Source organism: Pelophylax lessonae (genome assembly GCF_965119305.1).
Source record: "Pelophylax lessonae genome assembly, chromosome: 6".
Lineage (NCBI taxonomy): Eukaryota > Metazoa > Chordata > Amphibia > Anura > Ranidae > Pelophylax > Pelophylax lessonae.
The window spans coordinates 267626393-267873892 of NC_138773.1; the positions used below are offsets into that span (position 1 = coordinate 267626393).

General features: G+C 43.2%; 2 protein-coding genes across 2 annotated transcripts in view; both read right to left on the reverse strand.

Moving 5' to 3' along the window:
• Window positions 1-2864, reverse strand: part of TBR1 (T-box brain transcription factor 1) — an 8449-nt gene extending 5585 nt beyond the window's left edge. Inside the window, exons 1-3 of the mRNA XM_082259980.1 lie at window positions 2016-2864; window positions 321-475; window positions 1-52 (exon numbers count right to left, since the gene is read on the reverse strand). The exon at window positions 1-52 is cut by the window's left edge and continues 70 nt beyond it. Coding sequence (XP_082116106.1) covers window positions 1-52; window positions 321-475; window positions 2016-2710 — 902 coding nt within the window. The 5' untranslated portion in view covers window positions 2711-2864. The remainder of the gene's footprint in view (window positions 53-320; window positions 476-2015) is intronic.
• A 50961-nt stretch (window positions 2865-53825) lies between these two features.
• On the reverse strand, window positions 53826-217459 carry PSMD14 (proteasome 26S subunit, non-ATPase 14). The gene is made up of 11 exons (XM_082261044.1): window positions 217324-217459; window positions 193984-194035; window positions 145635-145706; window positions 143973-144092; window positions 133101-133171; window positions 125035-125185; window positions 76311-76418; window positions 69784-69858; window positions 68770-68895; window positions 58897-58959; window positions 53826-54050 (listed from the first exon to the last, which is right to left on the reverse strand). Exons 2-11 carry the CDS (start codon window positions 194029-194031, stop codon window positions 53952-53954), a joined length of 933 nt encoding a protein of 310 aa, XP_082117170.1. The 5' UTR covers window positions 194032-194035; window positions 217324-217459; the 3' UTR covers window positions 53826-53951.
• Between the last annotated feature and the right edge of the window lie 30041 nt (window positions 217460-247500).

The window sequence follows — 247500 nt, forward strand, 5'->3', positions numbered from 1 at the left end:
ATCCAGTGGGCTCCTGTGTTGGGAGAGTCCGGATGCATGTACACCCTGTTACCTGTTACAAGAGAAACAGAAGGGTGCAAATTACACTTTCTGAAATTTCCAATCAACCTTATCATTAATCCTTTTATTCCACATTCAAAGATTCCAAAATTTGCATATTATTATTTTTTTTCCCCTCTAGCTTCTTTTTTCCCCTCTATCATCTGCTCCTATGGCAAGGCTTTTTTTTTTCCTTTTCAGATCACAAAAGGCTCTAATTAATGTTTCTCACCTAAAAGAGTGTCAGAGACTAAAAAGGGAAAGTGTTAATTGGGACTCGCCTTGTACATTGGTGTCCGCCTTTCCACAAGGCACCCACTTGCCCCCTTGAAATCTCCAGTGATTGGGATCAGCCAGTATCACGTCTACAAAGATATTGTAGTGGGCTGTGGGGTCCAGGCCGGAGATGTTAAAACTCAGGAATGGGAACATGCGTCTATTAGAGAAAAACAAAAATCAGGAAAAACAGAGAAATTTACCTTTGTAAAAAATTCAAGAGTGGAAAGTAAAAAAATGCCATACAGAAAAAAGTATTATTTATATCATTTAGCAATAACACCAAATAGTAATAATGTATTGTACTACTAATACTACTAATATAAATAATATTAATAGCAATAGGAGGATTAATAATACAAATAACCATAATAATAATAATAATGATACATTAATACTGCTAAAAGTAGTAATAATAATAGTATTTTACTACTACTATACTAATAGAAATAATATTAATAGCAATAATTATAGGAGGAATAATAATAAAAATAACAATAATAATAATAATACATTAATACTACTAAAAGTAGTAATAATAATAATAGTATTTTACTACTACTATACTGATAGAAATAATATTAATAGCAATAATTATAGGAGGGATAATAATAAAAATAATAATGATTCATACTATTAAAAGTAGTAGTAATAATAATACACCATTATTACTAATAGTCGTAGTAATAATAATAACAACTATTATAATAATTACTACTACTAATATTAAAAATAATAATAATAATAATAATAATAATAATTTAGGGGAAATATTTACTTAAACATTTGATTCTCAGCATTAAGTAATGCATTTTTTTCCAAATACTAGGTTTCTAAAACTCACAGAACTGTAATGTATATATACAGATTAATGATTGCTGTTAAAACTTAAAAAAAAAAAAAAAAAAAAAAGAAAAACACTACAAGAAAACAAAAAAAAAAAAAAAAAAAAACACACAAAGCAACATAATATTAGTAGTGTTTAAAAAATGCAGCAAAAATCACAAAAAACGTCATAATAATAATAAATAACAGTAATACTAACAATTAAAAAAAAGAAAAAAAAAACAACATTAACAACAAAAAAAGTACACAAAGCAACATAACAATAGTGTTATGCAGCAAAAATCACACAACATCATAATAATAAATAACAGTGATATTTACAATTAAATATAAAAAAAGGAAAACAAATAAGACTAATAACAACAAAAAAGCACACAAAGCAACATAGTAAGAGTAGTGTTAAAAAAAAAAATATAGCAAAAAAAATCCCACACAAAAAAAAAAAAAGAAAAATAACACGAATAACAAAAAAAGCACACAAAGCAACATAAGGGTAGTGTTAAAACCACACAACAACATCATAATAATAAATAACAGTGATATTAACAATTAATACTAAGTACTAATTAATACTAAAAATGTATATAATATAAAATGATAATATGTATTTATATTGCAAAATGATTACGGTTAAATCCCTTGTTCTGTATTTTTGCCTATAAATAAAGCTACACTGCACACTACACTACAAAATAAAATAAGCAAAAATGTAAAAAAACAAAAACGGGGAAACATATGAGAAATAAAATATATAAAATTGTCCAAAAGGAAGGGACACCTGATCCTGGGTACAGGTTGCCACCCTGACCAGCCGGGGGCACCCCCAGGATTTGGCCGCCTGGCACAGCACCCACCTTCCTTGCTTGGTGATGATCATCTCGGTCTGGTGGCGGTGGAATTTGAGCCATAGTGGCCGGTTGCAGAGGTAGACCTGCGCCTTGCCCGGTACCAGTCCAGGCTGGGCGGTGGAGAACTGGTAGAAAGGTGCCCCTTGGTAGGAGTGCCCATACTGTTGGGTGTAGGGGTATCCTGTGCCAGGGTAGGCTTGCGGGGAAGAATTGCCAAGCAGGCTGTTGTAAGCTCCATTGGCGATGACTGAGTGGTGAGCCATGTATCTGCTGGGGCTTCCGATGGAGAAGGCTGGGTGAGTAGGTCCATGCTGACTAGGGTAGGGGAACATGGTAGTAGTGGGAGCCGCGGCTGCAGAATGGGACTGACTGGACTGAGGGAGGAGATAGCGATCTGCTGCTGATCCATCGAAATTATGACGAATCTCAGGAAGCCCATCCAAGACAGGAGACAGCTTACTCCTCTGGCCGTCCCCTGGTGCGTCCTTGGAGTCAGGGAAATTGTCTGGATCTGACTGATTCGTCATCCCCCTGCTCGTTTTTTTCAGAGGTGAACTTCTCTCCAGGTTGTCAGAAGTAGAGATAATGGGATGATCATGTAAAGCAAGCTCAGAAGTGCCCGGATGGGGGTAACTGCTGCTCACACTGAGGAATTTCTTGGAGAGCATGATAGAAGGAGAGATGCAATGATCCAGCTGCATTGCTAGCACCCAACTAACCCCTCAGCCCCCTGTTATTGGAAAGCCCTTAAAAAAAAAAAAAAAAAAAGAGGCACAGATCCAAGGGAACAATTAATGTCCTAGCCTAGCACTCTTCATCATTGCCTTGCCTCCCAGAGCTTTGTTCCACTTTTTCTTTGGGCGCACAGATTGGCCAATTGATGATATGCAGCAATAAGACAACAGTCACTTTTGATCCTGGAGGAGGATGAGACGCCTGCTGCCATTGGTTAGCTGCTGACAGTAATTTAATTAGATAGGCATTAATTAGGATAATCACCTGGCTCCTGGTCCCTGGGATGGCACATTGAGGGAAGAGTTTATAGTGAGGATGATGGTGAGAGAGAGAAAAGGGTCTGTGTTTCTGTGTATTGGAAGATTCTTGTCACCTTTAGCATTTTAAGGACTGTTTGCAAGGAAGAAGTGCTAAGAATTATCTCCATTTAGTGTGACATTGGTGCTTCCTCTTAATTTTCTCTGAGAGATCTGTTATGTTAGGACTGGCTAGGTGCAAACTGTTAACATTTTATGCTGGCCACACACACACACACAAGGGGGGTTGATTTATTAAAGACAAACAGAATGTTCACTTTGCTAGGGAAGTTGCACTTAGCAAAGGAATTATCCCCAGAGCTCAGTAAATGAGGTGAAGCTCTGCTGATTTTAATCGTCCAATCGCGTGCTGTTTTTCTAAATTTCCTTGCATGTGATTAGTTATCAAGTTCTGGGAAAATTCCCCTGCAAAGTGCAACTTCCCTTGCAAAGAGAACATCATATTTACCCTCAGTAAATCCCCCCTAAGAGATGCAAATGGTGTAAGTAGCACCTGTGATTGCAAAGTGACTCTAAACAATATCCTTGTTCTCAAAAAGAATCCATACACATGTAAAGTGATATTAAAGTCTCACTTTTTTTTATTTTTTATATTAAACATGTTATACTTACCTTTTCTGTCAAGTAGTTTTGCACGGAGCATCTATGATCCTCCTCTTCTCGGGTCCCCCATCAGGGGTCCTGGCTCCCCCCTCTTGTCGAGTGCCCCCATAGCAAACGCTTGCTATGGGGGCACTTGTGAGTGCTCGCTCCTGAGCCACCTCTGTGTGTCCATAAGACACACAGGGATTTATTTACTAAAACTGGAGAGTGCAAAATCTTGTGCAGCTGTGCATTGTAGCCAGTGGTGGCCCCTCAATTAGGGGCGCCAACCCATCCATGTGTCCAGTCTCCTAATCTACATATGGGGTGCAAGATGCATGGATTCCAATAGGAGATTTTTTTTATGAAGCACGTGATTAGAGCCAGAGGCTCTAATAGGCTTAAAAAAAGGGTGGGATTGGGGCGAAGAGTACAGCGCTCTGAGCCCACTCAGTTGTGTGACAATAGCAAGTATTTATTCATGGGGGGTGGGGGGGAGCACCTCTCTCGCCGCTTAACAAAGTAATCTCCTGCCAAATCCGCCACTGGGATCACTTTTGTTAGAAAGCTGACTAAAAAAAATTATACCGGGGTTATGACATTAAGCTGCAGCCATAACCCCGGTATTTAACTGTAAAGTAAGGATGTATATTTAGAGTTAGGTGGTCGGCAAGCGGTAAAGTGTCCCTAAATCCACCTCCGTCACTATGAGAATTGTTTCTTGCATCCTGCAAAAAAAGGCTTGGTTGATTCTGCTGCTCTCTATCTCATCCTTCTGCCCAAGCACCCAATTCAGCTATAGATTTTGGAGTGCAGTGATGGCAGCTCTGCACATACTCAGTTTTCAGTGAGTTTCTCCCTATCATTTACTAGCATTTACTCCCTATCACATCTGAGCAGCCCATGTGACTATAGAGTCAGACATGTGGGCGTATACACAGGGTTAATTGACAGCCCACTCCCTCCCTGCTCCTCCATGCCCATTAACCAGCTAAACACAATGGTGGCGAGATATTACATGTTGATTAATGGAGGCTTCACCTTCCTCTTATTCTGAGACACAGGCTGGAAAGGCGTGACACAAACTGTGACTGGCAGAAATCCGCTCACACAATGTTATTGCCAAAAAATAATAAATATTTGATTTCAAATATATATTTTGTATGACAATTTAAAACAGTTTTTTTAATATCAGTTATTTATTTTTACTGTGCATTCTGTATTTTTATTTTGAACAGGTGACCAGCAGCAGAGGACTAGAAGCTTCCCTGCAGACAGGCTGGGAAAGATCTGGGCCATGTGACAGCTGTAGATCAATTTATAAAAAGGTACATTGATGTTTTTCTTTTAATAATATAATTACAGCGCCATCATCCACATACAGAAATAGAAGGGACAATATAAATTAAACAGTGTGTGTTTAGTATCACTTTAACCACTTCCCGCCCGTCATATAACGAAATATCCTATGCTGACTGGGTGTCATATGACGTCAAGGGGGGCGCGCAGAGCGGCGATCTGTGGTGCGATGTGTCACTTTGACACACCGCATCTCCAATCCCGGTAAAGAGCCTATGACGTAGGCTCTTTACCATGTGACCAGCTGTGTCCAATCACAGCTGGTCATATAGTAAATAGGAAATTCCATTGATCGGCTTTCCTCAGTTCGAGCCTGACAGGCGCGAGTAGAGGATAGCCGATCGACGGCTCTCCTGACAGTGTGGGGAGGGGGGGTCTGTGCTGGTATTCAGAGCATTGATTACCAGTGCAGACCCTCGGGGAATGCCACTAGAGCCACCAGGGCTACCCACCCATGGCCACCAGGGATGCCAATCAGTGCTCAGGGAGCCTGTCAGTGCCCTTCTCATCAGTGCTGCCCATCATTGCCATCTATCAGTGCTGCCCACCAGTGCCCATCATTGCTTCTATCAGTGCCACCCACCAGTGCCCATCATTGCCTATTAGTGCCACCTATCAGTGCCCATCAGTGCTGCCTATTAGTGCCCATCAGTCCTGGATATCAGTGCCCACCAGTCCTGCATATTGGCACCCATCAGTGCCGCCTTTTAGTGCCCATCAATGCTGCATATCAGTGCTACCTATCAGTGCCACATATCAGTGCCCATCAGTGCTGCATATCAGTGCCTCCTCATCAGTCCTCGTTAGTGCAGGAAAAAACGTATTTATTTACAAAGTGCAGGAAAAAACGTATTTATTTACAAAATTTTATAACAAACAAAAAACTTTTTTTTTTTCTAAACTTTTTTGTTTTTTTTATTTGTTTAGCAAAAACAAAAAAACCTTGCGGTGATCAAATACCACCAAAAGAAAGCTCTATTTGTGGGGAAAAAATGACATACATTTGGTTTAGGTACAGTGTTGCATCACCGCGCAATTGTCATTCAAAATGCAACAGTGCTAAAAGCTGAAAATTGACCTGGGCAGGAAGGGGGTGAAAGTGCCCAGTATTGAAGTGGTTAAAGATTACCTTCAAAAGAGTAATCCCTTTCACTCTTTATAGACAAAAGGGGAGACACTTCAATGAAGGACAATGAATACTGCTAGTGTGTTAACCCTTATATGGCCCGATATTCAAAAGTAATGCTTGAAACATCTGCAGTATTGTGAAATATTGAACTGCATGATAGTGGCCTAGACCCATCCAGTGCCTAGTTTTGGTAGTTATGCAAATGATTTGAGTGGCACTAGAGATACAGTATCTCACAAAAGTAAATACACCCCTCACATTTTTGTAAATATTTTAATATACCTTTTCATGTGACAACACTGAATAAATTACACTTTGCTACAATGTAAAGTAGTGAGTGTACAGCTTGTATAACAGTGTAAATTTGCTGTCCTCTCAAAATAACTCAACACACAGCCATTAATGTCTAAACCGCTGGCAACAAAACTGAATACACCCCTACATGAAAATGTCCAAATTGGGCCCAAAGTGTCAATATTTTGTGTGGCCACCATTATTTTCCAGCACTGCTTTAACCCTCTTGGGTATGGAGTTTACAAGAACTTTACAGGTTGCCACTGGAGTCCTCTTCCACTCCTCCATGACGACATCACGGAGCTGGTGGATGTTAGAGACCTTGCACTCCTCCACCTTCCATTTAAGGATGCCCCACAGATGCTCAATAGGGTTTAGGTCCTGAGACATGCTTGGCCAGTCCATCACCTTTACCCTCAGCTTCTTTAGCAAGGCAGTGTTCGTCTTGGAGGTGTGTTCGGGGTCGTTATTATGTTGGAATACTGCCCAGCGGTCCAGTTCCTGAAGGGAGGGGATCATGCTGTGCTTCAGTATGTCACAGTACATGTTGGCATTCATGGTTCCCTCAATGAACTGTAGCTCCCCAGTGCCGGCAGCACTCATGCAGCCTCAGACCATGCCACTCCCACCACCATGCTTGACTGTAGGCAAGACACACTTGTCTTTGTACTCCTCACCTGGTTGCCACCACACATGCTTGACACCATCTGAACCAAATACGTTTATCTTGGTCTCATCAGACCACAGGACATGGTTCCAGTAATCCATGTCCTTAGTCTGCTTGTCTTCAGCAAACTGTTTGCGGGCTTTATTATGCATCAGCTTTGGAAGAGACTTCCTTCTGGGACGACGGCCATGCAGACCAATTTGATGCAGTGTGCGACATATAGTCTGAGAACTGACAGGCTGATCCCCCACCCCTTCAACCTCTGCAGCAATGCTGGCAGCACTCATACGTCTATTTCCCAAAGACAACCTCTGGATATGACGCTAAGCATGTGCACTCAACTTCTTATGTGGACCATGGCGAGGCCTGTTCTGAGTGGAACCTGTCCTGTTAAACTGCTGCATGGTCTTGCCACTGTGCAGCAGCTCTGTTTCAGGGTCTTGGCAATCTTTTTATAGCCTATCTTTATGTAGAGCAATAATTGTTTTTTTCAGATCCTCAGACACTTCTTTGCCATGAGATGCCATGTTAAACTTTAAGTGACCAATATGAGAGAGTGAGAGCGATAACACCAAATTTAACACACCTGCTCCCCATTCACACCTGAGAACTTGTAACACTAAAGCGTCACATGACACCGGGGAGGGAAAATGGCTAATTGGGCCCAATTTGAACATTTCCACTTAGGGGTGTACTCACATTTGTTGCCAATGGTTTAGACATTAATGGCTGTGTGTTGAGTTATTTTGAGGGGACAGCAAATTTACACTGTTATACAAGCTGTACACTCACTACTTTACATTGTAGCAAAGTGTAATTTCTTCATTGTTGTCACATGAAAAGATATAATAAAATATTTACAAAAATGTGAGGGGTGTACCCACTTTTGTGAGATACTGTATTTGCATACAGTATTAATGGATTACAGGACTACCTGTATTGTGGACAAAAGTTCATGGACGGAACTTAAAAATCTCCACATGATCCATTCAATTGTGATAAGGAGCAAAATTACCTTTGTCAGGGTGTGATCTTGTAACAAAAATAACAGATGCTGTTTCTTTGTTACATGTGATTAAAGATCTGCAAAGCAGCCCAAAAAGATGCACATTTCAGATGATACCAAGGTTTTTCTTGCAGCAATATTACATTTGATTCATATGCAGAGAAATATTTATATTTCTTTCAAATGCAAATGCAAATGTGTTGGGGCAGATGGGGATATTTTCCAGCATGCTGGAAGATCTATGGACCTGAAACCATTTTCATACAGTGAGGTTTGGTTCACACTGCTGTGCAAATTACATGCAATGTCTGTGCGATGCGAATTCAGCCATACAGATTGTATGGCTGAATTCGTATTGCACTCAGACCATACTCAAACATGACTCTTTTTTTTTGGTCAGCACCAGAATCGCATCGCATAGGTGTTCACTCCTATTCCTGTGATCGGTGTTACGATTCCTGTTCCGAATTGACAATTCGCACTGTGATATGCGAACTGATCTGGGGGTGTCATTAACTTTGTATTGACACTCTAAGTGGTTCGCATATGGCAGTGTGAACTGCCTGCGAGTCAGGTGCGATACGGGAACCCGCAGTGGATTCACAGGGTTTCCGGCATCGCACCAATGTGAGCCAAGCCTTACTCTGTGTCTTGTGGGGGGGGGGGGGGGGGAGTGCATTTTTACAGTGAAAAAGGGGCACACAGGGATGAGGGGATCAGAAGCAGGTAGAACAGGATGGGGGATTGGTGTCAGAGGAGCAATTACAGGAATGATGCCCTGTGTCTGTGTTTCTCCCGGCAGCAGCTGAAAGCTGGCAGAAGGGGGAGAAACTGGCTTTCAACTGCTGATGGGAGCCACACAGGGCTTCCTTGTGTAATTGCCCCTCCACTTGACCGCAACGATTCCCCGTGTTGTTGGGGCACCCCTGTGCGCCCAGGCCCCCTACAGGAGGACTGGTGGTCCCCCCCCCCCCTATCAGCGGCCCTGTATACCATACCTGGATGATGCGTCTGGAAGCTGGAAATCACTGTAGTAGACACTGCTACTCCTATGATCTCCACTTGCTTCTGAGGCCCTTGCAGAGTGGCTGCCCTGAGGATTACTGCATTATGAACACAGGAGGTTGGCTGCTCAGCACAAAAGCCATTCAGAGAATGCTTTGCATTTTGTGAATGGATGTAAAACATTTTCTGATTGGGTAAGGTGGAGAACATAATGTCACCGGCCCGACTCTTCATCTTGTCCAATGTGTATTCATAAAATGACCAGCCAACCTCCTGTGTTTATACCTATAAAAGTGCTGCGCCAGAAATACTTAATCAATATATAAACAGGTGATATTGATTTTGTAATAAATATCAAAAGAGTCTAAAATAAAGTCCATAAGTGTCCAAATAAAGGTGAAAAGAAGAGACTACCAACAAGGTAGTACAAAAAACAAAAGGTGGTAAGTAAATCATAAAAATTTCTTCACAAACACTGCTGTGCATATATCCCACCACCGGCTAGTTTGGTCTCTCACCTCAGCCACAGACCCATAAAGGGTCAAAGATCGCATATATCAGCTGTAGCCTGGGGATTATCCTCTCCTACCTCTCTCGGAAACCCCAACATAGATCACTCAGGTGGGGATGGATGAACTCCAATCAAACTCAGAAATCGCGTTACGTCAGAGCTAACCAATAGCCTTCGACTTCTTCAGTAGGGGGACCCCTACTGAAGAAGTCGAAGGCTATTGGTTAGCTCTGACATAACGCGTATAGGGGCGGAGCCTGCGTACCTGGCGTTGTACCTTCCCTTGGTCCCAGCTGCATGTGTATCTGTCTGCATTGCGTGCACCGCTGAGTGCCGCCAAATGTGAGTACCTTTTACTATATCTAATAAAGATGTTGGTATTCAGACGGAGAGCACTATATAGGTCTCCTTTGTTTTATATATACACCGATTTTTGAGTTTGTTCATGAGTTCAAGTATTTCTGGCGCAGCACTTTTATAGGTATTTGCATATTATTTGTGAGGTGTTACACAATTTGTGTTTGCAGCTGGACTATTGCACTGATATTTGTATACTTATTTGCACCAGTATTCATTTGCTGTTTCAATTGTTTATATCATCTTTGTTTTTTTCACTAGTTGGTTGCGCTGATAATTTATTGATTATTATTTTAACCTCCTGTGTTTGCAATGCAGCAGGGCAGCCGTTCAGCACAGGACCTGGAAGCAAGGCAAAATGACTGGATTAGCGTTGTCTAAGCCAGGTATGGTATATACATTGTTATGTTTGTCCAAGATTAACCAACTATGTATAAAATATCCATACCAAGAATTCATCTTTAAAACTGGTGATATAAACCTATTCTAAATGAGGACTTTTGAAATTATTTTAACACGGTAAAGTAAACATTAGATTTTAGTGCATGGATTTACACAAACTTTTATAAATGGGGCTATACTGTATGTGATGTAGAAGATCTGCTTGTTGGAGCATCTCCATCGCTCAGTGTAGGTTTCTTCTTCCTTAACAGCCCACAGGAGCAAATAGAAATCATAAAGCATCTGCTGGGACTTCGTGATCTCAGGCAAGAGGCAGAATATTGAGTCCTTGGGATCTGAAAAAATTATAAGCTGCTGTCTTGATGTGACTTGATGCATTTGTAGTGATGTTTACGACATCTCTGATAAATAAATATTTCATTTGTGTCCCTAATGCAGGATGATGGAAACATAGAGTCGTGTACTGCCTCCTCTGCACTTTAAATTGGAATTGGGTTTGTGTTAAGTCTTCGTTCTGTTGTTTGTGTAGAATACAACACCCTGTGCATTTATACTGAAGATCTATGGCTTGACCAGCCCTTGATTGCTCTCTGCGCTACCCATTAATAAAAGTAGAATGTAATGTACTCAGATAGGAAAGTTTCTATGGTATAAAAATAAAATGAAAAATATAAAAATATTCACGCTATACCATTGAAAAAACCCTTTTAAGAACCATAAAGGTTCACAGAAATAGGAGCTTCAAGCAGCCAGCTAAATGCATAGACAAGAGCGTAAATAAAGTATAAAAGTTCATAAGCAATGCTTGATAGAAGGGAAAATCCACCACCTTCAGTGCGTCTGATAGCACACACCACCGACATGTGATCTCTCAATCTCCTTACCAGAATTATGATGAAAAAAGCATGTAGCAAGTGTCGGCAGAGGATCAACCCAATGATATGTCAGTCCCCAATTGCAGCTTTAAATCAATCAACAGGGATGGTGTAATCCGATATAACTCTCCAGCCAGCAACTCAGATGTAAACCAAGAGGTATAAAGGAGATCTCATAGAGCAGTATGTTCAATACCTTTTAAAATTTATTTGCAAACATACTTACAAAAGCAGATAAAATCTAAGCATTAAAACATTTCAGAAATCCCGGGTCATTCAGCATGTGCGTGTCAGCATGCCCACCTGATGCATTTCGGCCAATCAGCCGTCGTCTGAGGTGTGGCTACGAGACACACACATGCCTTACATATACTGAATGGTCGTAACGTCACTTATGTCACTTATGGTCGTAACTATGTCATATAGTTTTTTTTTTTTTTGGTGGGGGGGGGGGGGGGGGTAGTTTTGGCCCACATTTAGTATTTTTATTGGAGATTTTTTTCCCCTTTTTAACATTTATACATTATTTTTAGATTTTGGATTTAATCTCCTGTTTATCATTCGATCCCTTGTGCGTTACCTGGGGACCTTGGCCTTTGCCTGTGAGGTGTCGTCTTTGAGTCTTTGATATACAGCCAGTTTTTTCTTGTGCTTTGCTTACACATTTTTGCATGTCTGACTGGTTAAATGTATGTATTATATGCCGGGGTGGTATCTAATGTGCTTTAAGCATGTTATACTAACCCAAATGTTTGTATACTGATTATCTCTTTTATGTTTGCTTCAGATATTACTTTTTTAGTGGACACCTTTTTCCCCCAGAAGAAGAACTGTTTGTTGAAACGTGTTGGGGTTTCCTTTCCACATACCTCTACTGTATTTTGTAAACTCGGCGGTACCTCATGTATTTACAATCTATAATGTGTTTGCAATGTTTTTAGTATGCACTTACTTATGATTGTCTATTTTAGGGCCATTTTGGCTTTTTTGTACGAATAAAGTTTATATAATTTTTATTTGACTGTTATTCCTTCTTTTTCCTTTTCTTGTTTTACTCTTTATACATTGGGTATCGTATAGTCCCGTTTTTTCCCCATGTGATGCCACTGTGGATTTGCTATATGTTAACCACTTGCCGACCGCCCACAGTATAGTTACTGAGGCAGTCAGCCCCTCCTGGGCAAAGCGATGTAGTACTACGTGGCACGCCCAGGAGCCTGTAGGGGGCGTGCACGCACCGCCGGAGGCGCGCCCCCGCTCGTTCACGGGCATCCCTGCGCGAGTGACCGGCGGCTCCGATGTCCACCGGCCACTTGCAATCTCCCACTGGAGAGGGAGAAAGGCAGGCGGCTAATGTAAACTCAGCCGCCTGTCATTCTCCCTGATGTAACTGCAGAGATCATACGATCCTGCTATGTGGGATCGTATGTCTCTGTGCTTACATCACAAGCCACGCCCCTTTACAGTTCGAATCACGCCCCTAGGGACAAACTTAACCCCTTGATCACTAATAAAGTTAACCCCTTCCCTGCCAGTGTCATTTTTACAGTAACAGTGCATATGTATAGCACTGATTACTGTAGTAATGTCACTGGTACCCCCAAAAGTGTAAAAAATGATAGTCAGGGGTCCAATCTGTCCGCCGCAATGTCGCAGTCCTGCAAAAAAAATCGCAGATCGCTGCCATTACTAGTTAAAAAAAAAAACAATAAAAATTACGTAAATCTTTCCCTTAGTTAGTAAACGCAATAACTTTTGCGCAAACCAATCAAAATACGCTTATTGCGATTTTTTTTTACCAAAAATATGTAGCAGAAAACAAATTGGCCTAAAATGTTAAAAAAATTTTACTTTTTTTTTTTTTTTGGTAATTTCATATAAAAAATTTGAACAATATTGTTATTTTTTCAAAATTGACGCTCTTTTATTGTTTATAGCGCAAAAAAAAATCGCACAGGTGATCAAATACCACCAAAAGAAAGCTTTGTTTGTGGGGAAAAAAAGGACATCAATTTCATTTGGGTGCAGCGTCGAACGACCGCGCAATTGTCTGTTAAAGTCGCGCAGTGCCGAATCGCAAAATAGGCCCTGGTCTTTGAGCAGGAAAATCCTCCGGGGCTTAAGTGGCTAATGTGCATTTTTAAAATCCTGTTTTTACCTGTTCTTTATGCTTTGTTGATGCTGATCTCTTGCAGCTTCTTCATGTCACCATGCACCTATTTTAGCAACTGCTGTGCATGTTTTCTCAGGGTGAGTTCTTTGTTGGTGACAACAATGTAACATGCAACTGTGCAATGTCAAAAATGTAGTATCGATTGGGAGTGCATATATTAGGGTGACAACACAGGAGAACAATTGGATTTCATTGATGCATTGTTGTCATCCTGTTACAGGATTTGTCTGAACAAGAACCCTTATGGCAGGATCAGCAGATATTATTTTACCTGAAAGCTGCATATTTAAAATTAACCAAAGTGAAGTTAGAACATAGCATAACTAAAAGAAAAAAATATTTCCTCGAGTTCCTGCTTTGCCAGTATCACCCTTTCACATGCATCCCTTGTTGAGACTATAAGTGGGAATGCCATCACAAAGCAATAAAGAATTTCAAAAAAGGCAAAAATAGTATTTAAAAAAAAAAATTCAGTTGTGTATGGTACACAGTGATTTAGTAAACTCAGTGTCATCCACATAGCGTTTAGATCTACTTTAAAAGCTTAAATGCATAAAAGCCCTTTTACCCTATTTGCTTTTCTGTTTGTAATACAGGAAACACATAAAAGTATAATTAAAAGCCTAACCCCAGCAAAAATGTTTTACTTCATTTTGGATAAAGCATGGAAGGGTTGGAGCCTCTGTCATGTTTTTTTGCTGTATGTATCCTGGCTGGGGAGATTTCATTGCATAGCCTATCAGGACAAGAAGTTATGGGAAATCTCTCCAGTGACAAAAACAAAAAATACCAGTGCAGGTAAAAAAAAAGAAAAAAACAGGCAGAATTAAAAACTTGATTTAACTCTTTCCTTCTCTATCCAAACGAAAACAAAAAGCTTGAGTTAGGCTTTAAAGTCAACCAATAGGAGGTTTTTATTTTCCAGAATAACTCTCAAGCCATAGACCAGGTCCCACCAGGAGCTTGACTGCATCTTCCCCGAGAATCCATGTCTTCAGCATCAGGGGAAGAAATTGGAACCACAGCCTCTTGGTCCTGGTAATCTCACCCTCAGTTTCTATGGGACACCTAACACAATGGATGGCCTCACTAACATAAGCTGAAGGGCAAAGGGTTATATGGGAGTAGGCACTGCTCTGGGGAACAGTTGCAAGCATTTATACAAAAATAATAATTTGGTTGTGAGCAGTGATTTTTTTTAAAGCACTGATATTTTCCAAGGAAAATGGTTTTAAATTGTTTGTAAATTACATTTTCCTTCTGCCATCCATTTAAAAAAACACAGATCTCTCCAAAAATATTTGGTGGACGTTTTGGGGATTCTGTGAAGAAAGATGGAAGAACAATGTCCTGGTTAAGATGAAAGGAATAAAACCCTCTTAGGAAGAGAAAATACAGAAGGGATGGAGACAAGTAAGGCAACCATCTGACACCCTGTACAAAGGCCTTTCCTAAAGACTGAGGCTTTGTCCCAAAAAAAAACCTCTTTGATGGAATATCCTTTTCTTGTACCAAGGGAAATATGCTTTCCAAGTGCATTGGTAGACTTCATGAGTGCAGGCTTGACCATTTAACCTGGCAACCAAGAAGCAGGGTGGTAAACTAGCCCATGGGCCGCAGATCCAAATGATCTGGGAGGGCCCAGTGAGACTCTGCCAGGAGCCTGATGAGCTCCATACCATTCAGTACAATGAGAATCACTGGCATGCTCTCCATCTTAATCTTGCAGAGTAGGCAAGGAAGGAGCTTCAGAGTTGTTAAGGAATAGATGAGGTTAAACTGAACCCCTGTAAAGACTACAGAATCCCTGGATTTGGAGACAAACCAGCTCAATTTGTTGGTTAATCTGGAGGTAGACAGAGATCTTGAAACACCTTTGGGTGAAGAGACCATTCTCTGCAGACCAGACAATGATCACTGAAAAAGTCAGTCTGCCAGTTTTCCATGCTTAGGATGACCATTGCAGGGCCAGAATGTGATGTTCTGTTCTAGCCAAAAGCATATCAGTGTCTCTTTGAGCTGCAAGACTTCTGGTACATCCCTGATAGTTGATGTAAGCAATTGCTGTTGCATCTTCTGACCGATTCTTGGTTAGAGGACCCCACAAACAAGGGGTCCAGCCTTGAAGGAATAGACAAAATTGGCTGGCATTTTAAAATACTAATAGGGAATCAAGCTTTCTCTGACAACCAAGTCCCTTGATCCAAGAGGGTACCAAGAACTCTTCCTCAGCTTGCTAAGCTGGCATTCATCGTTAACATCTTCCAAGTCATCGGGAGGAAGGATTTTTCCAACTTCAGTGTCAAACTTGCAACCCATGACACCAAGGCAAGCCTGATCCTGGCGGTCAGGCATTTAAGAGAATCTAGAAGTAGCATCCTCTTTTCCCACACTGTCAGAATGTTGAGTTGCAATAGCCTAGAGTGAAATTGGGCTTATGAAACTGCCTTGAAAGTGTATATCATAAAGCCCAAAACCTCCCTCAAAAAATGTAGGGTCAGATGGCTCCTGAACAGTAGAGTCCTAAACATTGGCCTGAAAAGCCTGGAAATTGTTTCAGGGAAGAAAAATTCTTAGACAAAAATCAATTCCAGATATTGCAAGCAACGGTTCCAATGCTGATTTCTGGAGATTTAGGATCCATGGTGGGCCATGGCTGACTGTTCCATTAGAAAAAGGGCATCCAGAGCATGCTCAAAGCAAAATCCATTGCATTGATATGCAAGTAATCATCCTTGAAGTCCACCAAGGCCAAAACTCTCCCAGGGGATGGAAGCAAGGACATACTTGGTTTATTCTGTACAGAACCTTTTTACATGAATTAAGTAATTTGAGAACTTTTAGGTCTAAAATGAGGTAAACGTCCCTTTCCTGCTTCAACATTGAAGAATGTGACAGAGTGAAGTGAGATGGAGGTAGAGTTAGAAGTCCTAGCTCACAGACCCTGGATACTACACCACTCTCCCCTGTATCTGAAATGCATTTAATCCAGATGAGTGCAAAGGCAGAAAAACATTTCTACACGTTAGGAAACTGGGGCAACCCCTCATAACTAGGAAAATGTTCTTAAAACATGGTAAGGACTTCCAGTTTTTTAGTGCAAGATGAAGCCTGATCCATCACAGGGAGGGCCTGATTCTTAAGAAAATCCTCCTCCACATGGTATTGTGTGGCATAAGGCTTAAGAGAGGAAAATAGCTTGTCTGGAGTGGAACAGTCAGGGTAGAAACCAAATGTAGTAGTGCATGTGCTGGATGGTCTTGGCTTGGTTGGGGACTATTAAGGAAGGCCAGAATGGCAACCTTAAAAAGCACAGTCGCTGGTTACTCCAGCTGTAGGTATGTATGTACTGCATCCATGAGTAACGAATTGGCAACATTTAACCAAGAATGACTTCAGAGGGCTGAACCTCAGGCACAAAATCATCCATAAAAGATAGGTGAGATTCTTCCTCGTTCTCAGCTGCATGTGCAGCATTTGCATATGCAAACACCTGCAGCCCTTGCTTACTGAGTCGGCAATCATGGTACTGATGTTTTGAGTGACACAGCTGCGAAAAATTGCTCTCCAGAAGACAGATGAGGGTGTTACTCAGGACAAATCTAAGGAAGATTCTGAGGTATGAATAGACATACTGTATGCAGAGGAATGAGGTCCTGGCAGTTGGTGTCAGGTTCAAGGGCATGACAAGCTGTCTCAGAGCTGTTAGCAGTATTCTTGTGCTTTGATCCACCATACTACTAATTTGAAAAGTGAGTAGGACCCATAGGGGTCCTCACAGACACCTAGCTGCCGAAAGCAGGAGGGTTTAGGTGACATTCGGTGACCAAGTCACCACAGCAATTGGCAAGGAGGACTTGCTCTGGACCCTTGCGTTGCAGATGGTGTTGCATCTTGTGCCAATGGTGGGAGGGCAGAGGAAAGGTGCATGCATACACAAGGTATTTGTGTTGCAGGGCATGTGCACAAAAAAATAGACATGCAATATAATTTATAAAGTGTCACAGGCATGCATTGTCACAGGTATGCAATTATGTACTGCACATTATGTGCCTAATAGTCACCGCAACTAGAGAGGTACACAACTGAAATATCTGTTTTATTTTGTTTCTAATTCGTTTTCTCAGAGTTAATCATTTTGTTTCATCATATTTGTTATGTTATAATGATTTGTCTTCGGAATTTTTTTTTTGTAAATTACAATTCACTTTGTATATTCGTTATTTTCAAATCAATTCAAATTTTGAAATTCTAATTTCAAAAGACTAAAATTTGTTTTATTTTATGCTATTCTTTATATTCTATTCTTTTATTTTATTTTTATTCTTTATTACTTCTTTTATTTTCTATTCTATTCCTTTATTTTCTATTCTATCATGTTCCTTTTTATTCTATTCCTTTATATTCTATTTTGTTTTATTTTATTCTATAAAGCAGCCTAAGTAGTAATCATCATCAATCATATTTAATTTTTACACATATTTACACCTTACTGAATTTTTTGCAATATGTTTCTATTTCGAGTTTGTATTCAAAATCATTCTCATATTTGAAAAAAATCGGATATTTGACTTACCGTAAAATCTTTTTCTCTGATGTTCATTGATGGACACAGCTCCTGGTATTCATAACCATTAGGTTATACTTCCTCCTACAGTGGTAGGGCATTCTGGCTACACCCATTGGCAGTCCTAGGGGGTATATTCCCTCTCTCTGCTTTAGCCACTCAGTTTTGTAACAAGCAGTGTCAGGAGAATAATAACTCCTCAGAGGGGTGGGTGCTGTGTCTGTCAATGAAAATCAGAGAAAATGATTTTACGGTAAGGTAAAAATCCAGTTTTCTATTTCGTTCATTGACAGACACAGCTCCTGGTATTCATAACGATTGAAACATCCCAAAGCAGTGTTAAATATGAGGGGCGGGAACCAAAAAATTCCCCAAGGCTAAAAATTAGCCAACCAGGCAATAGGGGCTCAAGCATACAACCGGAGCCCACCAGAAAAAAAACAATACACCCTCAAAGAGGATCAGGTCCTCTTATACAGCAGCCTGCAACACCTTGCAGCCAAAGGATGCATCCACAGATGCCAACACATCCACTTTATAAAACTTTGTAAAAGTGTGCACCGGCAACCAGATGGCCATCTTGCAAACCTGCATCACTGACGCCTGATGATGGAAGGCCCAGGAGGCACTAAGCACCCTAGTAGAGTGCGTCTTGACAGGGAAAGGGGGAACCTGACCCCTGATGGAATAGGCCTGAACCACTGTCTCTCTGATCCATCTGGAAATGATCGCAGAGGAAGCGGACAACTTTTTTCGAGGTTCATTCATGAGCACAAAGAGAGAGTCTGACTTCCTGAAAGAAGTGACAGCCACTAAAAAGGCCACCTTCTGGGACAATGTAAGTAGGGGAATCTCCTGAATATTTTCAAATTGAGGCTTTTGCAGCCCTGAAAGCACCAAATTAAGATCCCAAGGTGGCAACAGAGCCCACACTGGAGGAACCACATTTCAGACACCCTGAAGAAAGGTACGCACCAGGGAGTGTGTGGCCAAAGGTCGTTGGAAGAAGACCGCCATAGCCAACACCTGGCCCTTGATGGTACCCAAGACCAATTTCTGTTCAATCCCCCGTTGAAGGAAGGTTAAGATCCGAGCCGCCTAGAAGGAGCGAGGAAGAACCCCAAGAGACTCACACCATGCAATGTACGTCTTCCACGTACGATGGTAGGTCTTCCTAGAAGTAGATTACCTAGCTTTCAACAGGGTAGGATTTACCGACTCAGATAAACTCCTATCCTTCAGCACCTGGCGTTCAACAGCCATGCCATGAAAGCTAGCGACGGTAAAGCAGGATGGAAAATCGGCCCTTGGGACAGAAGATCCACCCTGAGAGGAAGCTTCCAAGGAACGTCGGTGACCAGCTGCACCAGATCGGTGTACCAAGCCCGGCAAGGCCAGTCCGGAGCAGCTAAGACGACCAGAATCCCTTCTGCCTCGATCCTGGATAGATGTCTGGGCAGAAGTTTGAGAGGAGGGAGGGTGTAAATCAGCCGATTCTGACCCCACAGAGTCACCAGCGTGTCTGTGGCATCCGCTAGAGCAGTGGTCCTCAACTCCGGTCCTCAGGGCCCACTAACAGGCCAGATTTTAAGTATTACCTTGGGGAGATGCAGACTAGAGTACTGCAATCATTGAGCAGCAAATTATATCACCTGTGATATATTTCAGTTATCTTGCAAACCTGGCCTGTTAGTGGGCCCTGAGGACCAGGGCTGAGGACCACTGCGCTAGAGGATCCCTTGACTGAGCCACAAACCTCTGCACCTTTCTGTTCAGCCGAGACGCCAACAGATCCACCTCGGGGGTGCCCGACATAGCTGATGAAACACCTCCGGATGAAGGGACCACTCCCTGTGGTCTAACGCCTACCAACTGAGATAATCCACCTGCCAGTTTTCTACCCTGGGAATGTGTACGGCAGAGAGGGCTGGAACTAACCGTTCTACCCACCTTAGAATGCCGGCTACCTCCAGAGCCACCAGGACCCTTCTTGTGCCCCCTTGACGATTGACATAAGCCACGGTCATGGCATTGTACAATTGAATGTGCACTGGATAACCCTGAGAACGATCTGCCCAATGATCCAGACACATCTGATGGCTTGGAGTTCCAAGACATTGATCGGTAGTCTGGATTCAACCAGCATCCAGATCCCCTGAGCAAAATGCTTGCCAAGGATGCCTCCCCAGCTGGACAGGCTGGCAGCCATGGTGACCACTGTCCAATACAAGAGGAGGAAGGAATTTCCCAGCCGAAGCGCCGAAGAACGAAGCCACCATATCAAGGACTCCCTCATCCTCTGACTCTGCCGGATCTGATTTTCCAGAGAATGGGGAGTCTTGTCCCAGTTGGTCAGAATCTTCCTTTGCAGGGACCTCGTATTAAACTGTGCAAATGGAACCACCTCGAAGGTAGACACCATCAGGCCCAGCACCTGCATGCAAGTCCGGAGGGACGACCATCTGTTGGACAGCAGGAGGCAAATTGCAGCCTGCAATTTTTGGAGTTTGTCTAGAGGAAAAAGTACTCTGGCTAAGGTCGAGTCCAGAGTCAGGCCAAGATAGTCCAGCTTCATGGACAGAACCAGAGCAGACTTCTGAAGTTTCAGAATCCAGCCAAATTCCTGCAGAGTTCATATTGCAATCTCCAGGTTGTCCACCAGAGAAGAGGGAGACTCCATTCACAGCAGGAGATCGTCCAAGTAGCCCAGTACCGCCACCATCCCTCATTGGCATAGCAAGGCTAGCACAGGGGCTAACACTTTTGTGAAGACCCGAGGAGCAGAGGTGAGACCAAAGGGTAACTCCACAAACTGATAATGCTCCTCTCCCACAGCAAAGCAGAGAAAACGCTGGGGACTGGCACATATTGGAATGTGAAATTATGCATTCTTTATATTGATAGTGGTGAGGAAACCCCTGGACGCAGGGAAGCCACCACCATTCGAATGGACTCCATTCTGAACTTCTGTACCCGCACAAAGCCAATTAGCGCCTTGAGGTCCAGAAATGTATGCACTTTGCCTTTCTTCCTGGGGACTGTGAACAGGTTTGAGTAGAAACCCTGAAAACATTCTGAATTAATTTCTCATTTATTTTTCTTATGGCTAAGATGCACTAAGATTCTTCACTATATGATTGACTCTTTTCTTTTGCAACTAACTAGCAGCCATCATTAACATCTCACCTTTTAAACACTATATATATATATATATATTTCTTCATATTATACTTACTATAAATACTATATACATATATATTTTGTTTAGATACTGGCTGAAACAGCTAGCTACATTAACATCCACTGTGGTTGATAGTGTCATCATTCCCCTTTCTCTATCGTATTGCATCTATCTTGTACCTCGCTGATCATGAACAACACCGCCACAGCTCCCGGCACAGATGTGTCCAGCAATCCTCGGTTTATGGCATTATATGCCGTATTCAAGCCAACTTGTAAGTCTTTGAGAATAGGATTTTATAGGGGTATTACCTTTTTTTCCTCTTCCCCTTTCTCCAGTGTTTGGTCAACTATAAAATATTTTTTTGATATTTATATATACATATGTATATTTTTTACAGATACGCATTTATGTACTATGCCTCTGCTCCTGAAGAAGTGGAATGTTCTCCACGAAACGCGTAGAGCACCTTTGATGCATCTTTGTCACATCCATGCATTTTTTACATCCAATTCTTTTAACTACCTGTTACTATGTATCATCTGTTTGTTTTATGGTGTAGGACTTTCATACAAATCGGCTTGTATTTTACTAATGTTACCAGACCAGTCTATTCCACTTGATTTTGTAAATACTTATGAATTTATTATTAAATGCTTTATACATGGTATTCCACTACCGTTCCACACGTGCCTCATTTAAAGTCCCACTTCGCTCTTTTTGCAAATATATACAGGGATGGAAGCAATTGGCTAATCCTGGCCTATGCTTCATATAATGTACCAAGCCCCCTTTTTTCCCCTTTATGAAGTCAGAACCAGGACAATCACCCCTTGAAGGAACAGGTCTTGTACCGCCCCAAACAGGCCCTGTAAGCGGTCTGAGGACAGGCACAAGTTACAGGTGAGGGAACACCTTCATGCTTAAGGAACCTTGTCCACGGCTCTGGAGAAGCCTGATCTTGGCTTGCCAGACCAGGTTTGTTTGGATCTTCCTGAAGAGGCCCTGAATGGCTTCGAGCCCTTGTCAGTCGACCCCAAGGGACGAAAAAACTTCTTATGGGCTGAGAAGGAGGGCCCATGTCTATGACGAGGTCCCTTGACCTTAGTAGCCTGCGGAAGAAAAGTACTCTCCCCCCCTATGAGACCTTTAATGATGTCATCCAGGGTTGTTTCCAAACATGCAATCTCCTTGAAAAGGAAGATCAGTAAAAGCCTTTTTTGAAGTCTGATCAGAGGAGCGGCATCCAAAGAGGCATCACAGATAAACTGCAACCCCTGAACCAGCTGGTCGGCCAGCTTGGCAAAGCCAGGGGGAGTTGTTCCCCCTCCAGGTCACGGAGTAAGAGCTTAGCCCACTCAGTCAGAGTTTAAGACACTAGGGCAATGGTGAATACCAGCCTCATTGCCGAACTAGCCAGAGTGTACATATGGTGGGCCACAGCCTCGGCCTTCCGGTAAGCCAGATTCTTAAAGGCCGGGGACCCTTCAATTGGAATCACGGTTGTCTTGTTTAATCTGGAAACAGGAGGGTCCACCACCGGCGGCACAGTCTACTTTATAAAAAGGGACACCTCATAGGGGTAACGCCTAGTAAAGCGCTTAGGGACCCCACAGGGATGCTTTGGTTGTCCTCACTCTTTAGCGACAATTCTGTCAAAATAGGCAGGGAAAGGAAACACCTTTGCCGCTCTGGATGGCTTCTGAGTGCCAAAGGGTACCTGCGTCACCGTTGCAGCTTTAGCTGCATGCTCCATCTTCAGGGTCTCACACACAGATACAATCAGTGCATCCACTAGCGCCTTTTCGTGCGCGGTCGCAGACATGGAGGAATCATCCTCACTATCAGAGAGTACCAGGCACGTAGTTGCAGACCCAGCAGGTAAATCACGTCCGTGGCGGCCAAATCAGATTCCGGATCTGATAAGACAGATGATGCAGGGGAAGGCGGGGGGCGCTTGTTGCTAGCTCGTCGCCCGCAAGCCACCTCCACCTAGGACACAAGGTACTCCAGGACCCCCGTCAGTGGATCGATGGATCGTTGCAACCCAGAGGGCCCCGCAACCTCAGAGAGAGGATCAGATGGGGAAATGTGCTCCAAAGACTCCATGAGTCACCAGGGGGACCCCACAAAAAAGTGTAAAACACTGCTAAGGGACAACCCCCACCCGGGCTGGCAGCACTAACCGGTCGCAAGGAACAAAGCACCAAGCGATCCTTAGAAGAGAGGGAGAGAACCCCACCAGACTCACCACCCGCAGAGGCAAGCACCTGTAGCCACCAGGATAATCTGTGCTACATCTGCGGTGATCAGGAAGTAAAATGATCCAGGAGTCCGCACCAGGGGATGAGGAGGGCTCCCACCGCCAAAATCGCCTCCCACAAGGCTCCACTGTCATGGCTGCCGCTATTTTTAATGGCAAAGCACAGCAAAATGGCTGCGTGACTACACAAACATGGCTGCCGTGTATAGGACACACCGGCTACAACAAAATGGCAGCACAGGGACCCAGGATTGGGAGAGCAGGCCTCAAGGACAGATCCAGGCAGGCCAGGGGGCCCTGGCGGGAGTCCCCACCAGGTACAACAGCCCCTGCTGCCAGTCAGCTTCCCGCCTCTACCCCTGGAAAGTGGCCAGACCACCCGAACAGCCCCAGCATATGTAGAAGGGGGACAGGACGAGGGACTCGGCAAGAGGGGGTGCCTGTGGGAAGATGGGGAACCCGGGGTCCGACCGTCCCAAGGAGGGGCCCACGTCCACCTCAAAGCCCTCCAGGGGGAGAGGGGAACAGCTACTCACTATACCAGTAATCAGGTGGGCACCATTCCAGGCAGAAGCCCTCTCCATCAAAATAGGGGGGCTGTTGGCCAGGAGGAACACTGCGACTCGGGCCAAGACCCGGTTATATGTGACCTCGCAAGGCCTTTTAACTCGCAGGCCAGTCCCCGTCCAGTGGGGCTATGTCGCAGCCGACCTAGTTCAGAGCTGAGATCTGTGCGCACTCACTGACCAGACTAGGGTGACCACTGGATCTAGTTATTCAGCCCGTCGCACTGTCCGGCAGTTGATTGTAGATCTCACAGGAAAAATCTAGGAGGAAAACATTTCCTATTAGAAAAATTTGCCAGGACCAAAGATCCCAGCAAGGAACTAGGTCCTTATTCCTGACTAGGCAGAAAAAAACTGGGAGGCTATAGCAGAGATAGGGAGTATACCCACTGGGACTGTCCATGGGTGTAGCCAGAATTTTTTTTCTGCCCAGTGTCCTACTCCTTTAGGGGGCAGTATACCCAATGGTTATGAAAACCAGGAGCTGTGTCCGTCAATTAACGAAAGAGAAATTAGTGTCGTTATATTGTGATTCGGAAATTCAGATACAGCCAATCTCCAAATAATGAAAATTGATTCTAAATTTCGATTCATAACGAAATGAATTGCACATGTCTAATAGCAACCAGGTACCAAAAAGACCCATGCAGAGCCTTTAGTGAGGCATACCCCATTCTCTGGTAGGAATAATGCCTAAGGAGTTTTGAGAGCATGGGTTTCAACAGGTAGGTGTACCTCAGCCCTGGACCTGTCAGGAACCCTGTAGTTAACTCAGCACATTTCACCACAAGACTAGGTGAGCACCAAATGCAGGATCCAGTGCAAGAAGGGAGACCCTTATAGGCTGATCCTGCATCTTTGTCATGGTGAGGTCCAGATATGGCCCCCAGGGCAACACCAAAGAGTAGCCGATCCAGAAGCTGCAACCAGGAACCCCAGTGACTCTACAGCAACTGAAGAATCATGCTAGAAGGAATGTGTGGAGTTGAGATATTTGTACTTCTAAGGACCCTAGCAAAACTGAGGCATGCTGGGGGTGGGAGGGGTTAAACTGGGCTGCCCTTAGAGCTATGCTTTTACATTGTCCAATTCTCCTGAAGCTTGCAGTATAATCCATTGTAAGAAAACAGCTCTCATATGCTGTAAGTATTTCATCTGTGTATTTCAGCTGTTTGCCTGGTGTTCAATTTTGTGGCATTCGTTATCTTTCACTCGCTTCATTTTATTCTGCAGTTCAGTTTAAAGTTGTATGCCTCAGTGGAAACATTAATTACAGGCACTGATACCTATTTATGATGCTTGCATTCCAATGGGAACACAAAGAGGAGGAGCTAGTCAAATTAATGAAGAGTAAATTAGGTAGGAAACATATTTCTTTGCCCTAGGGAATTAAAAGAGACATATCTCATGCTGATTAAACTCATGTTTTCCGGTGCTCTCTTTAAGGAATGCGAAGTATTGCATTTTAATAAAGTTGCAACTGAATGTATTGCATTGTTCAATGTGACATTTTTTTTTTAAGTGATTTCTTAATAATTAAAAGACAAGTCCTGAAGAAAAAGATGCCTGGACAAGCAGAAGTTTAAAATTAGATAAAAAAAAAAAACATAAAACTCCAAATCTGCAAATATCTGTACTAAGGTAAAACCCCAGCCTTTTTTATTTTTTATTTCGATTTTTGAGTGTGTTAAAAAAGGGTTTGAATTGTGGTATCTCCACTGCAGATATTTCTCGTATTTCCTGTTGTCATTGCCATATACGTATAAACTGCCATTCTTTATTTTAAAAATGCTAGCCGCTTTCCTCCTCCTTCGATGCCCCCTCCACCGCCATAATCTTCCAGTGCGGTGAGGGTTAATGGAGCTGACAGCTCACTAATCACCCTTTCTGCACCACTACACCATTCATAGAAAACATATTGCAGTTTCTATGAATGAAACTTGATCTATGAATGATGGAGGCCAATCTTTCAATCATCTGGACCTCCTCCATTTATACATCCTTTTTCATTCATATTAGCACATTATGGCATAAACCACCAAAAGAAAATATATGTAGCAGAATAGAACTAAAGGCAAAACTTTTTTTTTTTCATTTTGGATAGAGCAATGGAGGGATATAACCCCTGTCAGATATTTTTTTTTTGCCATCTGTGTCCCATTGCGGAGATTTCCCTTCACATTCTGCCCAATTCCCAAACAGGAAGTGAGAGGAAAATCCTGAAAATTCAGAGAATTCATTGGGGACCCCCCCAGTCACCAGAACTAGTGTCCCCATTGGAAGAGTCCCCCTATTACTTTTCTGGGGACAACTCATAATCAGAGATTTTCTTTTACTTTCACTTTCAATGATAAAGGAAAACAGGACAAATTGAGAAGTTGAATCTCCCCAATGGGGGCACAGACAGCAATAAAAATTGAATACGTGTTCTAATCCATCTCCACTCTATCCAAAACTAACAAAAAAATGTTGTCTTTAGTTATACTTTAATTTCGCTTTCAGTGAAAGTCTCTATTCCTTTAGTAAATTCTCATCTGTTCATTGTACAGGTCTGTAATGCATTTCCTTTTTAAAGTGAACCAGCAGGTGAATACGTAAATGAAATCTGCTTTTTTGCCAAATGATTTTTAACTTTCTACAAAAAGTCCAGCTTTCTAGGCACCCCTGCCAGACAGCAAAGCCAGCTCCTAGACCTTCACTGTGGTCGGACACATCCCAGGTTTGTATATTGGACAGTGAGGCAGCAGTAGAACACTGGTCAGCTCTTCCTTCTGTTCACTCATCGCTCTACCCCTGAAAGAATGTGCCTAGTGTTGCCTTTCTTTTTCCTTGTCTGAAAGCTGCTGAGCAGGAGATAAAAAGAGACATCAAGACAAGATACACTGTATATCAACACAAATGTATACACTATCTGCCTTTAAAAATTAGATTTTTGTACTTACTGTAAAATCTATTTATCTTCATCGATGGACACAGCGCTCCATAAATAAAAACTGGGTTATATTACCTCCTCCAGGAGTAGGACTAGGCAGAACAAAAAACACCTGACTGTGCCCATGGGCCGTCCTCAGCTTGGTATATAAGCCCCTCTCTGCTCTAGGTAATCAGTTTAGTAGCAAGCAGTATTAGAAGTATCAGAACTCCATAGAGGGGTGGGGGCTGTGTCCATCGATGAAATCAGAGAAATGGATTTTACGGTAAGTACAAAAATCCCATTTTCTCTTTTGTTCATTGACGGACACAGCGCACCATACATCATAACTACTGGGATGTCCAAAAGGAAAATTAAGGGTGGGGACCAGGACACAGGAGCCTTAATTGGGTCACAGGAGACCCATCTGAAAAATAAAAGTTTAAAGAAAAACACCCCTCAAGGGGAAACAGCCCCTCTTACACAGCAGCCTGCAAAACTTTGTGGCCAAAAGAAGCTTCCGCAGATGCCAAAGTATCTACCTTATAGAATTTTGTGAAGATATGCACCGACGACCAAGTGGCCGCCTTGTAAACTTGCGATAGTGATGTCTGATGACTGAAGGCCCAAGAAGCACTCAGCCCCCGAGTAGCATGCGCCGTGAGAGGGAACGGTGGAACCTGACCTTTGATGGAATAGGCCTGAGTCACAGGCTGTCTGATCAATCTGGAGATGTTAGCCGATGAAGCTGCCAGCCCTTTTCTTGTTCCGTCCGTAACCACATAAAGCGAGTCTGACCTCCGAAAGGACTCAGCTGCCAGATACACCCGAATTGCACGAACCACATCCAAGATATGCAAAGCAAATTCCTTGAGATGAATCGGCTTGGGACACAAGGAAGGCAACACAATGTCCTCATTCAAATGGAAGTCAGAGGCAAATTTGGGCAGGAATGATGAACAAGGACGAAGAACTACTATATCCCTATGGACCACTAAATAGGGACTGCGACAGGATAATGCCACCAATTTCGATACCCTGCGGGCCGAGGTAACAGCCACCAAGAATGTCACCTTCTGGGATAACGTAGGCAAGGGAATCTCCTGAATATTCTCAAATAGAGGTTTCTGGAGAACCGAAAGTACTACATTTATATCCCATGGTGGCGAAAGAGACAGTACAGGTGGAGCCACATGTCGAACCCCCTGAATGAAGGTACAAACTAAAGAGTGCATAGCTAGGGGTTGCTAAAAGAAGATTGCCAGGGCAGACACCTGGCCCTTGATGGTACTCAAAGCCAACTGATTAACGCCCTGTTGAAGAAAGCTTAAGATCAAAGCCACAGAAAAGGATCAAGGATGAGCGCCAATTGACTCACACCAAAAAATTTATGCTTTCCACGTACGATGGTATATCTTGCTGGAAGACGACTTCCTCGCCTTCACCATAGTAGGGATCACTGATCCAGACAGACCTCTATCCCTCAGTACCTGGCTTTCAATGGCTAAGCCATTAAAACCAGCGACTGTAAAGCAGGATGGTAGATCAGCTCTTGGTACAACTGGTCTTCTCTGAGAGGAAGCCCCCAATGGACATTTATGGCCACCGGACTGATTGGAAGATCATCGCCCTTTATTGCTTACAGGAATTGCGGAAGAAGCATGAGCCAAAGATGATACTGGCCTTACCGTGGCCCTTGGATGCCTGCGGCATCTGTCAGAGGAACTCATGATCTCACCACAAACTTTGGTATTTTCCTGTGGAGCCAAACCTGCTAAAGGAGCTGCATGTAAGACTGCGCAAACAGAATGGTCTTGAAGGTGGATACCACCAGACTCAGAACCTGTATGTAAATTGGGTGAGACAACTATCTGTGTGGCAGCAGCCGGTGAATCATGGCCTGTGGTTCCTGAAGTTTGTCCAGAGGAAGGACCACCCTGGTCAGAATTAGAATAAGACCTAGGGAAATCAATTCCCTGGACAGGGATAGGTGTAAGATTCTGGTACCTCTGGTACCCTTATTTTTCCATTTTCTTTCAAATATGCGTCCCACCTTTCTAATTAGGTGGTACGCATACACCTTTAAGATGGATGACGTCATCGCCGAGCGCCGCAGAGCGGCTATTTCAACCGCCGGCGTTCTCTCTCACGTGGTTCGTTCAACCTGCCTGTGTGTCCACATGCTTACAAGCTTGTCTTGCTACCGGAACCTCCAGCTACTCTCTTTTACTTGGAACAGACCGGAACCTCGCTACTGATCCCTGTATCTCGCTACTGGATCACTCCCTCACTACTGGACCCTTCTACTACTAACCTTACTAGTGATAAGTACCCCACAGGGGAATCCTCCATAACCTTACTTACACTATCTACCTCTGCACATTAAGGACTGTTACTATCTATGCATACTAATTCTATCATCTGCACTGTTACATAGATTGCTAGCTTTTGAGTCTACTACCATCTATCCTTGCACTGGGTTAGTCTATCCTGTATTTGTCATCTGCTGTCCTTACCACCTGTTACCATACTCGATTACTAACCTATCTGCATTCTACCTAATACCATCTAATACTCTCCTGAACATTTCTATCAAGTGCTTACCATCTCTGTCACTGTTCACACCTGTCCCTTCAGCACATCATCTTCATACTATCATATACATTCTATCACTCCAGGAACATCTTATTGAGTGTGTATATCTGTATGCTGAAGCTGACAGGCCCACAGTGATGAGTCTGGAGAGTTGGATCTGGTTATTCAACACATCTCTACATGACTACTGAGTGGAGATTCTGCAGCTGCAAATCCAGCCTACTACAAAAACGCAGGAGCGTTACAATAGGGGGGATCTTAGGTAGTTCGGATATTACCTGAACCTTTGCAAGAATTAAATCGGCACCAGGAGACTCAGGACCTAAAAAAACCTGAAAAGGAAAAGCTTTGTCCCCCTTTCTGGGTACACCCAAAAGAATAATTTTGTGGATTCCCTTGACGCTCATGAAGGAGCTCCACGAGGCCGGAAACCAGCGAAGATGTCCCCCCACCCCAAAAATGGGTGAGAGCAGACCTTCATGCTGAAGAGGTCTTGTCTGCGGTTCCGGAGACGCTAGCTCCAGGCTGTAACGCTCCTGCATTTTCTGAAACAAGATGGATTTGCAGCTACAGAAAAACTCCCCTCAGCAGTCATGTAGAGATACGTTGAAATACCAATTCCAACTCCCAAGACTCATCACTGTGGTCTGTCTGATTCAGCATACAAATATACACACTCAATAAGATGTTCCTGGAGTGATAGATGTGTATAGCAGTATAGTGGTGATGAGCTGAAGAGACAGGTATGAACAGTGACAATAGGTGAACAGCACTTGAGAGAAATGTTCATGAGAGTATAGATGGTAACAGGTAGGATGCAGATAGGTTAGCAATCATGTATGGTAGTAGGTGGTAGGATAGCAGATGACATACAGGAGAGACTAACCCAGTGCAAGGATAGATGTTAGTAGGCTCAAGAGCTAGCAATCTAAATAATAGTGCAGATGATAGTAACAGTCCTTAATATGCAGAGCTAGATAGTGTAAGCTTAGTAGGAAGGTTATGGAGGATTCCCCTGCGGGGTACTTATCACTAATAGCAAGCAGTAGTAGAGAGGTTCGGTATGAGCGAGTGATCCGGTAGCAGGATACAGGGATCAGTAGCGAGGTTCCGACAGCGAGGTACGCTTGTGAGCATATGAGCTTCAAGGCAGGTTGAACGAACATGTGAGTGAGAACGCCGGCGGTTGAAATAGCCGCTCTGCGGCGCTCAGTGATGACAGCATCGGTCTTAAAGGTGTATGCGCACCTACCAGAAGAGAATGGTGGGACGCATACACTGAATGGAAAGTGAAATAAAGGGTACCAGAGGTACCAGAACATTACAGTACCCCCCCCCCCTTAAGGCCGGCTCCTGAAGGCCTCTAGAGCTGTTTTTTCCGGGTATTTCGCATGAAAATTGCGAATCAGTCTAGGGGCATGTATATCAGAGGTATCCAGCCAGGTGTCGTCTTGGGGCCCATAGTTCTTCCATCGTACTAGATATTGGAGTCTTCTTCTGTGGATACGAGAATCCAGAATCTCCTTTATCTCATATTCTTCTCCGCCTTCAACTCGTACAGGAGGTGGAGGTGGGATGGTAGGCCTTATTCCTTGGTCGGGAACATGGGGCTTCAGTAGCGACACATGGAAGATGGGATGTATCTTGAGGTCTGTTGGTAATGTGAGCTGTACTGCAGCTTTTCCAATAAGTTTCCTGATTGGGAAGGGTCCCAAGAATAGAGGCCCAAGCTTTTTGCTAGGGATCTTTAATCTTAAGTTTTTTGTTGATAGCCAAACGAGGTCCCCAATAGCATACTGGAGGAGAAGGTCTTCTACGAAGGTCATAGTACTTTTTTTGTTGACTATGAGAGTGTGAGATGGTAGTATTAAGTAAACCCAGAGAGTCTTTTATTTGGGTAAGATAGTCTGAGGCTACTGGGTTACTTGATGGAAGGATGCATGGTGGAAGAATAGTGGGATGAAACCCATAGTTCAAGTAGAACGGACTCTGTTTGGTCGTACTGTGGGTTGCGTTGTTGTAGGCAAATTCTGCCAGAGGGAGGAGATCCACCCAATCATCCTGTAGGTATGATGTGTAGCAACGTAAATATTGCTCGATGCACTGGTTGACTCTTTCAGTCTGTCCGTTGGTCTGAGGATGGTAGGGAGAAGTGAGCTTTCTCTCAATTCGTAGTATGTGACATAGTTCTTGCCAAAACTTGGAGATGAATTGTGATCCACGGTCAGACAAAAGAGTTTTTGGAATTCCATGTAACTTAAAGACATGTTTCATCAGTAGTTCCGCTGTTTGTTTGGACGAAGGTAGTCTGCGAATAGCAACGAAATGTGCCATCTTTGTCAGATGGTCCACTGACACTAAAATGGTATTAAATCCTTTGGAAGGTGGTAGTTCTACTATAAAGTCCAAGGACACAACTTCCAATGGAGTCTGGGGTATTGGTAGACTGCATAGTAGACCGGATGGTTTTGCAGTGTCAATTTTGGACCTGGCACAGACGTTGCATGAAGAGACAAATTTTTGTATAGATGTCTTCATATCAGGCCACCAAAACTGCCTGGTAAGCAAATTAAGGGTCTTTGTCATACCCATATGTCCTGCCATAGGCACATCATGTGACAATTCCAAGATCTTGGTGCGCATAGTAGGGGGTATGTAGAGTTTGTCGTTGTAGTAGAGGAAGCCTTCTGCATCAGCACTTAGTTGTGGTGGAGGTGAATCCAAACCTATACTGTGCAGAATCTCTTCCTTCAAGGAACGGACAACCCCAATAATACGCTTGTAGGGTATTATAGGAACGGAGGGGATTTCGGAGCAATTATCTTCAGTTAATCGTGATAGCGCATCCGCTTTTTTATTCTTGTCTGCAGGTGTGTAGGTCACTAGGAAGTTAAATCTTAGGAAGAATAGTGACCATCGTACCTGCCGGTGGGAGAGGGTTTTGTTAGTCTGAAGATATTGAAGATTTTTATGATCTGTATATATGAGTATTGGTAATTGGGTGCCTTCAAGTAGATGTCGCCAATTCTCCAGAGCCAGTTTTATAGCAAGCAGTTCCTTTTCACCCACTGGGTAATTCACCTCTGGGCTGCTTAGAGATTTAGAGAAGGTGACTGGATGGAGTGGTGAAGTATTCGTTGGTCGTTGGGAGAATACTGCTCCTACTGCCATATTTGACGCATCTACTTCCAGAATGTATTGGAGGGATGGGTCTGGATGGCATAGTATGGGAGCAGAGGTAAAGCTTGTTTTTAACAAGCGAAAAGCTTCATTTGCTTCATCTGACCATTTAAATGGTTTCTTAATACTTGTGAGTTGTGTGAGAGGTCTCACAATGGCAGAGAAATTCTTGATGAACTTCCTATAGAAGTTTGAAAATCCAAGGAATCGCTGTAGTGCTTTGCGGGTGGTTGGTATAGGCCAATCCTGAATACAGGATATCTTACTCATATCCATCTTGATTCCTGTTTTGGATATGATGTATCCTAGGAATAATACTTCTTCTTTATGAAATAAGCATTTTTTTAGTTTCACGTATAGATTGTGTGTGAGTAATCTGGATAACACAAGTCTTACATGTTTTATATGTTCAGACAAGGATCGTGAATAAATAAGTATATCGTCCAGATATACCACAACACAGACATCAAGTAAGTCTCTAAAGATATCGTTTATGAATCGTTGGAAGGCTGCGGGAGCGTTACATAGCCCAAATGGCATTACAAGATATTCGAACAATCCGTATCTGGTTCTGAATGCTGTCTTCCACTCATCTCCATCACGGATTCGGATTAGATTGTATGCCCCTTTCAGGTCCAATTTTGAAAAGTAGGTAGCTCCACGCACTTGTTCAATGAGTTCAGGGATAAGCGGCAAAGGATAGCGATCTTTTACTGTAATGGCGTTCAATTGCCTATAGTCGATAATAGGCCTGAGACTTGAGTCTTTATTGCGGACAAAAAAAAGTCCTGCAGCTGTGGAAGAAGTGGAAGGTCTAATAAAACCTTTTGTCAAATTCTCATCCAAGTATTCCTTGAGATGGGAAAGTTCATCCTGCGAAAGAGGATAAACATGACCAAAGGCAATTTACTATTTGGGAGTAGATCAATAGTGCAATCATAATACCTATGGGGAGGCAGTACTTGAGCATTTTTCTCAAGAAAAACTTCGGACAGATCCTGATAGCATAGTGGTGCAATCTCATCTGACACCACAGACAGGATCTTTCCATAAGACGGGAGGTTACACGTACTCTCACAATAGTAAGAGAGGAAGGTTAGGGTCCGTTTCTTCCAATCTATGGTTGGTTGATGTGTGTGTAACCAGGGAAGTCCCAAAACAATGGGAAAGTGGGGCGAAGATAATAGGTCGAAGGTAGTGGTCTCTGTATGAGACTCGTTAGTGGTGACTAGGAGTGCTTGTGTCTGATTAGTGATTGGGCCAGAAGATAACGGAATACCGTTAATAAGACTCACAGAGACAGGCTTAGGTTTTGAAATAATAGGTACTTTATTTAAAGTAGCAAAACGTATATCGATATAATTTCCGCAAGATCCTGTGTCGATCATGGCCTTAGTGGTAATCCTAGTCTGGTCCCACTGCAATGTCAAACGAACAAAAAGATAAGGGTTAGTAAATGAAGTTGTCAATCCCCCTAGGAGGACATGTGAACACTCACCCTCTTTTTTGCGGACAAGGGGACAGACGCTTATCATGTGATCCGGGGATGCGCAGTACAAGCAAAGATTACTGGATCGTCTCCTGGCTCTTTCAGTAGTTGATAAAGGTGGGCGTATGGTTCCTACCTCCATAGGAGTAGGGTCAACGGCCGAAATCCGAGAAGGACTGGACAATGGCATTCCCATTTTTTCAGCCTTTCTTTCTCGCAGCCTCCTGTCTATGTTGATACTGAGTTGTATCAAAGCATCCAGGGTGTCCGGTAAATCCGCTCGGGCGAGCTCGTCTTTAACGGCTTCTGATAGGCCGAGTCTAAATTGAGTTCTCAGAGATGTATCATTCCACCCTGAATCAAGGGTCCATCTTTTGAACTCTGCTACAAAGTCTTCTACAGGTCTCCTACCTTGTTTCAAGGACCTCAAATGAATATCGGCAGTACTCTGCCTATTGGGGTCATCATATAGACTAGCGAGTTCCGCTAGGAATAAAGCATAGGAGTTGAGAAGCTGATCATTTTTCTCAAAGAGAGAGTCTGCCCAGGCCCGTGGATCACCCGTTAGGTATGAAATAATAGTACAGACTTTGATATGATCAGTAAGGTAGGTACGAGGTTTTAGCAAGAAAAGTAACTGACAGGCGTTTTTGAATTCACGAAATTTTTTGCGATCACCGGTAACACTAGAGGAGGATTTATTTTGGGTTCAGGGGGCTGAGCAGCGGCAAGTTGTGATAGACGGGTTACCTGCTGCTTCAAAGCCTGATTGTCTTCTTTTAATTCAGTAAGAGCGTGTATTAAGGCAGTCACTTGTTGTTTTAATTGTGTCACTTGAGTGGGTAAATCTGCTGAATCCATTTTAGGTTCGTTCAATCTGTAACGCTCCCGCGTTTTCTGAAACAAGATGGATTTGCAGCTGCAGAAAAACTCCACTCAGCAGTCATGTAGAGATACGTTGAAATACCAATTCCAACTCCCAAGACTCATCACTGTGGTCTGTCTGATTCAGCATACAAATATACACACTCAATAAGATGTTCCTGGAGTGATAGATGTATATAGCAGTATAGTGGTGATGAGCTGAAGAGACAGGTATGAACAGTGACAATAGGTGAACAGCACCTGAGAGAAATGTTCATGAGAGTATAGATGGTAACAGGTAGGATGCAGATAGGTTAGCAATCATGTATGGTAGTAGGTGGTAGGATAGCAGATGACATACAGGAGAGACTAACCCAGTGCAAGGATAGATGTTAGTAGGCTCAAGAGCTAGCAATCTAAATAATAGTGCAGATGATAGTAACAGTCCTTAATATGCAGAGCTAGATAGTGTAAGCTTAGTAGGAAGGTTATGGAGGATTCCCCTGCGGGGTACTTATCACTAATAGCAAGCAGTAAAAGAGAGGTTCGGTATGAGCGAGTGATCCGGTAGCAGGATACAGGGATCAGTAGCGAGGTTCCGACAGCGAGGTACGCTTGTGAGCATATAAGCTTCAAGGCAGGTCGAACGAACATGTGAGTGAGAACGCCGGCGGTTGAAATAGCCGCTCTGCGGCGCTCAGTGATGACAGCATCGGTCTTAAAGGTGTATGCGCACCTACCAGAAGAGAATGGTGGGACTCATACACTGAATGGAAAGTGAAATAAAGGGTACCAGAGGTACCGGAACATTACACAGGCTTACCAGACCAAGGTTGCTTGGAACCCCCCAGGGAAGATTTGAAAGATCTATTTCCCTTATTCTCCTTCCCAGAAGCACAAAATAATTTTCTGTGCTGAGAAGAAGGACCCCCGTCTGCGAAGAGGCTGCTTCTCTTTCCTAGACTATGGCAGGAAGGTACTCTCCCCCCCAACCCCCGTGATAACCTTAATGATGTCATCCAGGGTAGCCTCAAACAGAACAATGAGAGCTTTCTTAGAGGCTTGGTCTGAGGACCAATTCTTAAGCCACAGCACGCGCCTAATCACCACCGCTGAAACAGAAAATTTGGACAGCATAGGAGCTGTATCCAAAGCTGCATCACAGATAAACTGCAGCCCATGGACCAAATGGTCTGCTAAATCAACAAGGACCTGCTCACCCCCCAGACCCTGGCTCAAAAGCTTGGCCCATTCAGTCAGGGTCTGAGACACCAGGGCTGAGGCAAAGACTGGCCGCAATGTCGAACCAACCATAGTAAACATGCTGCATGCCACACCCTCCACTTTCCTGTCAGCCGGGTCCTTAAAGGACGGGGATTCCTCTACTGGGATCATGGTAGCCTTGTTCAACCTGGAAACAGGAGAGTCCACCACTGGTGGACTAGTCCACTTTTTTTGAAAAGTGACTCCTCAAAAGGGTAACGTAAAGAAAAACGTTTGGGGACCACAAAGGGTAATTTTGGTTGTTCCCATTTCTTGCAGGAAAACCTGTAAAAATAAGGCAAATAAGGAAACACCTTTGGAGTGCGAGGTGACTTATGCGTACCAAACGACATAGCCAAGTCTGTGGCTACATCAGCCGCAGCCTCCATTTTTAAAGTCTCACGCACTGGGGTGATGTGATCTCCATCAGGCTACACAAACATGGCCACCAACAGGAGAACAGCCAGACTAAGGGAAAATGGCCTCCCGTGACATCATCGTGCTGCACAAACATGGCCACCAACCGGAGACCAGCCAGACTAAGGGAAAATGGCCATTAACTACAGCATGCTGCCAGGATCTTCCCTGTGCCCTCTGCAATGCTGCACCCTCTGCAAGGTGACCCCCTCCAGAAGGTAGGACACATGGTGGGGGAGACTGCTGCGCACTCTGCACCAGTCTCTGCACTGGGACCCCCCCTGCACTATACCCATACTGCAAACAGTGGGGCATGCACCTAGGGGTCTCCTACACCGGGACCCCTCCAGACTACAAGGGCAGGACACTCTATCCCAGGACCCTAACAGAGTGGGGATAGTGGGAGAGACCCCAGGAGTCTCCGCTGCATCCTCTGCCCTGGGACCCCTACCAGACTCCAGGTCCAGATAGGGGGGAAAGGGAGCTTGGAGAAGCTCTGCTCACTGAGGGATTTTTAAGGATGGAGGAGGGAACCTGCAGGCAGGTCCAACCGTCCCTGGAGGTTATCCGCGTCCACCCCAAAAAAAACACCAAAAGGGGAAAGGGGGGGGAGGACTGTACTTACCCTTCCATGCTGCAGGTAATGCTCCAGACAGAATCCTCACCACCGAAGTAGGGGAGCTGTTGGCCAAGGGATGACTTAGACCCAAGCCCAGTCGTATGCAACCCTGCGAGACGTTTAACTCACGGACCAGCCTCCATCTGTGAGGCTATGTCGTGACTGACCTAGAACGTAGCTGCAGTCTGTACGCGCTCCCTGGCTGGGCTGGGGGGACCACTGGATCTAGATTATCCAGCCCGTCGTCCAGCCTGGCAGTTGATTGTAGATCTCCCGAGAGAAAAAACTAAAAAGATGTAAGGAAGGAGAAAAAAATTGCTAGGACCAGAGATCCCAGCCAGGAGCCTAGGTCCCTACTCCTGACTAGAAAAAAAAAAAAAAAAACTGATTACCTAAAGCAGAGAGGGGTGTTATATACCAAGCTGAGGACGGCCCATGGGCGTAGCCAGGTGTTTTTTGTTCTGCCTAGTTCTATTGCTGGAGGAGGCAATATAACCCAGTAGGTATGATTTATGGAGCGCTGTGTCCGTCGATGAACGAAAGAGAAATGAAAACATTGTTATTTAAATAATACTTAATTGCGTTAATTATATTCTTTATATCTGCCTGTTAAGTTCTAATTGTAGTGTCCCCTATCTCATCATTCACCGATACACTGCATTAGTTCTGAACAATTTATGTACAGGTCACACAACATGTTCAATATCATTAATTTTTCTAATAAATGATATATATATATAAATAGGATTTTCTGCTCATTCTTGCTTGTTCAAGAAGTGCCTCCTGTTTAGGAGGATATTGGATTTGGTGCCACCTAAGGTATTAAAAAAATATGGGTCATTTTATCATCTGGGTAAACATCATAGCATAAGTATGAAATGATTGCAACACTATTAATATCATATTTGCTTGACAGATAATTAAGTGAAGTTGAAAATACTATTACAACAGATTTTCTTTGTTCAAAAATCTAAATTTTCCTACTAAAGATATACACTAATGTAAATACTCTCACACACCAACGTTTCCAGAATTCTATTGAATTAAGAATGACAATAATTTACGATGTCACACATCTGATGAGCAAAGGCTATTTAGGTACATTTGTACTTGTTTATGCATCTAACTTGCGGTTGCAACTAATACATGGTGACCAGAAGGAGGATTTCGATAGTGACCATGTATCAAACTAAGTTTTTATTTTCATTTATAAAACATTTAAATTGGCGCTTGTTTTCTGATGCCCACTGTACGTTAATACGAAAATGCCGCTCTCTGGTATATTGAAGACCGCCTAGTGCTGTTACAGGGAGAGGGGGCAAAGGACACCAGGACCCCTCCCGCTTTCTCTACTCATTGGTTGACTGACTCTGACTGACAGAAGCCAATTCAGCCAATGAGGAGGGGAGTCCCAGGCAGCTGAGACACTCCTGCAACATCGCTTGATCTAGAACAGTGTTTTTCAACCACTGTGCCGCGGCACACTAGTGTGCCGTGAGATATTGCCTGGTGTGCCGTGGGAAAAATTCCAATTTCATCCGAAGCGCATGTTTGGGACTATAAATAGCTCCGGTGTCAGTGTTACACTGACAGGAGGAGACATTGCAGTAGATCGCCGATGAGCAGAAGAGCGCCGATGGATCTGGAGGAGACATGAGCAGAAGAGCGCTGACTGATGGATCTGGATGGAGACATGCGCAGAAGAGTGCTGAGTGTGACGGACAGCGGCTATCTGGAGGAGACAAGCGCAGTAAGTACTGAGTGACAGTGAGATACTGCAGTGATGGACAAAATCGTGGTTTCAAGCTAAGATTTGCTGATCTACCTTTGTACAGTTTTTGGTTGGATACTGCCAAGGAGTTCCCCCTTCTGGCAAACAAAGCAATTTTGACATTGCTCCCATTTTCCACTACATATCTGTGTGAGATGAGCTTTTCAAGCCTGATTGCTATAAAAACTAAAGACAGAGAGAGACGGAGAGCTGTTGACGAAGAGCTATGTGTGTGTCTTTCTTCGATTCCAGCCAGAATATCAGCTTTGTGTTCAGCCAAACAGGCCCAGGTTTCGCACTGAGTAAGTAAACAGAAATATGAAAAATTATAAAATGCTTTATTATTTCATAATAAAGTAATTATAAAATAATTTCTTTGTGTTTATTTGATTCCTATTCAAGAGAATTACTTTATATATAGTCAATATAGGCACAGAGTTAAATTTTTTTAACATTTTCTAATGGTGGTGTGCCTCGTGATTTTTTTCATGAAAAAAGTGTGCCTTTGCACAAAAAAGGTTGAAAAACACTGATCTAGAAGGACCTCAGGTGAGTAGTAGGGGGGCTAAGTGCTGCACACAGAAGGCTTTTTATCTTAATGCATAGACGCAATTGAATTGGGAACACTGCACAGTCCATTCTAAATCAAAACATGAAGAAAGAAAAACTTTTTACATTTTTTTATTACTTTACTGAAATCGAAGAAAAATTAATATTCGGCTTTTCCAAAGAAAATAGCAGTGTTTGCATTTCTTTTTAAAAACCATACATTTACTGTATAAACTGAAACATGCTTGAATATTTAGTTGTATAACCACTGTCTGAGAACTGCTTCACATCTGTGTTGCATGGAGTCTACCAAGTTCTGGCACCGGTGAACAGGTATTCCAGCCCAGGACGATTACACTACACTCCACCATTCCTCTGCATTTCTTGGTTTTACCTCAAAAACAGCAATTTTGATGTCACCCTCACAAGTTTTCTATTGGATTAAGGTCTTGGGTTTCACTCCATAATGTTTATCTTGTTGGTCTGGAACCAAGATGCTGCTTGCTTACTGGTGTGTTTGGGGTCATTGTCTTGTAGTAACACCCATTTCAAGGGCATTTCTTCTTCGGCATAAGGCAACACGACCTCCAAGTATTTTGATATATTCAAACTGATCCATGATCCCTGGTATGCAATAAATAGGCTCAACAGCAAAGTATGAGAAACATTCCCATATTATGATGCTTACACCACCATGCTTCACTGTCTTTAAAGTGTACTGTGGCTTGAATTCAATATTTGGGAGTCATCTGACAAACTGTCTGCTGCCCCTAGACCCAAAAAGAACAATCATGCTTTCATCAGTCCACAATATGTTGCACCATTTCTCTTTAGGCCAGTCAATGTGTTCTTTGGCACATTTTGTTTTTTTAACAATGGGACTTTGTGGAAGCTTCTTGCAGATAGCTTCACATAGGAGTCTTCTAATTGTTATAGTACTCACAGGTAACTTTAGACCTTCTTTGATCACCCTAGAGCTGATCATCGGCTGAGTCTTTGCCATTTTGGATATTCTTCCATCCATTTCGATGGTAGTTTTCCTGTTTTCTTCCACGCCTTTCTGGTTTTGGTTGTCTTTTTAAAGCATTTGAGATAATTTTAGCTGCGCAGCCTGCCAGTTTCTGCACTTCTTTATATGTTTTCCCCTCTTCAATTAACTTTTTAATCAAAGTACACTGTTCTTTTGAACAATGTCTGGAACGATCCATTTTACTCAGATTTTCATAGAAATGCACTATACCCAGCATGTACATGTGCTGCCTTCATCCTTAAATAAGGGCCACCTGTTTTTTCACAGACTGAATGGCCTCACTCATTGAACTCCACACTGCTATTATTTTGAACATGCCCCTCATTAATGATTCAATTACACAGAATCAGCAGCATGCATGTCATGACTGTTGGGTCTGTTGGTTTTCTAATACTCTACTACACCTACCAGTAAATTATTTGCCATGTAGAAATATAAGTTATACCAAAAACAGTGATTGATCTGGTTACTGATGTTGGACTGCTATTATTTTGAACACAACTGTACATGCCAAGTTGGCAGGATTTAACCAATCATGAACAACATTACCTTCTAAGAGAGAGCACATTCCTGAAATAAATTAGTGGTCTGGCTTGTCCATATACTGTAATCAGTTTACAATGCCATCCTTATATCATTAAGTAAGTTAAGGAAACTAGACTTTAGAGACTTTTTTCTTCGATTTTGTGAGACAACTTTAAAGTGTTTGTAACCCCCCCCCCCCAAAAAAAAAAAAAAAAGATGCTGTTCTCTTGTAGCTGATTAAACAGCACAGTGCTTGTGCTGTCTAAGCTGTAAAAAAAAGAAACCTGGCTGATCCTGCCACTTCCTGTGTCCCCCTCTGTGAGCTGACCACAATATTCCTGCCCAATGAGCCTTGAGCACCGTGGTCTGCCTGCAGCTCTCCTCTGTCCCCTCCCCGCTTGTCAGCTCCGTGTCTGTGTCTCCGCCCCCCCCTGCTGCTATTAGTAGAAATAAAAGATTAACAATTGTCGCTGCCAGCCCCTCTAGCTAGAGTCACGTGACCGGTCGGGAGATCACTGGAAACCGGTATTTACAAGCTTTGTTTTAGAAAAACGTTTACTCTTTGTGTCCTATGCCTCATTATAAAAGGGGATGGCAGTGAATATAAACTTCTGCGGTAACAACCACTTTAAAAAAAAAAAAAAAAAAAGGAAATATGCAATTTCCCCATCCTCATCCTAAGAGGGAAGTATATTCGGACTAAAAAAAAAAAAAACCTCCCCTCTCCTCCTCTATATAACATGGAGGGAGATGTTCTGTAGTTGTAAATGGTGGACTAGGCAGAGCTGATAATACTGTAAAGAAGAGAGCACTGGCTGGATCAGCAGGTGATTTTTTTTTTTTTTTTTTGCATTTATTGAACTTACAGAAAAAAGTTTTCATTACCAATAGTTATTGGTAAATTTCAGGTATTGCATATCAAACAGATACAAAAGTTTAAGAGAGAATAATATATCAACCAATGATAAATTACAAAACAAGAGTAGGCCTGAGAGTAGACCTTTACATCTACTTCCTCCTTAAGTAGAAGGATTCCCTGACTCCAGCTAAGCAGTCTGGGGGTGTAGTCGAGGAAGAGGAGTACATAAGATGTTTGGTGCAATGACAATACTCCAAACTTGGACTCCAGAAGCACCTTCAGCCCCTAAAAATGCCCTACCAGGTAGTTAATCCAAGGCTCCCAAATCTTTTTGAACTGTGGAATTTGATCATTGAGGATGGTTAAGAGTTTCTTATTGATTGCCAAAAAAGTTTCCTCAGGCAACACGGAACTTCTAAAATTGGTCAGCCCTATAAGGCCTCTTGTGGATTCTTTTCAAAGTTCATGCCCGTTTATATGAGCAGAGACAATTGTAGACCCTAATCAAAAATCTACAGACTTTCAGGAATTCCCACCATATATGGAAGACCGAACCATCCTGGAAACCACCTCTAAAGCAGCGTGGAGAGGCTCCCGGGATGTAGGAGGCCAATCTCATTGGGACCATATAACATTGAAGTAGCACTTTGCAATTTGCTTCTATAAGCAAGGTTATAATGGTATTTTTTACTTGCCAAAAATCCATTAAAGGACACAGCTCCTGATCTTCTTAACCATTGGATTATACTGCCACCTACAGGAGTGGGACACTAGGCAGAACCAAAAAAAAGTCTGGTTACGCCTATGGGCAGTCCCAGGGGGTAGACTTCCTCTCTCCGCTATAGGTACTCTGTTTTGTTACAAGCAGTGTCAGAAGAAATCCAACTCCACAGAGTGGTGGGTGCTTTTACCATCAATGAACATCAGAGAAATGGATTTTATGGTAAGGGTAAATCCAATTTTCGCTTTCGTTCATTGACTGACACAGCGCCTGATCTGTTTAACCATTGGGATGTCCCAAAACAGTGTTAAACATGAGGGGTGGGAACAGCGAAAAAGAAATTCCCAAGGCTAACTATAACCAACCAGGTAAACAGGAGCTTAACCAAAACAACTGGAGATCACCTGAAAACAACAATACACCCTCAAAGAGGACCTGGTCCTCTAAAGAACAGCCTGCAAAAACCTTGCAACCAAAGGAAGCACCTGCAGATGCCAACACATCCACTTTATAGAACTTTGTGAAAGTGTGCACCAACGACAAGGAGGCCGCCTTGAAAACTGATGCCTGATGACAGAAGGCACTGAGCATCCGAGTAGAATGCACCTTGACAGGGAAAGGAGGAACCTGACCCTTGATGGAATAGACCTGAACCACCGTCTGTCTGATCCAACTGGAAATGGTCACAGAGAAAGTGGACAACCTTTTCCGAGGCGCATCCCTGAGCACAACCACTGAGCCTGACTTCCTAAAAGACTCCGTAGCTACCAGGTACACCCTAATTGCCCGAAACCACACCCAAGGCATGCAAAGCAATTTCCTTCAGATGTTTTGGCCTGGAAGACAGGAAAGGCAACACAATGTCTTAATTCAAATGAAAATCAGAGACAACCTGAGGAAGGGATGAGGAACAGAGGCAAAAAAAACACCTGATCTCTGTGACCCACCAAGTAGGGTAAACGACAGGATAACCTTGCCAATTCCAACACCCTGCGTCCAGAGGTGATAGCCACCTAAAAGGGAACCTTCTGGGACAGCGTAAGCAGGGGAATCAACCAAAGATTCTCAAAAGGAGGCTTCTGGAAGACAGAGCACCAAACTGAGGTCCCAAGACGGCAACAGAGGCCGCACTGGAGGGGTCAAGTGCATAACTCCCTGGAGAAAAGTACATACCAGGGAGTATGTGGCCAAGAGCTGTTGAAAGACGACCTTGAAGGCCGACACCTGACCCTTGATAGTACTCAAGGCCAGTTTTTGCTCAACCTCCCCCCCTTAGAGGAAGGTCAAGATCTGAGTCACCAAAAAAGAGCAAGGATGAACCCCAACAAACTCACACCATGCAATGTATGTCTTCCACGTATCTTCCTAGAAGTAGATTGCCTAGCTTTTAACAGTGTTGGAATCAACTGTAAAGCAGGATGGAAGATTGGCCCTTGGGACAGTAGATCCTCCCAGAGAGGAAACTTTCAAGGAATGTCGGCGACCAGCCACATCAGATCGACGTGGCGAGGTCAGTCCGGGGCCACTAAGATGACCGGAATCCCTTCTGCCTCGATCCTGCAAAGAATTCTTGGCAGAAGCTTGAGAGGAGGGAAGGCGATACTGACCCCAGCCCATCTGTGGCGTCCACCAGAGGATCCCGTTACTGAGCCACAAACCTCTACACCTTTCTGTTGAGCCGAGACGCCAACAGATCCACCTCGGGAATTCCCCACTGGACACACAACTGATGAAACACCTCTGAATGAAGGGACCACTTCCCTTGTTCCAATGCCTGTCTACGGAGGTAGTCCGCCTGTCAGTTTTTCACCCCTGGAATGTGTACAACGGAGAGGGCTGGAATGAAACGTTCTGCCAACCTTAGAATGACGGCTACCTCCAGAGCCACCAGGACACTTCTTGTGCCCCCCTGGTGATTGACATAAGCCACGGCCGTGGCATTGTCCAATTGAATGCGCACTGGACATCCCTGAAACACTTTCTGTTGGCTTGGAGTTCCAAGACATTAATCTGTAGTCTGGACTCTTCCAGTGTCCAGATCGCCAGTACAGAATTTTTACCAAGGATGCCTACCCAGCCAGACAGACTGGCCTCCGTGGTGACCATTGTCCAGTACAAGGGGAGGAAGGATTTTGCCCAACCGAAGAACGAAGCCACCATATAAGGGACTCTTTCGGTCCCCGGCTCAGCCAGATCGGATTGTCCAGAGACTGCAGATTCTTGTCCCATTTGGCCAAAATCTCCCTTGCAGGGACCTCGTATGGAACTGTGCAAACAGAACCACCTTGAAGGCCAAGCACCTGCATACAAGTCCGGAGGGATGACCACCTGCTGGACAGCAGAAGACAAAATTGCCGCCTTCAGGTTCTTGAATTTGTTCAGGAGGAAGGAGCACTCTAGCTAAGGCTGAGTTCAGAGTCAGACCCAGATAGTCTAGCTTTGTGGACAGAACCAGAGCAGACATCTGAAAATTCAGAATCCAGAAAAACTCCCTCAAAGGTCATATGGTGATTTCCAGGTTTTCCACCAGAGCAGTAGGAGACTCCACTTGCAGGAGGAGGTCATCCAAGTAGCCCAGTACCGCGATTCCCCCATGGGCGTAACAATGCCAGCGCCCCGGGGCCAACACTTTTGTCAAGACCCGAGGAGCGGAGCCGAGACCAAAGGGTTACGCCACAAACTGATAATGCTCCTGTCCCACGGAAAAGCAAAGGAAGCTTGTCTGGTGACAGACATATTGGAATGTGAAGGTAAACGTCCTTGAGGTCGATTGAGGCAAGAAACCCCCCCCGATGCAGGGAAGCCACCACCGTGCAAATGGACTCCATTCTGAACTTCTGCACCCGTAAAAAGCAGTTCAGTTCGCCTCGAGGTCCAGAATTGGACGCACCTTGCCTTCCTTCCTGGGCACTGTAAACAGGTTTTAATAAAAACCCCTGAAAACGTTCCGAAGTCGGAACCGGGACAATCACGTTTTTAAGTAAAAGGTCTTGCACCACCCCAAAAAGAGCGTGTAAGCGGGCGGGGGACAGTCGCACCTTGGAAGGAAGAACCTTACCAGAGGGTAAGAATGAAATCGATCTTGTAGCTGGATCATATGACCTCGTGGACCCACTTGTCTTGTACCAGGGAAGTCCACGGGTCCAGGAACCAGCAAAGACGCCCCCCCCCCCCCATCCCAGATACTGGTGAGGGCGTACCCTCCTGCGGAAGGGGCCTTTTCCGCCGGTTTGGAGAAGCCTGCTCTTGACTTGTCAGACTAAGTTTGCTTGGATCCTCAAGAGGAGGCCCCGAAGGGCTTCGATCCCTTGTCGAACCTGAGGGATGAAAATGAGCCGAGAAGGAGGGCCCGTGTTTACAAGGGTTCTTGCCCTTTGTAGCCTGCAGAAGAAAGGTACTCTTCCCCACTGTGAAACCTTTAATGAGGTCATCCAGGGTAGTACCAAACAAGCGATCACCTTGAAATGGAAGATCAGTCAGGCCTTTTAAGTAGTCTGGTACGCAGACAAGCATTTGAGCCAAAAGACACGCCAAAGGACCACTGGCGAAACAGAGCCGAGCCACTATGGGAGCAGCATCCAAAGAGGCATCACAGATAAACTCCAGCCCCTGCAGGTCCAGCAGCTCAGCAAATTCAGGGGGGAGCTACCCCCCCCCTCCAGGTCATGGCGCAAAAGTTTAGCCCATTCAGAGTCTGTGACACCAGGGCAATGTTGAATATCGGCCTCAGTGCCAAACCAGCCAGGATGTACAAATTACGGGCCACAGCCTCCGCCTTCTTGTCAGTCAGGTCCTTAAAAGCTGGGGACTCTTCAACTGTAATCATGGTTGCCTTGTTTAATCTGGAAACCGGAAGGTCCATTACTGGTGGAACATTCCACTTCTTAAGAAGAGACTCCTCATAGGGGTATCGCCAAGCAACTCGCTTAGGGACCCCAAGTGGACGCTTTGGTCGTCCCCACTCTTAGAGACAATTCTGTCAAAATAGGAGGGGAAAGGGAACACCTTTGTCACTCTGGATGGCTTGTAAATGCCAAAGGGGACCTGCGCCTCCATCGCAGCCACAGCTTTGTCCTCCAACTTGAAGTCTTAAGCACAGATACAATCAGGGCCTCCCCCAGCACTTTTTCGTGCGCGATTGCAGAGGCTGAGGAATCATCCTTACTATCTGAGGATTCAGGGAGCGTGGTCGCAGACCCAAGCAGGGTGACCCACATCCGTGGCGGCCAAATCAGATTCAGGATCTAAGGAGACAGATGAGGCGGAGGAAGACGGGGGGGCACTTTATGCCAGCTTGCGGCCCAAAAGCCACCTCCATCTGGGACACAAAGGACTCCAGGTCCACCGTCAGTGCATCCATGGATGGATGGGCCCCGGAGAGCCCCGCAGCCCCAGAGAGGTGATCAGGTGGGAAGAAATGCCCAGGGGGACCCCACAAAAAAAGTATAAAAACACTGCTAAGTGACAACCCCAACCACTCTGGCAGCACCACCCGGTTGCCAGTCACAGAGCACCAATCGATCCTCAGCAGAGAGGGAGAGAACCTCACCAGACTCACCACCCCGCAGAAACCAGGCACCGCAGCCACCAGGAGAATCTGCACTGCATGAGCGGCGATCAGGAAATGAAAGGATCCAGGAGTCAGCACCAGGGGATGAGGAGGGGCTCCCACTGTCGAAATCGCCACCCAGAGGGCTCCACTGTCATGGCTGCCTCTATTTTCAATGGCAAACCACCGCAAAATGGCCGCCAGACTATGCAAGCAAGGCCACCGTGCATTGATCGTCCGGGCGCCAGCAGCGCACCCCCCCCCTGCCCCCATCACCAGCACAGCGCCCTGCCCCCACCACAGGAGGTGGACCAGACCACCCACTCACACAGCCCCAGCAGAAGTGGAGGGGGGACAGAAGAAGGGGGTGCCTGACAGAAATAAGGGTAACCCGGGGGGCTGACAGTCGTTTGGAGGGGCCCACGTCTACCCCAAAACCCTCCAGGGGGAGAGGGGGGACAGCTACTCACCATACCAGGAACCAGGCGAGCACCGCTCCCGACAGAACCCTCGCCAACTAAATGGGGGGGGGGTGTCTGTTGCCCGGCAAGAATGCTGCGACTCGGGCTGAGACCCGGTCATATGCGACCTCACAAGGAGTTTAACTCGCAGGCCAGCGCCTGTCTGGTGGGGCTATGTCCCGGCCAACCTAGTGCAGAGCTGAGGTCTGCGCAACGCTGGCTGGCCAGACTGGGTTTACCACTGGATCTAGATTATCCAGTCCATCGCCCAGTACAGCAATTGATTGTAGATCTCATCTATCTAAAAATAAAAAATTTGCCAGGACCAGAGATCCCAGCAAGGAACTAGGTCCTTACTCCTGCAGATAAAAAACGGAGTACCTATAGCAGAGAGAGAATACCCCCTGGGACTGCCCATAGGCGTAGCCAGATTTTTTGTTTTTGTCTTGTGTTCTACTCCTGTAGGGGGCAGTATAACTCAATGGTTAAGATAATCAGGAGCTGTGTCCATCAATGAACAAAAGAGAAAATATATGTTCTGGATGCGTTTCCCGCTAGTTTGTGCAAATCCTAAAAAATCTAACTCCACTTGCAAGTCCTGTTCCCATTTTAGCATATACCGTTATTTAGAAGATGACATTAGCATTGAGTAAATTAAGGATATCAAACCATATTGTTTGTCGCATGTTCTGCATACATTTGAAAGGCAGTCTGGCTAGTTATATCCCCTTATTTGTTGTACTGACTGTAAGAAATTAAGTAGTTGTGTAAAATGGTAGACTTGCATGCCGGGAAGTTGGTATCTCTCTGGTAATAATTGGAGCGAAAGAACCTCCCCCCACACAGAAGTCTACTATGCACTGAAATATTTTACTCATCCACTATTTGAAGAACACAGGGGTAAGACCCAGGGTGAACAACGGATTAGATAATATAGGGACAAAGGGGCTATGGGCCGATTGAAGAGGGTGGGATTTATGGAGTCTGTCCCACAAGCTTAAGAACAAGGAAAGGGTGAGACAGAAAATAGGCGGTCCTGCTTTTGACAGAAACCACATCAGGTGGCTAGGAGGCATGTAGGGAGTGGCTCAGTTCTCTATGGACATCCAGGGCATCAATGTTTTGAGAGTGTGAACGTGAGTCAATTAGGCAGCTTGAAAATATTTCGAGAGATCTGGGACCTCCAGGCCTCTTCTCCTTTTAGGAGTGAAGAGCGTCTGTCTATTCACCCTGGGTCTCGTCACCCCAAATAAACCTAAGTAGTTTCCACTGAAACAGAGTAAGATCCAAGTTTTTTACAGCTATTGGAAAGGTTTGTGAATAATACAGTATCCGGGGGCAAGACATTCATTTTGACAGTATGCAACCTACCAAACCACGAGAGGGGCTCTATAGACCATCTAGTCAAGTCATCTGTCAATTTTATGTATATCGAGGGTTAGTTATGCTTATATAAAATGCTTAACAAGGGTGTCAAGTAATTAAGTGTTTTCAATGGCATATTTAACAGACCAAAATATAGAGAAGTTAATTGTTAGGGTTTCCATACACTTTAGCCATTTGATGACTTTGGGGCAGGAGATACGCCCTAAAAAAGAAAAAAAGTTTCCCCCTGCTGTCTAAATACAGAGCGTGTCTACCCTGCTGCATTTTGCTGGCCGCTTGGCTCAGGTGCCAGTCTGAGAAAGCTTTGCATTTCCTGAAATAATGCAAAGCATTCTCAGACTGGACGAGGAGAATGTGATGTCACTGCCCTGCCTTTCCATCTTATCCAATCAAAATGCTTTTCATTCATTCAAAGCATTCTATAAATGGCATCTTTGGTCAGCAGTCAACTTCCAGTGTTCATAATGCAGCAGGGCACCTAATCACCAATGGACCCCTGAGGAAAGTGGAGGTCACTGGAGTAGTGGGGTCTACTACAGTGATTTCCAGCTTCAAGGGAATCAGCAAGTTATGGTATATGCATAGTTACAATGCTCCAAGCTGGAAGTATACTACCATTCAATAGTTTGGGGTCACCCAGATAATTTCATGTTTTCCATGAAAACGCACACTTTTATTCATCAAATGAGTTGCAAAATGAATAGAAAATAGTCAAGACATTGATGAGGTTAGAAATATTGATTTTCTATTTTTAATAATAATTTTGTCCGTCAAACTTTGCTTTCATCAAATAATTCTCCATCTGCAGCAATTACAGCCGCCTTGCAGACCTCCGGCATTCTAGCTGTCAATTTGTTGAGGTAATCTGAAGAAATTTCACCCCACGCTTCCTGAAGCACCTCCCACAAGTTGTATGGGCTTGATGGACACTTCTTATGTACCATACGGTCAAGCTGCTCCCACAACAGCTCAACAGGGTTAAGATCTGGTGACTGCGCTGGCCACTCCATTACAGACAGAATACCAGCTGACTGCTTCTTCCCTAAATAGTTCTTGCATAGTTTGGAGGTGTGCTTTGGGTCATTGTCCTATTGTAGGAGGAAATTGGCTCCAATCAAGCACTGTCAACAGGGTATGGCATTGCAAAATGGAGTGATAGCCTTCCTTATTCAAAATCCCTTTTACCTTGTACAAATCTCCCAAATTACCAGCACCAAAGTAGCCGAGCCCCCAGACCATCACATTACCTCCACCATCCTTGACAGAAGGCGTCAGGCACCCCTCCATCATCTGTTCACTTGTTCTGCGTCTTATAAATGTTCTGTGTGATCCAAACACCTCAAACTCAGATTCGTCAGTCCAGAACACTTTTTTCCAATCATCCTCTGTCCAATGTCTGTGTTCTTTTTCCCATCCTAATCTTCTCCTTTTATTGGCCAGTCTCAGATATCACTCTGAGTCGCCTCTTCACTGTGGACTTTGAGACTGGCATTTTGGGGGTACCATTTCATTAAGCTGCCAGTTGAGGACCTGTGAGGCATCTATTTCTCAAACTAAAGTCTACAATGTACTTTTCCTCTTGGTTAGTTGTGCACTGGGCCTCCCATTTCCCTTTCTTTTCTGGTTAGAGCCCATTTGTGCTGTTCCCTGAAGGGAGTAGTACACACTGTTGCAGGAAATCTTCAGTGTCTTGGCAATTTCTCGCATGAAATAGCCTTCATTTCTCAGAACAAGAATAGACTGTCGAGTTTCAGAAGAAAGTTTTTTCTGGCCATTTTGAGAGTATAATCGAACCCACAAATGTTGATGCTCTAGATACTCAACTAGTTTAAAGGCAGGCCAGTTTATAGCTTCTCTAATCAGCACAACAGTTTTCAGCTGTGCTAACATAATTGCACAAGGGTTTTGTAATCTTCAATTAGCCTTTTACCACGATTAGCTAACACAATGTACCATTAGAACACAGCAGTGATGGTTGCTGGAAATGGGCCTATGTACACCTATGTAGATATTCCATTAAAAAATCAGCTGTTTCCAGCTAGAATAGAAATTTACCACATTAATGTCTAGACTGTTTTCTTGATTAATTTAATGTTATCTTCATTGAACAAAAAAAAAAAAAAAACAGTGCTTTTCTCTAAAAAAAAAAAAAAGGACATTTCTAAGTGACCTTTTTAGTAGTGTAACTATGTATAAAATATCCATACCCGGTAAGGAAAAAAACAAAAAAAAATCTTTGGCTTTACATATATTTTAAGCCCCATGGAAAAAAGAAAAAAAAAGAAAACTTTTCAAACAGTATATATATATATATATATATATATATATATATATATATATATATATATATATATATATATACTCAATAAGTGGTAATGCGGGAAGTAGTTATGATTCTGTTCCTCGGTGGTGATGTTTTACTTTAACTCTTTGTAAACTGATTTTCTTTCTCATACACAAACCCAGAATAAAAGGCAAATGCAAGAAAAGTGTAAATGTATTTTATTATTATGCAACACTAAAACCTGCAATAGGATTCTTCCTTTTAATCATCAAATGAACATACTTTCCCTGATATACACTCAACTACTTTACTTTGCTGTCTGTAGTCTATCATATATAGGGACAGAAGTAATTGGACAACAGAGACTGAAAGGTGTTAGTATGCTGCTCCCAAGCTGCACAGTGCCAGATGTCCCCCGTTTAAAGCAGCAGCTCGTGTTATTGGATGTCTTTGAATCACCTGTAGTCCGGTTCACAACTGTAGTGTGTTTGGAAGAACAAGTTTTAACTCCGTCAGTGCCAGAGGACATGCAATATGCTCTCAAAGGGAATCTGAAAGGGAAGAGAAATACATCTGTGCGAAAAGTCTCACTTGAAGCTGCAATTCTCCAACTCCAAGAATAAAAGCTAAAGTGGAGTGAAGCTGGAAAGGTTCAATCATTTTCTCTGTCTCAGGAATATATTGCGACTTTGAATGGAAGCTCCCATTTGGGGCATCGCAGAGTTGTTTCGCTTACTTTTAATTAAAGCTTCAGATCGCCATGCATGCATATCTATTGCAAATAATTGTTGGACCTTGAAGTTAAGCCTGTGCTAATCACTGCAATCTTTCTGCTTGACTCATTTGACAAAAAGCTCCAATGTGTGCTTTAAATGGTTTGTTCTTTTCTCTCCAAAGAAAAGAGAATGGTCAATGATTGGTCATTTACAGATTAGCAATCTCTGTTGGAAATTTGAGGAACTTCCGATCCTCGATATTGACTTTCTGCTAACCGTCAGTAATGTCCAGTCATTAAAAGCTACACTATTATGGTCATTGGGTAGTGTATGACCCTCTCCCCCCCCCCCCCCCCTGCCCTCGCCATCCCATGCATACCAACAGTGAGCAACAAAGGCAGTTGGTAGTCTTTCTGTTGCAGGATTTTTAGAGAGGAAATCAGCTACAGGTCTTAAAATATTGCTCCCCGCTAAATGTCTTAATTGTTAACATTGTACCTTTGGGATAATCTCCTGAACAAGGTACATTTTATTAAAACGCTTTTACATAAACTAGTTTCTCTCTCTCAGGCTTAAAGCTGAACTCCAGCTTTTGATTCACTTTACCTAGTCCCTCACTAACATGGGAGGCCCACTGGATGTGCAGTATGTATGTATGTGAGGCTACATACAGCATATTGTTCCGGGTTCTAGCCAAGACTCTGTCTCATACCTGCAACACAGCTTGGCCCAAACTATGTAAAGTGTATCAAAAACTGGAGTTCAGATTTAAATCTGAGGGGCCATTGTGACAGAGTCATTTTAATAAACCAAAGCCAATATGATTTACATAACTCGGCTGATCTAGAAAAACTGGATGTTATCCTAAACTTGATTAGCGCTTGATTGCATTTGCTGCAGATCTGGAAGAATACCCCAAGTGGATTTTGTGTAGGAAAGGAACTGACACTAAAGTGTGTTGTCCATAGCAGCCAGCTATCATTTTTCTAGGCAGAATCACAATGAATGGACCAGACTGGTTGTCATGGTACAGCTGATACACACATACTATTGGCATAGTTCAATAGTTTTTAAGTTATGTCCTGTGGCATTGTTTAATGATTTTATTTATGTGCTGGATGGTTTGTGCTCACTGCCTTGTTCTACTGCTTGAGTCCAGGACTGCTGCCCTGCAAGGGCTAATGCTTATGGAGTGCCCCATGTTAACATGGCTCCACCCCCCTTAGGGGTGGGCTCTAGGCTCTAGTACTTTGGACAGTAGTTATAATACTATATATAGTTTGTAAGAATGGGGTTCGGTTCAGCCCTGAAGAGGGCATAGCCCTTGAAACACGTAAGCCATGTCCCAGTGGATGGACAAGTTTTCATATTGGGACTGGATTATGTTACATGCGCTCGATCATGCACCTTTGTGAGTACAATGGATTTTGGTTTCACGCAATAAAAGCATTTTAGGACAATGGACTAGAGGCTGGTGTACCTTCTTTTGCTTGTATAGTTTGACACACACTCTCCAATGACCGCAGTAATATTTATTACAGCAAAACTTTTTTTTATCTCATGAACAACATTTCCCCAAAATACATATATTTTTAGTATTTAAAATAAAAAATAAAAAAAAAAAGAAAGAAAAACGTATGAATTGAAGCATGTTGCAATTTATACAGAGTATTGTGAGAAAAAAAACAGTCCTGAATATGGTCTGCTGCTTCCATACATATTCTGGTCACAGACCAACAGATGCACACACCCGTAATTCATCCGCTATTTAAATACAACGGTGTCCAACATGGCTGCTAAACACTGGACAATATTAGAGGTCATCAGAACATCCACGTGTTCTTCCAAGTGACGCTTGGGATCCTATAGAGAGGGAGAGAAGGAATGAATTGATATAAAAAAAAAAAAAACATTAATAGCAGAAAAGAGAACACAGGAATTTTTGTAGCTTTGATAGCTTAGGTGTACTTAGGAGATCTGAATTATAACAAGTGATGAAGATACACAAGTTACAACAATTTTACTTTTTTAAATCATACAACAATGTAAAGGGAAATGTATGGACAGGAATCCAGGAACTACAATTCAGGGCCAGAGCTGTCATCCTGATCCTACCTTCTCCACTACTGAGTCAATGACTTAGAAAATCAACCCAAGTGTTTTGGAGCAAGTCTAAGTTTTGTTCTAAAGGGGTAGAGACTGTTTACTCTGGAAAGGGTTATAATCTAAGTGAATAATGTAAAGCTGTGTTGACTTTAAAATACCCAATTACAAGCAAGGAAAAGTTAAAAAAAAAATGAAAAAGAAATGTAGCTTTAATGTGCATAAATGAATGAAAGGAACACTGCTTTACCGTATTCACTAAGCTAAGACAACATTCACTTTAAAAAGGGAGGCATATACTTCGCAAAAGCCAGCATCTTCTCCCTGGGTGCCAGTCTTAGGGCACAGGATGAACTCCTATGCATGTGCAGGAGTCTGCCATCCCGCACACAGGGAGTGTACGAGCAGCGCAGTTTACAAGCTGCAGAAGACTGCAAGCAGGCAGGTAGGTGAATTTTATTGCAGAAGAGACATTGCATGGTCCACCAGCTTGGCAAAAGTGGGGGGTGGCTGTTCCCCCTCCAGGTCACAGCGTAACAGCTTAGCCCACTCGGTCAGAGTTTGCGACACTAGGGCAATGGTTAATACCGGCCTTATTGCCGAATCAGCCAGAGTGTACAGATTGCGGGCGTCAGCCTCCGCTTTCCAGTCAGCCAGATCCTTAAAGGCCCGGTACTCTTCAACCAGAATCATGGTGGCCTTGCTTAATCTAGAAACCAGAGGGTCCACCACCGGTGGCACAGGCCACATCTTAGGAAGGGACTTCTCTTAGGGGTAACGCCTAGTAAAGCGCATAGGAACCACACGGGGACGCTTTAGCGACATTTCTGTCAAAATAGGCAGGGAAAGAAAAAAACCTTTGCCGCTCTGCATGGCTTGTGAGTGCCAAAGGGTACCTGCTCCTCAGTCACAGCTTCAGCTGTGTCTTCAATCTTTAGGGTCTTATGCACAGATACAATCAGTGCATCCACCAGCGCCTTTTCGTTAATGGTCGCAGACATGGAGGAATCATTCTCACTATCAGAGGATTCCAGGCACGTGGTTGCAGAACCAGCATGGTGACCCACATCCACGGCGGCCGAATCAGATTCAGGATCTGATGAGACAGTGGAGGTAGGGGAAGGCGGGGGGCACTTTTTGTTGCCCGTTGCCTAAAGCCACCTTCACCCGGGACACAAGGGACTCCAGGACCGCCATCAGTGCATTGATGTATGGTTGGGACCCGGAAGGTCCCGCAGCCTCTGAGAGGGGATCAGGTGGGGAAATGTGCTTCAGGGGCTCCATTAGAGAAGAGGGGGACCCACACTAAAAAAGGTGTATAACAACCCTAGGGACACCCCCACTGTGCTGGTGGCACCACAAGGTCCAGCACAGAGCACTTTCACTGCTATAGCAGAGAGAGGGAGAGAAAACCCCACAAAAAGACTCACCACCACCGATCAGGCACTTACAGCACCAGGCAAACTGCACACCAGGCGGCAATCGGGAAAAGAAAGATCCAGGAGTCAGTACTGGGGGAGGAGGAGCGGCTCCCACTGCCGATTCACTGTCGTACAACTTCAAAAACATGGCAGCTGCTATTTTCAATGAGAAAACTCACAAGAAAATGGCTGCAGAGTCTACACAAACATGGCCGCTGATCTACAGCACAAAAGGCTACAAGAAAATGGCGGCTTCCGAGAGCCCAGGGGGGACCCCAAAACCATTAAACTGTCCCCCCCCCGCCCCCTGCCTTGCAATGGCATAGACCAGTGGCCTCCAAACTGCGGGCCGTGGGCTGGATGTGGCCTTTTGCTTGCCTTGATCTGGCCCTATTCCTCTTAAGGACATTAACATATGGGGCATATTTTCCACCTCTGACACCAACAGTGGGGCACTATCCTTTCCACTGGCATCAACAATGGGACACTATTCCTCAGAGTGCATAAATGATGGGACACTATTCCTCCCACTGACGGGGCACTATTCCTCCCATTGACCCAAATGATAGGGCACTATTCCTCTCACTAACAGCAGTGATGGGGCACCATTTCTCTCGCTCACAACAGTAATGGGGCACTACTCCTCTCGCTGACACCAGTAATGGGGCACTATTCCTTCACTGACCCCAATGATGGGGCACTATTCCTCCCACTGACCCCAATGATGGGGCACTATTCCTCTCACTAACAGAAGTGATGGGGCACTATTCCTCTCACTAACAGAAGTGATGGGGCACTATTCCTTTCACTAACACCAGTGATGGGGCATTGTTACCGACACCAGGACATTTTCTACTCCCACTGGCCACAGTCCTGCCCCTCTAAACAAAGGGCCAGTTGATTATCCTTCAGACTTTAGAGTGTTTGAAGACCATTCTATGCACAGGACACAAAATGGAGGCCTGAATCTGTACAGACAGTTTTTTTGCTTCAGAGTTCCCTGTAAAGAAAGCATTTAATATTTGCATACCACCCAACTCTGCTGAGATCAAGAGCAAATCTTTCTGCAAAACTCTTCTGCATCTAGGAGTGTCAGAGCCCTGATGCCTCTCTTCATTCTGTGGTTCCTTTCACTGGCTCTTTCATTAACATAGGTTTGGCAGACAAAACCAGAGAACACAGTGGGGGGGGGAGGGATCCGGCACACTCAGATGCAGGAGATTTGCTCTTCAACACGGCAAAATTATGTGGTGCAGCCAACAGGAAAGCAAGTATTCATTCTTTAATTTTATTTTTTGCAGGAAGCTCATCCCTACAGCTTTTTTAATCGGTGCAGACCCTTTAAAGCGGAACGCCAAGTTATGGTTGTCTTTGTCCCTAGTGCCCAACCTGTGCAGTGCAGCCCTTGGAAAACAGCAGTCAGTAGTGGGAGCATTAATTTGCAAAGGGCTTGTAACAGCAGTGATATATTGCAGGCTCATGTAACATTTAACCTGTCTCTGTCTCTCCTGCAACAGGACTCCCGTCTCCAATTTCTGTAACAGTTTCTGCCAATTTCCTTTAGAAAATCTTCAGTCTATGACCCTTTGTCAACACATTTCCAGTGTAACCCCTGATGTGACCATTCACTGGACTGGGAGAATATGAAAAAGCACAAATACTTGCCTTGATTCTCATTCCCTCTGAAGTTAGTGGCCGTCCCTACTTTCCAACGCTCCCAGGATGTGGGCAGGCTCTTAGCATCCTCACGTACAATGTGGGACTGCTGGTCCTGCATTGTACAGGACAACGTCTAAGAGCTGTAAACAAAGGGCAGCAAAGAAGTATTGCTTCAGAGAGAGGCAAAAGCCTGTGAGAATGAGGAATAATGTTTGTTTGTTTCATCCTATTCCTATTACCCTGGAACAAAACGAACATTCAATTCTTGCAGTGTGGGGTGGTTGGGCACTGAAAGGGTAATATATTTTCTGCTACCTGGAGTTACGCTTTAAGGCGAGTGTATTAAGACACCTTTTTGTACTACTAATACAACGCAAATCGGAACTACAGGTACCAAAGCACCAATCTGAACACACTTAAAAATCTTTAATTTTCATATTAATGCGTTTTTTTTTTTTTTTTTACTACTTTAGGAGCTCTGTAAGCTCTGCTGAGAGCACCTGATATGTGATGTGGGGAGTCACACTAACCATACCTATAAATGACACCAGATATGGTGTTGTGTCCCTGCCCCCCTCACTCTGCTGTGCCACTCACTTCTGTGGCTTCCAGTTCTACATTTTAGGAGCTCTTAGCAGAGTTTAGAGAGGTCCTGAAGTAATAAACAGTATTAATGTGAAAATAAAAATAGCTATGCCTGGAGTTGGGCTCCAAGAAGCCCTAGCTGTACAGTAATTATATGTGCTGCAAAGACCACATGGAGTTGCTAGCGGTGGGCCCTGTGGTCTATTTATACCTAGAAGTGCCATCACCACTATCCAATTTTTTAGTCATTAACTCTACTGCAAATAACTAGTGGGTACATGTCATTGCAGCAGGAATCTGTTGTACAGGTTATCTCATGACAGAAAATTACTGATTACATTCTTGTATCACTGCATAGTACAATCCATTAACATGTTTGTTCCTTGCAACCGTACACTGAAAATGAAATCCACACTAGCAAAAGCTCCTATGGAATCAACGGGACAGAGTTTTTCTTGTCCGGAGTTGGACTTGTCATGTTGAGGGCTGGTGGTTACATGCCAAAAAGAAAATTCCAATCACTGCCCCATTATGGGATGTGTGGTCATTTTACAAATAAAATGTGGTACAGTTCTTAAAAACAGGCCAACTAGGTTATATCCCAAGAGCATATTTTATATATCTCTAAAGAAAACAGAAATACAGAGCCCCCAATCCGAAAAGGATAGAACATTTTCAGGGTCACTGACCTGCAACAAGCATGCACCCAAAAAGTCAGAACTCCTAATTTGTATACTTGCTCCATGTCAGTGAAAGTACTAAAACCTTTGGATCGGCAAGACAGCTAGAAAATGAATCAGATTTTATAGGATTTTATAGCTGGGGAATCAGAAAAACACCTTGCAATGTATAAATGATTTTTAAGCTGTTTTATAAGAACTGGGCAACAGCAATGACAAACAAGAGAGACAATTCTGGGCCAACCATGTTAGACACATTACCTGTTTCCCAACATTCTTTATAGCAAGCTGCTCGGGTGTCATCTTATCCTCTTCCTCTACAGCCTGTGTACAGAGAAGAAAACAAAATCATTAGCAATTTTATATTAAATAAAGGAGCTCTTTAAACAGCAAGAAAGATAAGAAAGAATTCATACAAGGTTCCTGGGAGATATATTTTTTTTATTAAAAGCCAGACAAAAAAATACTGGGCAGAAATTCAGGACAAAGGTTATTTTCAGACAGCATTACAGTTCTGGCCTACTAGGCACTATGGTCAGTGATGCCATGTGGTGTTGTAAAGAAGTGTTTCTCAACTCCGGTCCTCAGAGCACACTAAAAGGCCAGATTTGAAGTATTAACTTGGGGAGATGTAGTCTAGAATACTGCAATCACTGAGCAATAATGATATCCTGTTATGTATTTCAGTTTTCTTGCAAACCTGGCCTGTTAGTGTGCCCTGAGGACCGGAGTTTAAAAATACTGTTGTAAAGTGTGTCTCAGTGCGTGAACTATTTATTACAGCTTTGCCAAAATCACATTTTCCCAGATGTCATTGCTCCATTTAGCGAGCACATATACCCCAAAGTACCTGCTCCATGTAGAGAGCACATATACCCCAAAGCCCCTGCTCCATGTAGAGAGCACATATACCCCAAAGCCCCTGCTCCGTGTAGAGAGCACATATACCCCAAAGCCCCTGCTCCAAGTCACTGCTCCTTGTGGACACAAATACCCCAAAGTCACTGCCCCATGTAGACACATATTCACTGTAATAAAGGTAAAAAGAATGTCGCAGTAATAGTATAGCCCCTCAACCCCCTAAATACTTACCCAAGTCCTCGCTCGATTCAGCACTGTGCCTGTCTGTAGCGGCTCTCTCCCTCTATTCACAGGACAGAGAGGCTGCTCTCAATCCTGTGAGCAGAGCACGGGGGGTGTGTTTATATATACACACAGCCCCGCCTAGGAGCGAGCTTGTACATCTGCCCCCATAGCAACCAGCTTGCTATGGTGACAAATACAGAAGAGGAGCAACCGAGAGCGCCAGCGGGGCACTCCCCGAGGTGGATCTGTTGGCGTCTTGGCTCAACAGAAAGGTGTAGCGGTTTGTGGCTCGGTCACAGGATGCTCTGGCGGGCGTCAGAAATGCGCTGGTGGCCCTGTGGGTTCAGTTTATTCTGATTTATGCCTTCCCTCCTCTCAAGCTTCTGCCCAGACTTCTACGCAGGATAGAGGCAGAAGGAATTCTTAGTGGCTCTGGACTGGCCTCGCTGGGCTTGGTACATCGAACTGGTGCGGCTGGTCACCGACGTTCCTTGGAAGCTTTCTCTCAGGGAGGATCTTCTGTTCCAAGAACCAATCTTCCATCCTGCTTTACAGTCACTGGCTTTGACGGCTAGGCTGTTGAACGCCAGGTGCAGAAAGATGGGTTTAATCGGAGTCGGTGATTCCTACCCTGTTGAAAGCTAGGAAATCTTCTGCTAGGAAGATCTACCATCGTATGTGGAAGACGTACATTGCAGGATGTGGGTCTCTTAGAGTTCCTCCTTCTCGGTGGCTCAGATCTTCACCTTCCTTCAATGGGCGTTGTTTTGGCGGTCTTCCTCCTATGACCTTTGGCCACACACTCCGTTATGTACCTTTCTTCAGGGTGACCGACATCTGGTTCCTCCAGTGCAGGCTCCATTGCTGCCTTGAGATCTTAATTTGGTGCTTTCAGCTCTGCAGTAGCCTCCCTTTGAAAATATTCGGGAGATTCCCCTGCTTACATTGTCCCAGAAGGTGGCCTTTTTTGTGGCTATCACTTCTGCACGCAATTCTGTACCCACAAAAGCAGTTTAGCACCTTGAGGTCCAGGATTGGCTGCACTTTGCCTTCCTTCCTGGGGACTGTGAACAGGTTTAAGTAAAAACCCTAAAAACGTTCCTAAGTCAGAACCGGGCAATCACCCCTTGAAGGAACAGGTCTTGTACCGCCCCAAAAAAGGCCCTGTAAGCGGTCAAGGGACAGGCGCAAGTTGGAAGGAAAAAAACCTTGCTGGGGGACAAGAGCGAGACTCGATCTTGTAACCGGACCAAATGACTTTGTGGACCCACTTGTCTTGCACTAGGAAAGTCCACAGGTCCTCTGATATTGGTGAGGGCGCACCTTCATGCTGAAGGAGCCTTGTCCACGGCTCTGGAGAAGGCCGATCTTGGCTTGCCAGATCAGGTTCGTTTGTATCCTCCTGAAGAGACCCTGAAAGGCTTCAAGCCCTTGTCAGTCAGCCCTAAGGGTTAAAAAACTTATGAGCAGAGAAAAAGGGCCCAGGTCTATAACGAGTTTCCATGCCCTTAGTAGCCTGCGGAAGAAAATAACTCTTCCCCCCTGCGAGACCTTTAATGATGTCATCCAGGGCAGCTCCAAACAGGCAATCTTCTTGGAAAGGAAGATCAGCCAAGGCCTTTTTTGAAGTCTGTTCCGCAGACCAGCACTTGAGCCAAAAGATACGACGAAGGACCACCGCCAAAACATAGGCGAGCCATCAGGAGAGCCGCATCCAAAGAGGCATCACAGATAAACTGCAGCCCCTGAAGCAGCTGGTCCGCCAGCTCGGCAAAAGCAGGGGGAGCTGTTCCACCCTCCAGGTTATGGCGTAATAGCTTAGCCCACTCGGTCAGAGTTTGCGACGCTAGGGCAATATAAGGTGGGGGGGGGCACTTTTTGCTAGCGCATCGCCCGCAAGCCACCTCTACCCGGGACACAAGAGACTCCAGGACCGCTGTCAGTGCATCGATGGATGGCTGGGACCCGGAGGGCCCCGCAGCCTCAGAGAAGGGATCAGGTGGGGAAATGTGCTTTAAAGACTCCATGAGTCATCAGAGTGACCCCACATCCAGCCATTACCTACGGTGTAAAAGCCATCTTAGTGGCGGTTTAGTCGTTTAAATGCTTCTACAGACGGTGGTACAGGACGCAACCCAACTGCCCCCTCCGGTGCTACTCTGATCCGAGAGCCGGAGAATGGTCCCCAGCCATTGACCTATGACCCTCAGAGGCCAGAACTGACGTCACTTACAGCTCTGGCAGATGTAAATACTGCCATTTTTTTTGCTGGAAAGCCAGAGGAGATAGGTTTTTTTTTTTTTTCATCTCAAACTTTCCAACTTAAATGAGAGATGTGGGGACTTATACCCCCAGATCACTGTTTAAAGAGGACCTGTCATGCCCTATTCCTATTACAATGGATAATAGTGATAAAAAAAAAAAAAATTTAAGAAAAAGCATAAAAAAAAAAAAAAGTAAAGCGTTCCATCCCCTTGTGTGCATAGGCAGAAGCGAACTCATATCTAGGTCATGCCTAATTATGTTAACAGTGTTCAAACCACACATGTGAGGTATTCCTGTGATCATTACAGCGACAGCATTATTTCTTACTATAGTTCTGTTCTAACTATAAACTAGTAACCTGTAAACATTTTTAGAGAATGTCCTATGGAGATTTTAAAATTTTGTAGTTTGGTGCCATTCCAGGAGTGTGCACAATTTTAAAGTGTGACATGTTTGGTATCTATTTACTCGGCATAAAAACTAACATTTTACCAAAAAATTGGATTATCTTATGTGCACTAATATTCAGTAATGTGTATTCTTTCCAAAAAGATTGCGCTGGAAATTTGATGCGCAAATACAGTGTGACATAGAAAATTGCAATAACCGCCATTTTATTCCCTAGGGCCTTTGCCTATATATATATATATATATATATATATATATATATATATATATATATATATATATAATGTTTGGGGCTTCTGAGTAATTTTCTAGCAAAAAAATTATGATTTTTACATGTAGGAGAGAAATGCCAGAATTGGCTTTGTTGACAAGTGGTTAAAGGTGGTAAAGCTGGCAAGCTCTTCCTGCAATGTGTACCTCTCTATATTTAGACTTTTGTTTGTGTTGTGATGGGGGGAGGGGGTTGGGCAAAACATTATTAATGATCACTGTAACATGACATTCAAACAAGATGCCAACAAATTGTTAATGAATATACTCTGACCTCAAAGTAATTCAAACTAAACATATTGGCAATGTAATGCCTGACACCCACACTCCCTCACTGGCAGAAGAAATATATATATATATAAAAAAATAAAATGACAAAACATGCTAGAGGCTCCATTACTAATCAGTTCCCACTGTATGGCGACATAAATTTCACTCTGATATATGTAAATGGGATTTTGTAATGAGCTAACTAGAAAAAACATCTTTGCATTTTTTAACCAATGGAATACTAAAGAATGCTAATAAAGCCAATCCAGAGTAACCATAATAAATGCAAACAAATTATTTAAAAAAAAAACAGGGTTAAGCTGGCCATACACTAGCCGAAAAATCATTTTAACTCATTTTCGAAAAACAAATCAGCCGCGAGAGCAGACGATCGTGCCATCATGTAATGACCAAATTTCGAACGATAAATCGTTCAATGGGACGTTTTTCGTCCAGTTTGTAACATATACCTAGTGCAAACAGTTCGGCCGAGAAACACATTAACCTTTCAATTTATCGTTCATTCAGCAGAATTTTCCAAACTGTTCCTTCGATTTTTCGGCTCTGAAAAGATAACGATTTTCAGATGACTTTTCGGCTAGTGTATGGCCAGCATTAGACTTACCGGTAACTCTATTTTCAGTAGTCTTCAAGTACAGCCACTGACATGTAGAGCTCTTCCCATTGGGACAAAAAACACAGTACCCTCAAAGAGTTAAACGGAGGTGCTCCAGGCCTCTACCTCAGAACAGAACTATAGAACACAGTAAAGATGCATATACAGATAGGGAGGTAATTCAGTTATCCTAGAAGACTATTGGAAAAAGAGTTACTGATAAGTCTAACTCTGGTTTTCCCAAATTGTCTTCCAGGACAGCCCCAGGATGATGAGCAAGGATTTACCAGCTGAGGGAAGTACCCCCTGAAGGACTTTTCTACCAAAAACTTGCTCCTGACATGTTAAGAGGGCAAAACGATAGTGCTTTATGAAGGTAAAGAATCTGGACCATGTAGCCGCTTTACAGATCTGCTCCGGGGTGGCACCAGTGCTCTCTGCACAGAAGAAAGACAAAGCCCTCGTTGAACGTGCATTATTAAATGGAGGAGAAGCATTCATGATCCTGTAAGATACAAAAAAAAGCCAGCCTAATTCACCTGGCTATAGTAGATGTTGAGGCTCTTGATCCCTTACAGGTGGCCGCAAAGAGAACAAAAATAATGCTTCTAATTTCCTGACTTCTTGGTTACCTCCAGGTAGGTCAAAAGACTATTCCTCACATCTAGCAAGCTGAAGCTCCTCTTTCTATCTCCTGATGGAGAAATACAAAATGTTGGCAATAATATTACCCGAGACCTATGGAAAGAGGGTGATATAGAGAATGAACCCCGGGCCAGTCTTAAAAACCACTCCATCTTCAGAGACAGTAAGGAAGGGTTCCCTAATTGACAGCACATGCAATTCTCTAATCCTTTGAGCCAAACTGATTGCAAAAAGAAAAACAGTTTTCAGGGTAAGAAGCCTAATAGATGTTCCTCCAGTGATTCAAAGGGGCTTAAAATTATCACTTGGAGGACAGGGCATAACTCCCAAACAGGGCATGACTTAACAGACTTAAAATGTGACAGGCCCCATCCAAATTAGGGCATTTATTCAATAGGTGCCTGAAATTCTTATCGAAAGGGAACCTTCTCTTTAAGCTATTGGAAAATAGTTTTTTTTCTCAGCGTCCTCCCGCTATAACTTGATAGCGTCTAAGAGTGTGGCATGCCCTGGAAAAAACTCTAGATTTTTCTTATTGAAACCCTGATGCATGATATCGTGTTTCAAGAGATGCACTTTTCCCTCTTCGATTTCCAAATTGTCATATATAGGAGTTTCAACAAATTGCCCACATCTTCCAGGGACAATACGTATTTGGATCCCCTGGCAGGGCCCTAATCCTTTAGATCCCCATCAGTACCTGATTCAGCTTGAGAGAAAGAGAGCCGATATATCCTTTTCAGCCCCCTTGCCATGCATTAAACTATCCCCATGTGGAGAGGTCTCGACTGAAAATGGCCTAGGCAACACTGGAACCGCTACTGGAGGCAAAGAGGTGGTCAACATAGGGTAATGGGTGGGTATAGGGTGCCAACAAATTCTGGAATTCTGTACAGTAAGTGAACGTGTACCAGGGGCATCTGACTTATATTAACCACCTAGGCGGTAATCCCGAGCGTGACTCGGGGTTGATTTTTCATATCAGGAGCGGTAACCCCGAGTCACGCTCGGGGTAGAGTTGCAGAGTGCCAGCGGAGCCCCCCTTGGCTCCCAGAGGCATTTCACTTACCTTGTCCCGGCTATCCAGCGATGTCCTTCGCTCCGATCGCCGGGTGACTGGCGTCTGACTTCCTGGTTCCGTTCCCTGCGAGCAGAGGCAGCGCACGGGAGCGGAACTGGGCGGGAAATTTGAAAGTGAAACAAAATAAAAGAGGTGATACACTGTAATCTGAGAGGATTACACTGTATCACCACAGATAATCACACATCTGACAGTACAGTGCCCTTTCTTACAGTAAACTTGTGATTTGTGCCCAAAAAAAAATATATATTATGGCATCAAAAAAGCGCCAGTCTAAAGCGCTTTTGGACCAGCTGAGTGACAGCGACAGCGACCCGGAGGTGCTCGCGGAAGTGAGCGATAGCGAGTCATGCGGTGATTTGTCGTCCGACACTGACACGGATCTGGCAAGTGACAACGGCGATGACCCTGACCTGAGCGATGTGCGCACTTGGTGCTCTATTGATTGAGATGCGGACCAGGTAGCGCCCCCAAGATTACCCTTCACCGGATCACCTGGGATGAAGGTAGATGTCGAGCGTGACAATCCTCTGGCCTACCTGCAATTATTCCTCACTGAGGAGGTAATGGAAAAAATTGTCACGGAGACGAATCGCTACCAACAGCAGCAATCCGCTACGCTGCATGCCAGGCTTTCCCGAAGCAGAAGGTGGGAACCGGTAACGAAAGAGGACATGTGGCTGTTTATGGGACTCCTCTTTCTTCAGGGGTTGGTGGGGAAACCGTTCCAAAAATGGTACTGGACCACCAACAGGTTACTGGCCACTCCGTTCTTTGGCACTGTGATGTCTGAGTATCGCTTCTCCCTGATTATGAAGTATTTCCACTTCACGAACAATGAGGAATTTGATGAGGCCACGCATCCTGCGCCCAAACTGAAAAAGATCTGGGAGGTATGGCAACTTATTGTGGGCAATTTCCAGCGGACCTACATGCCAGAAAGGGACGTCAGCGTGGATGAGAGTTTGATGGCCTACAAGGGTCGGCCTAAGTTGGATTCAGTACATCGCATCAAAAAGAGCGCGGTTTGGCATCAAATCATATATGCTCTGCGAGTCATCCACGGGGTACATATGGAATTCCGTAATTTACACCGGCAAAGGCACTAAATTCAACCCCAGGTACAGCGGCTATGGGATGGCCACATCATCCGTCCTGACACTTCTGGAGCCATTGCTGAACCAGGGATATTGTTTGACTACGGACAACTTCTATACCTCCCTGGAACTATATGATGTTTTGCTACAAAATAGAACCGGCGCATATGGTACCGTTCGGCCTAACCGTCAAGACATGCCATCTTTTTTTGCCAAAAAAAAAAACTAAAAACCGGAGAAATGGTTGCCTGGCAGAAGGGAAAGATGATGGCAATGAGATGGCGAAACAAGAAGGATGTGTGTCTTATGAGCACTGTTCACACTACCTCCACTGCCACGGTCCATACAAAACGTGGGACAGATGTGCTGTAACCACAGGTCGTAATTGACTATAACAAAACAATGGGGAGGTGTGGACAGAGCCGATCAGGCCATGACCTTCTATCCCGCTGTACAAAAACAGCAAAAAAAATACTATAAAAAAATATTTGGACATCTTCTGGAACAATGTCTATGGAACGCTTACATCCTGCACAAAGCCAACAGTGACAACCCTCTTGCTCATTCCGTGTTTGTCTGGAAGGTGGCTGAGCAGATTTTTGCAAAGTACCAGACACCATCAGGAGTTGAAAATAGACCTGGACGTCGCGCTATTGACGTGGTCAACCCAGAGCGTCTGACCGGCCGTCACTTTGCAGACTATATTCCGCCAACTGCAAAAAAGGCAGCACCAACCAGGATGTGTGTTGTTTGCTGCTCGAAACGCGATAGAAATGGAAAGAAAGTCCGAAAGGAAACCAGGTTCCATTGTCCTGACTGACGTTGGACTTTGTGTAGTTCCTTGTTTCAAGATTTATCACACGCAGCATTTGTATTGAATTTTCTTTCTTTGACAAATTTCCTTATTTACTGCATTATTGAATAAAATTACATTATTTATGAGATTATAAATTCATGATTTTGTGTTTCAAAATTTATCACATCTGGGATGTCTACTAGAGTCTTGTTTTGCTCAGGTTTAAGTCAGTAATTACTAAGAATTGTAGGCCTATAATACATAACACCAAATTTCCATGAAAAGAATTGTACCGCTTTTGGTATAAACTTCCAGACATAATCATACCGCCAGGGAGGTTAACTTTAGCGAACCACAACTCCATAGGCACCTGTCAAAGGGGGCTGAGACCCAGAAATGTGTAGCAGTCTTCCCTTTCTATTCCGTTTTAATGGGTTTAAAGCAAGGTGCATGGGTGGCAGCTAGGACACCGCTTGGCTTCCATTCATCTGGTGGGCTTGGTTTCTTCTGAGCAACAAACATTGGCTCCCTGTGTAATGATCTGTGACACAGCATCTCCCCTACCCTCAAGCTGCACTTAAGGTTTCCTCAAAGTAAGAGTAATATTTTCCACATTCTGACCTCTTCCACTCTTTCATACTCTGACATTATTTAATGTCCCTGCAGTGCAGTGTCCATGAAGTGATCTGTCCTGGATCTTTCATGAATGAACCCCTTCACCCAAGTATTCTGGATCTTTCTTTACTGAACATTCAGGGTGCTGGGCTTTTCTATACACGGTGATGTACAGAAAGTGCATTATGTTTTGGAAGTAGGTAAGTTTGTCTTATTAGTTTTTCTCAACTTCTCACAATTTAACATGCATAGATGCTGGGTTTGAAATCATCAATGTCTTATGTACAATACAACGCTTTTCTGCACCTTCCATATTGATGTGAGTTTCCTCCTTAACTGATCTGAGATCGAATGTGTTGGCTGTGGTATACATAACAGCTCCGCTGGCTAGTGGGCTTGGATATAATCAGATCATTGTTCTCTGAAAAGAAACAACAACTAAAAAAAGGAGGGGTATATTATGATATCCAACACTTCCAGATGTGCCACATTGCCCAATGTGTGATGTAGTGCCATCAGCTATGGTGTCCTGTAGTGAAGTAGTGGCCAATGTGTGGGACTACAGTGTGCAAGAGGATATGCAGCATCTGTCACACTCTGACAAGCTGGATGCCAGCGGCAGCTGTAAACCATCACAAAAGGAAAAAAGTTCACAATCGCTGCCTAGACAGGTAAGTCTTCCTTTACAGGCTGCTGAATTTTTTTGAAGGTGGAAAAAGGGTTGCTTTAAAAACCTAACAACACACTATAGCTAAATGGGTCTGAAGCCAAGAATCCTGCAATCTGTGACAATTGAGAACACCACTCAACCCCCTTATCTAGAGGAAATGTAATAGAATCATTAAAAAATGTCATAAAATAATTAAAAAAAAAAAAAAGCTATACTTGCATCTCATTTTAGGAATAAATACATCAAACATACACTGTATGAATGTACATAAATATCGAACAGGGAAAGTAGCACTGTATACTGCATTTTAGTCACCTTGTTGTAGTTCTTTGCCAGTTCCAACATTTCTTTCACCACTGTCTCATTGAGTTTACAATGCTCACTGTAATCTTGAAGTGTCAGACCCTCCATCCAACTCTTCTTGTGTAAATTCAACAGCATCTGCAATATGGAATGATCAATCATCCACACTAATCAAATACTATTTTTTTTTTAGAAAACAAACATAAGCTAGCCTAATAAAATCTCAGGTATGCTAACATTGATTAACTTGTTTAAAGAGAGCAAATAAATCTCAGCAAAAGAGGACACACTACAGGAGTGAGGTAGATCATTAGCAGTTAAGTGTTGAGGAAAGAGAAAATAACCCTAGCAGCCAGACTGCCAGCACACTAAACATTACATACTTTTATTTCTTATAGGTTGACTCCATTCAAAGAGCAGAACATGCTATATACCAAGGGTGCTGCTCATACAGCACTACTTTGATGGAACCAACTCTGCTGTGATATGCCTGCATGGCATGAAGAGGACTATAAAAAGCAGACTTCACTGTTCTGCTATTTGGAATAATAGTAAATTGCCCACTCTGATCTGGTTCCAACCCGTAAGCCCATCTATGTACTTCGGTCTTTCTACCTACCAGCATACAGAAGAGGAACTTATACTGCAAGCCTGATTTTGGTTTTCAGCTGCTAAGTAAAATGGTAATGCAGCAGCTATTAGCATCTGTGGGGGACATGGCTGGGGAGGGCGCAAATATTGTAATAAAAGTTTGTTATTTTGTTAACAGGGGTTGGGGAATGTAAAAATGCATTCAAATTAGAACCTGGAAATAGGGCTTTAAAGCAAAGCAGTCAGTCATTTTTACACTTCAAACGTAAAAGCCCTGCCTTATAGCAGGGACCACAAGCGGTCTGCTTTTTCTTAGTTAGCCAAAAAAATCTTCTAGCATTAAAATAACATGCCAGAAATCTGAAGAGTTTCAGAACATGAGGAATACAAAGAGTGGACACAAAGGAGACATCTACTGTAGAAAAGAAAGCTTACTTTCTGTTCCAGTTCATTCTTTCTGTAGTTGATTGTTATAGAGTAGTAATGTCTGTTCAGTCCATGAATTAATGCCTGAAAAAAAAAAAAAAAGAAAAAGAAAAAAAAAATCTTTAAAACAAAGAATTACAAGTTAATGTACACAAAACAGGTGGGTTAAAGCAGAGCTCCACCCTGGGAACGTTTTTTTTTTAATAAAAATACCCCCGGGACAGTCAGGGATAGTGCATTCCACAATGGCTAGCCTCTGATCTGTCCCGGGTTGCACTTACCTTTTAGAAGAAATACTTACCTTGAAAATGTATTGACCAGCGCTGCCATCTTAGGTGTGGGCAGCTTGAAGCCAGCGCGATCCTCTTCTGTGTCCTCTCTTCTGTCTTCTTCGGTCCCACGATGCACTGCACCGGCCCCGCCGTCACTTCCGGTGCCACAGCGTCATCCCTGCACAGCTTCTGGGCATGCCCAGAAGCTGTTTAGCAAGGTATGACGGCGCCTGCACCGGAACTGACGTCAGGGCTGATGCAGGCGCATTGATTCCTGGGAGCGATAACGTTCAGCTCCCAGGAATCATTGCAAGCCAGGAAGTGACGAATCGCCGTGGCCGCCGAGGGGAGGAAGAAGGAAGGAAGGTAAGTATATTTTCTTCTAAACTAGGTAAGTAAAAAAAAAAAAAATTGCGATTATCCATTTGTTTTTCAGGTGACCCGGAGCAAGAAGATGAAGGTAAGTATAATTTTAGGGTGGAACTCTGCTTTAAGCTGTATTTTTTAATTAAAATCTAGTGACTTCATTTGTATCTCAATTACTTTATGCCCCATTATTGTGGCATTTTATGTGTTTAGGATCACAAGGTATTTCTCCAAGATGACGACAAAAATTCCTAACAAAATGACTACTAAAGATATTGCCTAAAGGTTTAGAACACACGTTTAGAGAATGTTATGTCTTTGAATTTTTATACTATATAATATATCTTGAAATGCAACTTATGAGACCTTTACCATTTTCTAACACTACACTAACAGCAAGCCATGTGACCAAATGGACCATCTCATATAGGGACTGTGAACCCTTAGGCCCCTTTCACACGCCCAGACCATTTGTTTTTCATCCATCCGTTCACAGATAAATAGCAGACATCACACCATCTCTATGGAAAAACAGATGTAAACGGTTGATCATCTGTTTACATCCGCATCCATCAACATCATCCGCATCCGTTTTTTGAAACCGATCAAAGCCCTATTTTTATTCCTTTAAAAACGATGGAACAAATAAAAAACTGATGCAAAACTGACAAATAGTCTGTTTTTACATTGAAAGAAAATTGAAAAATTGGCTCCGAGATTCAAGAAGGACTCTAGCTGGCATGTGAAAGGGGCCTTAAGCTGCCCAGTATTGCCAAAGGTCTTATCAGGCAAACATGTCAGTAAAATGCTACCTTGTGGAGAAACAGAAGCTTCATTTTCTTTGAAGGATAGGGAAGTATTTTACTAAGCCTTGGTTAAGAAATAAAAAAAAAAAACTTTAAGAAAAGCTATATAAATAGGACTGTCTTGTCACGCCTTTGATGTGGCATTAGTTTTATGGATTCATTTATAGCACAAATGTAAAAGGGTGGGAGTTCCACAAGTTTGTACCAGTCCAGTATCCATTTATAAATATTTAATAAATGATCATGGTCTGTCATTGCCCATCAGTGCAGCTTCATCAGCACACATCAGTGAAGGAAAAAATGTAATTTAATTTAGAAAATTGTATAACTGAAACCAAGAAAAACTTTTGTTTTTTCAAAATATTCATTTTTTTTCAGTTGTGAATGAAACCTCGGTCTCAAAAATAAAAAGATAAAAATTTTGTTTGGGTACACTGTTACATGACCACACAATGGTCATTCAAAATGCGACAGCACTGAAACCGGGCCTGGGCAGGAAAGGGGCCGAAAGTGCTTTGTAGGCAAGTGGCTGAAGAAGACAAGTTGGGAAAGAAGATGGGGGGGGGGGGGGGGGTTAGGGGGAGGTGAGCCAAAGATAGGGGAACCAAACAAAAACAGGTGATATTAGGTTGAAGAAAACAGTGTGGTATTACCACTGCATTTAACACCTAAGCTATACTCCAGGGTGGAGCGGCACTTTTAACCTAGCCTCCAAAACAATTCCTAATTGCACACATCTGCTAGAAAACAAATCCTATATAATTGCGCACACAGACATCACAATGTAGCAAATAGGCCTTCTTTGTTTAAAAAGAAAATCACTAGAATAAAAAAAAAAAGAAAAAGAAAAAACATGGATCAAATGACTTCATATCAGTTCTAAAAAAGAACTATAGGCATCTCTGAGAATCAACAATTAGCGCAACTAAGAAATGAAGCTAATTATTAGAATGTGGCAGAGGCAGGTTGTTATGTTCAATTAGTAAAAACCCGAGGCAGAGTTGGACGCGTTGGCCCTTAGGTTGAAGCGCAAAGATCCTTAACCCACTTAAAGAAATAATGAAGGAAGGAGATGTTTATGCTGAAGGTCATCAAACGCTGGCTAAAGGGTCCAGAGTGCTCAATTCTCTGGGAACTTGCATGTATGGACTTGTCCTAGCCAAGTCATAAACAAAAAATAAATAAATTAAAAAAAGCACAAGAGATTTTTATGCTCATTAAGACCAATGTTGATTTCTTACTAGGTATTATTGACTTTTTATAGAAAGCACAGCTTGACTTATGTCTGTTTTATTTGTGGTTTGAAGAGAGTAAAAAAAAAGTGATTAAAGACTGTTAAAAAAAAAAAAATCATCAAAGGAGCACAACTGGTGTTGGTGATAATATCTGTAGGAACAAACCACAAACAAGACTGATAAAGCCACAAGTCCCAAGACAGTGTGTCCAACTACAACAAAGCAGGTATAGCATTTCAGCTTCACAGGCGAAGCTACACCTTAGCCTCAAAGATCAGGTTTTGAAGATAATCCAAAAGCAACTGCTTGCATTACTAATCGATTAGAAGCAAAGGGGTTGCTGTGACATTCACTGTTTAGGTTGGTACTATTTTTTCCTAAAAAAAAAAGACCCCCTAAAATAAATGAAACAAATGCAGCACAATATCCTAATAATTAGCATTTTTAAAATATGTACGGTGACCAGTATTTTGGCTGAAGGCTTGGATATACGTTCACCTAAGTTTGTTTTTTTTTTTGTATAGACAAGAATAGAGTTAAAACCCTTGTGAGCTGGCAAAAAACCTGTGTGCCACTGGGGAGAATTCCTTTCACTTTCTGTCCTGCAGATGAAAAAAAAAAAGAGGAAAAAGTCTCTACAAAGTGAGGGAAATCCTTTAGCAGGCCGCACACTACAAACATTTTTTTAAATGTTTGTGGATTTTCTAATGGTTAAAGGGGACAAGTTGGCATTCATTTTTGACCATATAGAAAATAAAATTTGAAGGTTTAGGATTGAAAAATTGGATTTTTGTACTTACCGTAAAATCCATTTCTCTGAGTTCATTGACGGACACAGCGCTCCATAAATTATAACTACTGGGTTATATTGCCTCCTCCAGGAGTAGGACTGCGCAGAATAAAAAAAACACCTAGCTATGCCCTAGGGCCATCCCCAGCTTGATATATAACCCCCTCTCTACTCTAGGTAATCAGTTCAGTAGCAACCAGTATTAGAAGTATCAGAACTCCATAGAGAGGTGGGTGCGGTGTCCTTCGATGAACGCAGAGAAATGAATTTTATGGTAATTGACATTCATTGACGGACACAGCGCTCCATAAGTAATAACTACTGGGACGTCCAAAAGCAGGGGTGGGGAAAATAACCCGCGGCTAAACATAACAGCCCTTAACTGGGTCACAGGAGCCCTGCCTAAAAAAATACAATTTTTCTTTAATCACCCCTCGAGGGGGAACATCCCCTCCTAAACAGCAGCCTGCAAAACTTTGCAGCCAAAAGAAGCATCTGCAGATGCCAAAGTATCTACCTTATAGAATTTTGTGAAGGTATGCACCGACGACCAAGTGGCCGGCTTGAAAACTTGCGATATTGATGCCTGATGACGAAAAGCCCAAGAAGCACTCAGTGACCGAGCAGAATACGACATTACAGGGAAAGGTGGAACCTGACTTTTAATGGAATAGGCCTGGGTCCCCGTTTGTCTGATCCATCTGGAGATGGTAGCCGAAGAAGCGGCTAGTCCTTCTCTTGGTCTCTCCGTAACCACAAAAAGCAAGTCTGACCTCCGAAAGGACTCCGTAGCTGCCAGATACACCCGAATCGCACGAACCACATCCAAGGTATGCAAAGCAAATTCCTTGGGATGAGCCAGCTTGGGACACAAGAAAGGCAACACAATGTCCTAATTCAAATAGAAGTCAGACAACTTTGGGGCAGGAATGATGGACAGGGACAAAGAACCACTTTACCCCTAGGGACCACTAAATAGGGACTGCGACAGGATAATGCCGCCAATTCCGATACAATGCGAGCCGAGATAATAGCCACCAAGAATGTCACCCTCTGGAATAACGTAGGCAAGGGAATCTCCCAAATATTCTCAAATGAAGGTTTATGGAGAACCGAAAAGTACTAAATTTAAATCCCATGGCAGCAAAAAAGACCATACAGGTTGAGCCACATGTCAAACCCGCCTAAATGAAGATATGAACTAAAGATTGCGAAGAAGTCTAGGGCTCAAATTATTGCTCTTGCTCGAACGATTGCGGCGATACCTCATATGTGTGGTTTGAACACCGTTTACATATGTGGGCGCGATTTGCGTATGCATTTGCATCTGCACATGAGCTAACGGGGACAGGGTGCTTTATTTTTACACGTTTTTTTTTTTTTTATACATTTCCGATCACTTTTATTCCTATTAGAAGAAATGTAAACATCCCTTGTAATAGAAAGAAGCATGACGGGACCTCTTAATTGTGAGGTCTGGGGTCAAAAAGACCTCAAATCTCACATAAACACTAAAAAAAAAAATAAAGTAATTTTTTTTTCATGATGAAAAAAAACTGGGCTCTTTAAATCTGTTGCTAGGAAGCGACGCATGACGTCGCTCCAGTCCTCCAAGGCCATAGAGTCGAGTGAGGGCCATCTTGCCTTCACTTGACTTCCTGCCTGAGGGGACAGCAGACCAGATCCTTTTCCCAGCTATTAACGGGTCCGGTAAGCGGGAAAAAACTGGGAAGCAGCGCCACCCGAAGCAGATTTACGTATCGGCTCTCAGGTGCCGCCGCCATCCAGGGTAAGGGAACCCAGCAGTGAGGCCTTTTAGCTTCACTGCTGGTTCCCTACTGCGCATGCGCAAAGCACGCTGCGCTTTGCAACTGGCCCAGTGGCGGAGGAAAAAGGAGGGGGCCGAACTTCCGAGGGACAGCGCGGGGCGCTGTCTCACAGGAAGTGGGGAAGGGTACCTGTCAAAAACAGGTACCTGTTCACCCCCCCCCCCCCGAAAGGTGCCAAATGGGGCACCGGAGGGGGGGGGGAAGCAGATCAGCTGAGTTCCACTTTTAAGTGGAACTCCGCTTTAAGAAGGCTTTGGTGCAACCTACTATTTGTGCATGTTATCTACAAATGAACATACAATGATAAGACATAATTATGACTACTGACAGGTCATGTGAATATCATTGAACATCTTGTTCGACGAAAGTTGGTGGGATATATTCAACAGCAAGTAAGCATGTTATCCCTGAAGTTGCTCTGTTGAAAGCGGAGATATGATGGGCATTGGAGTCTGTTGTGTATGGGGTTGTGTAGTCGCAGACCAATCAGGGTGTCAATGCTTACCCGTGTCCACAGCCAAAAGCACCTTCAATGGGCATGTGTGCATCAGAACTGGATCGTAGAACAATGAAAGGTGGCCTGATCTGACGAATCACATTCTTTTAAATCATGTGGATTGCTGGGTGCGTGTGCACCCCTTACCTGGTGAAGACATGGCACCAGGATGCAGTATAGGAAGACAAGCCAGCTGAGGCTTGTGTGATGCTTTGGGCAGTGTTCTGCTGGGAAGACTCAGGTCCTGCTATTCATGTGAATATTAACTTGACACACACCACCTACTTAAACCTAGTTGCTGACCAAGTATACCCCTTCATAAAAACGACTTCCTGATTGCAGTCGCCTCTTTCAGCAGGATAATGTGCCCTGCCACACTGAAAAAATATTTCAAAAATGGTTTGAGGAACTTAATGAGTTTGAGGTGTTGACATGGCCTCCAAATTTTCCAGAACCCAACTTAATTGAGTATCTGTAGGATGTGCTAGAGAAAACACATCCAATCCAGTGAGCCGCCCACCCAGGGGTTGACTATTATGTAGAGCTATGTTATTACTTACTGCGGCTTTTACAATGATCAGAGCTTTTCATTTTTTTTTTAGAAGATAGATTCACCTAAAGTTGTGTGAAAAAGGAATAACTTGTTTTGTAAAATAAAAGTACATGTGAAATGGCAGAAAAAGCTATAAACCTTAATTAAAAAAGAAAATCTTACTTCATAGAGCATAAATAAAACTCTTACCTGTATAGATGGTTTGTTTAAGTGACCAAGATTTGAAGTGGTTTGCCTTGGTTCATGTCCCAGAACCATCATGTTGGCATTGATTAATCGGAAAGCATCTATAACAACCTTTAAAGGGAAAAAAAAAAAAGCAATGTCAATTCCTTGGACATAGGAACTGAAAAACAGTGGACATGCAAGATTTGCTCATATCTAAGTTGGCATCATGCCCAACACTCATTTAATTATAATATTAATAAATAGGCCCTCCTGCCGATAGAGCCATCAGGACATTTATGTCTCTCTGGAAGTAAAAGTAACACCAATTATGTGAAAGGGAAAAATATTTCTGGACAGTTATTTATAAACCAATTTATGTATTAACATTAATGCTTTCCATAGAACTGACACCTACGTATCCAGCGTATCTTCTTCAATTTCATAAAGAGACTAAACATGAAAGTGAGCACAAGCTAAGGGACTGCATTTAAGGCCCAGACCTGTCACTTCAATTACTCTAGAAAGATAAGCAGAATGACAAGGAAATTATAGCCAGCTAGGAACAAATCAGATGGCTTTTATAAGTTTTGGCCAGCAATATCTACCTGCTGACAATCTGTTTTTTATAAACTCTCCCTCAATAGTGCAAGGAAGCCCACATAAGTATGTATACTGTAATGAAACCTCAGTTTAAAAAACTGAAACGAGTCAAAACAAATATGCTGGTCCTGGATAGATACAAAGGGAAGGGATACAACCTTTGGATTTTTATCTCTTTGCAGATATTGTCTAGGTCTAAGACATTGCCCATATTCCCAACAACACCCGATCAGTCAAGCCAGATTTACTAAGGGTGATGCACGCATGATCGCACAAAAATGCCACGACAACAAGCAAATTCTATGCACATGAAACATATTTATGCCTGATATACATGGAATTTATTGACAAGGGTGCTGTACTAAACAATGTACATTTCAGTGTCTAAACATATCCCAGCTAAGCAGTGGTGTGCCTAAAATAAAAATGTTATTTTCTCTATGGCTTTTGAATGTCAGTGGTTTCCAAACCATACAGGAATTAACCTATATCAAGTGTGAGCTATCACTGAGCATGTACAAACTTTAAGCTTATGGTTAAATGTTCAAGTATTAGCTACGATTTGAGCTTCCATACACTAAAAGGACAGAGTTCCATGATAAATATGCAATCGTTGTGATGTAGGAGCCCCGAACCTTATACAGTATAGACGATTTGTGGTCCTAGAAGCTGCTCACCAGCAACTGTGGGGTCTTTCTGGACCCCTAGAGGAGTTTGTTGAGGTTTTGAAAGGAAGGGAGTGCCAAACCAGCTTGTACAGACAATTTTTTTTGTAATCTTTATTTTATTATGCTAAAAGCATAAATTTATGATACAATCCGATAAAAAAACAAAGATAACAAGGTACAGAGACCACAACACATGTGAATCACAGCATATAGCACAAAGCACCACAGTTCAAATGATAGCCACAAGGGTGTGCTAAGTATCCTGATCATGAAAACAAGGATGTCACCCTCCAAACGTAGGGTCAGGTTGTTGGTGGGTGCGTCTCTATGAGGAGGATGGTATCATCGGGGGCTGGCTCTAATGTCCAAAGCCTCCAAGGTCTACAGTTTAATGAGAGAGAAGCATCCAGCAAGAACCAGTCCAGTAACATCAGGACAGCCACCCCATCAATCTGGGGTGCCCTTGAGTATTAAAATACATTTCGTATAAGGAGGCTTTCGGGGGGGGGGGGGGGATTGATTACCAGTGCAGACCTTTGGGGGATGCCACTAGAGCCACCAAGGATTGCCCACCCATGGACACCAGGTATGCCCACCCATGGCCACCAGGGATGCCAATAAGTGCTCAGGGAGCCTGCCAGTGCCCTCCTCATCAGTGCTGCTTATCATTGCCATCTATCAGTGCTGCCCACCAGTGCTGCCTATCAGTGCCCATCAGTGCTGCATATTAGTGCCTCATCATCAGTGCCTCATCATCAGTGCCCGTCAGCGCAGGAAAAAAACATATTTACAAAATTTTATAACAAACAAAAATAATTTTTTTTTTTTTTCAAACTTTTCGGTCTTCTTTTATTTGTTTAGCAAAAAAGAAAAACCTTGCGGTGATCAACCACCACCAAAAGAAAGCTCCATTTGTGGGAACAAAAATGACAAATTTGGTTTAGGTACAGTGTTGCATGACATGGTCCTTGTCATTCAAAATGCAACAGCGCTAAAAGCTGAAAATTAGCCTGGGCACGAAGGGGGTGAAAGTGCCCTGTATTGAAGTGGTTAATAAAGCCACGTTTGTTTCATCATACATCATGAGAGGTATATTTCTTTTTTTTGGTGAATTGGCTGGTATACAGACAGATTTCTGGATGCACTGGAAGATTGCTGGAGGAGTCTGACCTAGATTACTGGGAAAGTGCTGTTTGACCTTACCCTTGTGGAGGTCAGACAGAGGCAACAGGCTCTATTGAGAGGTGGTGGACCGAGTTAGTGGAACACTTTTTTTTTTCTTTTTATAATATGCACAGCAAGCACGCATGCAAATGGACAAGAAGATTGCAGGATGTGTTTTTGGGGAGTTTCATATCGGTTATTTATAATGTATATATTAATCTAGTGATTATTCCCATTTTATGCATTATTCATGTTTGTTGCACACACATGAGATTTTGAGGACTATTGTATTTTGGTGATTTGGCACAATAAGATCATATTATTAGTATTTACTAGCGTTTTACTTTGGAAGTTTATAGAATTTATCATCAGAAGAAGTAGAACTCCCTTGCTTGGCTTGCCAACAATGGTAGTGAGAACTTGGTTAAAAGACATGAGTTTAGTCATTTATCACCAACTAGGAATACTTAGTACATTCAACAAAAGAAACATAGAAAACTGAAGCCAAGGACAGAATTAAAAAAGAAATTGTGTTTTTTAAAAATGCACATGCATTTTAAAATCATAATTAGTGTAAGTCTGTCCTTACGTCAGCTTCCAAGCAAAGAGTAGAAGAGAAAGAACCAGCAACAGGGACAATCAGACTCTGATGCAGTACACAATGCTATCTTGTGCAAGAAGAAAAGGCATTAAAGCTGTTCCATTATTGTCCAAACAGACTGGGGGGGGGGGGGGGGGGGGTCATGGATCGAAATATTAGAATGTGTCACAAATTGAAGTATACTTCTCAACTGCAGCGGGGTCGGCACTTGGCTGTGCTCTTTGCCAAGAGATGCCTCAATCCCAAAACTGGCACCGTGAGGCTGCAGAGCCCAGCAGGCAAGCGGCTAGCTGAAGCAGTGTTGTTGGTGGAAGTACAGCTGCCAGGCTTCAGGCTGGAACATAGGCAGCAGCAGCTTCCGGGTGTAGAAGGATGACTGCAGCTCCAATCAGCACCTCTCTCTGCTGGGTGATGGTGACAGGAAGTGGACGGAGCGTGGCTACATGTTTCAGGGAAACAAGACTGCCCTTTTATAAAACCACAGGAACTGCTGGCAAACTTCATATCACTGATGGAAGGATGAATGGAAAAATGTACCAAGACATTCTTGATAAAAAATCTGCTGCCATCTACCAGGATGATAAAGATGAAATGAGGGTGGACATTTCAGCAAGACAATGAGCCCAAACACAAAGCCAAAGGAAACTCTCAAATGGTTTAAAAGAAAGAGAATAAAGCCGCTTGAGTGGCCCAGCCAAACACCTGACTTGAATTCAATAGAAAATCAATGGAAAGAACTAAAGATCAGAGTTCATAAAAGAGGCCCACGGAACCTCCAATATTTGAAGAATCTTGTGTGGAATCTCTGTGTGGAAGAATGGGCCAAAATCACACCTGAGAAATGCATGCGACTAGTTTCTCCATACAGGAGGCATCTTGAAGCTGTCATTACCAACAAAGGATTGTGTACGAAGTATTAAATACATTTCAGTTACAGTGTTCAATATTCATTCCTTGTGCCATTCTATTTTATTACACATAACTTTCTGAACATAATTTGCTTTGATGTCTTTGTATGTATGGATTGCATATGGGTGGTTACTGGCTTGTGGTGAAAATGTAATGTCAATAGCACCTTTAGAAATATATTTACCTAGAAAAATGATGAAATGTTCAATACGTATTTTACCAGCTGAATGTGGGATCTCAAAACCTGATCTGAGAGTTGCATCCACTTTACCTGGCGTTCCTCACTACACCCCTGGTCATCTTATGTGCCTGTTAAATGACAGTTGGAGTCTAGCCAGCGCAATAGCTTATTCATTTCCTTTGGTTCACATATACTGTATGCATTTAACATCATTAAGAGGCTTGCCGGAGTTCAGCTTGAAAAGAAGGGGAAAATAGCCTAATTTAGCTACATAGAATTGTGGCACGTATCTGAAGATTATCACTCTATAATCGTGAATAAAGGCAGAGAACCAGGCTGGCTCTTGCCAAAGCATTCTGTGCTTCTTTGGCTTTTGGATTCCAATATCTTGTCATCTTTGTATGCTTGATTGGTCTCCCACAGATTTGAAAACCTTATGTACAACTTTTGGATTAGTTCCTGTTTTTATTTGCTTGGAAGAACACCACTACAGCAGGGTAACAGTTCATGTTAAATTAATGACTCTGAAGTAAATATCAGATATGGAATGCAACACAGATAATGAACGCATTGAAGCTTTCTGAAAATAACATGGAAGAAACTACCGTATTACATGTGATGTATAAAGACAAGACTAGTACAGACAAACACATTCTAATTCACAAATGACTAATACAGGACACCGGAAATGTGTGGAGTGATACATGAGCCCTGGTCTGAAGGTTTTGATATTTGCTTGCCATGTACTTTCTCAATATGCCTTCCTTAATATTACCTGAGCCATCTCAAAGTTGCAATAAAAAAAGATAAGCTAAAATAATCTCCATGCAGAGGTTACCTCTGGTAGTGATGGCCTCCAACTCTTCTGTCCTCAATAACAAATTTCTCAGTTAGGAATAATATGTGCCTCTAATCATAGGAAAGTGGCCTGACTATGTCCTGCACAGCACTACTGCAGCTTGCCCTCTGTTAGAGCTACAATTGGATCCAGAAGCCAGGTGCACATTTAGGATGGTGACTATCATCGTGCAACTGAGTAGAACAGCAAGTTCTGTCCATGTTTCAGTGCATGCTCCACACTGCAGAGGCCATAGAGGAGTTGTAAAGTCAGAAGGTTCTTTTATCTTAATACCCATCTTCTGAGTATAGCAGCCCCCCTAATACTTACCTGAGCCCATCTCTGTCCAGCGATGTCCACAAGTCCCTCGGCCGTCAAGTACTCTCCGCCTTGATTGGCTGAGACACAGCCGCGGCTGGCTGGCTCCCGCAGCTGTCGATTAAAGTCAGCTAGCCAATCAGGAGAGAGAGGGGCAGGGTCAAACTGCAACTCTGTGTCTAGCTGCTTGCTGTAGGGGCACTTGACAGGAGGGGAGGGGCCGGGAGCAGTAGGGAGGGGACCCGAAAAGAGGATCCAGGTTGCTCTGTGCAAAAGCAACTGCACAGAGGAGGTAAGTAAAACGTGTTTGTTATTTTAAAAGAAGAAAAAAAAAAGACTTAATCACTTTAAAATGCACCCCTTTGCTTTACATGTTAACCAGTAAGATGGTGAGTTCAACACCGCACAGACGTTTATGTATGTTGCTGTCCCACCCACCTCCCTATTGTGGCATTTTATATTCTGCAGCATTTTACATAGTAAAATACTCTTTGCAAGAGTAAGCAGCCCAACTGAGTTACCCAAGTGCACAGGGCCGTTTGAAGGAATTTGGGGGCCCCAAACACGCAAAGCCTACAGGAACGAGAGAGAGAGCGCGCGCGAGAGAGAGAGAGAGAGAGAGAGAGATCTCAAAATCTCACCCAGATACAAAGCACTTACCTGCAATTGCAGAAAATGTCAGTTCTAAGTGGACAGACCCCTCCCATGCCTGAAAACTAACAATTTCTAAATGACAGATATTATTAAAATGTTTACAGGCTAATAGGTGTGCTCCATAAGTTGGAAAACAGATGTAACAATACAAATCAATGGTCCAGTTTGATTAAAGTTAAAAAAATATATAATAATCTCCTACTAAATATGTGTATGCCCACTTTTGCTGGAGAATGCATGCAACAGAATACCCCTACTCCTTAAAAATACTACATTTTGCTACAAAATAATAATTTTGCTTTTGTGTAGTTTTTTTATGTCATTCCCTTTAACAATCACAGCCTTAAACTTTTTCCATCATTTTACTTTAAAATATATTATTTTTTTTACTTAAAAATTATTTAGTTTAACTTTTTTTTTTCTACAGTGCGTGGTACTGCCATCACTAAGCTTTAAGATCAAACTACAAAAACATGGAGAAACTTAACAGACTGCACAACATCAGTGCTTCGGGTGCACAATTTAAATTTAGACAGTGCTCATGATATTAGTCCCATATGTCACAATCTCTGACACAGTGCTTTACTTCTGTTCAGAAATAGTACTGGGAAAGAAACAAACAAGCCTTCATGTAAACATCTGGACATTTAGAATATTGAGGCAGATCAAGGACAGCACACTCATTTCTACTATAATATACATTCAAAACCTGCTTTTTTGCTGAGAAACAAAACAAAAACAAAGCTATGTCACTTTACATGCCATGCCTCATAATACTACATCAGTACATGATTGATTGAGAACACATCAATCAATGAAGGACTTGTGTATAAATGATCCTGATCTAGAACATTCAGCATACAACTTTCTATTCAATTCCTAAAGTGTTTGTAAATCTATACGTTTTTTTTTTTTTTTTTAACATAATACATTCTATGCTTAAGAGCCGGTCCACACTAGCGCGACTTGTCAGCCTGACAAGTCGCGCTCCCTCGCGGTCCATTGACCGCTATAGGACACAAGGCGCTCCGACTTAGAAAAATGGTCCTATACTACTTTAGGGCGACCTCGGAGCGACTGGCATAGACTTCCATTATGTGAAGTCCCTGCAAGTCGCTCCGAAGTCGTGGTGCATGGTAATGCACAAGTCGCCCCCAAAGTAGTAAGGAGTCGTGTCGCCTTAGTGTGAACCGACTCTTAGGGTAAAAAAAAATGTTGTGGTTTGCGCTTACCCCCAGCCCCCCTTATACTTATCTGAGCCCAATCTCAATCCAGCGATGTGCACAAGAGCAGCACTCTTGGCTCTCTCTCTCTCCTCATTGGCTGAGAGACAGCAGCAGTGCAATTAACACAAGCCATTGTGTCATTTGATACACAGATCAGGGCTCAGGAGCAAGCATGCACGAGTGCCCCCACAACAAGCTGCTTAGCAGGCAGAAGGAGCTAGGATCTCAGGCAGGGGACCCGAGAAGAGGAGGATAGGGGCTATGCTGTGCTAAACCACAGGTTAAAGATATTGGCAAGCAGAACTTTAAATATAGCACTGAATATGCAAATGAGTTATAATAAAGGACAATGTTTAAAAGAGAAAAAAAAAAAAATTTTATTTGAAGCATGCTTTAGATCAATTTTTAACCATTACCAGTACTAACACAACAATTCAGTCAGGTCCATTTCTTCAAGACTAGATAAAGGTGAAAGGGTTGACACTTGGTGCAGTGGTCCTTGCTCAATATCTAATGATGGAAATAAGTAACCCAGGACCACTGCATCTATCCCAAATGTCAACATATTCATTCTCATCTAGTCCAGATAAAGCATACCTGTCTATGAAATGCACCCACACTAATTACAGTTAATATGTACAGTATACAGGTAGTATACATATGATGAGCGGTGGCTGGTTTCCTCCAGACAGGACGCTTACCATTCAGGCCAAAGAGTTCAATCTTTGTTTCATGAGACCAGAGAATATTGTTTCTCATGGTCAGTCCTTCAGGTGGCTTTTGGCAAACTCCAGACGGGATGTCATTTGCCTTTTACTGAGGCGTGGCTTCCATCCGGTCACTCTACCATACACACCTGTCTAGTGGAGTGCTGCAGAGATGGTTGTTTATCTGGAAGTTTCTCCTCTCTCCAAAGAAAAACTCTATAGCTCAGTCAGAGTGACCATCGGGTTCTTGGTCATCTCGCTGACTAATGTCTTTCAACCTCAATCGCTCAGTTTGGCCGGGCGGCCCGCTCTAGGAAGAGTCTTGATGGTTTCAAACTTCTTCCATTTACAGATGATAGAGGCCACTGCGCTCATTGGGATCTTGAACGCTGCAGACATTTTTCTGCATCCTTCCCCAGATCTATGCCTCGATACAATCCTGTCTCGGATGTCTATGGACAATTCCTTGGACTTCATGGCTTGGTTTATGCTCCGGCATGCACGGTTAACTATGGGACCTTACGTAGACAAGTGTGCGCCTTTACAAATCATACCCAATCAACTGAATTTACCACAGGTGGACTCCAAGTTGTAGAAACATCTCAAAGATGATCAGTGGAAACAGGATGAACCCGAGCTCAATTTGGAGTGTCAAGGAAAAGGATGTAAATACTTATGTACATGTGATTTTTTAGGTTTTGAATTTTTAATAAATTTGCAAATATTTCAAAACAAACTTTTCACATTGTCATTATGGGGTATTGTTTGTAGAATTTTGAGGAAAATCATGAATTTAAAAGGTTTTAAAAGATTTTTTTTTTTTGGGATCTTTCCAGCCTAGAGTAAAGATGTCGGGGACTTCTAGACCCCCCACAACTTTCCATAAAGAGGACCTGTCAGGCCCCATTCCTTGTAATAAGAATAAAAGTGATTTAAAAAAACCAAATAAATGTAAAAAATGGAAAGTGTAAAAATATAATAAAAAAAAAATGTTTAAAGCGCCCCCCTGTCCCCGCACGCAGATGGGAACGCATATGTTCGCCGTGCCCACATATGTAAACAGCATTCAAACCACACATGTGAGGTATCCCTGCGAACGTTCGAGTGAGAGCAGCAATTCTAGCCCAGGACCTCCTCTGTAACATTAAACTGGTCACCTGTAAAAATTTTTAAAGCGTCACCTATGGAGATTTTTACGTACTGAAGTTTGGCGCCATAATACAAGTGTGCGCAATTTTAGAAAGCGTGACATGTTCTGTATCTAATTACTCGGCATTACATTTTTCACATTATACAAGAAAAAACTGGGCTAACTTTAGGGTTTTTCTTCTTTTTTTATTTTATATTTTATTAGTCGTGAAACCGTTTTTATTCCCTAGGGTCTCTGCTACAAAAAAATATATATACTGTTTGGGGGTTGAGAAATTTTCTAGCAAAAAAAAAAATATGATCTTTACATGTAGGAGACGAGTGCCAGAATCGGCCCGGTATAGTAGTGGTTAATAAAAAAAAAATCTTCTGCTTTTACAACCACTTTAAGGAGATTGAAAACAACTTTTGTAAATGCTTCCATTTTAACGCCTATATAAAATTTCAGTGTATTGATTTACATTTACTTTAATGCAGCTCTGTAAAGTAATGAAGTAATTACTTCCGAGGGCTAGTGTGTACTGAATAATTCTGCTCAATATACTTGTCTGTCCAAGATATTGGGGGCCACTGGAGTACAAGAAACCATATTTTTTGTGTTTGTTTGAGGGGCCTTCATTGTTGCTGCTCAGTCAGATTTAGGGGAACCTGATACTTTGGGGGTACATTTGTCTTCCTACAGCCCTGTACTCGGCAGTTAGCCTCACTTCAGCATGAAATGGCTCAGAAAAAGCCAAACAATGCAATGAACAGCACTAATGTTCAAGTGATGCTAACCCACTCTTATTAAAATGTCACTGCTAGCTGAAGAGATTTGTGTTTTAGTTTGGTGACCTCATATTCTACGATAATGATAGTCATATATAGAGAAGAATAACAATTCAGTCAGTACCAATTAAAGTCTCCACTTCTTTGAGTGATATACCAACACAGTAAAAGAGCAACTGGATGTATTTAAAGCTAAACTCTAAGCAGATTCTAAAAGACACAAATGAATGCAGCTCTGTATTCATTACATGTATTTTTTAAATGCAGTTTAAGTACCTCCACTTGACCTGGTATCATGATGTCTTATGCAGTCCCTGTACAGAGTTGGAGTACGAGGAAGAAAAAAAAAAAAAAAGAAGTAAAACAAGGAGCCAATCAGTTTATGTGCTAAGAAAAAGCATGCTGAGGAAAAGAGAGAAGAGTGACAGAAAGAGAAGCTCATCACTTTGCTACTTCTACACTGTCCACATTATTTTAGTTACTGTGCTCAGACCAGATCATGAAGATACTTCTCAGTTGCTTGAAATGGGCACAGATTTACTAAGGCCCCGTTCACACAGGGGGTGCACTTGACGGACTCCGTTTTGCTCAGCGGGGATCGATCCGCCGATCCCTGTTGAGCAGGCGGATGACCGGTCCATCTCCGCTTACTTTGCAGGGACTGAGCCGTCAGAGCCCCGCTCTGCTCTATGGGAGATCGGATGAAAACAGACCACTTGTCCATTTTAATCTGATCTTATCCGATCTGATCCTCCAGACAGATGGAAAAACGGGGTTTCCATCCGTCCGGATTTCACGGACAGGATCGGTTAGCAGCGGGTGTCAGTGGAGATATCAACGCTGACATCTGCTGCTCCATTAAGCTGCATGGAGCATCAGTTTAGGTCCGCCTGAAAAACGGACAGGTGGACAAGATCGGAAAGCCCGTGTGAAAGGGGCCTTAGGGTGCATCCAGACCTGCAAATGCACCTTGTCAGTGATTACATGCGAGTATGCCAAGGGGGGTTTTCATGGTTAGCTGCGAGTAGGCAGCAGGGATGAAAGCAATGGGAGGCTGCCGGCTCTCACAGCCAATCTCGTAATCATGTAATTGTTCATGCTGCGATTACATGCATGTGTTAAAAAAACCTCAACCCCAAATTCACCATGTACTGCGAGAGCCTGAAAATGCCATTGGGATAAACAGGTACTTCAGTGCAGACAATATGGATAGAAAAACTTGGGGCAACATTGAAACAAGGTCTGAAAAAATCAGCTACGCTCTTATGAGATTTAAAAGGATAAGTTCACCTTTAAGAGCATGGTACACCCACCTCCCACTGCCAGCGCTCTGCTCTGTGATAGTGGGTGAGGGATCTTCTCCTGTGAATGAACTACATGTACCGTTGGCCACCATAGGAGACAGCTTGTAGTTCTCAATGAACTGTGAGGGTGCTGGTGAGCGCTCTCGTAGTTCATTGATTCTTCTTGCAGTTTGGTAACTGTCTATGCACATAGAAGGAAGACAGCTAAGAGTCTGCAGGATCCTGACATGGCAGCCACAATCTGCTGATTGCAGGTGCACTGCTTAACCACTTTACAACCGGAGGATTTTGCTGTCTTCCGTCCAGGCCACTTTTTGCGATTCGGCGCTGTGCGACTTCAACTGACAATTGCGCGGTCGTGCGACGCCGTACCCAAACGAAATTTACGTCCTTTTTCTCCCACAAACAGAGCTTTCTTTTGGTGGTATTTGATCACCTGTGCGATTTTTACTTTTTGCGCTATAAACAAAAAAAGAGCGTTTATTTTGAAAAAATAACAATATTTTTCACATTTTTTTATATGAAATTCCCCCCAAAAAAGATGTAAAAACCAATTTTTTTAAAAGTTTTTTGCCAATTTGTTTTATGCTACATATGTTTGGTAAAAAAAATCGCAATAAGCGTATTTTGATTGGTTTGCGCAAAAGTTATTGCGTTTACTAACAAAGGGAAAGATTTCTGTCATTTTTGGTGTTTTTTTTTTAACGCGTAATGGCGGCGATCTGCGATTTTTTTTGCGGGACTGCGACATTGCGGCGGACAGACCGGACCCCTGACTGACATTTTTGACACTTTTGGGGGTACCAGTGACATTACTGCAGTAATCAGTGCTATATATATGCACTGTTACTGTAAAAATGACACTGGCAGGGAAGGGGTTAATTTTATTGGAGAGGGAGGGGTTAATGTATGCCTGGTGCTTACTGACGTGTAGGGGGGGAGGTGACTATGTGATTCATGGACAGATCGGATGTCCAGCTATGCTGAACAGTCCGATCTGTCACTCCCTGTCACTATGGAGATCCGCCCGCTGTGTTTACACACAGCGGGCGGATCTCCAGACTCGATCCCCGACGATCGGGTAAGAGCAGCGGCGATCGCCGCTGCTCCTCCCCTGGCCCGACTCCCGCTGTGAATGAAAACAGCGGGAGCGAGCCTCCGGCGGCGCGCAAGCGCCGCCCAGAAGGGGAGGAGTCCAGTCACGTTAATACTACGTGACTGGACGGGAACGAGCCACTCTGCCGCAGTAGTATTCCCGTAAGCGGTAGTAAAGTGGTTAAAGCTTGCAATAAAAAAAAAAAAAAAAAATTTTGAAAAGGTTAACTTATTCTTTAGGAAATGCATAACACCTATGTTATATAATTTACATAATTCTCTATTTAAGATTGGAGCATTAACATCTTTGATCATCATCCTGCTTAGCAGCACCCAGCATTGGCATAATTAATGGAGTCACATTTGTACTGCAGAACTAAATTTTGTATGTATTATCGGTTTTTGCATTATTTTTTTTTTTTTCATAATTTTCTTAACCACTTAAGCCCCGGAAGATTTTACCCCCATTCCGACCAGGGGGTATTTTGCGATTCGGCACTGCGTGAATTTAACGCACAATTGCGCGGTCGTGCGACGCTGTACCTAAACGAATTTGACGTCCTTTTTTTCCCACAAACAGAGCTTTCTTTTGGTGGTATTTGATCACCTGTGCGATTTTTTGATCACGCGCTATAAACAAAAAAAGAGCGTCAATTTTGCAAAAATAGCAATATTTTTCACATTTTTTTATATGAAATTCCCCCAAAAAAAAATGTAAAAATCAAAATTTTTAAAAATTTTCGGCCAATTTATTTTATGCTACCTATGTTTGGTAAAAAAAATATCGCAAAAAGCGTATTTTGATTGGTTTGCGCAAAAGTTATCGCGTTTACTAACAAAGGGAAAGATTTTTGTCATTTTTGTTGTTTTTTTTTTAACGCGTAATGGCGGCGATCTGCGATTTTTTTTGCGGTACTGCGACATTGCGGCGGACAGATCGGACCCTTGACTGACATTTTTGACACTTTTGGGGTTACCAGTGACATTTCTACAGTAATCAGTGCTATATATATGCACTGTTACTGTAAAAATACACTGGTAGTGAAGGGGTTAACTTTATTTGGAAGGGAGGGGCTGTGTGTGTCCCTAGGGGCGTGGTTTCTACTGTGATTGGCTGTGGCTCTAGCTGTAAGGACACTGATCAACGGATCTACATACCAGATCCGTTTTATCAGTGTCTTTGCAGCGAGGAGAATGACAGGCAGTTTGTTTACACAAGCTGCCTGACATTCTCCCTCTCCCCCGCCGATCGCCGAGTGACCGGCGGACATCGGGTCCGCTGGTCACACGCGCGGGGGGGTCCGTGACCACGCGGGGGGGCGCGCGCTCGCTCCCTAGACCCTCACAAGCAAGCAACGTAGCCCTACGTTAGTTTGCCTGTGAGGGGCTGACCGCCGACGTAGATAGTCGTGCGGCGGTCGGCAAGTGGTTAAACTTGCTGGACTCCTGTTCTTTTGCCTATTTTGCCTATTTCCCATAGGGGGCGCCTTCCTGTTGCCAGGCTCCCTGGATTTATACACATCCTCGGATGTGTGTTTGAGGAAGCATATAGACTTTAGCATGGGGGGGGTTGCGCTTTAAACGGACCTCTGAGACTATCACAGTGCAGGTGCATTTATACGGACACTTGATTACACACAGGTGGATTCTATTTATCATAATTAGTCATTTAGGACAACATTGGATCATTCAGAGATCCTCACTGAACTTCTGGAGAGAGTTTGCTGCACTGAAACTAAAGGGGCTGAATAATTTTGCACGCCCAATTTTTCAGTTTTTTATTTGTTAAAGTTTGAAATATCCAATAAATTTCGGTCCACTTCATAATTGTGTCCCACTTGTTGATTCTTCACAAAAAATTAAAGTTTTATATCTTTATGTTTGAAGCCTGAAATGTGGCAAAAGGTCGCAAAGTTCAAGGGGGCCGAATACTTTCGCAAAGCACTGTATAACTGGACAATTTAAAGTCTCAAATAGAAAATACAAACGTCAAAAAAAAATTCTCGTGTAGTGATCAATGTGTAAAAATAACCCAAAAAAGTCCCAATATATGTGTAGCCATCACAAACCCGTTGTCTGGTTTACCACAGATCAGTTTCTTCTGTGACAGAGTGCCAATACACTCACCAAAAAAACTGCCGTGAAATACCAAATGTGTAACACCCCGTGTATTACAAAGGTTTCTTCATTGTGCTCTCCCTTCACCATTCAAATGCACTCACCAGAAGCTGAAATGAAACAAGCCCTGCAATGTAGTTGGTAATGGTGTTGCAAACATGGCCTGTGATATACTGGTTCTGTGATCACCAATCTTGCAAAGGTCTTTGCAAGACCGTTGTTTGAACGGTTTGGTAGTCGTGACAGTGCTGTGTTGGTGGGAGTGGTTGTGCAGGGTCGAGAGCAGGTGGTGAGCATTTTTTTTGCAGTACACCCTACATGATTGGTGAACGCAGGACCGGTATCACAGGCCATGTTTGAAACACCATGACAACTCATAGGGGTAACGCCTAGTAAACCGCTTAGGGACTCTAAGGGGACACTTTGATTGCTCCCACTCTTTAGCGACATTCCTGTCAAAATAGGTGGGGAAAGGAAACGCCTTTGCCACTCTGGATGGCTTGTGAATGCCAAAGAGAACCTGCGCCTCCACTGAAGCTGCAACTGCGTCCTCCATCTTCAAGGTCTCACGCACAGATCCAATCAGTGCTTTCACCAGCGCCTTTTCTTGTGCAATTGCAGATGTGGAGGAATCATCCTCACTATCTGAGGACTCCAGGCGCGTGGTTGCAAACCCAGCAGGATTACCCATGTCCGCGGCGGCCGAATCAGATTCAGGATCAGATGAGACAGATGAGGCAGGGGGCGCTTTTTGCTAGCCCGTTGCCTGAAAGCCACCTTCACCTGGGACACAGACTCCAGGACCGCCGTCAGTGCATTGATGGATGGTTGGGACCCGGAGGGCCCCGCAGCCTAAGAGAGGGGCCAGGCAGGGAGATGTGCTCCAAAGACTCCATGAGTCACCAGGAGGGCCCCACAAAAAGTGTAAGACACTGCAAAGGGACAACCCCCACCGCGCTGACAGCACCACCTGGTCACCAGGCACAAGCACCAAGCGATCCTCAGCAGAGAGAGAGAGAGAAAACCCCACCAAACTCACCACCCAGCAGAAACCGGCACCTGCAGCCACCAGGATAATCTGCACTCCACCTGCGGTGATCATGAAGTGAAAGGATCCAGAAGTCAACACCAGGGGATGAGGAGGGGCTCCCACCGCCGAAATCGCTGTCAGGGGCCCTAGGCCTCAAGGACAGGCCCTGGCAGGAGCCACCACCATTTACAACCCCCCCCCCCCGCACAGCTAAATGTCCGGTTGCCGGCGGGGCACCCTCCTGGCCCCTATCGCCAGCATACCGCCCTACACCCCAAGGGGTGTACTTACTTTTGTTAGATACTGCACACACATACAATTTATAAGCACATTGAAAACTCACACCTTGGATACATTTCTTTCAGGAAAGGAAAATTAAAAATATTAAATTTAATAGAACAGCAGTTATGACTATGGAAATATGAAGTTACCCTTTACATAGGTCTACATGGGTTATTCAACTATATCTGCAATTTTTTTCCATATGTAAAATGTGCATGAATTTACATTTCTGCAAGCAGATTGTTTTCATAAACAGCATTTTTTTTTAGTAGTTCAAGTAAATATGGCCATCCTTTAAGTAAGCATAAAACAAGAGAATCAGCTGGCATCACTATAGCAACAGCATTAACGAACCCAGTATACTAAACAACCTGCAATGTAAAATTAGAAGCTACAACAAAACAAAGTGTCAGTGTGTGTAAATACACACACACACTATATTATATATATATATATATATATATATATATATATATATATATATATATATATATATATATATATATATATATATATATATATATATATACACACACACACATATATATATATATACATACATATATATATATACATAAATACATATATATTTATATACATACATATATACACACACATTATATATTATATATATATATATATATATATATATATATATATATATATATATATATATATATATATATATACACACACACATACATATATATATACACACAAACACACCAAAAAAAAAAAAAATTATATGTGTATACAAATTTACATTTGTATTGCAAACTTAATAGGAAGGTTTTTTTTTTTTTTTAATTATTGTATGTGGGTTGTGAAATGTATGCCTTTTTCTATAGTGAGAGTCTATGCCAAAATAAATAAATACATTGATTTACTGATATCTAGCTCTTTAACGTTTTGTGGGAAAAATAGGTGTTAATTATACCACAGCAAGATGCAAAAAAAAAAAAAACAACACCTCAGCGGGTGCTTAACAGACATGTTGAAGGATGCCTTTTATGTTCATGTTTTTAAGGTATAAAATTAATAGAGAGAGTAAGGTAGTAAAACAAAAACAAATATATATATATACTGAATATATATATATATATATATATATATATATATATACATACATACATACACACACACATACATACATACATACATACATACATACACACTGTGATAAAAGAAATTTACACGATTACCCTCCTAGCACTGTGTCGCGCACTAATACGCAGCAGTTAGGCGCGTTCTCTCGATATATATATATATATATAGAAAAAGAAAAGGACAGGGCGCATGGAGGGGGGGGGGGGGGGGGAACTTTCTAGTGGGGTGCTGTCAATGACAAATATGCTCGAGGAAATTGTATAAAAAATATCGAACAGTTTTTATTAAGGACAAAAATAAAGACATAAAATGTATGCTGTGTTTACAGGATACAAAATAGAACAAACACATCAACTTTAAAAAAAATTGCAGTTATAGACCATATTCTAGTATACTGAATGCAGATGGTAATGTCGAATCCTACACAGGGGTTAATAGAAGCCACTATATACCCTATACCAGCCAGAAGTGGATTCTCCTGGGTAGTGTCTATGTAGAGAACGATGTTGCCCAAAAATTACTGACCCAACATGTTTCACGGCAGTAGCCGCTTCTACAGGGGCATTTAAGGGATTTGTGCAAAACTCAGTTATAATCACTAGATATATATTGTGTGTGCGTGCGAAGGGCCCAGAGAGTGTAGGCACCATGCCCTCCGGGGCCAGTTCAGTGCAATGGGAATCACCGGGATGTCCTTCATCTCGAGTATATCAGGTGGAACTGGACCCACAGAGTCACCAAAGTGTCCACTGCAAAGGCCTGAGGGTCCCCAGATTTTGCAAACAACCTGACCAGTGACACATGAATCATGTGTGATTCAGTGTCTCCTGACCTGTGGCAAAGGTCTTTGAAGACCTCCAGGAGTAGAGCCCATTCCCACTGATCCAGATGTGGATGACTGAAGATGTCCAGTGGCAAACTTTTCAGAGGTACAGGCAGAGACCTCTAGCCAGTGTGTGCTGGCTGACACTGTACCCTTGATCGCAGGTGCAATGCTCTGCAGGCTCCGAACAGAAAAAAAAAAATGTTTATTCTGCAAAAAGATTTGCATTTATTATTTTTATTAGGAAAAGTGAACTTCGCATTTTGTTATCATGTGCTGCATTGATGTTCATTGAGTGAAAACAAAATATGCTGCATTTAAATGCAGTGCAACCAGCTACAATTTGTCACTGCACACTACAGCATGAATTAAGGTAAACCATAAAAAAAAAAAAAAAAAATGACAAGTTCTTCTACAATTTAAAAAAAAAAAAAAAAAGCTAAATATACACAACATCAGCTTAAAACGCATATTTGCTGAAATTTACAGCTTGATAACCTTGTAAGAGGAAGATTCACCATCCCTGGGAAACGTTCAGCTTTCTTTGATTGCCGTCACTTTATTACAATAATTAAAAAATAAAAAAAAGAAGTCATCCAATTTTTTTAGTTCACCATGTGCCTCAAGACTTATGAGGTCACAGTTGTAGGAGAGAAATTATAATAAAGCCATTAGCAATCAGGCTAGCTTTAGTAAAACCCTCCTGTTCACGCCTCATGAATCTGCAGAATATGAGAGTTTATAATTTTTTAGTCTTGTTAAAATTATGTTAAAGGTCTGTTTGCGTGTTGAATGCGTTTTGTGGGTGTAACGCTGCCTATTTTATATGCTCGGTCTTTAATAGCACCTTTGGTCTACATGTAACTCGTGGATCAAAACACCACGCTAAAATAGGGGTTGATGATGCTATTTAAATGTGTGATTACCGCTGTCTTCTTGTTAGAAGATTTAATATAATAGAAGACCTTGTCTGTTTTGTAATTAACACATCTTTACTGCAGAGATATTTGGAAGCGATTGCTGTGAATATACTGGTTAGTCAAATAAACAATCACACTCACACACTCACCAATTTTCTGTTATCAGACAAATTTGTGATTTGTACACATTATACTCCAGATCAACAAACTGTGATCTAACAGCCAAGTAAAAGATACACATTAATACAGCCCTTTTTTTCCTGGAAATATGTATTTTTTCTGACCTTGCAAACATAATTAGCTTGTGGGATGTGTGGTTTCAGTAGCATGGCTGCTGTACTAATTGCAACTCTTGGAATTAAATACTAAATATTTGGAAGCTGTCAATAGAAAATAGAAGCTGCATCTTTTTTGTACATCTGTGTTCCTTTGGAAAATCATTATGGCTTGGAAAAAATGAAAAGGGAAAAAAAAAAAAAACTGGACAGAATTTCTTTTTTCATTTCAAAAAACATGGTAAGTGACTGACCTATGGAATGTTCAAACTAAATATTTTTTGTGGTTAACATAAATAGATGCTTGGCTATATTTAAATACAACATAACCTTCCAAACAAAGGGCTTTGTTAAGATTTTTTTTTTTATCATCTGCTTCCTATATTGTATTAAGTATGTTGGCGTTTCTGAAAACATGTGATCATAAATATTTAAAATATATTTCCACCTTTGAATACAAGGTCAGTAATTACTAAAGCACAAACACACTATAATTTTACACTAAGGCTAGGTTTCCACTAGTGCGGCTACGAAGTCGTGCTACTTCTAGCACGACTTCGTAGCAAAAGTAAACCGCGGCTTCAGTTAGACTTGTCCCTCATATATAGAGGGAAGTCGCGCTCAAAAGTAGTACACGATTTACTTTTGAGGTTGCGGCAACTGAAGCCGCGGCAGTGGAAACGTGCCCCATTGAAAACAATGGGTTTTGACTTGTTGTGCGACTTGACATGTGTCAAGTCGCACCGCAAGTCGCACTAGTGGAAACCGAGCCTTCTATTTCCTCAAGTTGTAAATAAATAAAATAAAGATGGTCATTGTCAATATGTAATTTTTAGTTTACATTGTGAAAGCGACCATACTCCTTCCCTTTGAGTTAAAGTGGTTGTAAAGGCTGAAGATAAAAACATTCTGTGTGTTATTCCCCCACAGCCCCTCCTAGTACTTAGCCTGAGCCCCCTCTCAATTCAGCGATGCAAGGCCCCTTTCACACATACAGTCCGTTCAGTTCATCAGTTCAGTCACGTCAAGATGTATCCGTTTTTCATCCAGTTTTTTTACATCCACTACCAATGCAAAAACAGATGAAAAACTGACCCTTTGTCCATGGTCATCCGTTTTTCGTCCGATCCGTTTTATTGACGGATAAAAAATAGGGCATTCATCCGTTCCAAAAAACAGACATTGACAGAGGTGGATGAAAACGGATGTCATCCGTTTTTACATAGAGATGCATTGATGTCAGTTTTTTCATCCGTCAACGGATGGATGAAAAATGGACAAACGGACCGTATGTGTGAAAGGGGCCTAACATGAGCCTCGGCTGTCGCAGGTCTCTCTCCCCTCATTGGCTGAGACACAGCCGTGGGAGCCAATTACTCCCACTGCTGTCAATCACAGTCAGTGGGCCAAAGGGGGCTGGGCAGGGACAAGCCGCAGTGCTGGGTGTCTTATGAATGCATAGAGCGGGGCTTGGGAGCAAGCATGCACCAGTATGCCCCCATAGCTAGTGGCTTGTTATTGGGGTCACAGGTCAAGGGGGAGGAGCCAAGAGGGCCAGTGGGAGACCCGAGAAGAAGACCGTCGTTGCTGCCTTGTGCAAAACCATTACACAGAGCAGATAAGTATAACTCTATTTTTATTTTTTTAAAGGAACCGTTAATATTACTTTAAAGCGGAGTTCTGGCCTATTTTGCAACTTTAGTGATTCCTGGAGTGCTCGCTATGCTGATCAACAATTGGGCATTTTCAATTTTTTTTCGGGGGTCCCTTACCTTATTTTCAGGGCATTTTTGATTGTACTTCCTCCTTCTCCCCCCTCTGTGGCCGCAGCCACTGACATCACTTCCACCTTTGCATTGCATCCTGGGAGCTGTTTGTCATCACTCCCAGGAGGCTGGAATCAGAAAACTCCCAGAACACTCCCTGGAATCAGGAAGAAGGACACAGCAGATTACACTGTGGCTTCAGATGCCCACATCCAAGATGCCTGTGCTCAGACAGCATTTTTAAAAGTAAGATTTTGACTAAAATCCAATACTGTACACCTTGTAAGTATGAGAATAGTGGTTCTGTAAAGGGCGATGGGGACTGCGACAGGATAATGCCGCCAGTTCCGATACCCTGCGGGCCGAGGTAATAGTCACCAAGAATGTCACCTTCTGGGATAACGTAGGCTAGGGAATCTCCAAAATATTCTCAAATGGAGGTTTCTGGAGAGCCGAAAAGCACCAAATTTAAATCCCACGGTGCCAAAAGAGACCGTACAGGTGGGGCCACATGTTGAACCCCCTAAATAAGGGTACAAACTAAAGAGTGTGTGGCTAGTTGTCGCTGAAAGAAGATTGCCAAGGCAGACACCTGGGCCTTGATGGTACTCAAGGCCAACTTCTAATCAATGCCCTATTGAAGAAAGGTTAAGGTCCGAGCCACAGAAAAGGATTGAGGATGAGCGCCAATCGACTCACACATACGACTCACAGAAACGTACGCTTTCCACGTATAATGATATATCTTGCTGGAGGACATCTTCCTCGCCTTCACCATAGTAGGGATCACTGATCCAGACAGACCTCTATCCCTCAGTACCTGGCTTTTAATAGTGAATCCATTAAAACCAGCGAATGTAAAGCAGGATGGTAGATCAGACATTGGGACAAATGGTCTTCTCTGAGAGGAAGCCCCCAAGGGACGTTTACAGTCTCCAGGATTGAATGGAAGATCATCGCTCTTGATTCCTTGCAGAAACTGCGGAAGAAGCCTTAGCTGAGGATGATACTGGCCTTAGCGTGGCCCTTGAATGCCTGCGGCGTCTGTCAGAGGACCCCGTGACCTCATCACGAACTTCGGTATCCTCATGTGGAGCAGAACCTGCTAAAGAAGCTGTATGTAGGACTGTGCAAACAGAACAATCTTGAAAGTGGATACCACCAGACACAGAACCTGAATGCAAAATGGGAGAGAGAACTATCTGAGTGACAGCAGCTGGTGAATCACAGCCTGTGGTCCCTGAAGTTTTGGCAGAGGAAGGACCACCCTGGTCAGAAATAGAAAATCAGACTAGGTAAATCAATTCCCTGGACAGGGATAGGGGGGACCTTAGGTAGTTCAGACATCACCTGAACCTTTGCAGGAATTAAATCTGCACAAGGAGACTCAGGACCTAAAAACGGAAAAAGGACAAGCTTTGTCTCCCTTTTCTGGGTACCCCCAAAAGAAACATTTCTTGGATCTCTTAACGCTAACCAAAGAAGTCCACGAGGCCAGAAACCAGCGAAGATGTCCCGCCAACCCAATAATGGATGAAGGCAGACCTTCATGCTGAAGGAGTCTTGTCTGCTGGTCCGGGGAAGCTAGCTCTAGACTTACCAGACCAAGGTTGCTTGGAACCTCCCGGGGAAGATTTAACCACTTAAGCCCCCAGCCCTATTTCGGACAATTTTTGTTTACAAGTTAAAACCAGTATTTTTCCTAGAAAACTACTTATAACCCCTAAACATTATATATATTTTTTAGCAAAGACTCTGGAGAATAAAATGTCGGTCATTGCAATATTTTTTGTCACGCGGTATTTGCGCAGCGGTCTTTAAAACACCATTTTTTTTTAAAAAAAAAATTGAAAAATCACATTTCACTGCATTTAAAAAATACTAAACAGTAGAGTTAGCCCATTTTTTTTGTATATTGTGAAAGATGATGTCATGTCGGGTAAATAGATACCCAACATGTTATGGTTTAAAATTGCGCCCCCCCCGTGGGATGGCGACTAACTACGGTAAATAGAGCTCTCAATAGGCGACGGTTTAAATTTTTTTTAACGGTTACCAGTTTAGAGTTAGAGTGTAGCTCTTTTTTATTAAATTATTGCCCACGCTCTGGCGATTGTGGCGATACCTCACATGTGTGATTTGAACAGCGATTTCATTCGCAGCTCGACTTCCATATACTTTTTTTTTGTGCGTAAGCTAACGGTGACGGGGGCGGCTAAATTTATTTATTTTTTTCCCTATTTTATTTTTAAATTTATTACAGGTTTTTTTAAAGAAAAAAAAAAAAAAAAATCTGATCACTTTTATTGCTGTCACAAGCAATGTAAACATTCCTTGTGACACCAATATGCAGTGACAGGTACTCTTTATGGAGGGATCGAGGGTCTAAAAGACCCTCGACCCCTCCACTACACTTCCATGTATGTGACGTCATGGACGCCGCCTCCGGGTTACGTCATCGGAGACCCGATCGAAGCAGTTTCCGTTTGATCGGGACTCCATCCAGCCGGTGGACGTGCTAGCTGGGTGCTCAGGGCTCCCGGTGGGACGGGAGCCCCGAGCAAAGTCACGGAAGGCGGCGGGAGGGGGGGGGACGTCCCCTCCCACTCACCCGGGTAACGATCGAGCGGCTCCCGAGCTGCATCGGTCGTTACTGATGGAAAGCCGACCGTCGCCTGTAAACCACGGTACCGGGATGGTGCCTCTAGCTAGAGGCATCATCCCGGTATACTACCGCAAAGTTTGCAGACGTAGTCCTACGTCACTTTGCAGTAAGTGGTTAAAAGATCCATTTCCCTGATTCTCCATCCCAGAAGAACAAAGGAATTTCCTATGCGCTGAGAAGGAGGGCCCCCGTCTGCAGCGAGGCTCTTTTCCTTTCCTAGACTATGGCAGGAAGGTACTCCTCCCTCCCGTCATACCCCTAATGATGTCATCCAGGGTAGCCCCAAACAAGCGATCGCCTTGAAAGGGCATATCAATGAGAGCTTTCTTAGAGGCTTGGTCTGTGGACCACTTAAGCCATAGCACACGTCTCATCGCCACCACTGAAACAGAAAGATACAGCACAGGAGCTGAATCCAAATCTGTATCACAAATAAACTGCAGTCCATGGACCAACTGGTCCACCAAATCAACATAAGCAGCGGGCTCACCCGCCAGGCCCTGGCACAAAAGCTTGGCCAATTCAGTTAGGGGCTGAGGCACCAGGGCTGAGGCAAAGACTGGCCGCAATGCCGAACCAGCCAAAGTAAACATGCTGCATGACACAGCCTCTGCTTTCTTGTCAGCCAGGTTCTTAATGGACGGGGATTCCTTTACTGGGATCATGGTTGCTTTATTCAACCTGGAAACAGGAGGGTTCACCACTGGTGAACTAGTCCACTTTTTTAAAAGTGACTCCTCAAAAGGGCAAAACGTTTGGGGACAACAAAGGGTCATTTTGGTTGTTGCCATTCCTTACAGGAAAACTTGTCAAAATAAGGCACATAAGGAAACACCTTTGGAGTACGATGCGACTTGACACAGTCACGTCCGTGGCTACAGCAGCCGCATCCTCCATCTTTAAAGTCTCACGCACTGCAGTAATAAGTGTGTCTACCAGCGGCTTTTTATTGGCTGCTGCGACCTTGGACAAATCATCCTCACCATTGGATGGATCAGGGGGTGTGTTATTAAATCCACTTGGACAGGTCACGCCCACGGCGGCATCAGGCTCAGAATCAGAGGAGACAGCCTGAGCAGGGGAAGGCAGGGGATGCTTCCTCCTGGGCCTTTGCCCACATGCCACTTCCACCTGGGACACCAAGGTCCACCGTTAGTGCAACCATGGGAAGCTGGGGATCAGTGGGGGAGATGTGACCCTGAGGCTCCATAAGGAAAGGAAGACCTTGCAGTACAAAAATTATCTTGACACCACTAAAGGATCCCCTTAAGGGTCAGGGTACCTAGCAGAGAGAGAGAGAGATATAACAGGGAAAGACTCACCCTACTGACCGGAGGAGTGCAGAGAATTCGGACCCAGCATCACTATGGACGCCATCCCTGTTCATATGCCCCGAGCACAGGAAGAGGAAACTAAGGAGGAAGAGGAAGAAGAGGAGCTTCAGCATCTCCACGAGACTTGAGTTGTTTCCAGCATCTCCCAGACTAAGGGAAAATGGCCCCTGTGACATCCGGCTACACAAATATGGCCGCCAGCCAGAGACCGACCAGACTAAGGGAAAATGCCCCCCCCCTCCCGACATCGGACTACACAAATATGGCCCCCAACCGGAGACCAGCCAGACTAAGAGAAAATGGCCACCAACAGCTACAAACACTGAAGCATGCTGCCAGAATCTTTCCTGCACCCTCTGCAACGCTGAGGGTAGAACACACGTGTAGGGGAGATTCTGCTGTGCACTCTGCACTGGGATCCCCCTTCACTATATCCACACTGCAAACAGCAGGGCATGCACCTAGGGGGGTCTCCTACACTGGGACCCCTTCAAACTACCAGGGTGGGACACACACTATCTCAGGACCCTTACAGAGTGGGGATAGTGGGGGCATTCTCTGCCCTGGGACCCCCACCAGACTCTAGGTCAAGACAGGGGGAATGGGAGTGGGGAAGCCCAGCTCAGTGAGGAATTTAAGGATGGTGGGAGGGTCCAACTATCCCTGGAGGTTGCCCACGTCCACCCCAAAGAAAACCACCAAAAGGAGAGAGAGGGGGGATTGAACTTACCCTTCCACAGTGCGGGTAACGGTCCAGACAGGACTCCTCGCCACTGAAGTAGGGGAGCTGTTTGCCAAGGGACTGCTGCAACTCAGACTCAAGCCTGGTTGTATGCTACCCTGCGAGACGTTTAACTTGCGGGTCAGCCTCTGTCCATGAGGCTAGGTCGTGGCTGACCTAGCGCGTACCTGCGGTCTGCACGCGCTCGCTGGCTGGGCTGGGGGGGCTACTGGATCTAGTCTATCCAGCCAGTCGCCCAACCCTGCAGTTAATTGTAGATCTCTCAAAAGAAAACAAAAAGATGTAAGGATGTTGATAATTGCTAGGACCAGAGATCCCAGCCGAAGCCTAGGTCCTTACTTCTGACTAGACAGACTAAAACCGATTACCTAGAGTAGAGAGGGGGTTATATACCAGCTGAGGATGGCCCATGGGCATAGCCAGGTGTTTTTTGTTCTGCCTAGTTCTTCTCCTGGAGGAGGAAATATTACCCATTAGTTATGATTTATAAAGCGCTGTGTCCGTCGATAAACGAAAGAGAAATAAACATTTCTTCGCAAAGTATTTGTTCAAATTTTTAGCCCAGGACATACGATTTACAACTTGTAATGTTGCTGGCTCTTGCTATTTCAGTGCTGCTTCTCTAAACTTCTCTAAACTTCCGCTCTTCACAGGAAACAGTTAACAATGGACAGTATAGTCTATTAGCTTGGAGAAGGAGAAGGGAAAAGGAGAAAGGGAGGTGGAGCAGTAGAGAGCCTTGCATTCTAGGCTATAAGGTGTGTTTCTTTTGATGCAAACAGTATAGGAAGATGCAACTCAAATCCTTGCATGCTCCATAGGACATCGCAAGAGAAATAAGCCACCCTGAAACAAGAAACCTGGGGCAGCAGCCCATAATCCTAGGCCTTCAGTCATAATATCTCTGATTAAGAGAAGAATCACATAATCTGAGCTCCCGGTCATACAATAATTCATATTCCAAATGCCCAGGCTTTTGGATATGTGAGTAACAGAGAGAAAGTCTGCAGCAACAATTTCCCCAGAACAATTCAGTAACCCAAGATGGCCAATTTGTTGATCAATGTCTTACCAACCACTGTTCAATTAATCACGAGTAGGTGGAAAAAAAAAAGGAATCCTGGCATTACTATTCTTCTAAGTTAAGGAAACAGAGCAGATCCTATTTCTAACAAAAAGGGTACAAGACCCTTTGTTAATTAAGAGTGATCTTCTCCCTGTTCCATGCTGTGTGAGGCAGACACTGCACAGTACAGCTGGATGCTCCAATCCCTCTACCTGACCTCACTAAGCTGAGAACGAGAGGGAAGAAGGGGCCTGAACATGCCCTGCTCGTGTAGTTTAAATACCGCACTAGCAGAGAAATGTTATTCGATTGCTGACGGCTCACATCCTGTAAGCTGGATCTGATGTGGTGGAAACCTGAGTCAGTTTTCTATACTGAAAATTGCCAAAATCTCTTAGATAATTAGGTGCAGCATCAGAACCAGTTTCTATTTCACTCTGAAATAGAAACTAGAGTGTCACAGACAGATATGAAACCGGTTTATTTTCTGTTAATGTAGCGTACACCAATTGCATTATAATGGCAATTCACTGGTTTTTAGAGTATGTATCACACCAGTCTGGTCATTATTAAAAAGGGTACACTGTGATACCTACCTTAGCCTAAATCAAGGACTTATCTGTAAATAGACCTGATCTTTATCTTAAAGCTGGACTCAAGGTATGATTCTATATTGCATATTTACATTGGTCAAACTTGAACCAATGATAGCATGCATATCTCATACCTGAGGGGGCATTGGGGAAGCTGAAAAACACTGTAGTAGTCGGCGCTACTACAGTGATACCTGCGATCTTCCGATTCCTTTGTTGAGCAGCTTCTCCTCTGCACACTGACCACAGGAGGTTGCTCACTTGGCACTGGTGCCATTTAACGAACACCTTGTATTTTAAAAGAATACAAGACATTCTCTCATTGGCCGAGGGGAAGATTGTTCCTCCTCTTCACTTAATCCAATCAGAGAACGCCTCATATCCAATTAAAAAAAATACAAGGCGTTCGGTTAATGGCATCAGTGCAAAGCAAGCGACCCCCTGTGGTCAGTGTGTAAAACAAACAAACATTCATACGCACCTAGGTGGATGCAGCATTGTGTCCCCCCCACTGGTTATGCACTGAGAATTGAGCAATAAAACACAACTGATGGTTTAATTCAGTCACCGGCTCTCTGCTCTGCCCCTCCAGTGCTCACAGGAATGCTGGGATGTGCTGGCTCGTCAATTCAGCAGATCCCCGAGAGACTGAGCCATGTGCCGGTCCAAGGTCAGTGACTTTTCAGAGCCTGGGCTCTGTGACATCAGCTGACAGCGGGCTTTACTCTGCTTATGGCTGAAAATGGGTCACAGGAGTGCAGAATTAAGTGCACTCCTGTGAACTACAGGAGCAGTTTGGCCAAAAATAGCTTTGGCTATACTTCTCTTTTAATACTTACATTGGTCAAAGGTCAGCTTTAATGCTCAATAGAATAATGCAGCGCTATATTCTTTAACAGATTTTGCTAAATGCAAGCAGTGTAAAGCACCTGAATTTGACCTAGAATAAGCCTTTTGCCAACCAATATGGAGAAGAGCTTTGACTGGGAGAGGAAGAAAAACCACAAGGAGCCAGTTAGTTGTGCTCCAGTGCTCAGGTACAAATCAACATACTGATAGGAGAGAGCACAGTGACGAGGAGATGAACACATAAGTGCACTGCTTCTCCTTTCACTCCCCATTCACAAACTGGGGAGAGACAAGACCTATGAGTGTTCCTTAACTGCAGCACAGAAAAAAACAGATCTTCAGGTATTTGCGAATTATGGCAGACATACCTACCAAAGCACCCCACTTCAGCACTGCAATAGCCACAATGTCCCTCCTTGCTGCTATTGACATCTTCGCCTGGTCTTTTTTTGCCTTCGTCTTCAGTCATCATGACTGGCCAGACCTGGGTGATGCAACTCCCGCAAATGGGGGAAGATGCCAGTATTGTACACAAAACTGCACGTGCACAGCATAGTGTACATTCACCAAAAAACACAAATAAAAATACATTAACCAAAAGATTCTTCTGCAATAAACCTGCTTGCTAGCAATGTTTTGTAAACAGGGGCCTCTAAAATTGCACATCATGAATGGGGGAAGGGGGCGCCATTTGGCATCTTTTCCCTGGGCGCTGGACGATCTCGTCCCGGCACTGTTTGTAAACATGATTTTAGTTCCACTTGGAGTCACCAATAATTAAAATTCAATTGTAATATTGCTACAGTGTCTGAAATTTCATGTGCTCATAGACATCACTACCGTACACATGCATACTACAGCTAGATATCTCAATGGACAAACAATCATTTCACTATGACAGCTCAGAAGGATTATTTCCTTTTTGCCACTCTTCTATGATAAAACTGTTGTACATCTTAAATGGTACCATTTACACTTTTGTCAGACATTGTTTGACATTTTCATGGTATGGGGAAGACGGGAAAAAAAAAAAAAATACCTGCCTGCTAGCAATGTTAGCAATCCTAGACCGCTATGTACAACGTCTTCTTCTGCTGCCACCCAGAGACATAACACTAGCTTAGTAGTAATCGAGACAAGTCACAAGGCTACAGAAAAATTCCAGCAGAAGATAATGGCAAGTAATTTATCACTTCTCACAGCATTAAAAGAATGTGACACAAACGTTACAACAATGAGTACAATCTACTGGAGTGTGATAAAAGTCTTTAACACAAATAAGCAGGACAAAATATAGAGAGGGATATAATCTGTACGTTTTGTAAGGGAATTATTTATACAAGCTGGTTTGGGGGCAGATTAACAACCTCGTAGGATCTAAAGGACGTCACCAGCCCCAAACCTTATGCAGTGTTTAAAGCCCCCCTGAAGTCTCATTTTTCTCTCTTCATATTCCAGTATGGTTTTATATATTAAAATTTTTAACAAATTGTCACTTGGATAAGCCTTTTGGTATAGTCGAATAATGCAGGGTTATTTCTGTTAAGTTACTTGGCTATTGCAAAATAGTCGCTGCAGCAGGGCTGTAAACAGTGCAAGTCACACCTGTATTTGTACGCTTGAATTCATTCATTAAAGTAGTGCTGGGATTGATCTTGAGAACCCTTTATCTTGCTTCATTTTCTTTGCACAACTTACCGTCAGGTTAATAGAAGACTACTGGGAATCTCCAACATGGAAGCTGCAGAAGCAGCTATAGGTCCATGAGAGAACTGTACATTATGGCACAAAAGGTATTAAAGGCTAGAGATCAGGCTGCCAGGAAATTTCAAATCAATTTTTTAACGTAAAAGACACTGAGTTGTACTACACTCATAGTAATGGAGGACATGGAGCGAATAGTGGTGATGACAGAACTTATCCAAGTACCTGGGTAATCCAGGCGTGTCAACCTGCAGCCCAAGACTGCTCTATGGATGCAGCCCAAAACAAAATAGTAAACTTATATAAAATGTTAATTTTTTTTTTTTTTGGGGGGGGGGGGGGGGGGGAGTAGTTTTTTGTAAAAATGTGCTTACACTTAGTGAACACATGGGACTGACACAAAAGTCCAGTAGAGAGACACAAAATGTTATATTCCCAAAGAAAAAATATCCCACTCGTCACAATCCTGCCATATTCATGTCACCCGTTTTTGGCAGCATCTATATTTGTAAGCAACTATGCAATGAAGCACAGGAAGGGCCAAATTAAGACCAAAATATCTGATGAGCACTTTGAGACTTCATTGAGAATCACTACTCTATCCATCGAACCAGATACTGATGTGTTCGTTTATCAAAAACTCAAATATCGCACTCGTTTTATGTTGCCCTTTTTTACTTGTGTAATGAAAAATATATATATATTTTTTATTAAGTTATATTACTCAGATATGTACATATCCGTGATCGTTAACTTGTGATTTGACTGACTTCTTTGGCTCATTAGCTATCCTTATTGTTGGGTATTTTTTTGTGTGGTCCAAGACAATTCCTCTTCTTCCAATGTGGCCCAGGAAAGTCAAAATGTTGGACACCCATGGGTTAATCCATTACCAACAGTCACATCCTTCCCTATATGACCAGTTAATACCACTGAAAGCTGGTTGCTACAGATTACTGGTCTCGGTTAATAAAACTCCTCTATAATGGTTATCTACCTCCAGCCTAATTGATGGGAAAGCCACACATTTTCTGCAATTTAATGATAGGGTTTACTACTCTAACCAACCATAGCTTATGATAGATTAATTGGTGTCGTGCTGCTTACTAAAACTATCCCTTACTTCCTGCTTTTGACTAGCTTGTGTTCACTTAACTGCTATTCAGCAGAAGTGTGCTCCTCATTACTTAATGCAGCCTCCTATAGGCGACAAAGATGGAGTTAGAGAAGGTATGCAGCAGAGAATGATGTAATCAGACACTGCAGTCTTATTGCAAAGCACTTGTACGAACTGAAAAAATATGCATGCACGCAGATTACATAAAAATCTGATTATGGTGCACAGAGCAGACTGACTTGTTAGTACGTGTTTTATGATCGATGTTAGCAGTCTGGTGACTGATTTCACTTGCCTGGAGATGGTATTTAAAAAGGTAGGTGGGTTTTAAAGGCAGATCTAACCTCCTACAGCAATGCTGGAAACTACATTCACTAGCACCACTTACTATGCCAGATCCTTGCTGGGAATTATGCTTCCCTTACAACAAATATAAATATGCTAATCATCATCTGTTGTATCAATATATGGGAAAGTATACAGACATTAACAAATATTACTATTTACCTTAGTTATATATTAAACTAATTGCAAGCTTAGTTTGCCAGCATTAGCTAAATGGAAAAAAAAAAAAACGTAAGCCAATATGTACATGCCCTAAACATCTATGCTTTTAAATTGGGATGCGTATTTTAATACAATTGGTTCTAAGTGCATTGCCATAAATATGTGTTTAAAAAATGCCCCTTTTCTCGCTAGCCCAGCGGGAATAGCTCCGATGGTTACCGCTAAGCAGGCCGATGACAGGTCCGTCTCCGCTCACTGTACTGAGACGGACCTTTCAGAGTCCCGCTCTCCTCTATGGAGAGATCGGATGAAGGACAGCCTGTCCATTTCCATCCGATCCGACCCGCTGGAAGGATAGCAAACATATCACCATCTGTCTTGTTTTCAGTGGATCTTGTCGGATCGGATGCGAGACACATGTCAAAGGACACATGATCAGGTACGCCTGAAAAATGGCTAGGTGGACCTAATCAGTCCGATAGTGTCAAACGGGGCCGAAAATCAGTACACAAATCCTGTTATAAGAATATAAAATTCTCTCTAGCCATGATTGTGCTCTAGTAGCTGCAGCTGGACCTAACAAGGAGCAGTGTCAGACAAGTATATAGAAACTTAGTGGACCTTTCAGAAACTGCATCAAGACATTTCTGACATGTCTTGATGTAGACATTCAGAAAGATAATTCTTCAGAAAAGCTGTAAATATTTGACAACACATTGTCGTCAAGCTCCAGCAGGGTGGCTTTTCCGACATGATATCATCAATTTGCGTCAGTCAGAGGGATCCTCAGTGTGCAACAGTGTAACTTTGCAGCAAGTCACAAGATGAGAGGCAGTAGCAGAAAGTGCACGTGATCATCATCAGACATGTATGAACACAACAGAGACCTGCTAAGGTACCAGAATGTGCATGACTAGGTCACATCTAAACCAGTAGCTCAGCCTAGGAAGTAGATTGGGACATAGGATGCCTAAACAAACATGTCCACCAGAAAAATGGATGAGGGTATACCTAACAAATTTCTTAGCATGCAAGTTAAACGTGAAAAAAATTGGATTTTTGTGTTACCGTAAAATCCTTTTCTCTGACAGCTCCTGATCTTCATAACCTTTGGGTTATACTGCCCACTTGGTTACAAGCAGTGTCAGAAAAATTACAACTCTACAGAGAGGTGGGTGCTGTGTCCATCAATGAACATCAGAGAAAAGGATTTTACAGTAAGACAAAAAACTGAATTTTTGTAAAATCTTACCTGTAAAATTCCTTTCTCTGAGCCCTCCGACAGTCGCCGCCTCTTCATATTCGTCACTAATAGGGTTATTGACCTTTGCTCCGTAGGAGTGCTAGGCAACAGAATATATTAATATCAAAGCTTTTAGCATATCCCACCCCCAGGGGGTGGTCCCCTCAGTCAATACCTCCTTGCTTCCTGCATACCAACTCAGTTTCAGTAGAATAGCAGTAGAGTATACAAACAAACCCCAAAAGAGGGGCGGCGACTGTCGGAGGACTCAGAGAAAGGAATTTTACAGGTAAGATTTTACAAAAATTCCGTTTTCTCTTACGTCCTCCGACAGTCGCCGCCTCTTTATATTCGTCACTAATGGGGACGTCCCAAAGCAGTGTAGACATGAGGGGTGGGAAGAAAGCAGCCGCGCCTAAAGCAACGCAATACCCACATCAGAGAAAGGAACCTTACCAAAGTAAGAGAACCAACTAGGCAACAGGAAAACGTGCTCAACAGGAGCAGCAACCCAGGAAAAAACAAGTAACTCAGGGGTAAAAACACCCCAACAGCCAAGGGCCCAAATAAGGGACCCTAAGGCACCGCCGCACTAAGAACTTTACGGCCAAAAGAAGCATCTGCCGATGCCTGAACATCCACTTTGTAAAATTTGGAGAAGGTGTGAACGGACGACCAAGTCGCCGCCTTACACACCTGGGCCACAGAAGCCCAATGATGACAGGCCCAAGACGTACTCAGAGATCTGGTAGAGTGCGCGCCCTCACAGGCACGGGAGGAACCTTCCCCCTCAAAGCATAGGCCTGTTCAATGGTCTGTCTGATCCATTTGGCGATGGTAGAAGCCGACGCCGCCATGCCCTTCCGAGGTCCCTCAGGAAGGACAAAGAGAGAATCCGACTTGCGAAAGGATTTAGTCGATGACAGGTAAACCCTGAACGCCCTAACATCCAGGGAATGTAAAGCCACCTCCTTCGGATGCTTAGGCTTCGCGCAAAGCGAAGGCAAGACAATGTCCTCATTGAGGTGAAATTCAGAAATTCTCTTCGGAAGAAAAGATGGGTTAGGTCACAAGACCACCTTATCCAAGTGAATCACCAAATACGGAGACTTGCAGGACAGGGCCGCCAGCTCCGACACCCTGCGAGCCGAAGTAATCGCCACTAAGAAGGCAACCTTCTTGGACAACAAAGACAACGAGATCTCCCTGATATTTTCAAAAGGAGCATGTTGCAACACGGACAGAACAAGGTTCAAATCCCATGGAGGCAAAGGCTCCCTCCTAGGAGGGACCAAATGTCGCACCCCTTGAACAAAGGTGCTAACTAAAGAGTTAAACGCCACAGGACGTTGAAAAAGAACGGCCAGCGCAGAAATCTGACCCTTAATCGTGGCCAACGCCAAACGCTGGTCCACGCCCGTTTGAAGGAAAGCCAACACTCTCGACACCGAGTACGAGCGAGGGGAATACCCCCTGGACTCACACCAGGCAAAATACGCCTTCCAAGTACGGTAGTAAATCTTCCCTGAAGAGGCCTCCCTGGCCTTGATCAAAGTGGGAATGACCTCAGGGGAGAGACCCCTATCCTTCAAGACCTGGCTTTCAACAGCCAGGCCGTTAAAGCCAGCGACTGTAAAGCAGGATGGAATATCGGTCCTTGAGACAAAAGGTCTGCTCGAAGAGGCAGACGCCACGGAGCGTCGACCGCCAGATTCACGAGGTCTGCGTACCAAGACCAGCGAGGCCAGTCCGGTGCCACCAGAATCACCGTTTTCGGTTCCGAGGCCAACCTGCGAAGGAACCTGGACAGCAACTGAATCGGTGGAAAGGCATACATCAGACGATACTGATGCCAGGGGGTCACTAACGCTTCCGAGGCGTCTGCCCGAGGATCGCGCGTCCTTGCCACGAACCTTTCCACCTTGTGATTTAGACGAGACGCGAACAGGTCCACATCTGGGGACCCCCACTTCGCGCACAACATCTGGAAGACATCCGGGTGAAGGGACCATTCCCCCTGATCCAGGGTCTGGCGGCTCAGATAATCCGCCTGCCAGTTTTCCACCCCCGGAATGTGAACTGCAGAGATTGCCGGGACGTGCGTCTCGGCCCAAGACAGAATGTCGGCTACTTCCCGAGCCGCCCGGGCACTCCTGGTGCCCCCTTGGTGGTTGATGTAGGCCACCGCTGTGGCATTGTCCGTCTGCACCCAAACTGAACGGCCCCGAAGCCTGTCCGTCCAATGCAGAAGGCAGAGATTTATCGCTCGCAATTCCAGAATGTTGATCGGAAGGGAGGATTCCTCCTCCGACCAAGTTACCTGGGTGGACAAAACGCCCAGAACACCACCCCAGCCCGACAGGCTGGCATCCGTGGTGATCACCGTCCATGACAAGGGACGAAAGGACTTGCCCCCCGACACCGCCGGGGACTGGAGCCACCACAAAAGACCCCTTCGGGTGTGGCGGCTCAACGAAATCCGCAGATTTCCGCAGACACCTCATACATGTCCGGAGGGACGAGCACTGATTGTCCCTGAGGGACCTGACTTCGCACTGAAGTGTCCGAAGCTTGTCTTCCGGCAGGAAGACCTTCGCCTGAACATCCCAGAATCATCCCCAGGTAGGGAAGACGAACCGACGGACACAACGTCGATTTTGGAAAATTTATCGTCCAGCCGAATTCCTGCAGAGTCTGCATCGTGAAGGACAGGTCGTTCACCAGACCCTGATTGGTCGCGGACCGAACCAAGATATCGTCCAGATACCCCAAGACAGAGATGCCCTGGGCTCTCAGTAAAGCCAGAACCGGCGCGAGCACCTTGGTGAAAACCCACGGAGCCGAAGCGAGACCGAAGGGTAACGCCACGAATTGATAATGATCCTCCGCAATGGCAAATCGAAGGTACCTCTGGTGACCCTAGAAAATGGGGATGTGTAGGTACGCAGCCTTCAAGTCGATGGAGGCCATGAATTCCCCCGGAACCAGGGCAGCCACCACCGAGCGCAGGGATTCCATGCGAAACTTGCGAACCCGCACAAAGCGGTTCAGAGCTTTCAAGTCCAGAATCGGACGTACCTTGCCCTCCTTTCTGGGCACAGTGAACACATTGGAATAGAAGGCCAGCATCTACGAATACCAACACATCTTTGTAGAATTTTGTGAAAGTGTGCATAGACGACCAGATGGCCGCCTTGCAAACCTGCATCACTCACGTCTAATGGCAGAAGGCCCAGGAAGCACTAAGCGCCTACAAAGAATTCTCCTTTATAGGGAAAGGGGGGAACACGGCCAACCCCTGGAAAGGTCCATCCGTAAGGACAAAAAGGGAGTCTGATTTCCTAAACGGTACACCCTGATCGCCCGAACCATATCCAGAGAATGCAAGGTAATCTCCTTAGGATGCTTAGGCTTAAGACAGAGGAAGGCAACACAATGTCTTCATTCACATGAAACCCAGAAGACAACCTTAGGAAGGAATGACTGACAAGGAGAAGCACCACTTTATCTCTGTGAACCACCAAGTAGGGTGAACGACAAGACAAAGCTGCCAGCTCCAACACCCTGCGTGCATAAGTAATAGCACCCAAAAAGGCTACCTTCTGGGACAATGTCAGCAGAGGAATCTCGCAAATATTTTCGAAAGGCGATTTCTGAAAAACCGACAGCACCAAATTAAGGTCCCACAGAGGCAATAGAGACCTCACAGGTGGAGCCAAGTGTGAACCCCCTGAACAAAATGTGCAAAGCCAAAGAATGTTGAAAGAAAAAATCGCCAAGGCCGAAACCTGGCCCTTGATGGTACCCAAGGCCAGGCGCTGTCCCACACCTCTTTGGAGGAATGCAAAAAAATCGAGCCACCAAAAATGAACAGGGAGAAACCCCCAGAGACTCACACTAAGCAATGTATGCTTTCCAAACAAGATGGTAAATCTTCCTAGGAGGTAGATTTCCTAGCCTTTAACAGCATGGAAATCACCAAGTCAGGGAAATCGGCGACCAGCCGCACTAGATCAGCGTATCAAGACTGGCAAGGCAAGTTTGGGGCCCCAAAGATGACCGGAATTCCTTCTGCCTCGATTCCTTGAAGAAATCTTGGCAGAAGTTTGAGAGGGAGAAAGGCGTATATCAGATGGTACTGGCCCCAAGTAGCCACCAGTTGGGAAGACCCAAACAGACGACCCCCCCAAAGGCCAAGCTTGGTCCGCAGACCAGAATTTCAGCCATATCATGCGCCGAAGAACCACTGAGGTCACAGACACCCTAGAAATGAAGGGTGCTGCATACAGAGGAGGTGTCACAGATGAACGGTAGCCCCTGGAGCACTGGTCCGCCAGCGCCGCAAAGGCAGGAGGGAAGCCATTACCTCTCCAGGTCCTGGCGCAAAAGCTTAGCCCACTTCGTCAAAGTCTGTTACACCAAGGCAATGGTGAAGGACTGAACTGGCCATAGTAAATATGTGCCGGACCAAGGTCTCTGCCTTCCTATCAAAAGGGTCCTTAAAAGCGGAGACTCCTTCACGGCAATTAGAGTGGATTTGTTCAGTCCGGAAACCAGAGAATCCACCACAGGTGGGACTGTGCGCTTTTTTTTTTTAACAGGGACACCTCCTAGCAAAATGCTTAGGAACCACCACACTGCGTTTAGGGCAACCTCACTGACTTGCGATATTTTGTAAAAATAAGCAGGAAAAGGTAAAAAAACCTTTGCCGCTTTAGAGGATTTGCGGGTACCAAAGGTGACACCGTCACCTCTGACGCAGCCACATCCTCCATTTTTTAAGTTTCCTGCACTGATACAATCAGTGCATCCACCAGCGCTTTTTCATGCGCAGCTGTAGCGGAAGAGGAATCATCCTCACCATCAGAGTACTCAGGGTGCATGGACGCAGACCCAGAAGGGTGACTCGCATCCACGGAGGCCAGATCACACTCAGAATATGAGGAGAAAGGTGAAGGTAGTGGATGCTTTTGCTGGTCCTGTTTTGCAGGACCACATCAACCTTGGACACTAAGGATTCTAGAGAAACTGAAGACAGGGTGGATTGGGACCCAGAAGGGCCCGCTGCCTCCAAGATGGGATCAGGGGGTGAAATATGCTCCAGGGACTCCATGTTAGACAGAGAACCTTAGGGCAAAAATAGTAACGAACAGGTCCAAGTGACCCCCGCCGTGCTAGCGCCACTACAAGTCCCAGCACAGGGGAATAGCTACTATAGCAGAGAAAGGAGTATCCCCACAATCACTCACCACCTTGGTCAGCACAGAGCTAGAGTTCTACTGCCACAATCAGCGCCACCAAGGCTCCAAAAACATGGCCAAAAACATGGCGGCCGATTTAGTCAATGGGAAACACTAAGAAAATGGCCGCCGGACTACAAAAACATGGCCGACCCCTATCGCCTGTTCAACACCCCCCAGATGATCTGGATGAGGTTTGACAACCCCCGGGGATGGGAAAGGAGGGGGGAGCTAGGTGCGGTTTGGTTTAATGGGGGGTGGTCCTTGAGGGACGCCATGTGGGAAGGAGGAGAACCTGGGGGTCCGACCATCCCAGAGAGGGGCCCACGTCCACCCCGACAGGCCACAAGGGAAGGGGGGGGACACTATTCACCATACCTTCGGGTGGGCACAGCTTCAGGCAGACCACCTTTCCATGGAGATGGGGATGCTGCAGGCAAGAGGCATGCTGAGACTCAGGCCTGGACCAGGTCGTGTGCACCTTCATGAGACGTTTAACTCTCAGGCCAGCCCCCGTCCAGTGGGGCTATGTCGCAGCTGACCTAGGGTGGAGCTGAGGCCTGCACGCGCTCGCTGGCAGAACTCGGGAGACCGTAAGGATCTAGAATATCCAGTCTGCCGCCTAGTCCAGCAGTTGATAGTAGCTCTCACAGGAACAGAAAATAATAAATTGGAAAAATTATGTTTAAAAAGGAAAAATAAAAATGCCAGGACCAGAGATCCCAGCAAGGAACTAGGTCCTTACTCCTGACACAGCAGAAGAAAACAGAATGCCTATAGCAGGAAGCGGGAGTATACCACCCCCCGGGACTGCCCCATAGGCATGGTTAAGCTTTTTCCTGCCTAGCATTCTATATCACCAATAGGTTCCCTACATTTCCCAGGAACATCATACTTTAAGGCTCCATGTACACGGGACGTTGTTAAAAGTCCCTTTGAATGCTGGAATTTTTAGGACGTTTGAAACGTCCGTTCAGTCGCGTTTGTACCCGCGTTTAGCGGGCGTTTAGCAGCGTTTGCGTTTAGAAGCGTTCCTAGAGGTCATAAAAATTATTCCCCTTTAAAATGGAAAAACGCGAACGCTAAATGCGGGTCATCGCGTTCAGACGCGTTCGGACGCGTTCAGACGCGTTTGTGCGTTTGAAACGCCGGGAAACACACGTTCGAACGCAAATAATTGCGTTCTAAAAACAGTCCCTGAACGCAACTGCCTGCAAATGACTGTAAACGACCTGGTGTACATGGACAGATAAGATAAAATGTAGATGGGTTCAGGGGCTTCTGAAAAAAACGCCCAACTGCTCCTAAACGGCCATTTCCAGCGTCCCGTGTACATGGAGCCTAAGGCTGTTAGAAATAAAGAAGCTACTTAATAAATGGCTGAGCCTACCTGGAGAGCTGCTATTATATCCTAAAATAGGCAAAATGCCTATAGAATTGCCCAACCCCAGCAATTAAAAACTGCACCCGTGAATGCAGAGGTTTAGCTATGCTGATTTATGGTCACGGGTTGGCATGACAGTTACGTTTTGTTCATATAAAATGTAATTCCATTTCGGCTTCCTATTTACATATCACAAGTAAATATATTGTCAATACTAGAAGGTAAAGCCAGGGCCAGATGTTTGCATAGTTAAGAAATGCTATGGCCAAGGGCAGCAGAACCACCCAGACATCATATTGCAGACTGCCAAGTAAGACATTACTTTGTTTAATGCTTCCAGAGCGCCGCCCTGTTGACCAGTACAATGCAGCTAGGTCTTCAATGCTTGACTCCATATGAGACAACCTCCAGAACAGGAATGATTTTACAGGTGGAGGTAATGGACATTTTTTTCCCCTACTCATCTTTTTAATTGTTTTTCACTAGTTTTGCATTTGGCTAGGGTCAGTGTCACTACTGGTAGCATGAGGTGATACCTGGACCCTATAGAGGTTGCACAGGCAGTCCAAGTCCACCAGGATGGCACATCAATACGTGCCATTGCCAGGTTTGCAGAGTCTCCCAGCACAAGATGGAGGAGATTCCAGGAGACAGGAAGTTACTTTAGAAGAGCTGGACAGGGCCGTAGAAGGTCCTTACCCATCAGAAGGACCGATATCTGCTCCTTTGTGCATGGAGGAACAGGATGAGCACTGCCAGAGCCCTACAAAATGACCTCCAGTGAGCCACTGGTGTGAATGTCTCTGACCAAACAATCAGAAACAGACTTCACTTCATTGGTTGGTGCTCTAGTTGGCATTTGCCATTAAACACAAGAATTGGCAGGTCTGCCACTGGTGCACTGTGCTTTTCACAGATGAGAGCAGGATTACCCTGAGACCATGTGACAGATGTGAAAGGGTCTGGCAAAGCCATGGAGAATGTAATGCTGCCTAAAACATCATTCAGCATGACCGGTTTTGTGGTGGGTCAGTGATGGTCTGGGGAGGCATATCCATGGAGGGACGCACAGACCTCTACAGGGTAGACAATGGCACCATGACTGCCATTAGGTATCGGGATGAAATCCTTGAACCTATTGTCAGACCTACGATGGTGCAGTGGGTCCTGGGTTCCTCCCGGTACTAGCCTGCTGCATCATTTTTTCACTTTGATTTTTGGGGTGTCTTTGAATTCAGCCCTCTGTAGGTTGATAATTTTCATTTCCATCAAACAATGTGGCATCTTTCTTTCCTAACACATTACCCAGTCCATATTAAAGTGCTCTTTTAAATTTTTTGAGATATATATATATATATATATATATATATATATATATATATATATTATATTATTATTTTTTTTAAACTGTATTCAAAAGGAAATGATCCGAAACAATTACACTTTACCTTTAAAGTCAGTTTCCTATGCCCCTCTGGTTATATAACAGAGACTGAAAACGGCTGACAGTTGATTTTACATGTTACATTTCATTTACCACACAAAGTAACCTGAATGCACAGTTCTGATTTGAAGTCAACCATGCCATTGTAATGTATTCTGTGATCACACAAGCATTGTTGATGTGCCAGGTGTGGAATAAGGAGGGAAAACTCTAATATCCCATCTAAACATCTTTTATCACCTGCAACAGATCGGCTATCAACTTCTTGCAAAGCTTGCTGGATATTTAAAAATTTAAGTGAACATGTGACCCTGTGAGAGCACCCTGTGCGTGTTATTTCTGCTGCCATGCACTGTCAGGCAGCCGCGATTGAAAAACATCATTCCTCCTCCTCTGTAAGCCCCTCGACATAAAAAATTCAGGCAAATCAGACTTTTTATGCCATTTTCACTGGAAAGCACAAAGAAACGAAACTGACTCATGCCAATTGAATATCACTGAACTGCTGTGATTGTGTGCTTAGAGTTAAGACACATTGAAATTATTTATACAATGTCAATTTCAGCCATAGAAAGAGAGATTCCTCAGAGTATGTGCATTTTCTTCCCATTTTCCTTAGAGATTTAATCACTCCAATTCTATTTACTAAACAACTCGGAAATACCTGTAAGTGGCAGCTCGGGTTTAACCCCCTCATGGGTTGGCTCGCCAAAATGTTTTAATATTTCACTGAAACGGAAAACCTCAACAACTTTATCATGTTTAACCAATAAATTGTTTTAGGTAAAACTGTGGCTATTTGGTTTGTGATAATGTTAGGCTTTCATGGGAAAATGTGTGGGACATTAAAGCCATATTAAAACCAGGAGAAAACATTTATAAACTGCAGCTTACCGATTCTTACATTTAGTTTTCTTTTTTTAAAGTGTTAATAAACCCAGGAGCCTGAGTTCACTATATCTGGTCACCCACAGTACACAGAACATGGAAATACAAATATTTTAGTAAATATAAACTGCTAAAAACCTTTTCTCATGTGCACTATTTAGCAGTCTTGTGACTTCTATCGGCGTCCAGTAAAGCACTGGTTAAAGCTTGTAGGAGAAGTGTTCATTCTGCACTTGACTGACTTGTCCTATCAGGATGCAGGACCCCTGACCCTCTTTTTTGACAGAGCCGATTGGCCTTTGCTGATCACAAGCATTCTCCCAAGCACAAAAAAAAAATCTCTAGCAATACACACCAAACTGTGCAGGGTGACTCCAAAAGCCTTGTCTTATCAGGAGATGGATTAGGGACAGTGGAAGAAAGGGAGGATTAGAGAAAAGAGGATCAAAGAGCATTTTTACAGAATGTGCAGGATTAACATCTTAAGCTCCACAGTGACTATAACAAGCCTGCTTTACTGCATATACAGACTGATTTTATTGTTGTGGATTTAGTAACACTAAACTATTTCTTGTATTTTTAACTGGTGATCCTGCCAGCAAAGCTGTAGCTTTTTAAAAGAACAAGCTCTCTTGTAGATTAGGTGTATCAGTTACATGGATTACAAAAACATTTAACACCGGCAGGTGTACTTACAATGATCATCTTTTATTTAATACTTTTATCCCAAAAGGCAAAAAAAACGGTTTGCTGTAATTATGAAATGTTAGCTGGAGTTCAGCTTCAATTTGTTATTGTATATAAATCTCTTAGTACATCCAACACCCCCCTCCCCTCCTCCCAGACTGACAATGCTGCTGTCCAAAAGTGCCCTCTATGCTCCTTCATAAAGAGTGGGGGCCCTCTAACACTGGAGGTGCATTACTGGCCAGATCATCAGGTGAAAACAGGGGGGAGGCTTAAGTAGAAGACTGGTGCAGCCACCACATCTAATGATTGGCAAGCTGCAATATATTACGTTTTTGGTTTAATACAGCTTGAAAATGCGACAGGGACATTAAGCTCTGATGGTTTTAACAATGACTAAGGGCTCTTTCACACGGTCCGCCTCCGTAGGCGGATCCGTGCTGCTCAGCGGGGATCGATCCGCGATCCCCACTGAGCCGGCGAATGACAGCTCCGTCTCCGCTTGCAGTGCGGAGAGGGAGGTGTCACAGCCCCCCGCTGCTCTCTATGGGGGATCGCCTGTCCGCTCTCATCCGATCCGATCCCCAGGACGGATGGAAAATAGGGTTTCCATCCTTCCGGATTTACCGGACAGGATCGGATACGGATGGCAGCGGGTGTCAGCGGAGGTGTCTCCACTGACATCCGCTGCCACATAGGGATACATGGAGGATCCGATCAGATCCGCCTAAAAAACTGACAGGCGGATCTGATCAGACCGCTCGTGTGAAAGAGCCCTTAGACTCGAGTTAGGTCATGTACTCTGGGGTGCAGTCACAATTCCTAATTTTCATGCGATCTTTGATATGGGAAATTATATTGATGGAAATTGTGTATCAAAGAAGCTGCAAGCAGAGACTTTTCGTTTATAAAACGCAATCAAGATATGTAATAAATGTAAAGTGGAACTTCACCCAAAAGGTGTGCATATAAGAAGGAGTGCCAGACCAAGAGATAAGAGACCAAATTGATTTATTGATATTGTGTTAAAAGAGTCAACGCGTTTCTGGGGTCAAAAACTCCCCCTTCATCAGTGCTTCAGTTAAAAATGAGAACCTTGAGTGGACTCAAAGTAAGGCTTTTCCTGTTTGAATCTGTGCAGGGAAGCGGATTGCTGGTTTAGGATTCCTGCCCAGCAGCATCTGCATCAGCAGTCAGAGCAAGAACCCAAAAGGGGAAGTTCTGCTTGTTTGCATCCTCCCCCTTCCTCTTTAACAATTGTCACTTCTGGGGGAGGGTACGAGCAGGTACCTGGTTTCGACAGGTACCTGCTCCCACTTAAAGTTGGCTTACCATGGGGATCCGCGCGGAAGTTCAGGTCACATCACAGCTAGGGATGCACCGAATATTCGGCGGCCGAATAAATCAAAAGGCCGAATAATTTTGAGCCGAACAATGTCTCACCTTCCTCATTGCGGCTCGCGGTCCTCTATTATGATCTATGTAAAAAATGTCCTCTGCAGTAAGTAACCCTCTGATAATGTATGCAATGATCCTCTGTAGCTTCCGCCCTGACCGCTCACCTTCCTCATTGCGGCTCCCTTCTCACACACCGCCGGTGTCCTGTCCGGCCGCGAGTAGGGGGTGTGACGTCACGCGCACGTCCCGCCCCCTGCTCCTGACTGGCGGCTCCTTCACACTAGGTCCACGCCCCGCCCCCCTGTTCGCGGCTTTTGGCTCTGGCTGCAGTTGAGGTATGTGATGTGGAGCTGAGCACATTTGGGGGAGAAGAATACGGTAGCTGGCAGCTGCACAAGCATTAGTGTGCAGACTGCCATATGTTGTTGCCACTTGCCATGCTAATTATATTAGAGTGCCCTATAAAGTGCCCCTTGACATAAAATGTGGCCATCAGCGTGCCCCTTATTTTATGCTAAGGGACATGCTGATGAGCATATTTTATGTTAAGGGGCACTCTGATGGGCATATTTCATTTTAAGGGGCACGCTAATGGGCATATTTTATGTTAAGAGCAATGCTGATTTAAATGTTTTGTTTTGCCCATCAGCGTGCCCCCTAACATAAAATGTGCCCATCAGCGTGCCCCCTGACATAAAATGTGCCCATCAGAGTGCCCCCTAACATAAAATGTGCCCATCAGCGTGCCCCTTATTTTATGCTAAGGGACATGCTGATGAGCATATTTTATGTTAAGGGGCACTCTGATGAGCATATTTTATATAAGGGGCACTCTGATGGGCATATTTTATGTTAAGGGGCACACTAATGGGCATATTTTATGTTAAGAGCAACGCTGATTTAAATGTTATGTTTTGCCCATCAGAGTGCCCCCTAACATAAAATGTGCCCATCAGCCTGCCCCCTAACATAAAATGTGCCCATCAGAGTGCCCCCTAACATAAAATGTGCCCATCAGAGTGCCCCCTAACATAAAATGTGCCCATCAGCGTGCCCCTTATTTTATGCTAAGGGACATGCTGATGAGCATATTTTATGTTAAGGGGCACTCTGATGAGCATATTTTATGTTAAGGGGCACTCTGATGGGCATATTTTATGTTAAGGGACACGCTAATGGGCATATTTTATGTTAAAAAATGCGAAACACAGCGTTCGGTATTCGGCCTTCGGCCAAGCATTTCATTATTATTCGGCTTCGGCCAAGAATTTCATTTCGGTGCATCCCTAATCACAGCTCCCAAAAGACTGAGACCATTCACAAAGTGCAGCATGGCTCGCACATACACAGTGTGAAGCCAACACCTAAACCCAAACCTGACTAAAGAATTGGCTTGGGTGAGCACAGCTCTGGATCCCTGGACCAGCAAGTGTCCTTTTATAATAAAAGTCAGCAGCAGCTACAGTACTTGTAGCTGCTGACATATAATTTGTTTGGGGAACACTGGAGCGCCTCTTTAATGTCTATTAAATACTTGGGATAACGTAAGACACAAAAGAAGTATATTTTTAATTGAACACAATTGTGTACAATAGCGTCACAGTTACATCTGTTGTATTATACCTTTTGCCTAACAGAATCCTAAACCAGTTTAAAAAAAGTATACATTTATTTTTGATATATCGCATATACAAGCCAATGGAAAGGATTATATAAAGAAAAGAATACCTACTTGAAACTAAACACTCCATGAAAATACAGATAAGAGTAGTTTACTGTATGCAACACTTTTTTCTTGCTAACCATTCGGATACTTGCACACAGTACTGATAGTTACATAGTTAGTCAGGTTGAAAAAAGACAAGTCCATCTGGTTCAACCAAAAAAAAAAAAAAACAACAGTATTGAAAACCCAGCCATAGAATCCCATATACACAATCCTATACCCGAAGTTGATCCAGAGGAAGGCGAAAAAACCCCCAGCAAAGCATGATCCAATTTGCTACAGCAGGGGAAAAACAGGCAATCTGATATTCCCTGGATCAACTTTACCTATAAAAATTTTGATGTTTGATCAGCAGTACTTCGGACCAAATATACTTGCACAAATTTTTGTGTATTTGCGTGTATGTAAAAACATATGTAAAATAAATTTTCACCCTCAGAATTAACCTTTTGTGCATCTAAAATACTAACCGGCAATTCAGACTCCTGTAATTTGTTTCTTACTGATCTATACGAAAGTGCATGTTTATGTGCCTGTGTGTACAGGCACATTGAAAACAATGGGCTGCATTTAGATCCGTTGGGGGGAAAAAAAAAAAAAAAAAACACATGCATGCTTTAAGTCCCGGTTCACACTAGGGCGACCTGTGAGGCGACCTGGTCGCCTCACAGGTCGCCTCCCATAGGGAAGCTGCGGACCCGTTCTAATAGGAGCGACACAAGTCGCTCCGACTTAGAAAAAGGGTCCGGAGCTTCTTTGGGGCGACCAGGAGGCGACCGCCATAGACTTCAATGTTATGAAGTCCGTGGCGGCCGCTCCGAGGTCGCAGTGCACTGCTCGCACCGCGACCTCGGAGGTCGCGGTGCGAAGTAGCGTCGCCCGTATGTGAACGGGGCCTTAGACACCAGTGTGAAAGAGACCCAAATCTGGAAAAATACTTCTAGACTGTAAGCTCTAATGAGCAGGGCCTCTGATTCCTACTGTATTAAATTGTATTGTCTATCCTTCTGTTGTAAATCACTATGCAAACTGTTGGCACTATATAAATCCTGAATTATAATACTAATAATAATAATAATAATAATAATATACAGATAAACATTTCCTGAAGGTTCCCAAAAATCAATACATTAGGTTGTATATTCATATTACATTCATAGCGTCTGTTGTCTGCATGTTTTAAATGCAAGTGTGATCAGCTCAATGGATTTCCATTCATTCTAGGTGGCTGTTTACACTGTAGGACCTTTCAATGTATCTTCATAAAAGCTCCACTAAATCCATTAGCTGCTATTGTCAACCACTTTATTTACAAAAAAAAGACAATGCGTAGGAAATGCTGCACTAAAACGAATGAGGGATTATTACATCATTCCCAAGACGAAAAAAAAAACATCTAAAAAAACATATGAATTAGTATATTGTATTTATTGTCTATCGCAAACTACAAAATAAAGCTATAATACTGTAATCTACAGTCAAGTGAACCTGGTGAGTACTCTAGCTAAGCGGAGTGATCCTGACCTCTTACAATCAATTGTTTACCTGGGTGCCCAGTTTTTAACATTCGCTCATTCCTTCTACAGTGCTAAAATAAAAATAATAAAAATAAAAACATTTAGACAGTAACTTCCTAATTAAAGATAGTTCTATGTTTCGCTTTTTCTTTTAATGTCCAGATTGCTACAAGGACTGAAAATATCAGGGTTCAAGTTTCCTGCAGCGTAAAGAGCTCCTAGTGGCAGCTCACTATTACAGCAGGGTTTTAGCTACAGCAGGCTATACATGACACGATTTTCTTTCATGAAACCACAAGTTACAGGGAAAAAACAAAAAAAAACCAAACACTCGATTCCCCCATCAACACAGTTAGTGCTAATGGGCGAATCCCTCCCACTGAGCTCTTGTGTTCTCCCCAGGGCAATAATCGCATCTAAAAAATCCAACATGCTGGTTGAACCCAAGTCGATCGATGAATTGACTTTAGTACAATAAGCATGCCCATACATGGTTTGAATCTTGGCTGGTTCCTGCTGAACCAGCCAAGATTCAACAGTCTATAGCTGGCTTTAATTAGGTCAAAACTGCAGATTTTCCACTGCCATTTATTCTGCAAAAACAGCACAATTTTAAAATATAAAAGCAACTCATGCCGTCCTTTAAAGCTGCCATAGAAAACAGTGACCCTACGCCTCATAACAGATCTGCTTTAACGATAACTAGTGTTCTCAAAAGAATGGTTGCTGTTCAAGCTACCGCATGGTAACCTATAACCTTGCCGCACAATGTTTGATTTATGCTGACAGTTGGTTCCTGCAGAGATTTAATTCAGTGAATCTCTATGCGATTGCAAAACATGTCTAAAATATCATAGCATGATAGTAATCTCAATTTACCCCGAATGTCTTCACTTTATTACTGTACAAATGACACCTCGCTGATCCAATTATCTCATTCATTAATTGGAGATCATCTAATACCTCCGAGCCTTTCAGAAAGTAATAATTAGTTTGCTAATATAATAATCACAACAAATAAAAGACGCCTCGGCATGTACAAAAACGTTGATTTTTTTACCCCCCTTCCTACAAACTGTCGCAAACACCCAGAAATATAAAAAAAAAGTCAGCTTGCCATCATTGCGCTTCTGCAAAAACAGAAAGCGTTCGCGATCGGGCTGCGGCATACAATGTTTAGCGAGATACATAATGACAGGTTATTTTAAGGAGGGAAGAGAAAACTTCTGTAATAATGCATTGCGATCATTTTTATCATATCTATTATTTTACATCACAATGGAAGTGACATGTTCCAACAAGACACCTCAGCAGTATTTTAAAGCAGTAAAGCATTCAAGACAATTTCGGGAGATTGTGAGTTTTTCTAATCCACTCTCCCTGTGGCTGAGCAAAATCGAATTGCCTCTCACATTTGCAGACAGCTCTGTGAAGGTGATAATAGACCTGCACCCTGCTGTCACGAGGCAGGAAATAGGAAAATGGCATATGGGGGCTGAAGCGAAATAAAAAAAAAAAAAAGAAAAAAAAGAACCAAACAAGAACAAAAGAGAATTCAACAAAGGAAAACTACAACCCAATATGCTATTCAAGTTAATTTCTTTTCAAATGCATTAGGCATACTTAAATCATTCATCTGCTTCTTTGGGACTAAAAAAAAACAAAAACAAAAAAGGTGCTGGTTGGGATGGTTGTCTTTAGGGAAACTTTAAAATGTAGACCAATGTAAAGAGAATTCAGAGCAGGAAAAAAAAAGATCTATTTGGAGCATGTGATTTAGGGGTTCGGCAGATATGATTGGATAAGGACCCTGTAAATCCTAAGAGGCTCCAATGAAACGAGTAGCCCACTTTAAAAAACATGCATTCAACCGATTAGGCAACAATGAGTTTGAGGAGTCGGCGTGTTTAAGCCGAGTCCCAGAAGCTAACATAATCGCCGAGGCAAACGAGCCCCTTGGGAGTAAAGTATTGTACTAATTGAACGCTTCAGCTCAGACACTGAAAAGAAAGAACTTTACAACGGCAAGTGGTTAAGTACAGTGAAGCATGGAATTATTTGCAAGAGAGTAAGCGCCCGCTCTGGGCTGAGCAGTACACATTAGACAGTGCTAGCCAACAAAACAGATTGTACCGTACCTTTCCCTTTACACTCTGAATAGGATCCACTACCACTGCTACAGCTCTTTCCGATAAGGCTTCAAAGCTCTGTTGGGTGTTGATATCGACACCAGAAAGCCAGCAACCGAAGCCGGGGTGACTGTGGTACCAACCCACCACCATCTCGGGCCTGAAACGAAAAAAAAAAAGACCGTTCATACTCCCCAAACATAAGCCAGCTATGAAAAGAAGCATTAAGCTAACAGGGTATAAATTAGGACAAGGAACAGGAAACTCATTGGTGTGAATCAGGCACCATTAGGAACATTCACCATAGTATCATTGTGAAAGCATGAACATGAATAAGTGTGACAAAGGAGTGCTATCATTAAGGGATACACATTAGCGATGGTAGATCGTGCTTTCAGGATTTCACCCTGTTACCACACCTTCCCTGAGCCAGTTTTTACCCTTTCAGCACTTGAGTAAATATCTTCTCTTTAAATATCAATTAAACCAGCAGTACAACTAGGAACCCAGTCAAAAAGCAATTTGCACTGTTCCGCTTAGCTGCTGAGCCTTTTGCTAACATTAATTTTAAAGTTTTTTTTTTTTTCTTCTTCGCAGTAAAAGAATTTTGAACATGCATATGACAACTGTTGAGAGGTAAAGAATAAAATTGAATAAAAAAAATGATACATGGAATTAGCATGAGCATATAACTTTAGACAGAATTGTTTACTAAAGCAATTAAGACCAGTCCTGATGGCTTTCCCTCTCATAAAAAAATTAAATGCAAAACAGAAAATAAAAAGGCATTAAGGGTTTAATAAACCTAATAATAATGAGAACTGGGGGGGCAATGTAATATAGCGACTGTGGGACATAAGTTGAGAGGGGTGATACTGCAGCAGAGTGAAGGAGAAAAAGTAATTTATCTTCAAACCAATAATTCTCTAAAATAAAAATTTTAATTATTATTTTTAATGCAATTGAGAAAAGCTAAAAACACATTGGACACTATGGTCACTATGGGTTATTTTCCTCCAGTTCTGTATAAATAAAGCCACTATGTGGTAACATAGCTACATAAGAAACAGATGACCTCAGTCATGACGCTACAATTCCCGGCATGACTTACTAAGCTTTGGAGAGTCATGGGTTTCCTATACCTGTTGTATGAACTGGCCACAGGAGAATTTATTTTACAGAGAGTTAGGCTTTGTGCAAAAACTGTGGGTAATTCAACCCCTAAAAATCTTTTCAGAAGGAAAAAAAAATATATATAATTCACAAGCCAAGAGTGTATGTTTATCCATTTTTCTGTAGTTCTGGATGGAGTAGGGAAGGTTTGGAACCCCTATCAGGGATTTATTGCGGTGTCACAAACTAGGTAAATTATGGCTCTTGGCTCCTGTTTACCATTGTTACTGGGACCCAAAGTAATGGGAAATTCAAAATGCAACTGTTGTCACTAGAACAAAAAGGAGGGGGAAACTTTCAATGAGGGTCAGGAGAGAACCAACTTTCTCATGTTTCTCCAGGGAAAGTAAATGGAAATCTCCCCAACAGTACACTGATAAAACACAAATAAAAAAAGCTATACTGGCATACCCCGTTTTACGTACACTCGCGAGTACGGACACAGCTTGGTCAGCTTGGCATTGCACTACTCCCGATTTTTAACATTGGCGTCTACGGGAAATCTTGGTCAGTTTGACATGCACTACTCCCAAACCATAAGTGACAGGGATACCAAACTTAGGGAGCATCGAGAGGGGACCAAGGACAACAACATATCATTTTGTGGTCAGCCAGCTTGCCTAGGTAATCTACCATGTCATAGTCCTGGTTCCCATTAACATGCTCCCCAAGTTTGGTGTCCTTGTCAGTTATGGTTTGGGAGCAGTGCCATATCAAGCTGACCAAGATTTCCTATAGAGCTATTGTATTTACATGCATTGAGAAGTATAAAAAAGGTATTGCTTCACTTTAAGTACATTTTCGTTTTACATACATGCTCTGGTCCCATTGTGTACTTAAAAGTGGGGTATGCCTGTATACAACACATACACTTTATCAGGCAATAGCTTTAAAAAGCACAATTGTTTAAAAACAACTAAAATAATTTAAAATTGTCTGACCTATGGTGCTCATTTTGGCTCTGTTGGCTTCTGAAAAATTGAGATCTGCTTGCACTATATAGTAAAGAATGTACAGTATATCACGGATCCCAACACCCCATAAGAAGGGAATATAATTAGAGCCTGCTAGCAAAAGATTACAGGTGCACCAAGTCAGTTGGTTTTAAACCAGCAATTCGGTCCTAATGGGTATATCCTAACTATTCTGAATCTAAATCTGATATCGTTTTATGATGAGATTAGTAAAACCTTAGACAGAGGGGTGGCTGTGGACGTAGTATACTTACATTTTGCAAAAGTGTTTGACACAGTTCCACACAAACACGACTAATGTGTAAGGTAAAGTCTACAGGCTGGAAAAATCAGTTTGTAAATGGATAGAAAACTGGCTAAAAGACCATATTTAGAGAGTAGTAGTTAATGATTCATACTCTGAATGGTCTAAAGGTGGTTAGTTGTCTACATCAAGGTTTTGTGTTGGGACCCTTACTTTTTATTATATTTAAAAATTATATAGTGATTAAAAGTACAATTTTAGTCTTTGCAGATGACACCAAGCTATGCAGTGGAATAACATCCTTACAGGATGTCTCCAACTTAGAAGTCAACCTCAATGCACTGTTTAATTGAGTAACTATCTGGCAAATGAGGTTTAATGTTGATAAATGTAAAGTTAAAAGGCTAAGAATATGCATGCATCATACATACTAGGGTGAGTACAACTGGGGGAATAAATGATGAAGAAGGATCTGGGTGTTTTGGTAGAACATAAGCTTAATAATAGCATGCAATGCCAAGCTGTGGTTTCTAAAGCGAGCAAAGTCCTTTCTTGTATTAACAGGGGCATGGACTCCAGAGAGAGATATAATTTGCCCCTGTACAAATCATTAGTAAGGCCTCATCTGGAATATGCAGTTCAGTTTTGGGCAACAGTTCACAAAAAGGATATCGGGGAACTGGAGAAAGTGCACAGAAGGGCAACCAAACTGATAAGAGTCATGGAGGAGCTCCGCTATGAGGGGCCAGAAATTTTGTATATCGCCACAAAACTATTGTGACAATCTTACCCGGAAGTGGGAGGGGATGCTTGGTTTTGACAGGTATCCACCCCCCAAAAAGGTGCCAAATATAGCAGTAGAGGGGGGGGGGGTGGCAGGAAGCAAACAAGTGGAGCTTCACAGAGGACAAGGAGGCATTCTTTACATCTGGAGGAAAAGAGATTTAATCTTCAAAAACGAAAAGGTTTCTTCACAGTAAGAGCTGTGAAAATGTGGAATAGACTCAAGAGCTGGTTCTGTCCAGCTTAGTAGGTTGCCTTTAAAAAGGCCTTTATATTTTCCTAAATTTACATAATATACCTGGATACTAACATGTATAGGTAAAATTGATCCAGGGAATATCCGATTGCCTTTTGGGGGGGATCAGGAAGGAATTTTTAGGATACAGGATAGAATTTATAGGATTTTAAAAAAACATTTACCCTTCTATAGGTTTAACTAGATGCATTTTTCAATCCAACTATGTAACTATTATGCTGATGCAGTGTTCAGTTTTCCCAGTTAATTCACAAAAAGACAATGAGATCAGCTATGCTATAATCCAGGATGTCTAAGGTCTCTTCTAGGAATAAATGCCCTGGGCAAAGTTCGGTTCACATGAGGCTTAGTGAATGTATTGGGAAGCCTACAAACCCATTATGCAGGCAGTGGGTCTTTACATGTGGCTTAACCCTTTAACTTCAAGAGACACTTTTGGCATGGCTTGGATGTGACCCCATCACCCAAGGTGCTGGCAGGAGCCTGGAGGTCAGAACTACCTGGTTTGAACTTTACGAAACTCAGGTGAGCGATATTGTGATTAAATCTGTATTTGAATTTTGTAGGAATAAAAGAAATTGAAGGAAATTGAATTTACTACATTATGGCCTGCATCCATTACATTTTTGTTTACTGTTGGTCACAAACGGTGCCGATGGATGAGCAGCAATCTTGAGAATCAGTGGAAACAATCAGCGCTTTTGACCAAGAGGTTTGTGGCTTCATTCTTTTTACATGATGCTGGAATGAACATTGTAATTCTAATTATTGTATTCTTGGCACTTTATATTTTTGCACATAAAGAATATGGAAATGATAGTGCTACACTAGTATATTTAACCTTTTTTTTTTTTTTTTTTTTAATTTGGAACACAAATTGTGAGTCAGCAGCTTTATCTTGGCATTTCCCAGCCCAGATTTTTATTTTTTTTATTTTATAATCCTGAAGATTATTAAAAATGTTCTCCAGGCTCAGGAGAATAAAATGGTGGCAGCTGCAATTTTTATCTCCTTCAATACTTGCATAACTGTTTATGAAACACATTTTCCTTTAAAAAAACATATACTAAGGTTGTGCACAAAAAAACACATTACCCAATTCTTTAGTAAAATATAAAAGATGAGGTTGCAACAAGTAAATACAGTAGCTACAAGCCTAAAAAAAAAACTGTGCATGCCTGTAGACGGCGTCAAAATAAAATATCCAAAATTGTCTTATGTGATAATTTAAAAACCTTTAACGATCACAGGTTTTAGAGTTAGCCACGAAGTGTAATTTTAGGACATTTTGTTTTTGTAATTTAACTTTATTGCCATCATATTTGCTATCACTTTAATTAAAAAAAAAAAAAACAGCAGAGGACTTGGGACTCTTTTAAAACATATCCACCTGCCTTGTCCCACAATAACTTCTCCATATAGGTGTTATCCTAGGCTGGACTAGCTCACAGTGGGAAGTCTGGTGTTCCAGAAGACAAACATGGAGCCAGAAAAACTCAGACCTGGCCAGGAGGACTCGTCTTCCCTACTCTACCTAACAATACACTTTCAAAGGGGTTCCGGCTCTGCATGTCACATCGCGGACACAGGAAAATACAGCCCAGGCAACAACCCTTCTCCATACTCCCTTCTCCATACTCCCCACCATCCAGCTCCTACTGAGTACTGCCAGTCCTCTCACTTAAGTCAGGAAGAGGCTACACAGGGGTGTGGGATGCTTGAAGCACACAGGCTGCCGGGTCCACCTTACCCTTTGCTGGGGCCTGACCTCCCCCCGTCAAACTTTGGCAGTGCTGTGGCTAGAGCACGGCAGGCAGCAGAAGAGCCAACACAACTCCCCCAGAGAGAAGCCCTTCTTTCTTAGACCCTGCTCAGGCATTAGGTAAGGAGGAGGAGGAGGGGACAACAACTGTCTGAGAAGAGGAGCCCCCCCCCCTCCACTACAGACTATGTCATTTACATGGGGTCTGACAACCAGATATTAGACTCCCACCCGACCTACAGGATGGGCAGCCTGGCGCCCGGAGCTGGATGTCCAGGGCATTGGGGGAACGGGAGTTGCAGTGAGAGGCCTAGTGGAAGCCCAAGCATCAATACGCGGTTTCTGGTCACCATGGCGACCTGGGATTTGTTGCGCCATGATTTTGGCTCACTTGCCATGCTGCTGCATATATGAAAAAAGTAAACAAATGTCCTGTGATGCAAATCCACCATCGGTCTTGTCGTCCATCAATGTAAATCCTGTGTCAATCAAAACATGTTGCCCCAGAGGATGTTTCTTGGTCTCACAATTCCAGCCTAATGACAGATCCTGGACTGCGGTCTTAACAAAAAAAAATCCAGGAATCCTGGGTGACATCATTGACCATATATGGTCAATGAGGTTATCCATTCATGGCAGCTTTGTTTACATTACTGCAGCCGCTGGGGATCTGTCATTTAGTCATAGCAGTGTGGCGGATCAACATAGGTGGACAGCAGGTTGCTGTTATTGACATGGGGTCTACACCACTGATGACGTGATTAACAATGAATTTATAATTTGGGACTTTAAAAAAAAAAATTTAGAATAAGGACTTCTTTATTGTGTAGATGTCTATTTTTTAAACCTACACTACCTACATTTAGGTTGGATTCAAGAGAATGTGGTGCTTGAAAAAAAAAAAAAAAAAGTAGCTTTGTTCAATACTCTAAAAAAAACAATATAAAAAAGGAAAAAAAAAAAAAATGTACTTTATCTTTATTTTCCTCCCCTCCTTAGTCCATGTAAGCTCAAGGTAGCACTAACGCCCCTACTTTTCCCAACAATGCAAAAGTCTCAGACGCTGGTAACTTTCAGCAGAAGAAAATTAGGCTTTAGCAAAGAGAATCCTTCAGCATGACAGGTGAGTAAGCAAACAAGGAGTAAAGGTTACTTTAAGTACATTTCTTTTTGAGAATTTTATCTTCTCAGATGTCAACTTTTTGACCCATTGACCCATAACAAGTCGAGATTTCTGATTCTGAAACTTTTTAAACAATCATTTTAAACATGCTTTTCCTGTGTGTGTGACTCAAAAGTACTGGAGTCAGACACAGGCACACAGCTAACATTTTCAAAATGAGACAGCAAATGGCAGTTCCCATATTTTTCTCATGACTGTTGTATGTTTTTGAGTGAATGTTCAGCCAAAATGGAAAGTTTCACTTTAAGGCCTTCTCCCCCACTCCTGTAAATGAAATGGCACTTTTGGGGGGGGGGGGGGAGCGGGTACCTGATTTTGACAGGTACTCCCTCCCACTTCTGCTTCGACTGCCTAGACGATCGGACTGCAAGTTGACCTCCCCCTTCAGTCTTCTAGGACATGTCACAGATCCCAGAAGACTGCGGGACCATTCACAAAGCGCAGTGTGGCTCGCATATGTGCAGTGGTCACCCAGGTATGAAACAGCAAGCTGTCATAGCTGGGTGCCCATAGTTAAATGTAGGCGGTGAAGGGAAGAAGACAGGAGATAAAAGCAGCTGGGGTGAGAGGCAATTTATTAAAAGTCACAAACTACAGTTTTTGTAGCTGCGGACAACATTTTTATACAGGAGACTGGAGCTCCTATTTAGGTCAAAACTTTAGGAAGTGTTTTTTTGTTCTGGAATCTGGAATGATTAGGACCTTGTTAGCAAGATTTCATTTCCTGCCCCAGGGACAAAGCAGAAGTTTGAGGAGACCTCTCCAAATGGGGAGGATATACCTTCTTGACTCATTAGAATAGGTTTACTCATTGGAAGAGTTCCCCTTATCTCCTGTTCATGTGATCTATCAAAAATGTAGGCCAGACTTTTTTAACCAGGGTGCCTTGAGGTCTCTTTAGGGATGCCTTGGCAAAATGCCTAAAAATTGATCACAATTTGTTTAAAAGCCAGCCTTTTAGGTATCAAAAGCCATGGTTTTCATTATGCCCCATTAAGACTTTCTAGACACTAGCATCCTAACAACCAATGATGGCATCAGTTAATAGGAAGGATGTCTGTTGCCTCCACAGCATCCTTGTTTGACCCTCCTCTGCCCCGCTACCTCAGCAATGGGGTCACATTAGCTGACTGATGGAGAGAAATTGAGATAGAAGAGAAACATTGGAATACTAGTCAGTATCAGTGTGCAAAAGTGTATTTAGCTTGGAAGAATAAATCATCTCTAACATTGGGTGTACTACGTGTGTGGAGGTTGCTGCATGGGGGTGCCATGAGATTTTCTATAGTTTTAAAGGGTGCCCTGACTGAAAAAAGGAGAGAAACACAAATGCAGGCTACCAAAGATTTTGATTTCTTTTATGTTTCTTTATTGGGTGCACACAAAAGTTAAGGCTTGACATGTTTGGTATCTATTTACTCAACGCAATCTCATCTTTTATATTTTACCAAAAATTGGTAACGGATTGGGTTTTGTGGCCTAAAATAAATTTAACTATATTTTTTTATTGAAATTTGATAAACCATTGTGCAAATATTGTGATATTATTCTAAATGGTCTGTAATGTATGTATGGTATATAATGTTTTGGGGTTTTAACTAATTTTTAGCCCTAAAATTATATTTTAAACGTGCAAAAAATGCAAAAGCAGCTCCGGGAACAAAAGAGTTAACAACCATGGTTCAAAAGAAATGTCTTACCTTCCAGTCTGTTTCAACATATCCAACATTTTGGCTTGAAACACAGGATCCACTGCCTCCACACTAACACCCTATAAGACACAAATTCCATCAATTAACCCAAGATTTTTAAGGTTTATTTGGGCGAGAAGGAACTACACAACATGATTTTGCAACTTTTAAAAATAAATCAACATGCATATAATGAAAATATGCCCAATTTATCTCAATATTTGTAGCAGGGGATGATAGTTGCAAACCAAGCTGTTCAGATAGCTAATGGTAAAGGGTTATTGCTGTTACAAAACAAGACACAAAACTGTTAAAAGAAGCAGGATTCATTTTCTAAAATCAAGTTAATTAGCAAATGGAGCAATTTGTGACAAACATGACAGTTTTGTAGAAAGCCTACACAGTTATGAGTAAGGCCAATCCAAACATTAGCGATGGCATTATAGAAAAGACAGTTTAAGCTTCACAAAAAAATGGATTTTAAGGCAAGTCAAAAAAATTGGATTTTTGTACTTACTGTAAAATCTATTTCTCTGAGTTCATTGCCTCTCCAGGAGTAGGACTAGGCAGAACAAAAAAACACCTGGCTACACCAATGAGCTGTCCTTGGCTGGTATATAACCCTCCACTCTAGGTAATCTGTTGAGTAGCAAGCAGTATTAGAAGTATCAGAGCTCCTTATAGGGGTGGGTGCTGTGTCCGTCGAACTCAGAGAAATGAATTTTTACAGTAAGTACAAAAATCCCATTTTCTCTTTCGTTCATCGACAGACGCAACGCTCCATAAATTATAACTGGTGGGACGTCCAAAAGCAGTACCAAAAGGAAAATAAGGGGTGGGGAAAATAACCCAAGGCTAAACATAAGAGCCTTTAATCAGGACACAGGAGCCTTAACCGGGTAACAGGAGCCCCGTCTAAAAATACAGGTTTAAAGAAAAAACACCCCTCAAGAGGAAACAGCCCCTCCTAAACAGCAGCCTGCAAAACTTTGCAGCTAAAAGAAGCATCCGCAGATGCCAAAGCATCTATCTCCAGTCAGGTCCATAAATATTGGGACATCAACACAATTTAATCTTTTTGGCTCTATACACCACCACAATGGATTTGAAATGAAACAAACAAGATGTGCTTTAACTGCAGACTTTCAGCTTTAATTTGAGGGTTTTTACATCCAAATCAGGTGAACGGTGTAGGAATTACAACAGTTTGTATATGTGCCTCCCACTTCTTAAGGGACCAAAAGTAATGGAACAGATTAACAATCATAAATCAAACTTTCACTTTTTAATACTTAGTTGCAAATCCTTTGCAGTCAAATACAGCCTGAAGTCTGGAATGCATAGACATCACCAGACGCTGGGTTTAATCCCTGGTGATGCTCTACCAGGCCTCTACTGCAACTGTCTTCAGTTCCTGCTTGTTCTTGGGGCATTTTCCCTTCAGTTTTGTCTTCAGCAAGTGAAATGCATGCTCAATTGGATTCAGGTCAGGTGATTGACTTGGCCATTGCATAACATTCCACTTCTTTCCCATAAAAAACTCTTTTGTTGCTTTCGCAGTATGCTTCGGGTCATTGTTCATCTGCACTGTGAAGCGCCGTCCAATGAGTTCTGAAGCATTTGGCTGAATATGAGCAGATAATATTGCCCGAAACACTTCAGAATTCATCCTGCTGCATTTGTCAGTAGTCACATCAATAAATGCAAGAGAACCAGTTCCATTGGCAGCCATACATGCCCACGCCATGACACTACCACCACCATGCTTCACTGATGAGGTGGTATGCTTTGGTTCATGAGCAGTTCCTTTCCTTCTCCGTACTATTCTCTTCCCATCACTCTGGTACAAGTTGATCTTGGTCTCATCTGTCAAAAGGATGTTGTTCCAGAACTGTGAAGGTTTTTTTAGATGTTGTTTGACAAACTCTAATCTGGCCTTCCTGTTTTTGAGGCTCACCAATGTTTTACATTTTGTGGTGACCCCTCTGTATTCACTCTGGTGAAGTCTTCTCTTGATTGTTGACTTTGACACACATACACCTACCTCCTGGAGAGTGTTCTTGATATGGCCAACTGTTGTGAAGGGTGTTTTCTTCACCAGGGAAAGAATTCTTCGGTCATACATCACAGTAGTTTTCCGTGGTCTTCCGGGTCTTTTGGTGTTGCTGAGCTCAGCGGTGCGTTCTCTCTTTTTAAGGATGTTCCAAACAGTTGATTTGGCCACACCTAATGTTTTTGCTATCTCTCTGATGGGTTTGTTTTGTTTTTTCAGCCTAATGATGGCTTGCTTCACTGATAGTGACAGCTCTTTGGATCTCATATTGAGAGTTGATGGCAACAGATTCCAAATGCAAATAGCACACTTGAAATTAACTCTGGACCTTTTATCTGCTCTTGTTAATGGGATAATGAGGGAATAACACACACCTGGCCATGGAACAGCTGAGCAGCCAATTGTCCCATTACTTTTGGTCCCTTAAAAAGTGGAAGGCACATATACAAACTAGTAATTCCTACACCTTTCACCTGATTTGGATGTAAATACCCTCAAATTAAAGCTGAAAGTCTGCAGTTAAAGGGCATCTTGTTTGTTTCATTTCAAATCCATTATAGAGCCAAAAAGATTAGAATTGTGTTGATGTCCCAATATATATGGACTTGACTGTACCTTATAGAATTTCATGAAGGTATGCATGGAAGACCAAGTGGCCGCCTTGCAAATTTGCAATATTGAAGCCTGATGACAGAAGGCCCAGGAAGCACTGAGTAGAATGCACCATGACAGGGAAAGGGGGAACCGGACCTTTAATGGAATAGGCCTAAGTCACCGTCTGTCTGATCCATCTGGAGATGATAGCCAAAGAAGCTGCCGGCACTTTTTTTGGACCGTCAGTAACCACAAAAAGCGAGTCGGGTATCCAAAAAGACTCAGTAGCTGCCAGATATACCCGAATCACATGAACCACCCCCAAAGCATGCAAAGCAAATTCCTTGGGATGACCTGGCTTGGGACACAAGGAAGGAAACACAATGTCCTCATTCAAATGGAAGTCAGAGACAACTTTTGGGCAGGAATGATGGACAGGGACGAAGAACCACTTTATCCCTATGGACTACGACAGGATAATACCACCAATTCTGATACCATGCGGGCCGAGGTAATAGCCACCAAGAATGTCACCTTCTGGGATAACAGGCATGGGTATATCCCGAATATTCTCAAATGGAGGTTTCTAGTGAACCGAAAGTACTAAATTTAAATCCCAGGGCGGCAAAAGAGACCGTACAGATGGAGCCATATGTCAAACCCCCTGAATATGGTATGAACTTAAAAAAAAAAAAAAAAAAGTGTGTGGTTAGGGGCCGCTGAAAGAAGATTGTCAAGGCAGACACCTGACCCATTGATGGTACTCAAAGCCAACTTCCGATCAACGCCCTGGTGAAAAAAGGTTATGATCAGAGCCACAGAAAAGGATCGAGGATGAGTACCAATATACTCTCACCAAGAAATGTACACTTTCCACGTATGATGGTATATCTTGCTGGAAGACGACTTCCTACCCTTCACCATAGTAGGGATCACTTATCCAGACAGACCTCTATCCATCAGTACCTGGCTTTCAATAGCCAAGCCATTAAAAACAGCGACTGTAAAGCAGGATGGTAGGTCAGCCCTTGGACAACTGGTCTTCTCTGAGAGGAAACCCCCAAGAGAGGTTTACAGCCAAAAGGATGATAGGATGATCCTTGCTCTTGATTCCTCGCAGGAACTGCGGAAGAAGCCTTAGCAGAGGATGATACTGGCCCTTACTGTTGCCCTTGGACGCCAGCGCGTCTGTCACAGGACCCCGTGACCTTGTCACAAACTTCTGTATCCTCCTGTGGAGCCAAACCTGCTAAAAGAACTGCATGTAGGACTGTGCTAACAGAACGGTCTTGAAGGTGGATACCACCAGACTCGGAAAATGTATGCAAATCAAGAGAGGGAACTGTCTGTGTGACAGCAGCCGGTGAATCACGGTCAGGGGTTCCTTAAATTTGTCCAGACCACACTGATCAGAATTAAAATCAGACCTAGGTAAATTAATTCCCTGGACAGGGATATGGGGGACCTCAGAGAGTTCGAACATCACCTGAATTCCTTTGCAGGAATTGAATCTGCGTAAGGAGACTTGGGACCTAAAAAAACCTGAAAAAGGACAAGCTTTGTCCCCCTTTCTGGGTACCCCCAAAAGAAACATTTCATGGATCTTCATGATGCTCAAAGAAGTGCACAGGGCCGGAAACCTGCGAAGATGTCCCCCTACCCCAATAACGAGTGAGGGCAGACCTTCAGGCTGAAGGAGTTTTGTCTGCTGGTTCGGGGAAGCCAGCTCTAGGCTTACCCCATTCCAAGGTTACTTGGAGCCTCCCGGGGAAGATTTAAAAAACCTATTTTCCTTATTCTCCATCCCGGAAGAACAAAATCATTTTCAATGTGCTAAGAAGGGACCCCGATCTGCGGCAATGCTCCTTCCCTTTCCTTGACTGTGGCAGGAAGGTACTCCCCCCCCCCACCAGTGATACCATTGATGAATGTGATACCAGTGATACCCTTGATGAAAATTTCAAATAGCAGCCCATGGACCAACTGGCCACTAAATCAACATAAGCAGTGGGGACCTGATCACCCCCCAGGCCCTGGCACAAAAGCTTGGACCATTCAGTTAGGGTCTGAGACACCAGGGCTGAGGCAAAGACTGGCCAGAATGCCGAACCAGCCATAATAAACAGGTTGCATGCCACAGCCTCTGCTTTCTTGTCAGCCGGTTCCTTAAAGGACGGGGATTCCTCTACTGGGATCATAGTTGCTTTATTCAACCTGAAAACAGGAAGGTCCACTACTGGCGGACTACCCCACTTTTTTTTTTTTTTAAACGTGACTCCTCAAAAGGGTAAAGTACAGCAAAATGTTTGGGGACCACAAAGGGTAATTTTGGTTGTTCCAATTCTTTACAGGAAAACCTGTCAAAATAAGGCACATAAGGAAACACCTTTGGAGTACGATGCGACTTGTGTGTACCAAACGACACAGCCACATCTGTGGCTACATCAGCCGCATTCTCCTTTTTTAAAGTCTCACGCACTGCAGTGATAAGTGCGTCTACCAGCACTTTTTCATTCCCTGCTGTGACCATCGAGGAATCATCCTCACTATCGGATGGATCAGTGGGTGAGGTATGAAATCCCGCTGGACGGGCCACGTCCACGGTGGCATCAGGCTCAGATGAGACAGCCTGAGCAGGGGAAGGCGGGAAATGCTTCCTCCTGGGCATTTGCCCACACGCAACTTCCACCCAGGACACTAAGGACTGCAGGACCACCGTCCGCGCAATCATGGGAAGCTGGGGTCCTGAGGGACCTGCCACCCCCATGAGGGGTTCAGTTGCGGGAGATTTGACCCTGAGGCTCCATAAGGAAAGGAAGACCTTGCAGTACGAAAACTATCTTTTGGCACCACTAAAGGATCCCCTCAAGGCTTAGGGTACCTATCAGCAGAGAGCGAGAGAACAGGGACCCCCAAAGACTCACCTTACTGACCAGAGGAGTGCTGAGAATTCGAACCCAGCATTATCATGGACACTATCCCTGTTTATATGTCTCAGGCACAGTAAGAGGAAACTAAGGAGGAAGAGGAAGAACTTTGGCATCCCCACGAGGCTTCAGCATCTCCCAGACTAAGGGAAAATGGCCCAGTAACATCATCCAGCTACACAAACATGACCGTCAACCGGAGACCAGCCAGATTAAGGGAAAATGGCCCCTGTGACATCATCCGACTACACAAACATGGCCACCAACTGGACACCATCCAGACTAAGTGAAAATGGCCACCATCAGCTACAAACACTGAAGCATGCTGCCAGGATCTATCCTGCACCCTCTGCAAGGGGACCCCCCCCCCCGAAGGTAGGACACACGTTTAGGGGAGCCTCTGTTGTGCACTCTGCACCAGTCTCTGCACTGTACCCACACTGCAAAAAGCAGGTAATGCACCTAGGGGTCTCCTACACTGGGACCCCTCATGACTACCAGGGCGGGACACACAATCCCAGGACTCTTAAAGAGTGGGGCTAGTGGGGGGAGACCCCAGGGATCTCTGCTGCATTCTCTGCCCTGGGACCCCCACCAGACTCTAGGGACAGACAGGGGGGAATAGGAGAGGGGGAAGCTCAGCTCAGTGAGGGATTTAAGGATGGGAGGAGGGAACCTGGAGGTTACCTGCGTCCACCCCAAAGAAAAACCGCCAAAAGGGGAGGGTGGGGACTTTACTTACCCTTCCATGGTGCGGGTAACGCTCCAGACAGAACTCCTCACCACCAAAGTAGGGGAACAGTTGCCCAAGGGACAGCTGCGACCCAAGCCAAAACATATGCGACCCTGCGAGACGTTTAACTCGGGGGCCAGCCTCTGTTCGTGAGGAAGGGGAAAATTACTAGGACCAGAAATCCCAGCTGGGAGCCTAGGTCGTTACTCCTGACTAGACAGATTAAAAACAGATTACCTAGAGCAGAGGGGGGTTATATACTAGCTGAGGATGGCCCATAAGTATAGCCAGGTGTTTTTTGTTCTGCCTAGCTCAACTCCTGGAGGAGGCAATATAACCTACTAGTTATGATTTATGGAGCGCTGTGTCTGTCGAAAGAAAGAGAAATCCCATTTTCTCTTTCGTTCAATGACGGACACAGTTCCTGATCTTCTTAACCATTGGGACATCACAAAGCAGTCTTAAAACATGAGGGGTGGGAACAGCAAAAAATTCCCAAGACTAAAACAGTAGCCAACCAGGCAACAGGAGCTCAACCAAAACAACTGGAGCCCACCTGAAAAAAAAAAAAAAAAAAAAAAAAAATACACCCTCAAAGAGGACCAGGTACTCTAAACTAGGGATGCACCGAAATGAAAATTTTGGGCCGAAACCGAAACCGAAAATGCAGGATGCCCTTGGCCGAAAACCGAAACCGAAAATGACTTTTTCCCCCAAAAAAATTTGAAATGGATAGAACAGGGACATAAACCAAAAACAGGCAGCGACGTACACCTACACCTGTCGCTGCCACCCTGTCACAGTATATGTACTGTGATGGGTTGGCAAGAGGTTAATTTAATTACCAATGGTATTTGTATTATGAGGCATGAGGGGTTAATGTATTGTCACTGCTGGTCACTCATCTATTAGTGACTGACCAGTGGCAGGTAATTAACCCCTTTGTGCTGCATTAGTGCAACCAGTGTTAATTAACACTGACACTGGTTGCACTAATGCAGCACAAAAGGGGTTAATTAACTGCCACTGGTCAGTCACTAATAGATGAGTGACCAGCAGTGACAATACATTAACCCCTCATGCCTCATAATACTAATAGCATTGGTAAGCTGCCTCAGCTCCCCTCCCCCCTCCCCCACTGCCTCAGCGTCCTCCTCCTCGGGTGTCCTCTCCTGCATTCAAAAGTCCCGCCTCTGGCCGGCGGCACCGCCTCTCAATGATGTCCCTACTACTCTGTGCATTATGAATGGACATACTAGGCGGGGGGCGGGGCGAGCGGCCGCTATAGAGAGAACTATTGTGATCCTTCACTGTCAGCTCCTCACGTCTATGTATGAATGAGAACTGAACTGAGCTGACACCGGGCGGGGGGGCGGGCGGAGCGGCCGCTATTAGCTGTGACTATGTGAGAGCTTCTCTTCCTTGTCAGCGGAGATACGTGCCTGTCAGGGAAGTGAAGCTCTCACATAGTCACAGCTAATAGCGGCCGCTCCGCCCGCCCCCCCGCCGTCAGCTCAGTTCAGTTCTCATTCATACATAGACGTGAGGAGCTGACAGTGAAGGATCACAATAGTTCTCTCTATAGCGGCCGCTCGCCCCGCCCCCCGCCTAGTATGTCCATTCATAATGCACAGAGTAGTAGGGACATTATTAAGAGGCGGACGGCCGGCCAGAGGCGGGACTTTTGAAACCTGCCCTGCGCTGCGCTGCGCCCTCCTCCTTCCCCACGGCGGCCATTTTTATTTTCGGCACTGTTAACCCATTATCGGCCGAAATGAGAGAGGCTCATTTTCGGCCGATAATTTCGGTGGCCGAAATTTCGGTGCATCCCTACTCTAAACAGCAGCCTTCAAAACCTTGCGGCCAAAAGAAGCACTTGCAAATGCCAAAAACATCCACTTTATAGAACTTTGTGAAAGTGTGTACCGACGACCAGGTTGCCGCCTTGCAAACCTGTGTTACCGACGCCTGATGACGGAAGGCCCAGGAGGCACTGAGCACCCACGTAGAGTGCGCCTTGACAGGGAAAGGAGGAACCTGACCCTTGATGGAATAGGCCCGAATCACTGTCTGTCTGATCCATCTGGAAATGGTCTCAAAAGGTAGCGGACAACCACTTCTGAGGTCCATCCGTAAGCAAAATTGGCGAGTCTGATTTCCTAAAAGACTCCATAGCTGCCAGATACACCCTAATCGCTCCAAACCACATCCAAAGCATGCAAAGCAATTTCCTTCGGATGTTTTAGCCTGGGACACAGGGAAGGCAACACAAAGACTTCATTCAAGTGAAAATCAGAGACAACCTTTGGAAGGAATGACGGACAGGGATGAAGAATCATCTTATCTCTGTGAACCACCAAGTTAGGTGAATGACAGAATAACGCCGCCAATTCCGATACCCTGCGCACAGAGGTGATAGCCACCAAGAAGGCCACCTTCTCGGACAGTGTATACAGGGGAATCTCCCGAAGATTCTCAAAAGGAAGCTTCTGGAAGAGAGAGCACTAAATTGAGGTCTCAAGGTGGCAACGGAGCCTACACTGGAGGGGCCAAGTACCTAACTCCCTGAAGAAAGGTACGCACCAGGGAGTATGTGGCCAAAGCCCATTGTAAGAAGACAGCTAAGGCCGACACCTGACCCTTGATAATATTCAAGGCCAATTTTTGCTCAACTGTTCCTCCTGTTGAAGCAAGGTCAAGACCCGAGCCACCGAGAAAAGAGCGAGGATGAACCCCAAGAGACTCACACAATGTACAACTTCCACGTACCATGGTAGATCATCTTAGCAGTGGATTTCCTAGCTTTTAACAGTGTTGGAATCACCAACTCAGACAAACCTCTATCCATCAGCACCTGGCATTCAACAGCTAAGCCGTCAAAGCCAGTGACAGAAAAGCAGGATGGAAGATTTGCCCTTGGGACAGCCGATCCTCCCTGAGAGGAAACTTCCAAGGAACGTTGGTGACCAGCTGCACCAGATCCACGTACCAAGCCCGGCAAGGCCGGTCCAGAGCCACTAAGATGACTGAAACCCTTCTGCCGTGATCCTGCATAGAAGTCTTGGCAGAAACAAAAGAGATGTCTGGACGGCTGCACTCCAATGCAATCCCGTTTATTGAAGTAAAATTCTTAAAGTATACAGTGGTGCGGGAACAAAACAGCTGACGTGTTACGCACTTATATCAGTGCTTGATGATAGCAATTATTTTGCAAATGGCAAATAATGCCGTCACAGACTTGGAGACAGTAGATCATCAGATCCCCTTTAGACCCTGGATGGAAGATAGTCCTCACTGCAAGTGCACCTAATATACTTCCGAAATCTTGCAACAACTGGATGGGATACTCTCCGCACATATCTTTTGCTGAAGATATACAGTATCACGCTATGTGCCTTTATTACTTTTCATGCACTATGGTATGCTGACTGGCTTAATGTGAGGAGAGTATCCTATCCAGTTGTTACAAGATTTCGAAAGTATATTAGGTGCACTTGCAGTGAGGACTATCTTCCATCCAGGGTCTAAAGGGGATCTGATGATCTACTGTCTCCAAGTCAGTCCAAGTCTGTGACGGCATTATTTGGCTCACATTTATTGCCCTTTGGTGAGTTTATAACCATAAGGCGTGCACAGCGGTGAGGTGGAGGCTCCTTTTTTCTCTGTGTTTTGAATGCACTACGATGGTTGATCTGCATTCTTTGGAGTTTCACCTTTCATATATTGCTCCTTGGACTGTGTACATGAACTCTTCAGAATTTTTTACCCATTACAGAGACTTTATTATTATTATTTATTTGATTTTATATATTTATGTGGTTGTGCATGAATTATTAGCGCTGCTAGTGTGCCGTCTAAGGTGGAGCTGTATATGCTCTTATCACCTTTTTTGATACACCTTTGTAGTTAGATTTCATCCTTTTAATAGCAGCAGCTTATATATATTATATTTTATATTGTCTATGTTTTAGACTATTTATTGAGATTTTTATTCTGGAGCGCCGGGTGAGCGGGTTTCCTTTATTCTTCCTGTTCCCATTTCTTTAAACTTTTGATGTACTTCACCTTTAAAAATGCTGCTTTTACAGGAATTTTATTTCCCTGCTTGTATACGCATACCTATGTTGGTCTACATGTATGAGCACGCATAGGCATTTAACAGCAGTATTAGAAGAGGAGCGTGTACAGGCAAATGAATTAAATCATTAAAGCGTTCAGGAGAGGAGCTTTTGGGCAAAAAGAAATGCAGAATGTACATAAAAGCTAGACAGGTTTAGGAGTGTTTGCATGTTAATGCATTCTAATTGCCAGAATAAATATTATGGCCTATAGACTAGAGCGTGAATGCACAAAAACACATGTGCAATGCGCAGATTTTACAAATTTTTTAAGCAGTTCTCCTTCCAGGAGAAAAAGCATTCAGAAGAGTTGAGAAAATGCTCAGTGTGCATGAGGCCTAAAGGAAAAAGTCTCCCCAATGGGACACAGACAGAAAAAATACAGATGCAAAGTGTAATCACTATTTTTAGCTCGTATAAAAAAAAAATTAAATGCAGTTAAAGTAAAAGACTTACGGTTCCAGACTGAGGCATGGCAAACACATCAATAACTCTGACTGTGTAATCATCCACAAACTCCCCTAGCATCAGTCCCATCACTTCCATGGGGACACCAGCTCGTCCATGCTTTAACATCTAGAATGAGAGGGAAACCATTAATAAAACGGGCTTGTGTACGCTAGGGAAAGCGCGAGGTCAAAGGAATTTCACCACTAATCATAGAATCCACAACTATTATAGATACGTTAAATTTATTTTTTCAAGGTATGTTTGTCTTTCTGTAACCTATAAATTGTTCGTGAATCTTTATATTGATGTATAAATGAGACATGTAATTCTATCAGTATACTGTATATCCTATCTATAACACAAAATTAAAAAATTAAAACAAATATATTTAAATAATTCCTGGACTATTTAGATTAGCAAAGCACAAAAAAAAAAAAAAAAAAAAACACTATGCTCCCTGCAGCATTTATAATGTTGGCATTATTTATTAGCAGCTCAAACCTTTATCCTAATAGGAGGTGGTCTCTGCAGCTCCTCCAGAGTTACCATGGGCCTCTTGGCTGCTTCTCTGATTATTGCTCTCCTTGCCCAGCCTGTCACTAGGTGAACAGCCGTGTCTTGGTAGGTTTGCAGTTGTGCCATACGCTTTCCATTTTTGGATGATGGATTGAACAGTGCTCCGTGAGATGTTCTTAGCTTGAGAAATTTCTTTATAACCTAACCCTGCTTTAAACGTATCCACAACTTTATCCCTGACCTGTCTGGTGTGCTCTTTGGCCTTCATGAAGCTGTTTTTTCACTGAGGTTCTTTAACAAACCTCTGAGGGCTTCACAGAACAGCTGTATTTATACTGAGATTAAATTACACACAGGTGGACTATTTATTAATCAGGTGACTTCTGAAGGCAACTGGTTCAATTAGATTTTAGTTAGGGGTATCAGAGTAAAGGGGGTTGAGTACAAATGCACACCACACTTTTCAGATATTTGTAAAAATTTTGAAAACCATTTATCGTTTTCCTTTCACTTCACAATTATGTGCCACTTTGTGTTGGCCAATCACATAAAATCCCAATAAAATACATTTACGTTTTGGTTTTAACATGACAAAATGTGGAAAATTTCAAGGAGGTATGAATACATTTTCAAGGCACTGTAGCAGTCGTATGGCTTCTATCAGTGTCCGGCTGAGCGCTGGTTAAAGCTTTTAGGAAGTTTTCATTCTCCTCTGACTGTCCTGTGAAGCTGCGGGACCCCTGACCCTCTCGTCTGCACAGAGCTGGATTGGCCCGTTGCTGATCACATGCCCCCTCCCAAATAAAAAAACATTCTAGCATAACACACTAAACCTGAGCATGTGCAGAGTGCCTCCTAGGGCTCTGTGCTATCAGCAGATGCATTAGGGACAGTAAAAGAAGGGGAGGATCAGAGAAGACAGGGTCAAACAGCCTTTTTACACAATGCAGAGGATTGACCCCTTAGGTTTCACAGTAAGTATAACAAGCATGCTTTACTGCATATACAGACTGATTTTACTATTGGGGATTTAGTAACACTTTAAGATCAAAACTGTATCAGACAAACTCCAAGTACCCTTGAAGAGTAACCTTGTTTCTCTCAGTTATTGCAATGGATAAAATCTGTGATTTACCACACCAAGGTCCTTACCTTAAGCAAAGCCAGAGAGGAGATGTACACCTGTTCAGCAGTGTCCACTGCAGGAGCATCAGTAGGAGGGCCCTGAAAAACATAAGCAACAACTTTCCATCAATTTGTGTACTGTAAAAAAAAAAAATCCCTTTGTATTCCTAGAATTCTTTATACTGCAACATTGAAGTAATTTAAAGGTCATTTTTTATCATGGTATATTATAGGTGTTTAACCACTTGCCGACCGGTCACGTTGACCGTACTGCGGCAAAGTGGCTCGTTCCCGTCCAGCGACGTAGACCAACGTCGCTGGACTCCTCCCGTCGTGGGCGGCGCGCGCGCCGCCGGAGGCTCGCGCGCCGCCGGAGGCTCGCTCCTGCTGTATTCAGTCACAGCGGGAGTCGGGCCAGGGGAGGAGCGGCGGCGATCTGGAGATCCGCCTGCTTTGTTTACACATCTCCTAAGTGACAGGCAGGGTCAGATTGCAGGGTTCAGCGTAGCTGTCCCTGTGACACTCAGTCACCTCCTTCCACACACGTCAGCAAGCACCAGGCATGCATTAACCCCTCCCTCTCCAATAAAATTAACCCCTTCCCTGCCAGTGTCATTTTACAGTAACAGTGCATATTTATTGCACTGATTACTGTAGTAATGTAACTGGTACCCCCAAAATTGTCAAAAATGTCAGTCAAGGGTCCGATCTGTCCGCTGCAATGTCGCAGTCCCGCAAAAAAAAAAAAAAAAAAAAAAAAAAAAAAAACGCAGATCGCCATTACTCGTTAAAAAAAAACACCAAAAATGACAGAAATCTTTCCCTTAGTTAGTAAACGCAATAACTTTTGCGCAAACCAATCAAAATACGCTTATTGTGATTTTCTTTATCAAACATAGGTAGCAGAAAACAAATTGGCCAAAAATTTAAGAAAATTTTGATATTCACATTTTTTTTGGGGGGGGGGGGGGATTTCATATAAAAAAATGTGAAAAATATTGTTATTTTTTCAAAATGTACACTCATTTTCTTTATAGCGCAAAAAGGTGATCAAATACCACCAAAAGAAAGCTCTGTTTGTGGGGAAAAAAGGACGTAAATTTCGTTTGGGTACGGCGTCGCACGACCGCGCAATTGTCAGTTAAAGTCGCACAGTGCCGAATCGCAAAAAGTGGCCTGGACGTAAGACAGCAAAATCCTCCGGTGGTAAAGTGGTTAAACAAAATTAAAGTGGCTGCATTTGTTGCCTTTTTTCAGGAAAAATTGATCTGCAAGTACAGAAAAATAGCCAATCCTACGAGAAATCCAGTCTCCTTGAGACTTCCTAGGAAATGAACAGATTTCTAACAAGATCGTAAGCTATTTTCTATGATTTCAAGAACACCTCTCATCAAATATAAAGGAGGTGAGGAAAAGGTTAGTTGTAGTGCAAATCAGGAGGGTACAGCCATGGGTGACCATGCTTCCCATTCATACATACTGTACAATGAGCAATCGTCACACCAGAACAGGATGCTACTGCAGAAAGAACAAGCATAGTCAAAGGTCCAGCACTGGTGCCCTGCGCCACCAGAAGATTGCAACTGTGGCAAATGGCATGTGGGACAGGGGACTTCAGATTTCCACTATGAAAGCTGACACTAAACTTATGCTTTAACACACAGAAATGCTTCCATCAATTTATCAGCTGACACATGGGTCTGAATCTAGTATAAAGAACTGAAAGGAAATTCCAGATATTTACATGAAGAGAAACGATTTATTTCTACCAAATATATTTTTTCAGAGGACAGCTTTGCAGCATGCTGCAGGAACAGAAAAACATAGAAGAAGCTGCTAGTCATGGAGCTATATATAACTACACAGCATATGTTTAAACTTACAGGGAATCTTAGAATCTATTACATTTCTCTTTTCTTAGATAGGTATATAAAGGTAATCCGTTTTAGGTCCTTTTATCAGTGTGTGTTAAAGTTTTAAAAACATTGCTTCCATAAATAGATTTTTAATTATAAAAAACAGTGGAGGGAGCCATATTTCCTATTTACAAAGATAAGCTGCTTAGTAGTGGTGCTCGCCGATTGTGCTTTACTGTCTGGGTTCACCAGTCTGCACCAATTAGTGGAAAACAATAATGACTTGAAGTGGATATAAACCGTCATATATACACAGTGAAGTGAACAGCCTCAGATGACACACAGAGATTAAACAAATCTCTCTACCCAAGTTTTACTTGTTTATCTGCTGTCTTCAGCTTGCTATATTCTTTAAAAAGTGCACATCATGTTAGAATCTCTCTCTTCCTGTTCATCACTGGGAGTGTAGTCTTGGCAGAGACTAAGAGACAGCTGATTGGAGGAAAGGCACACACCCCCTCTCCACATAGGCAAAGGAAGAAAGGAATGTGCTGTAAATAGACAAGCTCTCTGCTAAAATATTTATAGTACCCACCCCACACAAATTTCAGCTTGGATTTATTTTGGTTGTCGGAGAACTTGTCAGAAGTTATCATGCTGATAACAGAAGAACGGAGCAGGAAAAACACAGGGGACTCAGGGCTTTGGAGAGAGATAAGAAAACACTGAAGAGGTTGCTCAGGTTTACATACACGTTAAGGTGGTCATACACAGCCAGGTTTGTGGATCTCTTGAGATAAAGTGATGCACTATATTTCCCTTTACTTTTATAAAGGTACTTAAAGCTAGAAAAAAGTACCTCTATTGATACCTGTCGCACATTTGGCTGCTGTTCGGTTTGGTAAAACGTAGTTTTACTCAGCCCAAGCATCTGGCATTAGTACACTGATCGTAGCTTGTCACTCGTTATACACCTCCTCCATTCAAGAAAGGTTGTGTGTTCTTTTTGCTGAGTACAAGGCTTTCTGTGATTGGATATGGGGGTGGCTAAAAGATCACAATCCCCTCACCTTTGATCACAGAAAGCCTTGCAATCAGTGAAAAGAATATAAGCCCTTTTCTGAATGTAGGAGGGCTGCTATGATCAGTGCACTAGTGTCAGATGCTTTGGCTGAAAAAATAGTGTTATGGTGACCATACACTAGCAGAAAAATCGGTAGAAAATCTATGACGATCGTTTGCCTGATATTCTTATAGTAAGTAGGTGACGAACGGTAACGGCTTTCAACTTTCCAGCCTTAAAAAAATCGTTTGACAAATTGGAAATATTTTTGCTGATCTACCGACATTCTTGTGTTTTGTGGCTGCCTCGCCCGAGAACAATTGTGCGACTTTCCTTGCGCATGTGCCAAAACCTTTAACCCGGAAGGTAGACATATTAGAGGATGATCATAATAAAAGAAAATGTCTGATTCACGAAAAAACGTTTTATGTAAAGTGAATTTATGTTCCACGAACGTTCATGGCTAAACTCCTCAAACAAGGGCACACTGCTAGCTTTTGCAAATATAGAGTACACAATAACCAACCAAAATTGTGCAATAATCAACAAACTTTATTGCAAATAAAGCACAGCATGTCACAAACAATATAAAACATTATATGAGAGCGAGTATAACCCAGAGGTTACATGTAGAGGCCACTTTCGTGTTGTCATTTCCCTTCTGGTTTCACGAAAACGAACGATAAAATGGATAATTTATGTTCATGGAACGTTTATCTTTCGAAATTTGATCGTTCCATGATGGTAGTATTTTTTTTGCCATTCCGATAAATCGTTCAATTTTAGAAAACTCGCACGGCTGATTTTTCTGTTAGTGTATGGCCAGCATTACTGAACAGAGCAGCAGCCAAATGTAGGACAGGTATCATAGAGGTACATTTTTCATAGAAAATGATCCAGTTTTTTTTTCCCTGAAGTTCAGCTTTTAGGCCCCATTCACACCTGAGATTTCTACTTGAAGCTTGTAGCTCTAATATGCCCTACAAACAAAATCCTATTCATTTCAATGGCCTGTGTTCACATCTGAGTGTTTTGACGAACGTAGCAAAATGACTGTCACTCAAAAAAGTACAGGAGGCTTTAGGCAGATTGGAGGAAGACTGGTGCCATAGATTTCAATGGGAATGCCGGAAAAACGCTCAACATGGAACATTTTACAAGCGTTTTGTTGCATGTTTTCTAGCAAAACAGCAGCTCTCCATCCTTAATCTCCCCTCCCCCCCCCCCCCAGTGCTTTCTATTCGCTAAAATGAAACACCTGAGGCTTGAAAACTCATGTAAAATGCTTGTAATACGCTTCTAAAACATTTGAAATGCGCTTGCAAACCTCCCAAATAAAAACGCATGAAAAGCGCTCTGCTTTGGTGCCGAAGTAATTAAAAAGTAAAGGGAAGTATAGTACATCTCTTTATCCACAAAACTGGCTGTGTACGGCCACCTCAAGGGTCTACATGCTGGACATTGGGTGCTTACAGTGGGGACTATCAAATGCAGCAGCAGCCAAACATGGGCGGCATCAATAGGGTAATTTATTGTTACACAACAAATGGCCCCAGATTGTTTTTTTTTTTTCCCCTGCAGTTCAGAAATAAAATGTCAAAGCTATTTTACACATTCAGATAAAATGGGAAAGGCTTCGCAAATCATGGAATAATCAATCCTAGCCAAAAAAACTGAAAGAAGGGTGCTCAATGATTGTGTTCACAACGCCAACCCATCCATTATACAGTACATTAAAAAGCAGCGAGGTGTACCCAATTAAAATGAGATAACACACAGGCTGGTTTATTGTAAGTGTAAAGCGTACAATAATATAAAAGCTTTTGTCGGAGTGCCATACTGCCTGCCAGAAATGGAGAAGCTTTTGCCTAAATGAAAAATGGCACTCCCAATATATTACCTTTGAGCATTCTTGCACACTTTATGCTTATAATAAAGATGGAGTGGGTTAACCTACCTTAACTGGATGAGCACCTTGCTGCCTTTACGATTCCCATATGGTGTAATCTCTACACATAGCCTCCTTCTGCAGACAGGCCGGGATTTCTCAGCTCAGTATCCCCACTAACCAGCTGTTTGATTACTGCTACCATGCAACTCCAGATACTTCCAGAATTCAGAACGGTTTGATTTTGCAATACGGCCAATCCTCACCCATTGCTATATAAGTCTTTGAACCCAGCCTGCACTGGTGTTGTAAAACCTGAGCTGAAACTCAAATGGTTTTGCAAGGCTGGGCTGTTTCAGGGGTGATGAAAGCCAAATGGGTAGCCTTATGGCGCTTTTCCACTGCATGGAACCGTACCGGTTCGGCACCCTTTTGTGCTTTTCCACTGCTGGTACCGCATGGTATAGGGTCGGAACGGTTCGGTACGGTATAGGTTTGCTTTTCCACTGCTTGGAACCGAACGGTACGGCCCTGAAAAAACAGTACCTACTCGATTGTGGTTCCAACAGGTACCAAACTGGTACCATATCCCACAATCCTTTTCATGCAGTCACTACTAGCCACTGATTGGTCAGAGAATCCCACCCACCCCGTTGTTATCCCACCCACTTAACTTTAGTACTGCTTTAGTGGAAAAGCAAACCTATACCGTACCGTACCGAACCGTTCCAACCCTATACCATGCGGTACCAGCAGTGGAAAAGCAAACCAGGCCAAGCAGGGCCGAGTAGAGCCGAGCCGGTACTAGCCGGTACTTGCAGTGGAAAAGTGCCATTAGTAGTGCTATTCTAGGAGCTGATGGGCAGAGAGGGCTGTAACAGGGAGCCCCATGAAGATCAATTGGGGTCTGAATGCACTGCACTTGTTTAATAAAATATAGTCAAATTTTCCATACAAGAAAATGACCTCAGAATTAGCTCGATTACATTCCAACCCATCAACACAATTTAATGCGAAGAGAAAAAATTAAATAACTAACTAATGCAGACTAACAATCACATGTTAATGGGAATCCAACATCTACAATAATTTATGCTTGTGTGAACGGAGTCCTGCGGTATGAGCTATTTCCAGCAGACAGGCCTTCCTCATCCAAGGAGCCCAATTAAATCTGTAGATATTTTCTAATAAGAGATGCATTTTAAATACGTAGTAACAGGATATGTTCCCAAAAGCAGAGATGAAGCCAAAAAGCTGAAATACATATTCAAATTATTTTACCATCTTGTTTCTTTGAAGATTCCTTTGCAAATCATCTCTGCATACTGGCAGTTACAAGCTATAAAAGGAAGATGACACCAATACTCTGCTCTGTAGATTCTAATATTCCGGTCTTCATTCTGAGCATTGTCAAAATCAACAGGGCCAGCCAGGGGATCTATGAACAAAAACCTACTGCTTAAAATCCAGCAGTGACCGGACAAATTTTTGATTCTTCTATGGCCATTCCCACGAGAGAGAAGTAAATCTAATGAATGGCTTCTTTCAAACAGAAATGTTGGAAAATTATCCTTCGATCAGCACTGCAGCACAAATTCTTGTATTCCGTAGACGGCGTAATCTGTACTCCTGTCAAAATACAATAAGCGCAGCAGGGATGGATTCCTTCAGCCACCGTGAATGTATGGATGGGGGAATCCTTTTGCTTTTTTTTAGATCAGCCTGCTGGTTTTAAAAAAACAACATCATCCATCTATGGCCAACTTAACAAAACTTCTCTGTAAAGAGGGGAGCAACAATGCTGCTTATCTGAGAAGAGACCCATAGTCATTGTAATCCACCCATTTGTTATTCCCTCAATGGAGGGTCGGAGGCTCTCTGTAGACATTAAGCCTTGTACACACGCACCGATTGTTGGCCGACCGATCGGCCGTCTTTTGTCCAGTGTTGTTGTGTTGGTTGAAATGTGCTCTAGACTGCACGCAAATTTTCTCGGCCAACAACAACCAACTTCAGAAGTGATGTCATGTGCTGCTTTACTTTCCGTGTGTTTTTTCTTCTCTGAGCATGCCCAGTCTTGCTCATCTGATGTTTGTCTGCCGAAATCTGTACTGACTGACGAAAAATCGGCTGTTGTGGTGACGGCCAACAAAAATTTTATAGCCTGCACACCAGATTTTGTTCGGCCGAAAAGTCGCAGTCGGTTGTCGGAAGCATCATACTAACAAGCCGACAATTGGCCGATCGGACGTTGGTCAAAAATTCACGGCCAACAATCAGTGCGTGTGTACGAGGCTTTAGACATTGTCTAATCTGCCAAAAAAATGGTTTGTTGGTAGCCTAAATGTCCATATACACATTTTCATTGAAGTAATGCATGCGTCAAAACAACGCACATTACATTTTTTTTTGTTTAATGTGAAAGATGATGTTACACCGAGTAAATAGATATCTAACATGTCACACTTTAAAATTGTGCACACTCGTGGAATCACGCCAAACTTCGGTACTTAAAAATCTCCATAGGCAACGCTTTAAATTTTTTTTTTAACAGGTTACCAGTTTAGAGTAAAAGGGGTCTTGGGCTAGAATTGTTGCTCTTGCTCGAACGTTCGCGGCGATACCTCACATGTATGGTTTGAACGCAGTTTACATATGTGGCCGTGACGTATGCATGCGTTCGCTTCGGCGTACGTTCACCCAGGGACAGGGGCACCTTTTTTTTTTATTTTAACACTTTCCCTTTTGGTTTTTGAACACTTTAATTCCTATTACAAGGAATGCAAACATCCCTTGTAATCGGAATAGTGAATGACAGGTCCTCTTTATGGAGAGATCTGGGGTCTTATTGACCCCAGATCTATCCTACAGGCTAGAAAGCCTGAAATACAAAAATAAAATAAAAATTATCTCGGCTTTAGAGCCGAGATCTTGGCAGTATTGACAACTGCCAGGCCGGGCGTGACGTCATCTTGTCCTCAACAGACTCTATGGTGTACTTGTGCCACCGGCGGATTCCTTCTACTGGTTCACCATCTGTAAGAACGATTAAGCGGATTAACAGCCGCTAGGTATGTTCTTATGATGAAGGAAATCGCAGCTGCAGGCATCATTCAGATATCCCCACTTAAAGCCCTGGACATCATAGGACGTCCAGCGGTAAGGAAGTGGTTAATAAGAAACCTGTCATACTTATCCGCTCCGTGTGATGGTTTTGCACAGAGCAGTTCCGATCCTCCACTTTTTGAGTCACCCGCTGGCGCTTCAGGCCCCTCCCTACTACCGAGTGCCCCATAGCAAGCAGCTTGCTATGGGGGCCCCAAGCTGCTGCTCTGTGTGTCCTTTCATGGACATGAAACGTGGCTTGGTCCCAACCCTGCTCTCTCCTCACTGGCTGTGACTGACGGTAGCAGGCGCCAATGGCTCCCACTGCTGTCTCAGCCAATGAGGAGGAACAGACTCAGGAGAGCCACTGCTCTCGTGCACATAACTGGATCGAGATGGGGCTCAGGTAAGTATTAGGGGGGCTGCATATAATGCATGAAGGTAAAAAACTGAGCCTTTACAACCACTTTAATGGTGACTCCAGCATAGGGAGGAAACTATTCAGTCTCAAATCACTCATGCAGACAAGTGGCCACTCAATGTTGGAAGAGAAGTGATTCAACAAGCAAACTGCGTAGGGTTTTTTTTTTTTACTGTAAGAGCAGTAAGGATGTGCAACTCCCTTCCACCATCAGTGGTTTGAGCAGGTAATGTCACTAATTAAAAAAAAAAAAAAAAACTCTTTAGATGGGAAACTTCTTAAACCGAAAATCCAGGGATATAGGAAGTGGTAGAGAGAGAATACACACACCCCCACACAGGTTGAACTGGTGTCTTTATTGAACCTCACCAACTATGTAAAATTTAAATATGTGACTACCCAACGCACATGCCAATGAATGTGTGCTGCTACACTGAAGAAATGCACTAGCATACACTGACATAAAATGTTGCACATACCATTTTTTTTGGCAGCGCACCGTGAAGTCCATTGGCAAGGTGTGTTGAGGTGCCATTAAAATAAGGTGCTGTGGTACCTGTGAAAGTATTTGTATTTCTGTCCATTCGATTCAGAGATTTCCTCAGCCCCTGAACAGAGTCAGGCTTACAACACCACTTTCTCTTGCAGTTCTAGGCTCTGTAGAAGGAATACAGTGATGTCCTTTCATTAAAGAGGAAGTAAACCCTCCTCTACAACTTGTACCTATAAGTAAGCCTATGATAAGGCTTACCTATAGGTACTGTAAATATCTCCTAAACATGTACAGTTTAGGAGATATTTACCTTACATGCAGCCAGTGACGTCACTGGCGCATGCGCTTTGAAGGAACGGCCGCTCGTGCCGTTCCTTCAGAGTCCCGTGCCGTGACCGTCGGCTCCCGCATGCGTGCACGGGAGTGACGTCACCGCGGCTCCGGCCAATCAGATGGCCGGATGCCGCGATCCCGGAAGACGGGCGACTGGACATGTCGCCCGTCATAGAGGTGAGTGAGCGGCACGGCGGGGGCTCGTTCTAAGGTAAGTATTGCATAATGAGCTAATATGCGATGCATACTAGCTCATTATGTCTTTCTCTTGCAGGGTGAAAAAAATAAAAAATAAAATATGTATGCGAGTTTACAACCTCTTTAACCGGGACTGCTGACTGGACAGTGAAAGAGCAGTAGATCATCACTCTGATCTCTTCTCCACTCTGCATTTCTCTTGTCAGCACAATTACATGCAACAGATCTGATTGATTCCATATCTTGCCCCTCCCAGTCTGGGCATTTCTGTATATGGGATTGCAAGAGGCTGACGCCAAGTCAAATTCAGATACCTACTCTAGCTGCATTCAAGTAAAAAAAATGTAAGGAATTATTATTAAATGTATAGCAGTGATGGAGTGGGTCTTACATCTGCCTGGGATTTAGCTTTAACCCATTTTTCTGTCAACCCTGGCACTTTCAGGAGGCTCAGAATGGAACATTTTTTATTTGATCTTGGTTCAGTGTACACAGTTACTGCCCGCCCCACATGAACCACGGAGAAAGCAGGTGGAAGGTTTCTTTATCCTCAAACAAAAAGTGATGACCGCACTCCGATGTAAGTAAACATGTGAAGTCTATTCACCACTGTAAATCCAAACTGGACATCAATACATTATGGACAAGGACAAAGGTTGACGCGTTTCATGAGTTTACACTCGCTTACTCATAACCACTAGGTTTCTTTACCCCAATGCTTCTGCTTGAAACCAATGCCTGTGTGCCCATCATGCAAATCACATATTTATATGCTTCCAATATTCCTTCCATCTATTTGTTCCTAAATATTCACATTTTCCTGTACATTTGCTCCTAGAAAGGATCAACTGGATTTTGGGTTCTCCATCTATCATCCTTGTGACTGTTTCAATATATGTATATTGCCTCTGAAAATTAATCAGTTCCCAATTCAGATACACAAAAATGGTTTTGGGCCAGAAAGAAAAAAAAAATACACATTATATTTTTGCCAAAAAGGAGTAGCATAAAAATAGAAAGGCGGCTAATAAAATGAGAACAAAGTAAATTCTTCCGCTTTCTGGAGAAAGGTCAGTTCCCAGACACTTGAAAATCGTCCTGACTGATTTATCTTGAAAAAAATATAGCTGCTACAATCTGCCTTTAACTGTCTAAAAGTGTTAGCCAGTGAAGTGACCTGCCTGCAGGGCAATAATCACAGCCTTCACTCAGGAGGTAGAAACAATCTGAAGCCTGGAGCGTCTTAGCCCGGGCTTCCACTAACTCACAGCCCAGGATAATGATGATATCATGATAATATAATTGCTAGGGAAAGTCATTTCAAGCTCTGCTGTGCCAGGCCCCATTTCAGTACCCCAGGACTGCAATGGAAAATAGACCAGAAGTTTGGGGCTTGCTTTTATTTTGGGTGGGGAAAATGTACCTGTGTGAATACAGCAAAAAATGCAACTAAAGAAAAAAAAAAATTAGCTGTACTAGAATATTAGGCAAATAAGTCATATGTGAGGCAAGATCAGGGGGCTGTAGAGGATATGGAATAAATGCTCAAATTTTTTATAGGCCTCTGGCAGATGGGAAGCTGATGCTGATCAATGTAAAACGTCAATGGTTTTTTTTTTTTTTTTTCATGCCCAGGAAGCTCATGCGCAGCGCACAACCTGAATAGCTGTGTGCTGATGTAGTAAGGCATGGGTGCTCAACCTGTGGCCCTCCAACTATTATGGAATTACAAATCCCAACATGCCTTTTTGAGTCATGCTTGTAACTGTCAGGCCTGCAATGCATCATGGGACTTGTAGTTCTGCAAAAGCTGGAGGGCCACAGGTTAAGCACCCATGTACTAAGGGATTTGCCAGTGCTTTAGCACTAGTGTATAGTTATAGTCGTATGCAAAAAAAAAAAAAAAAGTATAATTCGTATAGTATACCATTAGTATAAACTTACTATAATTTTTTCCACACTCCCATATACCATACTTGTGTTTACGATAGCACCAGCTTATGCCATAGCGCAGCAGCCCACAGCAATTTGTGTTTTTGGAGGCTGTAAACTGCACCTGAGCTTCCTTGGCGGGGTAGAGATGCCAGCATTTATGTTACACAGGCTCAGCCACCTGCAGCAGAGGAAAAGCTGTAAAGCATGCAGGGAATCCAGGATGCTGGGGGAAAAGATGTCCATCAGACAGGCAGAACCCACAACAAAGATTTTTTTATGTAAGTTAGATTGTCAAAAATAACTATTGTTTGTATTATTACAATGCTGATATTCTAGAATGAAAAAGTGTATGCTGTGATTATAAATATACTTTAAAGAAAAAGCAAGGGGCTTTTTACTCTTCAGCACATCAGCCTATCTCTCCATCACTGACCGTAGAGCTGTGCGTTACCACCAGGGATAAAAAACCTTTCCAACCTGACAGATCCCTGGCCCAGGGACCAAAGTTTGATTACATTCTAAACCCAGACAGATAATCAGTCATGTGATTTACCCAATTTGGTCCTGCGTGGTCAAAGTAAAGTGTGTTCAGAGGCATCTTTGCAGTCCAGAAATAATTGTTGGCATGAGAAAAATATAAGAATAAACTCTTATGTCACATATCCAACACTACGTCACTTAATTTCTCACACATCACAAACGAATGCATCATATACTCATTCCCTTTCCTTATGTCTATCTCCAATTTCTCTGGATTACCTGGCATGGTCATGGCCCTCTTTGCTACTGTACGTATTTTACTGTGCAATTGTAGGTATGGATTTAGGTCTGTAGCATTTGCCTATATACTGGGACACAGGGGTGCTTAACAATTAGAAACCAAAAAAAAAAAAATCGGTACAAAAGGAAGCACTTTATGATTAAATGGTGCGCAAGTACAGTATGTCTGAAAGTTTATTATGCGTACTGATTAAAAAAAAAAAATGGTGTGTGTTTACCTATATAGGAGGACCTGGTAAAGAAGGTTCCACCTTCAAAACATGTGGCGTTGAGGGAGCCTGGCAGTAGTAATCACAGAGAGTGTGGATCGAATCTGGACCAAAGCAATTGACCAACAACTTACCGGACACTGCCATTCCCATGTTAGTGCAACCAGTGAGTGCTAAACAAGGTATTTTGTTATACCCACACATTTTCCTTTCATTTTTGTAGAAAGTGAACTGAACGCCCAATATTTGACAGCTTTGAAGATTAGCTGCCTTAGAGTTCTTGGTTTAAGAAGTGGAGAAAGACAGAGTCCAGGCTGTGGACTGCAATCGAGGTTTGGGTGGCTAGCCACTGGCACACACAATCACCGGCTTTTGAAATATTCATCAATAGAGATGGTGGAACTGTATGGTCAGCATAAGAATGTCATCAGGAGTTTATATCCGCCAACTATGGAGTTTCTTTATCTCTTTTAGTACTGGCAGGCATGACTGGCATTCAAGTTCCTCCACCCCAAATTCGCTCATCCATGTCTTTATGTACCTTGCTCTGTGCACTGGTGCGCAGTCATGTTGGAAGAGGAAGATGCCTTAAGAGTTCCTTTCACTGGAACTAACGGGCCAGGCCCAACCCCTGAAAAATAACCCCACACCATAATCCCCCTCCACCAAATAATTTGGACCAGTGCACAAACCAAGGTCCATAAAGACATAGATGAGCGAGTTTGGGGTGAAGGAACTTAGCTGCCTGGCACAGATCCTGACCTCAAACCAATAGAACACCTTTGGGATGAATTTGTGCAGAAAAGGAGAGCCAGGCCTTCTTGTCCAACATCAGTGCCTGACCTCACAAACTCGCTTCAGGAAGAATGGTCAAACATTCTCATAGACACACTCCTAAACCTTGTGGACAGCATTCCTAGAAGAGTTGAAGCTGTTATAGCTGAAAAGGGTGGGCCAACTCAATAATAAACCCTATGGACTAAGACTGGGATGCCTTTAAAGTTAATGTGCGTGTCAAGGTCCCAATACTTTTGAAAAGATAGATAGATTAGATAGATAGATAGATATAGAAGTCCTAGCAACAATGTCCGATGCAATGCAAGAATTCTAAAACGTTAAGCCCCTTTCACACCGGTCAGACTTGTCATGCGATTTGCCAGTTCCAAATCGCTTGACAAGTCGCACCCTATTGCTGGCAATGTAACCGTTCATGTCCCATCAATTATGAAAAAGGTTCCTGCACTACTTTTTACCAATTTCATTGCAACTTGCATAGACTTCTGTTAAATGAAGTCGCAATGAAATTGGCAGTGCAAATTACACTCATGTGCGGCTTTAAAAATCTTGCTTGAGTAACGTGATTTATAAAGCCACACCAGTGTGAATGGGGGCTTAAAGTGGTTTTAAATGCTTAAGGTTGTTTTACCTTATTAGGTAAAAAACCTTCTGGGTGAAGCGCCATACCCCAGCCCCTACTTCTACTTACCTCAGCCCTATCTCGATCCAGCGATGTGCATGAGAGCAGTCCTCCGGGTCTCTCTCTCTTTCCTCATTGGCTCACACAGCAGCAGGAGATGTTGGCTCATGCTGCTGTCAATTACAGCCAATGAGTCAATCAGGAGAGAGCGGGGGCAGGGGCGAGCTCCATGTGCGAATGGGGACACAGAGTGCAGCCTGGAAGCAAGCCTGCTTGAGTGTCCCCATAAGCAAGAGGCTTACTATTGGGGGTACTCAGCAGGGGGAGGAGCTAGGATGGCCAGCTGGGGACCCAAAAAGAAGAGGATCGCAGCTGCTCGGTGGAAAACCATTGTACAGAGCAGGTAAGTATAACATTTTATTTTTTTTTTTTTAAATCTTTCCCTTAGAAACACAGTGATCTAAGGAAGAGGGTATAGTCCTTGAAACGCATGAGCATCATTACAATATGTTATGCAGCAATACTAGGTCTTCCTCTAGGACCTGGATATTGGTTATCCAGATTGTAGAGGTCTGAGAGACACTGTTCTAGGATTTACTACATGCTTGCGAATTTACAGCTTTTGTGAATATTTTTTTACCTTTTTAATAATAAATTTTGCTTAACAACCTAGCCTGGTGCACCTAAACAAAATATATAAAAAAACTAAAATTATACACACGCGCACACAATATATATATATATATATATATATATATATATATATATATATATATATATATATATATATATATATATATATATATATATATATATATATATATATACACACACACACATTATATATACATACATACACACACACACACACACACACACACACTGTATTTTCTGGCGTAAAAGACTACTTTTGAACCTCAAAAAAAATCGCCCAAAAATGGGGGGGTCGTCTCATACGCCGAGTACAATATCTCCAAGGTAACCTAAGTATAACCGGTAGATGAAAATTAGGGGGGTCGTCTTATACGCCGGAAAATACGGTGTATGTATATATATATATATATATATATATATATATATATATATATATATATATATATATACACATACACATATACATACACACACACATATTATACACACAGTATCACAAACATAATTTCTAAATATACTTTGTATAAATTATATATACAGTAAAACCTTGGATTGCGAGCATAATTCGTTCCGGAAACATGCTTGTAATCCAAAGCACTCTTATATCAAAGCGAATTTCCCCATAAGAAATAATGAAAACTCAGATGATTCGTTCCTCAAGTCCTTCAGTTTATAGTCTATATACAAAGATTATAGCAATTTGATAGGTTGTGTAACCATAAAATGTCCTTCCACAATATGCAGCCTTCCCAAGGGGATTAGAAGCCAAATCTAGCAGAGCTACAGAATATAAGAGAGATGAGAGGCGCCTCTAAGTGTAGCAATATGGTTACATTTAATGAAGGTTGAACATTTAGCAACTCACATGGTTGATGATTAAAATAGGCACATCTAAGTAATGCAGGCATCCGGGGTAAAGCGGTCCACATAGACCATCTTCTGAACCACCGACTCTCAACACTGTCAGTCTGCAATCCTGACCAGGAAGAACAGCCTGCAGTAGAGTGATCTGAAAGTGAGGCTTTGAATCATTCGTGGAGTGCAGCGGGGATAGGATGATGAAGATGGCTGTGCAGAGGATGGTCTATGTGGACAGCTTTACCCCAGATGCCTGCATTCTTAGGCCCCGTTCACACTGGGGCGACGCTACTTTGCCGGGCAACCTCATAGGTCGCGGCGCGCTGCTCGCACCGCAACCTCGGAGCGGCCGGCACGGACTTCATAACATTGAAGTCTATGCAGGTCGCTCCGGGTCGCCCCAAAGAAGCTCCGGACCCTTTTTCTAAGTCGGAGCGACTTGTGTCGCTCCTATTAGAACGGGTCCACAGCTTCTCTATGAAAGGCGACCTACGGCGACCTGTCAGGCGACCAGGTCGTCTGACAGGTCGCCCCAGTGTTAATGGGGGCTTAGATGTGCCTGTTTTAATCATCAACCATGTGAGTTGCTAAATATTGAACCTTCATTAACCTCCCTGGCGGTATGATTCTGTCAGGAATTCTGTTCCAAAAGCGGTACAATTCTTTTCATGGAAATTTGGCGTTATGTATTATAGGCCTACAATTCTTAGTAATTACTGACTTAAACCTGACCAAAACAAGACTCTAGTAGACATCCCAGATGTGATAAATTTGAAACACAAACAAGTGAATTATAATCGAATCAATAATATTTTATTATTTAATATATATAATAAAATTATATTATTGATTAGATTATAATTCATGTGTTATATATTATATATATATATATATATATGTGTGTATATAGATATATATGTGTGTGTGTGTGTGTGTGTGTGTGTGTGTGTGTGTGTGTGTGTGTGTATTATATATATATATATATATATATATATATATATATATATATATATATATATATATATATATATATATATATATATATATATATAAAAAACGCATGAATTATAATCGAATCAATAATATAATTTTATATGTGTGTGTGTGTGTGTGTGTGTGTGTGTGTGTGTGTGTGTGTGTGTGTATAGGTATATATATATATATATATATATATATATACACACATATATATATATATATATACATATATAACATATATATATATATATATATGCATATATATAATATAAAATGTGTTATGTGTTTTGTGCAACGTTTTTTTTTTTTTTTTTTGAATTTCCCTCCCTAGTTCCGCTCCCATACAGCATTGCTGCTGCAGGGAACGGAACTAGGAAGTCCTCCTACCGACAGACGAGCGGCGGAGATCTCACTGGCGGTCACAGCAATGAGAGCTCATCGCTGGATCGCCAGGATAAGGTAAGAGAAGCTCCGCTGCGCTGTCTGCACGCTCTGCCCATTGACCCCGAGCGTGACTCGGGGATACCGCTAATAGCAGAAAATTCCTACCCCGAGTCACGCTCGGGGATACCGCTAAGGCGGTTAAATGTAACCATATTGCTACACTTTAGGCTGCATTCACATGTCAGCGTATGATCGTGGGCAGAACCGCCACGGTTCCGCCCACGATCCGGAGATTTATTGCAAATCGCGGGACGCCTAGCGTTGCCCGTTGATTTGCAATAGCCCCCCAAACGCCGAGCGATGTTGCCGCGATTTACGCCCGCCGAATCGCGGCAACATCGCGCAAACAAAATCGCGGGACGCAATACGCTCCAAAAAAGTACAAGAGCTTCTTTGGAGCGTATTGCGTCCCGCGATTTTGTATGCGCGATGTTGCCGTGATTCGGCGGGCGTAAATCGCGGCAACATCGCTCGGCGTTTGGGGGGCTATTGCAAATCAACGGGCAACGCTAGGCGTCCCGCGATTTGCAATAAATCTCCGAATCGCGGGCGGAACCGCGGCGGTTCTGCCCACGATCATATGCTGACATGTGAATGCAGCCTTAGGAGGCTCCTCTCCTTTTTTATACATGACGCTACTTGTATATCAAGACATCGCTTGCATATCAAGTCAAAATTTATTTAAAAAATGTGTGCTCGTCTTGCAAAGCGCTCTCAAACCAAGTTACTCTCAAACCAAGGTTTTACACACATATACACATACATACATACATACATACACACACTAATATATATATTACACACACACACATATTATACCGGTACTTTGAATATACTGTACACACACACACACAGTATTATACAGTACAGTATCACAAACCTAATTCCTTAATATACTTTGCTCAAGCTCAACCCAGGTGACTACTATAGGATAATGGCACTTTGGTGAAATTTTGATGACAAACAACAAGCAGGTGAGAAAAGTATGTGCCAAGCCTAAAATGTAACACAGTAAAAAAGGTAAGCTGATTTCTAGAGAGGATGTCATTAGGAAGCCGGGTTCTGCTAATGCTACGCTGGAAACCTTGTGCTGGCTGTTTTTTCACATGGGCAGTACTTGTTGACAAAGTGCTACAAAAGGCATTTGAGATGGTAACAGCACAAACCTAATGTGTTATCTGCTCAGGCCTTTTAGCAAATTTATTAACACTATTAGCCGGTTTACTTCACCTTCCTGTTAGTGTGAAGTTCTATCACTTACTTAGCCAGGTTTATTAAATACCTGCTGATTAAACGAGAGTCAAAACGACTGATAAGAAAACTGTAATGAGAGGCTGAACTGTGTTTGCAGTAAATACGCCTAGAAAGTAATACATATTAACAAGGGCTAAAATAATAGACATTTTTTTCAGTTTTTATTCACAGTGGGTTTAAAGAGAACATTTTTTTTTCTTTTTATAGCGCCTGTTCATGTTTGCTTAGAGGGCTACGGCAAGGTGTCAATGAACATTAATTGGCTTATTCAATGAGGCAAACTGCACTAATGCTTGAAGTGCATGTAAACCCCAACAACCAACTTCTCTTGTTTGCTGCCTTTTGGTCTGTTAAACATACCATTGGAAACATTTTGTTCTGTTTGGTGATTGCAAAATAAACCAGTTGATTCTGTCAGAAATCCTACCCAGTCTGCCTGTGTTATCTTAAGGAGTTTAATCAGCCCTCTCAGTTCTTATCCTGGACTACAAAACAATCCCCCCCCCCCATGTTGTTGAAGAAGGGAGGAGGAGGAGGTGGGGGGAAAGGGATTTAGTAGTTTAGCAAAGAACAACTGGGCAAAGACGACACTATTTTGTTGCCCTTTCAATACAGAAAAGTCAAGAGTGCATTTTTGGCAGATCAAAATGTATTTTTAAGTTCTTTAATATGAATGAAATGATGCCTGCACCATAGCTATAACACTCACACTGACCTAGTACTTGGAAGAGTCTTTATAGGGATAAAACACGCAGTAAGTGCGCATGTATTTCAGAGATATACTGCATTGTTTTCTTTCTTTGCCCCGACATACACGTTAATGGCCAACCAGAATGTATGCTTTACTGATCAGACCTAAAGATCAACCAAAATGGACATCTATCTCTTAAGGATGCCAGTGTTAAAGCGGAGTCCTACCCGCCCAAAAGTGTAAGCTTCGCTTATCTATCTCCATTGTAGACACAACTTAAAGCGGAGTTCCTCCCAAAAACTTCCGCTCATTTGCTTTCTTTCCCCCCCCCCCCCTCCGGTGCCACGTTTGGCACCTTTCAGGGGGGAGGAAGCAAATGAGCAGAAGTTTCACTTTTTACCTGTGGGGAAGGGTACCTTTTGTTTTTGATAGGTACCCTTCCCCACTTCTGGGAGACAGAGCCGCTGTCCCTCGAAAGTTTGGCCCCCCTCCTCCTTTCCCCGCCGCCGAGCCAATCCGAATGCGCAGAGCACTTAGCGCATGCGCATTAGGGACCCGTCTGTGAAGCCGCAAGGCTTCAATGCCGGTTTTCCTCACTGTCAATGGCAACATCGGCTGCGGTGCCGACATCGCTGGACTCCAGTACAGGTAAGTGTCCTAATATTAAAAGTCAGCAGCTACAGTATGTGTAGCTGCTGACTTAATTTTTGGAGGGGGAGCGGGGAGGCTGGAACACCGCTTTAACTCCACTGCCACTGTAAGGGCAAATAGGGGCGTTGTGCTCCTCCAATTGACTTTCAATAGTAATTTAGATGCTACAGGTTCATACACTATGGCACTACTAAATAATTTGTCCATTTTAAAAGGAAAAAGTCTCCTTTGGGACCAGAAACCCTAATGTTTGCCAATGCTGTTTTTGTGTTCACCACTGTACTACACGGTGTGCCATTTTTGTCCCATTGAAGAACTAATAAAGGGAACCTGTCAAAGCTAAACACTTGACTTTCTATGGATGGAGTCCTATCCAACTTTCAGACTCCAATTACTCTAGCTGAGGAACAGAAACTTACGTTTGTTTGGTTTTTTTTTATCAGTTTTGGATGGAGTAAGCCAATATTGAAACCCATTAGGTTTTTTGCCATCTTTGTTGCCACTCAGGAGATTTCACTTCTCTATCTGTTCAGTGGCTATCATCACTAGGACAGCAACTGATGGGAAAACAAAAATGTTACAGCTGTCATTGAAACAGAAAGAGTACACCAACTTCTATAAAAAAAAAAAAAAAAAAAAAAAAAAATCAGCTGTATCAAATTTGGCAATATCCACATAGGGGCAAAAAAGTAAGATACTGAAGTTCAGTTGGAGGACCAATATCTTCTTTAGATGGTACACATACCAGAAGACATCATCAACAGAGGCAAAGGTGTTATTTGGTACGATTGCGTTCTCATCAGAAGCGAACCGTACTGGAGTTCACATGAACCACACCCCAGACCTATTTTAAGTGGACTCGGGTACGGTTCGCAGGTGCGCACCCGAGTTCAAAGACAGTGTTCACATCATGAAAAAGAACCAAATTCTGACGTCAATCGAACCCGGGAGCGCACCAAAAGTGCTAGTGTGAGAACACCCTTAGTGCGTGCGGTAAACTGTCTCCAGCGTTGTTCTTGTCAAAGGTTGCCATTTTGCTGAAGCCCAGAGCCTCTGAGCAGCAGTACAACTTTAGTCCTGAAAAATAGAAAGCAACTGCATGTGCAGAGCGGGGTCAGACAGTGCATTACTGGGTTTGAAACAGAATGGGCACTTTTTCTTTTTAATGTTTTACATAGCTATACCTGCAAAAGGGGCCAGCCTGAAGTGATTTAGCAGGAACTTTCTGATTAAAGTCTCACTTTAAACAGGAATGATTATGAAAGCCGAATGTTTGCGTTTTGAAACCTGCTGGTGGATCAGAGCACCCAAGGGTGGTCAGATCTTATTTGCACATTGTTTTTCCCTCTAGCGTCCATGAATATCTAATGGACATGGTCAGGTAACCACTATAGTTCTGTTGCTTTTAGAATTAAAAACAATGGAACACACTACATAGCGGAGCATAATACTGCCACATACTCTTGTGTTGACAAACCATAGACACTAGAAAGCCTGTGTGACTAAAATTACAACTCATGCCAAACTCTGAGACATCACTTCTGTCAACCGAAGAGCATGATCCCCTAAAAAATAGACTGGCTCCTAAATCATTTAATTAATTGTTCATTCTAAACTAGATGACTGTTGGGCAAGCCTATTTTTTTCATGACACAAATCTACTCCCATTTAACTCCTAAGCATTGCTCTGTTTTAATCTCGAAGTGGAAAGAACAAAAGAAAACAAGCGGCAATGGAACCAAAAAAACATTCCCTTCCAACGCTCTGTATCACTTTATATCCCGTGTGTCCCTATAGATTGTTAAATATCCAATCCAAATTATTGGATACTAAATTTTTGTGCTGAGCAAGCCACACTGCTCCATCTGCACAGGAACCAAAAGTTTCCATTTTGCTAGGACTTAACAGTTCCTCAACAACTAGGTGGCTGTAGGCTACCCGCATCTGCTGTATTTTCTACAAGTCATAAATGTTCATAGGATTCTAATTTTTATATTGCCGTCAAAACATAACAGATATTGCTAGGAGATGTAAATAAAATAGATGGAAATCGCAGACATATAGTTGTTAAAGGCTGTTTATTCCATGCTTGAGAAGCAACCTTTTAATACTTTAATTTTGAGAGCATTAAACAACTAGTGTGAAAAACAAGCTGCATGTAAACTACAGCTATAGCGTCTGCTTCAGTGCCGAGCCGCGGCAACCTGTTCTAGGAGGTGTTAATTGGCAATAGGAGTACAAGTCAGAAGCGTGTTCCCCATTGTCCAAGCCCAGCAAGGCTAGGTCATTAAAGTGGAAATGAATTCGTTCCTGCTGATTTAACCCATTTGAGGCTCAACTGCCAAAGACAGAAAATTAACTAGCAAATAAGAACACAGTCATAACAGTAATTACAAGTAAGGGTGGTATAAAGACAATTCAAGCACAAAAAGTACAAATATTTTATTGTTTTCATTTTAAATTGTGAGGTTCTTAAAAGGTTTTACAAGTGTGGTACAGCTTAGAACTGCCCTCATCATTTTAATGGTCAACAAATGAGAACCTTAAAGTGACAGTTGCTAAAAATCCATATGGATACATAAAGGGCCCCCTGCAACATAATAATCCAATAGTGACCTTTCCTGGTTCCCCTTCCATCAATCTCTGCTGTGGTCAAAAGAAGGGTCAACTGAAAAATGTTCAGAAGACAACACTTCCGGGAGTGTCGACTTCTTGGCACCAAGCTGCGATCTGTAGTTCATCCTGCCAGCGATTAAGTCACTGCAGAATATACAAAGGCCTACACACTGAATCACTGAGAGCAACGAGGGACCGTGAATCTGATAAGCATGAAAGTTTAGGACCCTAAAGACTTCTCAGCCAGCAATCTCCCCTGACAATAACATGATGCAAGACAAAGCAGTACTAATTTACATGCCCTAAACCAGTGTTAGTTTTGGCAGCAAATTTCAATTTAGTTTTAGTCTTAGTCTTAAGGCCCATACACACGTACCGATTGTCGGCCGCCGAACGATCGGCCGATTTTCGGCTTGTTAGTATGATGCTTCCAACAGCCGACTTTCGGCTGAAAAGAATCTGTCTTGCAAGCATGAAAATTTTTGTATGCCGACACCAGAACGGCCGATTGTTCGCCAGTCAGTACAGAATTCGGCCGACAGACAGCAGATTTGCAAGACTGGGCATGCTCAGAAAAGAAAAAACACAGGGAAAGTTAACCATTACATGACATCACTTCTGCAGTCGGCGGACAAAATTCTTGTGCAGTCTTTTGCACTTTTCAACAGACAGCCCTGGACAAAAGACGGCCGATCGTTCGGCCGATGATCGGTGCGTGTACACGGGGCTTTAGGATTAAATGGCATTTTAGTTTTAGTCCCATTTTAGTCTTCTGCAAGTGTTTTAGTCGTATTTAGTCAACTAAAACTCCAGTACATTTTAGTCGACAAACTCATTTTAGTCATCTATAATCGAATGGGTGTAGTTCAATTGTAATTTGTAATGCCTTATTTAAGCATTTCTCTACAATTTCCAAACTCATTATATACTACTGCTGGTCCTGGAGTGAAAAATCGAATATGTTATTATTTATGGTGGTATTAAGCTTTCAGCATGCACCAGTGTTAATTTTGGCAGAAAATTTCGATTTAGTTTTAATTATAGTCTTGACTAAAATGCCATTTTAGTCGTATTTTAGTCATCTGAATTGTTTTAGTCATATTTTAGTCGACTAAAATTGTGTTAATTTAGTAGTCGAAAACGGTTTAGTCGGTTTTAGTCGACGAAATTAACACTGCCCTAAACAGCACATAAAAAATGAATGCAAAGTCCGAATATGTAAAAAGAACTGCAATGGTTTCAGTAGAACTGAAAATTTCGGTTAATTCTGGATAAAGTAGGCAAAGGTTAGATCCTCTGCCAGGATTTTATTGATATGAGTGTCTCTACTTGTCAATGGGACAGGAAGTTAGGAAAACGAGGACTCGGTAAGAAAATATTCTTACCCTTTTCTATTCTTTTCCCACAAACCAAGAGAGTGGGTGGAATTTTCTATTTAATAACTAAAATCCTGTAAGTAAAGTTTTCAGAGATCTCAACAAAAGGGGCTGGCTCCAAAAACAAGGTTCATTAATCCCTGCAGTCTTGGTGAAAGTCTGGATCAAAAAAAAAGACAGCTGCATTACATGAGCTATAGCAGTGGTCCTCAGCTCTGGTCCTCGGGGCCCATTAACAGGCCAGGTTTGCAAGATAACTAAATTACATCACAGGTGATCTCATTTGCTGCTCAGTGACTGCAGTATTCTAGTCAGCATCTCCCCAAGGTAATACCTAAAATCTGGCCTGTTAGTGGGCCCCCGAGGACCACTGATCTATAGTACATAGTACAACTTGACAGAGCACTGTGGGCCAGTTACCATTAGTTTGTGTAGCAGTCGGACACTCTGCGTATACATATTAAAGCCCCACTTACACCTGAGCATAGTGGAAACCCACCATTCCTAACATGGCATGAGCATTTGGGTGCTATTCTTACTGGCACCCTAAATATGATAAAAAAATAAAAGTTTTGTCATGTGACAAGACACTATCCAAAAATACACCAAAGTCAGTTCCAAAAAAAGGCTACAGGAGACACTTTATTGTGATTTTTTCTGACTATTACTATGATTTTTATTATACAGTAGTTTGGAAAGTTTATTATTCAGTACTTATTATTCATCGAATAAAAGTAAGGGCTCGCCTCTTGCACACGGGCGTTCCGATCAGATCCGCCTGTCAGATCTGATTGGATGCCCCATTCAGCCCTATGGAGCAGCAGATGTCAGTGTCAGCGGTGACATGTCTGCTGACACCCGCTGCCATCCGCATCCGATCCTGTCCATGAAATCCGGATGGATGGAAACCCTATTTTCCATCCGTCCTGGGTGGGGATCGGATGAGAGAGGACAGGCAGTCCGCTCTCATCCGATTCCCCATAGAGAGCAGCGGGGCTCTGACATCTCCCTCTCCGCACACATTTTCTAATGGTGGTGTGCCTCTGGATTTTTTTCATGAAACAAGTGTGCCTTTGCCCAAAAAAGGTTGAAAAACACTGGAGTATCGGAGAGGACAATAAATCGGAATTAAAGAAGAGATTATATATATTGGCATGCTTTAAAGGGGAAAATAGTTTTTAGATGTTGTTTAATGGTTGGTGCTTTTTGATACAATGAAAAAATAAAAAGTTCATCTTGTCCTGTTCTTCCATATCTCCAAGTAGGGGCCTAAATGTTTGAATATTAAAAAATACACCTCCATTATGACCTGACTAGAAGAGATCATCATGGATTAGAATACCAGCGTGTTATAGTGCATGCACAAAAACACTACACCTAAAAACCTATGGGATAAATTGGAATGCTAATTGTGAGCAAACAGCAGTGGTTGGCCTCACAAATACCCTTTTGGTTGAATGGAAAAAATTACCAGAGATACACTTCAAAGCCTTGTGGAAAGCGTTCCTAGAAGAGGGAAGGCTGTTACAGCCTCAAAGGAGGTGGGAGAGCAACTCCTTTTAAAATCTGTTTGTAATGGGATGTCAATTTATTCATATGTATGAAGGTCACGTGCCCACAAACATTGGCCATATGGTGTAGAATACTATACCACTAAAGTAACCTAACCATAGGTCACAAAAAAAAGACAATTTAATTACACTACATGCATGTATAAAGCACAATCTCAGAGAAGTTTACACCTTAAAGGACCCATAGCCCATTATAAAGGTTAGCAGGGGGTTACAAAAAAGACAAAACATTGATAACTTTGCAGAGATTTGTGGAAATGTTTAGGGGTTGTAAAGACGTCTGAGAGAAGTCACAAGTATCTGTAGTGTATACATTACTAAAAGAAGTTCCTTTTCTCTGAACCGCCCTTGCCTGTACTATAACCCATGCCACAATAGGACTATTGAACAAAAGAGCACCATTACATTACACTTTTTAATGCAGAAAGTTTTGAGTTTGAGTGATACCCATTATTGGCTAAGATAAACCGAAACTAAAGTCACCAATAAAGAAAAAAATAAATGCCAGCAGGCAGGCTCTTTCATGCAAGGTCTCTTCTGCAACGAAATAAACCTAGCTACTCACAGACTTGATCAGAATGAACAGCGAGTGGCACATGTGCATCTTAGTTTACATTCAGGAAAGATCCTGCACTGGCCAAAGAAGGCGGTAGAAGTTTGGCACACTTAGGAAGCCAGTAGAAGATGCTAGCGCTGGACTGTTGCAGTATTACAGACTTTAGTTATGATACAAAGGCCAAGTTTAAAAAAAATAATAATGCACGTTTTTGCAGGAAAAAAGTTGTGCATTTATTTTTTTTTCTTTAGGTGTCTGCAGGGCATTGCCCCAATGATCAGCTGATCACAGCTGTAATGTCAGACTCTTGTAAATACTGCCTACATCTTTCTGCCTGTATAGGCCATTAGAAAGCTGAAAGAAGTGTCAAGAAGTGAACGACAATAGTGCTCATCAGCGTCCTCACAGTTCATTGAAAACTGTCTGCAGTGACAGACGGTACTTGTAGTTTCTTCAATCAGAGATTTCGGTGAATGAATGAATGATGCATCTGTGTGGGAGGAAGCCCAGCAGAGCCTTCCATTTAAATTGTGGAAGTGTGTGCGCTGCACTTTTTGGTTTTTATTGTATTTTTTGAATCACTGTTAGTTGATTTTGTGCCAGCTGCTCACTATTGTTCTTAATCATTTGGTTTTCTGTCACATCTAGCGCGGAAATTTCTCTTCTATTAATGTGAGCATTAAGGTCATGTGTTGCACCTATGGATTATTTAAAAGGATAATACAAAGATTTCACTTACTGTAGCATGCTCAGTAAATGAGACAAGCTTTTATTGGACAAAACACCTTGTACAGCAATTACCAGTCTCTGTAATAGCAGCGTGTTTGCAAACTGACCAAGGAACTTACATTTAACCCTTACCCCTACAATTTACAAGAATTGTCACCTGGACATTTAAAAGCTTGGGCTCTATTTATTTTAACACAGCAATATGCGTTCAAATCTATATGCTGTCAACATGCACTTAATGACTTAATCTGGAACGTGTGTTTTTGCAGTCACAAACAATGGGCACATCACACAAGGGAGAAAAGGTGTGACATTAGAAAAAAAAATACTTAATGTCCTTAATGATGTCATAAGTGGCTCTCTTGTGAGTGGATGTCCTGTGGTCATGGGATAACGAGGACAAACATATCCCATCATCTTAGTCAGAAAGCTTCTAACACCAATTACTGGTTCTTGTAACAAAACTAGAATATGAAAGTGGCATATTGGGTGGGTGGGGTCATATTTAGCGCACCTCAGAAACAGATTTTCATCTTAAAGGCAATGCTTGACCATAATTGTTTTATTGCCTATCTCAGCAAGGAGACTTGGAAATGCTAGCTGAAGGTCAGACGGCCTAGTTCGAAAAATGCATCCAAAAGGAATGATCTAAACATTATTACTTACTAACAAGGGGCAGAAGATAGAGAGTTATATATAATGATTTAGGACTCCAATAGATGGCCAAGTTAAGACGCAATAAAATAGCTTGGCTTTATAAGAAAAACTCAGTTATAAATTATGCCTGAACTTCACGGGCAGTAACTCTGTTATTACTGCTCACAATCGGGGGATACCCATGGCTGATCCCTACTGAGCGAGCTACAGGTTAGTAAAATCTATTAATGCCAGCATACCAGCTATAACCAGAGAAGTGGCTACAAGACCCAGGAAAGTAGCAACCAGTCTGAGGGCAAAGAGGGGAAAAAAGGGCGATGAAACCATAGACATGCATGCCAATCAAAAAACAAATATAGGTAACATTTTCCTTTGTTCCAGTTAATGTTAGCAAGTGATAAACCTATGCAGAATTTCACTATGGCATCTGGATGAGAATGTCCGTGACCAGAAATGGTTTGAAAATACATTTTAAAAAAAAAAAAAAAAAGGTATGGCTTGTCTGGCAACAGAGCTCGTATTTCCAATCTGTTTAATGAGATTTTGCCATTATCTCATGGCTTATTGCATAGTTTCTGTTCTCAAGTTACCATTGTTCATCCTTTATCTATGTGACTTTTATTTCCTGTTCGTGTGTATTTGGACTTACCATACGGCACAGTACTATCTTTTTTTGCGTTATGTACTTTTGTTCTTCTGAAAATTCTAATAAAAACTATTGCAAGTAAAAAAAAAAAAAAAAAAAAAAAGTCTCCATATTGCTCAACTACTAGCCAATGAATCCTAAATTATATAACTCAGGCAAAAACTAAAAAACTATGAGTTCCACATACAAGATTTGCACCTTTTCCTAAACAGCTGAGTGGCTGGCTGGCTTGTACTACCCAGGGCCCCCCACTACAACTCCGCTCACATCCCCCCTGCCCAACTTATCACCCCTTACCCTTGGTGCTTATCCCCTTCCCCTCCTCCTTTCCCCCCCTATGCCTCATACTCTTCATTGGACCTCCACTGGAGATACGCCCTGACCCCTTATTGGAATCTCTTTACTGCGTTACGGTTTCTGTTTTGTTGTGTATTTAAAGGGCAGATGCACCTTTTTGGCAGATGCCCCTCTTAATGCTAATATTTGATACCATGTACTATCTGGTTGATAACACATGCTGATACTGTACTGCAGATTCTCACATTCATTATACCTTGCCACCTTTGCTGTATGTAACCATATCTGCCGAACAGTCTCTATACTAAGTTGTTTATCAATAAATGTAATGGAAAAAAATAAAATTACTCGTCAATGAAAAGACCAGGACTGGAAAAGGAAGCAAGCCAAAAACATTCTGTTCTACATTCATTATACCTCATACATCACTTTAATACTTCAAAGCTAAAGAGATCCTCAGATTTATTTTTTTTGCCCCAAAAAACTACAAGATGGACTTTTTTTTTTTTTATAATGAACACCAGTCTTAGCTGCTTCAAAATACGACATTCATTTAGCATGACTTGGCTAGATTTAACGTAAAGAAACAAATTAAAGACAGCATCGGTACAAAGGAGACACCACTCATACCTTTACATATCAGACGCCGGTGGTGTCCTAAATCCACAAGCACTGTAGGAACTTCCTATTAGCAATTCATTTGAAGGTTGACAGCTGCCTCACCCCATCCTTTATTTCCTATTGGTCAGTAACACTACTCAAATTATATATAGGCCAACAGCAACATACGGGAGGGTGGGCCAAAATGCAACACCAATTATGTGCTTCAAATCCATATTTAGAAATCATTGAAGTGAAATTCAAACCAATTAATTTTGTTTTGAGTAGAGTAGTGAAGTCTATTCTCCTGCCATTTGTTGGGAAGATTTCCCCCTTTCCTATTATGATGATTACGGTCACTTGGCTTTCTGTGTCTCCATTGAGAACTTTTTCAACATCAAGCAAAGAAAATGGGAATTTTTACTTGCCGTAAAATCTATTTCTCTGACGTTCATCGACAGACACAGCTCCTGATCTTCCTAACCGTTGGGTTATACTGCCCCCTATAGGAGTAGGACACTAGGAAGAAAATTAAAAGTCCAACTATGCCTACGGGCAGTCCCAAGGGGTATATTTCCTCTCTCTGCTATAGGTACTCTGTTTTGTTACAAGCAGGGTCAGAAGAATTACAACTCCAAAGAGGGGTGGGTGCTGCTGTGTCCAACAGTGAACATCAGAGAAATGGATTTTACAGTAAGACAAAAATCACATTTTCTCTTTCGTTCATTGATGGACACAGCTCCTGATCTTCTTAACTATTGGGGCATCCCAAAGCAGTGTTAAACATGAGGGGTGGGAACAGCGAAAAATAAAATTCCCAAGACTAAATATAGCCAACCAGGTAAACAGGAGCTCAACCAAAACAACTGGAGCTAACCTGAATGAAACATACCCTCAAAGAGGACCAGGTCCTCTCAACAGCAGCCTGCAAAACCTTGCGGCCAAAGGAAGCCTCCGCCGATGCCAACACATCCACTTTATAGAACTTTGTGAAAGTGTGCACCGACCTCCAAGTGGCCGCCTTACATCACTGACGCCCGATGACGGAAGGCCCATGAGGCACTGATCGCCCGAGTAGAGTGCGCCTTGACAGGGAAAGGAATAGACCTGAATCACCATCTGTCAGATCCATCTGGAAATGGTCGCAGAGGAAGCAGACAACCCTTTTCCGAGGCCCATACGTAAGCACAAATAGCGAGTCTGATTTCTTAAAAGACTCCATAATCGCCAGGACCACATCCATGGCATGCAAAGCAATTTCCTTCGGATGTTTTGGCCTGGGACACAGTGAAGGCAACACAATGTCTTCATTCAAATGAAAATCAGAGACAAGCTTTAGAAGGAACGACGGACAGGGACCAAGAACCACCTTATCTCTGAACCACCAACTAAGGTGAATGACAGGATAATGCCAGCAATTCCAAAACCCTGCACGCAGAGGTGATAGCCAACAAGAAGGCCACCTTCTTGGACAGCGTAAGCAGGGGAATCTCCCGAAGACTGTTAAAAGGAGGCTTCTGGAGTACTGAGAGCACTAAATTGAGGTCCCAAGGCGACAACGCAGCGCGCACTGGAGGGGCCAAGTGCCTAGATCCCTGAAGAAAAGTATGCACCAAGCAGTATGTGGCAAAAGCCCATTGAAAAAAGACCGCTAAGGCTGACACCTGACCCTTGATAGTACTCAAGGCCAGCTTCTGCTCAACACCCCGTTGAAGGAAGGTCAAGATCCGAGCCACCGAAAAAGATAGAGGATAAACCCCAAAAGACTCATACTATGCAATGTACGACTTCCACGTACGATGGCAGGTCTTCCTAGCAGTAGATTTCTAGCTTTTAACAGCGTTGGAATCACCAACTCAGACATCACCTAGCGTTCAACAGCCAAGCCCTCAAAGCCAGTGACTGCAAAGCAGGATGGAGAATTGGCCCTTGGGACAGCACATCCTCCCTGAGAGGAAGCCTTCAAGGAACGTAGGCAACCAGCCGCACCAGATCAGCGTACAAAGCCCGGCGAGGCAAGTTCGGAGCCACTAAGAATGACCAGAATCCCTTCTGCCTTGATCCTGCGTAGAAGTCTTGGCAGAAGCTGGAGAGGAGGGAAGGTGTAAATCAGCAGATACTGACCCCACAGGGCCACCAATGTGTCTATGGCATCTGCCAGAGGATCATGTGACCGAGCCACAAACCTCTACACCTTTCTGTTAAGCCAAGACACCAACTGATCCACCTCGGGGATGCCCCACCGGAGACACAACTGATGAAACACCCCTGGATGAAGGGACCACTCCCCTTAGTCCAACGCCTGCCGATTGAAGTAACCTGCCTGCCACTTTTCCACCCCGAAAATGTGTACGGTGGAGATGGCTGGAACAAACTGTTCTGCCCACCTTAGAATGCTGGCTACCTCCAGAGCTGCCAGGACACTTGTGCCCCTCTGGTGATTGACATAAGCCACGGCCATGGCATTGCCCGATTAAATGTGCACTACACATCCCTGAAGACGATCTGTCCAATGGTCCAGGCATAGTCTGATGGCTCGGAGTTCCAAGATATTGATCGGTAGTCTGGATTCTTCCAGTGTCCAGAGGCCCCAAGCAGAATTTTTGCCAAGGACACCTCCCAAGCCAGAGAGGCTGGCATCCGTGGTGACCATTGTCCAATATAAGGGGAGTGCAAAGCAACCATGTCAGGGACTCCCTCGTTCCTCGGCTCTGATTGTCATCTGCTGGACTGCAGGAGACAAATTGCAGCCTGCAATTTCTGGAGTTTGTCCAGAGGAAGGAGCACTCAGGCTAAAGCCGAGTCCAGAGTCAGACCCAGATAGTCCAGCTTTGTGGACGGTACCAGAGAAGACTTCTGAAAATCCAGAATCCAGCCTTACTCTCTCAGAGTTCGTATGGTGATTTCCAGGTTTTCAACCAGAGCAGTAGGAGACTCCACTCACAGAAGGAAGTCGTCCAAGTAGCCCAGCATCACGATCCCCCATTGGCATAGCAATGCCAGAACCAGGGCCATTACTTTTGTGAAGCCCCAAGGAGCAGAGGCGAGACCAAAGGGTAACGCCACAAACTGATAAAGCTCCTCTCCCACGGTAAAGAGGAGTAATCGCTGGTGACCGGCACATATTAAAATATGAAGGTTAGCATCCTTCATGTCGATAGAGGCAAGAAAATCCTCCTGATGCAGGGATGCCACCACCATGCGAATGGACTCCATTCTAAACTTCTCCACCCACACAAAGCAGTTTAGCGCCTTAAGGTACAGAATTGGACGCACCTTGCCTTCCTTCCTGGGGGCTGTAAACGGATTTGAGTAAAAACCCTGATAACGTTCTGCGGACAAGGCTCCTTAAGGTTTATTTGGATCATCCAGAGGAGGCCCTGAAAGGCTCGAGCCCTTGTCAGTGACCCCAGAGGGACGAAAAAACGTATGAGCTGAGAAGGAGGGCCCATGTCTACGACGAGGGTCCTTGCTCTTAGTAGCCTGTGCAAGAAAGATCCCCTGTGAGACCATTAATTGTGTCATTCAGGGTAGCTCCAAACAGGTGATCTCCTTGAAAGGGTAGAGCAGTCTCAGCCTTTTTAGAAGTCTGGTCCGCAGACCAGCAATTGAGCCAAAAGACACGCCGAAGGACCACTGCCGAAACAGAGAGCCGAGTCATTAGGAGAGCCGCATCCCAAGTGGCATCACAGATAAACTGCAGCCCCTGGACCAGCTGGTCCTCCAGCTCAGCAAAGGCAGGGGGGAGCTGTTCTCTTTCCAGGTCACGGCATAAAAGTCAGAATTTGCGACACCAGGGCAATGGTGACTAATGGCCTTAGTCCCGAACCAGCCACAGTGTACAGTATCTCACAAAAGTGAGTACATCCCTCACATTTTTGTAAATATTTTATTATATCTGTTCATGTGACAACACTGAAGAAATAACACTTTGCTACAATGTAAAGTAGTGAGTGTACAGCTTGTATAGCAGTGTAAATTTGCTATCCCTCCAAATAACTCAACACACAGCCATTAATGTCTAAACCGCTGGCAACAAAAGTGAGTACACCCCTAAGTGAAAATGTCCAAATTGGGCCCAAGTAGCCGTTTTCTCTCCCGGTGTCATGTGACTTGTTAGCTTTACAAGGTCTCAGGTGTGAATAGGGAGCAGGTATGTTAAATTTATCGCTCTCACTCTTTCATACTGGTCACTGGAAGTTCAACATGGCACCTCATGGCAAAGAACTCTGAGGATCTGAAAAAAAGGATTGTTGCTCTACAAAAAAATGGCCTAGGCTATAGGAAGATTGCCAAGACTCTGAAACTGAGCTGCAGCATGATGCTCAGCGCCATATCCAGAGGTTGAAGCAGAGGTTGAAGGAGTGGGGGGGGGGGGGGCAGCCTGTCAATGCTCAGGCCATACACAGCACACTGCATCAAATTGTTCTGCATGGGTGTTGTCCCAGAAGTAAGCCTCTTCTAAAGAGGATACACAAGAAATCCCGCAAACAGTTTGCAGAAGACAAGCAGACTAAGGATGTGGATTACAGGAGCCATGTCCTGTGGTCTGATGAGACCAAGATAAACTTATTTGGTTCAGAGGGTGTCAAGTGTGTGTGGCGGCAACCAGGTGAGGAGTACAAAGAAGTGTGTCTTGCCTACGGTCAAGCATGGTGGTATGAGTGTCAAGGTCTAGGGCGGCATGAGTGCTGCCGGCACTGGGGAGCTACAGTTCATTGAGGGAACCATGAATGCCAACATGTACTGTGACATATGGAGGCAGAGTATGACCCCCCCCTCCCTTTGGAGACTGGGCTGCAGGGCGCATTCCAAAGTGATAACGACCCCGAACAAACCTCCAAGACGACCACTGCCTTGCTAAAGATGCTGAGGGTAAAGGTGATGGACTGACCAAGCACGTCTCTAGACCTAAACACTATTGAGCATCTGTGGGGCATCCTCAAATGGAAGGTGGAGGAGTGCAAGGTCTCTAACATGCACCAACTCCGTGATGTCGTCATGGAGGACTGGAGGAGGACTCAAGTGGCAACCTGTGAAGCTCTGGTGAACTCCATGTCACAGAGGGTTAAGGCAGTGCTGGAAAATAATGGTGGCCACACAAAATATTGACACTTGGGGCCCAATTTGGACATTTTTACTTAGGGTGTACTCACTTTTGTTGCCAGCGGTTTAGACATTAATTGGCTGTGTGTTGGGGTATTTTGAGAGGACAGCAAATATACACGGTTATACAAGCTGTACACTTACTACTTTACATTGTAGCAAAGTGTCATTTCTTCAGTGTTGTCACATGAAAAGATATAATAAAAATATTTACAAAAATGTGAGGGGTGTAGCCACTTGTGAGATACTGCACATATTGCAGGCTACAGCCTCCACCTTCCTGTCAGCCGGATCCTTAAAGTGGAGTTCCACCCATTTTTGGAACTTTAGATCTCTGTAATCCCCTTTAAAATGGCTTTTACCAATGGAAACTTTTTTTTTTTTTTTTTGCTAGTAAATACCTTAATTTCGGATTTATTCCTCCTCTCCTCACTTCCTGGTCCGATCGGCGATGACGTCATTCGGCGATCCGCAGTGTCTGCTGGGATGTATTCTATTCCAGAAATCTCAGTAGCTGTATCTGTACTGAGCCGTGCCTGCCCCGCCTCCGCCCCGCCTCCTCTCAATGAATTGCATTGTATGAATGTATTAAGGCTGTTCTCTGCCCAGCCTCCGCCCCGCCTCCTCTCAATACAACTCAATGAGAGGAGGCGGGGTGGAGGACCAGGAAGTGAGGAGAGGAGGAATAAATCCGAAAATTAAGGTATTTACTAGCAAAAAAAAAAAAAAAAAGTTTCCATTGGTAAAAGCCATTTTAAAGGGGATTACAAAGATCTATGTATTCCAACCTATTAAAAATGGGTGGAACTCCGCTTTAAAGGCCGGGACTCTTCAACCAGAATCATGGTTGCCTTGTTCAATTTGGAAACAGGAGGGTCCACTTCTTAATAAGGACTCCTCATAGGGGTATCGCCTAGCAAATCACTTAGGGACCCCAAGGGGAAGCTTTGGTCGTCCCCACTCTTTAGCGACAATTCTGTCAAAATAGCCGGGGAAAAGAAATGCCTTTGCCACTCTGGATGGCTTGTGAGTGCCAACGGGAACCTGCGCCTCCGTCGGAGCTGCAGTTGTGTCCTCCATCTTTAATGTCTCACGCACAGATACCATCAGTGCTTACACCAGCGTCTTTTCATGCGCAGTTGCAGATGTGGAGGAATCGTCCTCACTATCTGAGAATTCAAGGCATGTGGTCATAGAACCAACAGGGTGACCCACATTTACGGGGGCTGAATCAGATTCAGGATACAGGACTGCCTGTTTCAACAGAACTCTGAAGTGCAGTTCTCTATGTTTCCATATTATGTCAGTTTGAGTGATACTGCAAGCCAGTTCTCAGCTGTGGATAAGAGGAGTCCTAAAAGTACACTGAGTGATACTGCAGGCCGGATCTCAGCTGTGGATAAGAGGAGTCTTAAAGATGCGGATGGTTGTCTCATAGGATCTTTTTACTCATGCGCTGAGGTGAGCGCCCATTCTCAAGGGGGTGCAGGGTTGTGGCTTTCTACTGTGACACTCTGGTCACACATCTTTGGGAGCACAGATCACTTTTATGATTGTTTGGACTATACCCATTTATTAATTTTCAGCACGTGTATTTATAATTTTACACTGGACTCTTTTATACCTTTTTCACTTTTATATACTTGCTTTTATTCATATATATTTATTGGCACTATTTGGCACTTTAATATTGCATATTACACACGGATTTGATATATGTAGTGCAATTTATGATTATATATCCGCACAGCACTGTTTATTTAAGATTCAGGATCTGATGAGACAGAGGAGGCAGGCGCTTTCCGCTAGCCCGTCGCCCGAAAGCCACCTCCACCCTGGACAAAAAGGACTCCAGGATGGTTGGGACCCAGGGGGCCCTGCAGCCTCAGAGAGGGGATCAGGTGGGGAGATGTGCTTAAAAGACTCCATGAGTCACCAGGGGGACCCCACAAAAAGTATAAAACACTGCTAAGGGAAAACCCCCACTGCGCTGGCAGCACCACCCGGGTGACCAGGCACAAAACATCAAGCGATTATCAGCAGAGAGGGGGGAGGACCCCCACCAGACTCACCACCCCGCAGAAACCGGCACCTGCAGCCACCAGGATAAAATGCATCAAGAAGTGAAAAGATCCAGGAGTCAGCATGAGGATGAGGAGGGGCTCCCACCAAAATCACCGCCCACAGGGCCGCCGCTATTTTCAATGGCAAACCACCACAAATGGCTGCTGTGCATTGAGCACACAGGCTACAAGAAAATGGCAGCACCACAAGGCTCAGAGGGACCTAGGAGGGATCCCTAGGCCTCAATGACAGGCCCAAGCAGGAAGGGGGGCCCTAGTAGGAGCCCCCACCAGGTATAAAGATATACAAGATACAAACTAATGGACATCTGTATCAATACCTCAAAATAGTATTTTCTTTTAGAACACACACAAAGTAAGTTCCTGAACTTGAGTGGCATCATCATTTTGAATTCTACTATACAGAATGGCTCAAACTGGGAGAGGGAAAAAGCAGCACACAGAGTGGTTTGTTTTGCTGTAGTTCCTATGGTTAACAGGGGACATACTGATGGGAGGAGTAAGCAGAGTGACAAAGACATGAGCTCATCAGTCTGCTGCGTCTTTCACTGTCCAACTACAAGTTGGCGGTGAGGCAGAAACCTGTAAATATAACTGCAGAAGAGAAAAAATCCGGTCTTCTGCAGTGTCACACAAACTCTGTGCAAGAAGTGAATAAAAAAATTAAAATCATATGGCATGTAAAACAGCTCCCTTCTATGCATCTTGGCTATGTATTACCAGTTTCCCTTTTTTTCAGCTTAAAAAAAAAAATATATATATCAGCCCCCGAAGCCTGATACAGTAAGTGTTATTTCTAAATGTATTTATGATTCACTGAGCATTGCTTGTGGCAAAGTCTAAATTTAGCCATGTTTGAATGGTGTTTTTACTTTTACTAATATAATTGAAGCTTTAGAAAACTCTGTGAACAGACCTGTTCACAGAACAATTTGCTCTCTTAATAATCAAATCACTTGCTTAACAAGCATGACAAGTAATATTTTTTTCTCCCAGTCAAAAGCAGATGAGAAAACGGTCTTGTGCAAATGACAGGTCTTACAGGTCTGCATATATATTATGACTGTACTCTAACAAACTGTAGAAAACACATTTGATTTATTTATTAATTTTTATGATTAATGACAGGGCCCAGGCTCGGGAATTCACTTTCCAAGTGATAAGGGTTCGAGTGCCATCCATGATGCCCTATCCTGGAAGTATCCCAACTATCCCATCTGATAAAACATACTCACAGATGGGAGAACATGATAGATAATTGGCAACTAGGCTGAGGAAATCTACTGGCTATTGCCATGCAAGTTTACTATGACTCTGAATCAAAGAGCATGACACTGCTAACACAGATTTAACTTAAAGTGACATTACTTCATTTACAAAGCTAAAGCTACACTCCAGTCAAAATTAGCAATGAATTCTGAAAGGCATATAGGAACCTACCTGTTTGGTTGCCTTTTTTTAAACCAGACATTGATGTACTATACCAGACCCCCTCCCCCTATTGTATGTTATCCTAGGACCCTGGAATACACCTGCTTGTAACAATGGAACCCCTTTCTTGCTGCTTCTCAAACACAAAGTCTGATATACCGTAAGTAACGTTTTTATGGCCCTTGCCCGAATCAAATATATACCTTGGATGTCTGAAAGTGATTTGTGACCCAAGAAGGGAAGCGAGAGTAATGCGAGAGTAATGCCCCGTACACACGTGCAGATTATCTGCAGACTTTTTTCTGCAGACTTACCAAAACCATATAATATAAGGTCAAACCTAAACACTTTCAATTTGTATGCAATCTGGCAGGCCCTTGCACTACATAGAAAAGGTAAGTCTGCAGACAAAAGTCTGCAGATAATCTGCACGTGTGTACGGGGCATTACATAGTACATGTTTGCGGAAGTACATGCCTACTGCCCTCTTGCAGATCATGTACTGTATATAGGTGTAGGTGTCTATTCTGTACTGGATTACACACACCTCAAAAGGAAAATACAATGAGTGACTGTGTTGAATTTAGCACAGTAAGGGCCTACTTTGATGGCATCAGTTTGACACGCTTCTGAGATTATTCAGAATTCAATGACAGGTGCAGAATTCATTTAAATGTGCATTTGACCGCCATTTATTCACTTCTGACCTGCTTTTCACAGCGTGCACCGTGACCTCGGCGCAACATGCACAGACTTCATATCATTGAAGTCAATGCAAGTCCCCTCCAGGTGGCCCCGAAGTAGTACAGGACCCTTTTTCTAAGTCGGAGCGACTTCTGCTGCTCCTATTAGAATGGGTCCTGTGCTAATCAATGGCAGGCGACCCACCGCGACTTGTCAGGCGACCAAGTCGCCTGACAAGTCGCGCTAGTGTGAATGGGGACTTACAGATGCAAGAAAACAAAAGTCTGTCAACACAAGTCCTTAAAGTGTTTGTTAACCCAAAAAAATTAAACACGAAGACCCCGGTTCCTTTAAGGCATGAAAAGCAGCACATTGTTTGTGCTGTGCATTTCTTCTCTTCCTAACTGGTAATAAACCTGGTTGATTCTCCCAGTTCCCGAACACCCCTGCCTCTGCTGACCCTCATTAATCATGGCTGCTGAGCCCTGACTACCGTGGTCAGGTTACATCTGACGTCACAGGGAAATCTCGATCCCTCCCGCTTCTCTCCGTAGATCGAGGTAAGCCAGCACTGGGGATCACAGCTGCGGTGTCAGAAACTGTATTTATCCTTTTCATATCTAACACATACCGTTTTGGTAATAGCTGGATATCTGCATTACATACATGTAAAGTCTCTTTAGTGACTTTACGAAACACTTTAAAAGTATAACTAAAAAGGTAAAACCTTTTTCCCCAAGTTTTGGATAGAGTGGAGAGGGATTAGAACCCATGTCAGTTTTTATTGCTGTCTGTGCCCCTGTTAAGAAGATTCACCCTCTCTATTTGTCCTGCTTACCATTATCATTAAAAGTAAAAGTAAAGAAAAATTCACAAATTTTGGGTTGTCCCCAGAAAAGGAGGGTAAATCTTCCATTAAGGACACTAGTTCTTGTGACCGGGGGGTCCCCAAGGGATTCCCTTAATTTGCAGGCATTTCCTCTCACTTCCTGTTTGGCTATGGGACAGGAAGTGAAGAGAAATCTCTGAAATGGGACACATGGCAAAAAATATCCAACAGCGGTTATAACCCTCCCTTCCCCTAGCCAAAATGAAAAAAAAAAAAAAGTTCTGCCTCTAGTACTACTTTAATATAATTACTGCATATTATTAGTAGCTAATAAAAATGCATTTTTTTGCCTTAAATTCTCTTTAAGGCCCCTTTCACACTTGTACAACCTGAAAGTCAGGCAACTTGAAGCAGTGCCTGTGTAATCTTGAGGTCTATGGACATCAAGTCACATCAAAGTTGGACCAAAATAGCGCAGGAACTATTTTGAAGTTGCACAGATATGAATGGTGTCATGGGGTATGACTTGTCATGCGACTTTGCAGTCCCAAGTTGGAAGGACAAGTCGCACAAGTGTGAAAAGGGGCCAAAGGGCTCATTCACAGGGACACTCTGCTACATGCATTGGCCAGAGCCATTTGTTTACATTTGTTTCTCCCAGAGCTGAGCAGCATGTAGGCAACCCATAGAAAGCGAATGGTATACATCGGCTGTATGAACACACCACACAGCTGTGTTTGACAGGGGACAGGTGCACGGACCTGGATGTACAGGCTCTGTGTCTGGGTCCATGCACCTATCAAAGTTGGCTGTGCAGATGAGTGCAAAAAGCCAGTGTGTACCCATTCACTTTCTGTGAGCTGCCTACATGCAACTCGGCAATGGGAAAAAAACAAAATGGCTCTCTCCGCTGCAAAAGAACAAGCTTCTGTGTGAATAAGCGCTAAAGCAGAACTGCATGAAAAATAGAAAATGTTCAAGGTGACATCCTATCTACCAACTGGATAGACTTTTTTCAACCAGACTATGAACCTTATTTTTTTCTTGGTGCCTCCTATTCTCAACAATAGAGTTATTGTACATACCCGATAGCCTAGCAATAGTAGCAATCTTCTCTAGTTAATACCTGTTAAATAAAATAAAAGGAGCAATTCTGACATTTTAATTATTTTCTCGATCACAATATTTTCTCTCAACTTGAGCCTTGATGTATCTCACAGGACACGACAAGGTCTGCTCCTGCAGCCTGTACTGTGTAAATCAATTCTTTAAGTACACCCTCTTTGGTGTAAGGAATCTATGACCTTACAGTCTAAAGCCTTGTACACACGCAACGATTGTTGGCCGACCGATCGGCCGTCTTTTGTCCAGTGTTGTTGTGTTGGTTGAAATGTGCTCTAGACTGCACACAAATTTTCTCGGCCAACAAAAACCAACTTTAGAAGTGATGTCATGTGCTGGTTAACTTTCCGTGTGTTTTTTATTCTCTGAGCATGCTCAGTCTTGCTTATCTGGTTTTTGTCTGACGAAATCTGTACTGACTGACGAACAATCGGCCGTTCTGTTGACGGCCAACAAACATTTTATAGCATGCACACCAAATTTTGTTCGGCCGAAAAGTCGCAGTCGGTTGTCGGAAGCATCATACTAACAAGCCGACAATCGGCTGGACGTTGGCCGAAAATTCACGGCCAACAATCATTGCGTGTGTACGAGGCTTTAGTATTTACAATGTTGTATAATACATTAGGGAGAATTTGAGGATGATGTCCTCTACCAAGACAACAGCTGCCATGGTTTCTCTCCTGAAAACGTTAGTTGCCAGAATGCTTCTGACATCAGTATATATCCTGTATGCATACCAGTTACCGGTACATGACAAAGTTCTTAAGTCAAAGATATTTCAGGCAAGTAGCAACATATTCTTGGCTACTCTTAACACGTTGGATGTGGACGATACATTTTTATATCTGGCAAGTCCCAATTACAATATATAAAATTGAACAAACGGAAATGAAAAAGAGCTTGTAGTGTGTCAAGCCATTCATCCCTCCTTAAAAAAAAAAAATGAAGCTGAACTCCAGCTTCAGTATATTAATATGGTACTACCACTCCATTTCCACAACAAATGACAACCAGCATTATCCAGCCCCTTCCCTTGTGGCCAGTCAGGAAAACACCCTCTGGACTGCAAGGGGTGCCATCACTTCGCCACCATAAGGTTTCATAAGTAATATATGCCCAGAGCAGCAGCACATGTCCCTGTGGTGAGTAGGAAAGGATTGCTGTAGTGGCAAATTTGTATTTATAGATCTTAATATATATATATATATATATATATATATATATTTTTTTTTTTTTTTTTTAAACACAAACAAGTGTCAGGTGTACCAAGTTTGGGCAATCAGATAGATGGATCAATTGTGATGCATCCCGGAACTCTGCTTGAAGTCAATGTATTGGACTTAGGAGTACTTCCAGATTTTTTTATATGGGTATTTTGCGTCAGATTTGGTTTACAAGTGCACACATAACCCCAGACTCGTGACAAACAGTCTTTCAATACACAGCTAGTACATGAGGACTGGCACCAAGGCCACTGCTGAGTAACAGAGTGAATTCAATCCAATGTCAAAATATATTTGATGCCCCAGACCTGTCACTGTTTACTATTACCATCTTAGTTAGAATTATTAACTATAAACAGGGCAGGAAAGTGTTATTTGTTGCACTGCATACGTCACGCATATGATTTGCGCTACAGGAGCAAAAAGAAAAACTAACATTTTGCTAATTTCTCAGCAGAATCAATTGTATAAAGCCCATATGGCGACCTTTCATAGACATTTTCTCACATTTCAAGAAAGACAGATGACAGAAGCTGGAATTAAGGAAGTTAATTATGACATCATTAAAATGCGCATTGAGAACTTGTAACGGTAGTCAGATTGTGTGTGCAAGGTGAGAAAAAAAAAAAAAACCCTGACTTGTCTGAAGACGTCCCAGCACAAAGGTCGAGGAAACAGACAAAGATCAGAGGTACACACATCAGCTGGTCATTTCATACATCATCTGCCCAGCGACCGTTTTGAGTTCGGCAAGCAGATGTGAGCCAACACAATCTTATTTCGAGCCAGTTGGTGCAAACAGCTTACACATTTCATTCTTCACAGTCACTGTTTTTGTCAGTGATTTTAGATTTAAAGGCCAAAGTTCTTGCACTAAACATTGGAAAGAATCGAGCTAAAAATTTACTCAATTTTTTAAAATGCACTTATTATCATTTAGATAATTCGCTACCTGCTAACAAACGTGTTTAAATGTTAAAAGTTAGAGGTTCTGGGCTCATCACTTAACAGAAAAACTAGTAAAGTTCAACCAAGCTAGAAAACATGGCAACATTAAAAATATCAGCGTGCCTGATCTTACCTGCAAGGGAAAGTTGGCACCCACATTCCAACATTTATCTGATCAACCTATCCCAGGCTCAACCATCAGGTGGGAGGGGAACTGGGAGGTGTACTAACTATACCTTTTTTAAAGTCAGTATTTGCACATGAACTGAGGTCAGGGGAAACACAATAAACTGTTTAAAAGAACAAAAAGAAAGCGGGTGCACCGACCTTGTGCATTACCCAAGTAGAATTTAATTAAAATGAATTAAGAAGAGTTATATTCACAAATAAAAAAATAAGAGAAAAGCATATCAATCCACAAAATGGACCCAAAGCAACAAGGTCTCCAGGAGAGTGACCAGCCCGCCAGAAGACCCTCCGAAACGCATTTCGAGGGGAGATTCCCCCCCCCCTCTTCCTCAGAGCCCTCTTCAATCTGGAATCAGGAGGGTCCACCACCAGTGGAATAGTCCACTTCTTAAGAAGGGACTGCTCATAGGGGTAACGCCTAGTAAAAGCGCTTAGGGACCCTACGGGGATGCTTTGGTCGTCCCCACTCCAGCGACAATTCTGTCAAAATAGCCGGGGAAAGGAAACCCCTTTTGCCACTCTGGATGGCTTGTGAGTGCAAAAGGGAACCTGTGCCTCCGTCGCAGCTGCATCCTCCATCTTTAAGGTCTCACGCACAGATGCAATCAGTGCTTCCACCAGCGCCTTTGCGTGTGCGGTTGCAGACATGGAGGAAGCATCCTCACTATAAGAGTATTCCGGGCGCGTGGTTTCAGACCCAGCAGGGTGACCAAATCAGATTCAGGATCTGATGAGACCGATGAGGTAGGGGAGAGCGGGGGGCGCTTTTTGTTAGCCCGTCTCCTGAAGACCACTCCACCCGGGACAAAGGACTCCAGGACTGAAGTCAGTTCATCGATGGATGGTTGGGACCCAGAGAGCCCCACAGCCTCAGAGAGGGGATCAGGTGGGGAGATGTGATCCAAAGACTCCACTAATCCGCAGGGGGACCCCACAAAAAAAAAAAGTGTAACACACTGCAAGGGACAACCCCCACCGCGCTGGCAACACCACCTGGTTGCCAGGCACAAGCACCAAGCGATCCTCAGCAAATTTGGGAGAGAATCCCAACCCCTCCAGACTCCTGCAGAAAAAGGCACCTGTAGCCACCAGGATAATCTGCACTCCACGTGCGATGATCAGGAAGTGAAAGGATCCAAGAGTCAGCACCAGGGGATGAGGAGGGGCCCCCACCACCGAAATGGCCGCCCACAGGGCTCCACTGTCATGGCCGCTATTTTCAATGGCAAACCACAGCAAAATGGCCGCCGGACAACACAAACATGACTCTGTATAGAAAAACACAGGCTACAACAAAATGGCAGGAGGTATCACAGGCCTCAAGGACAGACCCAGGCTGGACAGGGGGCCCCGACAGGAGCCCCCACCATGTGCACCCCCCTACTTAGTGGATCTTCCAGTCACCAGCAGCGCACCCCCCCCGCCCCCCCATCGCTAGCATAGCACCCCACCCCAGGAGGTGGACCAGACCACCCAAACAGCCCCAACATATGTGGAGGAGGAGGGTAGGATGGAGGACAGATGAAAAGGGGGGTGCCTGACAGGAAGGAGGGGAACCTGGGGGTCCGACCATCCCAAGGAGAGGCCCACATCTACCCAAAAACCTTCCAGGGGGAGAGGGGGGGGGGGGACAACTACTCACTATACCAGGAACTGGGCAAGCACCACGCCATCGAAATGGGGGGCTGTTGGCCAGGAGGAACACTGCGACTCGGGCCAAGACCCAGTCGTATGGGACCTCGCAATGCTTTTAACTCGCAGGCCAGCCACCGTCCAGTGGGGCTATGTTGCCGCCGACCTAGCACAGAGCTGAGGTCTGCTCGTGCTCGCTGGCCAGACTGGGGTGCCCACTGAATCTAGATTATCCAGCCCGTCGCCCAGTCGGGCAGTTGATTGTAGATTTCACATGAAAAATCCAGGAGAAAAAAGTTTCTATCTAAAAAGAAAAAAATGCCAGGACCAAAGATCCCAGCAAGGAACTAGGTCCTTACTCCTGACTAGGCACAAAAAAACTGATTGCCTATAGCAGAGAGAGGGAGTATAACCCTAGCGTCCTACTCCTGTAGGAGGCAGTATAACCCAATGGATATGAAGATCTGAAGCTGTCAGTAAGTCAATGAATGAAAGAGAAAAATAATTTCTCTAAATCATAATTCCCTTTTCTGAGCTCCTATAACAAGTCAAATACATTTGATTGAAAGAGAAAAATGTGTGACCTTTTATAGTCAGTCACTCTTCAGTGTATCATAGCCGTCATAGGGATTTGCAAAGAAAACAATACCCCCACTGACTCCTGATGATCTTTAAACAATATGGCAAACTTACCTATCGACTTGTCATGTCCCAAATAATGAGACCTACATGCTTTAAATCGCCAGTCCACAGCCACCAGTGTTATCTGAAGCGTCTGCTGCATGTGTAAAGGAGTTGCACTATCCTGATACTAGGCTTCACTCTTCTAAATCTTAGATACTAAGTTTACGCTGCACTATGCTTGCACAGCAGGCAGTATTTGTGAAAAACAAATAACAGCAGGAGAAACTGAAAGAAGAAGTGCTTGGCAGAAGAGAATTACAAAGTCTGTTCTACCAGAAATGTACCGAATAGCAATCTTTTTTTCCTGATTTTTTATTAAAAATTTTAAGATAATCGCCCTTTTGCTTTAAGGTAATCAGAGACCAACAATGTATTGGAAGAGTACAAAACCAGCCATGCATTTTAGTAAGGAAAATAAAAAGTTAACTGGCAAGCATATACACTTGGATTTATTGAATTGCAGATTTACTAAATAGAAGGAAATGTCAGCACAGTTTTTGTATGAAGCTGGCCATATATTATACAGTATTCTTGTTCAATTTCCTTTAGATTTACCTTCAACTAGGTAGTGCAAGGGCCTGTCAGATTGCATAGCAATAGAAAGTGTTTGGGTTTGACCTCATATTATATGGTTTAGGTAAATCTAAAGGAAAACCGCACAAGAAAATTGAATAAATAAATGGCCAGCCTAACAGCCGGTTCACACAGGCGCGACCCGACTTTGCCGGGCGACCTGTGAAGTAGCGGTGCGCAGCTCGCACCACGACCTCGGAGCGGCATGCACGGACTTCATATCATTGAAGTCAATGCAGGTCGCTCCAGTCGCCCCAAAGTAGCTCAGGACCCTTTTTCTAAGTCGGAGCGACTTGTGTCGCTCCTATTAGAACGGGTCCTGTGCTAATCTATGGCAGGCGACCCGCGGCGACTTGTCAGGGGACCAGGTCGCCTGACAAGTCGCCCCAGTGTTAACCGGCTCTTAGACTCTACAGGACTAATGTTTTTTGCAACAAACTCCAAATTATTTTACATTGTTCTGCTTTTTAAAAAGAGATGCTAAAATAAGAAAAACTCTGCCTTTACTCTAACACAAAGACGAGACAGCTGTTCACTTTTCAACAGCTATAACAGGTTTAAACCTTTAAAAGGTTTACTGCACAAAATAAAGAATTAAAGTATATGGAAAAACATCACAAAAAAAAAATATGGTACATAGACTGCTTTAGCCTTCAGAAGTGGTTTTAATAAAAAGAACCAAAAAAAAAAAAAAAAACATTTATTGCAGTTTTAGTTTTCAGGGAAAAACTGAAGTGATCACCAGCTGGATGCTGGATTGGTTACAAGTAGATACATATTCGCCAGCACACCGTGGATCTTGCAAAAAAGTCCAAAAGCTTTATTGCAAAGAGGATCACATAAAAAAAAAAAATATATATATATCCATTGCATAGGAGAGGCTCAGGAGAAGTCCAGGAGGCAAGCATGAGAGGAGGGGACGAGGGAACTAGAGAGCAGGAGGTCTTGAAAGGGGCAGAGAGGATGGTTTGGGTGATATAGCTCGGGGCAGAGTTGTGAATGGCTTTGTATGTTGTTAGTATTTTGAATTTGATTTACTGGGTGATCATAAGCCAGTGTAGGGATTGGTGGAGAGGGGTGGCAGACACCGAGTGGTTGGTAAGGTAGAGGATTCTGGCAGCAGCATTCATGATAGACTGAAGTGGGCATAGCCTATGTAAAAGTAGGCCTATGAGAAGGGATTTGCAATCGTCAAGGTGATAAAAAGGGACTGAATGAGTAGCTTAGTGGTTACATTTGGTAAAAAGGGGCGAATTTTAGAGAGGTTATGGAGGTGAAGTCTATAAGCTTCTGAAGACGACTGGATTTGGGACTGAAAGGACAGGTCAAAGTCTAGGATTACACCTAGTATGAGGAGAGGGATTGATGGATGCAATATTGACCTTGGTGGAAATGTCATGGAGGGGGGCACGGGCAGGGGGAATATTATCAGCTCCGTTTTAGAGAAATTCAGCTTAAGGAATAGTGTGATATCTATGCCGATATGTCAGTTAGTAATGCAAGAGAGAAGACCGCTATTCCTCAGCCTGTGCTCCTTCACTGATCAACAATTGCCTGAGTTTTCCCTGAGCACTGAAATCAGGACCAGTAGCGGTATTGACACCTCGTGGTCCACATCCCGGATTCTTTACTTTGCGGATAAAAATTTGCCCGGTTTAGTAGGGAGTGGCTGAATTTTGATCCATGAATTGTTACAGTGGTGGAAGTCTCCATGCTATTAGAATACAAAGACACAGCAGGGAGGATTCCCTCATCCACCTCAAATGCATGGATGAAGGAATCATGTCCTTTTATTTTTCCATTCAACCTGCTGATTAAAAGAAAAAAAACTGACTAATCTATTGGCAGCTTAAGCAGTGCCAGAGTGGAGTCATGCACAATGGAGGAAGCCTTGGGCATGCCTGGGAGTTTTAAATGCATAATGAGGGCTGGTTGCTTCCAGGTTTAGAAAAGGCTAAGGAAATCAGCCATTTAAATAGCGACTGATTCCGGTTGTCTGACTAGAACAGGAAATAAGTGGATATGCAGAACAGCAGGATCAACACATAAAACCAATATGTAATATAAGGCTGTGAAACTAGAAGATGTCAGCATATGTTGTAAAAACCTTGCTAAAGGCAGTTTGTCAATTTTTGGCTGGAGAGATACAAACACTTTGGGATTGATTTACTAAAGACAAACTTGCAATTCACTTTGCAAGGGAAGTTGCACTTTGCAAAGAAATATGACCCAGAGCTTACTCATCGTGTGCAAGAATAATAATACTAATAAAAATAAAAAGCATTTTCACTTACACACGATTAGATGATAGAAGCTCCACCTATTTCATTAAGCTCTGGGGCAAATTCAGTTGCAAACTGCAACCCTTCCTTACAAAATTAATAGCCTTTAGGGCTCTTTCACACGGCCCGCCTCCGTAGGCAGATCCGTGCTGCTCAGCGGGGATCGATCCGCAGATCCCAACTGAGCCGGGGGATGACAGCTCTGTCTCCGCTTGCAGTGCGGAGAGGGAGGTGTCACAGCTCCTGCTGCTCTCTATGGGGGATCGGATGAGAGCGGACCGCCTGTCCGCTCCCCTCCGATCCGATCCCTGAACGGATGGAAAAATAGGGTTTCCATCCGTCCAGATTTCACGGACAGGATCGGATACGGATGGCAGCGGGTGTCAGCGGAGGTGTCTCCGCTGACATCCACTGCCCCATAGAGCTGCATGGAGGATCCGATCAGATACGCCTCAAAAACTGACAGGCGGATCTGATCGGATCGCCCGTGTGAAAGAGCCCTTAGGCCATTTTCGCACTGCTCTGTAGCAAAATCGCAGTAAACGCATATGAAAATAGACATGACTCAAAAACGCACAGACACAATTTCGTGGGCGTTAACTGCCATTTTACTGTGATTTCCTTTCATTTCAATGGAAAGCTGCATTTTTGAAGCGGGTTTCAAAACCGCACCAAAGATGCAGCATGCAGGACTTTTCAAATTGCACTGCACCGGTAAAACTTAGTGATGCGAAAAGTCCCAAAGGACTTAAAGGGATACATTTTTCTTGCAGGAAAAAAAAAAATGCGTCTGTGTGACAGAGCCCTTAGTAAATCATATCTCGCTCTCATTTGAAAACATTTCATAATAACATACAAAAGGGTATTTTTTTACTTCCAGAATGCAAGAAGCAATAAAGTTTACTTAAATTTATCTGGTATCTTTAAAGTGGTTGTAAACCCGCCTCTCTAACTTGCACCTATAATAAGGCTTACCTATAGGTACTGTAAATATCTTCTAGACTTGCACTGTTTAAGAGATATTTACTGTATAGTGCGCCAATGACATCATCAGCGCATGCGCTCTGAAGGTACCGCAACTCGTGCAGTTTCTTCAGAGCCCTGTGACGTCAAGCAGCTCCGGCCAGTAGCACAGCTGGAGTCCGCAGACCCAGAAGGAAGACGGGTGAAGATGGATGCTGCCTCCAGTGAGGACAACGAGGGCTTTATTTTTCAGGTAACAAAAAAAAAAAAAATCACTAGCTTTACTTTCTCTTTAAACACAGTTTCACATTGATAAAAAAAAAATAAATAAAAAATGTCAAACTGACCTGACCAAGTCCAGGCATACCACCCCCAAGCCTCAGCAGTCGGTCCATATTCCTGCAAAAAGAAAACGTAAAACTGATCAGTCAACTCTCATCTACTCACCTTCAATCACTCAGTAGGCCAAAAATATTGGTGGTAATTACAACACAACATCAGTCTTCCTGTTAATTAACGCCACATATTAATGCAAGAAGCTGTCTCTTGCACTAATTAACAGACAGTATTTGCTTCTTTAGGTTTACTTACCATAAGTCATCAATAAGTGGTTTTTAATAAAAAAAACCCTTTAGTGGAAGGTAGCTTTTATTGGAGGCACAGCAGGAATAGGTGCCTAAATAGGTTAGTAAACACATATGATTTCTGTTTACAATACAGTAACTCTCTTACTTTTTTACATATTATTTAAAATTAACATCCTCATTAGTACACCCTCTGCTAATTAACGTACGGCTTGTCAGTTTCTATCAAAACGGTGACTGAACAATATCAAGTAAATAAATGCGAATTGATAAGGTCTTTCGCTTGGACATTTTCTTTGTTTTGGTTGATTAAAAGTTTTAAAAGGAAGGAAGAGGTAAAACTATTTTACAGTCCGAACACGAACGTCTCACTTCACACATACACCAGCTATGCAATACTATTTTTAACAACTATATATAGAAAAAAAACCCACAAACAAAGCTGTCAAAACACCAAGCAGACCCATTTTAAATAATGGTGATCTCTTAGGAATGTTATTCTTAATAAATATATATTTAAAACAAAATTACTGTTCAAATCACAAAACAGAAGAATTGAGGGCTTATTCACATTTGCGTTGAGACCTGAAATTTTCTGCACTAGAAAATCACAGGTTTCTGCAAAGGCAAACAGAAAAAAAAACTGTTTTCTATGTGCCCTGTTCACACTTGAATGCAGATGTCAGGTGAGAAATCTGCAAAATGTCAGCACTTTTCTGTTCTGCACACCGCAGCTCCGCTTACCTCTGCATTTCAGTGCACCACAGCCAAATTTCATTGCAAAAAAATGAATGAAATATCAAAATGACATTTTAGTATAGGGAAAAAAAAAAAGGAATTGGTTTTGCACTTTACAAGGACAAGGCTTCTGATCAGGAGCTAGAGGAACAGGCTCCCAATCATGTGACCACTGCATCAATCACAGCAGTCACAACACAGTACCCACGCTACCTCCCAGCCACTGAAGCCTACCTAAAGAGCCACCAGGTGACAGCGTTAAAGTGGTTTTAAAGACTCAAGATTTTTTACCTTCTTGCATTCTATGTGCAAAAGCTACCCCAATACTCACCTGAGTTCCTTCTCGATCCAGTGACGTGCATGGGAGCCAAGCTTCTCCTGGGTCTCTCATTCCTCAATGGCTGAGACAGCAGTGAGAGCCATTTGCTCCTGCCACTGTCAATTACAGCCTATGAACCAATGAGGAAAGAGCAGGGTCGAGATGCAGCTGTGTGCCTTATGGACGCACAGAGTGGGGCTCAGGAGCGAGCCTGTATTAGTGCCCCCAGAGCAAGCGGCATGCTGTTGGGGGCACTAGCTGAAGAGGAGGAGCTAGGAGCGCCGGTGGGAGACCCAAAAAGAGGAGTATTAAATCAGCTCTGTGCAAAACAACTGTACGGTAGGTAAGACGTGTTTTTTTTTTTTTTTTAATTAACCTTTAATGTCACTTTAACAAGTTAAATGCTTTATTTTATCGCAGTTTTTCTGATCTTTGACATCTTTGCAGCAATATCCTGTCTACATTCACTCCAGCGATTACTGCAAGGCATTTCTTACAGCAGATTTACTGATCGTAACACTGGACCATTCCTGCATAATTTATTGAAATGGCTACTTGTAGTTTACATCAAAACTTGTGCAACAGAGTGACAATGCAGGAGCACAAAGGAGAGATAGGGGCAGAGCTCCATTACCCTATAACAGGAAGTGCTTAAACAATGACCTGTGTGTCAGGATCACCAGTTACTAGCTCAAAACATGTACTTTAAAGTGTTTCTAAAGTCTAAACAATTTATAAATCAATGCATTCCTTGCATTAAGGTAGAGAATGTATAGGTAGCAGTATGACCCCCTCAACCATCCCCCCCCCTACTTGAGCCCTTAACTCAATCCAGCTCTGTGCCCGTCTGTAGTGGCTCTCTCTCTGAGCGCTGCTGTCAGTCAAATCCTGCGACAAGGGAGCGGGGTGGGATTGAGCAGTGCTGTGTCTATAGAAGCAGATGGCGTGGCTCAGGATGAAGCCTGCAGGTGTGCCACGATAGGAAGTGGCTTCCTTTGGTGGCACATCAAGAAGAGGAAGAACCAGAAGCACCCGGGGGAGGGTGGACGCAAGAAAAGGAGGATCGGGGCGCAGAGCAGGTATGTATATGTTAGTTATAAAAAGTAGAGTTTCCAATCACTTTAATAAACTTGCTGGTATTTTAAACCAAGCACGCTTAAAGGATTTGTTGTCTGTACCTGTTCTGCTTCAAAAAAATGTTTTCAGCTGACACCAACGATGAGGCACTATTCTTTTCACCAATATCAATGATGGGGTATTATTCCTTCCACTGACACCAATGATGTGGCACTAATCTTCCACCAACACCAAAGATTGGATACTATTCTTCTCACTGACACTATTTTCTACTACTACTGTCCACAGACAGGTTCCCTGTTCCAAAGGGAGCAAACAAGTTGGAAAAAAAACTGTCCGAATCACTGCTACTACCACTAGGTAAATATCCACTCCTACATCTCCTCTAAAATGGAAACCCATGTGATGCCCCAATTGCCCTCTGAAGTCTTTATTCTCCTACTATTAGCCTGATGGCTGAATGGTTTATACAATGAACATATTTTTTTTTTTTTTTTTTTTTAATGGAAAAGAAGCAAACACCTTAGTTAGACTTACCGATGACGGTATTTCTAAGAGCCTTTCAGGAAAGCAGGAAACACTGCAGCCTTTAAAATACCTCCTCTTCCACCATGCCTTTAGTTATTATAGAGTAGAGTCTGACATGTTGGAAACCAGCGGACATAAACAACCATAACAGACCACAAAGTCATATTTTAGGAATAAAAACCCAGGGAGGGTAGTAGCTCAGTCCAAGAAAAATAACCAAAAAAGGATCTGCGACTGGCAAGGCCTGATTTTCAGATTCTTCGGGCTGAAGTGATGGCTACCAGAAAAATTGTCTTAAGAACTAAATTATTCAGAGATGCTTCCTCTAAAAAAGGTTCAAACTGAGTTTTGGCAAATCAATAAGACCAGAGACAAATCCCGTTTGGGAAAAACTTTAAGGGCTACTGGCCTATTTCATGCTAAAGCCCTGATAACCTAATAAAGCTTCTTGCGATAATGTTTTCTCAAAAAACAAAAACTGAATGAGCCTCCACATGGGTTTTTAGGGTGCTGGCTCTGCCAGCCCCTTCTTTATTCCTTCATGGAGGAATTCCAAAACTGAAACTATATTTTAACCTAAAGTCTCTTGAAAGAATACCAGGAATTGTGCTTCTTCCACACCTTCATGTAGATAGCCCTCTGGTCATCTTTTTTCTACTAGAAAGTAGAGCTGCACGATTCTGGCCAAAATGAGAATCACGATTTTTTAGCTTGGAATAAAGATCACGATTCTCTCCCGATTCTCTGTGTAACAAAAAAAAAAAATTGGGAAAACTGTACTGTTACGTTTTTTTATTCATTAAAGTGTATTAATTGCGTTTGAAAGACTGCTGCGCAAATACAGTGTGACATAAAATATTACAACAATCGCCATTTTATTCTGTAGGGTCTCTGCTAAAAAATATATAAAATGTTTGGGGGTTCCAAGTACTTTTCTAGCAAAAAAAAACAGATTTTAACTTGCAAGCAACAAGTGTCAGAAAAAGGTCTAGTCTTTAAGGTGTTAAACTTCCTTTCTCCCTGGCAGAGGGAAGGAAAAGATACAATGTAATCATTTTGTTTATAGTTACTGGGAGACTAATGCTGATAGGCTGCTGGGAGGCTTTTTTTTTTTCCACAGCTGTTCTCTCTGCTTCCTCAGCTATGCAAAGAATCGAGCATATGTCAGGTTTAGATCATCAGGGGGGGGGGGTGAATCGAGATCACGATTTTCATACGATTAATCGTGCAGCTCTACTAGAAAGAAGGGTGGCAGTAAGCTTTTCTAAAAGACCCCTGCCCCCTGAGAGGAAGTTTTCCTGGCTAGATTTAGAAGAGTCGCAAACCATGGCGTCTTTGACCAAAAGGTCAAGATCAAATCTGTGGACTCTTCCTTGAACTTCCTGAGGACTACAGGTATCAGCTGGGGGGGGGGGGGGGGAAGTAGAGCGTAGCACAAGGGGAAGTCCCATGGATAAGCAAGAACATCTAGACTCCCAGGCCTGATCCTCTCTGTGAAGAGGAAATATTATTAGCGCTATTGCGTTTTGATGGTTGGCAAATAGATCGACTTGAGAATGGCCCCAGACTCCCCCCAACCATCAGGAAGATTTCCTGGTTTAGGCTATATTCTAAAGATCCAGATCTGCCAGAAGATTTTGGGATGCTTTCAGGTGAATTGCTGTTAGAGAAGCCCCATTTTGTTCTGCCCAGGTAAGTAACTGCATGGCCAGATCTGAGAGACTCCTGCTCCTTGTTACCCCTTGTTTCGACACATAGGCCACTGCTGTCATGTTGTCCGACAGAACCGGTCGATCCTTGACAGCTTGCTGAAAGACAAGAGGCCAAGAAAGATGGCTTTCAGCTCTCGCCAGTTGGACAACCCTTGAACAGTACGGTCGTCTAGATGGGCCCCCCATCCCCACATACGTGCATCCATGTTAAGCCGTTTGTTTAGAGGAAAAGACCAAGACAGGCCCTTTGTCAGATTGACTGGGTTTCGCCAACCACAAAAGAGCCCTTTTCACCCTTGTGGCAATCCTGATTGGCTTCTCTAGGGGCTCTAGATGTGACCATTTTCCTAGAATGTCCATCTGGAGGGGGCAAGAATGTAGCTTGGCCTGCCGGACAGCTGGTATGGATGCAGTAAGCAGCCCTAGTGCTGCCATAGCTACCCGAATCATCATCGTGAGGTTAATCTGAATCTGACCCACCGCTGACTGGATCTTTACTATTTTTTCTTGAGGGAGAAAAATCTTCTAAAGTACTGAATTTACAGTGTACCCGAAAAAGCGAACCTCCTGTGCTGGAATCAAGTTGGACTTTTCCAAATTTAGGAGCCACACCAAGCTTTTGAGGTGGGACTGGGTCTTGCTAACATCTGAAGAGCAAGAGGTAATCCAGATAAGGGACAATGGAGATTCCCCTCAATCTCAGCGGTTCCAGCGCTTCTGTAATAACTTTTGTGAACACTCTGGGGGGGGGGGGGGAGATGACAGACCAAAGGGAAGAGCCCTGAATTGAATATGCCATATCGATTCCCCCAAGTTCACAGCAAGCCGGAGTAACTTCACTAGATGTACCGGACTCCATGTGCCTTTTAAGCCGTTCTAACCAGCATTGCAAATTCCTGGCAACCACTGTGGATGCCATAGCCGGCTTAAGGCTGGATGAAGTGAAATCCCATGCCTTTTTAAGGAGTGAATCTGCCCTCTTGTCCATTGCATCCTTTGAGGATATGGGTGTCCTAAACACCAAATCTGTGCAACAAGAAACTTGAGAAAAGGCTGTGTCTACCCTGGACCTTTTATTCCTAACATGGGTCTCATCATCTTCAAAAGGGAACCTTCTCCTAAGGGTCTTGGAGAAGAAAGGGGCCCTCTCAAACGCTTTCCTTTAATGGTCTGCAACAAAACCTTATGTAATCAAGTCTCCGTATAAATGCACCTGCACTGTGATAGTCTCAGAGGTCCATTTAAAACGCAGAGAGCATCATGAAGAACAAGGAACACACCAGGCAGGTCCGAGATACTGTTGGAGAAGTTTAAAGCCGGATTTGGATACAAAAAAGATTTCCAAAGCTTTAAACATCCCAAGGAGCACTGTGCAAGCGATAATATTGAAATGGAAGGAGTATCAGACCACTGCAAATCTACGAAGACCTGGCCGTCCCTCTAAACTTTCAGCTCATACAAGGAGAAGACTGATCAGAGATGCAGCCAAGAGGCCCATGATCACTCTGGATGAACTGCAGAGATCTACAGCTGAGGTGGGAGACTCTGTCCATAGGACAACAATCAGTCGTATACTGCACAAATCTGGCCTTTATGGAAGAGTGGCAAGAAGAAAGCCATTTCTTAAAGATATCCATAAAAAGTGTAATTTAAAGTTTGCCACAAGCCACCTGGGAGACACACTAAACATGTGGAAGAAGGTGCTCTGGTCAGATGAAACCAAAATCAAACTTTTTGGCAACAATGCAAAACGTTATGTTTGAGGTAAAAGCAACACAGCTCATCACCCTGAACACACCATCCCCACTGTCAAACATGGTGGTGGCAGCATCATGGTTTGGGCCTGCTTTTCTTCAGCAGGGACAGGGAAGATGGTTAAAATTGATGGGAAGATGGATGGAGCCAAATACAGGACCATTCTGGAAGAAAACCTGATGGAGTCTGCAAAAGACCTGAGACTGGGACAGAGATATGTCTTCCAACAAGACAATGATCCAAAACATAAAGCAAAATCTACAATGGAATGGTTCACAAATAAACATATCCAGGTATTAGAATGGCCAAGTCAAAGTCCAGACCTGAATCCAATCGAGAATCTGTGGAAAGAACTGAAAACTGCTGTTCACAAACGCTCTCCATCCAACCTCACTGAGCTCGAGCTGTTTTTCAAGGAGGAATGGGCAAAAATTTCAGTCTCTCGGTGTGCAAAACTGATAGAGACATACCCCAAGCGACTTACAGCTGTAATCGCAGCAAAAGGTGGCGCTACAAAGTATTAACTTAAGGGGGCTGAATAATTTTGCACGCCCAATGTTTCAGTTTTTTATTTGTTAAAAAAGTTTGAAATATCCAATAAATTTCGTTCCACTTCATGATTGTGTCCCACTTGTTGTCGATTCTTCACAAAAAATTACAGTTTTATATCTTTATGTTTGAAGCCTGAAATGTGGCAAAAGGTTGAAAAGTTCAAGGGGGCCGAATACTTCGCAAGGCACTGTAAATCTACTTCCTGTAAAGACAACTTGTATCTGGATGTTCTATCGATGTCTTCTTCCTCCTCCTCGCAAAAGGGACACTTCCTTGAAACTGAGGGAGAGCCTTTAGATTTAACTGTGGCTTTAACCTGAAACTAAACATAAAAAAGAAAGCCACCAATCACCGAATAGCTGGGACTAAAAAAAAAAACCCCAAAGTGAACAGATACTGACCCACAGAGAAAAAGAAAAGCCCCCTGTGCCCTAAACCAGCGAACACCAAAAGACAGAATCGTAGCTCAAACTGTAAGGATGAGAACAGTTTATCACAGCACTCACAGAGAAGGCTCCCACTAGAGGCAGTACAGAAAAAAAAAACAAAAAAACAAAAAAAAGAAAAACACAACAAGTAAAGGTCAATAGTAAAGAATAGAGGCACCACTGCACCCCTCTTATCTGGGCCTAGCTGGTGCTTGTGGCGCCTGCTTCTGCCAATGCTGCAGCCCTCTCCTCCATTTAATGTAGAGTGCACAGCAGAATTATTATTATTGTATTATTATACAGGATTTATATAGCGCCAACAGTTTGCGCAGCGCTTTACAATAGGAGGTATGTAAAAGAACTGCCTGTGCTTTAAGTCGATGCTTCCCGGTGTCCGCACGCTCTAGGGAACTAGAAGCACCGATCTTCGACCTGCCCACTGACCCTTGCGTTCAAGCTGCCGAAACCAATACCGCTACACCCCGGCCGAAAGTCTGGCCTACCAAAATGATGTCACTCGCAGGCCAGACGCGGCTCCCTGCCCGGATTGCCTAACAGTCCATAATCGGCAGCTCCCGGGCACACAGGCTAGACATCCCAGCGAAGCAGGAAGGACCAGAGGCACCGGAACACCCGCCCTCAGTATATCTAGTGAATCCTAGAGGTAAGCCTACCTGTTCTCCCCCTGGAGAGCGCACAGCCCCCCTTACTGGTTCCCTGCAGTGGTTCCACCATGGAGGAAACACAATAACTGAAGGTATGGTGGACGAGGTGGACGAGGAGGGATTTTAAAGGCTGCAGTGTTTCCCGGGAAAATTGGGTGGAGCTGCACTCTACAGCTGCTGTCCTGAAAGGTGATTTGGGGGGGGGGGAAGCAATCCCCATCATGTACACAGATTTTCCACAGAGTTGAGCAAAAATGAACATTTCAGATCAATAAAATTACTCATCACTTGCCCACTAATAAAGCCCCACATCATTTGATTCCCACCCAGACTTCACAAGAGACTCTTGGATCAGGCCCAGATTTAATCTCTCCTAGTACTTTGTATACAGTATGTGTGTTTATGAAGTGCATTTGAAACCAGTTATTTCTATCTGTTTCAGCCAACAACCACCTAAGCATATTCCAAGAAAGAACAACCCTCTGTGTGACACAGTGGAGTTGATTACTAAAACAGGAAAGTGCAAAAAATGGTGCAGCTCTGCATACAAACCAATCAGCTACCAGTTTTTTTTTGGCAAAGCTTAAAGTGTTACTAAACCTGCAAAAGTAAAATCAGTCTGTATATGCAGTAAAGCATGCTTGTTATACTCACTGTTAAACCTCAGGAATTATTCCTGCATAAAGTAAAAAGGCTGTTTGATCCGATCTTCTCTATTACTCCCCTTCCTTTACTTCCTTCCCAATCCATCTATTGATAGTACGGAGCCTTGGATGCACTCTGCACATGCTCAGTTTGGTGTGTATTCAGCAGCTAGAGGGTTTTTTTTTTTTTTTTTTTTGGGGGGGGGGGGGGGGGGTTCATGTGATCAGCACAGAGCTAAACCAGCCCTGTCCAGAGGGCCGGGGGTCATGCAGCCTCATAGGACACTTTTGTGATGTTACAGCCTTATTCAGAAATGGATTAAATTGATTATTTTCCCCATAATTCTACAAACAATACCCCATAAAGACAACGTGAAAGAGGTTTAAAATCTTTGCAAATTTATTTTAAAAAAAATCCAATGTACATACGTATTCATAGCCTTTGCCATGACACTCAAAATTGATCTCAGGGGCATCATTGTTTCCACTGATCATCCTTGAGATATTGCCACAACTTCACTGGAGTCCACCTGTCATAAAGTCAGTTGATTGGACATGATCTGGAAAAGCAGACACCTGTCTATTTAAGGTCCCACAGATAACACTGCATGTTGGAGCACAAAACAAGCCACGATATCCAAGGAATTGTCTGTAGACCTCTGAAACAGGATTGTATCCAGACACAGATCTGAGGAAGGGTACAGAAACATCCCTACATTAGTAAAAAGAAGAAGTTTGGAACCACCAGGACTCTTCCTAGAGCGGGCCGTCTGGCCAAACTGAGCGATCGGGGGAGATGGGCCTTAGTCGGGGAGGTGACCAAGAACACGATAGTCACTCTGACAGAGCTCCAGGGTTTCTCTGTGGAGATAGTAGAGCCTTCCAGAAGAACAACCATCTCTGCAGCACTCCACTATTCAGGCCTGTAAGGTAGAGTGGTCAGACGGAAGCCACTCAGTAAAAGGCAAGACAGCCCACCTGAAGTTTGTCAAAAGGCACCCGAAGGACTCTTAGAGCATGAGAAACAAAATCCTCTGGTCTGATGAAACAAAGATTGAACTCTTTGGCCTGAATGGCAAGCGTCATGTCTGGAGGAAACCAGGCACTGCTCATCCCCTGGTCAAAACCATCCCTACAGTGAAGCATGGTGGTGGCAGCATCATGCTTTGGGGATGTTTTTCAGCGGCAGGAACTGGGAGACTAGTCAGGATCGAGGGGAAGATGAATGCAGCAATGTACAGAGACATCCTTGATGAAAACCTGCTCCAGAGTGCTCTGGACCTCAGACCGGTGCGAAGATTCATCTTCCGAAAGGACAACCACCCTAAGCACACAGCCAAGATAACAAAGGAGTGGCAATGGGACAACTCTGAATTTCCTTGAGTGGCCCAGTCAGACTTGAACCCGAAAATATCTGGGGAAATCTAAAATATGCGCATATTCAGGATTTCAGGGAGTGCGGCAAAATGATCCCCAAAACTTTTTTTTTTAAATTAAAAGAAGCACAGAGCATCAACTTTTTCAAATGACATCATTCTTAAGCCTAGAGCTGTATTCATAGCTCTCCGAAGCTCAATTGCACTCTTAATATCAAATAACATCTGTTTGTTTCACAATAATAATGTGAGCTGATACACAAGATATTTTCAATTACACTATTGGGCAATCAATCTCTAATGATTCAAAAGGCTGTAATTTAAAGCTAAACTTTAACCAATGACATTTTTTTTTTTGTTTGTTAAACAACCAACAGGTTTATACTTCCCTGCTCTGTGCAATGTAGCGGCCCCATACCTAATCTTCTTGGGTCCCCGCTGCGGCTCCTCCTCTCTGGCGAGTGCTCCCGCGCTTTGCTGTCTACGTCTATAGACACAGACAGCAGGACTCAACCCAGCCCGCCCCCCTTGCTCCCTGGGTTTGATTGACAGCTGCAGGAGCCAATGGCTCCCAATGCCTCAGTAAAGCCAGTGAAGAACAGGAAGTGAGAAGAATTGCAAAGGGGCTCAGCGCTGGATTGAATGATGGCTCAGGGATTTAAAGGGGGGGGGGTAGGTGGGATACTGATGCCTAAACATTTTTTTACCTTAATGCAAGGAATTTAGTCATCCAAATTGTTTTAGCGGTATTTTAGTCTACTAAAATTGTGTTAGTTTAGTTGACAAAAAACATTTTAGTCGACGAAATTAACACTGCTACACAGACAGAAAATTCACTCAATACAGACAGGAGGGGGTGGATACAAGACTAGTCATTCGGTCAACGAGAGAGAGAGCAGCAATGACCGGTCTTTCTTACAGGAAACTGCTGCACAGAGGCAAAGTAAAGGAGTTTTTTTTAAATTATTTATTTTATTTATACTATATTAGTTAAGCCCAGATGACAGCCTGAAAAGAGACAGATCGCTAATCAATAATTTAGGAGATTTTTGAGAGAGATTTCCCATTCGTTCCCTGTAAAATTAAAGTGATACTAAATACACCGTTTATTTTACATTGTCCCTTCTATTCCTGTATATGGATGATTGCATTGTAATTAGTAAAAAAGAAAAAAAAAAAAAAACATTTGAGTACCATTTTTCCTAATATACTACATATACTAGTGATGCATCTCAATTTTACCCACCGAAAATAGGGTGTTTAGCGCTGTGCCTAAAGTAAAAAAAAAATGCCTGTGATTTGATGTGTTTTTCATTGGTCATGTGACTCAAAAATGCATCATGGGTTTTCATTTTCAATGGGGAGGTGCGGTTTTGGTGCGGATTGCCAAATATGCACCAAAAATGCACCAAGCAGGATTTTTAACACTGCTTCAAAAGGTGCCAATAATGGCCGACACAAAATTCATGTTTATTTCAATTCATTATAATAATTAAAAAGTTAAATAGAATTTATTAAAATATATATATTTTTTAAAAAACGTTTGTTTTGATTTTGGCCAAGTGCATCATGAATTTTCGGTACCAAAAATTCTCATTTAAGTGCACCACTAGGATATGCAGCGGTCACGTGACCCAGCTCTTTCCCAGACTTTCTGCAGGGAAACAAGCAGGATGAGCTTCTAGCCCTATGCTGCTGGTCACAGCCTTTGGAATACAGAGTAAAAATAAATAAAATCAATAAACTGTTTAAAAATTATCATATACATATATTTGAAATCAAATCTTTATCCCTTTTTGACCATAACATGGTGTGGGCAGATTTCTGTCACTTCTCTCCAGCCTGTGTCTTAGAATAAGAGGGAGATGAAGCCTTCATTAATCTACATGTAGTATTCCTCCCCCATTCTGTTTAGCTGGTTAGTGGGCTGTCATTTACCAATGTGTGTACGCCCACATGTGTGACTTTATAGTCACATGGGCTGCTCAGATGTCATAGGGAGGAAATGCTCAGCATAGAAACTCACTGAAAACTGAGCATGTGCAGAGTTGCCACCACAACTGCAAAATACCTAGCTGAGTTGGGATAATGAACAGAAGGTGGAGATAGAGAGCAGCAGGATCAACCCCTTTTTTTTGCAGAATACAGAAAACAAATCTCATAGTGACAGAGTGAGTATGAACAGCATGTGATACACCATTTATTGATAGATTTTTTATGATGTGGGTTTAGTGGCGCTTATGAGACTGATCAACTAAATCTCTGGGGATGAATTGTGCCCCTGTAGACATAGCTTCATTTACCCTTTTGAATACATTTACTTTTGATAGCTGATTATTTTAAAAGTGTTATTTTTTATTTTTAATCAAATCTATTCTATTCAGAACAAGTTGCATTTAACAAACGAAGGGAGCAGAAAGCTTTGAGATAAGGCTAGGAGGATAACATGCATTTTGTGATTCTTATTTTTGAAGAACACATATGCTCCTGAATAAAAAAAAAAAAATGCCTTCTATTTGCATGGAAGGCATCCAACATCTATGTCTACCACTCCACTGGAAGAATGCAGTGTAGTCTGACATTAAAAAGAAGAATGACAACACATTACACTCAATATCTTATCAGCAAGTCTTTTCAAGGATGTGTCACAATAGCACTCCAAGCAAGGGAAACCCTTACATACAATGCACTTCTATGGTTTAAAAGGACAGTTAAACCAAAGAAGATAAAATGTAATAATACAGTGCAGCTCACCAGTCCTTAGATCCTTAGATATGGTGGATGTGTTAGTTAAAGCGGAGTTCCATCCAAAAGTGGAAACTCCCCTTGTTTGCTTCCTCCCCCCTCTGCTGCCATATTTGGCACCTTTCGGGGGGGGGGGTACCTTTCCCCACTTCAGGGGGACCTCACAGCGGGCATCCTGGCAGTATGTTCGGACCCCCTCCTCCTTCCCCCGCTGCAGGGCCATTCGAAAATTACACTAACTTGGCGTATGTGCAATAGGGAACCGGCTGCAAAGCCGCAAGGCTTCACTACTGGCTTCCCTTTACAAGAAATGGCTACGGGAGCACTAGAGAGCGGATTAAAAATCGGCTGGGGTGCCGACATCGCGGGAATATTAAAAGTCAGCAGCTACAGTATTTGTACCTGCTAACTTTTCATTTTTTGGAGGGGGCGAGGGGGGGTGGGGCTGGAGCTCCAATTTAACTTTTTTTGAGGACAATAACTTTTTCAGCAAGTACAGAATAAAACGTTGATCTTGCCAGAAAAACTTAAAACAATCCTATATTCCTTCTGTAGAATAATAATCTCAACATACCACATGCATTGGGAATAAAGAGAGGAAGGCAAATTTGTGTAACAACCATGACTCCCATCCATGGATAAATCAAAGATAAGAGCAGAGCGTAGCCACCCCCAGACAGGAGATGTGTCGTTTACCAGATAAAAAACATTAAAAAACACATTAAAAAAATGTGAAAAAAGAAAAAAACGAATGCAACCACCACTTCCAAAGACTGGTAAACTGCAGTAGATTACATTTTTGTTTTTTCAGTTTAGATACTCATTAAAGTGGAGTTCCACCCATTTTTGGAACTTTAGATCTATGTAATCCCCTTTAAAACGGCTTTTACCAATGGAAACTTTTTTTTTTGCTAGTAAATACCTTAATTTCGGCTTTATTCCTCCTCTCCTCACTTCCTGGTCCGATCGGCGATGACGTCATTCGGCGATCCGAAGTGTCTGCTGGGATGTATTCTATTCCAGAAATCTCGCAGTAGCTGTATCTGTACTGAGCCGTGCCTGCCCCGCCTCCACCCCGCCTCCTCTCATTGAGTTGCATTGTATGAATGCATTAAGGCTGTTCTCTGCCCCGCCTCCGCCCCGCCTCCTCTCATTGAGTTGCATTGTATGAATGTATTAAGGCTGTTCTCTGCCCCGCCTCCTCTCATTGAGTTGTATTGCAATATAACTCAATGAGAGGAGGCGGGCGGAGGCGGGGCAGAGAACGGCCTTAATACATTCATACAATGCAACTCAATGAGAGGAGGCAGGGCGGAGGCGGGGCAGGCACGGCTCAGTACAGATACAGCTACTGCGAGATTTCTGGAATTGAATACATCCCAGCAGACACTGCGGATCGCCGAATGACGTCATCCCCGATCGGACCAGGAAGTGAGGAGAGGAGGAATAAAGCCGAAATTAAGGTATTTACTAGCAAAAAAAAAAAAAAGTTTCCATTGGTAAAAGCCGTTTTAAAGGGGATTACATACAGCTATGTATTCCAACCTATTAAAAATGGGTGGAACTCCGCTTTAAAGTGATTGTAAAGTCTTGTTTTTTTTTTTCCAATCAAAATAACAAACATGTTATACTCACCTCCTCTGTGCAGTTGGTTTTGCACAGAGCAGCCCCGATCCTCCTCTTCTTGGTCCCTCTTTGGCTTTCCTTGCCCCTCCCTCTCTTTGAGTGCCCCCACAGCAAGCAGCTTGCTATGGGGGCACCCGAGCCAAGTCACAACTCCGTGTATCCATCCAGACACTGAGCTGCAGTTCATCCCCGCCCCCTCTCTCTCCTCATTGGCTGACTTTGAATGGCAGCAGGGGGAGCCAATGACACTGCTGCTATGTCTTAGTCAATGAGGAGGGGAGTCCCTGGCTGCTGAGACAGTTGCGGTTATCGCTGGATCAAGAGGGGGCTCAGGTAAGCATTAGGAGGTGGGGGGGGGGAGGGGGGCTGCTACACACAGAAGGCTTTTTATCTTAAGGCATAGAATGCATTAGGATAAAAAAAACTTTATGACTTTACAACTCCTTTAATCATTTGAAAACTGGCAAATTAAACCCCTTTCCTGTCCCGACCATTTTTCAGTTTTTAGCACTGTGATATTTTGATAAACAATTACTTGGTGATGCAACACTGCATCAAAGTCGTATGGCAGCAGTTTATTTGCCAGAAATCAAGCCTATTAGAACCACTTGGGAAACAGAGGAGATAAAACAGACCAGCATAAGCCACAAGTGTTATGGAGAGGGATGAGGCATCACACCGATGACATGAACACCGGGGGCAAGCTACATGTGTTGGGAGCAAAGATCTCATTAGGTCCACAGATATCAAGAAATGCACTCTGGAGTGCAAATCTTACCAGTGAAATGGATACTGAGGAATGAGTGGTGTGTGTACTAGGGAGCAGATTTCACTGGTGACATGGATACTGTGGATTATGGAGTGTATGCTGCAAATTAGAGACTTGTGGAAATTTAAGTAAAGACAGCTAAGGATGAATCCCAGTAAAGCTTACTTCCTTACAAGGTTTGAAGCAGGTCTATTGTATAATTTACCAGTCACTGGTGGGCACCTATACATACCATTATTGTGCTGTCATTTATGCCAAAGCTTTTTCACCTAACTCCAGCAATACTGAATATAGAGAGAGGATTGTCTAAGGGCAGAGAACAGCACTCGACAATTTATTTAGGAATAAGTTAAAAGGACACTGAAAATCTGTAGCGTTGGCCTCTGCTGAAAATCCTAGATGGCCAACAATGATGCAGATTCAGTGGCTTTAATGCTTTCCAAGTTCTGACTACATGTGTTTAGGCTTCATTACATGGTCTAAGAGATGCAGTAAAATGACAAAGGTGGGTTAACGCGACTATAGCAATAGCCTACAATCAAGATGCATTTCTCATGCGTTACGTTGCATTAATAAAAACACTGAACAAATGCTACCACTGTTTTCAGGTTGCAATGCAATAGCTCAAATGTGAAGTAATCGGTTTGTATAGGATTACCTATAGCGCTTGCTTGAATAAATAATAATAACACAGTCCTAACACTGTTGAAGTTCAAACTTATTAAAGTGTATATAAAACCCCGTGGTCTATTACAAGTATTAAATTTGATACACTTCACATATAAATATATGTATAATAGAATAAAATAAATGAATGAAAATATAAATAGAATAGACTTTTAAAAGTTCATATATAGTGCATGAGGCATACAAATACTCTCATAAAAATCATGTGCAAAAGTTAATGTGCAGAAAGTTCAGGTATATAAAATTATTAATAATGTGACTTCTTGGTGATGAAAGTTCTAAAGTAAAGTGCACAGTGAATAGTGCTTGGTGCTGCTGTGATAGGTTTTCCCTCTATCCCTGGTGTCACTACTTATGCCCCACCGTGACAACATAGAAGAATCTCACACTCACCGGATAATATGGGTCCTATGTGCCTTACGGCACTGAGACCATTAGAGCTTTTTGTGACCCCCAGGGCCGAGATACATTCCCTCCGGATAGGCACCTTCTCCTATAGTAATGCTCCTCCTGTCATCAACTCCTGTAATGGGAACAGTTTGCAGGCTACAGATTCCTCTGCTAGAGCTGCAATGAAGGGACACCTCACTATAGCAGCTGCAAACCACATTTATTTATTTATTATTTTTTATTTATAAACTATAGGTTTCTCCATTTGGTGCGGGAATATACTTAGTATATTGTACCTTTCACTGCAATGCAAGAGATCTTATGATTTTTTTGACGCAGCTCGAAGCAACGCTACTGTGCAGGTGTATACTGTCCCATTTACCTGCCATTGCTTTATTTACCTAGAATGTAGGCAGGTAGCATGAGTGTTAAAAACACAGCAAAATTCTTGTTTTTGCCACACCTCTAACCCCATATTAAAGAGGCTTTACGTGGGGTCAATGTGACAAAGGAACGAATACACTAAATCTCAGCCAGGCACCTAGCATTTCTAGAAAGTAGGATCAGCAATGGCAGTTTTCTTACTTCTTAGCACAGGATTCCCTTAAACAGTTTGCAGTTAATGAGATCATTTCCATGAGAAGTACGATTCTCAGAAATCCCTCAATGTGCAATTGTCACATCACATGACCCGTTGGCACTTGTTGCAATTCTGTTTGGGCCAACGGATGATTGCATTTTTAGAGGTATTGGAACTACCCTTGACAATATTTGACCATATCCACAGCAAACCATGAAGTCTCTAATCTGTAATTCTGAGACTCAAATGTAAATCCTTACATATCAAGATAAAACAAAGTTTCTCAGATCTACACTACCTTGCAGACTACAACTGTTCTTTGGTAACTTTGGAGAGGGGGAGAGGACAAAAGAAGAACACAACACAAGGGTGGTAACTGCGTATTAACAGGAGGCAGGAAACACGAGAACCGAGGCTAAGGCAATGTTCACACTTCGTGCATGTCGGGAATATGAACAAAACTGGGCACTTTCCCGACATGCACTGAAATGTGCTGCCCTTTAGCAGACGCATGGCGGTGCCAGATTTTTCCATTCCAGGTTTGGTTCCATGCGGTGCAATTTTGCAAAAAAAGAGGCAGGGACTTCTTCTGCACATTTCTCATGCATAGAGCAGCCTATTGAAATGAACAGTTCCTCTACAGGAGGCTCAGGCACACACGGGCACTCTGTTGTACTAGCATGTTATGAACGAAGCCTAATGACTCCTGGGAGCACTTCTAAACTCTCAGACTTGTGTATTCTTTAAGTGGGCAGAGCCATCTCAGTGAACTGTCCTGGAGGAGGATTATGGGAACTAGGCAGAAACATAAGTCCTGCTTTGTAACCGAAAAACTTCTGTTACATAAACCACACTTGCCAATATCAGAGGTGTGAAAAAAGCGGGCACTCACCTCTTCTACAGTTCAAGCCACACCTAACACAGGGAATGCTGCAATAAAGGAGAGCGCCAATAAAAAAATAAAAAAAAAAAACGGAGCTGTTTTGTATATCAAAATATACAAAGCAGAAGACTGCTGTAGAGACTTAAGAATTAAAATACACCCATGTTTCTCAGAGGCAGTGATAGAAGATGTCTCTATATAGAAAATGTTTTAGATTTTTTTTTTTTTAAATACCCATGATGTCACATTATGCTGCTATTTAAACAGAAATAGTGCTAAGTGTTGTGGATCCTGAAGAAAATTTGCTGATTTTTAATTTTACACAGATTCTATAAAATGCTTGTTAAAGTTCCTGTCATTTTGCCCATTCAGTACAATGGAACTGTTCTCTTAATAGCGACCTTCTCATTCCAAATGATACTTGCCACTTGCTGCTCCCCTGAACCAGCTCACACTGGTCCTTTTACTCTGGTAGGCAAACAGGATGACTGGGCAGGAGAGGAATGGTAAGCATTAATAGGAAAGAAAGTGGGCTATCAAGAGAACTTGAAACCTTAATATAAACAATGATAGGGCAGCACGTTGGCTATGTGGTTTGCACTTCAGCCTGGCAGCACTAGGGTCATCGGTTTTCCCTGTGCCTGCATGGGTTTCCTCACACACTCCAAAGACATGCTGGTTGGTTAACTGGCTTCTGTCTAAATTAGTATGTGTCTGTATCAATGCCAGTTAGGGACCTTAGATTGTAAGCTTCCTGAGGGCAGGAACTGACGTGAATGAATAATATATATGTAAAGCGCTCACTAAATTGATGGCACTATACAAGTACCTGAAATACATAACCCTCTGCTTAGAGGATCTGGCTCAGTGCAGCACTATCTAGGATAGCAGTCCTCAACCAACAATGGTGCGCCATTCCTCCAAGGTTTACATTTATTATTACTCTTTTTTTTTTTTTTTACCTAATAAATTTCATTTTAGTCAAACTACTTGGACCAACTAAGTGCCTTCTTTCTGTATGGTATTTTCCATGCTCCCTATTTTTCTACATGTGCTACTATCAGGTAATGGCTCCACACCATATTAGGCGAGTTAGAGAAGTGGTCATCAACCCTGGTCCTCAGGGCACACTAACATGCCAGATTTGCAAGAGAACTGAAATGCATCACAGGTGATATCATTTGCTGCTCAGTGATTGCAGTATTCTAGTCTGCATCTCCCCAAGGTAATACTTAAAATCTGGCCTGTTAGTGTCCCCTGAGGACCGGAGTTGAGGACCACTGAGTTAGAGGACTAGGACCGGTGAGTCATTATGAACACCGTCACCTCTTGGCCCTTGCTGGCAGGTTTTCGGCTACTAAATTTTTTTCAAATTGCTATTCCTCCTTCCATTGACACAAACATTGTTGCGCTATTTCTCCCACTGACATCAATAAGGGGGGCTAGGCATCCTCCAACTGAAGCCAACAAAGGGCCCTATTCTTCCTTTTACCTACACCAAAAACTGCTTGCTTTTCCTTCTGCCGCTGACACCAAAGATGAGCATTATTCTCACTGATGCGGCACTATTCTTCACAGCAATGCCAATTATGTGCCACTATTAAACCCACCAACATACAACTTCTGACTGAAGTCAATTCCTATCATTGACACCAACTACACCCCACTCTGCTCCTATCGACACAAATTAATTTCTACCACTGAAAAAATGGTGCGCTTTTCCTTCTCCTACTGACACCAATAAAGGGTGCTAATTCTTACTTCCATTGACAGCAATGGTGCACTATTCCTACTCCAACTGATACAAAAATGGGGTGCTATATCTACTCCCACTAAAGGCAATGATGCCGCACTATTCCTTCCACTGACACCAACAATGTACCACTACTCCTCCCGTTGAAGCTAACAGCACCCCTCAATGCTTCCATTGACAATGCACTATTCCTCCAACTAATGCTAATGATGAGGCTCAATTCCTCCATCTAATACCAGTGCATTTTTTTTTTTTTTTTTTTTTAATCCCAATGACCAGAGTCTGGTCCCCAAACAGTCCAAAGGACAGTGAATTGGCCCTTTAGTTTGAAAAGCTGGAAGAACCCTCTGGTAGGACAACTCCTGTATGAAGGTTGCACTCTTTAGGTCAAATTTACAACAAAATGCACGCTGCAAAACATACTGTCGTAACATGAGCCCCACCGTCATCTGAGGGAAGGAGACAAAGCTCCCTGACCCAATGAATGAAAGAACAGGAAAGCTCACATAGGACAGAGCCCAACATTACAGAGGAATAGAGGCGGCCCGACACCGCGGGGGCAATAGAGGCGGCCCGACACCGCGGGGGCAATAGAGGCGGCCCGACACCGCGGGGGCAATAGAGGCGGCCCGACATAGTGTCTCGTCTGTAACAAAGTAAACCTACCAGCCTGCTCACTGTCTGCTTTGGAATGTATACGGACCTAAACAAGTGCAGCTCAGTGGTGTACATTCTAGCACAGTGGATGTGTGTCAGGATGACTGAATTCTTGAACATTTGCAGGAGTGACGTCACCCTGCGCCAACCAATGAAGCCGCTCATAGTCTGACACCCAGAAGAAGCCGGTATGGGGTATCAGACGATTGAAACACAGGCAAGTTTTGCTCCCTTTAGTTCCATTTTAAAGCAGTAATAAACCCTAAAGCAAACATTTATCATACTGCAGCTTACCAACTCTGAGTCTGCTTTTATAGCTCAGCATTTTAAATCTCAGGCAGATTTGCCGTGATCCTGACCGCAATTTAAAAACGAATGACAAACTGCAGAACGCACATTTGAGATGCTATTCATTTGAATGACACCTAAAGTCATCGTGCTGAAATCACGGCAAAGCGCATCGCGTGAAGCGTGTCGCCCAAATGAAGCTCCTGAACTTTTGTTGGGTGACAAGCTTCCCATAATGCAGTTTGCTGCTATTGCAGTGTGATTCATCGTACGAAAATTGCGGCAAAACAGCACTGCTATTTTAGGTGCCATTCAAATGAATAGCATATCAAATGTGCGTTCTACAATTTTTCATTCGCAAGTGGGCGTTTCAAAATCACGGGCAGAATCATGACAAATCTGCCTGCGATTCAAAATACTGAGGTGTGAATGCAATTCAGCCTTAGATGTGATTGGCTGCATTCATTTTCTTTTTTAGGATTTCTTTACTTTATTTTCATCTGGTGATCTAGCCAGTAAGTCTGGTGTTTTTCAAAAGAGCAAACTTTCTTGCAGATATAGCAGATAGTTGAGACTGAGATGTTTACCACCAACCAGTCTCCTAGTCTGACAATGGTGCTGTCCACAGGTGTCTCTGTTGTTCCCTCATTCAGAGTAGGTGTCCCTGTGCTGCTCCTCCAGAGTGGGGACACTTATACAGGAGGTGTGTTACAGAGCTGCAGGATTCTGGATAAAACAAGAATCACATTTTTTTGCTTAGAATAAAGATCAGGATGCTCGGCGTAACATCATCTTTTATGTACTTAGTTACTTGGATCCAAGCTGGACCATTGTAAATATGTGAAAATTGCCACACCTAAACTTCAGCTTTAAAGTGATATTAAACCTAAAAGTATAATATATTGCAGTTTACCAATCATAGTGGCTGCATTACTTTCTTTTTTTAGCTTTTTCCCTTCTGTTTTCACCTGGTGATCTGGCCAGTAAAACCTCCTGCATAAGGCCGGGGTAACACACACTCCATTGTCAAAGTATAAAAGTATTGGGACGCCTGCCTTTACACCCACATGAACTTTAATGACATCCCAGTCTTAGTCCATAGCGTTCAATATGGAGTTGGTCCACCCTTTGCAGCTAAAACAGCTTCAACTCTTCTGGGAAGGCTGTGCACAAGGTTTAGGAGTGCGTCTATGGGAATGTTTGACAATTCTTCCAGAAGCGCATTTTTTTTGAGGTCAGGCACTGATGTTGGATGAGAAGACCTGACTCGCAGTCTCCACTCTAATTCATCCCAAAGGTAATCTATTAGGATGAGGTCAGGACTCTGTGCCGGCCAATCAGGTTTCTCCACCCCAAACTCGCTCATCCATGTCTTTATGGGCCTTGCTTTGTGCACTGGTCCAAATCATTTGGTGGAGGGGGGATTTATGGTGTGGGGTTGGTTTTCAGGGGTTGGGCTTGGACCCTTAGTTCCAGGGAAAGGATCATTAAGGCGTCAGCATACCAAGACATTTTGGACAATTTCATGCTTCCATCTTTGTGGGAACAGTTTGGGGATGGCCCCTTCCTGTTCCAACATGACAGCGCTTCACTGCACAAAGCAAGGTCCACAAAGACATGGATGAGTAAGTTTGGGGTGGAGGAACTTGACTGGCCTGCACAGAGTCCTGACCTCAAACACTTTTAGGATGAATTAGAGAGGAGACTGCATGCCAAGTCTTCTCATCCAACATCAATGCCTGACCGTACAAATGCACTCCTGGAAGAATGGTCAAACATTCCCATAGACACTCCTAAACCTTGTGGGCAGCCTTCCCAGAAGAGTTGAAGCTGTTATAGCTGCAATGGGTGAGCCAACTCAATACTGAACCCTACGGACTAAGACTGGGATGCCATTAAAGTTCATGTGTGTGTAAATGCAGGCGTCCCAATACTTTTGACAATATGGTGTATATGTGCGGCTGTGGTTCCCATCGTTGGGTCCGGTGCGTTTCCGTTCACCAGTTTAGGTGCAAATCAGGTCAGTTTTTATGCCTGAATTCACACCGGAACCAAACAGAAACATGCACAGAAAACTTTTGGAATGCAGACTGGGGCCGCCCCGATCCATTGGGAGCCGCTCACTCGGGGGAACCTGCATCCAATTCACACATATGTGAACCCCGCCTTAGAGTGCCTCCACTCTGGATGAAGGGGCACAGGGGGGGGCACCATTAGACATCAGCATTGTCAGTCTGGGGGGAGGGGAGTGTTAGATGTACTAGCAAATATAAATACACTAACATACTTGAATCCAAACCCCAGCTCACACTTTATAAGCTTTTTTTTTTTTTTTTTTTTGGGGGGGGGGGGGTTACATAAATGCTGATCATTGTAAGCACCCCTGCCAGTAGTAAAATGGTTTGTCTCATCTCCGCAACTCCAAGACAGTGTGTTCTTCTGAAAAACAACAGACTTACTGGCTGGATCACCAGAATAAAATAGGGAAAAAAAGAAAACTAGAGCAGCCATCGCATCTATGAATTGGGAAGCTGCACAATCATAAATGTTTTATTTTGGGGTATTTACCACCTTAAGCTTTGAGAAGTAAACCTGGGAATCTGATTGGTTGCCATGCAGAGGTGCCCCAGCCCTGGCAGCCCCCCTCTTTGTATCAGGAGAAGGGCCCTGTAGAGCCCAGTGATGACAGGTTCTCATAGAAGGATGAGTCGGCATTCCTAGAAAATAGGAAGGCCCTGCCACCGTTATAGTGACCCAGCCGTGTCCTCACATTCACCAACACAACACAGCAGCGTTGCCATGCCTCCATACACCTACTCGAATCCCAGGCTTCACCAGCGGCCTAGTCCCTCCTCGGCCTCTCTTTCCACCTGCAGACTCTGCAGTCAGGCGGCCTCCTGTATGAAGCGCTGCCTGCCGCTCTGGACTCACCTTACACTACAGCGCTGAGCGGAACCCTTCCGACCACAACAGAATCTCCTACCGGCAGCCGCAGTGAATCAGCCGGATTTCATTCAAAGCAATGTGCAGAAACTACTTCCGGGTGCAGCGTGACGTTTCCACAACTTCGCTTCTGGTGACCAATAGGAAGACGCGCGGGGAAGTGAGCGTTCTACGTTGACTCGTACGTGAGGTGAAACGTGCCTTCTGTGGGCACTAGAGTGAAAGTCTAATGCTCAGGCACTGTTCCCAGTAAAGGAGCCATGTTGGAGAAGTTGTTTTGGTGCCTGAATCACGATGATTGTGCCGAAATCTCGGCGTGTTGAGTAGGCCTTTGTTAGGCATTGTTATGGAGAGTTCAGATCGATAGTTCAGCTTTTCTATGGAAATGTTTATTCTAAACTGTTGGTTTTCTTAGCTGTTCAGGATAGTTTACTGCACCTGGAATCTATTTATATAGTTTTAAATGGGAATTCGGAGCTGTCACCCTTTTCTCTTTGTCTGGAGCTAATAAAATATTTTGACTGTAGTTAAATTGTATCTTCAGGTTTATTTTTAAAAATGAGGGATAGTGTAGGAAAGGGTTAAAAATCAATACACTTTTTTGTCAGCTGTGTCCTTCTGGGAGGGAGATTTGACTTCACTTCCTGTCCTGTAAACACAACAGGAAGTGAAAGGAAATCCAAAGTAATGGAAATTTCCTCATAGACCGCTTTCACTCAGGTGTTCTAATCGGGTCCACCTGTCAGTTTTTCAGGCGGACCTGATCGGAAGGTCCATGGAGTCCTATGGCCAGGCTGATGTAAACATTTCTGTTTTTGCGGATTAGAACGGAGGTAGCCTGGTGTAAGCAGCAGAGTCCGCTTACACTCGGCCGCCCATAGAGCTCCAGGGATATGCTCACAGATCCAGACTGTGTGAAAGAAGCCTTTAGGCAGTGACTACCAGAATAAATTCATAGCTGCCAACGGTCCCGATTTTCCCGGGACATTCACGACTTTCTGAAACTGGCTTTGTCCCGGCTTTCTTTGGGCAACCTCTCAGGTCACAGTGATAGCCAAAGTTTCCGGCTGTGAAAATATATCCCTTCAGCTAGCAGGTCACTTCCTTGTGTACAGTGGAAAGGGGAGGGGTCTCTGACCTGATCAGCTAATCGGCTTCTCTCTTCAGTGCACGAAGCAATTCACTTGTACACTGAAGCCGATTAGCTGCCTGCTGGGTCGGAGGCCCCTTCCGTTTCCACTGTACACATGGAAGACACCTGCTAACCAGAGGGAAATCCCATGCGGGGAACCCAGAGCTGCCGCCTGCCCCCCCAAATTCTGAGCTGACAGCCAGTTGCAGATCAGTGTCCATTTTGTGTGTTGGGGGGGCGGGGTACAGAGCAGGGTTGGAGATGCACATCAAGTCCTGAACCATGTCGGCACCCTCTCTGACCATCTCCTGTACCAAGTCCACATACTCTCCGACCATCTCTTGTACCATGTCCGCACCCTCTCTGACTGTCTCCTGTATTATGTCCGCATCCTCTCTGACCATCCCCCGTAGCATGCCCACACCCTCTCTGACCATCTCCTGTATCATGTGCGCACCCTCTCTGACCATCTCCTGTAGCATGTCCGCACCCTCTCTGACCATCTCCTGTAGCATGTGCGCACCCTCTCTGATGGTCTCCTGTATTCCTGTACCATGTCCGCACCTTCTCTGACCATCTCCTGTACCAAGTTTACATACTCTCTGACCGTCTCTTGTACCATGTCCGGACCCTCTCTGACCATCTCCTGTATTATGTCCGCATCCTCTCTGACCATCCCCCGTAGCATGCCCACACCCTCTCTGACCATCTCCTGTATCATGTGCGCACCCTCTCTGACCATCTCCTGTATCATGTGCGCACCCTCTCTGACCATCTCCTGTAGCATGTCCGCACCCTCTCTGACCATCTCCTGTAGCATGTGCGCACCCTCTCTGATGGTCTCCTGTATTCCTGTACCATGTCCGCACCTTCTCTGACCATCTCCTGTACCAAGTTTACACACTCTCTGACCGTCTCTTGTACCATGTGCGGACCCTCTCTGACCATCTCCTGTATTATGTCCGCATCCTCTCTGACCATCTCCCGTAGCATGCCCACACCCTCTCTGACCATTTCCTTTAGTATGTCCGCACCCTCTCTGACAGTCTCCTGTATCACGTTAGCACCCTCTCTGACCGTCTTTTGTACCTTGTCTGCCCGCACCCCCCCCCCGCCCTCAATTCTGAGCTAACAGTCAGGTGCAGGGAGAGATGCTGCAGGCACCACAGTTACAGGTCAGTGTCCATGGGGTGCTCTGGTAGACATTTTGTGTATTGGGGGTACAGAGCAGGGTTGGAGGTGCACATCAAGTCCTGTACCATGTCCGCACCCTCTCTGACCATCTCCTGTACCAGGTCCCCACCCTCTCTGACCGTCTCTTGTACCATGTGCGCACCCTCTCTGACCATCTCCTTTACCATGTCCACACCCTCTCTGACCATCTCCTGTACCATGTCCACACCCTCTCTGACCATCTCCTGTACCATGTCCACACCCTCTCTGACCATCTCCTGTACCATGTCAGCACCCTCTCTGACCATCTCCTGTACCATGTCAGCACCCTCTCTGACTGTCGCCTATATCATGTCCGCACCCTCACTGACTGTCTCCTGATCCCTTTGGCCCCTTTCTCATCTGGTCAAGTAAGGAAGCATAATAATAGTCTTTAAAGACTGGTAGCCCCATGCCTCCCAATGATTTAGTGGTGGTCAATACTGAAAATGCTACTCTAGGTTTTTTCCCATTTCAGATGACATTTTTAAGTTTCAGGTTTATCTGTGTAAAAAATTTGGAAGGGATTGGGATAGGTATGGATCTGAAATAATGTAGTAGTTTGGGGAGAATTTGCATTTTGAATGCAGTGATTTTTCCTACCCATGAGAGTTTGTATGTTCTGCATATTTTGCAAGTTTTTATTGATTTGATTTACAAGGGTGGGAAAATAAATTTCATATAATTTGGAAGGTGGGTAGGTAAGTTGTATACCTAGATACAGTATGATATAGAATCCTCATCCCAGTTGTAGCTATTATTACTATGCAGATTATCGTAAAATTCCTTAGAGAAGTTCATTGGTAAAGCAAAGCATTTGTTTTGATTTACTTTAGAGTAGGATATTTCACCATAGCTCTCTAGTAGTTTTTGAACTATAGGAAGTGAAGATGAAGGGTTAGTTAAAGTAAAAATAATATTGTCTGCAAATAGACCAATTTTATGTTCAAAGTGACTGTGACGGAATCCGGACACCCCCGACTGGGTATCTCTGCAAAGAACCTGCTTCCTAAGCTCTGGAACATGGGATCCGTGAATCTGGCTATAGTTACCCCAAGAACTCGACAGTACAAGTTTTGGAGTCAAACCAGAATCAAACTGTTTATTGAAACACAAGGCACAAGGAGATATACACTCTGGGACAACCCCCCCCCCTTAGAGCCAATCCTCACAAACATACACATCCCATAATAAGCTTACTCAAGGCAGACAGGAACAATAGAACAATGTAATGCAGGTATTCAACAATAACAAACCCCCAACCCACTAGCAAGGGTCTATGAAACACTTTTGCAATATCCTAGCAATCTGCGATATCTTCATATATTTCCTGAGAGACACTGTTCAGAAATATTATTGTCCCAAGTGAAAGAGCCCTTCACTCTTTCAACACAAACCACACATATAGAACCCAGGATAACCGGGTGACACGAAAGGCTGAGTCCGGTGTGGTTGTACAGCGAGTCTGATTAGTGCAGACCCAACCGGGGGTTCTTGGTCACCCTGTACCCCTAATGGCACTTTTCCACTGCAAGTACCGGCTAGTACTGGCTCGGCTCTACTCGGCCCTGCTTGGCCCGGTTTGCTTTTCCACTGCTGGTACCGCATGGTATAGGGTCGGAACGGTTCGGTACGGTACGGTATAGGTTTGCTTTTCCACTAAAGTAGTACTAAGTTAAGTGGGTGGGATAACAACGGGGTGGGTGGGATTCTCTGACCAATCAGTGGCTAGTAGTGACTGCATGCAAAGGATTGTGGGATATGGTACCAGTTTGGTACCTGTTGGAACCACAATCGAGTAGGTACTGTTTTTTCAGGGCCGTACCGTACCGTTCGGTTCCATGCAGTGGAAAAGCAAACCTATACCGTACCGTACCGAACTGTTCCGACCCTATACCATGCGGTACCAGCAGTGGAAAAGCACAAAAGGGTGCCGAACCGGTACGGTTCTATGCAGTGGAAAAGCACCATAATAGACACAGGATGACTTACACATAAGAGGGGCTGGGGAAGCTGGACAAGTAGTCTCCCAACCTCCCTAAAGCAATCTGGCAGGGCACAGATGGCAATAAAAACTGCTAGACATTCTAATCCTTCTACACTCTAAATCTAAACTAAAATCTAAATCTCAAATCTAAAACTAAAAAAAAAAAGTTTTGCCTTTAGTTATTCTTTTATTTCCCAGTAGAAAATGAATGTATGCCAGGCCAGAGCTGGGCAACATATCCTAACAAAATGTTGATGTTTTTGATGTACTGGTATAGCCACAAAAAATAAAAAAATGTAGGCTATTAAGGGAAAATCTGTTGATTTTTTTTTCACTGGTATTTGTGAGTGTGTAATTCAGTTCCCTCTCACTGCTATGTTTCTGCTCCCATCTGTTTATGTTTGCTTATGTTAGGATGACTATTCCTCATGCTATGTGTCCATTTCTTTTCCAGTTTTACAGCTGTCTGTCTGTCTCTTTGCCATTTCTTTTCTTAGCGCAAATGATCAGCAGTAATAATAGCCGCAGTATGATGCAGGTATGTTTCGGGTTGCAGTACACTTAGTAAGGTCAGTAATATGATAAATCTTGTTTTTTTCCCCTTATTTCTAAGTTATAATAAAATAGTAGTTAGACTTTGTCTTTTCAATGCAGGTTTACTATAAAGTAAGCATCTAGAGCAACCAAAAGGTTTTCTTGAATTAAAAGATATAAAGAGAGAGACTCTAATTTTGCACCTAATCTTCCATTAGTTATAAATCAAACTTAAAGAATATGTAAACCCAACATTTCATATTCCTGATATGTGCACTATTGCTTCCTTTGTGTGAAATCCTTGGTGTTCCTGCGAGTCCCTCTGCTTTCCTTATGAAAACTAACCAAACTAGGCATGAGAGCACAGCGTGGTAAATTTTCTACCTGTGCGGGGAGCCTGCTCTCCTCTAATGATTTGACTTGTCTTGACACCCCCCCCTTGCACAGCCATTCACTGGGAAGACCAATGTGCTGCTGTTTCTCCTCCCCCTACCTCTCAGAGCTCCTATTGTAGCTGAGAACAAAGGGTATGTGATCACTTAAAAAAAAAAGGTATATATATATATATATATATATATATATATAATATATATATATATATATTATATCTATACACAAATGTTTTGCTTTGTATGTCTATTGTAAACTGAATGGGTTACAAATACTTTGGAGAACATGTGTCAAACACAAGGCCCGCGGGCCGAATGCGGCTCTCCAGTCCATTTTATGTGGCCCTTGCACCTCTCCTGGAGCTGCAGGAGAGCTCCAGCCCTCCTCTGATTCTCCTCCAGACCCTGTACTTTCTGCTTTCCAGCAATGCCTCCAGCTTCTTCCCAGCAGCAGCAGCACAAGTTAAGGGGGGTTCACTGTGATGTAATGGAGGGTGGGGGACTCAACTTCTGATGGTGAAGAGGCTCTTGATATCTTATGTAAGGGTAAGGGATGCTGTGGACATCTAGTCTTACAGATACAACCGGCCCTTTTGAGGGCAATTATAATGTTGATGTGGCCCGTGATTAAATTGAGTTTGACACCCCTGCTTTAGAGTGAAACCACCCATTTTAGCAAGGTTTCCTCTCCTGCCCCCTCCCCCCTTACTTACACATATGCAAAAATATATATATTTTTTTTAAAGTAAAAACTTTTTTATTACTTGTTAAACTCTCACCTAGGCAAGGATGACATTTTGGGATACTGGCAGAGTCCCCTGTGGTGTGTCTGCACATGCACAAGCCCAGTGAAATATTTTCATTGCACATGTTGCTGGAAATGGTTTTGTAATAAGAGAGTGCAGCAGCAAACATTGATTGGGAGCAGGTATCGACACAATGTGAAAGCATGTATTACAAGCACACCAAGGGGCAACAAGGTTTAAACGTGGGGAGGGAAAAGTGGGAGCGCCAAACACTCTGAATACTCCTCTTTCTTTGTCTTTCCTTCCTCACTGGTACAGGCTACCTCTTCCTGGTCCTAAGGAACCCCCTGGATCTTTGGGATAGATGTCCGGGGGAGACAGATAGGAGGAGGAGGAGGTGACATGGGAGAGGGGAAAGGGAAAGACAGTATGACAGCATTAAACTTTCTAACATATAATATAAGAGGGCTGAATACTGCAGAAAAAAGACACAAGGTGCTAAAAGAAGTTAAATGGTATGCCGCAAGTGTAATCTTTCTACAGGAGACACATGTAGCACATGACACTAATGTTGAATTGTATTTAAAGTTTTATCCTATATGGTATTATGGAGATTCCCCTACTAGAAGAGCAAAAGGAGTAGCAATTGGATTTGCAAAAGAAGTAAGGTTCTCCCTAAAAGAGAGGAAAGTAGACTCTGAGGGACGGTATATATTTTTAAAAGGTAACCCACGGGGGATGGAGTGCACATTGGTGAACGTATGTGGTCCTAATAGAGATCTGAAAGGATATTTGAAGGAAATTATGGGGAAATGGATTTTTAAGAAGGGTAATCTAATCCTCGCAGGTGATTTGAATTTTGCTTGGACCCTCGGTGGATAGTATATCACGTGCACTGGTGACTGTGGATTCCCAATTAAGGTCAGTGAGGAAGAAACTACACCAGTGTCAACTGGTGGGCGCATGGCAAGCTCTACATCCCTGGCTGGGGGATTATTCATTCCACTCCCCAGTGCATGGGACGCACTCAAAACTTAATTACATCATGGTTGAACATAGACTGCTAGAATATGTGGAAAAAACATCCATAGAAATAATGTCATTATCAGATCATGCACCGGTAATAGCGAAACTCAAGCTCACAAGCTCTCAAACGAGGACAGGTACATGAAGGTTAAATTAGTATTTAATACAGGATATAGAAATTGAGGAAAAAGTAAAAAAAAAAAAAAAAACTGGAATAATACTTCCTACTAAATGAATCCCCTGAGGTGTCAGAGGCCACGGTTTGGGAGGCTTATAAGGCTTATATAAGGGGTATATTGATATCAGTTGGCTCCAAAAAAAAAGAAGGAAAGGTCAAACAACATGGAAAAACTTCTAAAAGAAATATACGAATTAGAACAGATGCATAAAAAAAGAACAGATATGGAGACACAAAGGGTTCTTTTAATAAAAAGAGATTTATTGAAAGACGTAATGGAACAAGAGACAAGACGGGTCTTTAGAAGAGCAGCCAATGACAGATATCAATAAGCCAGGAAAATATCTAGCTAGACTTCTAAAAAATAGAAAATCAATAAATAATATAGAGTAAAACATACTAAAGGGGAAATAGTCTACAGAGCCTCAGAGATTGCCAAAGTCTTCCACAGCTACTATAGCACTTTATACTCAGTGAGACAAAAAGGAACGCAAGATAGAGAATTAGAGAGGAAATAAAAAATACAAGAATACCTGAGGGATGCAAAGTTACCTAAAATACCAGTTGAAAAATTGCAAGCACTAGAGGAACCAATACCACAAGAGAAAATACGGGCAGCAATAAAGGGCACAGCGACAGGGAAGAGTCCAAGTCCAGATGGATTCACGATTAGATATAAAAATTTGGAGAACAATTAATACCAAAAATGTGTACATATATAAATAAACTAGGAGAGTGGAAGAGGATGAGGAAATAATTATTGCAGGCATATATCACAATTATTTGGAAAGAAGGGAAAGACTTAACCCTATGCTCCAATTATAGACCAACAGAGATGTTAAATTCCAATACAAAACTATATGCGAAGGTGTTAGCCACAAGATTAAAAGAAGTGATGCCCAGTCTGATACATGTAGATCAGAATGGGTTTATCCCAGGAAGGGAGGGTAATGTTTAGCTTGTTCAATTAAGGTTTGGCAAAAAAAAACCTGGAAGCTGATTGGTTTCTTTGCACAGCTGCACCAGATTTTGCACTCTCTAGTTTTAGTAAATTTAAGATCCCCAAGGATTTTAAGAATAGCTTTAAGTTTTATGAAGCTATCACATCATAGCATAAGATTCCAATGTTTTGGGTCCACACAGACCCCATTATCAGGCCTATGACATACCTGATGGAGGGGTCCTGAGCCACCCTGAAGCATTGTAATATTGTGCTGTGATGTGATTGCTTTCATTAGCTCTGCACATGCACAAGATCTCACAAACTACCTCCTGGAATATGTTACACACAGATCTGCCAAAGGGCTGGCAGAGACCATGGTCTATCTGCGCATGTACTGAGGGATGTGACACATTGTCAAACACACTTCAGGGATCTCTGCAACAACCCCTAGATGTGGAAGAGACTTGTGGCATGTCTGCACACGTGCTGGGTCTCCAAAAGGAATGGAGGCGGTGGAGAAGACCTACTAAGGGAGAACTTCTCCTTCAAACAAGACAATGCTAGACTTCATGATGTTGTATGAATGTTTAAATTTTAGATTTTGAGACAGGGACAAGTGTTAGGTTTTTTTTAGGGGGGGGGGGGGGGGTGGTAGGTAAGGTAGGGTAAAGTTCTGCTTGCTTTAAATGTGCAGTTCAGTTTTGGGCACTAGTTTACAACAGAAGGTTGTGAAACTTGAACAAGTTCAGAGAAGAGTAACTAAACTAAAGAGAGGCATGGAGGACCTCAGCTCAGAGGATGGAGTAACTAAACTAAATGTATTCTTCCCTCAGAGGGAGGCTATTTGTATAAATACATAATTGGTTCATATAGTAAACTTGGTAGAAAGCTGTTCACTTTAAGGTCATTGCAGATGACAGGGAGGCAGTTTTTGCAACTGGAGGGAAGGAGGTTTAACTTCCCAATATAGTAAGAGCTGTGAAAAAGGAAATAGATTTGCACAAGAGCTAGTTCTAGCGACTCTGTAGATGATAAAAAAAAGGCTGGATATTATTGTTAATGCACAAAATATAATTGGCTATAGATATTTATAAGTAATAACATCATAGATTGTTGTTCTAGAGCAGCCATTCTCAACCAGGGTCCTGTGGAATGCTTGGGTTCCTCCAGAGGTTGCTAGTTCCTTGAGCAGTGGCTGACTGACCTCCTATCAGATGGCGCATGAACAGTTCTGGTGCCAACTTCAATTGACAGAGCCAGAAGTATGACTCTAATTATCTATTTGACTGTATGTAAAGGTGACAATCTCACCACCACTGTAAAGGGGGACATTCTTCCCACTGACCACCAATGTAAGGGGCATTTTTCTATTTCAATCTCTTTTATTAGTATCAAGAAAAACTACAGAAATATACAACAGGAGCAAGAAAGGTTAAGACCCCAGTAAGGGTAGATATACAGTATAACTGAAAGCTCTCACATTAACCACTTTCAGACCAGACCGGAGGATTTGGCTGCTCAATGACCAGGCCCTATTTTGCGATTCGGCACTGCGTGACTTTAACGGATAATTGCGCGGTCATGCGACACTGTACCCAAACGAAATTGACGTCCCTTTTTCCCCACAAATAGAGCTTTCTTTTGGTGGTATTTGATCACCTGTGCAGTTTTTATTTTTTGCGCTATAAACAAAAAAAGAGTAACAATTTTGAAAAAAGCAATATTTTTCACATTCTGCTATATGAAATTCTCATAAAAAATAGTAAAAATCAAACTTTTTTAACATTTTAGGCCAATTTGTTTTCTGCTACATATTTTTGGTCAAAAAAATCGCAATAAGCGTATTTTGATTGGTTTGCGCAAAAGTTATTGCGTATACTAACTACGGGTAAGATTTATGTCATTTTTATTTATTTTTTTTTTACTAGTAATGGCGGCGATCTGAAATTTTTTTTTTGTGGAACTGCGGACAGATCGGACCCCCAACTGACCTTTTTGACACTTTTGGGGGTACCAGTGACATTACTACAGTAATCAGTGCTAAAAATATGCACTGTTACTGTAAAAATTACACTGGCAGGGAAGGGGTTAACCCTGTTGGTGATGAAGGGGTTAAATGTGACTCTAGGGGCGTGATTATAACTGTAGAGGGGCGTGGCTTGTGAAATCATCACAGAGACATGTGATCCTATATAGCAGGATCACATGACAGCTGTGATAACTTCAGTGAGAAGTACGGACGGCTGTGTTTACATCAGCCGTCCATCCTTCTCTGTCAGCGTCGGGAGATCGCGAGTGGCCGACGGCCGCGATTGCCCCCTGGCTCCTCCCAGGCGAGCGCCGTACATGTACGGGCTTTTGCCTGAGAGCGCCAGCCTGCCGCAGTACATCTGCGGCGGGTGGTGCTAAAGTGGTTAATGTGTTAGCAGACAGGAGACAGTTAACACAAAGAATAATTATCATTATGTTCAGGATTATGTCAATTTAATGCGATTGGTATAACCCCAGCAAAAATGGTGAGGAATGGTGACTGGCCTCAGATAAGCTGAGGGATTTAACCCTGTATCTATTGCTGCTGGCATATCCCCTTGCCAGATATGCAGGGTTGGTAAATACAAATGTAAAGCTAAGCAAAGTGAACATACTCAACCTCCAAAAAAAGAAAGAAATATGAGAATGTGAGCCCCTTACTCCTTGAATTTAAATTAATGATAGAAATTCAATTGAGTATAAGAAAGAAAAGAGGGAGAAGTGAATTGGGGATAAAAGAAGTCAAAGGATTGGAAGAGGGGGGAGGGATATAGGAGAAGAAAGGGAGAAAGAGGAAAGAAGGTTTATCTTGCAGCACGCTGATTAATTTTTTAATAAAATGGTTATAAACTCTCTCATATACCCAGTGAAGTGAATAGCTTCAGGTGATACACAGAGATGAAACAAATCCTCCTACATAAGTTTAATTTGTTTATCCGCAGTCTTCTCTTCTCTACATCCATTCAAGTGTGCAGATTTGTGATAAAAACCTTCTGCATCTGTGAGGAACAGAGAGGAGGGGGTAGAGAGCTACAGTTACAGTGTGTGAGAGCTGATTGGAGGAAAGGGACACACCCCCTCTGCACACTGAACAGGAACAAAGGAAGGATACAGAGCTGTGTTCTGAAAAGACAAGCTGTGTTCTGAGCTCCCTCCTCTGTCACAAATTTATGTCATGTGTCAGGAGAACGTATCAGATATGACTCATGCTGAATACAGAGGAATGAAGCACCAGAGAGAAACAACACTTAGAGCTTTGAAGATAGACAAGTAAACCCTGCATATATATGTACTTTGTTCAGATTTCATGACTAAGGTTTACAACTATTTTAAGCATGATCCAAGTGAGTTTATGTATAAACAACAATAAATCAAACATAGGATTCTTCCAAGCCATAGCAATTGCTATCTTACTTACTAAAAGTATGATATGTATCAACAGCTGGGTATGCTTGGGAGCATTTTTCACTGTCTCATTTAGAAGGGCACCCTGAACATTATTAGGAATGTTGAGCAAGGTTACTGTGTATATCAGGTTATGGACTTGTGTCCAGAAACGCCTGACCTTTGGGCACTCCCACCACACATGTATTACTGTTCCCACCTGGCCACATCTGAAAACGTCCAAAGAGGATGTTCCAGGATACATTTTTGATAATCATTCAGGGACTACCATGTTTCCCCGAAAATAGGCCCGGGTCTTATAATAATTTAGGCAACAAAATACACAATAGGGCTTATTTTTGGGGTAGTTCTCATTATGTAATGTATACAGTATTTGCCAGTTCCTGTGCCCCCTGTCTTCTCTCTCCCTCTCCCTCCCTGCCTGTCAGGAATCCCCACTGTAAACCAAGTTAAAGTGGTTGTAAAATCCTATAATTCACTCTATTACAGTGTACAATGTGTGTGTTTCTGTAATATTATTGTGCCAAATACCTTTGTTACATGATGCTTACGTGACCCATCAGAGCTCTCTTCCCTGCTCCAAGCACTGCAGAGGGAGGGGTCGAGATCCCCCACTGACAGCCGGAAGAAAATGAGGAGAGCAGCAGGAGGTCAGTGAGCGCCAAGCGGCGCTGTAACGAAAGTATTTGCCACAATAATATTACAGAAACACACACATTGTACATTTTATAATACTGTAATAGAGTGTATTATAGGATTTTACAACCATGTTAAACTAGGGCTTATTTTCAGGGTAGGGATTATTTTGCAGCCCTCCCCGATAATCACGCTAGGTCTTATTTTCAGGGTAGGTCTTATTTTCGGGGATATCCAGCTTCTAGCAAGGCTGTATTCATGATCCCTTTATACATGTGGGAAGTCCAGGCCTTCCAGTCCTCCGTATCTATTTCCTCTCCAAGATCTCTTTCCCAAGCAAATTGATCGGATAAGTTTGTGGGGAGCTGACTAACATTTTGTACAACACGGAGGTGCCACCCCATAGAATTGTATCTTGAAAACACCAGTTTTCAAAAGCTGTTCTCTATACAAGATAGGGAGAGAGTTTCTGAAGAGAATGTAGAGTGTAGAATTTGTTGTAGTCTAAACAACCCCAAAAGGGTATCTCCAGTTACTCCACTAAATAAGAATGGGGACGTATGCCCATTGGAGCCAAAAGGTGTCCTATGCTGTATAATTCTTTGTTGGCCCACGTACTGTAAGGGTCATTTATGCACTGACCTCTGATGAATTTATTTTAGCAATTGTTCCCTGAGACCTGAAAATTGGAAAGGGTTTCTCTGGGGTAAAAAGTTTGGCAAAGGCTGTTCTAGGGATTATCAGCTTAACCTTCTCTTCAATATTGAAGCCTGGTTTATTATTTTTTTTTTTTTTTTGCCTTCCTCTTGATCAACTATATATACACATATATATATATATATATATATATACACAGTGCCTTGCTAAAGTATTCGGCCCCCTTGAACTTTGCAACCTTTTGCCACATTTCAGGCTTCAAACATAAAGATATAAAACTGTAATTTTTTGTGAAGAATCAACAACAAGTGGGACACAATCATGAAGTGGAACGAAATTTATTGGATATTTCAAACTTTTTTAACAAATAATAAACTGAAAAATTGGGCGTGCAAAATGATTCAGCCCCCTTAAGTTAATACTTTGTAGCGCCACCTTTTGCTGCGATTACAGCTGTAAGTCGCTTTGTGTATGTCTCTATCAGTTTTGCACATCGAGAGACTGAAATTTTGGCCCATTCCTCCTTGCAAAACAACTCGAGCTCAGTGAGGTTGGATGGAGAGCATTTGTGAACAGCAGTTTTCAGTTCTTTCCACAGATTCTCGATTGGATTCAGGTCTGGACTTTGATTTGGCCATTCTAACACCTGGATATGTTTATTTGTGAACCATTCCATTGTAGATTTTGCTTTATGTTTTGGATCATTGTCTTGTTGGAAGACAAATTTCCGTCCCAGTCTCAGGTCTTTTGCAGACTCCATCAGGTTTTCTTCCAGAATGGTCCTGTATTTGGCTCCATCCATCTTCCCATCAATTTTAACCATCTTCCCTGTCCCTGCTAAAGAAAAGCAAGCCCAAACCATGATGCTGCCACCACCATGTTTGACAGTGGGGGATGGTGTGTTCAGGGTGATGAGCTTTGTTGCTTTTACGCCAAACATAAAGTTTTGCATTGTTGCCAAAAAGTTTGATTTTGGTTTCATCTGACCAGAGCACCTTCTTCCACATGTTTGGTGTGTCTCCCAGGTGGCATGTGGCAAACTTTAAACAACACTTTTTATGGATATCTTTAAGAAATGGCTTTCTTCTTGCCACTTTTCCATAAAGGCCAGATTTGTGCAGTATACGACTGGTTGTTGTCCTATGGACAGAGTCTCCCACCTCAGCTGTAGATCTCTGCAGTTCATCCAGAGTAATCATGGGCCTCTTGGCTGCATCTCTGATCAGTCTTCTCCTTGTATGAGCTGAAAGTTTAGAGGGACGGCCAGGTCTTGGCAGATTTGCAGTGGTCTGATACTCCTTCCATTTCAATATTATCGCTTGCACAGTGCTCCTTGGGATGTTTAAAGCTTGGGAAATCTTTTTGTATCCAAATCTGGCTTTAAACTCCTCCACAACAGTATCTCGGACCTGCCTGGTGTGTTCCTTGTTCTTCATGATGCTCTCTGCGCTTTAAACGGACCTCTGAGACTATCACAGTGCAGGTGCATTTATACGGAGACTTGATTACACACAGGTGGATTCTATTTATCATCATTAGTCATTTAGGTCAACATTGGATCATTCAGAGATCCTCCCTGAACTTCTGGAGAGAGTTTGCTGCACTGAAAGTAAAGGGGCTGAATAATTTTGCACGCCCAATTTTTCAGTTTTTTATTTGTTAACAAAGTTTGAAATATCCAAATATCCAATAAATTTCGTTCCACTTCATGATTGTGTTCCACTTGTTGTTGATTCTTCACAAAAAATTACAGTTTTATATCTTTATGTTTGAAGCCTGAAATGTGACAAAAGGTCGAAAAGTTCAAGGGGGCCAAAAAACGTTTGCAAGGCACTGTATATATATATATATATATATATATATATATATATATATATATATATACTGTATATGTGGGCAGATTTGGGCAGGGTGAGTCACACTTCAGTTCTTGAGTTGGGTTTTCAGGATGCAGAAAGACCCATCAGAGATCTCCTCCCATAAACACAGCATACCCATGGCAGATTTAGCTTGTTAATGGCTTGGCTATGTATTCTTTCAGGCTATTTACAAGAAGGCCCAGTACACAGAAATGTTACTATATAGAAAAACATGGAAAACAACAGTAGATTAGCTGAAAGCTGAGCCTGTCCTCTCACATATTTTGTGTTGGTTGGGGCATAGGCAGACATTCCATTTGTCCAGTTGTACCAGGGCCCTCTAGAAGTTAGAGGCAGTGGTGGGATTCAGCCGGTTCGCACCGGTTCCATAGAACCAGTTAATAAATTTCTGCAAGTTCGCAGAACCGGCTGTTCCCTCTAAGCTGCACGCCTGACCGCGCAGCCGCAGACGTGGCGGCCAGGGAGCAGAGCACTGCGCCCCGAGCCCGCCCATTCTATGACAATAGCGAATTAAAATTTCCTATTGTCACACGGATTGCGAAAAGAGAATTCCCCTTGTTGTGGGACTTTTAAGGCACTAATTAAAAAAAATACTTGGTGTAAACAATACAAAATTTATGAAAATTCCATTTATTGAAAAAAATATACATAAAGTTAAAATATGGCAAGCTGCATACAATACATCAGATCAGCAGGCAGATAGTGACCACAAGACCCCATGGTGTGGACCCAACGCGTTTCGGAGTGACAATTATTACTCCTTCTTCAGGGGTGACCTTGGGTAGCGGTCTGTGGATAGTTAATTGTACAAATAAGTCATTTTGTAATATTACAGACATGGTATAGTCTTATCAAAGAATTTATAAAAAGACGATGTCCTCAAACAGAATTTCAAGACAAAAAACACTTACATATTCTGCTGTGTTGATTAAAAATTGTGAGCCTGCCAGCGTGGTGTTAAAAACAGGTAATCAGAGTGCTCAAACCCTTAACCAAGAAATGCTGTTCAGAAGTTTCAAGAAAGCTTCTTTTGTTATTGATGGTCCACAAAACAAGATCTCAGTACTGTGTGCTTTCCAGCCAGAGGCCGGTTGGGTTTCAGCTGTTCCCACAACAAGGGGAATTCTCTTTTCGCAATTCATGCCCGGGATGTGGCACCTTTAGGAGCTGTCCAACACGAACATATTTTGTGCTGTTGTCACACGGATCCTCCTCCTGGCCAATCATGGAGCCGGTCCTCCCGCTTCCTGATTGGCCAAAAGGCAAACCCTGTGCCATTGGCCGAGAAGGCGGGAGGACCGAGGAGACGTGGGGAGCCGGGGACTGAAGAGAAGCTGCCATGATCATCCATGAGGTAAGTGCACGGGTCTCGCGGGGGAACACTGGCGCTCTGCATTGATTGGGGGCAATGCTGTGGCACTCTGCAATGATTGGGGGCAATGCTGTGGCACTCTGCAATGATTGGGGGCAATGCTGTGGCACTCTGCAATGATTGGGGGCAATGCTGTGGTCACTATGCATTGAAAGGGGGCACGCTGGTGTCTCTGGATTGAAAGGGGGCACGCTGGTCACTGTGCATTGAAAGGGGGGCATGCAGCACTGGTCACTGTGCATTGAAAGGGGGGCATGCTGGTCACTGTGCATTGAAAGGGGGCACGCTGGTCTCTCTGCATTGAAAGGGGGGCATGCTGGTCACTGTGCATTGAAAGGGGGCACGCTGGTCATTCTGCATTAAAAGGGGGCATGCTGGTCACTGTGCATTGAAAGGGGGCACGCTGGTCACTGTGCATTGAAAGAGGGCACGCTGGTCATTCTGCTGGGAAAGTCAGAACTGGTTACTAAAATTTTTGAATCCCACCACTGGTTAGAGGTGCATATACTGTATACTATCTGGGTTGGGCAGGTGCTGGAAATCTCCTCCTGCCCTGACCATGGTATTTGTTTGTAACCTTCAAATAGTTTCAAGCAGCAATAACCTTCTTTACCACCTGCTAGATAAGCACTGAGACATACAGAATGTTTCTGCCGTTGACACCTTTTTGGTCTGGAACCAGAAGTGAGTTTTCTGTTGCATAGCATAAACCATGAGAGAGTTTAAGCTACTATGTGAAGATTACTGTCCATTTGCATCTTACTATTTGTGTATCTAGTTTTCTAACCAACTGACTAAATATCTATACACAGTTAATCAGTATTTGTACATAGGTGGCTTTTTTATACTTTGCTGCACCTCACAATTGCTGATCTCCAACAGTGTATTTGCAGCCACTTTCTCATGGTGGATTTTATGTTTTTTAATATTTATTTAAAACTATAAATTATTTACAATAATAAAAGACTGCTCTTTTAAAATGTTAAAATTAGTTTTTGCATGTCTAACAAAAATATTAATATATACTGGGGGGATTTACTAAAACGGAAGCATGCAAAACCTGGTGCAGCTCTGCATAGAAACCAATCAGCTTCCAGGTTTTATTGCCAAAGCCTAATTGAACAAGCTAAAGTTACAAACTGATTGGCTACCATGCACAGCTGAACCAGATTCTAATTGCTCCAGTTTTAGTAAATCTCCACCACTGTGTGTAAAAAAACATTGGTGATAAAAACAAAGATAATAAACTGATAGGAGGTAAAAAATAATATCCATGTGGGCAAGTTCTATTCGTTGTTGATTTACACTACTGTGCAAAAGTTTCAGGCAGAGGTAAAAAAAACCCTGTAAATTGGGAATGCTTTTAGAAATAGAAATTATATTAGTTCACTTTTATCAATTAACAAAATGGAAAGTAAATGAACAAAAGAGAAATACAAATCAAGTCAATATTTGGTTTAATATCCCATTGTCTTTAAAACAGCATCAACTTTTCTAGGTACACTTGCACACAGTTTTTAAAGAAACTCGATAAGTAGGTTGTTCCAGACATCTTGGAGAACTAACCACAGAATTTCTGTGGATGTAGACTGCCACAATTCCTTCTCTCTCTGTATGCAATCCCAGACAGACTCCATGATGAGGAGATCTGGGATTGTGGGGGTCAAACCATCACTTCTAGGACTCCTTGTTCTTCTTTACACTAAAGATAATTCTTAATGACATTGGCTGTATGTTTGGGGTCATTGTAGTGCTGCAGAATACATTTGGGGCTAATTACACTCCTCTCGTATACTTTACCTTTACCCACTTCCCTACCTTATTTTTCCTCCTTTTTTTCCTCTTCCCTGGTCATCTCCTGTAACCTTTCTTCCTTATTTCTCTGGCTCCTTCCTTTTGTTATGGTGCAGTGATGATATGGTTCCCAGTAGAGGACCTTGTCTTTAACTGCACCAGTTTATCACAACTAGTGCTCTTCTCTAGTGCAAAGTTTGCAGGGAGTGGCACTTTGCAGTAATTTCACTTCTTACTTTCATTTGATGATAGCCACTCCAGAAGTTTTGTTAACAGTAGCTTTATGTTCGCCGCCTCCAGCGAGTGCTATGTCTGTCCTCGACTTTTGTAACCTTTTTTCAATAACTGATGGCAGACCAGTACATGTCTATGTCTACTTATGTACAATCCACTGTTCCTGAATTGTTCCTGTAACATTTAAATGTTAATAAACAAATTTGACAAGAAATATGGAGAAGCAGCATTTATTATCTTCAGCAAACAATATAATCAGCTGGAACGGATAGTTATTAAATTATAATTATAATAATTATCCCATATTGTTAAGAGATGCAACATTGAAAGGAATATCACCAAAATCTAAGTTTATATACAGGAGAATGCTGGGGTTGAGAACTAAGTTAGTTCATAATATTTCAGATTTACCCCAAAAAACAGTAACATTTTTAGATCAGAAGGGTTTTTTTAAGATGTAAAAGGTGCTAGGCCTGTAAACTGCTTTCTAATAAGGAGAGGAAAAGAACCAAATTTACATCTAGATCCACCTTACAGAAATACTCTATAAAAAAAAAAAATGTGATAGTACACGTCACCTAAATATTGGAGTGCCCTTGTGGCCTCCAGTATGTACATGGAACCACCAGAAAACTCTCAGTAAGGATCAATAAGCATATACATATTTTTAAGAAAGGCTATAAAAAACAGGGGGTACATTTTCTAATGGAAAATAGATTGAGCACTTTGAAAATGCAGTTGCACTCATTTCCTAAATATAAATGTGGTAAAGCTTCATTTTGTAAAGAATATCCAATCAGGTGTCGGGAAAATAAAAAAACAACATTTTTCTTGCACATGATTGGATGATGGAAATCAGCAGAACTTTACAACATTTACTAAGCTCTGGGGAAAATGAGTGCAACTTGCATAGTTCAGAGTATATTTATCTTTAGTGAATTTACCCCATGTGTTCTTGTTCTGTGTCAAATGCCGCTTTATGCATGGCCCCCGTATACCCAGTCTGTCCAGACAGTAGGGTCACCTGCTGACATGGTGCCTTCCATAGCCAGCCTAATTCTTCAACAGGACACAGATCCAGATATTAAAATTTCACCTATTCTGTCAACTTCAACCCCCACTGACCACAGGCTGAATCATCATAACATAGAAATATAGGGATTTGACCAGATGGCAACATATCATTGAGAGGCAGAAAAGAGGGACAGCACAACATACATAAAAGAGGCACACAGTAATAATAATGTCCTCCCAAAAGGCTAGGTTCACATCTGAGGAGGTGTGCACTACACTACACTATTTTTGGAAAACGTGCAGGAACCTTTTCGCTGTGTTTTTAGGTGGTACAGAAGCCCATTCAATTGAATGAGCTGCTGTTACCGAGTAAACATAGCCACTGGAAACTGCATATATGTGAACCAGGCATTTGGGAGGCCATACATGATTAATTTTTTTCGTTCAGCCTGCTGATTGAGCCGATTCCCACATCCACACATTCAAAGTGGTTGAGGGAATCCTCCCGCTGTGCAATTGTATTCTGCCGGTGGGGTAGCCTCCTTGCCAGTGAAATACAATACTCAGTGTTGCCACTATAACCAGAAGCACTAATTGTTAGATAAAAACTCGGCAGCTGATTGTACACAAGTCAATCGATAGATTGACTTGTGTACAAGCAGCTAGCCCATACATGGATTGAAACTTGACCGGTCCCTGCAAGTACTGGCCCTGCAGCATAACTACTACAAGAAAACAACACTGTTATCTATTGAACATTATTATAACTATTATGCATAGCTAAAATCTCAAGCCTGTTGGAACCATGCATGTAAGACCATTTTAATCAAGAGTACAATTGGTATTACAAATCTAAAGTTAACCGAAGGTCAAGAACAAATTTATATTTATCTCACATATGGTAGAATACTGTTACGTTCAGTGCTCCGAGCCCCCTGCTGGCCTCGGAGCGCTCACAGCGTGTGTCTCCAGGTGGCGCTCTTGCGTCTCGGCGTGTGCGTCCCCGCTCTCTAGGGCGCACACGCACCGGGACTCTTAGATCTAAAGGACCAGTGCACAGGTGATTGGTGCCTGGTCCTCACACAGCTTCCTGCCGGATCTTTGTGCCTTGTGCCTCTGTGAAAGCGTTCCCTTCTGTGTTTGTTTGCTTTGCCTGTTGCCGAATCCTTGCTACCGACATCTCGCCTTTGAACCTCTGCCGCCTGCCCTGACCTCTGCTACGTCCGACTACGCTCTTGTCTACTCCCTGTGTACCACGCCATATCAGCTGCCAGAGAGATCGAGTTGTTACTAGGGGACACGACCTGGTAGTTACCGCCGCAGCAAATCCATCCCGCCTTGCGGCGGGCTCTGGTGAAGACCAGTAACTGCTTAGAACCGGTCCTCTAGTACAACCCGCGCCATCGCCTCTCTGGTCCAGAGGATCCACTACCAGTTCTGCCGGTTCGTGACAAATACATTTTTCAAAGGAAGGATTTATAGCTTAAAATTTTCTAGATATCTTATAGTTCTCCTAAATATGGCAAAACAAATTATGTATAAAAATTAGTGTATAGACCTGGTTCCCAACCTGTGACCCAGGGAACAAATTTGGCTTTTTGACACTTTTTGTGTGACCCTCAGGGCCCCTGCAAAAACGAATCTGCAAACAGGAATGTTTCCCTATTCCCCTGTTGAAGCAATGATTTCTAGCAGTCTAACGTAATACTGTTCCTGATTTTCAACAACTCCTATAACATGTTCTCAGCATGGGCGTAGGAACCGGGGGGGACGGGGGGGACACATCCCCCCCAGGAAATAATGCGGGGGGGACGGGTATGCTGAAATCCCCCCCAGTTTAGCCGTGGCGCGTCCGAGCGCAGTACAATTGAATGTACCGCGCTCGGACCGCGCAGCCGCAGACGTGGCGGCCAGGGAGCAGCAGTGCGCCTGACCCGCCCATTCTGTGACAATAGCGAATGAGAATTCGCTATTGTCACACGGATCCTCCTCCCGGCCAATCAGGGAGCGGGTCCTCCCGCTTCCTGATTGCCCGAAAGGCAAACACCGTGCCATTGGACGAGGAGGAGGCGCCGCGGGAGGACTGAAGACTCGGAGACGCATGGAGCCGGGGACTGAAGAGAAGCTGCGAGAGAGGTAAGTGCGGGGGGATCGCTGGCACTCTGCAATCATTGGGGGCAATGTGTGGCTGGCACTCTGCAATTGGGGGCAATGTGTGGCTGGCACTCTGCAATCATTGGGGGCAATGTGTGGCTGGCACTCTGCAATTGGGGGCAATGTGTGGCTGGCACTCTGCAATCATTGGGGGCAATGCTGTGTTCTGGCACTCTGCAATCATTGGGGGCAATGTGTGGCTGGCACTCTGCAATCATTGGGGGCAATGTGTGGCTGGCACTCTGCAATCATTGGAGGCAATGTGTGGCTGGCACTCTGCAATTGGGGGCAATGTGTGGCTGGCACTCTGCAATCATTGGGGGCAATGCTGTGTTCTGGCACTCTGCAATCATTGGGGGCAATGCTGTGTTCTGGCACTCTGCAATCATTGGGGGCAATGTGTTGCTGGCACTCTGCAATTGGGGGCAATGTGTGGCTGGCACTCTGCAATCATTGGGGGCAATGTGTGGCTGGCTCTCTGCAATCATTGGGGGCAATGTGTGGCTGGCACTCTGCAATCATTGGGGGCAATGCTGTGGCTGGCACTCTGCAATCATTAGGGGCAATGCTGTGGCTGGCACTCTGCAATCATTGGAGGTCCTTTCCTGTTCCTGAGGGGGTCCTTTCCTGTTCCTTGGGGGGTCCTTTCCTGTTCCTTGGGGGGTCCTGTCCTGTCCTTGGGGGTCCTGTTCCTTTGGGGGTCCTGTCTTATCCTGAGGGGTCCTTTCCTGTCTTTGGGGGGGGTCCTGTCTTGCCCTGGGGGGTCCTGTTCTGTCCTACAAACACAGGCTGGCAGGCGGGTGGAGGGGGGCATGCACAGCGGAGTGGCATCATGCAAGACGTCTCACCAGCATAGGGAGAGTGCGCGGCGCGCACCAAGCACCCAGCCTAGGCGGCCAGGCCTAAAGCGCATGCGGGAGTGGCGTCACATGGACAGTACTGACTGACTACCTAGCAGTCTGTCCACTGTGTGTCGGGGACCGGGACCGGACAGTGAGGAGGTTCCGGCAGCGCAAGGCAAGGCACTGGCAGCAAGCATATGCCAGCCCAGCCAGCAAGCCAAGCAGCAGCTCCAGCACTAATTTTTATTAATGCCATGGGATTAATTTGGGGGTTAATTTTTATTAATGCCAGGTGGGTTAATTTTTATTAATGCTATGTGGGTTAATTTTTATTAATGCTATGTGGGTTAATTTTTATTAATGCTATGTGGGTTATGTGGGATATAATAAACAAATTCGATGAATTAATTGTATTGCACACACACACACACACACTCTCTCTCTCGCAGTTTACTGAAAAAGCATATACCTGGCGAGTAAAAATGCTTTCCCCCCCAGATTTGTGTGGGTTCCTACACCCTTGGTTCTCAGTCTCTGAAATTCTCCTGCAGCATGTTCATAGTCTCTGACCTTATCTTGTATCATGTCTGCAGTCTCTGTCCTTCTCTTGTATCATGTCTGCAGTCTCTGACCATCTCTTGTATCATGTCTGCAGTCTCTGACTATCACCTGTACCATATCCACAGTCATTGGCCATTTCTTGTATTATGTCTCCAGTCTCTGACTGTCTCTTTTATTATGTCCTCAACTGCTGACTATGACTGGCCAGTCATTGGCCATTTCTTGTATTATGTCCACAGTCTCTGACTATCTCCTGTATTATGTCCACATTCTTTGACTACATATGTCTATTGTGTGTCTCATGTCTCTGACACTGAATATTCACTAAATTGTATGTGCAGCACTTGAGGCCACACATATCCAGAAAGTTGACCACCACTAAGTTATAGCTTACAGCTTTTTTGAGAGTCTGCAGGAGACAGCATCAGAGACTGGGTGAGCCTAAGGGCTCTTTCACACGGCCGCTCCGATTTCTTCTTTCGCTGTGGCACTTTTTTTTTTTCACGGACACGGATGACACTTCCGGATGACACATCCGCTCTGTATGTCCGCATATCATCCCATCCGTTTGCGGATGATACACGGACATAATGTATGTCTATGGGGATTGCGGATTTTGCATCCGTTCCGTTTTTTTAACGGAAGAAAAATAGGGTTCTGTTCCGTTCCACAAAAAAGTAACAGAACTGAAAGGACACAAATCGGATGTCAGCGGATGGTCATACGCTGACATCCGCAATCCCATTGATATGCATTATGTCCGTATATTACCCGCAAAAGGATGGGGTGATATACGGACATACGGAACGCCCGTGTGAAAGAGCCCTAACAGCTGTAGATCCTTTTTCTATTTTTTTTAATACACCGGGGACTGAATTGCTCTTTTTTAGCCCAAGTGAGCCATGGCTTTAGACATCCTTTAAGAGAATGCTGCACACATTAGTTTCTTATCTTCCCTATGCTTGGGTGACTAAGTAAAAAAAAAATAAAAAATGCTCATCTGTTATAAACCCCAAAAAATCTTGCGTGTACTTCCAGATGTGTAGAGGTTAGACTGAACAAACTTGCACTTCATATGAAAGCTTTACTGCTAGCTTTGATCGTTGTTAGGAATGGGCAAGAATATTCCTTTGCAGAGACCTTTATATAGCTAAGCATACAGATGGTTTTTCTGCAGATACAACATGCCTTTACACAGCTTTACAAAAATAACACAGTGTGACATATGAGGGTATTTTTTCCCTGCGTATTCTTCCAAATGTTTCCCTAGTGTTTTTTTTTAAATAGAGCAACACCAGTTCACTATACATTTTATTAAAAAATATTATATTAATGAAAAAAAATAATGTTTTTGCATTGCCTTTTTTTCTTCTTCATGATTATGTAGGCGGTTTTATCCAGTTAATTACCTCTTCTTCTGCAGTCACATGTTCTCTTCAAACTACAGATGCTCTTGACTGTTTATGCTTAATTGTAAGAAATGTTGATTTTAATTAGACATATGCCTATAGACAAATACCTGTGCAGAAAAGTTAAATGTTCTCTCTAAATCATTATCCGTTAACTTTGTAAAGATAGCCGCTGGATTGCTAACAATATGGATCAATGTGCTTCAAAGTAAACCCTTTTGTTTCTATGGCAGTAAGCCAGTAACTCTTTTATAATATTCCAGTCGATCAATTAATTTCTTTAGGTTAGTGGGGTGATATTGCTCTCTATTTTGTTTTTCTATTGGGTTTATTGAATTCATTTATTGAAGTCATTAAATGGATGTTAGGAGTTTATAGGGGAAATTGTACTGGTTGTTATTAGCGCCTATGGAGAAATCAAGGTCACTGTGATGTAATTTTAGAAGTCTATAATTGTCCTGTATGCAAATCTTGGTTTAATAAATGATTGTTTGTTTGTTGATCTATGATGCTAAATAAATGTTTAATGTAAGCAGCTGTTCTGATCGTTTTTTTTTTATTGCCCCCCAATAGGCCCCTGTCCTGAAATATAATATTTGAAATATTCCAGACCCCTCTCTTAACCACTTAAGCCCCGGAAGATTTGGCTGCTCAAAGACCAGGCCCTATTTTGCGATTTAGCACTGTGTGACTTTAACGGACAATTACGCGGTCATACGACACTGTACCTAAACGAAATTGATGTTCTTTTTTCCCCACAAAAATAGCTTTCTTTTGGTGGTATTTGATCACCTGTGCGATTTTTATTTTTTGCGCTATAAACAAAAAAAGAGCGACAATTTTGAAAAAATAACAATATTTTTCACATTTTTTTGTATGAAATTCCCCCCCCCCCAAAAAAAATTAAAAAATCAAATTTTTTTAACATTTTAGGACAATTTGTTTTCTGCTACATATTTTTGGTAAAAAAAAATCGCAATAAGCGTATTTTGATTGGTTTGACAAAAGTTATTGCATTTACTAACTACGGGAAAGATTTATGTCATTTTTATTGTTTATTTTTTTAACTAGTAATGGCGGTGATCTGCGATTTTTTTTTGCGGGACTGCGACATTGCGGCGGACAGATCGGACCCTTGACTGACATTTTTGACACTTTTGGGGGTACCAGTGACATTAGTACAGTAATCAGTACTATACATATGCACTGTTCCTGTAAAAATTACACTGGCAGGGAAGGGTTAACTTTATTGGTGATCAAGGGGTTAAATGTATCTCTAGGGGCGTGTTTCTAACTGTGGGGGGCGTGGCTAGTGATGTAACCACAGAGACATAAGATCCTACATAGCAGGATCGTACAGTCTCTGCAGTTACACCAGGGAGAATGACAGACGGCTGTGTTTAGATCAGCTGTCTGCCTTTCTCCCTCTCCTGAGTGGGATCGCGAGTGGCCGGCGGACATCGGAGCCGCCGGGCACACACGCGGGGATGGCCGTGAACGAGCGGGGGGCAGGAGCGTGCCTCCGGCGGCGCGCGCTCGCCCCCTACAGGCTCCTGGGCGAACGACGTAGCCCTACGTCGGTTTGCCCAGGAGCGGCTGACTGCCACAGTAAATATACTGACGACAGTCGGCAAGTGGTTAAAGTGATACCAAAGTCTCATTTTTTTTTTTTTAAATAAAAATATCAAACATGTTATACTTACCTGCTCTGTACAGTAGTTTACATCAGGTAAGTGCACGCTGGTCTCTCTGCACGCTGTGGTCACTCTGCAATGAAAGGGGGCACGCTGTGGGCACTCTGCATTGAAAGGGGGCACGCTGTGGGCACTCTGCATTGAAAGGGGGCACGCTGTGGTCACTCTGCATTGAAGGGGGCATGCTGTGGGAACTCTGCATTGAAAGGGGGCACGCTGTGGGCACTCTGCATTGAAAGGGGGCACGCTGTGGTCACTCTGCATTGAAAGGGGGCACGCTGTGGGCACTCTGCATTTAAGGGGGAATGCTGTGGTCACTTTGCATTGAAAGGGGGCATGCTGTGGGCACTCTGCATTGAAAGGGGGCACGCTGTGGGCACTCTGCATTGAAGGGGGCATGCTGTGGGCACTTTGCATTGAAAGGGGGCATGCTGTGGTCACTCTGCATCTAAAGGGGCACGCTGTGGGCACTCTGCATTGAAAGGGGGCACACTGTGGTCACTCTGCATTGAAGGGAGAACCCTGTGGGCACTCTGCTTTGAAAGGGGGCACACTTTGGTCACTCTGCATTGAAAGGGGGCACGCTGTGGGCACTCTAAAGTTATTGTTGTTGTTAATATTTTTTTTAACTTAATTCTGAATAAAACATTTAACAGTGTAATTTTATGAGATATTTTACGAGGGTGTGTTTAGGGGAGGAGCAGGGTAGGGTTTGGGTGGGGCAACAAGTGGCGAGTAACTCTTAAGGCCTGGCTAGTAGCTCATGACTTGAAATTTTGAGCCCTGCTTTAGAGTCTGGTATGGCTTTTAAGGGGGAACCTCATGCAAAAATAAAGAAAAAAGCCTCATCTGAGCACGCAGACCCCCAACAACCACCAGGCCAGGCAAAGTACCCCCCATGTCGAGCAGTGCCGGGACAATGTCATCCAGCGCCCAGGGCAAAGATGCCAAACTGTGCCCCCCTATCCCCTAGGGTTAGGGTCAAAGCGCCTCCGATCCCTTAAATAAATCATTGCGCTCAGGGCAGCTTTCCCTCCTTGTCCCGGCCCTGATGTTGAGGGCATGTCATCTGGTATGCTTCAGGAGGGGGAGCACAGGCTCATGACCCCCTGTTTCCTGGTCAGGTACACTGCATGCTCTGATAAAGGTTTAGAGTGTTTTTTTTTGGAGGGATACCTCATGCTTTTGTTTTTTTGATTGTTGCATGGGGCTAAAATCCATACAAGACCCTCAGCTAATGGTCCGGTATAGATGATGGGAATCCTCAGCCAAAGCAGCTATTGTTTTACTACTTCAACACACTTATTTATTTGCAAATGTCAGTTTTGCTGCAGTAGGTTGTATACATATACTGCACCACTTCATAGGCAGTGCCAGGGTATCTCCCATGCATGTTATCAAAATATTTTTGCATTTCTAATGTTTCACTAAAAACTAATAAAATTTCTGCTCCCAAACAAATTTCTAAAAAAAAAGTTTTTTTGCCTTGGTACATGTTTAAGAGGACAGTGCCTAGCCCCCCCGTGCCATTTTTGACAATCGTTTCCCTATTAGCTCTGAAAAAGGCCATTCATTTTTTTTTTTTAACATTCAGCTACAATTGACTTTAATGGGGTTCAGATTCAGCACAAGAACTTTAGTAATGTTTGCCTACTTTTCTGAATCAAACCCATGTACGTTCGGCTCATTACTAGTTATATTTACATGATTATCTTCTTGTATCTTTCAAATCCATCCTTGTTTGCGCTACCATATTTGCATTATTTTACATTATTTTATTACATAGTATTGTGGATTTTCCCTATAATGCCTAACTTTTTTTTTTTTTTTTTGCTGACTATGAAAGTGCTCCTAGATATCATTTGGCAGCCTCACAATATGAACGTTACTGGTTGCATTGGATGACAATCTTTTTTCTATCAGGTACTTTCAGATTTCACTGGCCAAGACTTAGAAGGGATTTCTCAATGAAGAAAAAAGCATTCAGGAGGAACTAGGACTTATTGATGTGACTTCATATAAACTAGTGAGAGGACGAAAATATTTGAAAGGCTCACTGGATCAGGTTAGGCTACTTACAACAGACAGGGCTACAACATAATACAATACAATAAATATGATTAATATAATTATAAGCATAGCATAGAACATGGAAAGTCATGGGTAACATACTTATACAGTATTTATTATGGAACATATATATATGTTTTAAATCGTTTTTAGTTACTTTGATAATGCTACCGGACATGTGAATATTGATATTCTTTTGATCTTTGAATAATGTTATAAAGACATCACTACATTTGTGAGTGACCATGCATACCCTTTTGTATGCTTGCATAATTATAAATAAAAAAAATGAAAAAAAAAAAAAGTTTTTATTGAATATATAACTGATTATTTTTTTATCTGTTCTACTTGAAATTTGAAAAATATCACTCAGATAAGATGTTCCAGCTGGCTGGCTTGGAGTGTTTGCACAAGAGAGCATTCCCACAGCCAGAGCAGAAGACCTGAACAAGCATCAACACCTGATAGGTGCAAAGATAAATTAGTGTGCAGCCTTTTCTGCCCAGCCTAAACAGGACCATTGCGGAGTTTACACAACTATAAATGCTATAGGTGCGTGTAAGGTGCAGTTATGGCACGTTACCATTGCAATTAAGCAATTTGGGCACTTTTACACCCTTTATGACCAGGCCAGTTTTCATCTTTCAGCTCTTTCACACTTTGACTGACGAGGTCATGCAAAACTGTACCCAAACAAAATTTTTATATTTTTTTTTACACAAATAAATCTTTCTTTTGGTGGTATTTAATCACCACTTGTTTTTTTATTTTTTGCAAACTAAATGAATAAAGACTGAAAATTTTGGAAAAAAAAACCTTTTCATAGTTTGTTATAAAATTGTGCAAACGGGTAACTTTTCTCCTTCACTGATGTGCACTGATGGGCACTGATAGGCTGCACTGATGAGGCGGCACTGGTGGGCATTGATGAGGAGACACTGATGGGCACTGATGAGGCTGCACTGATAGGTGGCTCTGATGGGCACTGATAGGTGGCACTGATGGGCACTAATAGGTGGCACTGATAGATGACACTTATGAGAAGGCACTGATGGGCACTGATTGACAGCACTGGTGGGCACTTATTGGCAGCACTGGTGGGCACTGATTGGCAGCAATGGTGGGCATTGTTGGGACTGCACTGATAATCAGGACACTGATAATCAGTGCCCTGATTATCAGTGTACATGTCCTTTTTAAGAGAAGCCAGTTATCAGCTTCCTTCTCCTCTCCTCATGGTGTCAGCACCGATAACCAGCTTCTATTTACATCCATTATTACCTGTGATTGGACACAGCTGGTCACATAATGAAAATCAGCTGATTAGCTCTATACCTTAATCTGTGATCAGCAGTGTCCTACGGACACTGCTGATCACAGAGTGTGCTGCCTGCACCCCGTAGTGGGCACATGGCAGGCACGATCACGGGAGGCCGTCATATGACAGCCTCCCAGAACTAGCCGTCTGCACTGTAGCCGTCATTCAGCTATAGAGCGATTAGCAAGTGGTTAATGGAGGGAGCTGGCAAGCATTTATGCCTCATGAAGCACTGTGTGCTTCTCATTGTAATATTCATGGCTTTGACAGTAAAACCTGGAAATTAATGGGTTTGTTTGCAGAGCTGCACCAGATTTTGCACGGTCCAATTTTAGAAAATCCCCCCCCATAGGCTCAGTCACTGTCGGCTCTCCCTCCTCTCCCCTGTATCCACTGCTGACTGACTGAGCCAATGCTATGGATCATGTGGACAGCGGACTAAAAATAGGTAAGTATACACATCTTTTTACACACCAAAATCCACACGCAGGGCCCAAACAATACTTCACTCCAAACACATTTTGGTTCTCTTGGAGATTATAATCTCTCTTGGAGCCTGCCTGTGCTTTGCTGAGCACTATCTAGTGGTCATCTACAGTAACACAATTTTGTTGTGGGCAGATTTTGTAGCTCTTCTGCAGTGCGCCAAGGAACCGCCAGGTCCCCCTTTTGCAGTCTAATTTGATGTGATCCAGAAAGATCTCTGCATATCAAACTGTAATTGAATATACAGATTCATTGTAATTTCTAAATAAAATCCGTATGTGTGTATGCTCCTGGTAAACAACTATCCTCCCTGAAGAAGCTGCGATAGCCGAAACATGTCTGGGATGCTATTTGGAGTGAAGTTTGATAAAAAAGGAGTACCTGTATCTACTTTGTTTTTAACACTATAATTTGAATTTATGAATCTAATAAAACTGTATGGATTTCAACTAATTGGATTGT

What these genes read in the sequence shown, in the direction of transcription:
- PSMD14 (XM_082261044.1), bottom strand. Translation starts at nt 194,031, where the DNA reads ATGGACCGACTGCTGAGGCTTGGGGGTGGTATGCCTGGACTTGGTCAG. An exon ending in ATGTTGAAACAGACTGGAAG is followed by an intron (nt 125,186 to 133,100) that starts GTAAGACATTTC and finishes TTTTCGTTTCAG; the next exon opens with GCCCGAGATGGTGGTGGGTT. An exon ending in AGAATGAACTGGAACAGAAA is followed by an intron (nt 68,896 to 69,783) that starts GTAAGCTTTCTT and finishes TCCATATTGCAG; the next exon opens with ATGCTGTTGAATTTACACAA.